General features: G+C 52.1%; 1 protein-coding gene across 8 annotated transcripts; it reads left to right on the forward strand.

Moving 5' to 3' along the window:
- The first annotated feature begins 8,776 nt into the window (after positions 1–8,776).
- Positions 8,777–215,747, forward strand: ARVCF (ARVCF delta catenin family member). Of its 8 annotated transcripts, none has more exons than XM_043987449.1 (20): positions 8,803–8,871; positions 24,625–24,675; positions 64,285–64,386; positions 137,426–137,584; positions 146,479–147,104; positions 157,155–157,654; positions 160,282–160,465; positions 165,634–165,751; positions 167,132–167,303; positions 170,488–170,505; positions 180,813–180,884; positions 190,190–190,317; positions 192,946–193,096; positions 193,622–193,814; positions 194,574–194,685; positions 197,747–197,840; positions 199,433–199,486; positions 203,616–203,701; positions 206,293–206,406; positions 213,896–215,747. In XM_043987449.1, exons 4-19 carry the CDS (start codon positions 137,459–137,461, stop codon positions 206,392–206,394), a joined length of 2,736 nt encoding a protein of 911 aa, XP_043843384.1. In that variant the 5' UTR covers positions 8,803–8,871; positions 24,625–24,675; positions 64,285–64,386; positions 137,426–137,458; the 3' UTR covers positions 206,395–206,406; positions 213,896–215,747. The 8 variants fall into 8 exon arrangements, with proteins under 8 accessions (XP_043843392.1, XP_043843384.1, XP_043843334.1 ...); XM_043987399.1 differs by lacking the exons at positions 8,803–8,871; positions 24,625–24,675 and adding exons at positions 81,152–81,229; positions 85,063–85,303 and having other exon boundaries at positions 64,279–64,386; XM_043987457.1 differs by lacking the exon at positions 24,625–24,675 and having other exon boundaries at positions 8,777–8,871.
- Positions 215,748–223,195: the final 7,448 nt, after the last annotated feature.

Consider the following 223,195-nt stretch of genomic DNA (forward strand, 5'->3'; position numbering starts at 1 on the left):
ATCCACCTTAGCTACTTCCTGGTTGTGTGTCCCTGGGCAATTGTGGAATTTTTCTGAGCCTCAGGGCCCATTTCAGTAACATGGGGCGAACCTGAACCCAGGACTCCTGATTTTCATTTAGACCTTAGAGATAACCTCCTAATTAGTCACACTGCCTCCTCCTGTCTATTCTTTCTTCAATTCATTCTCCACACAGCTACCATATTGGTATTGCTAAAATCATGTTGGGGCAGCTAGGTGGCACAGTGGATGGATAGAGCATGGCCCTGTATTCAGGAGGACCTGAGTTCAAATCTGGCCTCAGACACTTGACACTTACTAGCTGTGTGACCCTGGGCAAGTCGCTTAACCCCAATTGCCCCACAAAAAAATCATGTCACTACCCTTCTCCCTCTGGCCTCTGGGATCTATTGGTCAGTTATTAAACAAGCATTTCTTGATTATGCACTCTCGGGGATACATAGGAAGGCTAAAAGACGCTCCTTGCTTCCTCAGAGCCCCCATCCTAAGGGGAGCGAGGAGATAAGCAAACCCCTATACAGAGAGGGTGAGTTGGAGAGAAGCTCAGAGGTAGACCCCATAGTGGGAGTGAGCAGGGGTGGGATTTTCACTGAGTCTCAGAGGCAGAGGTGAGGAGGGAGAGCGTTCTAGTCCTGAGGGATGACCAGGGAAAGGGCACAGTATCAGGAAGGAGTGGTATGTGTGAGGAACAGTTCAGAGGCTGGTATCTGAGCATCACTGGGCTTTCAGAGGGCAGTCGGTGTCAAAGACTGGAAGGGTCAGAGGGCACAGGTTAGAGAGTGTTTTAAAAGCCAGGATTGTGTATTTAATCCTGGGGGGATTGGGAGCCAAGGGAGTTAATTGAGTGGTCAGATCTGGGCATAAGGGAAGATCGGAGTGGAGGCAGCTGAGTGTAGGATGGATTGGAATAGGGAAAGACTGGAGGCTGGTAGGCCCATGCCCGGCTACTGCAATAGTCCAGGTGTGAGGTGGGGGGGAGGCAGAAGAGAGATGCTACAGAGGGGAAATCAGCCATGGCACCACATTGGATATGGGGCGGGTGCGGTGAGAGATAGGGAGGAGTCCAGGATGACTCCGGGGTTGGGAGTCTGAGGGATTGGAGGAGGCTGGTGTCCCCCACAGTGCAAGGGAAGGTTTAGGGGAAAGAGAACTGAGGTCCATTTTGGACGTGTTGAGTTGAAGATGTCTGAAAAGCAGTTGGAGATGGGAGATTGGAGGGGAGCAGAGAGGTTGGGGCAGGAAGGCTGGGTTTGAGAGTCATCAGCATAGAGATGATAATTGCATCCATGGGAGCTGATGACACCATCCGGTGAAGGAGTGCAGAGGACCCAGGACAGAACCCTGAGGGCCACCCATCCTCAGAGGGCCTGACCTGGACAAAGATCTAGCAAAGGAGGCTGGGAAGGAGAGAACCAGCAGAGAGCAATGTATTGAAAACCTAGAGGAGGGAGTAGGCAGATGAGGGGGATCCCATACAAACCAGGGGCTGTTTGGGGCTGTTAGCCCTTCCCCATCTGGCTCTAGCCTGCCTTTCCTGACCCAGGGCACACTGCTCCCCTACAGCACTAGATGGCATCCCATCTCTCACCTCTCTGCCTTTGCCTAGGCTGTCCCTCATGCCTAGTACACCCTCCCTCTTCACTGCCACCTCTTAGAAACAGTTCCCTGCCAGGCTCAACTCAGCTCCTGCATTAAGCCCTTCCTGATGCCCCCATTTCTTACCCATTATCCCTCCATTACCTTTTTTTTTTTTTTTAGTGAGGCAATTGGGGTTAAGTGACTTGCCCAGGTTCACACAGCTAGTAAGTGTCAAGGGTCTGAGGACAGATTTGAACTCAGGTACTCCTGACTCCAGGACTGGTGCTCTATCCACTGCGCCACCTAGCTGTCACCCCGTCCATTACCTCTTAAATTTAGTTTGTGCATATTTGGCATTCGAGACCCAGTGAGGCAGAGTAGAGAGGGACCTCAAAGCCGGGGAGCCCAGAGTTCAGAGGCATTCTCTGACCTATCCTGGCCCTGGGATCCTGGAAAAATCACTCTTAGTGACCAGACGTCGAGTTTCCCTGATGGAGGGAGCTTCCTCAGCTGTACCCAAGAAAGCCAGGTCCCTGGCCCATTCAAGAATGGATGGTAGCACTTCCTTATCCTTTTCCTGAGGGTAGGGGCCAGGCACAAGGTCAGTGTTTACTAAAATTGGAATTGAAATCCTCCCTGGTGCTAAATGGCCCCTGGTCCCACTGAAACCTCCTTCCTGACCCTCCCCCAAGGTCTAGCCTCTCTCTTCTGGGCCTCAGTTTCCCAGACACGAAATGGAGGGTGAGGCTAGATGCTCTTGAAGGCCCTTATCAGCAACTCAAAAGACTACCCACCTCCCCTTCTCCTCTCTCCCCTCTCCGAAGGGAGTCGTCAACAAGCCGTCAGGCAATGGCATTTGGGCCCAGCAGGGGCCCCCCTCTCCTGAGCCAGAGGGGGCAATCGCTGGCTCCCTCCTTTCTCCTTCCAAGGGATCCTCATTTGCATATAAAAGGAGGAGGGTAATTGACACTGTATCATATTTATTGTTGCTTCCTGAGTCCTGTTGCTATAGTTACTGCCCAGCAGGCAGAAATAGTCGGCTGGTTTCAAAGTTATGCTAATGGACGGATCCTTGGAGGGAGGGATGCTCTCTGGGAAGATGGTAAACAATCCATCGGCAGGCCGAGAACTTGACTGGGACTGTCGTTAGGAGGGGGAGGGAGGCGGCGGGGGAGGCCTGGCCCGGGGAGGGGGCATGGCCGAGGCCCCTCGGAGTTTTGTTGTCTTTTGTTTGGGAGAAGCTGGGATTGTGGCCCGGGAACAGACTCTGGTCCTGGTGTTAGCCTCCCTCCGCTCCCCCAGCCCCTGAGAAAGCCAGATCCCGCATCCCTGGTGAGGCAGGGCGGGGAAACTGAGGCAGGGAGCCGGAGAGACCCTGTATAGAGCAGGGTTGGGTGTACCTGACATGCTCTCTCCCTCTCTGACTGTGAACTCCTGGAGAGCAGAGGCTGGTTTTTGCCTTTGTATCCTGAGAGCTTAGCCCAGTGTCAGGCACCTAGCAGGCAGGGAAGGAGATGGAGAGAAAGAAACAAAGAGGCTCCCACCTCCTCCGGAAACCTGGAAGTTTTCTGGAAATGCTTGGAGACTCCCAGAGGAGGGCCCTGCCCCCTGGGCCCGTCTGAGAGGGGAAGGCTTTGTTTGTGGATAGATCCTGTGAGCTACACAGACTCCCAGAGGTCTGAAGGATGCTGGGACCTTCAGGGTGGGGAGCCTTTGCCTCCCTCTCCCTCCCCTTCCCCTCTCTCTCTGTGTCTGTTTCTGACCCTGTCTCTTTCCTTCTCTCAGAGGGTCAGCCTTGCAGCCAGCAAGACCTGGGTTCTAGTCCAGCCTCTGACACAGACTGGCCACAGGATAAGATCCTGGATCATGAGCTCATCCAGTCTAAACCCCTCATTACAGATGAGGAAACTGAGGCCCGGTGAGACCTCCAGTGACTTGCCCAAGGTCACACAGCTAGTATGTATCTCAGGCTGGATTTGAACTCAGGTCTTCCAGACTCCAGTCCCAGCGCTCTGTGCAACACATCCGATAGGATCATAGATTGAGAGCTAAAAGGCACCTGGAGGCCCTGAGTCCAACACCCTCCTCTTATCTGGGGGAAACTGAGGCCTGTAGAGTGGAGTTGACTTGTCCAAAGTCCCGCAGGTGAACTGGGGGACTTGAGCTCATGTCCTCAGACACAGGGATCTTTCCACGGTGTCTTGCAGCCTCCACCATTCTCCTATACTGTGGCTTTCTCTCCCCCAGCAGAACAGGTGCTCCTGGAAGGTTGGACATGGTTGCATTTCCTCATAGGATTTCAGCTACATGCTTCATAGGGTGCCTGGCATACAGGAGGCGCTTAATAAAGGCTGTCTACACTGAGGCAGTGCAGTGCGGGGGTTGGGGGGAGGCGCATTGTACCACAGAGCCAGAAGGGACCTCAGGGATAGTGGGGGGCAGTGCCCCCAGATCACAGAGGAAGACTGCGAAGGTAGAAGTCATGAGACCACCTGTTCCAGTGGTCTCATTGGACAATTGAGGAAACTGAGGCCCAGAATGGAAAAGGGACCTTCCCCAGGTCAGAGAGTTAGTAGCAGCTCAGCCCCAGGATCTAGGTCTCTCCACTCTTCTTTCTCCACCACCTCAGCTCTATCTCTGTGTGTCTCTGTCTCTGTCCCTTCTCTGTCTCTGTCTCTCTGTCTCTCTCTGTCTCTTTCTGTCTCTCGGTCTCTTTCTTTGTCTCTCTCTGTCTCTGTATATCTGTCTCTTTCTGTCTCTTTCCCTTTCTTTGTCTCTCTGTCTCTTTCTGTCTCTCTGTCTTTCTGTCTCTGTCTCTTTCTCTTTGTCTCTCTGTCACTCTGTCTCTTTCCCTTTCCTTGTCTCTCTGTCACTCTGTCTATGTCTCTGTCCCTTCTCTGTCTCTGTCTCTCTCTGTCTTTCTCTCTGTCTCTCTGTCACTCTGTCTCTGTCACTGTCTCTCTCTCTCTGTCTCTGTCACTGTCTCTCTCTCTCTGTCTCTGTCTCTCTCTCTCTGTCTTTCTGTCACTCTGTCTGTCTCTCTCTCACGGGCACACACACACACAGAGCTGCCTCCTCCCTCACACAGGAGGCTTCATGAGGTGCGTCTCTCAGAGCCCCCTGGGACTCCCGCCTGCCGAGCCAGGGCTGTCCTTGAGGGAAAATGTCATGTTTGTGTCTATGGTTTAATTTAAAAATGGAAACCACGGAGCTGGCTGATGATTTTCATGAATTCATTCCCAGCCAGCTCACACTCTGCTTCCTCCTCCAGGGTCACGGGCCTGCCAAACTCCCCTTTTGGCTCAGCCTCTCACTCTGGTTTCCAGTAGCAAATTCCCTTCTTCCCATTTCCGAGCTGGCCTATAAGTACATTTCCAGGGCCTCTGGGGTCTACAGGAGGCAACACTGGGACTCTGACTGGCCGTTGTCCTGATGCTGCTGTCGTGGTCATGGAGGAGGGCGAGGCGTCTATCACAGAGGGGCACAGCAGTGCCTGATTGGGAGTGTGAGGGTCGGGGTTCAAATCCTAGCTCCGTCATTTACTACTCTTATGACATTGGGTGGATCACACCTTGAGCCACTATGCCGGTGTACGGGACTGCGGGGCCTTGTCATCTGCCCCAGCCTGAACCCTAAGGCCCTCTGGGCTCTTCTGCGCTTTGTGGGCCAATTGCCAGAGGTGCCTTCACTGCCTTTCCTCTCCATCTCCCCCTGACCCCTTATGATCCAACTATCATTTTGCCAAAAATGTGCTTTCCAAAGTCACCAATGAACCTTCTTCTCTTAGCTGCCAAATCCAGTGGCCTTTTCTCAGCCCTCCTCCGCGGCCCCTGTGCAGCCTCCGGCACTGTCAGTCATTCCTTCCTTCCTGAGCTTCTTTTCTCTCTGGGTTTTCAGTGTTCTCTCTCTGTCTCTCTGCCGCTCCCTCCCTCTCCCTCTGTGTGTGTGTGCGTGTGTGTGTGTGTGTGTGTGTGTGTCTCTCTCTCTCTCTCTCTCCCTCCCTCTCCCTCTGTGTGTGTGTCTCTCTCTCTCTGTGTCTCTCCCTCCCTCTCTCTCTCTCTGTCTCTGCCTCTCCCTCCCTCTGTGTCTCTGTCTCTCTCTGTCTCTTTGTCTCTGTCTGTCTGTCTCTCTGCCTCTCCCTCCCTCTCCCTCTGTGTGTGTGTGTGTGTGTCTCTCTCTGTCCCTCCCTCCCTCCCTCCCTCCCTCTCTCTCTCTCTCTCTCTCTCTCTGTCTCTCTGCCGCTCCCTCCCTCTCTGTGTGTGTGTGTGTCTCTCTCTCTGTGTCTCTCCCTCCCCCCCCCTCTCTCTCTGTCTCTACCTCTCCCTCCCTCTGTGTCTCTGTCTCTCTCTCTCTGTCTCTTTGTCTCTGTCTGTCTCTCTGCTTCTCCCTCCCTCTCCCTCTGTGTGTGTGTGTCTCTCTCTCTGTGTCTCTCCCTCCCTCTCTCTCTCTCTGTCTCTGCCTCTCCCTCCCTCTCTGTCTCTGTCTCTCTCTGTCTCTTTGTCTCTGTCTCTCTCTGTCTCTTTGTCTCTGTCTCTCTCTGCCTCTCCCTCTGTGTGTGTGTGTGTGTGTCTCTGTCCCTCCCTCCCTCTCTCTGTCTCTGCCTCTCCCTCCCTCTCTCTCTGTCTCTGTCTCTCTTTCCTTCTCTTTCTCTGTCTCTCTCTGTCTCTGTCTCTGTCTTCTCTGTCTCTCTCTGTCTCTGTCTCTCCTTCCCTCTGTCTCTCTCTGTCTCTCTCTGCCTCTCCCTCCCTCTCTCTCTGTCTCTCTGTCTATCTCTGTCTCTGTCTCTCTTTCCTTCTCTCTCTGTCTCTCTGTCTTTCTGTCCCTGTCTCTCTGCCTTTCTCTCCCTCTCTCTCTCTGTCTCTCCCTCCCCGCCCCCGATTCTCCTCCTCCATCTCTGACTGCTCCTTCTCTGTCTCCTTTGCTGGATCCTCCTCCAGACTCCCTCAAGGTTCTGTTCTGTAGACCTTGAATCTAAAGACCATCTCTTTGCTGGTAATTCTCCGATCTCTTTCCTGCCTGAATCTCTCTGCTGACTTCCAGTCTCACATCTCCAATGGCCTTTCAGACAGCTTGAACTGGGTGTCCAGCAGACATATTTTCCTCAGTATGTCCAAAACAGAACTCATTACCTTTCCCCCTGCACTGTCCTCCCATCCTACCTTCCCTATTACTGTAGAGGGCCACCTCATCTTCCCAGTCCCCCAGGCTCACAACCTCGGGCTCATCCTGGACTCCTCACTATCTCTCATCCCATATCCAATATGGTGCCAAGGCTTGTCAATGTCTCCTTCACGGCATCCCTCCAATCTGCCCCCTCCTCTCCTCTGACACTGCCCCCACTCTGGTGCGGACCCTCATCGCCTCCCACCGGCACCACTGCAGTAGCTCCTGGGGGGATCTGCCTCCAGTCTCTCCCTGCTCCCATCCATCCCCTGTTCAGCCACTAAAGATTTTCATAAATGGAGATCCAACCATATCACCCCACCACACCCCCCTAAAAACTCCAGTGGTTCCCTCCAGGAGCAAACAAAACCCCATTTGACATTCAGAGCCTTTCGTAGGCCGGTCCCCTCGGCCTCCTGGCTGTTGCATGAACCAGACCCTTCCATATCTGGACTCTGGACATTCCCTGGGGCTGTCCCCTGTCCCCAGAATTCTTTCCCTCCACTACTCACCTCCCTGGTTTCCTCTTAAGTCCCAACTAAACTCCCACCTTCTACAGGAAGGTAGCCTTCCATCTGTTAGTTATTTCCTCTTTCTCCTGCATAGAACTTGTTTGCACACGTTTGTTTGCTTGTTGTCTCCTCCTTGTTGTCTCCATTGTGAGCTTCTTGAGGGCAAGTCTGTCTTTTGTTCCTTTATGTATCCTCAGTATTTAGCACACAGTAGGTGCTTAATAAAAGTTTGTTGATGGATCCATCAGCCCTGAACCCTGAGGCCCGCTGGGCCTAGTCTTGGCCCTCCCATTGGGTCCTCCCATCTATGTTGTCTTCCCCATTCAAATGTCAGCTCCTGGAAGTCTAGTATTTCTACCCCCATATCTTAGCGCGATGCCTGGGACACATAAATGAATCATATGAAGTGCTTCATTCCTCAAGTCTCCATTTCCTCTTCTGTAAAATGAAAGGTTGAACTCGGCGACCTCAGATTTCCCTTCCTGCCCTAGATCTTGGTAAGTTTGTGACCCCGTGATCCCAGGACAATAGAATTAAATAGCAGTGCTCTGAGGGCCTTTAATGGTGCACGGCCCCCTCCCAAGGATGCCCACCATGGGCTTCCCTCCTGCTATCTTTGCCATTTCCTCTTTTCCCTCAGGGAAGCTGCCAAAGACCCAAACCACCTTGGCTGCCAGGGCTTCATATCCCAGCTCCCCAAATGTGTGTGCTGACTCTCTTGGGGGCAGAGAATTAGGACTCAGTCTTTTTTGAGCTGAGACAAGGTAGCACCATGGAAAGAACCCAGAGGGTCTGGGTTCTAATCACACACTTGATGCTTACTGCCTTTGGGACCTCGGGCAAGTGACTTAAACTTCCCGGGCCTCAGTTTCCTCATCTGTAAAAAGGGGACATTCGACGAGATGGCTGCTCCCGATCTCGGATCTTGGGACTTGGGACTCTTCCTTCTGTGCTCAGCTCTTCTTCTCAAATGCTTCCCTACTCCCTAAGGAGAGAGTAGCCCAGGGCCTGAGCCTTCTAGCCCTCCCCCACCCCATACCCCTCCTCCCTCAAACGTTATCCAGGAACCTGCAGCCAAGCACCCCTTCCTTACTGACTCCCACCCTGTTCACACCATCACCGGCTCCCACCCTGGGAATCCTCCTTGAGCATCCTTCTGCACAGAACGCCTTATGTTCCAGTCTCGCCACCCGCCCGAGCTAGACCTCACGGCCAACCACTGGATCCCCCGCACAGAAAGGAACATATTGACAGCCTCAGAATAGCCCAGGGGGGATTATTAATGATTGTAGACAGCTGTGCAAACACTGTGTCATCCCTGCGTGGCTGGCTCGCTGCCTGGTCCCACGACTCTGGCCTGATCACTTAGCACCAACATGAGCCCAGGAAAAACAGAAAAAACACCGCCCAGATCTTTCGAGTGCTTTCCCCCCTTCCTCCAGGGAGTGATGATGTCCTCTATTCCTTCTCATTTCCTTGTAGGTCTTGTTGCCTGTAGCAGTCAATAGACGCGCCCGTGACTGAGAGTGGTTACCCTGTCCAAGAGGCCGCCATCTCCTTTGAGGAAGATGGAACTTCAATTGGATTTCTGAGTCAGGTAAGGCTCTCTCTGATCACTCCCATTTCTGAGTGGTGAATCGAAGTCACCTCGGCCAACAGGGGTGGATTGACAGGGGACGTGAGCGACTGTGATTATAGAGAATTGTGTAGACCTCCGATAGAGGATGATTCTTCTTGGCTGGGGACGCACTGGTCTTCCAACTCAAATGGAAATTCAAGGGGCTGTCTGTCTCCTAGCTCCCAGTGTATGGTGGTGTGAATGCAGATAATCTGATCTCCATGGTGCAGTTAAGCAGTCAGCATATTTAAAATGTTTGTCATGTGCCAAGCACTGTGCCAACGTTTAGGGGTCCAGAGCTAAAAGTGAAACCATTTCTGCCATCTGGGCGCTTAGACAGTGTAGACACATGTAATCAATCAATCATCAAGCATTTATTGTTGTTCGGCCTTCCTTCTCGAAGCGGGCCGATGACATCTTGAGTATGATGTCTTGACTTGTGTGTGAAGCGGATTTGAAGGAGGCAGAACTGCACAAAGTCACCAAGCACCTAGTCAAAGTCAGTGCCAAGCACTTTTCTAAAGTGCTAGAGATACAAAGAAGGCATCTAGGTAGTGCAGTAGATGAAGGGCTGGGCCAGGAGTCAGGAAGACTCATCTTCCTGAGTTCAAATCCAGCCTCAGATACTTCCTAGCTGTGTGATCCTGGACAAGTCACTTCACCCAGTTTTCCTCAGTTTCTTCATCTGTAAAATGAGATGGAGAAGGAAATGGCAAACCGCTCCAGTGTCTCTGCCAATGGAAGCAGATCCCAAACAAGCAAGAAATACATTCTAGTAGGGGAGATAAGAGGTGTCCAATCTCTGAGTGTTACTTCGAAAGATGGGATTGACTAAGGAGTGGGGAGCTCTTCCCAAGACGCCTGAGACACAGAATTGTCCCATTGGCTAAAGGCTAAAGTCTCAACTCCCATGTTGGTGGTGGTGGTGGTGGTGTTTGTCTTTCATTCTTGAAGAGGAGCATGATATTAGGTGATGTCACAACTTGCACTGAATTCAATTTAAGTGAGGGAGGGCTGTGAAGTCACCAGCCTCACTCTCTCCTCCAGAGCCATCTGGGTCCAGTGACAAGATCTACATCAGGATGACTGGAGATGGCCCTGGATGTTTAAGGCAGTCAGGGTTAAGTGACTTGTCCAGGGTCACACAGAAAATGAAAGGCTTTGTGATGATTCCCCATCACAAGGTCTGTGTCCTTTGGCAAGGCCTCCCCTCTTCTGCAGCCAGAGATCAGGGGACCCCGATGTCTCCACAAAGGGAGAGTCCTGCCCATGTCCTGTGAGCTCCTCAGGCCCTCACCTTGGCTGCCCCTTCCCATTCCCATAGATCATGCTGCTCCTATCTGCATCAAGAGACTCAGAGCTCATCCTAAAATCTTGGGGGGCCAAGAGCCCTTGGCTTCTCTGCTTTCTGGGTCCTACAGCTTGCCAGCTCCTCCCTCTGGGGCAGGCTTTGGGTGGTCATCACCCCCTTTTCCAGTTTATTCTGTTCCACCCTGGTGCTGGTGGCTGGGGGAGAGAGTCAATCGGCGAGCATTTATTAAGCACCTGCTGGGTGTTTCTTGGCCGTGACCTTAGAGCTGGAAGGGGCTTTTGAGACCATCTTATCCAATGCTCCCATTTTACAGATGATGGATCTGAGGCCCAGAGACATCAAGGGCCTTGCCCAGAGTCTCACAGCTCCTAAGGGTCCCCTGTAGGGTCTGACAGTCATGTCCCCCTCACGGTCCCCCCGGTGGTACTAGTGAGGAGAGAGTGAGCTCAGCTGATGAAGTCAGGCCTACGGCCCTGAAGATGAATCTTGCAACAACTCACACAGTTCCCCCCCTTGGAGGAGGGGGTGTTAATTGGTTGAAATAACCAGAGATATTTAGCCTGGAGAGGAAAAGACCGAGGCAAAGGCTGAACCCTCTTCATGTACTGAGGGCTATTGGAGGGTCAGAAGGGATTCTTCTTCTGCTTGGCCAGATTCAGTGAGAGATGCTGAGAGAGAGAGATTATGAATCAGGGGAAGCAACATTTTCCTAGTCAGAGATACCCCGAAATGGGATGGTCTGCCAAAGTAGAGAGTGAGTTTCTTAGCGCTAGGAAATAGGGAAGATCTGAGTTCAAATCCAGTCTCAGACACTTCCTAGCTATGTGGCCCCGGACAAGTCACTTTACTGCTGTCTGCCTCAGTGTCCTCATCTTTAAAATGGTGATAATAATAGCACCTTCCTCCCAGGGTTATTGTGAGGATCAAATGAGATAATATTTGTTAAGCGCTTAGTATACAGTAGGTGCTCTATAAATGCTTATTTCTTACCCCCATAAGTTCAGAATTTTTAAAATAGAACGGTCTCTGGTCTCTGAATTTATATTCCTCTCTTTCATGCTCTCTGTGCTCTGGCTCTGCCTCTCTACTACTCTCTGTAGTCAGCATCCCATTCCTCACCTCCAAGCCTAGAATGCATTTCTTCCTCACCTCCCTGTACTCAGGGGCAGCTAGGTGGCACAGTTGATAGAGTTCTGGCCCTGGAGTCAGGAAGACACATTCAAATCTGGCCTCAGGCACTAGCTGTGTGACCCTGGGCAAGTCACTTCACTCTGTTTGCCTCAGTTTCCTCATCTGTAGAATGAAGTGGAGAAGGAAATGCAAACCACTCCAGTATCTTTGCCAAGAAAACCCCAACAGGGGACATGAAGAATTGGACACAAGCAAAACAATTTAACAAAAAATCAGGGGCTTGTTGTTATTGTTTGCTCTTTGTTCTCAAAGAGGTCCATGACATGGGGGAGGTGATGTCATGACTTGCAGTGAATCAGATTTCAGTGAGGGGAGTTGGGCAAGGTTACCAGCCTCACTCTGTCCTCCAGAGCCATCTGGGTTCAGTGGTAAGATACATCAAGAAGACTGGACACGGCCCCAGATGTTTGAGGCAATCAAGCTAAATGACTTGCCCAGGGTCACACAGCTAGTAAGTGTCTATGGTTAGATTTGAACTCAGGTCCTCCCAACTTCAGGGCCCGTGCTCTGTCCACTGCACCACCTAGCTGCCCTAATTCAGGGGCTACCTCCTAAGGGAAGCCTTTCTTCTTCCTCCTATTTGTTGGTGCTCATTCCTCGCTCAAGTTATCTGGAGTGCATCTATCTGTATAAATATTCTATCTCCCCCAGCCACCCCCCCCCCCAAACACACACTCAGATGGGATAGAATGGAGCTTCTTGAAGGCAGGGATTTTTTTATTTACTACAGGCCAGTGCCCAGCACAGGCTTTGCATGCACCAGGTGCCTAATCAATACTTAGTCCTCAGGGGTAGCTTCAGAAGAAAAGTAAACTCTTGTAGAAGAGAAATATCTACAGTCTTGGTCGGATCCTGTGCATGAGTGAGTATGGGGCAGGCGAGGACAAGGTTAGCATTTTTCTTTGGATTCCTCGGGAAACTCACCACCCCCACAGGCCGTTCTGTTAGCATGCTGATGGTCAGAAGGCTGACCCACCCCTGCCCTCAGCACCAGGACAGAAAGCTAATTTACAACGATGCCCAGGGAATGGGGCATTAGCTCCCTGGTGATGCCAGCTACAGGCTTCTGGGGAATGGAAAAGCTGCTGATTTGTACCTTCCACTCCCCAGATCCGTGGGTAAAGATGGCAGACACTTGGCCCCTGGCCCTTTGTCAAGGTTTCCTGGGCTTATTCCCAGGAGAGTGATGAGGCCCAGGGGAGCAGCCGTTGGCAAGGAGCTATGTGACTGCAGAGGTGAGGAAGGCCTATGTTTGTGGCCTGGGGGAGGGGGGTGGCAGGCTGGAGGAATGACTCAGCCTCCCCCTCCCAGGCCTCTCCCCTCTCCAATCCATCCTCTGCATAGCCATCAAAGAGACGTCTGACCATTTGATCTTCTCCCCTCCTCAGTCAACTCCAGTAGCTCCCTATTACCTCCGGAATCAATTATAAATGCCTCTGCCTGGCATTCAGGGCCCTCCACATTCTGGCCCCTTCCTACCTTTTCAGCTTTTTGGTGCTTTGCTCCCCTCTATGCACTCTCTGATTCTGCTAACTGTCTGTCTGTACTTATACGGGCTGTCTTCCCTGTAAAGTCCTTAGAGACAGGAGTTGCTTCACTTGTCACTAAGACACAGTGGCTGGCACATAGTTGGTGCTTAATAAATGTCTGAGTGATTGATGGCCTAGAGGTGACAAGGAGGAGTCTGTCTGTAGCACATGACAGCACATGGTGACTTTGGGTGGGGGTGGGACAGAAGAACCGTAGTGGTGAGAAGGATGCTCTCCCAAGTGCAGAGGGGTGGGCTTAGGGACCCGGGAAAGGCTGGCTTTCTGTGGCCTGAAGGGTTACTGGCTATCTGTGGTGCTGAGCCCTGTGGCTGTTGTGGCTGGGAGGGAGGCCGGCAGGCTGCCCCCCTTTGCCCCTCCCCCCAGATTGTGGATGGGGGAGAAGATATTGTCCGTGGTCCTGAACCTGGCAGTTTCAGACAGAAGGGAAGCAGGCAGCCTCACCCCCAAGTGACAGGTGGTAGGCAGCAGGCTGCCCTTGGTAGGTGCTGAATTGTGTGGCTCCAGACAGGGAGGAGACTCCATTCTGTGGCCCCGGGGGAATGGGGGTGGCTGGGAGGTAGCTGTCTGTGGTGCTGAGATCTATGGCTCTGGGCAGGAAGGAGGCAGGCTGTCTGTCCTGGAAGAACAAGGGGTATTGGAGCCTCTGGCAGGGAAGGAGCTGCCCATGCTGCTGAGGGGTGGTGCAGGGAGGGCTGTGGTCCTGGGAGAGGAGAAGGGGGCATGCTGCCTCTGCTATTAAGCTGTCTGGCTCCGAACAGGAAGGGGGCCAACTTCAGGCCACCTCTGAATGTTTCTGTGACTGTCTCTTATAGTACTTTTCCCACTTTCATACCTGGGTATTGAGCGCCATATTGAAAATGACAGACTCATGAATAGAAAACAACATGTTTGGCTATTGAAATACTCCTAGGTTTCCATTCATTTATTATGGACCTGCTCTGTGCAAAGCAGTCCCTGCCCTCAGGTTAGTTTACATTCTTTTTTTTTTTTTTTTTTTGAGCGGGGAGTATTCCACATATACTAATAAGAAGACCTAAATACAGACTATGTGACCCTGAAAAAGTCACTTAAACTCTTTTGTGCCTCAGTTTCCTCATCTATAAAATAAGAGGGATGGACTCTGGGTCCTCTAAGGTCCTGTCCAGCTCTGCAAGGAATCCTGTCACAGACACCTACTACACCTGTGACCTTGGATTGGCCATTGACTGTTTTGTTCCTTTTGGATCTGATTTGTGATTTGGTTGGTTGGTAGAGATCCTCTCTAGTGTGGAAACTTGCTTTACCAACGCTGACTCACGACTCATTGGTACAGTATCAGCTCAGAGAATTGTCTGGGGCAGTGAGAGGTTTAGAGATTTTCTCAGGATTACACAGTCAGTATATGGCAGCAGTTGGATTTGAACCCAGATTTTTCCTGAGTCACCACCAGCTATGCCCTGTGTATCCCACTACCACTGCCTCATGAATCACTTAATAGGAAGAGACTACACCTGGGATTTTACTGGGAAAGGGAGTTCGCAGGTGAGGAAAGACCCCTTATCAATGCAGGCTAGCACCTTCAGCAAGTTCTAGTCATGGACAGTTGCCCAGAGCACCACGGGCTGAAGTTGACTATCCCCAAGTCACCCAAGCCATTGAATGTTCAAGGTAGGACTTGAACTTGGGTCCTTTTGATTCTGAAGGTTGCTTTCCATCCACTATCCCATGATGCCTCAAAGTCATTCAGTAACACCCAAGTCATAATATCAACACCCTCACTGACTTCTTTAAGGATCAGATGAGATAATGAATATTTTAAAGTGTTTCACAAACTTATAAGGTGCTACAGAAATGTCAGTTATTATTTTCAGAATAATTTCATTTTCAATTTTTTTTTGGGGGGGTGAGGGTGGATTTCATGTAGGAAAGATCTGAGGATGAGTTCCTAACCTGCTATTTTTTTTTTATATTTGACGTGACTTATTTGTTATTTATTGCTGGTATTGTTAGCATTAGTGAGGGTGACTAAAGAGCTAGCCTTGAAGCCAGGGAAATGTGGGTTCAAATCTTGCCTCTGACAAATACTGGCTATGACGTGCACAATAGAGCATCCAAGGGACGAAGGTGAGACCCCGGATTAAGAGCCCCAGGGAAGTTTGAGGGGGAGGGAATCTCTGCTCTTGTGGGGGGCGGGGAGGGGAGAGGAGATGGACCAGGAAGTGGGAGTCAGATGGTATCTGAGCTAAGCTTCCAAGGTGGCCAGGTGAGCAGGGAGTTGGCTGTGGGCCTGGGGAACAGATGGGGCGAATTCGAAGGGGCAGCAGAGGGCCTAGCGGGTTTAGAGCACGGCCACTTATCTAGTTTGGCTCAAAGGCAGTGATGGGTGAGGCACTTGAGAAACAGGCACTTGAGGACCGGGAGAGAAACTGATGGTCTGCCAGTTTCCATTGGCGGGCTCTGTGTGTCCTCCTTGGAAAGCCCCACTGGAGGCCTGCAGCAAGCCCCTTCCCTCCCTCACCGAATCCATCTATGGTTCATCCTTAACACCTATTGATTGGCAATTCATTTCAGTGAGATTGTTTGGTATGGCGATTAGCATTTCAAGATTCCTACAGTCGGAGCACTTCAGGAATTCCAAATGAAGGCCCCATATCTTCCACAGAGGAAAGTTCATCACGGCTCCAGGTTCACAGCTACCCCGGGCTCCATTTAAGTCATGGTGAAGAGACCCAGAACATTTGTGGCTTGGTGGGGGATAGCATCTCTTGGTGGGCAGATCCCAGGCTCCATGGAGGTGCCACACTACCCATCAGGCCTCACCCCTGGAAATGATCCACTGAGTCACAGAATTAGAATTTGAAAGTTGTGAGGGACCTAAGAGTCCAACCTATACACTGAAGTCATCCTCATTACAGTCTGCTTGGAGACCTCCAATAATGGGGAGCTTACTACCTCCCAAGGCAGCCCATTCTATTTTTCAATAGGGCTCATTGTTGGGAAATTGTTTGTTTGTTTGTTTTGCAGGAAAATGAGGGTTAAGTGACTTGCCCAGGGTCATACAGCTTGTAAGTATCAAGTGTCTGAGGATGGATTTGAACTCAGGTCCTCCTGAATCCAGGGTAGATGCTTTATCCACTGTGTCACCTACCTGCCCCCAGGAAGTTGTTTTCATAACATCAAGCTCATACCTCCCTCTCTGCCCCTTTCCCCCATTGCTCCTGCCTTTAACCTTCTAAGGCCAAGCAGAACAATTATAATCCCTTCTCCACATGACAGCCTACCCCACCCCCAGTCTTCTCTTCTCCAGCTAAACATACCCAGTTACTTTGCCTGATCATCATGTGTGATGAATTTGAGGCACTTCCTCAATCTGGTAGCCTCCTCTGGATACTCTAGCTTATCAGTGCCCTTCTTAAACTTTAGTGTAGAAAACTATATTCTGATGAGATCTGAAAAGGAGAGAGGAGAGTGGGACCATCACCTCCGTATTCCTAGAGGCTCCACCCCCTCAGTGAAGTCCAAGATACCATCATCTATTTGAGCTGTCACAGCGCCTACTAACTCACAAGGATTTTGAGGTCCCCTAAGACCCCCAGAGCTTTTTCATAACAACTGCTGTCTCTCCTGGCCTCCGCCATCTTGTATTGGTGCAATTGACTTTTTATACCCAAGTGTAAAACTTTGCATTTGTTGCTACTGAATTTCATCTTATTAGATTCTTCCCAACGCTCCAGCTTGTCAGTATCTCTTTGGAGCCTGACTGTCATTAAGTAGGTCAGCTACCCACCTTCCCAGCTTTGTGTCATCTAGAAATGTGATGAGCAGAGCAGCTAAGTCCTTGACTAGGGCCCTCCCCTGGGAACCTTCTGCCATGGTGACGCTGAACCATTAAGAAGTCTTCTTTGAGACTGGCTGTCCAAATAGCTCTACTTCTGTCTGGTTGTATTTATCATCTAATCTGTAGTCCTCCATCTTTTCCTCAAGAATAGCATAAGATGGGGCAGCTAGGTGGTGCAGTGGGTGAAGCACCAGCCCTGGATTCAGGAGGACCTGAGTTCAAATGCAGCTTCAAACACTTGATACTTACTAGCTGTGTGACCCCAGGAAAGTCACTTAACCCTCATTGCCCCACAAAAAAAGAATAGTATAAGATACTTTATCAGAAGCTTTGCTAAAATCAAGAAAAACCACACTCATGGCACTCACCTTGTCAGCTAGTTTAAACTGGGGTTGGCTGAGCACAGGGCTGGGCAGAGCTCCAAAGGTCTGTTAGTGGCAGCCCATGCAGAGAGTCCTTCTGTGTATGGAATTGTGGAGTCCAGTGCCCAAAACTAGTAGCAAGGACTTAGCGGCCAGGTCAGTGAGCTGGAAAGGGTGCAGAGCCACCAGACGTGTGAGAGATAGAACCGTGGCCCAGACTGGAAATCCATAGAAAGAGCCAAGAGAGGAGCTGGTGAGAGACGGGCCTGGAGCCAGACAGAGAATGCCACTTGCCGGACACCATGGGTTCCATGGGAGCTTTAAGCTTGGCCCCGGATCATTCTGATTCCTGTCATATGTTGTAATTCCCCACCCACCCCCTTTTGTGAATGAAAAGTGCATTTATTAAGTGCTTGCTGTGTGCTTTGAAAAGTCACTGGTTCTCAAGGAGCAGGATGGGAGAGACTACACACGTGGAAGGTTTCAGCCTCAGGCCAGAGGGAAAGGTCCCCTAATCCTTAGGGGGCAGTAGCGGAGCGGATGATCAGGCCTCTCCCTGAATGACATTTCCACTGGTAAAATCAGATCAGTTTGTGATGCTGAACTATTCAACAGCCCCAAGGACTTGGGAGGGGAGAACTTTCTTTTCTGGGCTATCCTTAGTTATGGCTAAATAACTAGCCCCTGTAGGAAGAAACAGGACTGGGATGCCTCTCCACGGGGCCGCTTCCCAGGCTGATGCTTGAGGACACTGGGCTGTAAGCATGGCTGCCTCTGAGGCTCTTGGGTCAAGGTCCTAGGCTGTCTCCATCGATGTCTGAGAGGACGTTGTGATCAGGGTGATGGCCGTGGTTTGATTTGCCTGGCAGCACACACTGCCTCGGCATCTCCCGCAAGGGGCCTGGCTGCTTCTGCTAGGCTGGCTTGCCTGACTCAGGTGGTGGGGAGTCTGCAGTTAGTAGGGATGACTGCCTTCATCTCAGGACTGTGGGTCTGGAGGCTGCTTCCCCTTAGTATTTGCATGGGAAGTACCAAAGAATCTGTTCCAGTGACATCATGGCAGCAGAAATAGGTGCTATGGAGTATTTCAAGTTTGGTCGGACACCAAGGTCATCCACTGCATGCCAGGCCACCTTGACTTTGGTCCTGCCACTGGACCTTGGATGAGTCTGGAAGAGAGAGTAAGGCTGATGGCATTGTGTACCTCAGCCTCCCTTCAATCCAATTCACTCTTAAGTCAATATATCACCCATGATGTCACTGGTTCTCTTTAAAGGACAAACAATCACCACAAGTTTGTGTTGGATCTCCCATTAGAATGTAAGCTCCTCCCAGGAAGGGCGCGTTTCCCTTCATTCTGTGCATCCTCAGCTTCTAGCAGAGTCCCTGGCAAAGAATCAACACTTGACAGATAGTTCTTGATTGAGTGATTCAACGGTTGACCCCTTTCCTCCACTATCTTTGTCTTTTGAGGTCCCTCCCTTATTTCAGGTGTCCTATTCTCAATAGAATCTAGTCTGGCCCCTCTCATACTACCCCACCCCCAGCTCAAAATGGCCCCCCTTCAGATGTCTCCCAGCACTCTTCCTGTACCTTTCCCATGTTTTTCTCACTTTCCCTCATATCCTTTCTAAGCAAGGGCATGGTTTATGCTCATCCTCTTCCAGTTAGGGGTTATCTTCTCCCCTGAGAAGGTGAGGAGAGAGTGCATTCCAGGCATGGGGGACAGCCTATGCAAAGGTCCTGAGGCTGGAGACCAAATGTGGAGTTCAAGGAGCAACAAATAGGTCAGTATGGCTGGGATGTAGAGTTTATTTGAGGGAGTAATGTGTAAAATAAGTCTTCAGGGGTGGAGACTGGAGCCAGTCTGGGAAGAGCTTTAGATATCAGGCAAAGGAGTTTCTATTTAATCCTAGAGGAAAGAGGAAGCCACTAAAGTTGTCTGATGATGTTGTTGGGCAGGGGGAGTGACATGTTCAGATATCTTTTAGGGATATTAGTTTGGTAACTATATGGATGGTAGATCAGATGGGGGAGATATTTGAAGTTGAGGGACCCATTAAGAAGTTTTATAGTAGTACAAGTGAGATAAGGGCCTGAACTTGGGATGTTGTGTTGCAAGTTGAGAGAAAGAAGCCGATGTGGAGATGTCAGGATTATGGAACTGACAAGACTTGGCAACTGATCATTGATGTGTGTTGAAGTAGAGGAAAGACCGGAAAATAACTTCAGGGTATTTTGGAAACCCCGGAAACTAAAAGGACGGGGTATTCTTGACAGAAAAAAAGTAAAATATAAAATATCCCAGACAGCACAGGGAGGCTGCTTTAAATTCATATTAATTCTGTTGCATTTAGCAAACATTTCTTAATCACTTCCTATGTATTCAGAAATCCCATGCTTGGCAATGGAGCACAACAGAGGTTAGAATAAGGGACAATCCTTGCCTTCGTGGAGCTTCCAGTCAGTCTGCTTTGCTCAAGATGAGAGATTTGAGCCAGGCGATGCTCCTTTACTTTTCTAATTTTGTTTAATTTGTTCATTTTTTGCTCAAGAGTAGCAGAAGGCATTTCTCTTCTCAGAGAGTGTATGTTTTAAGAAATGACAGTCTTGGAATACTTTGTTTCTGTAAAAGATAATTCCTCTTCCCTGTGCATGGAGTAGTTGGAATGCAGCTACTGCCAGAGGGGTTGTACTGATTGAGAGAGTGATATCCCAAGGAAGAGAAGGCATGTTGGAGTTCAGCAGGATGCAGCAAGCCTGAGCTAATCTGCTTTATAGCTCCCCATCTTTTGCCCCTGACTTAAAACCATAGAGAGTCAGGCAGTGTCAGAAGTGGAAAGGAACTTAGAACAGAGAATGTCAGAGGTGGAAGAGGCCTTAGAACAGAGATGGTTAGAACATAAAATGTCAGAGCAAAAAAGGACTTGAGAACATGGAATGTCAGAACTTGGAGGGGCCTGAGAACAGGGAATGTCAGAGCTGGGAGAGGCCTTAGAACAGTGAATGTCAGAAGTGGGAGGGGCCTTAGAATGTGAAGATTAAAAAGGTTTGAGAGACATAGTTTCTGGGTAATTTAATCATTTTTTATTAGTAAGGTCAACACATTATTAATAAAGGGATGGTAATTTGGCCATATCTCTTAGACCAAAGGTAATCATAGCAGCCGTTCACAGTGTATATACCCTTCCAAGAGTAAGGTGTTCAATGAGGGGCAGGGAGTGACATCATGTAGACAAAGAGATATGTCTCCACCCAAACTTGAAGGGAACAGGTGGGCTTCCCCACCTTAGATTTAATTCCTTGTAGGTTGGGTGGGGTGTGACCAAGATTAGGAGAGGGAGTTCAATCTCATTATCAGTAGTAATGTCCTTGAAGAGACTGAACTTAAAATCAGGACTTTGGAAGAAGGGGAGAGTTCTTAATTTCCCCAAGATATTGGTTATTAATCATCGTTTCTCTCAAGAATATAGAATGTTAGAACTGGGAGGGCCATTGGAAACCATTTAGTCCAACCTTTTCATTTAATAGATGTAGAAATCGGGGTCCAGGGTGCCCTAACTTCCCTACAATGAAAAGCCTCTCAAAGTTATGTGGCTTGCCTTGGGAGGAAGTAGGTCCTTCTTTAGTGTATATCACTGGGTTGAGGCTGGATGACAAATTCCTGGGATTTCCATTGAGGGCCTTCTTGGTTCAGTCTGGGTTGAACATGATGTCTTTGAGGTCTCTGCTGGCTCTGGGAAGCCCATGCTTTTGGAAGGCTAAGGACTGCTTGGTCAGTAGGAGAGTTAGGGTGTCAGGCCCGATTCACCTTCAAGGGCTCCTCCAGTAATCAGGCTGGACACCTCCTCCCCTCGGCCAGAGACCCATCCCCGGTGTAAGGGCCAAATTTAATATATGGAGAGTTAATTGGGTGGCTCGCCGAAATACTGGGGTCCTGGAAACAATGAGGGACCTCTAGGTTCAAAGCTCCCTCCCCTCTGAACTGCCTTTTTAGATATTTCTCCCAGGCCAATAAGAAAGGAGCCTGACAGCCTCTCTTCTGCAAATGGATGAGATTTTATTAATTGGGAATAAAATAAACAGCAAAGGTGAAATTAATAAAAATCAAAGATAAGGGAATAGGGGAAAAAATACAGATAATCTTCCTAGCTCTAACCCAAGGCTATACAATCCCCAACTTGCTTCCAGTTAAACTAATTCAAAAGAAAGCAGGGCTTCTGTGTTAACTCACCACCTGAACGTTTACTCCTGCTGCTCACACCACCGGAAAAGAAACTCCCAAAGAGACTCAGACTCCCCTCAGGGAGTGTCTAATCTGGGGAGGTCCTTCAAAAATTGCCTATGGAGAGAGGTTTTCTCCTTCCCACATCAGATGACAGGTATGGCCCCTCCCAATGAGTCAGCCAAATTCCAATAATCTTACCACACCAGGGAGACTGCCCTGAGACCAGGCTGCTTGGTCAGGAGAGACCAAGGCTCAGATAATCACACTGTCCATTGCCCCCTCCCCCAGCACCTTTGAGTACCCTGCCCTTCTGAAGGAATCCTTGCTCAGGATGCCACCTCCCACTTTCTAGTGCCTGAAGTCTTCCTAAGTACCTTCCTCACAGTGCCTAGAGGGAGAGAGAGAAAGTGGTTAGAATTATTCCCAATTTACAGATGAATAATTTGCCTGAGGTCCCACAGCTGGTCAGGAGCAGAGCTAGGATTCAGACTTGTACCCTCTGACCCCAACATTGCCACTTCTCCCCGTGCCACCCTTCCCAAGTTAGTATGTATCTGAGGCAGGATTTGAACCCAGGTCTTCCTGACTTCACAACCACTGTCTCACACTTTGGATATGTATTCAGATCCCTCCCCTTTCACTTGCTACTTGTGACCTTGGGTATATCACTTCTCTCTAAGCCTCCCTTTTTTGTACAGTGAAGGGATTGGATTTGTCCTCCTGGGTCCCCTCCTGCTCTAAGCCCCAAACCCTATGATCTAGTTAGTATGTTTATGCCTTACAGATGTTCTCACTTATAAAATAGAGACCATCAACTCAGAGCAAAAAGGAGCCATTTAGTTTCACTCTGTCATTTTACATGTGGGGAAACTGAGGCCCAGAGAAGTTTAGTAAATTGCCCTCTTCCTACAGATAGTAAGTTTCAGGGGCAGGACTTGAACCCAGGCCCCATGAATCCAGTTCCTGAGCTCTTGCTACCTCTGCCTTTTACCAGCAGACATCATCTTCCCCCACTTCCCCAACACTTCCCCATTGCTGTCAAGGGCACCAGCATCCTTCCACTGTCTCCATAGTAATCATCCTTGTCCTCCTTCCCTCCTGGAGTTGTCTGGAGTAAAGTTCTCTGCAAAGCTCAAAGCAACAGGGAAATGTGAGGGTGATAAATTGAGCTCTGGCTTCCTATCCTCCAGCTGTAGGAGGAGAAACCCACCCTTGGAGAGCAATCAGGCCCTGGGCCGGACTCCGGCTGCCTTTCAAAGGTCTTGTCTGTTTTTCTAACTGCTGTGCTTACTGTGAACTTGGGAAATGTCCTCACTTCAGATTAATTATAAAATTAATTTAGAATTAGCAGTGACTTGCAGAGACCCTGGTTAATTTATGGCAATCATTAACAAGGACGATTTCTCACAGTGGCCTGCCCATGTAGAGGTTGGAATTTACACTGAACAATTGATAGGACTGAGCTAAATGCTCACCCATTAGTGGGTTGTCTCCAGAGGGCCAACCTGGCAACAAAGACACAACTAGGCTGGACCATCAAGCATTTGCCCTCAGGGTACCAACATTTAGAACACTCAGGCAGCTCACATTCTCCTTGAGCAGTTTAGAAATCATTGGACTCAGCCCCAAGTTAATAAGAATGATTCATTAAAATAGGAAGCTACAGGGTGCTTTCTTCCTTAACCATATGCACCCACTTCACCTAAGGGGAGCATCTTTCTGGTTAGAAAGGGAAGCCCAGTTGTACTGGGAAAGAACAATGGCTCTGGAGTCAGAGGATCTGAATTCAAATCCTACCTCTGTGATCTTAACCTCCTTGGTTCTTGGTTTCCTCATCTGTAAAGTGAGGGATTGAACTAGGTGATCTTTAAGGGTCCTTTTAATTCTGAAGTTCTATGATCTTTTCAGCTGGATTTGTCTTAAAATGTTGATTGGAGCACGCCATTCATTGTAGGTGTGATAATAGATGGGAAAAGATCTGGAGGTTTTAGTGAGTTACACGTTCAGAACAACAAGACATAGCTGCTCCCAAAAGCTCTTCTCAGGGCATGGTCAGACACATGTAGAGTACAGGAGAGGAAGGTATATAAGTCACTTAAGGAAAAGTTTGGGACTTGACTTTTTGTGCCTGAGATATGGGGGCGAGGATATGCCCAAATCGCAGTCACTGACTGAGTCACTGAGAGACAAAGATGCGAACATATCTGTAGAAAAGGCAGGGTACACCCATGAATTGGGGGTACAGTCTGGGGCTCAGGGAGGTAGAGGCAGAGGTAGAAGGAGGAAAATCAACTCTGCAAGAGATAGCTCCCAACCTGGCACCTGGGTAATGCCAAATTCTTGCTTTCTCCTAGTTTGATGTGGGAACATCTGACCTTTCCCCTGCCAAGAATAGGCCAACCCTAGAGAATCTCACTCTGGACCTCCGGCCCATCAGATTGGTTTCCTGTTCCTGATGCCATGAGTAGAGGGACACTAGGAGTGGGGTCCTTTGAGACAGGGAAGCTACTAGGCAGGTGTGGGCAGGTTACCCAAAAGGGGAATCCCATGAGCACCAGGTAGAAGAATGGGGTGAATCCAAGACAGATACCACCTGTCCCAAGGAAGGCCAGGCCCAGAAAACCGACCAAACCAAGCCAGGTGTTTTAGAAGGGACTTTTGGCCAGGTACAAGTTGTATTAGATTTCTCTAAAGGTCTTTCCAGCTCTTAGACTATAAGTCTATGGAACATTGTGTAATTGGAGACTGGGAATAGAACTGAAGGGGATGTCAGAACTGGGAGAGGCCTTAGAGCAGGGGATGTCAGAACCGGGAGGGACTTTAGAACAGGGGATGTCAGTTATGCAGGACTTTGGAGAAAATTTTGTCCAACCCCCTTATTCCCAGATGGGCAAACTGTGGAAGGACCTTCCTTCCATCTTGCCAAGGCCCAGTTCATGACCCAGCTGGGGTGAGCCCAGGTCCCTTGGTTCCCTCGCTCTTCCCTATGGCCTACCCTCTGCTCCGAGCACACTTGGGAAGCTCGTTCCCTTTGCCAAAGTCTGGCTGGGCGTGTCGGCCTTTGCCTGGGCGTGTCTGACTCATGCACTGGGGTTGTTTTGTATACCAGCTGTGCCCCAGGTAAATAGTTTACTCCCTTTTTTGATTTTCTAGCTAGCCATGTGCCCGGCTACGTGTGCACGTGTGTGAGAGCTGTAGGTGTGTGCTTCAGATTGTCTGTCTGTGTCTATATCCAGTTCAGCAGGTCTTATGAAACTTGTATTTTGTTCCAGACGCTGGTTTCAGCGGTGACCTGGGATGTCATTGGGCTGTCCAGCTCTCAGGTGAGAAAGCTCCCTGGCCAGTACAAGCTGGCCCCTGCCTTTCAGCTTATAGACTTAAAGACAGACCTGGAACCTTGAGAGATTAAGTGATTAGCCCAGGGTCACACAGTTAGTACGTGTCTGAGGTCAGATTTGAACTCGGGTCTTCCTGACTTAGGCCCAGTCCTCTATCCACTGAGCCACTTGGCGGCCTTCAGAAGGGACCGGTGAGGTGCAATAGATAGGTGGCCACTGAGACCTCATCCAGTTCTTAAATTCTGTGACTCGGTGGAGTCCCTTTTACTCCCTGGGACTCATTTTTCCCATCTGGAACATGCAGGAGTTGGGCAAGACAATCGACTTAAGGTCCCTTCAAGCTTTACGTTTTTTTGGGTGTGTGTGTGTGTGTGTGTGTGTGTATGTGTTTGTATTTTTAATTCACAAGATCATGGAGCTTGGAAAGGACCCAAGATGTTATCTAGTTCAACTTCCTCATTTTACAGATGAGGAAACTGAGGCTCCAGGAGCTTTTGACTTGCCCAAGGTCACGCAACTGGTAGGCATCAGTGGTGGGATTTGAACCAGGGTCTTTGCACTTAGTATCCAGTGCTCTTTTCACTGTCCCACGGATCTGATGACCTGTAACCTCATGACCTCATCCGTACCTGTGTCTCTGTTCTCTGATCAAGTATAAGCCCTTTGAGGGAAGAGACCGTTCCTGCCTTTCTTGGTCTCCCCAGGGCCTAGCACATAGTAGGCACTAAATAAATGCTTTTCAATAAGAGTGGTTAGATGGCGTGTGGAAGGTTGGTGGCACAGGCTGGGCTCGTGAGGAACACCCAGTCCTCATCTGTGTGCAGATCATCACACCAGGTGTCCAAGGGTCCCCTTAAATGAAAATGACTCCACAGACATCTACACTACCAGCACGTGTGCATGCGGCTATGGTTGGCTGCACACCATGGGTCTCACTGTAGACCTCGGCCAAGCCCTTTGGCCGCTTGCTCTGTGTGGCCTCAAGCACAGGATCGGTAGGAGCACAGATGAAGGGCCACAGGGTCCCCAGGGACCATCAAGTCCAGTCCCCAGAGCAGAGGGGTCATTTGCCCAGGGTCTCAGCCTCAGTTTCCTTATCTGTAAAAGGACCTGTGGGTCTGCTCTCCCTGGCCTGTGATCATATAGGTCATCTCTCAGTGCCGCTCATCTAGAGCTTCTCAGGTCTGCTGAGCACCCTTAGGCAATGCCTCAATTTTTAGCAGTCCCCCAGGCCAGCCCCAGCCAACCCCTTTCCTGGATCTGAGTTGGCCCCATTTTCTCCCCTGCAGCTGTGTTGACTCTTGGATAGAATTATCCCACAGGGTGGGTGCGGGGGTGACACTCAGAGGGGCTGGGGACTTGGCTGGGCCCTCGGCCTCAACAGATGGGACGTTAAGCAGGCATCTCGGAAAGCGGACAGGCCGGCCAAAGCTGGTGGCCGGAACAGGAACACAGCCTGCCCTGTTCTAGAACACAGAGAAAACCTTTGGAAACCGTGTGAATTTGAGGTGACTTTTTGCCCTTTCTGTAATAAGGGAAAATAGCTTCCTTCTGCGATTCCAGACCAGGCTTTGGAATTGTACCAGGCTGGGGGGGGAGGGGGGGGCAAAGGGCCAACAAGACCTCAGAGAATGTCCTCCAGTGACGTTAATTCCTTAAAAGAGACAATTAAGTTCGGCAGAGAACATTGATTTTGACTCTGTGGGAACCAGAGTTTTGGGGCGGGGGGGCACGTCCCACCAGCCAGTGTTGTGCCTTCTGAGAAGTTCAGGGTCACAGACCTGTGGAAAACTTTGAAATTTCTGCAGAAGCAGCATTTTAGAAGCCAGGCCTCTGCCCTAGGGGAGGAGGAGGCCTCAGGCTGGGTGGAGGCTCTCTGAGGGGCAGGGGATGCCAAGCAGACCAGGCGAATCCCCCAGGTCCCTGTGCCAGCTCCATCTGTGGCAGCCCTAGCCACCTCCTTCTCTAGGGAACCTTGAATTTCTGCCCTTGTGTCCCTGGCATAGTGCTAGGAACCCAGGAGGGCCTAATGGTTGCTTATTGATTGAACAGATGTGTTCAGCTCAAGAGGTGCAGAAAACACTCATGCATTGACGGGTAAATCCTCCGCTTTCCAAGATTCCCAGAATCAGGGCATTTTGGGGCAGCCACTGGGGCTCACCCAGGCTTGAGCAGGAATTTCCCCCATGACTGGACCTGCATGCATTTCTCCTGCTCCTTAACTGTGTGCCCTCAGGCAAATCCCTGCCCCTCTCTGAACCTCCTTTTCTTAATCAGTAAAATTGAGTGGGTACCTTTGGTTCTAAAATGTAGGATCAGAGACATAGAAATGGAAAGGATATTGGAAACCCCTGATCCGACCCCCTCATCCCACAGATGAGGAACCTGGGGCTCAGAGTAACCTTTCTCAGGTCATTGTTCTTTTTATTTTTTAACCATAAAAGGATTTTTATTATTTTCCAGTTACATGTAAAGAGAGTTTTCAACATTTTTTTCCATAAGATTTTTAGTTCCAATTTTTTCTCCCTCCCTCCCTTCCCTCCGCCCTCCCCAAGACAGAAAGCAATCTGATACAGGTTATATATGTATAATCACATTAAACATATTTCTGCGTTAGTCATGTTGTGAAAGAAGAATCAGAACAAAAGGGGAAAACCTCAAAAAACAAAACAAAAAAAAAAGTAGAAATGGTTCAATCTGCATCTAGATTCCATAATTCTTTTTTTTTTTTTTTTAAGTGAGGCAATGGGGGTTAAGCAACTTGCCCAGGGTCACACAGCTAGTAAGTGTTAAGTGTCTGAGGCCGGATTTGAACTCAGGTACTCCTGACTCCAGGGCCGGTGCTTTATCCATTGCACCACCTAGCTGCCCCTCACAATTCTTTTTTTCTGGATGTGGAGAACATTTTCCATCATGAGTCCTTTGGAGTTGCCTTGGATCATTGTATTGCCGAGGAGTTAAGTCTATCGTAACTGATCATTACACAACATTGCTGTTACTGTGTACAATGTTCTCCAGGTTCTGTTCACTTCACTCAGCATCAGTCCATTTAAGTCTTTCCAGGTTTCTCTGAAATCTGCCTGCTCATCATTTCTTACAACACAGTAGTATTCCATTACATTCATATACCACAACTTGCTCAGCCATTCCCCAATTGATGGGCATCCTCTTAATTTCCATTTCTTTTCTACCACAAAAAGAGCCGCTATAAATATTTTTGTACATGTGAGTTCTTTTTCCTTTTTTTATGATCTTTTTGGGATACAGACCTAGTAGTGGTATTACTGGATCAAAGGGTATGCATGTCCCCATAGCCCTTTGGGCATAGTTCCAAATTGCTCTCCAGAATGGTTGGATCAGTTCACAACTCCACCAACAATGCATTAAGTGTTCCAATTTTCCCACAGCTTCTCCAACATTGATTATTTTCTTTTCTTTTTCTTTTTTTGGTCATCTTAGCCAATCTGATAGGTGTGAGATAATACCTCAGAGTTGTTTTAATTTGCATTTCTCTAGTCAACAGTGATTTAGAGCATTTTTCACATGGCAATAGATAGCTTTGATTTCTTTGTCTGAAAACTGCCTGCTCATATCCTTTGACCATTTCTCGATTGAGGAATGACTTCTTCCTTTTCCAAGAGGACCAGTGACATCATGGGGTGATCTCTTGACTTGCTAGTGACTTGGATTTTTTCCTAAGGTCACACAGGTATTAGGTGCTGGGATAGGATTTGAACCAGGCCTGTGAACTTCTTTCACCATCTAAGTAACTACTTCTTCCTTCTTGTAAGGGAGAAGGAGAAAAGGACCCCAAACACTATATTCCCCCAAGAGTTTTCCCTTCACCCAGATAAAAGGATAATTTTTCCCAGGTCCAGTTCCTACCTAGTACTTATAAAAGACATTTTCTGAATGATATAGGGTATAGGGAACATTGGCACATGGAGGATTGAGGAACCAAGGCCTAGATGTTCTGCTAAATGAGGGTAACACTAATGCTGGAAGGGCCCTTAGCAGCCACCTCTTCCAATCACTTCTTCTTACAGATAAAGAAACCGAGTCCCAGACAGGGGAAGGGACTTCTCCAGGATCACTAAGGTCTAAGTAGCCAAGCCAGGATTTGAACCTGGGGCCTCGTCCTCAGCATTCCAAATGGCAGCCTCTAAGTGGCTGGAGAGTTGGGGAAGAGAGAGAAGGAGATGCCTGCTTGGCAGCAGCCCCATCCCCAGCAGGGCCAGGCAGGCCTGCTGGGAGCCAGCCTGTCTCTGTGGGGCATGTAGGACATCCTACGTGTGTGGGAGAGAAAGGTGGCAGCATGACTTGGGGACTGAATCTCCCAGAGCCAGGAGAAAGTCTTGAGCTTCCTCCTACTCTCCCTTCTGACTATAGAGTGTGAGGGGGGCGGGCTCTGAGGCCAGGCTGGGGTTCCCCATGGCACACAGGGCTTTCTGTCCGTCCATAGGCAGGCTGCCAATGCGGCAGAAAGAGATCTGGATTTAAAATCAGACTTGAGCGAATTATCCCCCACTAGAAGCCTTGATCTCATAATCTGCATAATGGGTTTCAGAACACCTGCTCTCATAATGTCTCGCTGTGAGGGACTTTGAAGGCCACGTGGTCCAGGGCCCTTACTTGTAGATGAGGAAACAGGCTCCGGAGGTGATTTGCCCAGGTCCCCCAGCTTACACGGGCTGAGCCAGGATTCACACCTGCGTCTTCAGGTTCCAGGTTTGTCCCCTGGCGTCTCCCTGTTGTCATGTGGCTGAAATGAGCCAATAACGTAGGGAATCAGCTGCTCGCTCTGATGTCAAAAGCTTTGTCAATGCCAGTGTTTGTGCATCTGCCGGCTGGTTTTGGCTGAGGGGATCCCCAGGCAAAGACCATGTGTCGCCTCACACGGCCCCCAGCCCCTTGTTGGGCAAAAGTCCAAATCCAAGCAAGGAAGAGCAGGTGGTCTTAGTAGTCTTTTTTTTTTTAATTTTTTTTTTTTTTTAGTGAGGCAATGGGGGTTAAGTGACTTGCCCAGGGTCACACAGCTAGTAAGTGTTAAGTGTCTGAGGCTGGATTTGAACTCAGGTCTTCCTGAATCCAGGGCTGGTGCTCTATCCACTGTGCCACCTAGCCGCCCCCAGTCATTTTTAAAAAAATTTATTTAAATTTATTTATTTTTTTACATATAAGGTATTTTATTTTTTCCATTACATGTAAAGATAGTTCTCAACTTATGTTGATACAAGCTTTACAATTTCAGATTTTTCTCTCTCCCTCCCCCTCCCCTAGACAGCAGGTAATCTGATATAGGTTATATCTATATACATATAGATATAAATATATATCTATACACACACATATATACACATAATAACATTAATCCTATTTCTGCATTAGTCATGTTATAAGAGAAAAAAAATCAGAGCAATGATGGAAAACCTCAAAATAGAAAAAAAAGCCATCAGCACCAAAACCAAAAGAAATAGTATGGTTCATTCAGCATCTATACTCCGCAGTTCTTTCTTTTTTTTTTTTTTCCTGGATTTGGAGATCCTCTTCTATCATGAGTTCCCTGGAACTCTTCTGTACCATTGCATTGGTGAGAAGAATCTAGTCCATCACAGTAGATCAACACTCAATGTTGATGATACTGTGTACAATGTTCTTCTGGTTCTGCTCATCTCACTCATCATCAGCCCACACAAGACCCTCCAGGTTTCTCTGAACTCCTCCTGCTCATTGTTTCTTACAGCACAATAGTATTCCATTGTATTCATATACCACAACTTGTCCAGCCATTCCCCAATGGATGGGCACCCCCTCAACTTCCAATTCCTTGCCACCACAAAGAGCAGCTATAAATATTTTTGTACATGTGGGTCCCTTTCCCCTTTCCATGATTTCTTTGGGAAAAAGACCTAAAAGTGGAATTGCTGGGTCAAAGGGTATGCACAGCTTTATCACCCTTTGGGCATAATTCCAAATTGCTCTCCAGAACAGTTGGATCAGTTCACAGCTCCACCAACAATGCATTAGTGTTCCAATTTTCCCACAGCTTCTCCAACATTTATTATTTTCCTTTTTTGTCATTTTAGCCAATCTGATAGGTGTCAGGTGGTACCTCAGAGTTGTTTTAATTTGCATTTCTCTAATCATTAGAGATTTAGCGCATTTTTTCATATGGGAATAGATACTTAGCAGTCATTTTATGAGAAAGAGGAAGAAACCAAGGGGATGTCACTTGACCAAGGTCACAAAGTGGTGAGTGCCTGAGGCAGGTGCCAACTCAGGTCGTTCTGACTCCAAGTCCCCTGGGCCACCTAGCTGCCCCATCTTGGAGGGGCCTCATCCCATATGGGAGGGGCCTCATCCTATGTGGGGGCTTCCTCCCATGTGGAGGGGCCTCTCATGTGGGGGGGGCCTCATCCTATGTGGAAGGGGTCTCATCCTATATGGGGGAAGCTTTCTTCCTTCTCTTCACACCAGGAGGGCACCACGGGAGCACGTGGGCTGCCCTTGGGCAGTGGTACCTGGCCCATCTTCTTCATCAGGGGAACATTTCTTCGATATCCCTCCCCACCCCTTCGGTGCTGCTGTCGCCTGCCCACACCCAGCAGGCACCTCTCCATCCCCCTCTGGGCCATCCTCAGCTTCAAATCTCTGTTCCGTGACTCAGCCATATGGTGAGGAGGCCTGATGTGAAGACACAGATAAACACAATACAAATTAGGAGAGGCAGAGAATTCTAGGTCAGATCTGGAAAAAAACATTAGACAACCATCAAATGGCAGAGCTGAGAGGGCCCTTAGAACATAAAGCTGTGTTGGATCTGGGATGGGTCTTAGAACAGAAGGTCAGGGCTGGGAGGGACCTTAGAACAGGGGATGTCAGAGCTGGGAGGGGCCTTAGAACAGGGGATGTCAGAGCTGGGAGGGGCCTTAGAACAGGGGGTGTCAGAGCTGGGAAGGGTTTTAGAACAGGGGGTGTCAGAGCTGGGAAGGGTTTTAGAACAGGATTTGTCAGGGCTGGGAGGGGCCTTAGAACAGGAGATGTCAGGGCTGGGAGGGGCCTTAGAACAGGAGATGTCAGGGCTGGGAGGGGGCTTAGAAAAGGGGATGTCAGAGCTGGGAGGGGCCTGAGAACAGGGGATGTCAGGGCTGGGAGGGGCCTGAGAACACAGAACAAAGAATGTCAGAGATGGGAAGGCCTCTAGAACGTGAGATCTGGGAGTCCCTTGGTTGATCTCCGAGAGGTTTGAAGGGCCTTGGGGAAGAGAAACAAAAGGATTGTCAGGTCCACATTGCCTACCCCAACTGCCCTCCCGCTCCCTTCCTGCAGCTTGGACCATTTCCAAGCCAGGCCCTCCCTGGTGGATGTCGTGCTAGCCCCCGGTCAGGCCTCCCCTTCCCTGCTCCCTTGGCTCCACCCCTGGTAAACTCCCTCCTCCCACGCTCAGTCCCTGCCCCCATCCTCCCACACTGATTCCTGCTGGCGGCCGGGATATCACATCTCTACTGGCTTCTGCTCTACAGCCCCAAGAAGCTATTGGTGCTCCCCTCCCCCACAGCATAAAAAACTAATGAAGATGCTTTTAAAAATTAATACGGAAATGAAATCGTTGGTTATTTGCCAGACCTCTTGCTGGCTAATAGTGACCCAGGAGCCCAACAGGAGTCAACAGTGTTGGGTAACAGCCAAAAAAATGAACTTGACCTTAGGCAGGTGTGAACAATCATCGCTGATTGAGGCCTCTTTCAGGTTTGCAAAGTACCTTTACATATATTATTAGCTCATCTGATCCGCCCGCAACTTGTAAGATGACTGTGGCACTTGGGAAAGTCATTTCGCCTCTGTGTGCCTCAGTTTCCTTATCTGTAAAATGAGGGATTTGAATCTGATGGCCCATTGGGTGCTTTCCGGCTCTCAAGTGATAATCCATTAATCTCTACCCTGTTCCACAAAAGAGGAAGCTGAGGCTCAGACAGATGAAAGCAGCTGCCCCTTGGTCACCAGCTAGGAGACGTCAGAGGTAGGATTGATGCAGGTCCCCGCTGGCTCTGAGGGCTGCAGTGCCTCTCAGAACAGAAGGCTTTAGGGGGATTCCTGTTCAGGTGTGGGTTAGATTACCTGAGGTCATTTCTGGCACAGACATTCTGAAATCCTAAGAATTTGGGCTGTGGAGGACAGATATTACTTGCTGGATTCCCACCATCCACCTCTTCTCTTGCCCTTTGTGACTGAGGGGAAGCAGGAGAATCACAGACTCTGAGGGACCAGGGCCGGGTGGAACACGAGGATCTTGGGACCCTCGGTCCCAAGGCCCGGGTCAGTGTGTCCCCACCTCTCTCCCTTCTGGATCTCTGGGCTTGCTGTTATTGATTGGGAATGTAGTTTGATCCCACTAACATGGGGCTCTGGTGAGAAATCGAGCTGACTTCTTGTACTGGGCGTCTGAGTCCGTCATGCAGGGAGCCCTGGCATCCAGCCCTTTGGGCAGCTAGGACAGCATGGTTAATGAGCCGGCGCTCTGCCGCTGTGACTAATTGGCATCAGCCTGAATGTCTGACTCACCTGGGCGAGAGGGGTTGATCTCTCCTCACACTGGTCCTGCAGATCCTGATTGCCCTAAGGAAGCAGTTTGTGACTAAGAATTAAAGAGATATGTTCAAGGAGTTCCAGGTCATTTCAGTCCCTAATGGGCAGGATGTCTGGGGCTCGAGCTTTGATCCAGAACAGCAGCCTGGTGAGTGTTATGTTAAGAGCCCTGGCCCTTGAGTACTGGGTTCAAATCTTGGCTCTGAAACTTGTTAGCTGTGTCCCTGGACAAGTTGCTCCACCCCCTATCAGCCTCATGGTAGAATGGGGATGCTAGTAACAGTGGTCTCACAGGATTGTTGAGAAGCTCAAATGAACTGATATCCATAAAGTGCTTCCCAAACCTTAAAATACTTTTGATACATATTATGTTAAAAACGGGGCTGCTAGGTAGCGCCACAGTGGCTAGAGCACTGAGCCTGGAGTCAGAAAAACTCATTTTCCTGAATTCAAATTTGACCCCAGATACTTCCTAGCTAAGTGACCCTGGACAACCCACTTAACCCTCTTTACCTCAGTTTCCTCATGTATAAAATGAGCTGGAGAAGGAAATGGCAAATCACCCCAGTATCTTTACCAAGAAAACCCCAAATAGCGTCATGGAGAGTTGGACAGAACTGAAAAATGTTAAATGACAAATGTTAGATTCATTCAGCCTGTCGTAGCCTATGAAGAGATGTAGGGGCCTCTGTCATCATCCATAAAAAATAAAACACGCATTAAACATTTGGAAGGGTCTCATCCATGTGCTACATGGTGGAGGGCACAGGGGGCACTAGGAAATATGAGAAGCTGCTTGATGTATGTGAATTGATACATAGTAAAGTAGCATTAGATACAATAATATCAATAATGTACATGAAAAGAGCAACAATAACAAAACAGTTGAAACTCAAGTTATAATGGACGTTTGGCCCCAGAGTAGAGATAGAAGACACCTCTCCCTGCTTTTTAGCAGAGGAGGGGGCTAGGACTGTGAAGCATTGCATTATGACTTTTTGGATAAACTGGTTTTCTTCCCTTTTTTCTTTCCTTTTCCTAGGAACGGCTCTTTGGGAGGGGATGTGGGAAAGGACACATTGGGAAAATGTAGATGAGATAAAAGGGATCAATAAAAATTTAATTTAAAAAAGAGGGGGCAGTTGCCTTCATGGAGCTTACAAACCAGTAAGAGGAGATCCCACCTTTGGATCAGTGGACTATATAAGCTTTCATGCTAAATGTTTTATCAGAGAGGGACAAAATACAATGAAACTGGGGGCAGGACCATTGCCAGATCATTATCATTATGGTGATGGAAAGAGAAGAGAGAAGAGCGGACAGCTCTGAGTCATGGTGGAGGTGAAATTGACCAGACTTGGTAATTGACAGAATCTGGCAGAGAGGGCCAATCCAATCCAATCCACATTTATCAAGCTCATACAATGAGCCAGGCACTGTGTTAAGAGCTAGGAATGCAGTTAATAAAAAGAAAGACAGTCCTTCAAGGAGCTTGCAGTTTAATGGAGAGAGACAACACACCAACTGAGTCAGTAAAAGGGGTGGGGGGAAGGTAGGTGGCACAGTGGATAAGGCACCAACCCTCGATTCAGGAGGACCTGAGTTCAAACCCAGTCTCAGACATTTGACACTTACTAGCTGTGTGACCCTGGGCAAGTCACTTAACCCTCATTGCCCTGCTAAAAAAAAAGGGGGTGGGGTTCTTGTTCCATGAAGTTGAAACTTTCTGCTATAAAGGAAGGCATTGGGAGGAGTTTCATACTCCTCCGTCCAGCCCTCCAGTCAGTCAGAGGAGAGAGGAGGCTGAGGTGGTGTCAGTCAAGGCTTGAGTTTGATGCATGGTGGTAAGATTAGGGAGGAAGGGGAGCAATCCAAGTGACCCTTGCCACTATGGGTGTGGGAGATGATTGGTGGGACCTTGGAGCTCCAGTTCTTGCTTACGTGCAGACGGATGATGCCAGTGTCCAGGGTCCTCAGTGCTGTGCTGAGGGACGTGACAAGGGTGAACATCCCCAGGGTAGCAAAGAGCAGGGAACAGAGCAGGACTGTGGGGCTGGGCTTTGTACAGCTTTTCTGAGCCCTGACCTCTTCCCTCTGTGACCTCAGGGCCTGCCTCATGTGTGAGAAAGTTCCTCCCTCTCAGCTGCCTACAATTGCTGACATTGTCCACTGGGCAGGTGGAGGAGGGGGGGTGGGGAACTGTGCTCAGAAATTCAGCCAGCCCTCGTTATTCAGGGGCCAGCCACCCTTGAGGGTAGGGAGTTTTCCAGGCTTTTGTCCTTCCTTTTCCTCTTCTCACATCTGCTTCTTTGCTGGACCACTGCTCCGGACCAGACAGAGGCCAAGCTGGACACATTTCCTCTGGCAAAACTTTAGATGGGGAGCTCACTAGCTTAAGAGATGTCTTTGGAGCCTTGAGAAGCTCAGCTCAGTCCTGCCTGGTCCTTCTTCCCTACTGGACTTGAGGGATTGATTCCTCATAGACTCAAAGAATGCCAAATCCAGTATGCATTTATTAAGTGCCTGCTGTGTGCAGAGTACAGTGCTAGATGCCAAAGATATGGAAGCAGAAATGACACCATCTCTGTTCCCAAGGAGTTTATATTCCGATAGGGGTGAAGGCGAAATAGAAAACACCGAGATAAGCAGAGACAAAGTAAACTGAGGGAGGGAGAATGAAGAACTGAAGGAATCAGGGAAGGCTTCTCAGGGGAGGTGGCCCCTGGGCTGTGAAGGAAGATGAGCTTGTGAGAGGGGGAGTGAATTCCAGGCATGTTGAGTTTGGATGGGGGTGGGGTGGAGGAAGAAACAAAATTAACAGACCAGTTTGGCCAGAATATAGAATGTACCGAGGGAAAGGATATGAAATAGTAGCAAATTGACAACCAATCTACAAGACTTATCAATCAGCAGATGCTGTCCTGGGTGCTGGAGATTTAATGAGAAAAAGGGGGGGGCACCTGCCCTCAAGGGGCTTACATTCTAATGGGAGAGACAACAAGAAGACAACATATAAGTAAATCTAGAATAAATATAAAGAATAAAAAAACCTAAATATGGCGTCATTGGGAGGACACTAGCAGTTAGGGGGATCAGGAACAACTTCTTGTAGAACATGGAGGTGAGGATGGAGTGCACGGAGGAAGGCCAGTGTAAAGGCCCAGAGCTGGGAGATGAAATGCTCTATGTCAGGAGCAGGGACTCGGTCAGTAAACCTGTTTGATGTGCCAGGCACGTGCTCAGTTCTAGTTTGGCCAAATCGCAGTATGCAGAGGAATAATAGTGCCCAGTAGTCCTGGACAGATCAGCTGGGGTCAAGTTGTGAAGGGTGTTAAAACTAAATGGGGGAGGGGGCAGCTAGGTGACGCAGTAGATAGAGCACTGGCCCTGGAGTCAGGAGGACCTGAGTTCAAATGTGGCCTCAGACACTTAACACTTACTAGCTGTGTGGCCCTGGGCAAGTCACTTAACCCCAATTATCTCACTAAAAAAACAAAAAAACAAAATGGGGGAGTTTAAGTTATATCTCAGAGGCAGTAGGGAGGGTGACATGGTCAGATCTGTGGGTAAGGAAGCATGGGCTGGAACCAGAGTGTGGAGGCACTTAAATTCCAGATTGAAGACTTGTATTTGGTTTTAAAGACACTAATGAGCCTTTGAAGGTTCTTGAGCAGGTGAATGACATGATCAGGCTTGTGGCGGAGGGAAATTATTTTGGAGGATGGATTATCTGGAGGAGAAGGTACTCATGCAGGTGTCAAGGCACCTGGAACAGTAGAAGATACTCATGGTTGATTCTGTAAAATATAGGATTTGGGATTGTACTACAGACTACCTGGACAGAAGGAGGCAATAGCTGAGAAGTCTGGAAACAGATCACAAGCCTGGTATGATATGATGGTGATGGGAGACTACAATGATCTAGATATCTCCTGGAACTCTTTCTGCATACCAAAAGCAAAAAAGCTAATAACTTACTGACTTTTCTTAAAGGTCATCTCATCCTTTAAAAGGTAAAGAAACCAACAGGAGGGAATTCTTTTCTAGATCTTATTCTCACTAATAAGGGAGACCTAGTGCTAAGGTATTATGATGGAAACCTAGGAAGGGAGGAGGGCAGGGAAGTGGCCACTTGGGTGAGAAAGAAGAAGAGTAGAGGTGAGAATAGTCCCTTGGATTTAGAAAGAGAAGAGGGAGGAGGGCTGTGACCTAAAGTTCTGTAGGGAATGGCAGCCCAAGATGGATGAGAAGCTCTCAAAAAATGAAATTCTGAAGACACAAAGAGGAGTAGTTCTGATTGGAAGGAAAAAGAAGAGTTGCTTAAAGAGTTGGTTGTTGGGGCAGCTAGGTGGTGCAGTGGATAAAGCATCAGCCCTGGATTCAGAAGGACCTGGGTTCAAATCTGGACTCAGACACTTACTAGCTGTGTGACCCTGGGCAAGTCACTTAACCTTCATTGCCCCACAAAAAAACAAACAAAAACCCCCCCAAAATTTTTTTTTAATTTTAAAAAAGAGTTGGTTGTTGCCACATAAGGGACTCACCAACTAACTTTGTTTTTTAAGAGGAGTTCACAGAAGATGGAAGCAAGGGCTGGCATTAGAAAATTAATTATGTGGCATGGTTCTGTGAGGACTGTGTTGAATGCTAAAGTGCTGAGCATGGAATAAGCCAAGGTTGGAGAAAACATTTCAGATACTGAAAAAAGAACACCCCCCCCCCAACTTCTTTAGCTCTCTTGGGCAAAAAGAGAAGGCTCAAGAAATAGGGCAGCTGCTCAGGGAGGATAGGATGAGGATAATCGAAAATGGAAAGAAGCTGAGCAGCTAGACTTTTTTTGCTCCTATTTTCTCTGCTGAGGAAAATGATCTTGGAACTGGAGAGACAGAAAATGGCTAATGGAGAATTGATGAATACAGAGATAGAAGGGGAGCTTCTGGCTGCTCTTGATGAGTTCATGTCACCAAGACTAGATGAGTGACGTGCTTGGGTACTGAGAGAATTGGAAGAAGTGATTGCTGAGCCATATAGTTCATGACATCTGAAAGATCAGGGAGAATGGAAGGGGCACTCCAGCTACAGAGAAGGACAAATGGGATCTATATTTTCAAAGAAGGGAAGAGGAAGGAGTGGCACCTGCAGTCCCAGAGAGCTCAGTTTTGATCTCTGGCAAAATCCTAGCTGGTATTATTAAAAGGAAGGTTAGTGAACTTTTGGAGAAGGAAGTAGCACTTACAAAGAGCTAGCCTGACTTCATCAACAACAGGTCATGCCAGACTAACCTTACTCCCATTTTCTGGACAGGATTGTTAAACTGGTGGGTCCGGGGAATGCTGTAGATAAGAGTTTATCTGGATATTAGCAAGGGATTTGAAGTCTCCTTGCTGGCCTTTTGAGGAAAATGGGGAGATATAGGCTAGAAAATCATATAGTCGATTAAAATGCAGAGAGACATACATTTTCAGGCATTGCCCGTGTGGGAATTTGTTGTGATATACTATGCATGCTTATGATGAGGGTAATTTGCTGTTGCAGTTCAGCTAGGTCTGGGGGAGTAGTGAAAGGGACAGCTTAGAAATGCATTGAAATATAAATAAATCATTTTCAAAAGATCCGAGAGTTAAATAGATTTGGAATGAGTTGCATGCCTGTACCTAAAGAGTGATCATAAATGATTTGGTATCACTTTCATATATTAATATTCAATTATTAATGCCTCAGTTGGTCTCCCTTGTGTTTTGAACCAATTCGATGTTTTTAAAGTGCCTGTTAATAAGCAAGGCCCTGTATTTGTGACTGGGGGTAGAGAAGATTTTAAAGATGAAAAAAATGACACAAATCCCTGCCTTCAGGAAGCTTAGAATCCAATAAGGGGGAAAAGCTGAAGAAATTGAGGCAGACAGTGGTTCAGTGACTTGCCTAGGGTCACACAGCTAGTAGAATCTCTGACTCCAGATTCAGCTCTCATTTGACTACATTAAGCTGTTGCATCAGTGGAGAGAATTGTCCACACTGAAGAGTTTCTACACCACTGAAATCACAGGTCCCTCCCCAACCCCCCTCATAGATTTTTGAAGCGATTTGCATATGTTGTGTCTTTTGATTCCTATGGTTGCCCTGGAGGAGGGGTCGTCCCGGCATTTGGATCATAGCTGAGAGCTGAGGGGGCCCTCAGAGGTCCTTTAGTTTGACTCTTCACTTTCCAGACTTCCCCACCTTCTGCCCAGAAGCCTTCTCACCCTGGAGACAACTCCACCCTGTGGCCCTTCTCTCATTGCCGAGTCCCTGGCTTGAGCCACCATCCCTTGAGGCTCAGGGCTGTGATGCTTCTACTCCCAGACCCAATCATTTTCTAAAATTCTCTGCCTTGCCCAAAGCAAGCATCCTCTCCCATTTACAGCTCTCATTTATGCTTCGTCTCTCCTCATTAAAATGTAAACTCCATGAGATGTTCATTTGCCGCTATTTGTATCCCTAGCACATAGCAAGGTGCCAATAATCGATTTCTTTTTTAAAAATTTAAATAATATTTTCCCCAATTGTGTGTAAAGACAATTTTTCATTTATTTTTCTTAAATTTTGAATGCTGAATTTTCTCCCTCCCTCTCTCTCCTCCCCCCAGATGATAAGCAATTTGATGTAGGTTATACAAGTGCAATCATGCAAAACATATTTCCATATTAGTCATGTTGTGAGAGAAGACACCAACCCAAAGGAAAAAAAAAACATGAAAAAGATAAGTAAAGTAAAAATAGTCTGCTTTGATCTGCATTCAGACTCATCAGTTCTTCCTCTGGAAGATGAGAACATTTTTCATCATGAGTCCTTTGGAATTGTCTTGGATCATTGTATTCCTGAGATGAGCTAAGTCAGTCACAGTTGATTATTGTACAATGTCATTGTTACTATGTACCATGTTCTCCTGATTCTGCTCACTTCACTCAGCATCAGTTCATGTAAGTCTTTCCAGGTTTCTCTGAAATCCTCCTGTTCATTTCTTACAGCACAATAGTATTCCATTACATTCATATACTACAACTTGTTCAACCATTTCCCAACTGATGGGTATTCCCTCGATTTCCAATTCTTAGTCACCACAAAAAGAGCTGCTATAAATATTTTTGTACAAATAGGTCCTTTTCCCTTTAGTAAGTAAATTCTTAATAAATGTGCATCTCTCTACCTCTTTCTCTCCTTCTCTCTCCCTCTCCCCTTCTTTGTCTCTCCTTTTTCCCTCTCTCTGTCTCTCTCTGTGTGTCTCTGCATGAGCTTAGGGCTCATGCAGCTACTAGGTAGCCAGGCTGGCACCCCCACCAGGCCCTGTGGTCCTGCACTCCTTGCCCTGCCTTGCCTTTTCCTGGGAGGGAGTTGCCCTGTCCAGAGCTGGCCACCTTCACTGCTTCCCTGTGGCTGTTTCTGAGCCCTGGGAGGGAGTGACTCACTACGTGCTCCTGCCTAAGTTGCCCGGATGGGGCCTCAAAGGTGGCATCCACTCCCGCACCCCTCAGTCCTGGTGGGCCGCCCTGCTGCTGCCACTGCAGCTGTCCTTGGGACTTCATGTGCAGGACCTCGCTGCTGCTGCTTGTTGCAGAGCTGTCTGGGAGGAATTCAGCTCCCACTTCAGGCTCAGAAACCCCCTGGGGGAGACAGCTCAGCAATGCAACGCCTCCTGAATGTAGAAGCCCTCGGGTGTGATGAGCCTGGAACATTTCAGGTCAGGAAGGAGAAAGTGATGATGGCAGCTCTACCAGGGGCTCCCTGGGGAGTTACCCGCCCCCCCCCCCCCCCCGTCCCCATGAGATCTTCAGGGGTCTTTGGCCGAGAAGGTTCTGAAGTCGGTGGGGGGGGGGAGGTATCAGCTCATTCTCTGCCTCACACCCTCCTCTCCCCCCAGCCCCTCCTGCACACCTTGGCAGGAGCAGGAGGCTTGTGGGGGTAGGAGATGGTGGAAGCATTACTTCCCTGGTTTTGGAGACTGAGGACCTGGCTGGGGTTCTAGGTCTGCTGCATTCTGCCTGTAAGACCCTGGGTAAGTCACAGAATCGGTGAGCCAGTGTGGCAGGGTTGGAAGGACCTCTGAAGTCCCCATCCAGACCTGAACACCTCCCACACAAGCAGCGTCTGGCCTCCTCCACGGAGGGGCTTCCCAAGGCAGCCCACACCCTCCCAAGGCAGCTCATGTGACCTTGGGACATCTCTAATTATGAGGAAATTCCAGCCTAAAGTGACATCTTTACAACTCCCCCCATCCCCACCCTCCCCCTCCTTGCTCCTGGCTGTGCCTCTTGGGACCAAGTTTATTCCTTTTTTTTTTTTTGGTGGGACAGTGAGGGTTAAGTGACTTGCCCAGGGTCACACAGCTAGTAAGAGTCTGAGGCCAGATTTGAACTCAGGTCCTCCTGACTCCAGGGCCGGTGTTTTATCCACTGAGCCACCTAGCTGCCCCAGCTATTACCTCTTTGATGGGATGTGGCATCCCTTCACATATTCAGGGACAGGAGTTGTTCCTGTCCCCCTTCCCCAGCCCCCACCCCCATGTGTAGACAGGATCATTTGAAGAGGAAGAGAGCACCAGCAACTCACAGAATCAGGGAAAGCTTCCTGTAGATGTTCCTAAAGGAAGCTGAAGATTCTAAGGAGTTTGAGTGAGCAGGGAGCAGACTTCATGTCTAGGGGACAACTATGGCAGCAGGAGATAGAATGCCAGGTGTGGTCAGCAGCAAATAAGCCAGTTTAGATGCGGTGTAGACGAAGGAGGGAAAGGTCCACTGGGCCACACAAAGGAATTTCTGTTTTATCCTGTGGGCAGTAGGGAGCCACTGACATTTCTCGAGGAGGGGAGTGACTTGGTCAGTCGCCCTTCAAGACTATGTACTTTCTGGGGCAGCTAGAGGTGCAGTGGATAAAGCACTGGCCCTGGATTCAGGAGAACCTGAATTCAAATCCAGTCTCAGACACTTGTCACTTGCTAGCTGTGTGACCCTAGGCAAGTCACTTAACCCTCAATGCCCTGCAAAAATTTTTTAAAAAAGAAAGAAAAAAAGACAAAAGAAGACTATGTACTTTCTGCACCAAGAATAGAATAGATTTTGGTGATGAGGGAAGTAGGCCTCAGGCTCCTAGGGTTTTGTAAGGAAATCTCTGTGACCCCAAAGGCCTGCTGGCCCCCTGACAGTGGGAGCTGTTGCCTGTTGGCGTTCTCCTGCTGGGGGCAGGGTTGGCCCCCAGAATGTGACTATATGAGCTGAGGACTAGTCTGTGCTGGCATTGCCCCCTCCCTCATTTCAGCTTTCCCAAGCTGAGGGGACCAGGTGGCCCATGGCAGGGAGAGGGGCAGGGCTGCCACACACTTGGCCTGTTTTCAGGGGCTCCCCCCACACCAGCCCTTTGGAAGGTGCCCAGAACCAGCTCCTTGTGAGCAGCAGCAGTGGTGGCGGGGGCCCTGGGTGCAGGAATGTCCCCCAGCTTGCTCGGGAGATTACACTGGGCACACAAGGCCGGACGGAGGCCCTGTTGGCCGGCTCCCCACATACTTCTCCTGGGCTCGGGAAACCGAGCCCGAGATCAAAGGGACTCTGCGGGCATTAGCTACGCTCTGGGGGATTTGGGCCCAGAGCCTCCCAGGCTGTGGCATTAACAACACAGGCTGTTGTGAGCGCCTGCTGTCAGGCTTGGAACTTAGTGTCCAGAAAAAGCCTGAGAATGCGCCCCCCCCCCCAATTGCCAAGGGCCCTGGGGAGGGGGCAGGAGCTTGGCCGGGTTCCTTGCTTTCCCCTGGGCCTCCTGGGTCGGCCCCTCCCACAGACAGGGCCCCAGGGCTGGAGGGGGCCTCAGACACTGTCAGGTTTGAGGAGGAGCTGAGGCCTAGAGAGGTGAAGACACAAGTTCAGTGTCAGTCGCCCCTGGTCCAGGACGGGCCTTCTCCGCCCCTCCCACCAACCAACCTCTCTTAGGGCCAGGCGGAGAGGCTGCTGGTCAGCGCCGGCTGTGCAGAGTCAGGAAGGCCTGGTCTGAGCCCACCTGGGAGGCCTGTGGAGCCACTGGGAAGGGGCCCCAGGACCTTTGGCTCAATCCCATTCACGTGCCTTCAATGCCAGAACCTCAAAAGCAGAGCTCCCAGGGACGTGCTTTGGTCTGGGTACATGAAAGAGCCTACTATGTGCCAGGCCTGCTGCCCTCAAGGAGCTGCCCCTCCATAGGTGGTAATGTAACTACTAGTTATTGGGGGGGGGGCGGGTTGTTGGAGTTGGGACTCTAAGAGCCGGAGGTGTGGAAGGCATGCATTCCGGCATGAGGGACTGCCTGTGTAAGGCCCAGGAGATGGGAGATAAGCCTACTATGTGAGGACTAGCAGGAAGGGCCAGTTAGCTGGGCCACAGAAAAGATGGTGCAGTGGACAAAGTGCCGGACCTGGAGTCAGGAAGACTCTTCTTCCTGAGTTCAAATCCAGCCTCAGACACTTGCTGTCTGTGTGAGCCTGGGCAAATCCCTTCACCCTGCATGCCTCAGTTTCCTCATCTCTGCCAAGAAAACCCCAGATAGGATCACAGAGAGTCAGGCATGACTGAAATGACTGAGCAACAACAGTGGTTAAGGGGTATGAAGGAGGGGGAGGAGATGAGGACAGCAGCCAGGGTGTGCGTGACCAGGAGCATGGGAGGAAGAGGGGGACGATGATGATGAGTTCAGCTTGGACGAGTTGAGTCCGGATCATCAGATTAGAGCTGGGAGGGGCCTTGGAGGCTACAGGCTCTGACCCCCAGCCCAGAGAATCTGAGGTAGCCCTGAATCCAGGCCCCTCTGACTCCAGTGACAGTGCCCTGGCCTCTCTGCCAAGCTCCTATGGGACATCCAGTGTTTGGAATGCCCGGGAGGCAGATGCTGGTGTGGGGCTGGGCTCAGGAGAGAGTCTGGGGCTGGGTGTTCTGATGTGAGACTTGTGGGTATACAGCCAAGGATTAGAACAGGGGATGTCAGGGCTGGGAGGGGCCTGAGAACAGGGGATGTCAGGGCTGGGAGGGGCCTGAGAACAGGGGATGTCAGGGCTGGGAGGGGCCTTAGAACAGAGAATGTCAGGGCTGGGAGGGGCCTTAGAACAGGGGATGTCAAGGCTGAGAGGGGCCTGAGAACAGGGGATGTCAGGGCTGGGAGGGGCCTGAGAACAGGGGATGATAGGGCTGGAGGGGCCTTGGTGGTTATATCTCTGACCCTTGTCATTCTATGCATGAGCTGAGGTCCTTAGAAGGGAAGTGACTTCCTCAAGGTCACACAGCAGTTGCATTACTGCAGGGCTAAGAGTCAGACCCAGGTCTCCCAGCCCCCAGCCCCTGACCACCCCCTTTCAGTGCTTCCGTTCCCATGGGTGGGGCATTGATTAGCTTGTGTTTAGTCTGCTTGGGGGAAGCTGAAGTTGCCCCTTGGGGTGTCATCTGGATGTGGAATTCTGGGTAATTAGTGTTTATTGTTCTGTGCAGGAAGCCTGGGCTGCAGCGCCAGCAGAGGGGGAAGTGGGACAGAGGGCGGGCAGAAGTAGAATGGGTGGCTTCTCTTCAGACTCAGGCAGGAGGATGGCTTGCCCAGGGTCACACAGCCGGTGAGTGTCTGAAGCCAGATTTGAACCCAGGAAAAGGAATCTTCAGGCCCAGTGCACTGTCCACGGCGCCACCCTGCTGCCTTCAAAAATTTGAAGTTTGGTCCTCGTTCAATCTGGTCTCAGAGGGTGGAACCAGGAGTCATGGGGAAAGTTGAAGAGAGCCCAGTTTTGGCTAACGATGAGAGCCATCCCATAGTGGAGGATGCTGCCTTGGGAGGTGATGAGTTCCCCATCACTGGAGGTCCTTGTGCAGAAGCCGGGTGCCCACTTCTTGGCTAGGGTGCAGACAGAATTCCTGGGCCGATCAGAGGAGACCCCACAGGCCCTTGGCAAACCTCATGGGGCTCCAGAAACGCTAGCTACCTGTGGCATGAGCTGGCCTCTGAGGCCCTTCACAACTTTGTGATTGTCCCATACTGTGGCTCAGGCTAAGGCCCAGGGTCAGCCTCCCCAGGGCCCAGATAGTGGGGTATCAGGATAGGTGTAAGCCAGCCCCTCATGGGGTTCTGCCTCCCCAAGGACCCGGAAGCTGGGAAACACAAGCATCCTTATACCCCTGTTATAGAGGAAGAGACTGAGGGTCCCGGATGGGAAAGGGTCTGCCCAAGGCCAGAAAGCCAATCATTTCCAGAAGTGGGACTAGGACTTGGGGCTCCTGACTTCTAGGCCAGGGATCTGTTCCCCCCCCCCCAGCCCAGCAGCCATGATCAGCTCTGGCTGTGTTGCTGGGACTGTTTGGACAGCTGCGGTTTTTAGAAGCTACTGAGATAAAGTGGGAGGAAGAAGCCTGGGAGACACACACACACACACACACACTCACACCCTCTGTCTCTGTCTCTGTTTCTCTGTCTCTGTCTCTGTTTCTCTGTCTCTGTCTGTCTGTCTCTCTGTTTCTGTCTGTCTGTCTCTGTTTCTGTTTTTCTCTGTCTCTGTCTCTGTCTGTCTGTCACTCTCTCTGTCTCTCTCCTCCTCATCTCTCTTGACTTGCACCAACTGTGATGCTGAGAAAACCCCATAACTTCTCTGGGCCTCAATTTCCCCAACTGTAAAATGAAAGGCTAGGCTATCCCTTCTCGCTCTAACCATAACAACGATAGGAATAATGATACAATAATAGCTGCATTTTCTGTAGATAGCATTCTCAGGTTTGGGAAAACACTTTTTATATAGCATCTCATTGGGGCTTCTGGGAAATAAGTCCCATCATCCCCATTTTGTAGATGAGGAAATTGAGGCATGTGCTATTTAAGGAAGCAGGTTCACACAGCTAGGAAGTGTCTGAGGCAGGATTCGAACAGTGATTTCAAGTCCTGTCCTCTTCACCACCCCACCTGGCTTCCTCCCAAATGCACATTATTCTATCAGAGGTGGGCAGAGAATGTGCCCCATGTGAAGTCTGAGGGAAGAAAGGAGGTGGGGAATAGTCAGGAGAGGCTGCCTGGAGGAGGTGTGGTGTCTGAGTTGGCCTTTAAAGGATGGGTGGGAATTCAGCAGAAATCAGGGCAGGACGGCACTGCGGGCACAGGGCCCCGTAGCGGCAAAGGTTTGGAAGATGGCTGCCAGGGCTTTCCGGGGCTCCAGCGTCGAGTGGCCCTGGCTCCTCCGCAGCTCCCAGTATATAAATAACACTGAGCTCAGCGCTGTCCAGGAAAGGGGCCTGGCTTCCAGGCCATGGGCTGCTCTAATTGCAGGAAGGCGAGGAAAAGCGCGGCTTTCTCCTGATTGGGCCCAGTGATTGTATCTGGGGATCTTTCCTCTTTGGAAGGAAGTGTCCCGGGACCCAGCCCCTTCCAAGGAGCATCTGAAGGGACCTCAGCTCCCCACTCCCAGAATCCTCAGCTTGAAAGCTCATCCTCCCTTCTTGAGACCCTCGAGCTGGCTGGGACTGTACTCCCAAGGACCTTGGGCTCTGCTGGCCGGCCCTGCTGCCCCTCAGCAAACTCTCCCTCTCTCGGTGACTCCCGCTTGGGGCTCCTGGTTCTGGCTTCGGCGCCAAGCGGGCTCAGCCGATTCCTCTGCTCTAGTTGGCAAGGCGTGAGCCCCTTAAGATTTCTCTCCTTCAGAGTAAACATTCTCATGTCCTCGGCCCTGCACAGCGTGTGCTATTTTTGTCTTCTGAGCTCTGTCTACCAGCCCTGGAACTTTCCAGCCCCACCGAGTCCTCCCGGGCCGCTCCTCCCCGATATAGGAGCTGGCTCTCCTTTTAGAAGAGTTAGGGTGAGGGCAGGGTTAGAACTGTCTTCCCTTGTCTTCCCCAGCACTTGGTACAGTTCTTCAGACAAAAGAAATCAGACTTATTTAGTAGAGCAGTTAGTTAGTAAGTAAGAGTTATTAGTAAGTAGTAAATACTTTCACATTCATTCATTCCTTGACTCATTCACCCTCTTCCCTTCCCTTTTTACAGATGGGGAAACTGAGGCCCAATGTTGGACAGCTCTGAGTTCCTTCTATGGAGCCAAAGTCTAAATCCCTGTAACTGTAAATTCCCTTGTTCCTCGTTCATCTCTCTGGGGTCAGGCAGGATGAGGATGATTCTGCGGGAGGGACCCTTGGCTGATATTTGGTTACAGATGGGGAAACTGAGGCACATAGTATTTAAGAAAGCCATGTCTGAGGTGGTATTTGAACCCTGATTTTAAGTCCTATCCTCTCCACCACCCCATCTGGCTTCCTCCCAATATTTGGAGGCAAATAGAGCTCTGAGCCCCAACATCTTCTTCAGGCTGCCTCCCTAGTTCTTTTGACCTGTTCCTGGGGTAGTATGTGTGCTCATCCCCCTTCTCATTCATCTCCAGCCCCTGGCTGTCTCTATGTTGCCTTCATTTCCTGTGCTTTTATTTATTTGTTTGTTTATTTGCTTGTTTAATTTTTTGGTAAGGCAATTGGGGTTAAGTGACTTGCCCAGGGTCACACAGCTAATAAGTATCAAGTGTCTGAGGCCGTATTTGAACTCAGGTTCTCCTGAATCCAGGGCCGGTGCTTTATTCACTGCGCCACCTAGCTGCCCCCCATTTCCTGTCCTTTTAAAAGATAATCCTACACTTTTATTTCCATCCTTTCTTTATTTGGTAACACCTCTATGGGATCCTTCCCCTTAGCCCTTCCCAGAGAGCCATCCCTCACCAGAAAGGATTTCTTTTAAAAAGAGCAGATGGGGGCAGCTAGGTGGTGCAGTGGATAAAGCACCAGCCCTGGATTCAGGAGGACCTGAGTTCAAATCTGGACTCAGAAACTTGACACTTACTAGTTATGTGACCCTGGGCAAGTCACTTAACCCCAATTGCCCCACCAAAAAAAAAAAAGCAGACAGAAAAAAAAAAAAAGGCCACCTGACATAGCCCCAAAGTGGGCTGTTATAGTCAGTATTCCTCACCCATGGCCCCCCACCTTTGCAAAGAAAGGGTGAGGGGGGTCTTCTCCAATCTCTTCCCTGGGGCCACACTTGGTCATTATGGTTTCTAGGTATTCAGTTCTTCCTTTAGGCCTTGATTGTGGAAGCTGCTTGTGGGGATGCTTGCCTATAATTCTATTGCTGGGGATACCAAGGCTGGTGGATTGTTGTAGGTTGAGGTTCGAATGCCACCACAAACTAGCTCTGTGTGACCCTGGGTGAAACACTTAATCTTTTGGTGTCTGAGATTCCTTCGCCATAAACCGAGGGGGCCTCTGGTTCCTTAGGCTCCTTCTGGCTCCAAGTCTCTGAAATGATGGCCTTGGGCCTGCCTCGTTCTGTCTCCTCCCACCTCAGGGTCTACCTTGGACAAAGCCTTTCCAGGACTAAGGGAGGCTCCGAGGGCTCCTCAGAGCAGGTGGGGTTGTTTGCCTAAAAGCCTCTGTGGAGGGCCTTGTCTTGGCAGGAAGGGGTGGCACCCAACTGGTGAGACTGAGAAATGTTCCCTGGTGTAGATAGCAGGTGCTGGGAGTGAGATCACACGGGGCTGCTGCTGCGGCCACGCCTGCATCATCTAATTGGGGGGACCTGGGGTCAAGGCCAGGACACAGTGACAGATGGGTTCATGCGAAGGAGCTAGCAGGTGGACAGGGAAAAAGAGAGGCCAAGAGGGGAGGGCCCTGGGGCCCTCAGAGAACCTTGGAGAGGAGGCGCTCTCCCTGACCCTGGGCTTCACCTTTAGACCTCTGTGCACCCCCCAAAATGAGGGGAACTAAGCCAGATAAGCTCTCAGGCCCTTCCCAGCTCTGTCCTTCTCTGTTCTCAGGCCCCTCCCAGCTCTGACATCCCCTGTTCTAAGCCCCCTCCCATCTCTGACATCCCCTGTTCTCAAGCCCCTCCCAGCCCTGACATCCCCTGTTCTCAGACCCCTCCCAGCCCTGACATCCCCTGTTCTCAGGCCCCTCCCAGCCCTGACATCCCCTGTTCTCAGGCCCCTCCCAGCCCTGACATCCCCTGTTCTCAGGCCCTCCCAGCTCTGGATGCTTTTATGGTCCTCCAGGGGCTGCCAGACATTCTGTGCATGAGCCTGAGGGCTCTCCTCTAGTCCTCAGGGCCTGTCTGGAGGGCTCCTGGTGGGTGTTGGAGGGGCTCCCCATTAGGAATGTCACTAAGTGGCCAATTCTCTTTGTCCTGATCCGTGGTCAGACTTCTTACTCTGTCCAGTCAGTCATCAAGCATGTATTAAGCAGTACTAAAGGTTACACACACACACTCGCACACACATTCACACACACTCACAAACACACTGGTGCACACACACTCACTCACAAACACTTGTGCACACACTTACACACACACAACCTTCCCCACTATCACACTCACTCCCCCCCATGCACACACGCACGCACACACACACATGCACACACTTACACACACACATGGAGCCGCTGGACTGGCCTGGCCTCTGGGTCCCCCACCGGTTCAGTTCACGCTCTGGGCCTGTGCCTCTCCCAGCCTGGCTCACTCACAGTTCACTAGCTCCCTGTGTGGCCTTGAACACGGAACTTCCCTGACCAGAGCCTCCGTGTTTTCCTCCGACCAGGGCTTGGAGCCTTGGCCCAGCTGGTCTCCTGGGGCCCTCCCAGCCCTGGTACTTCATGCAAACCCTCCGGAAGCCTGCTGGCATTTTCTGTTTATGAAGCTGGAGGGAAGGTCTCAATCTCACTCCCAGCTCCCTGGCATTGCCCGCAAAGGTTAATTTCCAATAATAAATCCTCTGTGGGGTGAGGGCTTTTGTTTGTTCTTCTCACGCAGATCCGACCGCTCAGCTTAATATTTTAGCAAATTAAAACATAAATCTTCATCTTCTCCCTTGTGATGCTCCTGGCCTGTCTCTGTGCCCCCACTCAGGCCATCCCTGGCACCTGGAGTAGACTCCCTGCCCCTCTTCCTCTCTGGACTCATGTCTTGTCCTTCAGGGCTCAGCTAAGCCTCCGCCCCGCCCCAATCCTGGGACCGGACCCAGACCAATCCTCGGTTAGGTGAAAGGTGTCTGTGTTTCTTCCTCCTCCCCCCACCCAGCTCTGTGCTCGTTCTTGCCTCTTAATAGATTTATGCATCTTCCAGCCTGTGCCCCCACTCACTATTATAGGATTCCAGAATGCCAGAGGAGGGGAGGGGAGGGGGTGTGGAGCTCAGACACCATCCAGTCGGTCCCTGAAGGATGGGGCGGTGCTCAGGGATTACCTGGGGCCAAGTACTTCCACTGGCACTAGTTGTGTGACTTTGGGGGCATCGTGTAACTTTCCCCCTGCCTCAGTTTCCTCCTCTGTAAAATGAGAGAGGGACTCAGTGACTTATAAGTTGCCTTTGGCCCTAAATCTACGGTCCTATGAGCTCCCTTTGCCAGGGTAGATGGGAACCTTTTCAGCAATTTCCAGTCTGAGAGAGGTGCCTGGGGCACAAAGAGGCCAAATGACTGTCTCATGGTTACACAGCCGGGATGGGTGGCAGACTGGAACCCAGGTCTTGGGTCCCCTCGGGCGGGCTCTCTCCGCCCATGCAATGCTTTCTTGCCCTTGAGGACACTTAGTAAATGTCGAATGGGGATTTGAATGTGGCTCTTAGCTGGACCCCCTCTTCTCTGTGGAAGAAGGGCCAGACTCCTTCTAGAGAGTGCGTCTAGTGTAGATTACAGCCATGATCTCCTTGGGCAGGAGGGCTTTGAGATCCTGGCTGAGGGGGGGGGTCTACCCTGACAGGCAGAGCATGGGGGCCGGCCTGGAGCAGAGGCTGCTGGGAGGTGACCTTGGAAGCAGGCGGAAAGGCAACGGGCCGTCATGGGGAGGGATTTCTGACTGATCGGCTGCAGGCGGCTCAGAGCACCCAGTCTGGTACTGTGGGCCATGCCAGCCGCCTCTGCCCCCTGCCCCCCATTCAGGGCCGGGATCTCTCCTCCAACAGGCCCAAGCAGTGACTCAGTCCTTGCGGGAGGACATCCTGAAGTAGGCCCTGCCGGCTGTCTCCTCCTGACTCTCATGGAAATGGGAGAGTTGCAGCTCCTGGGGATGCACCAGCATGGCTTCCTCTCCAGGCTGCTCCATTGGTCATCCTTCCCATGAGGAGCCTGCCCTGGGCTGGGCTTTCTGCCCCCAGAGAGCTTACACTCTGTTGGGGGAGACAGCAAAAATACAGCCCAAGTATTGGCAAAGTGCAGGAATGATGGGGATCCCATGGGTTCTGAACCCCCTCTGCCAATGTGGCCTTCCCTGCATGGGACACTTTCCCAGAGACCCAGAGGCAGGAGGAGGAATGACATGAACTAGGACAAGGGAGTCCTGGAGAGGAAGGTGGACTGAGATAGAGTGGCCACCTGGGCCCCAGGGGGAGGGTGGGGCTTTGAGTGCTCATTCTGGATGCTGTTGGGACCCACTGGAGCTGTCTGGGCACTCCCGCTCCTCTCTGCCCCCACCTCCCCCACCCTTGCTCCCACCTGCTATAGATCTTGCCTCTCACTTCCCTAAGAAAGGCGAGGCCAATGGCTCTGAGCCCCCATCTCTCTAGATCATCCCCCACTCCCTCATCCTGGACAAGACTACGCCCCTCTGTATGCACCTGGCCGGGCCCTTCTCATCTTCCCAAACATAACTGTACCTTCGGCCACACCCTTCTCACCTCTTCAGTCTCTCCCTAGCTAGTGCTTCCTTTCCTGCTCTCTGCCAACATGCCCACGATTCCCCCTCCTCACAAACCTTTGCTGCACCCCGTCACCCCTCCAGCTGTCATCTGCCATCTCTCCTCCTGTTCTCCACCAAACTCCTGGAAAAAATGATTTCTGCTTCTTCAATTCTTTTTTTTAATGTAATAAACATCTTTATTTGTAGTTTGGGCTTCCAGTTTTTTATCCCTCCTCCCTCCCTGAGGAAGCAAGGAATCCATTCTTTTTTTTAAAGAAATTTTTGACATTCCTCAATTCTTTATAATCCTGCCCTTGCATCTTCCCCTAGCGTCCTCTCCCTGGCTCCTCAGCCTCTAGGTCAGGGCCTCCTGGGCCATGTCTCTTGTCCCTGGGGGCCGCCCCTTGCAGAGAGGACGTCTGGGAGGCGAGCTGAGCAGGGATGGTGGCCTGCAGATTCATCCTGGGAGTTTCTCCTGGTGAGCTCAGGCCCCCATTGCTAGGAAGGGGCACCCAGCAGGGGGGCATCAGAACGGGGCCTGACCTTATGCTCACCTCCCAGTCACTGACCTGCGGGCACCTGGCCTTGGCCCAGATGTGACCGACTTCATCCTGGGAGCAGGTAGGGGTCAGTTGTAGGTATTTGTATTGTTTGTAAGAAGTGGACTCAGCGGTAGCAGTGCGGCCCCCAGAGAGCCAGCTAGCCCTGACCCCTGCCTTCCCACCCTTTTGGGTCCCCAGACCCTTAGGATCAGAGCGTGGTTTCTCATAGCCGCACCGCAGAGGTGGGAGGAACACGGTGGGGCTTACGAGCCAGGCAGCCATAGCCGAAGGAGCCGGAGCCAGGACCTCTGCTGTGCCCAGCTGGAATGGTGGCGATCCCAGCACCTGACGGTGCTCGAGGGCTGTTCCCAGTGGTCACGGCGAGAGGAAGGCCTGCTCACTCCAGAGAAGCCACATCTCCCTGATGGCCGGCCCAGAGGCCCAGGTTCCTCTTCTGATTGACAGATAAAAAACCTCTTTCCTCCCTGGGCCTCAGTGTGAACTATTCATCCTCTTCCAAAAGCTTTCCTTTGCAGGGATGTTAATGCCTGGGCCCATATGGGGCCTCCTCATCTCATGCCCCCATGCCCAGGTCCCCCCATCCATGTATTGGGGGCCAGCCTCAGTATCTCTTGCTAGGGATAGGAGCCTTCCCCCCGCACCCTGCCCCGGGAGCCCTCCCTGCGTGACCCCCTGGGACTTTGGAGGTCAGACATTTCCCTGGGGATGGATAGCCGTTCACCTTTTCCCCTGCCTAATTCCCTGTCTAATATGTCACCACTTGGCCCAGGCCACCGAGGCCGGCAGTGCCTGCCTCTCCATTGTCAGTCAATCCCTTGGGGATTAGTATTCTGTGACTCACAACCAAACAACACCCCAGGAAAAACACTGGTGTGAGCCTTGGTGTGAATCTGCCTTGTTCAGTCTTTTCTCATCTTCCTCTTTTTTTTCCCCTTCTTTAAGAAAATTTTTTTTGGATGGAGAAGGGATAGATTTCTGGGAGGGAAGAGGTGGTGAATCAGTCAGTAAACATTTAATTAAGCACCTACTATGTGCCAGGCACTCTGCTAAGTTCTGGGGATGCAAAGAGAGGCAAAAGGATATCCCCGACTCCCAAAGATCCACCAGAGTAGGTCGCGTCAGATTTGGAGTTAGGACCTGAGTTCAAATCCCGACTCAGACACCTGATAAGTTGGGTGACTCCAATGACTTCCCATTGATTAGCCTCAGTCTTTTCATCTGTAAAATGGGGGTATTGCCCACCCTCCGGGGTTGCTGTCAGTCAGCCAACAAACATTGAATAAGCCGCTGTTGTATACCAGGCACTGCCCCAAGGGCTAGGGAGGTACAAGGCCCAGCAAAGAGAGAGACAATCACTGCTTATGTTCTGATAGGCAAAGAACCGCACCAGAGGTGCTGGAATGAGTGACTGCAGATCCCTAAGTCATGTGTAAATGCTGTCTGTGACACTGGTGCTGGCAGGGGGAATAGAGGTGATGGGAAGTGAAAATCCCCACTTCCCTGGCCCGGGCCCTCGTCGGCTAGAGCCAGGACTGTTGGTGGGCCTGCCCCAGTCTAGCCTTCATTCAGCCACCAAAGGGACTTTGCTAAAGCTCACGTCCCACCGTGCCACTCCCTACTCTGTAAACTTCAGTAGCTCCCTATGGCCTCCAGGATCCGATAAAAATGCTCTGCTTGGCCTTCAAAGCCCCCCACAGCAGATAAGCAGGAGGGGGGCCTCTGCACAGGGGAGAATTTAAAATCTCCAATCTGCCTTCTCACACCTCCCTCTCCTATACATGCTCTTCCTTCCAGGGCCCCTGGCCTCCTGGCTCTTCTACCCATCAGACCCTTCACCCCTCCACTCTGGGCATTCTCTCTGGCTGTCTCCCCATACCTGGAAGGCTCTCTCTCCTCTGCTCTGACCACTGACCTCCCTGGCTTCCTTGAAGTCCCAACTAAAATTCACCTCCTCCAGGAAGCCCTCCCCCATCCCTGCCCTCTGTAGATTATCTCCTGATATATCTTGTTGTATATATGGACCTAGTTGTTTGCTTGTTGTCTCCCCATTAGACTGTAAGCTTCTTGAGGGCAGGAACTGTCTTTGTCCTTCTTTGTATCCCTAGTGCTTACTTAGTACTGATACATGCGGATTGACTCACTGACTATTTTAAGATGGAGCTGTTTGGGGGCAGCCACATGGCACAGTGGATAAAGCACTGGTCTTGGATTCAGGAGGACCTGAGTTCAAATCTGACCTCAGACACTTGACACTTACTAGCTGTGTGACCCTGGGCAAGTCACTTAACCCTCCTTGCACCACCCAAAAAATCAATTTAATAAACAAACAAATAAATAAATGAATAAGTAAGTAAATGATGAATGAATGAATGAATAAATAAATAAATCGAGAAGCTTAGGGTCAGTAAAAGGACTATAGAGTTTCCCAGCAATCATGAACCCTGTCTGCTTGTTCCTGCCATTCAATTCCAGCCACAGTTTGTTGTCCAGAAATCATCTCTCCCATTTTACAGATGAGAAAATGGAGACTCGGCACTGGGAAGTGACTTGTTCAAGGTCACTTAGCTAGTAAGTCAATGGGTGACCAGGACTTGAAACCAGATTTGCTGACTCTGAAGTGAGAGATCTCCCCTGTCTCCCCTCCCCAGCCCCTGCATCTATGCACTTTCTGCCTCCTACCTGGGACTACCAGGGGGCTACAAGACTTGGGGGACCAGGGCAGACAGCAACCTGCTCCATAATGGTGGAGAAAGGGCCCTGGGCTTGCACACAGAGAACCTGGGCTTGAAGTTGTCTGTTCTAAGGCCCTCCCAGCCCTGCCATCCCCTGTTCTAAGGCCCTCCCAGCCCTGCCATCCCCTGTTCTAAGGCCCTCCCAGCCCTGACATCCCCTGTTCTAAGGCCCTCCCAGCCCTGACATCCCCTGTTCTAAGGCCCTCCCAGCCCTGACATCCCCTGTTCTAAGGCCCCTCCCAGCCCTGCCATCCCCTGTTCTAAGGCCCTCCCAGTCCTGACATCCCCTGTTCTAAGGCCCCTCCCAGCCCTGACATCCCCTGTTCTAAGGCCCTCCCAGCCCTGACATCCCCTGTTCTAAGGCCCTCCCAGCCCTGACATCCCCTGTTCTAAGGCCCCTCCCAGCCCTGCCATCCCCTGTTCTAAGGCCCTCCCAGCTCTCACATTCTCTGTTCTGTGTTCCTTCCTGCATTTGCCATTCCCATTCTGGGCTCCATGACCTCCTCCATCGCTGGGCTGGTGTAGCTTTCCCAGGATCCTCTGTGAGGGTGTGTCTGTGGTCAGAGTTACTACTTCCCCACCTGTCAGCCTTGGGCCTCTGTTAATTGCTGAGCTATCTCCTGAACTCCAGAACAGGTGATTAGCCTTCTGCCAGGCCAGCCATCTCGCCAGTGTCTCTGTCTGAGGTCTGACCTGCCCACTGGTGTCCTAGGCTTGGCCGCCAGCCAGGCAGAGGACCACAAAGATGGGGAGCCCTGGGGGCAGCTGTTTTCTCCGGACCCCTCCATGGAAGCTGCTCTCAGTTTGCGGAGAAGGTCAGCGTGGCCTTGGGGAAGTTGGCAGGGGTGGCTCATTCATTCAACAGACATTGCCTGGGTAAGTGTGGCAGTTACTAGGTTCAGTCTCAGCTGGGTGATTAGGACAGGTAAGGATTGATGAAGCTTTGCAGTTAGAGGTGAGGCCCAGCTCCAACACAGACCCAACTGTGAGTCCTTGGGCAAATCACTTAATTTCTCTGAAATTCATGTCACAAAGTAGTATGATATTAGCTCTAGCGCTGGAGGGGACCTTCAGTTAAGTGACTTGCCCAGGGTCACGCAGCTAGGACCTCTCTGAAGCCAGATTGGAGCTCAGGTTTTCCTAACTCCAGTCCCAATGCTCCATACATTGCACCTGATAACTGCCTACTCTAATGGGGGAAGCAATACTTACAGGGGAGTGGTGGCCAGGGAAGTGAGGCCAGAAGGGAGTAGATTGACACAGCCCAGCCAGGAACAGTGACACAGTGGGTTTGATCATGGTTTCTGGTTCCAAGTCAGGAGGATCAGGAAAGAAAGGATCCACAGGGGCTGTCAGGGGACTGTCAAGGAGGCTCAGGAGGCGGGGCCAGGAGTCACAGCTGATAAGTCTCTGAGGCAGAAAATGAGCTCAGGTTTCCCTGAACACTATCCATTATACTAGCTGCTTTCATCTGTGAAATGGGGACGATAATCGACAGTCTGGTACAGGGAAAAAAGCATTCTCCCTTGAGTCAGAGGATCTGAGTTCAAATCAAGCTGCTGAGACTTACTACCTGTGTGAGCCTCAGTTTCCCCATCTGTAAAGTGAGAGGATTGGCCCCAGTGGCTTCTCAGGACCTTCCAGCTCTGTATCCTGTGAGGATGTTTGAGGATGTGATGCCAACAAGTGTTTATTTAGCAGGGATTCTTTCATCTTTGTCTTAGGTCCCCAGTACCTAGTGCTTAACACGTTTGTTGTTGGATCGAGCAATTGACGTGACAGTCCTGTCCATTCTGCAGTCCCAGACTCACAACCAGCTGGTCATGTGAGGATCCTCTGGATCCAGGCAGAGAAGCTCCGGCCACACTCTGGAACTCTTATATGCCTGAGGAGCTGGGATCTCCCTCATGGAGGCATTCCCTCCCAGAATACAGATTGTAGCCCATCCACATCTGCTCACCCTCCTCTCCACCAGGTCTTTAAAACCTTAATGCCAGATGATAACAATTGAGGAGGTAGGGTGGCACAGTGGGAAGAATACTGATTCTAGAGTCAGAGGCCCGGGGTTCAAATCCCACTTCCCACACTAGCTGTATGACCGCTGGGCAAGTCACTTAAGCTGCCTGGTCTCATTTTCCCCATCCACAAAATGAAGGTGCTGGATTCGATTGGGCCCCTTTGGGCTTTAAATCGACAAGCCTGTGATCTGCCAGTAAGCCTTTCCCATGGGGTCCATCCACCTAGCTAGCTGATAGCCTTCCCTTGGGTCTCTTGACATTGAGATCCCCAGAGAGTCCTCAGGCCGTCCCTCCTTCCCAGGACGTGGCTAGGCCAGCAATTTTCTTACACTGTTTTTAGTGCATAACAAATCACAGCCAGATCACACCCACCGTACCCTTTTCCTTGAGTGACCCTCAACCTCAGACTCTATTTATTATTCACATTATATAGTCATAGCTTGGGCACTCCCATCAGAAGGGACCCCTCCACAGCGGATAAGCAGGAGGGGGGCCTCTGCACGGGGGAGAATTTAAAATCTCCAATCTCCCATCTTGGGATCTGTAATGAACTGGATGGCCAATGAGCCCATTCATCAAGGCAAGTAAATGAAATTCAATATTGGCTTGTAAGCCTGAAAAATTCCTTTCGATTTGCACGGGAGGTGACCGTGTCCCCCTTTCAATTTAATCGAGGCTGGGGAACCTTTATGTCAGGTTATAAAAGTTCAATTCCATCTCCCCCCTCTCTCCAGTGGACATTTTTCAGTCCAATCTCCCGGCTAAATAAAGGCCGTTGGCAGTTGGGTGGACAGCAGGAATCGCTTTCATTTTTGCTGTTATCTGAGTCCGAGAAGCCTCTGTGTGTGGAGGTCAGCTCGTCGCGGGCTCCCTGTTTGTATAAAGGTCACATTCTGGAACCTCATTCCAACCTCGGAGGCCTTGAGGTGGTGGCATGGGAAGGATACTAGACCTGAATCCAGAGAAGTACTGGATGTGTGACCTTGGACAGGTCACTCGCCTCTTCTTTGGGCTGCAAGTTCCTCATCTGAAAAATAAGGGGACCCGACCAGTGGCTTTCTCAGCTTTAAGCCTGTGAGATGCTAAAATAAACTTGCTTCCCCTGCTGAGAACCTCAGTTCCCTCATCCTTAGGAAGGGGCTGCTGTGGATGGGAGGGGCTGCTAAACAAGTCCCAGAACGTGAATATGATGTAAGCTTCTGCAGAGTGGGGGTAGTGTCATTCCCCTGCACCTAGCACAGTCAGTCCCGGCACATAGTAGGTCTTTTAAAGAAATTCAGATTGATTGTGTTTCTCCTTTTTCTCCATTGTTATGAAGGATGGCTGGGAGAGGGAGGGTAGAGAAATGTGTTCGGAAGGTGTCACAACAAAGGAGATTGATAAAAATGTAAATTAAAGAAGCAGGGTTAGGCCCTCTCTAAAGTAATTTGATAGCTGTAAATTCAGTGATCCTGGAATGTGCTCTGTTCCATCAACATAATGGTGTGAAGATGCTGGCATATAGATGAGTGAAGAGTTCTGGTATAAGGTGTGCGTGCGCGCGCACGTGCACGTGCACCAGGGGGCATGTATGTAGGAATGATAAACACATTCTATGCCTTGAAGAAGCAACATATGGCTGGGTGAGTGTGAACACACTCGCGAGTGAACACACCTACCTAGTGGGGTGGGAATGCCCTCGGCAGCTAGGTGACCCAGTATGGAAGAAGACATATTCAAGTCCAACCTCGGACACTTACTAGCTGTGTGACCCTGGGCGAGCTACTGTCTGCCTCAGTTTCCTCATCCATAAAAGAGGGATGATAAGAGCCTAACTCCCAGAATCCTGTGAGATAAAAAAGTGCTTGGCGAATCCTAAAGCGCTTCTAGAAGGGAGAGTCGTGGATGCAGATGGAAAGGGTGTGACCACACCAGGGCGTGTAAGCCTTGCTGTATTCCTGGGGGTGGGAAGTCTCTCAGGTGGCGGTGTGTTTGATAGATGACCCTCTTAGAACAACTTGGGTGAGATTTCAGGCTGGATGGGTTGGCTGGTGCTTTAAAAGCCGGGCTGTGGTTGACAGCACGTATGGGTGGATCCGGACGTCTTTACTTCCCCTCTCGTGTAATATTGGTGGACAATTTCCTGGCACCAGCTTCTCAGCCATGGCGTCCATTGATGAACAGACCTGTCTCCACTACCAAGGTCTCTGCTGGGGGAGAGGGTTGGGGGCGGGGGAGGGGGGAAGCCATTTGTGAAGATGGCCTTGGCGCACGTCCAACACCGCTTTATCTCTTCCTTTGGGGAAGACGTGTGGGCTTGTTTGCAGAGCTGGGCATGTGAGAGATCCGAGCAGTCTACCCTAATCCTCTAGAGATGCCTCCCTCCCTCCCTCCTCCTTCAGCAAGTGTCCCTCCTCCCCATTTTCTAGGTTGTGTCTCTCCAGGGGAGGGCTGGAATGTTTCGTTTTCATTTTTTTCTAACCCTGGCACCAACACAGAGCCTGGGCACATAGGGGGCAGTTAGCAAATGCTTGTTGGATTGAATTGAGCTGGACTGGCCCCCCTCACTTCCCCTCCCAGGTCCTCGGTTTCTCCATGTGTACAATGAAGGAATTGGGCTGTGTCGTCACACAGGCCCCTTATAGCTCTTCATTTTGTGGCTCAATGATTTCCTTTCTTTGGTCTGAACCCCACAGTCCTTCACTTGGTCATACACTGTCTTTTCTACATCTTAAAATCTATGAACGGATGCATGGGTGAGTGGGTGGGTGGGGATGGCGTGGATGGATGGATGATGAGATGCATGGATGGATGGATGAATAGATAGAGAAGTGAGTGGATAGATGAAGTGATTTGGCAGACAGCTGATTGGATGGGTGGAAGGATGGATGTAGGTGATGGCAATTCGTCGTGAGAGGCAGTGTAGTACAATGAATAGCAAGCTGGCTTTGGAGTCAGGAAGCTCTGTCTTTCTGATATTTCACAGCTGGGTAGCAATGGGCAAATTATTCTACCTCTTAGCACCCCCAGACAGCTCCCTAAAGCTGTGTTACAGTTGAAATGCCAGTCTACAACAAGGAAGGTTGTTTACTCTCTAGGACTTCCCACGTGAATGGCGCCATAGACTGTTCTTCCCATCCTGACAGTGTCAGCATTTCCAAAGTGCCTTCACATTCAAGGCTGAATCATTTTGGGGGAGGGGTGCTTTGTATCCCCAACACTAGCTCAGGTCCTAGCAGAGAGTAGGTGAGGATGGAGGCCAATCTTTCTCCCTTCCATTTTCCCCATTTTCACGGCAAACCCTTTCCTGAGATAACAATAGAACCAGCTCCTGTTTTTCTAAGGCTTGAAAGCCAACCCCTTAACCCCTGTGTGCCACTGGGCAGCTCTTTGAGACTGTAAGTTGCAGAGAAGGAAGGTGTTCACCTGCATTGGTGGATGGAATTTGCTAACCTGGGAATTCCATATGACAGACAATAAAATCACAATTCAAGTCCCTGTCCTTATGCCTCCTCACATCAGCCCTGGGAAGAAGAGGATGTATTTATGTACATTTTATAGAGGAAGGAACTGAGTCACGGAGAGGCATGACTTACCTAGATCAGTCAGTCATATTAGGCACCTACTGTGTGGCAAGTCCTGTCCTAGGCTCTGGGAATACAAATAAAACCACTGAAACAATCCCTACTCACAGGGAGCTCGTCACTTCCGAAGGGGAAAACAGCAAGTCTATGTGTACATGTAATGAACTGTTGAAGCAGAAAGAGAATAAAAAGAAATGCACTTAAATTTGGTAGTTGCCAGGTGGTTTGGCGGTTGGGGGGATCCGGAAAGGCTGTGTGTTGAAGGGGCTGCTTGAGCTCAGACATGAAGGAAGGGAGGAAGTTGGAGAGGTGGGCTGAGGCAAGAACACATCTAGAAGATAAGGAGCTTGGACCAGACCACCTCCCAGGCCGTTCTCACCCTAGGGGTGCATTGATCCTTGGAGTCAATCTGGAAAATTCACAGGTGGAACGAATCCAAGAGGCTCTTGTCTTCATTGTCAGGCAAACCACAGGCACTTAATAAATGCTCCTTGATTGACTGATAGTAGCCAGAAGGCAGGCTTCAACTAGCCCACTGTCTGTGTTCTTCTTCCTTCTTACCCTCATCACATTGTGTCCTGTTCCTCACAGTTCCTCCCCCATCTACCCCTCAATCCCACAGCTAGGACTTGTTGGAGCAATCTTTGTCTGCCCCATTAAAATGGGAGCTACTGGAGGGCAGGAACCATGTTCTTGCCTCTCTTTCTGTCTCCAGAGCTTAGCTCAGTGCCTGCATACAGTAGGTATTTAATCAATGCTTGTTGACTTCTTGACTTAACTCGGTACCCACTGTGACCAAAGCCTTGAGTTCTGTGCCATAGATAGAGGTTCTTTCATCACCCAGACAAACATTTGGCAGCTTCCTTTTTGCCCTGCCTGAAATCTCCCCAGCTTTCCCTGGGCAGAAGGTGGGGCTCCCCTTCCTGTGTGGCTAACTGCAAGGGCCAGGCTAGTGTCTGTGTCAGATTGGAAAGCTGGACCGAGGATGGCATTGCCCAGCTCAGAGGGAGGCAGGTCTGCTCGTCCTGACATCCAAGTAGCCGGCTCTTTCTGGCCACAGCTGGTGACTTGACTTCTTGTCCGGTCTGTTCAGCCACCAGGTTCAGAGATCAGAAGAGTTTGGGGGAAGGGTGCTGGAGCCCAGGGTTCTAGGCCTAGGGTCACCCTGAACCAAAGGAGTGGCTTGAATGGGAGTGGAGTTTCTCAGAGGTTGGTCTGAGGATTCCCGGGGGTCCCTGAGGCCCTGTCAGGGAGTCTGAGACATCAGAACTATTTTCATCATCATTCTAAGGCGTTATTTGCTTACTAAAACACTCCTCCCTCTTTTGCTACATATCTGTGTGCAGCTGGGTTTTCTTCATACAATTCAATCAGAACAATACATTGCAACAGGTTGAAGAAACAGGAGCTGATTAGGAGAACCCTGCTGCCTTCTTGTAATCAGACATTAAAGACATTTGCAAAAATATGTTGCGCAATTACTCTCCTCACTAATTATTTTTGTGTGTTGGAAAATGTAGTTGTTTTTCATCAAAATTGGTTATTTGTGTGAACACGTGATGGGTCCTGGTTGTTCTAAAAGGAATGAATAAAATATGGATTTTCAATTTGATCAGTTTTCATTTTTATTATGGTAAATATCAATAGAGCCAAGTCACAGAAGCAAAAGTTCTTTAGGATCATCAATAATTTGTTCATACTTCTGTGCGTGTTATATTTCTATCCAGCCATGTTCTTAGTAGTTCCTCTGCCAATCGTTTTTGTTTGTTTGTTTTTTTAGTGAGGCAATTGGGGTTAAGTGACTTGCCCAGGGTCACACAGCTAGTAAGTGTTAAGTGTCCGAGGCAGGATTTGAACTCAGGTCCTCCTGACTCCAGGGCCGGTGCTCTATCCACTGCCACCTAGCTGCCCCCAATCATTGTTTTTAATAAACATTTTTATTCCTAGTTTCGGGTTTCAATTTTTATCCCTCCTTCTTTCCCTCCCTCCCCTCCCCCCTCCCTGAGGCAGTATGCAATCAGATATGGGTTATACATGTACGATTATGTAAAACATGACTATATTAGTCATTTTATATAAGAAAAATTGAATAAAAGAAAAAAATGAAAGAAAGTGAAAAATCGCCTTCTTCAGTCTGTGTTCCATCAATATCAGTTCTTGGGGCAGCTAGGTGGCGCAGTGGATAGATCACTGGCCCTGGATTCAGGAGTACCCGAGTTCAAATCCGGCCTCAGACACTTGACACTTACTAGCTGTGTGACCCTGGGCAAGTCACTTAACCCCCATTGCCTAGCAAAAATATATATATATATATATATATATATATATATATATATATATATCAGTTCTTTCTTTGGAGGTGGATGGTATGTTTCATCAATAGTCCTTTGGGATTGTCTTGGATCATTGTATTGCTGAGAAGAGTTAAGTCATTCACAGCTCTTCATCAAACTGCATTGCTGTCTCTGTGCAGTGTTCTGGTTCTGCTCACTTCACAATACATCAGTTCATACAAGTCTTTCCAGGCCTTTCTGAAGTCATCCTGCTTGTCATTTCTTAGAGCACAATAATATTCCATCACCATCATATACCACTGCTTGTTTAGCCATCTTCCAATGGATAGGCATTCCTTTGATTTCCAATTCTTAGCCACCACAAAAAGAGCTGCCAGAAATATTTTTGTACAGATAGGTCTTTTTCTCTCTCTTTTTTTGGGGAATCATTAATAATTTTTAAGAATATAAAGGGATGGGGCAGCTAGGTGGCGCAGTGGATAGAGCACTGGCCCTGGGGTCAGGAGTACCTGAGTTCAAATCCGGCCTCAGATACTTAACACTTACTAGCTGTGTGACCCTGGGCAAGTCAGTTAACCCCAATTGCCTCACTAAAAAAAAAAAAAAAGAATATAAAGGGATCCTGAAACCAAAAAGTTTGAGAACTGTTGGGCTAGATGATTTAAAAGGCCCTCCCAGCCCTGACCTTCCCTGTTCTAAGTAGACAACACCCCCAGCCCTGACATGCCCTGTTCTAGGGCCCCTCCCAGCCCTGACTTTCTCTGTTCTAAAGCCCCTTCCAGCTCTAACATTCCCTTTTCTAAGGCCCCTCCCAGCTCAAATATTCCCTCTTCTAAGGCCCTTCCCCTCACCCCCCAGCCCAGACATTGCACATTCTAAGCCCTCCCCCTCGCCCCCCAGCCTTCCCTGTTCTAGGGTCCCTTCCAGCGCAGACATTCCCTGTTCTAAGGTTTCTACCCCAACCGGTGGTGACCCTCCAGGCCTTTGTCTGTCTGCAAATCCCACAAGTATTTACTTTCTCTGGGATCCCGGACTGATCCCCGGACAGATGAGACAAGGCTGCTTTCTGAACCTGTGGTTTCTTTTCTCCTCCAGATTTCTTCTCTTAAGTAAACATGTCTGCTTCCTTTTTCCTGACTGAATGTGGTTTTTTTCCTCTCTCCCTTTTCTTTGACAGAGCCCTCCCTTGACCAGCCAGAAGTCCTCCGGATTGAAGGCCAGCGGAGGGAAATCATTGATTCTCCAGCATCCCCCGGGAGGGAAAAGTCAATTGGGAAAGGTATTGTCTGCTTCTGCTTAATTCCCCAGCAGGGCCCCTCCCTTCCTGTGGCTCTGGCCCTGGCCACCACAGTCCTTCTCCCTCCTCCCCCTCAGCTGCCCAGGGCTGCACACCCCCCCGCCCGCGGCATTCATTAGGCTGTGGTACCAGGGGCACTGGAGCAAACGCCCAGGGTCCTCACTGTTCTTACTGCAGGAGTAAACAAGCCCTCCTGACCCTGGGAAGGAGGGGGGACAGGGCCGAAGGTTGGGGCTGAGCTGCATTGGCTGGCCTCAGAAACACCACCGGGCATTGGGATCTGGTGCCAGCCATGCTCAGCTGCTGGGGCAGGGGGGCGGGGGTCTATGGGAAGCAGCCAAACAGCCGCACATTTGAGTGCCAGACCCAGGGATGCAGGCACCGGGAGGATGGATAGAAGGGTGAGGGCATTCTCACCTGTTGTTTTTCTAAACAGGGCCATAGAGGGCAAGTGTAGACACATCCAGCTTTTAAATGTGTGGGGAAGATTCACTTCCCCAAGCTTCAGGTTTCAGAGTCATCCTGAGATGGGTGATTGAGGAAAGTGTTGGTAAAAGTGTTTCTTACGGCTTCTTGTGGGAAACTGGGGGGGGGGGGGCATGGTCTGGGAAAAGCTTCCTGGACAGACTCCCTCATAACTAGGGCCTTCACTGGCCGGATCCTCTGAGTAAAGCCAAGAAGGAGGCAATTCACTTGGAGAAATGGCTACCCAACACGTTCTCTGTTTAAGGAGTTTGAGTCCTTGGGGACTTGACTTCTCAGGGAGCTTGAATTCTGTCAGGGGGGTTGTCCTCAGTTTCCCTGTTTATAAAATGAAGGATTGGAGTCGATGATCTCTAAGGTTCCAGTTCAGGACTCTGTATGTCCTGGCCAAGGTCAGGTGGAGAACATGAGTCGTCTAAATAAGAAATCTGGTACCAGGATGTGGTACCCACGTGATCTCCCCGCTTCCTCATGGTTATTAGTACTCTCTACCTCCTCCTCAAATTAGCATTCATTCGCCTGTTTACATGTTGTGTCCGAATGTAAGCTTCTTGAGGGCAGGCACTGGTTGGGGGTTTTTGTTTGTTTTCCTTTTAGCTCAGTATCCCACATCTTTCTTCCTTTGGACCCTTGATTTCATTAGTTTGGGGAATGCGGAAGCTCCCCCCACAGATTCAGGTCAGCAATTGTTCGGCAGCTTAGGGAGTGATTTCTTGGGGACACTGAGAAGTTAGGTCACTTGCCCAGGGTCCCTCAGGCAATATGCGGCAGAGGGGGGACTTGAATTGGAATCTTGACTCCTGCTCTCTTCTCACTGTGGTAGGCTGCCTCGGTGGCCTGGTGCAAAGTAGGTGCTTAATCCCTGCCTCTTGACTTGGATGAGCTTGTGTGGCCCTTGGAACGATCTCTGTGGTCAGACGTTGGTGGTGATGACTCTTCCCATTTCCACGTTCACAAGCACAGGCCCTCTGTGGTTTGAAATAGAGTGTATAGGGGGCAGCCAGGTGGTGCAGTGGATAGAGCACCGGCCCCGAATTCCAGAGGACCTGAGTTCAAATCCGGCTTCAGACACTTGACACTTACTAGCTATGTGACCCTGGGCAAGTCACTTAACCCCAATTGCCTAAATAAATAAATAAAATAGAGAGTATAGCTTTGAGCAAAGATTGGGAGGCTCCCCACGGGGGTAGCCAGGGGAAATGCCTGTTGGTGGGAGATGGAATGTCTTGTGTGAGGAACAGACAGGAAGCCAGTGTTACTGGATCCAAGAGTTACACGGGGCCAATAAGGTGGAACTAAACTGGAAAAGTAGGAGAGAGCCAGGCTGTGAAGGCCTTTCAGAGGCAAACAAAGGATTTTCCATTTGATCTTGGAGGTACTAGGGAGCCAAAGGAGGTTATTGATATGGGATGGGGAGGAGACAAGATGATCAGATGGGCCTGGAGGCAGATTAAGGGCCTCCAGTTTGAAGAGGGAGGGGCTCATCACCAGGGCACTGACCACCAGAGGAAGATGTTTTTGGCCACAGAAGCCCACCATGTCTGGAAGCAATTGAAATAGGAATTGGGCCTGGCCTGTCATCCAGCCAAGGCAGGCCTCCCTTCTGGAGCATCCCTGACAGAGGGATATCTAGCCTCGGCTTGCACACTTCCAATGACAGGGAACTCATTACTCTCAAGAAACCCATTTTATTTTTGTATAGCTCTCACTATCAACAATTTCTTCCCTGTAGCACAAATCTGTGTCCCTGAAACTTCTACTCACTGGTCCCAATTCTCCTTCTGGGTCCAGTCAGAACCACCCTAATCCTTCTTCCACGGAACAGCCCTTCAAATATCTGAAGGCCACATGTGTATTTATCTGCTCCATCCCAATCTGCCCTTCCCTGAGGTCAGCATTCTCAGTTCCTTCAAACATTCTTCACATGAATTCAAGTTTTTTCTTTTAAATTTAATATTTTTTTCTTCCCTAATTACAGGGATGCAAAACAATTCTCTCCAAATCATCCTGAGGGTAAAGACTGTTTCCTTTTGGTCAGAGGTGGCTAGCTAGCCCTGTGGATAGAACATGAAACCTTGAGGCAAGAAGGCAGGAAGAGCTGAATAAAATCTGACTCCAGACATTCACCCAGTAATTGTGTGACTCTGAGAAAGTCACTTAATTTGCCTCACCCCTACCCCTTCTTCCTTTCCCCCCTTTCATATATCACAGCTTCCCTTGGAAATGAAAAGTTAGGGTAGCTAGGTGGCTCAGTGGATAAAGCACTGGCCCTGGATTCAGGAGGACCTGAGTTCAAATCTAGCCTCAGACACTTGACACTTACTAGCTGTGTGACCCTGGGCAAGTCACTTGACCCCCATTGCCCCACAAAAAAAAAAAAAGAAATGAAAAGTTATATGACATTAAATTTCTTCAGACACTCACAAAGACACCACTTAACTTCTTTCTACCTCAATTTCCTCATCTGTAAAGTGGATATAATAGTAACACCTACCTCCCTATGTTGTTGTGAGGAGACAATAAGTTATTATTTGTAAAGCACTATATAGATGCTATTATTATTTTTTTTGTGAGGCATTTGGGGTTAAGTGATTTGCCCAAGGTCACACAGCTAGTAAGTGTCAAGTGTCTGAGGCTGGATTTGAACTCAGGTCCTCCTGAATCCAGGGCCAGTACTCTATCCACTGTGCCACCTAGCTGACCCCGTAGATGCTATTATTATTGATCTTTCTATCCTGCCTGATACTTAACAAATACTTGTTGATCAATTTATCTGGTCACCCTGCCCCAGCCTGCTCTGCTTTGACCACCATCTCTCTTCAGATGCAGGACTCAGAGCTGAGCACAGGAGTGACCCAACCAGGGCAGAGAATGACCATTACCTAAGAGCTATCATAGGCCCTTTCCAATGTCACCTGCCCCTTAGAAAGCTCAGACCCTGAGAGAGGAGAAACAGAAGGGAGAGAGCTTCCTGGGAGGCCGGAAGGTCTGAGGAAGGTCACACCTTATGGACATCCTCAGGGTAAGGAATGAGTTTCCATGGAATACCCCCGTGGCCTGAAATTGGAAGCAAAGTTGAAGATGGGTCCCCAGAGTTGGGGTTGGCAGGAAAGGAGGGAGAAGGAAAGGACAATTGCCTTTTCAAGTGATGGTCAAGTCAAGTCAACAAGCATTTATTAAGCACCTTCTATATACCATGCACTGTGCTAAGGGCTGGAAATACAAAGAAAGGTAAAAGATAGGTCCTGCCCTCAAGATGCTCACAGTATAATGGGGAGACAACATGCAGAGAACTAGGCATAGAGAAGAAGCAAGAGACAAAATTAAATGGAGATAATCTACAGAGGAAGGTGGAGATCTGTGGGCAATTCTAGCCCTAGAGGCAGCCAGGTTAACAGTAGGTAGAAACGGGGCAGCTAGGTGGCACAGTGGATAGAGCACTGGCCCTGGAGTCAGGAGGACCTGAGTTCAAATCCAGCCTCAGATACTTAACACTTACTAGCTGTGTGACCCTAGGCAAGTCACTTAACCCCAATTGCCTCACCAAAAAACAGTAGATAGAAACAACAAAACAAAACAAACAAACAAAAACAGTAGAGAGCTCTGGACCTGAAGTCAGAAAACCTGAGTTCCAATCCAGCTTCAGATACTTACTAGGGAAGGCACTTAACCCTATCTAAGTAGGGCTTATTAATTCATGCTGACTCCAATGGCTGGGCCTGGCCACAGACCAGGGAGAGGATGGACGATGGGCAGAGATTCTGGATGGGTAGTGTTTGCTCCAACTTTAGGAAGCCATCAGTAGCAGAGGCATTAGTCCAGAAGAGTGTGGGAGGACTCAGGTGTAGACAAGGGGTGAGTCAGCTCAGGGGGCGGGAGTGCAGATAAAGACTTTCAGTGGGCCAGAAAAACATAGCAGCGATGCTGATTATCTGAGCACCTGCCAACCCTTAGGTCCCTCACCCTGCAACATGAGCTCCTGGCTTTTCAACATTGTTGTTGCCTCCTTGGAGCTGATTCATCGATACGTTTCAATGGCCACTGAGGAGAGGCCAAGGTCAGGACCTGGGGAAAGGCTTTCTCTTTCTCCATTGTAGCCTGAAAAATGCTGTGAGTATCAGCAGGTGCTGACAATAGCTCTCAGAGGCCAAGGTCACGTCATGAGCAAAGCCTGAAAAATGCGATGAGAACCCGCAGGCGCTGATTGTTCTCAGAGGCCAAGTTTGGGGCCCAAAGAAAAAATCCTTGGGTTTTCTTGGTATAACATAAAAAATGCCCAATAGCCCATCAGAGAAAGAGGTAAAGAGACCCTAATGGCCGGTCTCCTTGTTTTCAGTTTATTGGCTTGTAGAGTAGAGATTTAATCGCACCTTCCACTTTGGGGACATTACTACTCTGGTGATGGCCTTCCTAATGGGGAGAGTTGTAATGCTAGTTCATATAGCTGAGCAGAATTCCACAGGGCCACTAATAAACCTACTTTCTGGCCTTCTAGTGTCACCATTCAAGGTCTGGGTAATCTTGCCCAGGGGCCTGTGCCCAAGAAGTATCTTGTGCTGTCCAGCCAAGTTGCTGGAGTCACTTCTGGGAGGTTGAAGAAGGCCTAGAAAGTGTTATTATTTCATGAAGCCTTTCTCCAGGGCTGAGGGAGTGCTTAAGAAAGGAGCTTATTTAAAAAAAAAGAAAAGAAAAAAGAAAGATGCTTATTTCCACTCAACTGATATTCTTGAAAGGAGGGATAGATTGTCGGGGCTTGTCTTTTCACACCAGCGTCCTCCACAACTATATTACTCCCCTACACACAGCGGGGTTTCCTTCAGGAGGCGAACAGTAGGTTCTGTTTCCTCTTTGCCTTCTGGGTCTAAAAGATCTGAGCAGTTGTTTTTTTTTTAAGATTTCTTGAAATATGCTTTTTAGGCTCTCTCCTCTTCTCTCTCTGTCTCTGTCTCTTTGTGTCTCTCTGTGTTTCTTCCCTCTTCCTTCTTCTCTCTCTCTTTCTCTCTGTGTTTCTCTGTCTCCGTCTCTCTCTCTCCCCTCTTCTCCCTCTCCTTCTCTCTCTCTGTCTCTCTGTCTTGCTCTCTCTCTCTGTCTCTCTCTCTTTCTCTCTCTGTCTGTCTCTTCCCTCTTCTCTCTTTCTGTCTCTCTCTCTGTCATAGTAGTAGTAGTCAGGTAGTCTAATGATTGTTAAATTATTTTTTTTCCTGAAATCTGACAAAGGTGCCAACTGACACTGGTTATGGCATCCTTTACAAGGTCAAGGTACTCCAGTGTGGGTCTGGGGGTGTCTCAGTATGGGTTTGTGACCTCCTTTTGCCACAGCACACAGCTTCTCCTTGGTCTCCTGGAGTGCTCTGCATGGTGAACTATCCAGGGTCACCCAGCTAGTCAAGGGTGTAAGGCAGGATTCACACTTGGTTTTCCTGACTCTGTTCTGTGCTATCCATACTGGGCCAGCTTAGAGACATTCTGGCCAGATTGCAACACTTAATAGGACCTGGATGACCTTGGATGAGGCCCTTTCTCTCTGTGACCCCCAGAGGCTGAGCATTCAGGGACTTTTCTTCCTAAAGAATGGGGACTTCCTGAACCAGGTTCCTCCTGGAGAAATACAAGGATCCCTCTTTTGGCCCCTTCGATCCAGGAACCATGAAGGGACCCCATGGCTTGGGGACGTAAGGGAGAGTTGTGCCCCCCCCCTTCCCTGAAAGCTTACAGTGAGTGATTCAAATAGCGCAGGTTCAGTGGGACGCGCTGTTGCTTGTTCAGCAGCAACAAAATATGATTGTTTCCTGGGAGATGTTTATGGGCCATTTGAATGCTTTATGTGTTTTCTATATCAGCTTATGAGTTCCTTTGAGTCCTTTGCATCTTTCTGCATTTCCTGTGGGGTGAGACAAAGCCTGTCCTACCTGGTACATCTTTATTACCTTGAGTGCTTGTATGGGAGTTTAAGGACCCTTTTACGTACATTTAGAGTATACCCTAGCACAAACTTCAGGTCGGGGTAACTCGCCAAAGAAAGAATGTTGAGAGAGAGAGAGAGAGAGGTGGGGGGAAGAGAATATTGATCCTTTTAGTTCTAGCCCCCAGGAGGAAGGGAACATTTTGGAAACACCTACTATGTGCTAGGCACTGTGCCGGGTGCTTTGTCAATATTATTTCATTTCATCTTCACAATCTTTGGGAGGTAGGCGCTATCATTGCCCCTATTTTACAGATGAGGAAACTGAGGCAAACACAGGTGAAATGACTTGTGCAGGCTAGGCAGTGTCTGAGGCCAGATTACGAGGAATTCCCCTAATATCTATCCCACTCCATTCCCATCTAAATCAGGTCTGGCCAGGACCTTCCAACTGTGAGATCCCGTGATTCTTTTACCTATGTAGCCATCTCTCAAGCATCCGACCATATGAACTGGTTTCCTTCTTTGTAAGAGGAGGTGATTGGAGCCCTTTCCTGGGCTGACATTATATGGACACGGTCCCTGACCCTATTCCCATGTTCTGTGACTCAGCCTTGGCCTCACTCTCCAGGCATCCTTGGCCTCCCTGACCCAGCCTTCCTCAGGCTGGCCTGCTCCATTGCCTGCTCAACCTTTGTTGACTGTAGCTGCTGGTGTCGGAACACATTCGGGTTATAATGGATTGATGCCCGTGGCAGAGAGGCTGGTACCATTTCTCTCTTCAGATTAGAGATTGTGGATCCAAATCTTCCCTCTAGGCTTAACAATGAAATTAAGGACAAAAAATTTGGATTCTCTGCTCCAGAGACAGAGGAACAGTCTGATACTCCCTAGGCCACCTTGGGCAACAGTTTCCTTCTCTGTTAAAGGAGAGGGTTGGACTAGATGGCATCTGAGGTCCCTTTGAACTCTCAGGCTGTGAACCCTTGAGCTCCCTTCTCTTGGAAGCAGGAACTCCCCCAGGCAGAACCTTCCAAGAGAGAAGGTTCCAACCATCTCAGGCCAGTCAGGAGAAGGACTGTTTTATGGCAGCATAACTTCAGTACCAGACTCTCACACCACACACAGGCTCAGAGGTGCTTTCCCCAGAAAGTCCCACTTAGAGATTTCTCTGGGACTGATCTCACTGGGGTCTGCACAGTGGCCTCGCCTCCCTTTCCTGTGGACCAAGCCTCATTAAGCTGTCATCCAGCTTTAGGAAGTACCATTTCTTTTTTTTTTTAATTAATAAAGTATTTTTTTCCATTACATGTAAAGATAGTTCTCAACTTTTGTTTATACAAGCTTTACAATTTCAGATTTTTCTCCCTCCCTCCCCCCTCCCCTAGATAGCAGGTAATCTGATATAGGTTTTATATATATATATATATATATATATATATATACATATATATATACATATATATATATATATATACACATGATAACATTAAACATATTTCTGCATTAGTCATGTTATAAGAGAAGAATCAGAGCACTGATGAAAAACCTCAAAATAGAAAAAAACAGCAGCACCAAAAACAAAAGAAATAGTATGGTTCATTTAGCATCTATACTCCGCAGTTCTTTTTTTTTTTTCCTTGGATTTGGAGATCCTCTTCCATCACGAGTCCCCTGGAACTCTTCTGTGCCCTTGCATTGGTGAGAAGAATATAGTCCATCACAGTAGGTCAACAGTCAATGTTGATGATAAGGAAGGACCATTTCTGAAAACATGAAAAGGGGGGAAAGACCGCCTGCCACCAAATCTATTTAGTCCCCAATTATTCTTATTTCAATACTCCAAAGAGCCATGGTTTTATGGTTTATAGATTTAGAGCTAGAAGGGACTTCAGAAGCCATCTGGTCCCTCAATTTACAGAGGAGGAAACTGGGCACAGGGAAGGGAAGTGACTTGTCTAAGGTCACACAAAATATCAGAAGTAGATCTAGAATCTAAGATGTCTGACTCCAGCGCCAGAGCTCTTTCCACTGTGACCCACCATTCAGTTCCTGTGGGCTGATGTAGAAATTGTCTCTCCTCAACCGGGCCTCAGCAGATGATTTCATCAGTGAGTCTGACCCATCACAGTGATAACAAAATAACCCTAGTTAGGAAGTCTTTCCCACCTGTTAGGATGGACCAGCACTATCTCATAGGCTTTGCTCCACCACACCACGGCCAAGTGTTAGCAGAGGTCCTTCGTAAAGGCTCAGCTGTCACAGAGAAGATCATCCCCACTTCTTGGAATCCTGATGGCTTCACTGGGGAGTGTCAAAGCCGGACCTGGGCTTGGAAGATGAAAATTCATAGCTGCATCTACCTGTGTGCGTAATTTCTATATTTAGTACCAATTAACTTCTCATCATTAGGAGAAGTCATTTGACACATCTGCTGAGGAGATCAGGTATTCACCGGTGTGTGGTTTGCTCCAAGGGAAGTGTAAAATTGACAACAGCTTCTTCTTCCCCAGCCTCCAGCCCGATGCTTCAAGATCACTGGGGCGTTTTTGATTTGGTTTTATGTCCTATACTTGGCTCCGGTGACTTGATGGGGTCATTATTGGGCAGTGGCTTCATTAGGGATCTTCATGCACTGATGGCCCCTGCCTCATTCTGGATTCTTGGAAACCCTCCAGCTCATACCCACTCCTGTGGGTGGACCCGCTAGTGCCCAATGATCCTGGGATTTGGCAGGGGGCCGGTGAGGCAGCAGGGTCAACATGCCAACCAGAAAAAGGCATCTAAGCCTTCAGGATAAAAGGTGCCTCTGGGTAGAGGGCAGCAGAAGGAAACAAGCAAGCTTTGGGAAGTCCCAGGAGAATGGAGGAATGGTGGGAGAAGTTGTTTAGGCAGGCACATATGGGGTGGGCTGGTGTTTGGGGAGTAGACTTGAGGAAGACCAAGTTCACCCTCCCTACACCGTGGGCCCTCCTCCATGAGCATCAACCACTAGTGTTGGGACAGAGAATTAACTCTTTCATGGTGGACTCCCTTGGTTTGAGTCCAGTGGCCAGCCCACCATCACTCCCGTGGGTAGAAATGCCCCCTCAATGACTCTGGTAACTTAGCTGATTGTCACATCTCTCCCCACCTAGAGTCTTGTCTTCTCTGCCCTAGGCAACAATTATCTTTCCTCCTCCCTGGAGGCTTCCCCACTGGCACCAGCAACCCTGCCTCGGGCAGCACATGACACTCAGCCCCTTGTGGAGTGGCACAAGCTAGGCGGGCACCTTTCTTGGGGTGAGACATAGGGGAAGGGAATCATCTCCAAGATGAGCCATTGGGAGCCTTCCCTTTGCCCCTGCCTCTTGGCTGGAGACTGTGGCCAGACCTAGTGATTTACTACAAACATTTTGCTCACAGTTTAGAAATGGCCTCAGGCTGTGATAATAATGATGTTGTTTTTAAATAGTCCTCCCTCCACTTCACCCCCTCCCCTTCACACACAATTGATGTTACTTCTGAACTGGGGTTGTAGGAAGGCTTGGGTCAACTACGGGTCTAATTGATCCAAATTTGTTTTAATTGCCCGAGGCGCCATTGTTCTCCATCCTGGGCCCCCAGCGTGTCAGTATTTAATTCTCAGTGTCAGCCACAGAGATTTGGGTAATAAAAAGCTCTCTAGCCCTAAGTACCCAACTGGAAAGATTGGATAAAGCTGTATTACTGCCTGTGAGTGGAAAGTGAGGGACTGCTGGCCCGAGGGGAGAGGAGGAGGGTTCCATTGACCAGATTTCCAGCCCATCCCCTAAGCAGGGTCAGGGGGAAGAGGACAGGGGCAAGCTTTCCTCTGACCGCCCTGGCTGACTCTTCCCTGGGCATATGGAAAAGGGGCTCTGGTTGGCAAACTCCTCTGGCCTGAACTTTCTCCATCTGCCTCCCTTTAAAGCAGGGGTTCTCCACCAGAGACCCATGAACTTGGGTTTGTTTGGGGTTTTTTTAGTATATATTTTGAAAACTGTATTTCCCAATAATTAGCTTCCTTTTGTAATCTTATTTATTTTATGCATTTAAAAATATTATTCTGAAAAGAAGTTCATGGGCTTCATGAAATTGCCAAAAGAGTACCAGACAGAGGATTGCTTTAAAGGGGGCTGTTTTTACAGAAATGCTTAAGTAATTCCGGAACTGAGGAGTTAACAGGCATATCAACTAATACTTATTGATCAGCTGCCCTGTGTCAAAAGTGTGGGGGAGGAAGGAGAGGGGAATGCCATTCAAAGAATTTATTTATTCATCATCTTCCCACCACCCCCAACTCCAGGTTTAGATACAATAAAACAGGAACTGGTGTTAGCACACCAGGGTTGGCAGTGCAGCAGCTGGTGTTAGCACACCATGGGGTGGCAGTGCAGCAGAGTCAATGGCACACAAAGGTGGTAGGAGGTATGGGGGTTTCTACCAAGACATTGCCTGCATTTCCACCTCTGCCAAACTTTTGTGCAGGCATTAGGCTATAAGCTCCCTTAGAGCAGGGACTGGTTGACTTTTTTTTGTTGTATCCCCTAGGCCTAGCACAACGCCTACACATATCAGGTGCCTAATGTGATTGCTTGTTGAACTGAAAATGATGAGATGCTTTCTGGAATAGAGTGCTGGGCTTGGAGTCGGGAAGATCTGAGTTCAAATCTGGATGGCTATGTGACCCTGGGCATGTCACTTCACCTCTGTCTCCCTCGGTTTCCCCAATTGTAAAATGAGGATAACAATACCACCTACCTTGCAGAATTGTTGTGAAGATCAAGTGAGATAATATTTGAAAAACACCTAATACAATACCTGGGTTAGTAGGTGCTTAATCAATGCTTGGGCTCCCACCCTTGGCCAGAGTTATCTAACCTCCTTGAGCCTTAGTATTTGCATCAGTAAAATGAGCAGCCTGAACTAAAAGCCCTCTAGGGTCCCTACTAGACCCATTAAATCTATGATCCCAACTTGGAGACTGAAGAGAACTAGAGATCATCTCTTCCACTGTACCTCCTCAGGCTCTAGTTGGGGAGGGAAAGGATTTCCCAGGGACAGCCGCCAGGAAGCAGCCAGACCGGGAGGCAGATTCAGGTCCCCGCCACCTGCCCCATGCGCCAGTCTTTCTGTTTGGTTTTTTCCATTCTCAACAACAGCCTTCTCTCTGCAGGGCCACCCTTCACATCTGAAACTGGGAGGAGAACTGATATGTTTAAATCTTAGCCTTAAATCGCTCATCTTTCAGAAAGTGAGGTTTTTGTTGTTTTTGATCTGGGAAATTACCTTGAATCCCTAATAAAAAGACAGGTAAAGAAACCAAAGCAATGGGGATTTTGAGGTGGATAGAGTGGAAAGGCTCAGAGCTCTCTCTGGGGTTCAAGGATTGACCAGGGGGAAGCTTAATCAGATTTTTAAACCAACTTGTGCAAAGGAGCAGGCCTCTGTGGGAACAGTGATGGCTTGGGGCTGACGTAGAGGGGCGGAGGTGAGTGGCATGTTAATGAAGTGGGCTAGAGGGGACCAGAATGGGAGGTGTGGGGGTGTTAACATCACCGAGGAGAGTGTGAAATCCCAGCTAAGAAAAGAAGGGAGAGAGAGGAAGAAAATCATCACACTGGTCTGCGTCTCGGCCTGCTTCCGCCTAATACCACCTGTCCAGAGAGGCTGCAGCGGGCTTTGGGGCCAACTGATGGACGGAGCCCCCTTGCCCACCTTGGCTCACCGATCCAAGCCCTGACTGTTCTGCTGAGCAGAGCTGTGGCCCAAGGATTGGTACAGATGGGGCAAAATAGAATTAAACAATCTCGGGGTATAGAAAATGTTGAAAATAGCAAGACTTCTGGGATCTGTGAATATTAGGAGTGGGAGGGGTCCCAGGGACCACCTAGTCCAACCACTCCCTAAAGCAGGAGCCTTTTCTACTTCACCACTGAAATGTTTGTCTAGCCCCCCCTTCAAGACCCCCAGGATAGGGGACTGAGGGAAGAAGCCTACTATGTGCCAGCCATATTTTATAATTGTTATCCCATTTGATCCTCACAAAAACCCTGAGAGGTAGGTGCTATTGTTATCTTCATTTTATAGTTGGGGAAACTGAGGCAAACAGTTGTAAATGACCATCCTAGGGTCACACAGCTAATGAGTGGCTAAGACGGATTTGAACTTGGGTCTTCCTGAGTGCTTCCTCAGACACTCAGACAAATTGAAGGCTTCATAAAAACCTCTGACAAGTCAGTCTCTATATGAAGCAGCACGAATACCTCCAGGCCCCACACTTTAGGAGGGACGTGGGCAAGTTGGAACTTGCGGATGGGGAGGGAGCCGGCACGCTCAGCCTGGAGAAGCAAAGACTCGGGGGTTGATGGCTATCTTGGAGTATTTGGAGAGTGTCTTCGGAGGAGAGGTCGGGCTTCTCCCTGGCCCCCAAAGACTGAGAACAAAGACCAGAGAAAGGCAGGTTTGGGCTCAGGGTAAGCAAAAGCTTCCCAACAAAGCTGCCCCAAAGTGTCCTGCCATGGGAGGGGGCCTAGAGGCAGCTCACACCGGCTTACAGTGCCAGGACTTAAGAAGGCGATGGGGGAAGTGTGACTAATGCAGTTCCAGCTTCAGGGTGTGTCTTGCGTACATTCCACCATGGCCCCTGGGTTGCTGAACATCTACCAGCCCATGGGAGGAGGGGCTGGGAACAAACTCCCCATCCTTGAACATCTTCAAAGAGAAGCTGGAACAGCTTCCAGGGTTGTTGTCACTCAGCCTCCAGGACCTCAGGCATCAATGAGGAGGGGGAGGGTTGGCTTCCAAGGCCCCACCTCGTGCACCCAGCAAACAGCGGCAGTGGATGGCCTCTGAGGGCCCCTTGGACTCTGAAAATGGAGGTGGCGGGTCTTACAGGATGAGACGGGCTGGCATTGCACCTCTGGAGTGGGGGCAGAGAGAAGGAGCTGGTGGAGGAGTGTGAGCAGAGGCAGAGGTGGCCGGGAGACCCGCCCATAGTCAGGCATGGCTAAGCGGAGCAGGGCAGGGGAGAGCCTACTGTTACCACATAAAAGTCAGAGCTCTGGGGGGCCACTGCTCCCCAGTGAGATGATCAGACCTGAGCTTTAGTGGCTGATAGAGAATGGCCTGGAGGGGGGAGAGATTGGAGGCAGGCAGAGACCCCTACCCCAGCAGCTATTTTGTTAATCTTAGTGTGAGATGATGAGGGCCGGGGCGGGGGCAGCGTCAGAGGAGAGGAGGGGCATCGCTGGGAGATGTGCAGAAGTGAAATTGACAGGCCTCGGCACCATATTGGATGTGGGGGGTGAGAGATAGTGGGGACTCCTGGATGGCTCCTAGGTTGGGAGCCTGGGGGGCTGGGAGAAGGGCGTGGCCTTCCATAGTAATAGGGAATCTGGTAGTAGGGGGAGATTTTGAGGGGAAAGATGAGTTCAGTTTTGGCCATGTTGTGTTTAAGACATCTACTGGACATCTTGTTTAAACAGCCTAAGAGTTGTTGGAAATTCGAAACTGGAGGTCAGCAGAGAGGTTAGGCGTAGCTAAGTATATTTGACATTCTATTAAGAGAGATGATTGAATTCACTAGAGCAGATGAGATCGCCAGGCTAACTAGCGTAGAGGAAGAAGAGGGCCCAGGACACCCCCAGTTGGGTGAGCGTGACCCGGATGAGGGTCCAGCAAAGGAGAGTGAGGAGCCAAATAGGTAAGAAGAGAACCTGGAGAGAGTGATGTCACTAAAACTAAGGGAGGAAAGAGGACCAAGGAGATGACAGTCACATCTGCAGAAGCTACAGAGAAGTCAAGAAGGATGAGGACAGATGTTCTGAGGGCCTTTTACCAACTTGTAAATAGAACCTGGAGTCAGGAAGACCTGAGTTCAAATTCAGCCTCAGACACTACCTGTATGACCTTGGGCAAGTCACTTAACCCTGTTTGCCTCAGTTTCCTCATCTACCTAATAAGCTAAGAAGGACATGGCAAACTACTCCGGGATCTTTGCCAAGAAAATCCCTGATGAGGCCATGAAGAGTCTCACTCAACTGAAAATCAACTGAACAGCAACAAATAATTGGAGGAGCGGGCAGCTTGGGCCTGTGCCCTGGGAGTCCTCCAATGGGGGGAAGATGTCCCAAGGCTCTGGGGCAGTGATTGTCCTGGGCAGTGCCTTCCAGGTTGGAAAAGTGGGTGTTCTCCAGTCATTCCCTAAGCGCGTTGTCCCTCCTCAGAGACTGCTCTTAGGGCCTCTGGAGATACTGGGTGATGATGCATTGGTGATACGGGTGATTGGAGACTGAGCTTTGATCTCCCTGTTGTGTACAAGAAAATTAGGTTAATTCAGACCCAACAAATCCATTTATTCAGACACAGAGCCACTTACATACACGTAGCCATTCATACGCTACCATTGACCATCCATAACATATCTTTTGGCTTCTCTCCAGACGCTCTTTCTTTCTGAGTACAGATGAGTGGGGGCTCTGAGCTGTTCCATTCCTGTGCCCCCACCAGTCAGAACTGAGCTGTCAGGGCTTTCTCTGTAGGGATCACTCCTCATTCAGTGTCTGGACTTGAAGCACCAGCAGGGCCTGCCCACCCCTCCCTAGCCCCAGTAGCCACTCTCTTCCCATTGCCCAGACTCTGCAGAAATCCTCAAGTTGCCCATGGCTTCCCAGGCAATGCACACTCCAGCTCACTTCCATGAACTGTTCCATCCACAGGCTCATCACCAGCTAATCACTTTCTCCCTGATTTTCCCCATGAATCACCCCTAGCCCAGCACTAACACTCCATCCCTCATTGTGATTGCCACCCACTTTGCGTTTTCATCTTGAAATGCTCCATCACAAACAACCAAGGGCCGACTTTGGACCATGGTTACTCTACACATTACCTGTGACAGGAGAGTGTCCCTGAGCTCTTTTCAAGTCAGGAAGAAACTTCATTACATTGGACAATTAAGAATCTTCCTCAGGGCAGCGAGATGATGCAGTGGAGAGAGCACCAGCCCTGGATTCAGAAGGACCTGAGTTCAAATCTGGCCTCGACACTTGACACTTACTAGTTGTGTGACCCTGGGCAAGTCACTTAACCCCAATTGCCCCACCAAAACCAAGCCAAAACAAACCATAAAACAAACAAACAAACAAAAAGAATCTTCCTCAAAGTCCCTGCTGGTACGGGAAGCCATTCTCCATCTCCCTCCATGCTTAGTGCCTTCCCTCTGAGCATTGCCTCCATCCATCCTGTCTATACCTTGTCTACACCTTTGTACTAGGGTAGTGGTTATGCAAGTAGAGGGGAAGGGAGGGGTGTGAGCCTCCCCTGACGTCTACCCCTGTGTCATAGGTGAAGAAAGGTCTTGCCCAGCAGTGGGTGATCTGAACAGGATTGCAGGGACAGTTTTTAAACTGCCATCAGGAAGAGTTTTAAGGACTTTAATGGAGTTCATTTACATGTGATGCTTCTCTTTCTGGGTGTGTGAGTAGGCACTTTAGAAGCCAGCAGGAGGTATCTGGCTTTGGAGGGTCAGGGAGGACATTTTCACAGTTTGCTAGCTTCCAAAGCTCCTGCTGACCTTGGGCCAAGGCAGAAGGCCGGCCTCTGAGGGGTCTCTCCAATGGGTTAATGTTGCCAGTGATGGGTCTCTCCAGTGGGTTAATGTTGCCAGTGACGAGTCTCTCCAGTGGGTTAATATTGTCCATGACGGGTCTCTCCAGTGGGTTAATGTTGCCAGTGATGGGTCTCTCCAATGGGTTAATGTTGCCAGTGACGGGTCTCTCCAGTGGGTTGATGTGGCTACCAATGATGGTGTCTAGAGGGGGCCTAAATCTCGGTGTAGGAAGCCAGGAGACCCAGCTCTAGGCCTGCCTTTGTTTCTTCATGAATTTGGCCAAATCACTTCTCTCATAGCCTCCATTTATCTGCTCTGTGGAATGGGAATGGTCACGTCTTCCCTGACTATCCCAGAGGGCTTTGAGGAGCATCCCATGGGACCTTTCCTGGCCACTGGGCCCTTGAATGAAAGCTCTGGCAAACTGACCGAGTCACCTTCAGCAGGTCACTCACTCTCCCCCGGCCTCAGTTTCCTCCCCTGTAAAATGAGGGAGTGGCCTGGTTGGGGCCCCTCAACTCCGCTGCTCTCCCCGTCTGTCTTCAGGTCGGCAAACCCAGACTGAGCAGAGCTGCTACCAAGCTCTGGACTGGCTTCTGGGAAGGTGTCTGGGCCCCCGCAGCTTGCAGGGTAGCAGAGTGACGTGGGGCTCAAGCCAGGGCTCTGGGGGTGGCAGTGGGGCTGGGGGCGGGGGAGCCACCCATCTCACTAACTTAGCACTGACTTCTCTCTCCTCCCTCTTGTTACAGCTGCTGTCCTGCTTTCTCTAGTAGTGGGCCATGGTCTGCCAGGGCTAACTCTCTGTCCTCTCTCACCTCCCCTCCTAGGTGGGTATGGCTCCCTCTGTACCGCATGTTTTATCTCTCTGCATGCCACCCCCAACTGGCCCCAAGGGGCACACCTGCAGGGTGGGCACCTGCCTGGGGGTTCTGGGTATGGGCACCTGCCTGGGGGCTCTGCAGCCGACTTTTGGGAGGGGAAGCAGGAAGCGGGCATGCCTGGGCAGTGGGTAGAGGACTGGCGTGGAGTCAGACTTTGTACTGACTCTGTGGGCGTGGCAAGTCTTTTCCCCCTGAGCCTCAGTTTCTTCATGTGTAAAGTGACTAGATGGTGCTTTTTTTTTCTCCCTTCAGGGTAATTGGGGTTAAGTGACTTGCCCAGGGTCACACAGCTAGTAAGTGTAAAGTGTCTGAGGCTGGATTTGAACTCAGGTCCTCCCGAATCCAGGACCAGTGCTCTATCCACTGCACCACCTAGCTGCCCCATAGATGGTATTTTTGAAGCTTTGAAAGAAACCCTAGAAGTGGCTTGGTTGACACATGGTGCACTGGACTTGGAGCTAGGAAGATCTGAGTTCAAATCTACCTGTAGACACTTAACTAGCTGTATGACTGTGGGCAAACACCTCACCTCTGTTTGCCTCAGTTTCCTCATCTCTAAAATGAGCACAATCATAGCACCTCCCTCCCAGGGTTACTGGCAGGATCCCATGGGGTAACAGGTTGAAAGCTCTTGGCAAAGCTTAAAAGGGATTATTGTTCTTAGAGGTCATTGGTCCACCCTCTTCATTTTATAAATGAGGAAACTGAGGCCCACGGAAGAGAAGCAGCTTGTCTGAGGAACAAATGGGGGGCAGGATTTGAATCTGGGGTCCTCAAAAACAGGACTTTGCTGTCTCTGTCTCTCTCTCCCTCTCCCTCTGCCTTTCACTTTCTTTCTCTTCCTCCCCTCCCTTTCTCCTCTCCCCTTTCCTCCCTGTCCTCCTCCTCCTCTCCCTCCTCCCTCTCCCTTCCTCTCTCTCTCTCCCTCCCCCCCCTTGCCCTGAGTCCTGGAATCACACTGTGATTCAGCCATGTGGTCTCGTCTCACCCCACTGCGTTTATCCGCCAGGGTTTACATGCTCCAATTTATTTTGAAAGGCTGAGGAGCAGATGAAGAGAGGCAGGCCTGGGGACTTCCTGAGCCAGGGTGTTCCTCACTCGGGCGGGGCCAATGCCCTTGCAGGATCCCTGGGAAAATAATTGGAGATGTGGTCAATGGTCAGCCAGTACCCCGCCCCGCCCCCCCCCAAACTGGGCCGTTCTTTCTTTCTCTCTTGGTCCAGCATCAAGCTCAGCTCAGCCTCATATATTTACTGGTTGTGTGACCCTGGGCCAGTCACTTAACTCCTTCCTAGTCTCAGTTTCTTCATCTATAAAATGAGGACGATGACGTCACCTGCCTTGCAGAGTTGTTGCAAACATCAGGAGAGATGGGTAAAGTGCTTTGTGAGCCTTCACATGCCTTAGAAATGCCCATTATTACTCTGATCTACTCCCCCTCATGGGCTCTGGGGCCCAGCCCCTCATCTGTGGTCTGTGCCAGTGTTTCCGCAGCATCTCTAGCACACCGTCCCTGCCCTCCGAGCTCCATCACACACATTCCCTGCCCAAGACCTCAAACAGCTCAGCAGCCGGGCCGCAGGGACCCCCAACCCAGACACATGCAGGCAGCCAGACTCCCCAGGGCCCACCCAGGGCTCTCTTTTCCTTCTTCTTGTCAAAATGCTCAGGGCTTTGGCCATAGTGTGCAGGTACCTCAGGACAGAAGAAAGGCCGGTGCCCTTGGTGGAGTGATTGGCAGCAGCTGCTGCTGGGCCGGTCCTGCCTCCCTGAGAGTGCTCTGAGGCCAGCATCCTGGCCCCCACCCCCCCCACCCCCCCCCCCCCCCCCCCCCCCCCGCCTCTGACTGCTTCTACAGAGGAAGCCAGCCCCAGGAATGAAGATGGAAGCATTTGGTCCCATACATTTCCAGAGGTGGGCCCAATCACTCGCTTTTCATCTGGCCACCAGCCTCCTGGGCCTACTTAGGTGGACCATCCTCCTGGGATTCTGTGTACACCAGGTGCCTGAAGATGGACTTTAGTGGGTGAGGGGGCAGTTACCGAGACCCAGGACAAGCTCGTGATGTGCCCCCTCCCCCTGGGAATATGTGGGCACACTCCGGAGGAGGAGACTGTCTGCTGGGCATGGCCAGTCTGGGCCCCAGGAGGTCCCTAGGCATCTCATTCATTGGAATAACTAAAGAGCCAGTCCTTTGGGAGCAAGTCCGTACCATCTCCTTGGCCACCAGAGCATGTTCTGGCTTTGGGCTGCTCATTACACATTCCACCTGCTGCTGATTCTGCTCCAGCAAATCAAGGCAGAAGGCATGGGATGGTGAGATGATCCTTGGGGAATTAGGGAGCATCACTGAGCTGGGTGGAGTTCCTGGATCTCCAACAGCCCTCACAAGTGGCCACCATCCCCGAGACCCCCAGTGAAGGGAAACCCACTTGCCTTGGCCCCTCTCTGACCCCCCAGGCTGCCCACAGCTCTAGTGATGAAAAACTTACCTTATTAAGCCCAAACCTGCCTGTCTGTAATTACCCCCCCACTCCTGGGTCTGCCCTCTGGGCCAAGCAAAGGAGCCTCATCTCTCTTCCAGCTGAAGGCCCTTCACATCATCCCAACAGTGCACATTTATTTCTCTAACACCAAAGTTAGCCAAGTACTTTGCCCAGATGGGTCCTCACAACAGCCCGGGGAGGCGGGTGCTATCATCATCCCCATTTGACAGATGAAGAAATTGGCCCTAAGGTGGATCGAGTGACTTGCCTATGGTTACACAACTAGTGAAGGTCTGAGATAGAATTTGAACTCAGATCTTCTTGTCTCCAAATCTGGCCTTCTGTCCACTGTTCTGCTCCGCTACCTCCCAGGGGCTAACTGCCGTGTCCTGTCCTTCTAAAAATCCCTAGATCCTTCAGTGGCCTGTCATATGGCCTGGCTTCCACCCACTCCCCATGCGGGCCCCCTCCTCTGAATGTGTCTGCCCTTCCGATACAGTCTGCTAAGGCGGAAGAGCTCTAGACCGGCACCTCTCTGGGCTAGACTCAGCTCTTTTCTTAGCCTCGCAGTCTCAGATCTCATTGGTCTTTTTAGCTGCCGAACCACACTGCCGACTCAGCTTAAGTTTTCAGTCCACTAAGACAGCCGGCTCCTTTTCACTTGGCCTATCTTTTTTGGCAGTGGTGGGAAGTCATTAACCCTCTCTGAGGTTTTGTTTCCTTCTTTGTAAAATGAAGGGCTTGAAATAGATGGCGGCCAAGGTCTTTTCCAATTCCAAGTCTATGATATGATACAATGCACTCCTCCTCCATTCTCACCATTTTTATCCGACCCAGCAGCACCTCCTGACATTTCTCCCCAGACCAGGCCATCTGGAGTGCTGGGCCCTCCCTTCCTCCTGTTGGGATCTTAGCGTCCTCTTTAGACCCATTAAACAAGGCTCCTGATTTGCTCAGTGATGTGGGCTTAGGCGGCAGCTTGAAGTCTGTCTCTTTGGCTGCTTTGCTTTTGTAAGGGATCGAAGGCATTAGCTGTGATTCTGCACAATGCAGGCCTGTTTTCCATCAGCCCTGGATTAATTACTTTAAATTTAAAATTTAATCAATGGACAAAAATGGAGCTGCTCTCAAGGGGGCCTGGATTTTTATCTCAGAGTGAGGGTTGTATCGAGCTGTGTCCGTGTGTGTGCGCGCGCGGGCTCTTGTGTACATGGGTGCCCGTGTGGGTGAATCTGTGTGGGGAGGTGGTGGGGGCTCAGCCCCCTCCTCTAACCTCTGCTCTGCCCTGGGCAGCTGCCAGGCCGGAGCCGCCATGGATGACTACGACATCAGGTCGGCTGCCAGCATCTTGGCCTCTGTCAAGGAGCAGGAGGCCCGCTTCGAGCGCCTTACTCGGGCCCTGGAAGAAGAGCGTCGAAATGTCTCCCTGCAGCTGGAGAGGGCTCACCAGCCCTGTGAGCAGCCGCGGGCCAGCACGTGCACCATTGGCAATGGGCAGCCCCTGGCCACCGCATGGCAGCAGCTGGTCCTGCAGGTAACGCGCCCCTGCATGTCCCCAGCATGGCTCCGGGATCACTGGCCTGCCCTCAGAGCTGGGGTTTGGGCTGGGAATGAGACTTAGATCTGGAGTCCCTCCCGGTGAGGCTGGGCTCATGCAGGGAGCAGGCCCTGCAAGGGTCCTCACTCATGTCTCTGCATCCGTGCCGGCCTAAGGCCCACAGCAGGTATTCTTGGTATTTCCTGTGTCTGGCACGATGAGGTAGTTCTTCAGGGGGACTGAAAACCAGCTGCTTCTTCCCAATGTGTCCGCATGCATAAGAGTGCGCGCATGCTCACCTCTGTGTATGGGGGTCTCTGCATGTATGGGAGTATGAGGGCCTCAGGGTCTGGGCCTATCTCGGGGTCGCCTTGTGTTTTGGGAGTTTTGTGCATCAATGAGGACAATGCCAAGGTCAGGAGCCCTCTTGGGGCAGGTGGCCCCTTGTACTGTGTCATCTGTGACAGAGCTGGATGTTAGAGGCTCAAGGCTGAAGGAGGCCAGGGCCCCAGGCCCACCATGTGCCTGGGACTAGACCGGTCAGTGCTTGTTGAATTGGCAGGCATTCCTGGAGGTGACCCCGCTGGGAGGTGGCCAGGGTAGGCCGGGCCAAAGCTACCAGGGTCAATTTCATAGGTCAGGGCCCGAGGGTTACTGGGCCTGGCCACAATTTCACCAGCCAGTGGCAGAGCAAGGACTGGAACCCAGTCACTTCTCTACGTCTGAAGTGCAGGGCTTTTCCCACAGGACTGAGCTGCCTTTCTGTTGACCCTGTGAAGCCATCTGGGGGACTAGGTTATTCAGATGGACAGCGGGGGTCTCTGCCTGGCCACAAACAGGCCTGGGATACATTGCTTATTTTGCCTTTCTCAAAGGTGTGAATAGATAATGCAGCCAGAGTCATCGAGGGCTTTGTACTGGGGGGAGAGAGATACTCTAGGAAATGACCCTGAGCCCAAGGGAAGGGCATATAGCAGGGCTTCTTCACCTGAAGTCCATCAACCTACTTTGTTCCTATGTCAATAGAATGGATTTCCATGGTCATTTTGTCTTTTATATTACGCACTGAGAAGCATCATTATGAGAAGGGAGCCATAGGCTTCTCTAGATGACCACCAAAGGGGGTCCGGGACACAAAACAGATAAAGAAGCCTGGTATAAAGGATCCTAGATCTAGAGCTTATGGGAAACTTGGTGGGCTTGGGATCATGGATCTAGGGCTAAAGGAAGTTTAGAGATTATCCAGTTCTGCTATATCCTCTCCTTTCATGGGGGAGGAAACTATAGCCCTGCCAGGTCACAGAGCGAGTGAGAGCCAGAGTTTGTGCTCCAAAGCTATGACTCCCAATTCTTATTGTACATGTTAGTAACATTCCTTTCTAAAAGCTTCTTACGGTGAAGTGATTCTTGTGTGTGTGTGTGTGTGTGTGAGGCAGTTGGGGTTAAGTGACTTGCCCAGGGTCACACAGTAAGTGTCAAGTGTCTGAGGCTGGATTTGAACTCAGGTACTCTTGAATCCAGGGCCTTTATCCACTGCGCCACCTAGCTGCCCCGGTGCAGTGATTCTTAACGGATAATCTTGGGGGAAGCCGCTGGTGGGGGCTCAAGCTGATGGCACTAGAGAATTACTCCCAACTCCTCAGGTGTACCCCTAGAACCTTGATGGGGAGTGGAGCCCTGACTCGTCAGGAGGCATGTGAGCTGACAGAAGGATGCCCCAAGAGTTCCATCACATGCCCGTTGTCCCTGCGGTCTCCAGACAGCCGTCATACCAAGATGAGCCAGACCCAATGCTGATTAGCTTCCAAGATCAGATGAGAGCAGGCACATTTACGGCACATTCTCTTGGCACCTTGGCCTGTGCCTGGCACATGTTAAGTGCCTCATAGTGTCCAATTGATTGATGGATGGCAGCAATGTGTCTGTGGCCCCCAAGCCAGGGGCCTCCTGGAAATAGGATCCAGCTTTTCTGAAACAAGGCCTGTCTGTCTCAGGGGACACCAAGACCACGGGATTTGATGCTCAGGAATCACCCAGGGTTCTGCCAAGGCGTGTGCCATCTCTCTTCCTAGGTGTGCCATCTCTGTTCCTAGGTCTGCTCTCCAGGGTCACCCCTTCAGGCTCCTTGGGCAAGGGGCATCTTGGGAAAAGAAAACAAGTGAACCTGAGCCAGGATGTCCTGCTGCCCAGAGAGGCCAGACTTCCTCCTGGTCACCAGGTGGTCCCAGCCCCTCCCAGGCAGGGCTTGACCACTGTTTTTTTTTTTTTGTCAGTGCCTTATTGCAGCTTACCTGAAATAAACCAGCCCTGCCTCCCTCCCAGGCACACGTGGGGTTCCCCTGGTCCCTGCCTGGCAGTGCCTTGTTACTAAGCTGGGGTTTGGGGGTGTGTTTTGAAAGGGAATTCTGGGGTTTGTTTTCTGAAGAAGAATAAAGTAAAGAAAAGAAACCAAGACCCAAAGGCTCCAGACAGGTTCAGAAAAGAGCTGGTGGCCGCCTCATTGTACATTCTGAGCCAGGTCCCTCTAACCCTCCTTCTTTCCTCTGAAGGGGGACCCGCACCCAGACTGCCTGGGCTGGGAAGACTTGACATCCCAGTGCTTAGTGCACAGTGGGCGCTTGATAAGCTCGAGCTGACTGACGTGAGATGGTGGAGAAAGGCCTCTGGTCCAAAGAAGCCAATGGGGCAGAGCGCAGAGTGGGGGAGCTCCCTGATGTGAAGGGTCCTTCCCAACAGTTGTCCCAACAGCTGCGTGAAGGCCTCTGCTCCCTTCCCTACTGAGGCAACTCAGGATTCCCTCCCTTAGCTATGACGACCCAGCCGTGCTACGCCCTGATCCCTGAACGAACCATCCTCATGAGGCTTACTGTCTGCTGGGGAGGACACGTCCACCCATAATGTGTAGCGGCAGCCCGGTCTATTGGGTAGAAGGCTGGTCTTGGAGGCAGGGAGACCTTGCTTCCAACTCACCCCAATACTAACCCGCTTTGAGCAAGACCATTTCCCACACAACTCCCTGGGACCCACTAGCAGCAGTTGCCTCAACAGCTGTCCCGGGTTTCTGCTGCCTTTTTTACTAGGTCAGCTCAGAACTCCCATCTCAGCCAACTGGACCTGCCTAGTGTTAAAATTAATTATCTAAAATAAAAAGAAACTGAGGTACAAAATTACTGAGCAAATAGATCACTATTTAAGAGCAAGGCTAGCAAATTACATTAAATCAGGCCAACCAATTCCTTAGTAATTAGTGACAAAGGAGCAATTTACAGGGTTATTTTTTTAATAACAGAAAAGAGGAATAAAAAATAGGAAGCTTGTTTTGAACATGATTCTATTGGACAAGACAGATCATCTGATGGGTGTGCTTCTCCCAGGCTTCCTTCAGCCAACAGTAATGTGGACGTGTCAGAGTGAGATTATCCCAGAAGTCCTTGCCCTACAGGTGGTGCCTTTTGTAACCTGAAAGCTTACTGGAAAAGAGGAACTTGGGGGTCTGGAGTTAGCAGGCACCCCCACCATCTTCCAACTGCCAACCTTAGAAGATCCCATTATTCAACTTCACCTCTAGCTCAAGAAAAAAAGGGGCTTATCCGCTAAGACTGCAAAGCGGAACTTAGCCTTTCTCCAGCTACCAGAAAGGGCAATTCTATGATTATTTTATTCTTACAAAGACCTATCTCTTACTCTAAATCATTTGCCACTAAATGATAAAATCTTATCCATCTATCAAGCCACTGAATCGATAGGTAATCCAGACTTAAGAGAATGCTTCTGTTAGCCTGGCTTAGTGTTGGGGCTGGCTTAATCCTACAACCAAACAAAAAAGAAATCCAAGTGATCAATACCAACTGATTTCCTTTTCACCATCTCCTCTGGATTAGGAGTTGGTTTTTATGACCTTTTGGGGGGGGGGTCATAGACTCCTTTGGCTCCAGTCCAGTGAAGCCTGTGGGTGACGTCTCAGAATAATACATGAAAAGTAAAATACATAGAATTACAAAGGAAACCCATTGTATTGACTATAGTTATTGAACTTAAAAAAAAAAAAGCTCAGGGACCTCAGGTTAAGAACCCCTGGTCTAGACAGAAAAGACTTTTGTTAATGTATGACCAGGCATCTTTATTGCTAAGTCACGGGTGGGCTGCTATCTGTGTCAGCAGATAAAGCAGCCACACAGGGAATTCCCAACACTAAAAGCACAGCTTTTCCTGATATTCCCATAATGTCACAAGGGAGAGTTGGATTGGTGCAGAGCAGCAGACTGGGCAAAGAAAGTATAAGAGGAATTGCCATCACTTCTAGCTGAGGAAAGGGAAAGTAGGAGAAGAAACCTATACCAGGCATGGGGGACAATGTAAGAAAAAAAGGCTGGAGTTAGCAGGGTCTTGTCAGGTTGGCCAGCATTTATTAAGCACCTACTGAGTGCTGAGCATTGCACTAAGCATTGGACGTGAAGACATCCAGCTTGGCTGGAGCAATGAAGAAGAAGAGTATGAGATGAGGTCACAAAGGTATGCTGGACAGAGACTTGTGACAGAGAGCCTTGAAGGCCGACATCGGAATGATGTTTAATCCTACAGGCAGGGGGAACCCACAGAAGTTTTGTGAACAGGCAGGTGACATGGCCAGACCTGTGCCTTAGGAAGGCCATGCAAGCAGCTGATGAAGGACCGACAGGAGAAGGGGGAGAGTGGAGGCAGGGAGGCCAGGAAGGAGACATCTTTTTCTTTTTTCAATTTCTAAACCAACTTCCGTTTCCAGCATTTAGTGTAGTGCCTGGCCCTAATAAGTGCTTGTTGATTGATTGACTAATAGTGGGTTCCCTGGTGACCATTTCCAGGGCAGAAGCTTCATGCTACTTTCCTCTCATCGCCTCAGCACCTTCAAACAACACGGAGACCCAGAGGCGGAACTGAAAACCAGGAGGGGGAAAGGGGGGGGCGACATCATCCCTGTGCTCCCAGAGACATCCTCAGGACCCTCTTGGAAGCCCACAGCAGCTGAGCTGACACCCCAGGGTGTTGATTCAGTCACCAAAAGCATTTCTTTTTTGTTTTTTGTTTTTGTTTTTGCAGAGCAATGATGGTTAAGTGACTTACCCAGAGTCACACAGCTAGTAAGTGTCACGTGTCTGAGGCCAGATTCAAACTCAGATCCTCCTGAATCCAGGGCAGGTGCTTTATCCACTGCGCCACCTAGCTGCCCCCCAAAAGCATTTCTTTTAGTCAGGTGTGCAGTAGACATCAGGATATCACATGTAGAAGAACAATAGGAAGATCAGTTCAGCAACCAAATCACATTAATTAAGCACCTACTATGTGCCAGGTAGTGATAAACTCTATTGAAAGGTTGAGAACTCCATAACAGTCGCTAACATTATTGTCTCACTTCATATGTACATTATCCCATTTGATCCTCAGGACTTAATGAAGAAGGTACCAAGATTATCTCCATTTTACAGTTAAGAAAACTGAGTCCTAGATTCGGAGCTGAATAGAACCTCCGGCCATCTTTAGTCTAACCTCATTTTTACAAATGGGTCACAGCCCAAGGTCACAAGTCAGCAAGCATGGATTAAGCCCCTGTTGTGTTCCAGGCACTGTGCTAAGCACTGAGGGTCCAAAGAAAGGCAGAGCCAATCCCTGCCTTCAAGTTGCTCCCAATCTAATGCCAGTAAGGTCAGAGGTGGGATTTGAACTCAGAGCCGATGACTGTGGATCTTTCCTATGGGAGTTGGGCTAGACCATTTCTGTTACCCCTTTCAGCTCGGAATCCCATGACCTCAGATCCACTTTTCTGGTTGGCCCAGGGCCTGGCCCCAGGGGGGAGGCAGCCATGGGGGCAGGAAGGAGGGCTCGGACACACTGGGTCTCCGCCTGAGCACTGGGCTGCTCCTGGCTCTCTAGCCCCCCCAGCTGAGTCAGCCCCAGGCTTTCCGCTGTGTGGGGTGTTTGGGGGGGCAGGCTCAGCAGAGCTGCCCCCCAGCCGGGCTGGCCGGATCTGTTTCACCTCCTGGCCCCCCTCGAGAGCTGGGGAGGGGCCCCAAGGTGTCGGGAAGAGATAGGACTTGGCACCGGCCAGATGTGCCTGAACAGAACAGAGTAAACAAAATCAGGGAACAGTGATGACCTCACTGCTTACCAACCAGAGCCCTGCTCCCTCCCCAGCCCAGCCAGCCCCTCCCTCACTCTTGTGAGCTGGCTGCTTGACAGGCTGGGATCCTCAAAGCTGGAAGGGAGGGGCCCCAGCCGGAACGAGGACCCCCCTGGAGAGACCCCCCCACCCCCGTTCATCTGCTTGGATACCTCCAGAGAGGGGGAGCTCACCACCTCCCGAGGCTACTGCAGCTCTCACTGGGTGGAACCCCATCCCGGTATCCAGCTTGCACTGGCCTCTTTGTTCCTTCCTCCCACTGCTCTGGAACCAAGGAGAGCGGGTCTGGGCCCCTTCTGTGTGGGAGTCCTTCCAGTATTTGAGCAGTGGTCACATCCCCTCTGAGTCCTGTCCTTCTGTGGGTATAACAAAGCAGGCGTGGAGGGGGGCGAGGAGTGGAGGGAGTCCTCAGCGTTTGAGATGCAGGTTCATAGATCTGTTCTAGAGCTATGTTCTAGACCTTAGAGGCCATGAACTCTAACCCCCTCATTTTATTCATGAGAAAACTGAGACGCAAAGGTTTCCCAGGGGAGTTCAATGGGTGGGATTTGAATCCAGGCCCTCTGCCTCCAGAGCCAGGGAGTTTTCACTCTATGACCCAGATCTCAGAGCTGGGCGGAGCCTCGGAGGCAGAGTCCCATCTATACTGAGTTGGAATCCCCTTCAAAGCATCCCTGATGAGTAGCCACCCAGCCCCTGCAGGGCGACCTCCGGATAGGAGCAGCCCTTTGGGCCAGCTCCAATGGTCAGGGTGTTTTTCTTCCTCCTGAATCCTCCAGAATCTGCCTCTCCGTAGCTCCCCCCTCCCCCCTCCCAACTGCTCCCCTCAGGGGCTGGATGGAACAAGAGTAATCCCTCTTCCACATGACAGTTCTTCAAATATTTGAGATCTGTGATGCGTCTCCTCTGAGTCTCTGCTCTTTTCCTGGCTGAATATCCCTAGTGGTCTTTCAACTGATCTTCAGATCAATGCTGTAACCAGGGTGGGACAACCAAGACTTTGTCCCAAAGCAGCAAAATTTAGAGGATGCTGACAGCACCATGCCAGGGGTTGCTTCTTCAATGAGCATCAGCAAGCATTTGTTCAGAACCTACTGTGTGCTGGCCACTGAGCTGGCCACTGGAGATAGACATCCAAAGGGTGAAACAGTTCTTCCTCTCAGTGGCCAGCTCCCAGGCCTCCCACCTCCCCAGAGACTACCTCCAGCCAACCTTCAGCAGCATAGAAACCTCCCAGTCTCCTGGGGCATGCTGACTTTCACTTAACAGCCGTAATGGAGCTGAACTTCTTATCTAACCTCCCCCTGTCTCCCCCTTGTTCAAGGTGCTAAAATTCCTAGTTAACAGCTCTGCCTCTCTGGGTCACCTTCCTCTGGACACACTCCAGATTTTTTATCAACGTCCTTCCTGAAACGAGGCTCTGAGACTTACTACAATACTCTGGATGTGGCAGGGTTTCAAGCCACACAGGCTCCCCAGCCCTCCTCCCCCGGCACGCCTCATTCCCGGTCACCCTCCTCTGCACCCACTGCAGCTTGTCAGGATTCCAGCACTTGGAAGCATATCTCACTTCCTGTGTGGGTCCCTTCATCCACTAAGTCAGGTTGAGACCCTTCCCTGCCTTAGCAGACAGATGAGCTTGAGGAATAGCTGTGACTTAAAAAAAAAAAAGGTATTACCCCTGGTCTCCCTTCTGGTGAGGACCTTTATTTACTTAGTCCACAGAGCCCATTGCAGGGGCGCTCCACAAAAAAGCTTCCTAGATTGAGCTTGGTCCAAGGGTCTGCTTGATCTTGCAATAGACAGACAGACAGACAGACAGAGGGAGATCGATATGTAGGTAGATGATAGATTTGATGTATGGATGAATGAATGGATAGATGGATGGATGGATAGAGAGGGAGATGTTTGTTTTAGGGAGAGAGATGATAGAGCTAGGATGGATGGATGGATGGATGGATGGATGGATGGATGGATGGATGGATGGAGAGAGGCATTTGTTTGTTTTAGGGAGAGAGAGATGTTAGAGATATGATGGATGGATATATAGAGAGATAGGTAGATAGAAATAGATGATAAGGAACTAGATACAGAGAGAGTAGGGAGAGAGAGAGAGACAGACAGACAGAGACTGAGATTCATTCTTTCTCCAACAGTAGCCCATAGGCAGGGGTGTGCTGAAGGCCGTTAATGCCCCCTTGAGAGATGATGGTTAAATTTTCAGTATGAGCTCTTATGCCTCAGAAATCAGTAAGAACTCTACAAATCAGAACTTGATTCTCTTGTTGGTTGTTGACTGTGATGGACAAAATGTTAATCGTGCAGATTAATCTTGTAACTGGTCGTTAAGTGTTTCCAGGCATACCCTGTAGGTGCGTGTGTAGACATGAAATATTTATGAAATGTTGACCATGTGCCAGACACTGTGCTAAGAGATGAGAATACAAGCAGTGCCTCCCCTCCAAGAGCTGTGTTCTAGTGGGAGAAGAGAACCCCTAGAGGGGAGCTGGGAAGGGGTGGGGAGGGGGAGAGAGGGCCAGGAAACAGCACCAAGAGGAAACAAAGCACACCTATCAGGACCTTGGGGCTCTGGGTTGGAGTCCAAAGCAGGGGTGCGGTGAGGAGGAGGGTGATGGAATATAAGGGAACAAACATTTATTAAGCACTTACTATATGCCGGGCACTCTCCCAGGCACTAGAACCTCACAACTGCCCTATGAGGTAGATGCATATCATCCCTGATTTACAGATGAGGAAACAGGTAGACACAGGTGAAGTGACTTGCCCAGGGTCACACCACCTGTTAGTGTCCAAGGCAGGTCTTCCTGACTCCAGCCACTGAGCCCTGTGAGATGACTAGGAAGAAAACTCGGGGTCACCTCCAAGCCACCACGAGTCATCAGAGTGGAATGCTAGGCCAACATCCTTCCTCTGACAGGATGATGTGATACCGTGATACCCAGAAATGAGCACAGGATACAAGGGCCTCTCTCAGAGCAGCCCAGTATCACTTGTCGTGATTTTTAAAACGACGTTATAGGGTCTTCCATCCTGTGGGGAGAGCTTCCAAGGCATGGAGCTAGGAGTGGTGAGGTCGATTCAGAGAGGGAGAAGGCTGGCAGGGCAGATGGAGTGTGGGCTATCAAATCCTGACTCTGCTCTGGCTGTGTGACCCCAGGGAGGATGTTTGGCCTCCTGGACCTCAGTTACTTTAACTCTAAAGTAGGAGGAGTCACCACTGTAGCCAGCACCTAGCTCACCTGGCAGCAGGTAAGCTCAGGGAGGTCACATCTGTGATGGAAACTCCTTGAGGAGAGGCCCACTTTCATTGTTGGTAGTGTATCTCCTGCTCCTAACACAATGCCTAGGCCTCTATTAATCGATGGATGGATTGATTGAGTGCTGTTGTTGTTGTTGTTATTATTATTATTATTATTGCAGGGCAGTGAGGGTTAAGTGACTTGCCCAGGGTCACACAGCTAGTAAGTGTCAATTTTCTGAGCCTGGATTTGAACCCAGGTCTTCTCAACTTCAGGCCCAGGTCTCCATCCACAGCACCTTCCCCCTGGCACATGCATGAACTAATCAGCACGCATTTGTGGGGCACTTACTATGTTCCAGGCCCTGTGTTATGTGCAGAGGAGTTTACACTGGGGTTTAGGGGAAGTCAGCATGCACAGCGTGGCCTCTCTAGGCACTGTCCCCCCATTTCCCAAGTGCTCACTGTAGCATGGTCCGCAGAGAGCTGTGTAGATGGACCGTGTCTCTGAGGAGGCCCAGGGTCGGCCCCGGCTCTGGACACAGATGGGCCCTGTGAGTCCTGGGTTGAGGGCCTTTGATGTCCCAAGAAGACAAAGTATCCTTTAAGAGGGCTTTTGGGTGAGGGAGTGGCCTTGGTTCCTGGGCGGGGCGGGTAGCCCCACAGCCCCCCAACCCTCACCCTGACCACTTCCACCATGAGCATCCTTCCCCCCTTGGGAAAGCCCCTCCCAGCCCGCTCTCCCAAGTCTGCTGGGGGAGGACAAAGGCATCCCAGATGATATTAAAGCTCTGGGATTTTACTTCTTCCTAAAGTACCATCAAGGGGCCTCCCTCACTGCAGAGTCCACTGAGGTCAGCCTTGGAAGGACTGATTCAGTGATGGGAGGGACCTTAGGAATCACTGAGCCCAACCCCATCACTTTACAGATGGGGAAACTGAGGCCTGGGGGAAGTCGACTGATTGATGGGTAGATTGTTAAGTGATTTGCTCAAGACCACAAAGGGAGTAAATGAGAGACAAGATTCAGACTCAGGTCCCTTGCTCCAGGTTCAATTGTCTAAATTCAGAGTTCTTTCTATTGTTCTGCACTGTCTCCCTCTAGAGCTGGAAGGGCTGTCAGAGGTATGGGGTCAAGCCCTTCATTTGGGGGCACTTGTCAACCATACTCAGGGTAGGAGACCACAGGAAGCTGTGCCCTCAGGGGGGTTGAGAGTGGAGAATGGCAGGAAAGGTCAGGGACACAACTCAGCTGAGATAATACAAGTGCTAAACCCTCTAAATGGGATGCCCTGGGCTGGAGTCCCATTGGCCTACCTTGGTTATAGCGCTCTGACCTTTGACAAGTTATAGCAAATCAGAATAAGAGGACTGGAAAGTGCTTTGGAGCCTCGATTCTCCCTGATTTTATAGATGAGGAAACGGAGTGCAAGAGAAGGGATCACACAGTTACTATGGCGCTCAAATCATACTCAAGCCCGGGTCTCTGTCTCCAAACACAATAGTCTTTCTTTTTACAACATGGTATTAAATCTTTTTTTTATTATTACTAGCTGTGTGACCCTGGGCAAGTCACTTAACCCCCATTGTCCCGCAAAAAAAAAAAAAAAAAAAGGAAAAAAAATAAATTGTTCTCCCACCAAGCACTGTTTGGGTACATTTGCCAAGGCATAGTGAGGGTCAGAGCAGGGACTCCGACCTAGCACTTGCTCTGGAGCCAGAGAAACTAGAGCAGCTGGGTAACACAGTGGATAGAGCACCAGGTTTGGAGTCAATGAGACCTGAGTTCAAGTTTGGCCTTAGATACTTCCTATGTAACCCTGGACAAATCACTTTGTTTGCCTCAGTTTCTTCTTCTGAAAAATGGAGATAATATTAGCACCCACCTCCCAGCATGGTGGTGAAGAATCAAAGGAGATACTATTTATAAAGTGTTTAGCACAGCGTCTAGCACATAGTAGGTACTTTATCAATGTTTGCTATTATTATTCAATTTTGGCTATCTATGTGACTTTGGGCAAGACCCTTCACCTCCCTTGCCTTCATTTTCTTCATCTGTATCCTAGGGGGGTTGGCCTAGGTGGCCTCTGGGTCCAGAGTGTCCTGGTCCTGATATTGATGAACTTAGAGAAGTCAGAACCAGATTCATCCTAGATAAGTTCTGGGTGAGAGCTGAGTTCAAATCTCCTTCCTGGTTGGTCTCTGCTGGAGGTTTCTTTGCTTTGGGACTGGGAGGCCGGCCTGTTGAGCCGCCGCCCTGTTGGTTTCCCTTCTGTCTGACGGAGCAGGACAGCAGGTTTTGCCCTCCCTCAGAGTCACATCCAGAGAGAGCACCTCGGAGGGGTGGAAGAAGCATGAGACTAGTGAGAATCAAATCCAGGAGGCGGGTGATGCTCGTCTTCCTCTTACGGCTGGGCGAGGGAAGCGCCGGCAGGGAAAGGCTGGCTGGTCGCAGAAATGGGACTCTGTCTAGGGTGCTGCATGGACTTAGAGGACCTGGGGCCTGTGGACTTAAGATCCATCGGAAGGGTTCCCAATTCCCAGCTTCTCCTTCCTCACCATGAAGAAATGGAGTCTTGGCCAGTAGGGGCGATCTCTAGCAGACCATCCACACTCTGCCACCTGGCCATCCTTAGGAGCAATGGGCAGCATCTATCTGTGGGCCTTGGTGGGGTCAAGGACCTCCAAGTCTTAGAATCCTCTGGCTGGAAGTGATCCCAGGGGTCCCTTCATGTCCCCTTGAAGGCCTGAAGCCCCTTACGGGATCTGTGTCCAAATGTCCTCCAGATTCCGCTTTAAGGTGTCTAGGGATGGGGAGCTCACCACCTCCCAAGATGTCCCATTCTACTAAAGTACTATTCTAGTAACTAGGAAGTTCTCCCTCATATTGAGCTGAAATGGACTTTCCAGAAGCCAATGACCAGCCTGTTACCATGGGGACCTTGGGTGTGGGAAACAGAACCTCTGGGAAGACAGAGCCGGAGAACCCACAACCTAAAGCGGATACATTTGCCCGTGGCTTGGGAGGCAAGGCATATAGTCTGTGACCTGGGAGACAGAACCAAGGTGACGGGCCTAAGAGGCAAAACCCGGGCCGGTGACCTAGGATACAGAAGCTCATCTCCCTGGCCTGGGAGACACAAATGGAGGGCCTTTGACCTGAGAGCCAGAAGCAGGCCTGCATGGGCTGGGAGACAGAATGAGGGGCCCCATGACCTAGGAGACAAAACCTTGGGGCCTTTGACCTGAGGCCTGGGAGCCAGGGCTCAGCATTCAGGTGTCTGTGCATTTTGCCCCAGAACCCTTGGCCTCGGGCTTGGCAGGCCTGCAGGGTTGGAATGTTGTCCGGACTGGGAGAGTTGTGTCAGGCTCCTGTTTGGCAGTCACTGGCTCCAAATCAGGTCATTTGAAAAAGTGAAACTCAGCAAACGGGGTAATCCATGACCAGCTGGCCTAATTGCTGCTGGTATTTGGGGAAAGGACGAGAAGCAGCTGAAATAATGAAGCTCTGGCGGGCAGGCGAGGAGCAAGCGGCCTGTGGGGTCCTGGGGCTGTCTGAGGGTCCGCAGGCGCCCTCCAAGGGCACGCTCCAAATTCAAATCATGCAGGGGAGGGGAGCCCCGCCCCTCGGGGCTTGGAGGAAGTCTAATTAATGGAAAAATGCTTGAGTTTGGGCTGGGCCAAGCCTTGAACTCTCCGATCAGGAGAATCTGCAAAGGGAATCATTCCACCCCACCCCCTTTCCCCCTGCTCCTTATTAAACCTCTATTTACCCATGGAAATGTGTGCTTCAGGGCATAAAGAGGACGGCTGCCCATCAAAGGATGGGGAGAGGGCTGGGCGGGGCACAGATCCTAGGGACCAGATAGAGGAGCCTGAGCCTGGGAAGCTGAGGCCCCAGAACACGGGGAGGGAGGGAGCCAGGGACTTTCCAAGGCAGGGGGCAAACAATAGCTTTCGCCCCAGTGTTCTCAGTCATAGGGAAGGAGAGATGGAAAGATACCCGCGATAAAACCAACCAGATATGTGCCTGCCCATCTCTCTGTCCCCCCCCCTCTCTTTCTATGTCTCTGTCTGCCTCTCTGTCCCTTCTCTTTCTGTGTCTTTCTGTCTCTGTCTCTCTGTCTCTGTCGCTTTCTGTCTCTTTTTCTCCCTCTTTCTTATAGTTACTGAGAAAAGCCCAGAGATGGAACTATTCATTCTCACACACACGTAGACACATTCCTAGAGGTTTGCTGTCACAGGGAGAGACAGAGTGAGAAGGGAAGGAGAATGAAACAGAATGGGGAGAGGAGAGGAGAGAAGAGTCAGAGAGAATGCTGGGGAGAACGGGGTCTCTGAAGTCGTGACACTTTCCTTCAAGCTGGAGAGCTTCTGAGCCCATGAGAGAGACCCAACTGTTCTCAGATGAGGTATTGAGAGCCAGAGCCTCAGCTACCAAGGAAAGGTCCATCCAGTGATGCGACCTCTGCCACTCGTGGCTTGGGAAAGGTCATTCCTCTCCTAATCTGTAACATGGGGAGAAGGTCTTTCTCTACTTGCCTCAATTTAGTTAAATTCAAGAAGCTGGGGCGGCTGGGTGGTGCAGTGGATAGAGCACCGACCCTGGATTCAGGAGGACCTGAGTTTGAATCCAGTCTCAAACACTTGACAATTACTAGCTGTGTGACCCTGGGCAAGTCACTTAACCCTCATTGCCCTGCAAAAAAAAAAAAAAATTCAAGAAGCTGCCTCATCCTTTGGACGCTGGGTGAGATGCCCATTTGGGATCAAGCCTGGTAGGAGTCAGAGACTCATGGACTCATGGTCTTGGGCTGGAAGAGGCCTCAGAAGCCTTCTCTGAGGCCCGGCCTCTCATTTTATAAATGAGGAGATTGTTCTGGTAGTGATCCCTGGAAGGGGCCCTGGAGTTCTGTTTTGAGCTTTAGAATGATAAAGGTAAGGGCAATGACCTGAAGTCCTCTGGGGCCTCCTTAGCTGGCCAGAGGCCCAGGAGCTGGGTGGTCAGGCTGGGTCCAGGGAAACAGCAGGGAATGCTCCTAGTGTCTGGAGCCAGGAATAGGAGCAAAAGGCACAGGGGCCGGGGGCGGAGGGATGCTCCAGCAGGCCTGATTTGGTTGGTGGCCCCAGCTTCTGGCTGTCTCCCCTCCCCCAACCCATCAGATTTCCTGGGGAATCTCTAATGGGGTCTCATTTGGCCACCTCCAATTAACCTTGTCCAGGGGATGTATCAACACATCCCTGAGGACCTCATGGAGTGGGGGTAGGCAAGAAAGGAGGAGGGAGGTCCTGTGGGGAAAATAACAGGCAGTATTTGTGAGAGATCTTGTCCAATTCCTCCCAGCCCTGACATTCCCTGTTCTAAGGCCCCTCCAGCCCTGACATTCCCTGTTCTAAGGCCCCTCCGGCTCTGATAGTCCCTGTTCTAAGGCCCCTCCAGCCCTGACATTCTCTGTTCTAGGAGCCCTTCTTCCCAGCTCTGACATCCTAGGTCCTAAAGCCCCTCTCACCTCCAAACCAGATGATTCCCGGGGATCCCAAGCTTGGATCTCGGTCTCCCTTTCCTCCTTGGGCCTCTCTTCTGACACCCCCAGGGAGCTCTAGTGTAGACCTCTCTGACCCAGTTTCCAGAGCAACTTTTACTGCTGAGTCGGTGAGTGTGGTCCAAGGGCCTCTGGCCAGGTCACTGCTGTCAGGGCCTTCTCTTGTCTCTCCCGCCTCATTTTGCTGCCTCCGCTGTGTAAAACCAAAGAGGTTTCCAAAGTGCTTTTCTCAGGCCAGCCTTGTGTGGGAGGAAGGGTCAGGATCGTTCAGCGAAATCCAAGTCAAGTCCACAAGCTTTTCTTAAAGGCCTCCTGTGCCCCAGGTGTGGGCACAAGATCTGGACATACAGAGGTCCTTGCCCTCCAAGGAGCCCCCAGTCTAATGGGGAAGCTGTACCTAAGGGCATACCTGCATCTAGGGATGGTGTGTGTGTGGGGGGGAGGGGGCTCCTGCAGAGCAGAGAATTGGAGCTGGGTCTTGAAGGAAGTCTGAAAAGCCCCAGGTGATGGTGCAGACAGAGAATGCCCGGCTTTAACAAAGACATGGAGGTAGGAGATGGAGGATCTGCAAACAGGCAGGCCTGTGTTCTAGAACACCCAGAGCATGTAAAAAGGTGTAAAAAGACTGGAAAGGTAGGAGGGGGGCAGGTTACAAAGAGCTATCAATGCCCAAGGGTTTTCTGTTGGATCCCAGAGGTAATAGGGAGCCCAGGGAGTTCCTGGAGCTGGAGAATGCCTCGGGCAGAACTATGAAACTCTAGAAGCATCACCTAGGCGGCTTCAGGAAGGATGAGACTCAAGGCCAGGAGATGAGTTTGAAGACCATGTGCCATCCCTAGTCTAGGCAGGACCAGGCTTGACTGGGACTACAGAGACAAAAAAGAAAAAAACTAACCTTTTTCTAACTTCTAGGATCTTACATTCCACCTAAAGGAGGGGAGGAGTGAGTGCATTCCAGGTGTAGGGATCTGCCCGTGCACATGCAGGGAGGCAGGACATGGAAGAGCCTGTGTACTTGGTGGGTGAACAGGAGTATTGCGAGATTAGAACTGTTTTCTATTTGTCATTGTATTCCTGAGGCATGATACAGAGTATGATGCTTTTGTACTGTCGGTGCTTAAGAAATGCTTGTTGACTGATTGGTAGAGCTGGAAAAGTGGAGCCAAACTGGGGGTGGGATTGTAGAGCCCACATTTTATCCTGGAGGCCACCGGGAGCCCCTGAAGGGCTCTGAGCCTGAGGATGATGTGGTTAGACTTCCAGCAGCTGTTCAGTAAATGGATTGGAGAGCTGAGAGCTAGCCTGGAGGCAGAGAGCAGATAGTTCAGGTGAGAGGCAGATGGGGGGGGGGGGCGTGAGAAAAGGCCCCAATTGGACTGAAGGCCAGGAGGTAGAATCAAGGAGATCTGGAAACTGATTGGGGTGGGGTGTGTAAGGAGAGGGGAGAGCACAGACTTCGTGTAAAGCTGGTAACTTGGCTGCCTACAAAGATGCTGTAACCTTGGAAAGGGCGACTTCCAGGCTGAGCTAGTGGGGGGCCCCCTCCATCTAGTGGGGATGAGTGCTCAGGGTGGCTCAGGAACCTGCCTACAGGACGGGGTCTGGTCTAGATGATAAATCTGGAGGAGCCCCTCAGATAAATCGTCCTCTTCTCCCTTTCCCCTTCCTTCCCCACCCCTCACACTTTACCTAAATCACCCGTCATCTATCCATTCATTTATTCTGCATGCACTTATGAAGCAACTCCTGTATGCCAAATATTGTTCTCTGAGTTGGAGGAGATGCAAGATTTAGATATTGTTCCTGGCAGAGCTGCCAACCTGTGCCTGATTGGTACTGTACCCTGGAAGGAGGGTAGGCACGGGGCAGTCGAGAGTCACCGCATTTTAGACCTGGACCTTAGAGATTTTCCAGCCCCTCATTTGAGAGGTGGAAAAACTGAAGCCCAGAGAGGGAAACGGATTTTCCCGAAGTCAAAAAGTGACAGCAGCTGCCCCCCACACACATTGGGCACTTCTCCGGAAGCCATCCTCTGCGGGATGCCCATCACCCGGCGCCCTGCTCCCAGTCCACCGCTACCGGCCGCCCCAGCCCCTCTCCTCCCCTTCTCCCCCCTTCATCCCCACCCTAACGCTGCGCCGCCCTGCCCTTCTCTTCTCTCCCTCTTTCTTGCCTCTCTCTCCTCTCCCAGTGTCTCCCCTTCTCCCCCTCCCTCGCCCTCCTCCTTCCTCTCTCTCTCTCTTCCCCCTCCCTCTCCTCCCTCCTCCCTCGCTGTCCCCCTCCTGGTCTCCCCCCTCCCTCTCCCAGCCTCCCTCTCCCAGCCTCCCTCCTCTCCCCCTCCCTCTCCCCGCCCCCCGCCCCCCGTCTCTCTCCCCGCTGGGTGTGTCCAGCGGCCGCTTTATTGGTTCCTCCAGCTGTGAGTGTCTGTCAGTTTCCGCCCCCAAAGGGGACCGAGTTTGCTGAGCCGGGAGAGAGAAGGAAAGAGACAGAGACAGAGAGAGAGCAGGAGGGAGAGGAGAGCGAGAGGAGAGCGGGCGCGGGGCTGGCCGGAGCCGGAGCCGGAGCCCGGGAGCCGAGCGGAGCCCAGGAGGAGCCGAGCGGAGCCGGGCGGCGGCCACCGGGGGCCGGGGCAGGGCTGGCCAGGGCAGCCCGGCCGGGCCGCTCCCCTCCCGTCCCCCCGCTCGGAGGAGCGGGCGGGCGCGCCCGTGCCAGCCCGGCCCGGGGGCCGATCGCGGCCTCCCCAGCCCCAGCCCGGCCAGCCCCGCCGCCTCGGCCCCCGCCACCGTCGTTGCGGGCCGGAGCCCGGCCCCGGCGCTCGCCCCGATGCCGGCCGAACTCACACAGGTTGGTGGCAAGTTCCCGGGCTGCGCCCCGGCCGCGCCCCCGCGCCTGGGCCCGAGCCCACCCCGCCCAGCCCCCCTCGGCGCCCCGCCCCTCGCCCCTCCCGCCCCCTCGGCGCTCGCCCCCATTCCGGACCCCAGCTTCTCGGAGCCCCAGCCCGAGCCTCCTGCTCTCCGGGTTCCGGGGCCCCCTTTGTCCCCGCTGGTGCTTTTCCCTCCGAAAGCGGAATCCCCCGAGGAGGCTATTGTGTGCCTCGGAGCCCCCCTAGCCCGCCTGCCCGCCAGGCACCTCCCCGGCCCGGGGAAGGGAGGGGGGAGAGCTCGGGCTGCGCCCCACCCCTGGCCCGGAGCGCTGCGCTCCCCCAGCAGCCTGCCCGGGAAGGCTGCCCCCGAGATCTGGGCCCGGGAGGCTGGGCAGGGGCGGGCTGGGCCAGCCCCCCAGGGGGTGACTTCATCCTCCTCCTTCTCCTCTTGGGGGTGGCGGCTCGTAGGCGCTGCTAGCTGGGGCCGATGCCCTCAGCATCCCCCGGCCCAGCTCCTCACCCCCCTTTCCGCCCCCCCCCGTAAGTGCCTCTGTGTTGGGGCCCCACCGGGCCGGGGGTCCTAGCCGGGGGGGGGCGGAAACTCGGCAGAGCCCCCTTTCTTAGCTCCCCACGCCGGGCCTCGGAATGCCCGGAAAGCCAGGGCGGCCCTTGGCTCTGGGGCAAACGCGGGGGGAGAGCGAGCCTTGGCCCCAGGAAGCCTCGCTGTCTGTCGAGACTGCATCGCCCGCGGAATTAAGTGGGGAGGGAGGAAAACGGGGCTCCCTCCCCGAGTGGGGGTGGTCCTACAGCCCAGCCAGTCTGGCCCAAAGTTGGGAGAAGGGCCCCTGTCCGGGGGCCCTGCCCTGTCTGGGCCGGGGCATCCAGGAATAGCCCCCCCACCCCCGCCACTGACTCGGACAAAGGCCTTGGGGGTGGAGGGAGGTTGTCGAAGGAGGAGGATGGCATGCTGGTCCCTTGGCTATTTCCGCTCGATTGCACTAAATAGGTTTTCCCAGGAAGGATAGCAGGTGTGTTGTGCTGACGGTCGGTCATCTTGGTCTGGGTGCCCAGGAGCCCTAAGCTCTTCCTGCCCCCCCTCCACCCATGGGCTTGTCCTGAGGCTCTGCCCCCAACTCCTGGGAGGGCAGAATCTGGCTCTCAGAATCTCAGAACCGGCAGCTGAAGGGAACCGGGTGCCTGCCTGTGTAGCTCGGGAGAGTAAACCAGGAGTGAAGCCCCCCCCCAGGCCCCACAGCGCCCCCCCAGCTGCCCAGGACCACCCAGTGCCCTCCACAACACCCCTGATGGGGCAGCCTCTGCTTGGAGACCACAGATGGGCCACTCACATCTCCCCTGGCAACCAGTCGCACTTTGGGGCAGCTTTCAGAGTTGAGAAGTTTTGTGTTTGTTCCTGGTAATCAGCTCTCCAAAGCTGAGCCAGATCCAGCAGGGCAGCAAAGGCTGGGCAGCTGGGCCCAGCGAGCCCTGAGGAGCCTGCAATCTGCTCAGCGCCAGGCAGCTTCAGGCTCTCTAAGAATCCGATTTCTCTTCACAGATTTCCCTGCCCAGAGGGTCGCAAGGTTCATTTCTCAAAGACCCTCTAGGTAGTAGGAGTTTTGGGGGTAGAGAAGTGACTATTCAGAGGGTGTGGAGCAGGGACTGTCCTCGGCCGATGATGCATTGGTCTGGTATTCCCCAGCGAGGTCCTGGCTCTAGATAACCGGCTGTGTGACTGACTGGGCAGGCGAGGAGGCCAGGTAAGGCCCCCTCCAGTCCTTTTGGCCTGTGATGCTCCCCTACTGTGGGGAGAAGTTGGGGAGCTGGCTTCCCAGCCAGGGAGACCTGGCCCATACAGCTTGTGGACTCTGGCAGGGGTGACGTAGTGCCCCCAACAACTGAGAAGGTGCCCACCTGCATCCACAGAGGAGCTCTCTCCACAGATGAAATTATGGCTCTGCTTTAAGAACCCAGACTGTGTGATGGCAGGAGAGGCCGTTAGCTTTTCTGGGCCTCAGGTTACCCTTCTGTAAATCAGGGATAGAATCCCCCGCCCAAAAGGGGCCTCGGCATCCTCGGCATCTGCGGCACTGGCACTGGCTGACTGCTGGGCTGGGAGTGAGGGGAGCCGGGGGTTGAATTCTGCCTCCGGCCTCTGTGAGCTGCTTGGCCACAGGCAAGCGGATGCCCGGGCTTGTGCTCACCCAGTGGGGAGTGTTAGGGGGCTCGAATGAGCTCATGCAGGCCAGACGTTTGGGTGTAAATGTCAGCTCTTCTCCCAAGCTCTCGGAAATGTGCCTGATTGAAGTGGGTTATGATGTCATCCCACCCACACCTGAACCCCTGGTGCAACATTCCTAAGAGATGGGCATCCCTTCTGTGACGGGCACTCACTTCCTTTTAAGGCAACCCCTCTCATTCAGGGTCAGCTCTGAGGGGTGAGAGGCTTCTTCCTTCAAAGTTTGTCTCTCTAGGGCTTCCTTCCACTCATTGCTTTGAGTTCTTGTCTTGGGAACCAAGCAAGGTGAGTTTTCAATTTCAACGTCTTGGAGTGAGCTGAACAAGGTTAGACCTCTGGGTCACAGATTACCCACTGGGCTTCAGGCTGCAAGGACCAAGAGCTGGACAGTCCTGCCTGTCTGTGAGCAGGCATCTCCCTTCCCAGTCCTCTGCAAGTGGCTGCCCAGCCTCCACTTGGATATCAGCAGAGACAGGAGGCTCCATACCTGTCTCTCAGAGCAGCTCGTCCCACTTTGGGACAGCTGGGGTCAATTGAAGATTATTTGTGGGTAGAACTGAAATCCAGAGATGAGGAGGAGGACAGAGACAGAGACAGAAGAGAGGGAGAAGAGACAGAGACAGAGACAGAGACAGAGGAGAGAGACACATACACAGAGAAGGGGAGAAAGAGATACAGGGAGAGAGACAGAGAGGGGAGGGAGAGGAAGAGAGGAAGAGGGAGGAGACAGGCAGAGAAACGGGTGCGGAGACAGGCAGATGGTGGGAGTGAAGAGAAGGCCCCGGGAGGGCCCACCTGGGGCTTTCTAAGAGCCAAGTGTGGCCTGTGCTCTGGCCCATGTCTGGGGGACCCGCTGTCCTGGTGCTCCGAAATGCCTCGCGGACACTTCTTCAAAGCTTGTTGATTGATTGCCTTGGACTCCAAACAGACACTGAGTTGTTTTCCTAAAATTATAGATTCAGAGCTGGAAGGTTATCTAGTCTGGCCCCTCATTTTCTAGATGAGGAAAACCTTCAAGCTTAAGTGACTTGCCCAAGATCACAAAATTAGTAGGTGGCCAGAGGTGGAATTTGAACCCGGGTCTTCCTGACTCCCAGGGCAGTTTTCATTTATACTCTTCACTTTCTGGTTCTTTTGGGCGGGGGATGAAAATCAGGGAAACAAGTGGCCTTGTTCACTTGACCAAGACCTTCCGCTCAGTCAGGGGTCAGGGGGTAGGGCCTGCTGCTGTCCCTGGTGCCCCCTGCCTGCCATGGTGCCCTGGAGCTGGCAGCCTTGGGTCCAGTGTTAGACCCTAGTGTCTCATGGAAGTCAGTGGTGTGGGGAGGTGGGGGCAGGGAGGATCTTGAACTGAGACTTGGAGTGGAGGTCTCACCCCCTGCTCTAGCGGGTTTGCTGTGTGACCTCAGACCTGTGCCGTCCCCTCTCTAGGCTTCAGTTTCCCATTGTTATTTTTAAAGTGGAAACTGATGCCTCTTAGCTCCAAGCCCCCTGATCCTAGCATGTCTCATGTTTCCAGTGGGGCTTTAAAGTTTACAAGACGCAGGTGTTAACTCGCCCTATTTTACAGGTAAGGATCCTGAGGCCCGGTGTGGGGAAAAGACTGGACCAACCAAGGTCACACATCTAGGAAGTGTCAGAGACAGGATTCGAACCAGCATTTTCTGATTTCAAAGCCAATGCTTTTTCTGGGTTGATACTGGTCTGGCCAAGTGGGAGGAGTGCCGTAGTTCTTCCCCTGACTATATCCCTGTGACCTTGGGCAAATCACTTTTCTTTCCAGGGCCTCAGTTTACCGTTCTAAAATGATGGGGGTTGGACCAGATGGCCTCAGAGGCCCCACCCAGCTCCAGATCTAGGCTCCTTGGTATAATCTTATGCAAGTCACTTCTCTGAACTCTCTGTGCCTCAATTTACTGCTCTGTAAAATGAGGGGGTTGAGCTGAGCGTCCTCGGAGTTCTAACCCTAGGACCCTCTCCTCCCACTAAAGTCCCTTTCACCTTCTCAGGGCAGAGATCTCCATCTGTTTTCCCTGTCCCTCCCCCACCCTCAAGGTGTTGTGCAACAGTGGCAGGTTGGGGGTGGGGATGGGGAGAGAGCTGAAACCATCTATTGTCAGAAATCGCACACCCTGCCAAGCCATTGGCTTTTCCCATTCACTGTGTACTCTGGGGCTGGGCCAGCCCAGGGCAGGCTGGAACAAGGGCTCAGGGGCTCCAGGAACCAGCGGGGCAGGCCTGGTCACCAGGGAAAAGGAAGTTGGGGACCGACAGCTTTCCAGGGAAGGCCGGGCCCACCCTTGGCGATTCCTGTCCCCCGATCCAGCCCTCAGCTCAGCCCTCAGCTCAGCCCTAGAGAGAGGGCAGGGAAGAATCAGGATGTAGCATGAATGCAGAGTCGGGAGACTTGAGGCCTGTCTCTGCCACTAACAAGGCGTGTGACCTTGGTCAGGTCCCCTGTCCTCTCTGGGCCTCAGCATCCTCATTCGAATCTGTTCCCTTGTTCTAGGACAGACAAGTGCAGGGGTTTGGAGTTGGAAGGTTCTCAGATATAAACCGGTCCCATTTTACAGAGGAGGAAACTGAGGCCCAGAGAGTGGGATTGACTTCCTTGAGGCCACACAGGCAGTGGAAGCAGAGCTGGTCGTGGCCGTGAGGAGTTCCCGCATAGGCGGCCTGAGAGTTCTAACATTCTGCCCGTCCAAGGCCCGTCTGACAGGCCCCTGAATCACAAGCACAGGGAGGGAAGGTGGAAGCCAGCGCCGCATGTTGGCGGGACTGGGGTAAGCAGGGCAGCCTAGAAAGACCCACTCCCTGGCTTTGGTGGCTTCCAAGGTGGACCTGCCATGTCTCATCTTCTTCCCTATTCACAGGCTCTCCTCTCCAGGTAAAGGGGACACGGGTCCGCCCTGTCTTTGCATCCTCCCTCCCCACCACCATCCCTTGTACCTAGAATGGATCTCCTTCATCTCCATCTACTGAAGTCCTTTTCTCCCTTCCTTTAAGGCCGAGTTTGAGCATCGCCTCCTCCAGGAAGCCTTCCCTGAGGACAAGGGAGGGAGGGGAGCAGAACGTAAGGTGCCAAGGGCATAGTGGGAAGAGGGATCGGCCCCTCTCTGCTTGGCCCCGGGGGGCAGGACCAGGAACAGGGAGCAGGAAGAAGTGGCACAGGGGCTAGATTAGATGTCTGTGGATGGTTTCTTCCCCACAGGGAGAGCTGCCCCAAAGTGGAGGCGGAGTGAGCTTCCTATCCCTGGAGGACTTCAGTTGGAGGCTGGGGGGTGCTTTGTCATGGATGGTGACCTCTGAGGCCCCTCCCTAGATGCCGGGATTCCCACGGCATCTGATCTTGGCCACTGCATGTTTGGGGGATCGTGGGTCGCCGTTTGCTTGGGTCGGCTCCGAGAAAGGTGTTGGATTCCAGCCGGATCATATTTCCTTTAATCACACTGAAACATACAGATTACATTTCTAAATTCAGAGATTACCCAGATGGTAAATTCGGTTTTTTTACATCCACCCTCATACGTATGTAGGGAAATTAATCTCTCCTTTGTAGCCAAACAGGCCTCCAGTTTTCAAGACGCTGAGATGCTGTCCTTTTGTGATTTGGCCAGGGACCTGAGCTGTGAGGAACGGCTGAACACCACCCACTGCGCCGCTGCTGAGCCGCTGCCTTGAGTGTCTTGGGAGAGGGTGTTATATCTGAGGCTGCCATTTTCTCTTCCCAGACAGGCTGGGAAAACAGAGTCTGGAAGATACGGGTTCTAATCCCACCTATGACACTGGCCTCACCTTTTCTTCATCTGGGGAGTGGGGATCCTAGCTGTTCCTTGGCCTTGTTCGGTTGGATGGAGCCTAGGAGACAAGTGTGAGATGAGCTATTGACTAACTGTTCACCACTGACAAGGGCAGGCCTGTGATCAGCAGGGATTCCCAAAGGGTCAGGACATTTTACAGATGGGCAAACTGAGGATGAGTGATAGCCTCAGGGTTACAAAGTGGCTTTGGTTTCCAGACTCTCCAGCACCCTCACCCTGTGCCAGGCTAATTCTCCCCCCTCTCTCTGCTGACCCTCCTTTGGCCTTAGGGCCCTGGCTCTAGAAATGGCTCAGGAGCCGGCTGGAGGCCGCAATTCGATCTGGAGCGGCCAAGGACCCGCAGGCTGCCCCCTTCCTCTCATTGGAAGATCGGCTCAAGTGAAGTCAGAGTCCATTTTTAGATCCCGTGAAGTCACAGATGGGCCTCCGAGCTCTCTCCGTGGCCGCCGCGTGGGATCGCACAGCGTCTATTTGTGTGCTTGTGATGAACACGCTTTTCAGGCAGAGGCTTCATCCTCCCAGGTGGGGGGTGGGGGCAGAGCCTCAGCCCCTTTGTCACTTGGTCCCTGCTGGGCTGGGGCCCACGGGATTCTGGGATCCTCAGCATTCATGGCCCCAGGGATTACACCTCTTACTATTATCTTACCCATCCATCCCCTCCTCATCCCTCAGGCCTCCAGCTCAGGTCAGATGCCATCACCTCAGGCCTGGGTTATTCCTAGAACCACAGGATTTAGAGTTGGGAGGGTCCTTAGAACAGGGGATGTCAGGGCTGGAGGGGCCTTAGCTGTGACAGACCTTATCACCATTAACAGTTGAGGAAACAGGGGGAAGCTAGGTGGCGCAGCGGATAAAGCACTGGCCCTGGAGTCAGGAGGACCTGAGTTCAAATTCAACCTCAGACACTTGACACTTACTAGCTGTGTGACCCTGGGCAAGTCACTTAACCCTCATTGCCCTGCAAAACAAACAAACAAACAAATAAACAAAAACCAGTTGAGGAGACAGACTGAGAGAGTTTAAGTGACTTGCCCAGAGTTACACAGCTTGTAGGTGCCTGAGGCAGGATTGGAACTCAGATCTTCCTGACTCTGAGCCCAGCACCTCATTGGTGTCTCATAGTTCTGTGAGCCTGTGAATATCCCAGCTGAGAGTCACCTTAGAGACCACCTGGTCCTGCCTGTATCTGACTGCAGCACCCTCTACCAGCAGACCGTCCTGCTTCTGCTTGAACACCTCCAGTAATGAGGAGCTCACCACCTACAGGAGAACCCCCATTGTTAGGAAGGTTTTGCCAGCTTCAAGCTCCTTGCTCCTGGTTCTGCTTTCTGGGCCCAGGCGGAACAAGGCTCATCCCTTTTCTACGTGAATGAATAAATGAATGAAATAATGGTCTTGGTAATATACCCCGAGCCCCGCACCTCCAGCCAACACTTTTTGGGAGTTCTGAAGCATTTCATTTTTCTGGGAGAGTCTTTATGGGGGGGCGGGGCTGTAGGATGATGGGAAGAGAGGGAAGACCTGGGTTCCAATTCTGACTTGGCAACTTACAGGATTGTAGCTTCAGGAACTTGAACTGATCTGAATCTATGAAATGGGTAGAATGATCCTTGCCCTGGTCACTGGTGTTTTAAGAATTTAAAAGTGCTCTCACACAAATGGAATCCCATTTTATCCTCTCAGCCATCCTAGGAGGTAGGTGCTAGGGTTGTCTCCACTTTACAGATCAGGAAACTGAGGTGGGCAGAGGTTGGGTGACTTGCCAGGCCTGCACAGCCAGTAAATGTCTGAGGCAAGATTTGAATTCAGATCTTCTTGACTCTAGGCCCTGGGCTCTATTCCACCAAGCTACCTTGCTGGATGACTCAGTTTCCTCACCTGTAAAATAGAGCTAATTATAGGGTTGTTGTAAGTCTCAAATGAGACCGCCTTTGCCAACCTTAAAGCACTATAGAAATGTCCGTTGTGGTTATTGTAGTGCATTTGGCAGACATCCATTTTGCCTTCATTGTTTGCTAGTTAACTGTTACTGTTAGTACATGCTCGTTGGTGGGTTATTACTTTTGGTTTTTTTAGTGAGGCAATTGGGGTTAAGTGACTTGCCCAGGGTCACACAGCTAGTAAGTGTCAAGTGTCTGAGGCCAGATTTGAACTCAGGTCCTCCTGACTCCAGGGCCGGTGCTCTATCCACTGCGCCCCCTAGCGGCCCCTTAACAAATATTTCTGGGACTTGACACACTCAGCTGAAATTAATTCAAGAAAAACCCTGAGACAGAGACTAGGCCGGATTATTTTTCCCATTTTGCACATGAGGAAACTGAGGATGGGAGGTGGAGTCTCTTCTCTCAAGGGGCCCAGCAAACCTGTTCTTTGTCTTCATATGGACCACTTTCTGGTCCCCTGACCTTTGTCAGACCCCCGGACCTCTGAGACAGGGATAGGTCTAAGTATGTCTTCCACTTGTAGGGTATTGTTCTGTTGTTGTTATTATCATCATCTTCCTCCTGGGGCAAGACACATTTGGGGAAGGGTGTGTTCCCCACTTAGTGGGTATTTGTCCAGTTAGGGCCAGCACAGGGTGAGGGGCTTCAGTAGCAGATGTCAGGTCAGTCACCCATGACAGAAAATGCCCGTGGGTTTGACCTGGCCTGTGGTGAGAAGGAGAGATGACAGATGGACAAGCCCAGTGAATCAGTGGTATGACCCCGGGGTTTGGGAAGACCCTGGGGGATGCAGCGTGGGGTATGGGGAGGGGGTGGGATGGGTTAGCTCTGGAAGGCCTGGGGAGGAGAATGAATAGTACGGCATAACCCCTTGGTTGTATGCGCCATGTTGTCCCTCCTCTCTGGCCCCCACCTTGAAATGTTAGCTCTGTGAGGCCAGGGACTGTGTCGCTTTTCTGGCCTCAACCCTTGGCACATAAAAGCTCCTTGTGCAGAGATCCCCTGCGTCCTATGGGACTTCCAAAGGCCTCTAGGAAAATGTAACGCGGAAACACACATTTCACCCTCTTTCTCCTTCTCACCCTCCCCCCAAATCAGGAAAGGCTGCTGGCAACTGAGGGGAGCCCTGAAGGGAGGGAAAGATTCTAACAGTTGGAGCCAGAGGGGAAGACTTGTATTCCCAGCGTGGGGAATGGCCTGGGCTGGACAGGTGAGCCCAGGGAAGCGCTGGTCCAGCCTGGCCGGAATGTTGAGTATAGGAAGGAGAACAAACAGGAAAGAGGAACATGGCAGATAGATCTAGGTCAGGGAGGCCTTTAAATTCTGGACAGGCCAAAGACTATTTTATCCCAGAGGCTCGGTAGGGATCCACTGCGGGGAGGCTGTGGGGCGTCGTGGGAACGTTATTTTGGGAACTTTGTGGTGGACGTATTGGGGAGGGGAGAGGCAGAAGGCAGGGCTGGACAGGGGGACACGTGGGGCTGGGGATGAGGCCGAGGTCAGGCCTGGAGAGGGGGGAGGCCTCTGTCTAGAGGCCATCAGGGAGCCCTTGGGACTTGACCAGATCACAGAGCTGTGGGTGCCACCCACACCCCAGGACTGGGGAGATGGTACGGGAACCGGCAAAGCCGAATGAGGCGTACTCTGGGAACGTGGATTGTGAACTGGAAGAGGGCACCTTTGGGGTCACCGAGCCTCAGGGTCATAGCACTTGAGAGCTGGAAGGTGTCTCAGTGGCTGTGTAATCCAGCCTATACACAAAGGAATCCCCACTGTAACATAGGCCCTTGTTTTACAGATGGGGAAACTGAGGCAGGCAGAGGTTAAGTGACCTGCCTGAGTGTCTGAGGCAGGATCACCACAGTCCCAAGAGATGTCGCACTAAGGAGAGGAGAAGAGAAACAGACAGATTGAGGAGAGAGATAGTGACAGAGAGATGAATGAAGAAGGAAGAAAGAAGGAGAGAGAGACACGGAGAGACAGAAACAGAGGAAAAGAGAGAGAATAAAGGGAAAGAAGGAAGGAAGGAAGCCTTCCAGCAAGGGGGGGACAAGGCCCAAGAACAGACATTTGGCTCCAGTACTTGCGATGTCACTGGTAACCTTGGACAGAGCCAGTTTCCACCAAGTTTTGAAATTCCAAAGGGCGGGGGTGGTGATGGCAGTGGGGGCGGGCAGTGTAGACCACTTTAACCCCAGGAATTTAATGAAAAAATGACAGCGTCCCAAGAAGATGCTAGCATTGTTTTTGTTTGTTTGTGTAGACAGCCGGAAAGGAGCCAGTAGCTAGGGAGAGGTGGAAGGGGAGAAGGAGGGGGGATGATGGAAGAGGCTGACTCCCGGAGGAGGAGAGGGCGGAGGGGGTCCAGGGTGCACCAGAGAGGCGGCTTTAGCAGAGAAATAGTGAGGACTGGGCGCAGTATGGAGGGGGAGAGATGGAGAGACCCCCAGGGCTGCTCTTGGTGCCGCTTTGATGCTGCACCAGGCAGGGCCTTCCTTCCGTGCCTCAGCACGTGGGGGTCCAGAGGACCCAGACTGGGAATCAGGTGCACTGGGTTCCAGGCTCTGCTCTGCAGCTGAGCAGCCTTGGCCAAGTTCCTTGCCTTGCGTGGGCCTCAGTTTCTCTTTTGGTACATGAAGGGATGGGACCTGCAGATCTCTGTGGTAAGGACCCTGCCCACTCCAGGTTCTATGATTGGGTCCAGTTTCTTTTTAATAAAATGATTCCCAAGCTTGTGTCACGTTCCAAGCCATGGAATGAATGAATGATCAGCTCGTTTTCCTTGGGTGTATAATCGTGTTTGCGATGATGGGACAACAGCCAAAGGAATTCTTTGCCCAGGAACTGGGAAGTCTTTTTTACCCCATCCCTCTTGATTGACTCAGTTGCTGGTGCGGGCCAGCCAAAAGTCAGACAGCCAGAGCAGGAATTCTCTGCAGGGGGAGGGGCCCTCTCCTCTTCATTCCCTGCTCTGGGGGCCTTGGGAAAGGCTTGGAGCATCTCCCCCAACTCACAGACCATGGGAGACCATGAGGCTAAGGGGAATGACCCTTGGGGGCAGCCTGGACCGTTGGATGGAGAAGCAGGAGAGGTTTTACAGACGAGGAAACTGAGGCTCAGAGAGGAGGAGTGATTTTTCCAGGGTCACACCTCTAGAAATGTGAGACCCTATTCCCAGCTAGGAAGCAGGGGAATTCAACTTTGCCAGGCTTCCCTAACCCTTGAGCTTCTCTCCCAGACCAGCCTAAGCTCCCCCACCCCACCCCCATTCATGTTTGGAGGGCCTCCCTTTTGTCAAGAACCTTCCCAGGGGCCTCAGCTCTCCATAAAGAGTTGGGCAGCCTGAGTCTTTCCTGTTTTGGGAGGGGGAAAGAGGAGTTATTTTAAAAGATAACGTTTGTTTTAATGTATGCAAACATATGCTAATATATTCCCAGGCTAAAACCAAATTCCATTTGCTAGGTGTCCTTAGCAACTTGGTTTTATCTGGGTCATTCCTCCCCCCCTCCCCAACCCTACTTCCCTTTTATTCCCCCTCCCCCCAGGGGAGTGCCTAGCACAGTGCCCCAAGGGGGATCTGAGCACCGGGCAAGCAGAGGGAGCTTTGGGGGGCCCCAGAGGGCCCCATCAGGAGCTGGGGGAGGCCCTGAGGCAGTTCAGCTTTTCTCAGGGAAGTGGCTCCCCGAGATGGGAGGCCCTGGGGGCTCCAGGCCCATCTCTGGCTTCTCTAGCTGTGTGACTGCAGGCTCTGAGAGGCCATGACCCCATTTAAGAGGCAGAAGACTGGGTTTGCATTGGCTGCTCACTTCCCTTGGACCTCACTTCCTTATATGTCAAATGGGCAGACTGGACCAAGAGGGCCCTCCAGCTCCCTGGGCCTCAGTTTCCTCCTCTGTACAATGAGGGGGTTGGAGTAGATGGCTCCCCCATCCCCATCTCCCTTCCAGCTCAAGGTCTGGGATTCAGTGATCCCATGATGCACTTGGACAACTGTGGGCCCCACCCTGTGCCTCAGTTTCCTCTGCTGTAAAGTGAGGGGGTTGGGCTTGATGGTCTCTGAAGGGTCCCCTCCAACCCCATGATTCTTTTTTTTTTTGGGTGAGGCAATTGGGGTTAAGTGACTTGCCCAGGGACACACAGCTAGTAAGTGTTAAGTGTCTGAGGCCGGATTTGAACTCAGGTACTCCTGACTCCAGGGCCGGTGCTCTATCCACTGCGCCACCTAGCTGCCCCCTTCTTAATCAGGAAGACCCGCTCTTTTATCCTGTTCCAGATGCTTTCTAGCTGAGCAACTCTGGGTGAGCCTCGGTTTCCTCCCTTGTAAAATGCAGATCATAACCATTGTGTTTTGAGGAGGTGCAAACCTTAAAATTCTACCCAAATGCCAGTGTGTTTGTAAAATGACATTCACACCCCTTGCACTGCCCCCCTCGCAGGGGAAGATACAGGGAACAAGCAGCTAGGAAATGACACATCTAGGAAATCCCCGGTCCATATCATAACTAATAATAATAAGGATAGGAATTGCCTTGCATGGTAATGAGCTCCCCATTGAGGGAAGTGTTTGAGAAAACGCTACACAACCCTTAGGAATGCCAGGGAGGGTCTTCCTGTTCTAGGTTGAGGGGTTTGGCTTGGTCACCTTCCCGGCCTCTTCCACTGAAGAGATTTAGGGCCTCTTGCGGATGGTGAGGACAGAAATAGGAAATCCACGTCAGAGACAGATGGCGTGGGAAGAGAGGGACACCCAGGGAGACCCTCCCAGGCAGGAGGGATGACTTCCTTCCACACGGGCCCCAGGCGAGGAAAGGGCAAGATGGGATGGAGGCTTTGGGTCCGAACCCAGAAGACATGGGAAGGTAGGGCAGGACCCGGTGGTAAAGGGCCTCGAATGCTGGCCTCAGGAGTTAATTTGCTCTTGGAGGCAGTAGGGAGCCACTGAGCTTTTGGAGCAGGGGGTGCCGAGGTCTCCTGTGTAGGGAGATGGAGGCTTTGGTAGCAGTGTGAAAGTTGGGTTCAAGAGTGGAAGGGCCTGACCTAAGTGGGAGAGCAGCAGCTAGGGTGGATGGGGAGCCCAGTGGACGTGTGGTTGGTGCCACCCACTGGGCTGCCCGAGAGAGGGCCTGTGGGATCTGGCTGAGGGCCCTGGCCTCGCCCACGAGATAGAAAACAGGATGTGGCATGTGGCGGGTCTGCCACGCCGCCAGCCTCCCCCGCACTCATTTCTACCAGACTGACCATGGGAGTGGCAGCATCAAAGGGTGAACTGCGCAGGGACTCAGAGGTGGGAAGGTCTGGGTTTACCTCCCTCCTCAGACATACGCCAGCTGTGTGACTGTGGGCAGGCCCCTTCCCCATTCTGTGCCTCAGTTTCCTTCTCTGTAAAATAAGGGGGTGACTCAGCGGCCTTTCCACTGCCCCTCTAGGATCCTATGAAATGAGGTGTGTTCCCCCCACTGTCCTCTGAGCTGGGTCCCTGAGTGACCCAATCCCCAATGCTCTCTGCCCTCCCCTGGCTCCCTCCCATTTGGGGATCCCTGGGCCTGCACAGAAGCTGTCCCCAAGCGAGCCGGCATTCTGCTCTCTGACCCTGGAGACTCAGGGAGGGCAGGTAGCCCCCTCAGCCCAGCCCCTCCTGCTTTGGCTGCGTTGAGATGAACTCTGCCCTTTGCCCTGCTCAGACCCCTTGGAGTCCGGCATTTCCAGGTTAGGAAGGACAGAGAGGAGGCAGATGGAGTGTGGAGGCCAGGCTCCAGCCTCTGCAGCATCCAGGAGCAGAGCAGAATGAAGGCTGACCCCTGGTGCTGACCTGTGCTAGCCATGGGACCCTCCCTGAGCTTCCAAGACCTCATATCATTGGCTCTCGTTCTCCCCATACAGTCTTGTCGGGCCTGTGACCTCAGGCGTCCAGGCCTGGAAGGGGGATTGCCCGGTTGGCCTCTGACCTGGTCAGCCCCCCTCCCCCACTGCGAGTCCTGTGACCAATTCTGGGTGTTACAGTCTAGGCCAGTCAGTGTTGGGCAATGTCCAGAGGAGGAAGCTAGAGGGGTGAAGGGCTGATGAGGGACCAGGGTATCCAGGCTGGAAGAGAGGAGACTTGGGGGTCCATGACAAGTATGTGGTATGCCAGGCCCTGCTGGGCCATCTGCCCGGGGAAGAGGGGCTAGCCTTGGTCCCTTGACCCCAGAGGGCAGAGCCAGGAGTTGGGGGAAGCTGTGCTGGCAGGTCTGGGTTGGAAGCCATGAAACTTCCTCACCATTCCAGCCGTCACAAAGCTGCTTGGTCTGCCTTGGGAGGTAGTGAGTTTCCCGTCCCTGAAGGTCTTCAAGCAGAGGCTGGATGCCCACCTACCATGGGCCCAATGCCCACTGAAGTGCTCTGTCATGGTCTCTCTAGGAGGGGGGTTTAATGGTGATTGGGGGTGGTCAGAGAATGGAGCCTGAGTGGCATCTTCCTTGGTTCTCCTGGAGACGCCAGCGTCAGGGAAACCCCTGGACTGTGGATGCTGAGAAGTGGCTGCCGCTGTCCAGGGTCAGGAGGTCTCTGGGCTGCCCTGCTGGGAAGTCTGTGCTGCCCTCCCCTCAGGGGCTGACGCGTGTCCCATGCCACCCCACGCTCCCCTCCTGCTCCAGCACCCGAGAAACCTGGCCACCCAGCCCAGCCCGCCTGACCGCTGGCCCAGCAACTGCCCAGCTCCCCGGCCACTCTCACCCTTCCTGTTAGAAAGTAGAATGGCGAGAGGAATGTTGTCCTTCCTGGAGCCCATGTGCGTGTGTGTATGTGTATGTGCATGTGTATGCATGAGTGTGCATGTATATACGTGTGTATATGCATGTGTGTGTGCAGGTGTATGCATGAGTGTGCAGGTGTATGTGTGTGTATGAATGTGTGTGCATGTGTGTATGCATGTGTATGCATGAGTGTTCAGGTATATACGTGTGTATGCGTGTGTATGCATGTGCATTGTGTGTATATTGACACATACACATGTGTTCTCCCACTGCCCAGACCCAGGCCCCAGGGGTAAGCTAGAACTCCAGCCTGTCCCTACCTCTGTCCCCCACGGACCCCCAAGCCAGAATGCTGAGCTCAGAGTGGCCTGGGGTGGAGGGGAGTGAGCTCTGGGTCTTAGCTCCAAGGGCCTGGGTTCGAATCTCAGCGACTTTTTGAGGGAATGCCAGCCTTGGAATCAGGAGGCCCTGCTTTTGAATCCACTCATGGGACCCTCTCTCTGACTCTGTTTCCTCAGAGGGGGAACCTTCATATTGGTAGTAAATAAGTAGCAGAGCAGGATTTGAACCCAGGGCTTCCACTCCCAATGCAGAGCTCTTCCAGCAGAGGGCCAAGGGCTCTCGTTGAAGTCAGGTCAGCGGACCTGAGCGGTGCCACTTGGCACTGAGAGTTTGTGGGTGAGTCCCATCTCCTTTTTGAGTCTCAGTTTCCTATCTGTAAATGGGGAAAATAGTCCTTGGATGAGTTAGGTCATACCAGAGAGGCAGTGTGGTGTAGTGGATAGAGAGCTGACCTTGGGGCCATGAAGTCCTGGGTTCAAATCCTGTCTCTGACACATACTGTGACCCTGGCTGAGTCACTTCTCTCTGAAACTCTAAACAAGGCAGAGGGAGGGGCTGACTGGCATTGGTGGAGGGACTTTCCTGATCCCTGTGTTCTTTATCCCTATGTTCTACTTCTCCAAGTTCCTTAAAAAAAAGTGGCGTCCACCCTAGATTAGTATAAAAATGAAGAGTATTGTTGTTGTCGTCATTCTAATTCTCATCTCATGTTGGGTGGAAAGTCTGGGGATGAGGGGATCTTCTGCTATTAATCTAATTATCAGACTCATTCTCTTCAACAAGCCCTTCCCCTCCTGGGCCTCAGTTTCCCCGCTCTGTAAGATGTTCGACTCGGAAGGCCGGGTAGCTCCTTCCAGCTCTAAAGAGAATGCTTTTCTCAGACATGCCCTGGGTGGGCTCTGGGCGGGTTTGGTTCTGCCCAGAAGCCAGCCTGGTTTTCAGGCCCAGTGCCTGCTAGGTGTGCATCGTGTGGCTGGGCCGGGGGCCAGGGGCTTGGAGCTGGGAAGGCCCTGCCGTGTTGTGCCAGGGAAGCAGACACGCTAGGCTCCTGGCTCCCTTTTAGGCCCGGTGAGATGGAAAGAATGCTCAACGTTGGCCTGGCCAGCCGCCAGCACCATCCCACAGGCGTTAGTGCGGCCCAAACACGTCCCGGGCCATTGGCTGGCGGGATGTTTCAAACTCTGGCATCCTCGACATCCCCCTCCCTGCTCTGCCACCCCCTGCTCACAAGTCCTCCCTGGCTCCCTAGTGTCTGTAGGAGAGTAGCGACAATGGATCCCATTCTTAAGACCCTTTGAGAGGCAGAGGAGCCAGGTTCCGATCTTGCCTTGGTGGCTGACTGCCTGCATCACCTTGGATGAGTCTGTGCTCTGGGGGCCTCGGAGGAAGAAGGAAGGAAACCTACAGAGAATGTGGGTTTTCTAGGGAAGGCTTTTGGTTGGAAACCTCGGAGAGAGGAAGCTGTACATGGAGCCACAGCGAGGCTGGGACTGTGGCTCTGGGTACCAGCCGGCCCCAGAGGTGAGGAAGAAATCACAGAGCTCCGGAGTCCCACCGGGGGAGGGGTCACATTAGGGGACACAGCAGGCCCGTCCTGTCCCAGAATGGCAGCCATGGGAGGGAAGATGGTCCCCCTGCACCCAGGGAGCCCCGGCATCCCCAACAAGGAGGCGCCTGGAGTCCGAGGGCCTGGGCTTCCGGCCTGTCTCTGTCACCTCCAGGCGGGGTGACAGGCCTGTGTCCTCAGCCAGAAAGGGGGAGATTCGATGAAAGCGGCTCTGTGGCCTCTAGCACAGGGCACGGCCTTGCTCCCACAGGCGGCCATCAGATGGGTGTGAGGACTAGGGAGATTGTCAGGCATTGTGAAGACAGTTATGTTATCTGCCCCCCCCCCCAAGGCTTCTCTTCTCCAGGATAAACATCCCTCTAACATCCCTTCCCCTCTTGATCACCCTCCTCTCGAAGCCTTCCTCAGGCATGCCCAGAACCTAATGCAGGCTCCATCCAGATGGGTCAGAGCTGGAAGGAACACAGAGGGACTCTCACCTCCTTAGTCTTTTCCAGAAGTGTGGCCTTCTGTAAGGCAGCCCAAGAACAAGCTGGGGCTTGGGGCTAGCCTATCACATCAAACAGATAGCATTTCTTGAGCTTGTGGTCCACTGAAACCCCAAGATCTTTTTCAGGCATCAATCAATAAGCATTTACTAAGCTATGCCATGATATAACATATGCAGAGTGTTTTGTATACCTTAAAGCATCAAAGAAATGTTACCTGTTGCCATTTTATTGTCATTGGTGGTAGTGTTCTGATAGCTTACTGTGTGCCGGGCACTGTGTTAAGTGCCCAGGATACAAAGAAAAGCAAAAGCAGCCCCTGCCCTCAGGGGGCTCCCAGTCTATTGGGGGAGCCCCCATCAAAAACTAGGTACACACAGGCTATGGGAGGCAGCTGGAAAGGTAGGCTTTGGGCCAAGTCCTGAAGAAAGCCAGGAAAATGTAGATGTGAGAAGGGAGGGCGTTGTTCTGGGCATGAGGGACAGCCTGGGCAAAGTCCCGGAGGTGGGAGATGTGTGTTGTGTTCAAGGGGACCATTGAGTCCTTGAAGGAGAGTTGAGACTGGAGAGACAGGAAGGAGCCAGGCTGGGCTGGGGAGGGAGGGAGGCAGGGAGGCCAGGGGGAAGCTCTTGAAAGAGTCCAGGCATCTCCTCCATCTTTGACTCTTGAAGCCGATGCCCTGGAGCCCAAGAGCGAGAAGTCTTGTTGTTCGTCCTTTGGTTCCAATAGCCATCCCTCTGGGGAGAGGGAGGGGCAGAGAGTGACAGCACCCTGTCCGCAGTCTTCCTGAAATGAGGCAGGTGGCCTTGAAGATGAGTGATAGCCCTGAACCAGGAAGGGGCTTGGAGACCCTCTGAAAGGCCAGCGCCGCCCTGCCCTGCTCTGTCACAGGAGAGCTGGAAGGTACCTCCAAGGTCAAGTCCAACCCCCTGGTCTTACATTTGGGAAAATGGAGGTCAGGTGGCCACGCGGGCTGTTTGAGGCAGGACTTGAACTCAGATCTGCTAACTCAGAGTTCTTACTCTTGCCCCCCGGGCAGGCCTTGTTCCCCCAGGGAGGTTCTCTGCCTTGGGGACAGTTGCCTCAGTCCCTCAGCCTTTGAAGGGTAGTGGGCTTAATGTGCCCGACAGTCAGAAATATTGTCCTTGAAGGGGAAGGAGGCGTGGCCTGAGTGGGCGTGGGGCCGGAAGGTGCTGAGCTCCTAGAGAAGGCAGCCTCTGGCCTGGGAGGCACCAGGGCTCCCTGAGAACTCCTTGGAAAGGGAGTCGGGGCCCCTGGGAGGGGAGTCCCGATGCTCCCTCCTTTGCTGTGTGAGGCTGGATAAACCCCTGTCCCTCTCTGAGCCTCAGTATCCCTGTCTGTAAAATAATTCAAGGTGGGAGGGATACAGATTTTGACTCAATGGGAGGGAAAACTTCCCAAGCATTTAGAGGTGTCCAAAAATGGAGTGAGGTAGGTGTCCCGGTGCTTCGGTGCATCAAGGGCTGGGCCTGGAATCAGAGACAGCTGAATTCGAATCCTGTTTCTCACACTTACTAGCTTTGTGACTCTGGGCAAATCCCTTGACCTCTGGAGGCCTCAGTTTTCTCATCTGTACAGTGGGCAAATAATAGCCCCTCCCAGGGGGTTGTGCAGATCAAATGAGATCATGTATAGCAGGCGCTTTGTATACCTTAAAGTCTTCTATAAGTGCATGTTGTCATTGTGGAGGGGCTGTTTCACTGAATAACGCGGAGCTCCCTGATAGGGAGACCACAGGGTGTAGTGGTTCACTCGGGATGGGGTGACTTGGGTTTGAATCCTACCTTTTTATGACCTTGAGATCACGCGATCTCTGTATGCCTCAGTTTCCCTCTCTGAAAAATGGACAGGTGGGGCCCATGAGGAGCCTTCCAAGATGGAATATTCATTGGTCCTCCTGACTTGCTCTGTGACCTTGGCCATGTTCCCTCTCGACTCTAGACCCCAGCTTCCTCCTGTGTGAAAGGGGAGGGGTGGCCTAGGGGACCTCCGGGGCCCCTTTCCCCTCCACAAAGTCAAACCTGGCCCGCGCTGGTGTGGGGGTGGGCCCTGGGGCGGGGGGCAGAGACCCCTGGGATGACTTGGAGAAGACTCTGGATTTCAGCCCTTGGTCCCACCAGGCCTCCCCGCCTCGCCCCAGGAGAGGACCAGTCATTTCTTGGATCCAGTGGGTCTCCTAAGGGTGGTGGGTGAATGGGGCAGGGCTGGCCCAGAGTCCCAGCAGAGGGAGGCCAGCCAGACCCCTTGCTAAGTCAGCCGGAGCAGATTCTCCGCTTGTACAAGGCCCAGCCCTGCTGGGGAAGGGGCCTGGCTCCAACTCTTGGAATCCATTTTTCCTTCGAGGTCTGGATGTCAGCCCCAAGGAGTCTGGGGCCTGGTGTTTCTCCAGAACCCTACTGGGTGTGCCCTCCCCGTGACCTGCCCTGACTCAGGCACTCGGGGCTCAGGGGGCCTGGGGAACGAGGGGAAAGCTCAAACTGTAGGCATTCTGGGGAGGAAACTGAGGCAGGATCTCGAGGAAGAACAAGGCAGGAGCATCTCTGTCCCCTACTCTGGATGGACGGAGCCCATCTGGGGCCAGTGGTCAGTTCTGTTACCTCCTTTAAGGAAACACATTGATGAGCTGGCAGTGGCCAGGGGAACACTATCAGCACAGTGAAGGGCCCTTGGATCCACATCATGGGAGAAGCCATCGGGGGAATTGGGATTATCTGGGCCAAAGAAGGGAAGGCTCAGGGAGAGGTGAGAGTGCCCCCAAGTATCTGAAAGTCTGTCCTAGGGAGGCAAGACTAGATTCATTCTATTTGTACCCAGAGGCAGGACCAGGAGTTGTGGGGAGAAATGACAAAGAGGCCAATGGACATCGTGGGGAGGGGTAAAGGGGATGGAGAGAGAAGGAGGCCCAGAAACCAGGCCACCATCAGGGCTGGGCAGCCATCAGAGCACTGGAGGGGAGGGAAAGACCAATGGCAGGACCCACAGCCCTGCTGGGCCTCTAGTTGGGAGGACCCAAGTTCTAATTCTGCCTCAGCCGCTTAGCTGTATGACCCTGGGCAAGTCTCTTAACCTCTGCCTCAGTTTCCTCATCTGTAAAATGGGGATACTTGTATTTGTAACTTGTTTGGCAGGCCTTAAAAATACCATCCAGGGGCAGCTAGGTGGCGCAGTGGATAGAGCACCAGCCCTGGAGTCAGGAGTACCTGAGTTCAAATCCGGCCTCAGACACTTAACACTTACTAGCTTTGTGACCCTTGGCAAGTCACTTAACCCCAATTGCCTCACTAAAAAAAAAAAATACCATCCAGATAGCTGGTCGCTGTTGTGTTCTGTGGCTTAAGATAAATTCACAGACTGACCTCAGCCCCTCAGTTTGCAGGAGACCAAGGCTCACCCGAGACTACACAGACCACAAATAGCCAGTTACCCAAGGCCCCCGGGCCCCCATGGTAATAAACATAAGTCGGTCACTTGGTGGGGATTGATCAAGGCCTTTCTGCACTCCAGCCCTGTGATGTAGGGAGCCCTATGTTCTCTCCATTGTGCACATTGGAAAACTGAGGCTGAGGGAGGGGAAGTGATTTTTGTAAGGTCGCACAGCGAGTGAGTGTCAGGGCAGGGGTAGAAGCCAGGATGGATGCCTACAGCCCTCACCAGCTCCCTTTCCTCCAGCCTACGGGAAAGTGAAAGAAGCCGGGCCGGCTCCTGCTGCTTAGCCTGAAGGCTGCCTGGTCCTGTCCGGATGGGGAGGGAGGAGGAGATGAGTGCCAGGGAGCCGGCATTTAATCCATGTGAACCTCATTTCTCCTTATCTTGGCAGACCGAGCACGAAGTAAGGAAGCCACTTCTCTGACCCAGTTTGGTTCCTGGACATCAGGAATCTCTTGTCTGGGGATGAGGTGCTGGGGGCGGGGTTCTCAGGGGTCCTTCTTTCCTCTTCTCCCTCACCTCCACCTGTAGAAGGAAAGGAGAGTAGGCCAGCAGAGCTGGGGGGGGCAGACTTAGAACGTGGTCTGTGGGATGGCAGAGCTGGGAGGGAATTAGAACATGGACTGTGGGATGGCAGAGCTGGGGGGGGCAGACTTAGAACGTGGTCTGTGGGATGGCAGAGCTGGGGGGGAGCAGAGTATGTTCCAGCTGAGAGAGGCCACTTTGGGGCTGATCTTCCCAAGCTCGCCTCATGATATGGGTTTTTCTTGGTTTCATCTAAGATTTCAGTCCATGTTTGGAGACATTCTTCCCATCTCCTCCCTCCCTCTTCCCCTCTCCTTCACTCTTTCCTTCTTTGTGTCTCTCCCTCCCCCTCTGTCTCTCCCCATTTCTGTCTCTCCATTTCCCTCCCCCAGTCTGTCTCCTGCTCATCAAACAGCAGCTCAGGCTTGGAGGGCCCGTTCTAAGCCGAGCGGGCATCCGTGGTCCATGATCCCCCGCCAGCCTCCCCTGAGCCGGTTCCAGTTAATGGCCTGTATCATCTCAGGTGTTTGCTGCAGCTGAGAGGATGGAGGGAATTGTTCCACTTGTTAAGTCAGAGGATTCAACAAACGTCCTGTTTTAATTCCTTGCCTGCCATCCTTGGGAAGCCAGAGACAAGTCGGGTCTTCTAGAGTCACAGGCCCGTCTGGGCTGGGGGAGGGGAGGGAGGGCTGTTGGCTGACTGGAACCCCTTTCCCTGCTCCAGACTGAATGACCGCTAAGGCGCCTTTCAATTCTAGATGCATGTCCTGTGAGCAAAGGATGCCATAGCTACAGCTGGGAGGGGCCTGAGAACAGGGGATGTCAGGGCTGGATGGGGCCTTAGAACAGGGGATGTCAGGGCTGGGAGGGGCCTGAGAACAGGGGATTTCAGGGCTGGGAGAGGCCTGAGAACAGAGGATGTCAGGGATGGGAGGGGCCTGAGAACAGGGGATGTCAGGGCTGGGAGGGGCCTGAGAACAGGGGATGGCAGGGCTGGGAGGGGCCTGAGAACAGGAGATGGCAGGGCTGGGAGGGGCCTGAGAACAGGAGATGGCAGGGCTGGGAGGGGCCTGAGAATAGGGGATGGCAGGGCTGGGAGGGGCCTTGGCAAGTCTCCTCCTCTTCCTGGGCATCAGTTTCCCCATCTGTGAAATGCGAGGCTGGCCCTGGCTTTGGGGTTTGTGCTCTGTCATTGCTCTCCGTGGTTGGGCAGAAGCAGGGCCCAAATGATTCAGCTGAAGCCTGGATGGGGTGGGTGTCCCCCTGTGCCCACCGGCTGAGGATTGTGTGGAGCTTACCTCGTAGCACCTCCTGTGGGAGGCTCAGACTGTTTGCCCCATTTTACTGATGGGAAAACTGAGGCTCAGAGTGTCGCAGTGACTTCCCCAGGCTCCCACAGTCATTGAATTGAACCACCTTTCCCCAGGGTGTTGCTGCTGCTTTCCTTAAGGGTGGGCCTGGCCTGGGAGGAGAGGAGGGGTCACAAGGCCTAGAGCCAATAGGGACCTTTGAGACCATCTCATCCAACCTCTCCATTTTACTGACAGGGAAACTGAGGCTGGGGAAGGACAAGTGACTTGGCCCAATCCTGCAGCAAACAAGGAACAAATTGGAAATGGAAACCATATTTTCCCTGAGCTCCCATCTTACCCCGGCCAGCATCTGCTGGGGGAAGGAATGCGGGCCCCACGCCTCCCGCCAGGCCGGCACCCCTGGCCTGAGATATGGCTTCAGGCCAGGCCAGCAGCCCTCATTAAGTGACCACGGGGCCCCTCGGGGTCTGCAGCCTGAGTCTGACCGCTGGGTCGTGTGCTCCAAGGTCAGTGGTTCCTTTGGGAGCAAGGACATAAATCGTGAGCAGTCTCTGAGGCCCAGAGCAGCCCAGGCCCTGGGGTGGGAGGCAGCACAGCTGGCCAGCTCCTCTGGCATTTCTGACCCATGACCTTGAGCCTCTTATTTCCCCGAAGCCAGGATGAGCCTGGGCTCTCGTTCTCTGGAATACTGGGGGGGGGGCTGCCTCCCCCTCCTCCCCAAGGGTCGATTTTCTCTGAAAAAAATGGAATCTTGTTAGGAGGCATTTCTGGGAATTCTGTGGCCACAGCATGAGGGGACCCTGTTGAGGGAGGGGTGCTGGGCCTGGGAGGAAATGGCTGAGCAGGACAGATGCTGCCCCTGAAGGCAGGAAGCCTGGGGAGAAATGAGGAATCAGAGATTTAGAACCTCAGAGATCAGCCCTCTCATCTGACACACAAGGAAAGTGAGGTCCAGAAAATGGGGCGGGCTCAGGGAGAGGAGCTGGAACGCCTTGCCCTATTCCCACTCAGGATTTGGAAAACTCAAGTATAGTACTTAGCAGTGCTGAGCCAGGGCTTCCTCCTTCAGTCAGTCAGAGACCTTCATTCAGATCTTCACTCGGCTAATTGTGTCCCCCCCCCCTTTTTGGCAGGGCATTCAGGGTTAAGTGACTTACCCAGGGTCACACAGCTAGTAGGTGTCAAGTGTCTACGGTCACATTTGAACTCAAGTCCTCCTGACTCCAAGGCTGGTGCTCTGTCCACCGTGTCACCTTGCTGTCCCCCCTCCCCCAGTTGCTTCTTCAATGACCTTGGGCAAGTCCATGAGTTACCTCCCTGAGCCTCAGTTTCCCCATCTGAAAAATGAGGGGGTGGGACTCAGCAGCCTCTCCCAGCTCTAGAGAGCCCAAGGTCCCACCCATCATGGGGCATCATGATGCCTCCCCAGGCTGATCTTTGGGTGGGACAAGATGCAGAATCACCTTCTAGGTGTGGCCAGGCCTTTCTGAGGGTAGGGAGGGATTGAAGACCATCCCTTATCATGAGTCCAAAACCCATAGTCAGATGTGGGCCAAGGCAAGGGGCATAGACGAGCAGAGGGGTGGGGGTGGGGGTGGGGCAGAGAGAGCTCTACATTTTAAAGCCATTCCTCTCCTTAGTTGTCTCACTTGTGCAAAGACCCAGATCTCCAGAAGGGTCCTTGCTCTGTGACCTTGGAGAAGTCTCTTCCCTCCTCTGGGCCTCAGTATCGCTATCTGTCAAATGAAGGGGTCAGACTCAATATCTCAGAGGTCTTTCCACCCCCTAAACCTTGTGATTCTAAGGCCTAGGTTGGGCTCCCAGCTCATGGATCACATGGAGCAGGTGACTTCCAGCCTCAGTTTCCTTGCCTTTATAATGATCGTGTTGGGGTGACATTAGGAGGGTGTGTTAGGAAGGGCATTTGTAGTCCAGTGACCTGCGTCTGAATTCTGACTCTTGCCGGTGCCCTGTGTAATTGGGGGTGAGTCATTTCCCCTTGCCGTTCCTCAGTTTCCCCATCTGTAAAATTAGAGTGGATAAGCTCTCAGGTTCCTTCCAACCCTATGTAGGTTCTGTGTTGTTATACCTCTCCCAGGTTTGGCATTCTGTGCTTCTTCGATTTCTAGCTGTATGTCACGCTGTCTGCCTGAGCCTCGGTTTCCTTCCTCGTAAACTAGGGATAATACCAGGACTGGCTACCGTGTGGGGTGGTTATAAGAAAAGCGTCTCTTCCAAAGCTGAAACGCTTTGATCTGAAGCCTTGGTGTTGACACAAAGCTCTTGAGCCTGAGTTGGGGTTCTGACCCATCCTCAGTGTCATTTGTCATCTCCAGCCCTCCAGCTGACCAGGGGCAGAGTCCTGCTGGGCCTTTACTGAGGGCTAGGAGATGACTTCTGGGAGCCCGTAACTGAGAGGCCCGATAGGCCAGGTTCTGGCCTGGACCGAACATTCCTCCTGAGTTTTTTTCCATGAGGAACTCTGAGGTCGATGAGAGATGAAAACCTGCCCTCACCTTCCCCTGGGGTGTTGGCTCCTTTCCCTGCCCGGTTTGTTTGTCTTCTCTGCTCCCCTCCTCTCCCCTTCCCAGGCTCCAATGCCAGGCCCTGCTGGGGCCGGGGTGCCCGCCAAGACAAACCCAACACAGCAGTACACTCGCTATTTGTCTTTGAGATTAACTACTTGGGACTTGGAGCTGGCCGGGGGAGAGGAACATCTGCCTTTGATTAGGGAGACCTGTGGTTCCCGGGCCTTGGGCCCAGGAGTGGGATGGAGAGAGCTGGGCAGGCCAGAGAGGCCAGCCAGGAAGGGGAATGAGCTCCTCACTGAAGACTGAGGGAAGGGGGCATCTTTAAGTGGAGGCCAAATATCCCACCATTCCTCTCTGGGAGTCCATAGACTTCCTCAGGCTGCCAGAGTAGTTCTCAATACAAAAAAAGGTTAAGAACCTCTGTAGGGAGAGGGAGGGATAGCACATCAGGAGGGGAGAACAGTGTGGGCAAAGGCATGGAGGTGGTAAAGTACATAGTAATCTCCTTCGGGTAGAATATACTGTGTGCAGAGGGAAGAAATATAACAGAAAGCTCGAGATATGGGATTAGAGATGTGGAATCTAAGGGGTTCTTAAAAGTCATCTGGTTCAGCCCTGTCATTTGACAGAGGAGGAAACTGAGACCCAGATTTTCTCAAGCAGCTTTGGTCCCTCAATGAGCATTTATTAAGCACTTACTGGGTACTTAACAGGCCCAGTGCTAAGTATTGGGGGTACACAGGCAAAAGACAACCCCAAAACAAATGGTTCCTTCCCCCCATTTCATCAGGAGGAAGATAACATGTACATATATAAGAAGCTTCAGATTCTAAGAGGCTGATAGGAGGGAAAGTGTCCTAGGCCTGGGGGGCTTTTGGAGGAAGGAAGGCTGGGGGGGGGGGTTGGGCAGACTATCCAAAGAACCAAGATGGAAGGATCCTGTGTGAGGCTGAACTATGGTGTGCCCAGAGGGGACTGATTAAAATATAGGGATTAATTAAATAGAGTTAATTAATATTAAGATACATTAAGGTTGGGACCAGACCATAAAGGGCTTTTAATACCAGGTGGGAGCTTATTAAGGCTGAAGGCCAATGAGAAGGCTCTCCCTGGAGTTCAGGTATGTGGTGAAGGGGACCACACCAAGGAGGGGGCACTATCAGGGGAGGGAAGGCCATGTTTATGAGAAATGTCCGACAGTCAATTCGATTTGGGCACGCGGGGATTGAGGAGTCAAGGATGTCCCAGAAAACTTGGGAAGAGGGGAGAGCTGGCTGGGCGGAAGGATTCAGTTAGAGACACCTTCAGGGCCTCCGGTTTAGAGTGCCCATAGCGCTTGTGTCGTGGGACTGGAGCTCAGGAGAGAGGTATGTAGGCATGAGAGCTGGATGTAGGCATGAGAGTCATCTTCATCGAGAAGATCGTAGGAGCAATGGGAGCTGATGGGATCACCAAGTAAGGTAGTGTGGAGGGAGAAGAGAAAAGCAGCACCCAGAGCCCTCTGGGATACCTGGATTGGGATTCAGCAAAGGAGGCAGAGAAGGAGCGGTCCGAGGGGGAGGAGGAGAACCGGGAGAGATAGAGATGTCCTGAAAACTAGAGAGAAGAGAGGATCAGGGAGCAGGGGAGATGGACAGTGTCCGAGGCTGCAGAGACGGCAAGGAGGATGAGGATGGAGGAATGGCCACTGCGCCTGGCGGTTAGGAGATGTTCGGTCCCTTTGGAGGGAGCAGTTTTGGAGGGATGATGAGGTTGGAGATGAAGAAGTTTTAAAAGAGAGAGGAAGGTGGGGGCCCCGACTATAGCTGAGAGAGAGAAAATAGGGGCCGCTAGTTAGTCGGCAGATATGGAAGGACCAAGGAAGGGTTTTTCCAAGATGGCGGAGGCGGGGAATGGGCCTGGAGAGAGGGAGCGACTGAAGAGAAGTGGGGGGGGACAGTCTGATGGAGGAGGGTCCCCTGTGCAGGTGGAAGGGGGGGCCTCAGCGAGAGGAAGGGCCTCTTCATCACGAGACACTGGGATAGAGGAGAAAATGCCAGGCAGGGATGTCCAAGGGATGGCAGATGAAGAGAAGAGGGAGCTCTGGGCAAATGGCCTCCCTTTTTTAGTGAAGCGTGTGTGTCTGGGCCCTCAGCTCAGAGGGTCAAGGTTGGGGTGCTCTGGGAGGCTCAAGGAGAGGGGAGAACACTTGGAACAGTCACTGTGGAGAATAGGATAGATAGGCTCCAGCATCATTCAGCAACACCTGAGGAGAAGGGTAGGCAGGGGTATGCTGGAGCCACATGGAACTGGGATCTGGTTGTTAAATTTTCAGAGTGAGCAGGATCTGGTTGTTAAATTTTCAGCATGAACATTTACACCTCCAAGATCTGGCAAATGCTCCCAGCCTTCTCTCTATAGGCCAGGGGGCAGCCTGCAGGCCTGGCAGAGGAGGCTGGGAGCCTGCTAATGACATAATCTGTTTCTAATCAGAGCTGAATGAGATGTTTACACTTGAGGTTTTTGCTAATTTTCCAAATGCAAATAGACTTAGTTCAGCTCTCTCAACTGAGAAAATGGATTTTTTTCCCTCCTGAAGCAGTATGTTGTGGAGGAGGGCAGTGTGGTACAGTGGAAGGAGTCAGAGGAGCTGAGTTCTAATCTCATCCAGCTGTTCAGTAGCTGTGTGACCTTGGGCAAATCTCTGAAATGAGGGAACTAGACCAGATGATCTCCTAAGGTCCTTCTCAAGTGCAACAGTCTTAGAATCAGTGTGTCCCTTCTCCGTTCTGAGCCTCTGTCTTCTCATCTGTGGGATGGGGGCATTCGTACTTCACATCTCCCTCAGCCAGTGGTTGTGAAGAAGTCGCTCTGGAAATCTTAAAGTGTGACATCAGTGCGTATGTGCTCATTCCCATGGCCCCTTTACCAGATGAGAGGCAGTTGGTAGGAGGAAGAACCTTGCTGTGTGATCTTGGGCAAATCATTGCCTCTCTCTGGGCCTGTGAAATAAGGGGATTAGACTCACTGACCCCTGTTGGCTTTTGAGGAATTAGGTCCTTTGAGGAATTAGGCTGGAGGAGTGATACTTGTCTCCAGAATCAGCCAAGAACCAGGAAAAAGAGCTTCTTGCAGCCCCAGACACCCACGTGTTTCCTCTCAGGGGAGACCCACTGGCCCTCATGCTGACTCTTACTTTACACATAGTTCTAACAAGCCTCATCATGTAGCAATCCCATCCTGAATGGTTACATTTTTTAAAAATGTTACTGGTAGATTAAGGACTTCACTGCCCAAGAATCCTTCCCTGATGGCTCTGGGAAACTTCTTGTTGTTGTTTTTAGCAGCTCTAAACCTACATTAATGCACACACATTTATTAGGTGCTTACGGCATACGGGTCCTGAGCTAAGTGCTGGGGATACAAGGAAAAAGCATTAACACCCGGTCCCTGCTTTCCCGGAGCCCAGGTTCTGATGGAGGAAATAACCTGGAGACTGTGCATATATGAGATACAGACAAAGTGGATGGAAGTTTAGGGGGTGGGAGGGGTGAGGGCTGAGGAGGAAAGGCCTCTTTGAGGAGAGCTCACTAGAGCTGAAGCTTAAGGGAAGCTGGAAAATGTAAGAAAATCTCAACCTCTTGTTCCCCAGGAGTAACTGTGTCTAGTTCCCCTTGGGGAGGACCCTTAGAACATGGAATATCAAAGGGACCATAGAATATTGGAGGGACCTTAGAACAGAGAATGTCAGGGCTGGGAAGGACTTGAGAACAGAGACTGTCAGAGCTGGAAGAACCCTTAGAACAGGGGATGTCAGGGCTGGGAGGGACCTGAGAACAGGGGATGTCAGAGCTGGGAAGGGCCTGAGAACAGGGGATGTCAGGGCTGGGAGGGGCCTGAGAACAGGGGATGTCAGTGCTGGGAGGGGCCTGAGAACAGGGGATGTCAGGGCTGGGAGGGGCCTGAGAACAGGGGATGTCAGGGCTGGGAGGGGCCTGAGAACAGGGGATGTCTGGCCTGGAAGGACCCAGAATGACTCTTTGGGGAGGCAGTCACCTGATGGCACAGGGTCCAGCTGCACCACAGCACCTACCTGTGGACAGGCCCCTAACCTGTTTGGTTTTCTAAAGCACCCTGCCCTCAAGAGGCTTACTCTCTAGTGGGTGACAGGGCCGCATGCATGATCAGCCTGCTCCTCCCTTCCTCTCTGGCCTGTCTTGAGCAAGACAACAAATATTAAATAGTTCAGTTAACTGAAAAAATCCAGTGGTGCTTCCGCAGGGCAGGAGCCCCAAGGGCCCTCATGAATCAGCCTAACTATGTAAACCAGACTTTATGGGGAAGGATTCCTGGACTTGTGTGGGTTCCCAGTGTCTGGGCTGGGCCAGAGGGTCTCTGGGGGACTGTGCAGGGGGCAGTTTATTTTGAGCAGCAGGAAAACCAGAAAGGATGGCACCCCGGGGCTGCCGGGGCCAAGGGAAGTCAGGGGTGGCTCCCCGGCTCTCCCTGACCCAGGCTGGTCTGAAGGGAGGCAGAAGAACCCAATCGTGTTGGGGCTGCGGGCCCAGGGTGCCCAGGTCTGCAGGAAGAGAGCGCGGCCTAGGTCTGTCTGGTTTCCTGAAGGGCGCAAGGACTCTGTGGATGAGGAGCAGGCCCTCGGGGCTCTGTCACTGCAGGCGTTCTCTCACCCCTGTCTGCTCTGGATCTGCTGGCTGGGCCTGGGATCCAGGGACTTCCACTTGGGCAAATATTGAGTACAACCCTCTCTTTTTACAGAGGAGGAAACTGAGTCCAGAGAGGGGAAGGAGCTTGTCCAGGATCACACAGACATAATAGCTGACATTTATATGGCCCTCACAGTGCACCAGGATAAGCACTTGACAACTATTATCTCATTTGATCCTGTAGGTGCCATTATTATTATCATTCCCATTTCACAGATGAGGAAACTGAGACAAACAAATGTTCCTCAGATTCAAGCCTGGGGTATGAACTCTAAGTCTAGGGCCCTGCTCACTGTGTTGGAGTGAGCTACCTTCCCTGAATGCTGACACTGAGAGACAGTCTTGTATCTGCTTGAAGCGGTTGAACTTAGATTAAGGAAGATCAGAGTTTGAATCCTGCTTAATAGCTGTGTGACCCTGGGCAAGTCACTTGATCCTGTTTACTCTTCTGTAAAACGAGGGCATTAGACTAAGTCATCTCTGAGTTTTCTTACAATCTCCATTTTACAGTTAGGGAAACTGAGGCAAACAGAGGCCCAAGGTCTCACAGGTGTTATCTGGGGCAGGATGTGAACCCAAATCTCCCTGGATCCCAGTCCAGAGTTCTATCCTATATACCACCGAGCTGACTTGGATTTAGGCTTAATGTCAGGAAATGTTAGGCAATGAGAAGGAAGAGGGGCCGTGACAGGAGGTAGCCAATGACTCAGTGGATGATAGAACAAGAAACTTGTCAGGAGGAAGTCCCAAGTTTGAATCTTACCACAGACACCATGACCCTGGGCAAGTCACTTCACACTGTCTGGCTCAGTTTCCCCATCTGTAAATTGGGGGTAAGAATATCCCCAATTCCCAGGGTGGTTGTTGCAAGGATCAAGTGAGTTATATGTAAAGCAAATTTTTTTTTTGGTGGGGCAATGGGGGTTAAGTGACTTGCTCAGGGTCACACAGCTAGTATCAAGTGTCTGAGGCTGGATTTGAACTCAGGTCCTCCTAAATCCAGGGCCGGTGCTTTATCCACTGCGCCACCTAGCCGCCCCCTGAAGCAAATCTTATTATTGCTGTAATTAAAAAGGAAACAGTTTTATTGATACCTCTTAATTTTTTATACTAGCATCATTTCTCAACATGATCTCCCACTGACCACCCTCCAGAACCTTCCTTTGGGCCAAAGAAGAGCAAAGGCAGCTGCCCCGGCTGCCTGGGCTGATGGCATATTCAGTATTCAGCACCAGTAGTTCCCCACCTCTCCCGAAGATCAGGGTGTATTCCATTACCTATCCTTGGGCAGCCATCACGGACTTTCACCCGATTTCCACTGCCTTTCACGGCTGTTTTCATCGACCTTCTTGCTGTGCTTTTGTTCACGGTTCTCTTGGTTTGCTGGCAGTATCCAAGCAGAGGTGAACACCCACTTGTCAGGGACATTGTTGAGAGGATTCTTGCTCAGATACAGGTCGGACTTCACGGGTCCCTTCCAGCCTCTGGGATTGTGGGTGGGAGCCCACCCAGCAGGGGCACTGCCACAGCCCATGTGAGAGTGACTAGAGATGTTTGTCGTTCTGCCCCAGGCTTCCGGACCGTCTGGGCAGAAAATAGCCCGACGTGGGGGCCTCTAGTGCTTAGATCTGGATCTGGCTGATGTGGTCATCCTTCTAAGATTAGGGCAACACCTGGGAAGACTTGGGGGGGGGAGCGTCCAAGAAAAGACCCAACTCCTCCCAGTCTGGTGTCTCCTCTCCTTATTTAAACCCAATCTGACCCTGCCCTCCGCTCAGGTGCTTTTCTCTGCCTCCCCTCATCCCTGGCTAGCATTCAGTTTAATTAAACGTATCCATCCATTCATTTTTCTCTGTCTGTCTCTGTCCATTTGTCCATCCATCTGACTGTCTGTCCATTTGCTCATCTCTCCGTCTGTCTCTCTTTGCCCATCCATCTATTCATCTATCTATATCTATATTTGTCTGTCCGTCTGTCCATCCATCTATCTGTGTATTTATCTGTCCTTCTGTCTGAATACATCTATCTGTCCACCCATCCATCCCTCTATCCTTTTGTGCATCCAGCTATCCATATCTTATTTATCTATGCATCTATCTGTATCCATTTATCTGATTGTCTGGCCAGTGATCTATATGTCCATCTGTCTCTATGCATCTGCTGCCTGTCTATCCATCCGTCTAGCCATCTGTCTTTCTTTTTTTTTTGGCAGGGCAATGGGGGTTAAGTAACTTGCCCAGGGTCACGCAGCTAGTAAGTGTCCAGTGTCTGAGGTCAGATTTGAACTCAGGTCTTCCTGAATCCAGGGCCGGTGCTTTATCCACTGTGCCACCTAGCCGCCCTTTCCATCTGTCTTTTTATCTGTCCATCGAGCTGTCGCTTATCCATCCATCTGTCCATCTGTCTATCTCATCCATCTATCCACCTTCCCATACATCTGTCCGTCTGTGTCTGCCTCCATCCATCCATCTGTCCATCCGTCCATTGGTCCATCACTTCCCTGTATGGGATCCCAAGCTGGGGAATATATATGCATGTCAGCTCCCAGATGGCTCCTCCCGTCAGGGCACTCACGGCCTAGGAAGGGGCCGTTATACACTCTCCAGCATCATGGAGCCTCTCCTCTGGATCAGTGCCATGTTGGAACAGCCTCTGTGCTCCTTGAGCTTCGAGTTCATCCATCAACAAGCATTTATTAGGCCCCGTCCCTGGGCTAGGTGATATACAAACATTCTTCTTCTTTTTTCTTCTTTCTTCTTCTTCTTCTTCTACAAACATTCATTAAAAATGAAATCAGGGGCAGCTAGGTGGCACAGTGGATAAAGCACTGGCCCTGGATTCAGAAGGACCTGAGTTCAAAGCCAGCCTCAGACACTTGACACTTAGTAGCTGTATGACCCTGGGCAAGTCATTTAACCCCCATTGCCCCGCCAAAAAAACCCCACAAAAACCAAAAATGAAATCAAAGGGGACAGCTAGGTAGTGCAATAGATAAAACACCAGCCCTGGATTCAGGAGGACCCAAGTTCAAATCTGGCCTCAGACACTTGACACTTACTAGCTGTGTGACCCTGGGCAAGTCACTTAACCCTCATTGTCCCAGAAAAAAAAAGAGGTCATAGATTTATAGCTGGAAGGGACCTTGGAGGTCACTGAGTCCAACCCCTCTCATTTTACAGCTGAGAAAACTGAGACCCAGCTAGGTGAAATTATTTGGCTGAAGTCACATGGCCAATTAGTAACCAAGTCAGAATTCGAATCCAGGTCTCAGAACTACAATTTCAGGGAGTGACAGTATGATGTCATGCTATATTTAGGAGGGCCAAGGGTCCATAGAGCAGAAGGTCCCAGTTCCCCTGCTTCCCTCTGGCTGGGTCAGAGGTCAGCTGGGGTCTTGGATATAACCCTGAGTGAGAGACATTGAAAACCCAGAGCATGCTGGGAGCAGGATGGGTGGAGAGTAGGTAGCACATGGCATGTGAGCATCAGTCACAGGAACTGGGGTGTTGAATCTGGAGAAGAGAAGGCTGGGGGTTGGGGCACAGGCTCTGTGTTTGAGGAGCTGTTCTGTGGAAAGGGAGGAGACTTGTGTGCCGCCTGGAGCACGAGCTGCAAATGCAAGCTTGATGTCCCAACAATGTGAGCGTCCCAAAGAGGAAGGTGGTGGGCCCATACCCCCTGGACATCCCCTGGAAGCAAAGGCCAGACCTTGGCCCGGGGACCATTGGCTGTCCCACCATCAACAGCTTCTGTAGCCCTGGTGGCCCAGTTGGGGAAGGGAGGTTGCTGGGAGAGGCCGGTGCCCCAGCAAGCAGTCCTGGGCCTGTTGTTCACTTGCTAAGGGTGCCAGGGGCCTCGGGGGCAGGCAGGAGATGAGGAGCTGTGGCTTTCATAGCAAACCAGCCTCCAGTCTGGAATAAACTGGCCCAGGCCAGCCCTCAGTATCCCAGGGCCAGTCCTGGGAAGGGGACATGTCCTGATGCCAATGGATTCTCAGACAAGGCTTTCATCTGCCCACCTGTCTGAGGACAGACACTCCTTCTTGGCAGCCCTCAGCACCCCCACTGCTCTGCCCTCCCAATTCCCTTCAGCAACTATATTTGTCATTTTGTATAGTGTGTGTGTGTGTGTGTGTGTTTACAGGTAGATGATAAGGCCCTTGGAGGCAGGGGGAGATTCATTTTTGTTTGGGTATTCTCAGCACTTACCACAGAGCCTGGCATACAGTGGGTGCTTACTAAATGCTCATTGACTGATTGACAGCCATTTACTAGGCACTTATCAGGTACCAGCCTCTGTGCTCAGCCCCAGAGGGGGAGGAAAAGAGAGGAAGCAAAGGCCCTGACCTCAGGGAGCTTGCTGCTAATAGAGGAAGGCTGAATGTGGGCATCTGTCCGGTTCTGGGCACCTTTGTGCAAGGTGTAGGGGCACGGAGACAGAATGGAAGTGTGCCTGCCCTTTGGGAGCTCCCATTCTCCTGGGAGAATATTCCTCTGATTGGCTGATGGGAGCAGGACTCAAAGGTGACTGAGCGCCGTGGCCAAGGGTGGCATATGTGTTTGGGGGGTGGCAGGGGAGCCGTTTGGGGTCACCAGCTCCTGCAGCATCCAGGCAGGGCAGCCTCTGAGCACGCGGGCCTTCTCTGTGTCCTAGGAGCAAAGTCCAGGCAATCAGACGTCCCTGGCAATGATGCAGGAGCCCCAGGAGATGGTGGAGGAGACGGTGACTGTGGAGGAAGACCCAGGCACGCCCACGTCCCACGTGTCCATCGTCACGTCTGAGGATGGGACCACCAGGAGGACAGAGACCAAGGTAAGAGGTAGAGGAGGCCTGAGCAAGAGGAATTCCCCAGCGGGGGGAGGATTGGAGGCTCGAGCTGCCCTCCTGGCTCTAACAGAGGCAGGGTGCTGCCATGAATGGAGTGGAGGATTTGGAGACAGGAAGGCCTTGATTCAAATCCTGCCCTGGATGCTTATTATCAGACTCTGTGTGGCCCTGTCTAGTCACTTAATCTCTGGGCCTCAGTTTCCTACTTTATAAATGAGGGACTTGAACACAGTGACCTCTGAAGGCCATTCCAGGCTAATGTCTGTGACCTAATCACCCTGTGATAGTCCTTGGTCTTTATAAAACCCAGGGGCGTCTGTAATCTTGAGATGAGACATGGACCAAGATGGCAGCCAGAGCCCCAGGGCTCCTTTGCCTCTTACTCATTCTGTGAGCATTTGCTCAGGCCCAAGCCTCCAGCACCACCTTTTGTAACCCCCCATTGGAGGGGCTTCAGTTTGGCATTCTCTTCCCCAGTGGAATCTAAGCTCTCTGAGGGCAGGGGCTGCTTCTGCTCTTTCCTCCCCTAGCTTGTGGCCGAGGAGTTCGTGCCTAGGAGGGTTTAATAAATGCTTCGCGAGCTCCCTGAGGGCAGGATGTATTATTTCCTTTCCAAATTGTCATTCTCCTCATCTAGCACATGAGCTCTCCGAGGACTGGGACCCCCTTTTTTGGCCTTTCCTAGGATCTCCAGCACTTAGCCCAGTGCCTGGCATACAATAGGTGCTTGATCAATGCTTTTTTTGGCTGACTGACTAGATGTCTTCTGGGATCCTTCCAGTCCTAGAACTAGACTCCTGTGTCCACAGGGAAATATATAAGTACCGGAGCCAGACCAAGTGTGAGCAAATCCTTTCAAATGGGAGAGAGTTCTGAAAGCTCGGGGGAGGCCCTTGTCAAGGGTGGCTCCTGTAGGAAGATGGGGATTCTGGGAGGCGGAGGTAAGGAAGGAGAGTCTGCCTGGTGTGGGCACAAAGGTGAAAGGTGAGGAGGCCCATTTGTCTGGAATGGAGGCTGCAGGAAGGGGACTAAGTTGGCAGAAGCGTCGGGGGAAGACCAATGTGTTATTAAAGATGGGGAAACTGGGGGCAGCTGGGGGCACAGTGGATAAAGCACCAGCCCTGGAGTCAGGAAGACCTGAGTTCAAATCTGGCATCAGACACTTGACACTTACTAGCTATGTGACCCTGGGCAAGTCACTTAACCCTTATTGCCTCCCCCCCCCAAAAAAAAAAGAAGGAGAAGGAGGAGAAGGAAAAGAAGAAGAAAAGAAAAAAAAAGAAAGATGGGGAAGCTGAGGCACAGAGAGGTTACCCAAGGTCACCCAGAAAGGCAATGGCCGAGTCAGCTCTCAAACCAAGTCCAGGCAGGGTTCTCTCTCCCCGGCACCCGGCCGTCCCTTGGGCAGGATCCATCAAAGAGAGCTTCAAAGGCCCTTAGACAAGAGATGGAAGTCAAGGGCCGGAAGAAAGTCTGCCAACCCTGGGTGTCTGGGGGAAGTGGAGACCCCCTTATACAAACAGCACCAGGGCCACAGGAACAAACTATTCCAGCTCAGAGGAATCACAGTCATGCAGGGATAGGAGCTCAGGTTTCCACAGGATGAGAGAGACAGACAGACAGACAGACAGACAGCCCAGCCTTTGGATTAGAAGGAGCGACCGGAGAGGCTGGCTGCTCCAGCCCCTGCATTTTAGTGAAGAGGAAAAGGCATGGGAAAGGGGAAATGATTGGCCCGTGGATGACTTGGGGTGTGCTAAGTCACTCTCTCACTCGAGTCTCACAACAACTCTGGGAAGTAGATGGTATTATTATCCTCTTTTTACACTTGAGGAAATGAAGGCAGGCAGAGGTTAAGTGACTTGCCCAGGGTCACACAGCTAGTAGATGTCTGATGTGGGATTTGAACTCAGGTCTTCCTGACTCGGGTCCAGGTCTCTCTGATAGATGTAGACTTGAAAGCTACCATAGAGAGTGCCTCGTCCAATCCCCTTCAATTCACAGACGAGGAAATATGGTACCAGAGAAGGCAAATGACTTGCCTGATGTCATAGTGAGTGAGTTGTAAAGCCAGAATTCGAACCTACATCTGACATGGTATCAAGTAGAGGGAACTGGGTTTGGAGTCAAAAGACCTTGGTTTGAAACTTGGAGTTGTCACTTACAGTCTGTGTGACCTTGGCCACGTCACTTCCCTGCTTGAGCCTCAGTTTCCTTCTCTGTCAAATTGGACTAGATGTCCTCTGGCTGCAAATAAATAATCAACATTGATTAAGTGCCTACTATGTGTGGCACTCTGTACTTTATCTCACTCTTTAAGTACAAAGCCTTTCCCTCTATTAACAAGGTAGTTCAAGGACTTTTGTTCAGTCCTTTCAGTTGTGTCCAACTCTTTGTGACCTCATTTGAGGTTTTCTTGGCAGAGATACTGGAGTGGTTTGCCATTTCCTTCTCCAGCTCATTTAATGGATGAGGAAACGGAGGCAAACAGGGTGAAGTGACTTGCCCAGGGTCACACAGCTAGTAAGTGTCTGGTGCTTGATTTGAACTCAGATCCTTCTGACCCCAGGTCCAGTGTTCTGTGGACCTCATCACCTAGTGTCCCTATTGATTCCCCCATTCCACTTTTGTTTGTTTGTTTTGGCAGGGCAATTGGGGTTAAGTGACTTGCCCAGGGTCACACAGCTAGTAAGTGTTAAGTGTCTGAGGCCAGATTTGAACTCAGGTACTCCTGACTCCAGGGCCAGTGCTCTATCCACTGCGCCACCTAGCTGCCCCCAGTTAAATGACATTTTAAGGATCATACACCTAGTAAAGGTCTAGTGCTAGATTTGAACTCAGGTCTAGTGTTCTATGGACCTCACCACCTAGCTGCCCCAGTTGGTTCTACCACCACCACCCATTTTACAGATCTAGAAACTGAGGCTCAGAGAGGTTAAGTGATTTTCCCTTTGTCATACAGCTAGTTAAGGGCCAGATGCAGGACTCCTGACTCACCCAAGGTCAGCCGCCCAGGCGGAGATGCCATGAGAGCTGAGATGCCAGGCCAGGCCTTACCATTTTCCACCCCAACAATCTAGGGAGGGCGAGCCCTCTGTGGCTGCTGAGTCAACTGCCCATGGAGGGCTTGGGGAGCCAGTGGTCACTGAGGACTGAGCAGAGCCTTGCCAGCGCACACTCCGGCCGTGGCCGGACGGCAGGGGCTGAGCTAAGGGCCCCGGACAAAGGCTTACTCGGGACATGAGCCCTGTCAGCCGCCCGGGAAGGGATGGGGATGATGCTCGGGAGAGTCCCCTCTTCCTTCCCCTTCCTCTTTAGCTGCCTGGGAGTAATAACACAAACGTCATTCGTGATGTTGAAAAAGAGCATGTGCCGATGTTAATGGTTCAGAATCATGACCTGACTTCTGCGGCACGTTAACATGGATGACAACCCAGTGATGAGGGCAATAGGGCTGAGATTATTACCTCTGCTTTGCAGACAGGGTCACTGAGGCTGACCAAGTGAAGCAAGTGACTTGCCTTCGGAAGGCCAGGTCTGGATTTGAATCCGGGTCTTCTGACTGCAAGGCTGACCTGCCGGGGCTGGGGCTGGTCCAGTTGTCTCTGAGGCCGCCATCTCTCTGGCTGAGGGACAAGGAGGCAGACAGGAGGGGCGTGGGGCCCACCCTGGCCCAGAGCTGGGCCCAGCTTCAGGACACCCGGGTTCAAGTTCTCTCTCCTCTGTAACGCTGGTTCCAAATGGCTCCTCAGCAGCCATTCAACCTTAACCAGACACAAAAGGGCAACGTGCTTGACCAGGGGGCCTCCAGCCCATGCTTAAACATGGCAGCTAGGTAGAGCACCGGCCCTGAGTTCCAATCTCACCTCAGACACTTACTAGCTGTGTGACCCTGGACAAGTCACTTAACCCTGACTGCCTTAAACATCCAGGGCCATCTCCAGTCATCCTGATCTCTCTATCTTGCCACTGGAGCCAGTCGGCTCTGGAGGAGAGAGTGAGGTTGGTGACTTTGCACAGCCCTCCCGCACTGCAAGTCATGACATCACCCCGATGTCATGGTCCTCTTTAAGACTAAAGGACAAATATTAGAATAATGGGGGGAGACCTCAAAGGGCATGGGAAGGCAGGGCCTCCTAGGGCAGTCCATCCCACTCTCTACAGTGTGGAGCAGGTCTCTCCTGACCCCAAGCTTCTTTTCAGTCTCTCCCCAGTGCTCCTGGTCCTGCCTTCCAGGGCCAAGCAGAGCAGGGCCAATCCTTCCTCTCAAGAGGGCCCTTGGGATGCTTGAGGGAAGCCGCCATGTCCCCGTTCTGGTTCCTTCAGGCCTCTTCAGCACCTTACATTCTGCTCCCCTCCCTCCCTCTACCTTCCAGCCCTGGTGGCCAGCTTGCTCTGCCTACGTGCCTTTGCCCAGGCTGTTCCCCATGCATGGAGTGCCCTCCCTCCCAGCCTCCAATCCCTGGCTTCCTCCTCCGGGAGGCCTCTCCGGGGCCCCTTGCCTGCTGAGGTCGCCTTCTCTTTCTTACTGACTTTCGAATATCGTCTCTGCCGTTAGAAGGCAACCCCACGAGGGCAGGGGCAGGGTTTTGCTTCCTCTTTGTTATCCTGGTGTTTAGCACCGGGCCTGGTACACAGCAGGTGCTTAATGGGTGAGTGATTGATCTGCCATAGCCTCAGGGTCCCTCCCCACCCTCCTTCCCCCTCTGGATGCTCTCCCTTTAGAGCCGGAAGGGACCCTGGGGGTGTGTGATGCAGCTGCTCCTCGTAGAGAGGACAAGCTGAGCACCCCCCTCCAAGGGACCTGGCTTTGAAGCGCTAAGCACCGTGGCTGGCAGACAGCAGGTGCTTAATAAATGTTCGCTGACCGACACCGACAAGCCAAGGATGCCCAGGCTAGGGAGAGAACCAGCAGCCGCACCCTGTATTTGGAAGCAGCTGCGGGTGTTTGGCCCCAAGATAAGGAGAGTGGGAGGAGCGAGGGCCTGGAGGCTCTGCTCTTGTTCTGCAGAACCCGGAGTGGCCTGCCCGGGAGGCAGAGGTGCATTGGATGTCAGGATCAGCTTCCGTCCAGTGAGGGCAGCCCTCCATGGAAGGTGGCGAGCTCTCCGCCCGGAGGCTGAATGACTCACCACTGGCATGTTATGATGGAGCCTCTTATTCACTGAATTAATGAATGAGCATTTATTAAGCACCTACTGTGTGCCAGGTGTTGTAGATACAATGAAAGGCAAACATATCCCCTTCCCTTGGAGAGCTTGCTTTCGGAGGGAAGGAGATAATGTGGACACAGATCAGAGCACATTAGCATAAGACAGGCTAGAGGGGGGGGGCATTTTCCAGGCCTCGCAGCCAGTATGGAGGGAGAGGGTGTGGGAGGCCTCCTGGAGGTGGTGGCACTGGAGCTGCATCTTAAGGGAAGCCAAGGAAGGCCTCCAGGAGGTGGAGGTTGGGAGGGTGAGGGCAAAGGCCTGGAGGTGGACAATGAAGGGTCCTGTGGGCGGACCCAGAGGCCCAGCTTCTTCATTTTACTGTTGAGGTCCAGAATGGAGGAGGGAAGGAGAGAGACTCTGAGGGGCCCCGAGGGCTGCTCAAGTACTAAGTAACAGCCGAGGAACAACTGCTTGTTGAATGACTAGTAGAGCCAGGTCTGCCTTCAAAGCAGCTCTTGTTTGGGACCGGTGCCCACCCCCAGCTTATCAAGGAGCTCGGAAAGATGAACTGGCATGGAGCCAGGGGACGATGGGCCGGCCCCTTCCCCTGGAGGCCAGCCAGATGAGGAAGTGGGCCAGGAATAGCCCCTGAGAAGAGGGACATGGTGTTCACCCTTCAGCTCCTTCAGGAATGTGTCAGCTGATAGGGCTCATTTGGGGGTGGTGACCCTGCTGAGCAGGGCCGGGGCTGGGGGGGCCGGAGGGGAGGAGTATGTGGGGGGGCGGCATGTGGGGTTACCAAATGCAGGATTTCTCAGAGGCCCGAGGCCTGGGGGGCCAAGGGGGGCATACCTGAGGAAAGGGTGACCCGAAACAGGACAGATCACTTGGCAGCAGGTTATTAGGGCAGCCATCCGGTCCAGCCCCCCCCCTTTACAAATGAGGAAACTGAGGCCCACAGCTGGAAGTGAATTGGGCAAAGTCACACAGGTTGTGGAAGGGTGTGGATCAAGAGCTGGAAGGAACCAGTCCAAGAACTTCCTTTTACATATGATAGACCTGAGCCCCAGAGAGGGGCTGGGACCTGCAGGAGGGAGGGAGGGAGGGAGGGAGGGAGAAGGGAGAGAAGGAGGGAGGGGGAGGGAGGGGGAGGGAGGAAGAGGGAGAAGGGGGGGAAGGAGGGAGGGGAGGAAGGAGGGAGGAGGAGGGAGAAGGGAGGGAAGGAGGGAGGGGGAGGAAGGAGGGAGAAGGGAAAGAAGGAGGGAGAAGGGAGGGAGGGAGGGGGAGAGAGGAGGGTGGAAGGGAGGAAGAAAAAGGAAGGAGAGAGAGGAAGGAAGGAGAAAGGGAGGGAGGGAGGGAAGGAAGGAAGGGAGAGGGAAGGAGGAATGAAACAAGCATTTATTAAGTGCTCACTGTATGCCAGGCCCTGCGCTAAGCCCTTTACAAATATTACCTCATTTCGTTCTCACAACAAGCCTTCGAGGGAAGTGCTATTATTCTCTTTATCCTCATTCTTTAGTTGAGGAAACTGAGGCAGACAGAAGGTAAGTGACTTACCCAGGGCCCCACAGCCAGGAAGTGTCTGGGCCTGGACTAGGACTCAGGTCTTCCTGACTCCAGGCCCAGGATTCTACCCACTACATTACCAGCTGCCACGGTCAGACAGGTAATAAATGTCAGAAGCCAGATTTGAACCCAGGCCCACTTGGCTCTAGGTCCAATATTGCACCAGGGCAGTGAGTGGCTGTGGCCAATGGCCCTCAAGTAGACGCTCCCTTGCTGTTGAGGAGATGCTTGATCAGGGGCCAGGAGTGGGTGGGGAGGGGGCCTCCAGGGAGCCATCTGCTGGGAGGTCACATCTGAGCTGCTGGGGAGGCTGGTGTTTCTATGGCAAAGACAGGAGAGGAGAAGCAGCCCCGGCAGAGACAACAGCCTGGACAAAGGCCTAGCAGCTAGAGGGTCCAAGGCCTATTCAAGGATCCAAGAGGGGCCAGGTTTGTCTGGATCCTAAGAAAAGGAAGCAGGTGTGATGTGGACATGCTTACCAAAGCCGACCTTACAGGGATGGTGCCCAGCCTGAGAACGGGTGTAAAGATCTCATGTGTCCCCCGTGAGAATGTAGGCTCATTACGGACTCAGTAGGTACTTAATAAATGCTTATTGGTTTAGGTTTTAAAAGAGAGTGCAGAGTGGACTAGGAGGTCCTGGAGGGGCCTCCCAACTTGTAGGCTTTGAGATTTGGTGACAGTCGGCCTTCCTCTCTCTTCCTTCCCTTCCTCCCTCCCAAGGAGATGGGCCAGGGCACATGAAACACTGTGAAGGCTGGCAGGGGGTCATCCGGTGAGGATGGGGAGTGGTTATCAACGGCCTTTCTCCCGGAGGATGCTGGCATGAAGCCTCCCACTCCCGGCACTGGCCTTTTGCTGCTGTGCTGGGCCTGAGGTGTCTGCTGCAAAGCAGCATGGGAAAGTGTATGGAGGTGGGGGGAGAAAGGCCCAGCTTCCCTCCCCCCACAACTTTCCCCTCTGAGCACTAAGGGCCCTGCCCCATTTGGCCTGCCCTGGCCTTGAGACTTCACTGATTAGCCTCTGGGAGCCTCCGGATGCTTTTACCCTGAGTGCTTCCCCTGGCCCGGGAGCTACTTTATAACTGCCCATAAAGCAGCCAGATGTCCGCCCACCGTCCCTCTCCCCTGTGCTTAGGAAGCAGTGCCTTTGGTTGCTGTGTTAACAGAAAAGAGGAAGCTTATGGATGCCCCTCTACCTAGGGCCCTGGTTTAATGGAAGTGAAGGACCGTAGGGATGGGAGCCTCCTACATTGTTACCAGACGTGCTCGCGGAGGCTTCCTGCGCCTGCTGACTCAGCTTGGAAACTGATGATGAAAATGATTCCTATTCACGTAGCACTTTAAACTTTCGGAAACATTCTTTGCGGCAGGCCTGTGAGGGAGGGAGTGTCGGCGTGGCGACCCTATTTTACACAGGAGAAAACTGAGTGCCAGAAAAGGGAAGTGATAGGACTGAGATTACATAGCAAGTGAATGAACCTGAACTCAGACCCACCAACTCCCAAACCAGTGCTTTTTCTGCTTCACCCAGGCTGCCTCTGATAACAATTTATCCAGACATCACACTATAAGGATTGCAAGGCTCTTTCACCACAAGAACTCTATGGGCTTAGCACAAATGTGAGAGTCAAATGATATGCTGGAGAAAGCCTGGGTTTTGATATTAGAGGCCCTGAGTTCAAATCCTGACTCTGCCATTTACTACCTGTGGGAGCTACTTCATGCATCTGGGCCTCAATTTCCTCCTCTCTAAAATGGGTGGATTAGAATAGCTGATCACCAAGGTCCCTTCCTGTTCTAAATCTATAGGCCACGTGACCTGGGTTTGACTCCCACTGCTTCCACTTACCTTGAATTTCATTTTTCTCATCTGTTGATATACTTCTGTCATCAGAGGTGGGGGGCCTATGGGTATGGAATATTGTATATGAAACTAAGCTGCTCTGTTCCGTGGTTTTGCTTTGATGGTTTTTCCTTGTTACAAGGGAGGGCTCCTGGGTATTTGCGATCGGGGTTTGGGCTTTAAGGAATGTTTCTGGAAATAGCCATGAGGTAGTAATGAAAACGTGGGCCTTGGGCTGGGTGATGTGGGGTCCCTCGGAGCTCTGAGTCCAATGACTCAAAGCCCCAGTCACTGACGGTGGGCTTCTGCCTTGCAGGTCACGAAGATGGTGAAGACGGTGACCACGCGGACAGTGCGTCAGGTTCCGCTGGGGCCCGACGGGCTCCCGGTCCTGGATGGCTCCTCACCCCTGGGCAGCTACACAGACTCCATCGACCGGCGATACCTGAAGAACGGCGAGCGCTACCTCCCACCACAGGCCTCCTCCACCCTGACGCGTTCCTACAACAACTACGGTGAGGGCCCCGATGGGCCCTATCGCTCCTTCCATGCCCACGATGCCAGTGGCGGCTACGGGGGCCCTGAGATGCCCGATGGCTACGGTAGTCTGTCCCGTGGTGTGGGCTACCGGCCCCGCTACGCCTATGTCCCCGGGAACAGCTACCGGCCTGAGGATGGCAGCTACACCCTGCCGAGCCGGAGGGAGGCCTACGGGCCGCCGGGCGCCCAGCCCCAAGTGCCCCCTGTGGGCAGCGGCCCAGACCTCACTATGGGCAGCCGCTCCCAGCCCGAGAGATTCCAGCCCGAGCCCTACGGGCTTGAGGATGACAACAGAAGCCTAGGGGTGGACGACGAAGGCTACGAACTGGACCCTGATTACTCCACTGTCAACCGGCGGCTGCCTGTGGGGGTCCCTGAGAGAGGCCGGCCACACAAGGGCAGGTAACGGCTGAGTACCATCCCCAAAGCAGCCTCTTCAGTGGCTTGTGGCGAGTGGGGGGACCCTGGTCTTCACAGCTTCTGGAAGGCAGGCAGGCAGAAAGCATTTATTAAGCACCGACTGTGTGCCAGGCACTGTTCTAAGCTCTAGGGTACAAAAAGAGACAAAAGACAGTCCTGTTCTCAAGGGGCTTACAATCTAATGGGGGAGAAAACATGCAAACAAATATAAAGGCGAGCTCTACACCAGATAAATAGGAAGTTACAGAGGGAAGGCATCAGAATCAGGAGGGTGTGGGGAAGGCTTCCTGGAGGAGGTGGGATTTTAGTTGGGAGTTACAGGAAGCCAGGGAGGGTCCAGGCTTGGGGGGACAGCCAGAAGGACCGTCCAGGGCTGAGAGATGGAGGGTTTATTCATGGGACAGCCAGGAGGCCGGTGCCTCTGGACCAAAGAGAAGACTAGAAAGGGAGGTGGGGCAGGCTATGAAGGGCCTTGAGTGCTGAACCCAGGCTTTGTATTTGTTCTTGGAGGCATAGGGAGCCACTGGAGTTTGTGGAGTAGGGGTGGCATGATTGGGCCAATAGTGTCATCATTGTTGTTTTTCAGTCATGTCCCACCCTTAGTGACCCCATTTGGGGATTTTCTTGGCAGAGATACTGGAGTGTTTGCCATTTCCTTCTCCAGCTCATTTGACACATGAGGAAACTGAGGCAAACAGAGTTCTTGGCTGACCACATTCTCTTCTACCCAGCCAGCCCCCCGCCCCCACTTCCCCCTCCTGCCTGGACCAGCGATAGCATCAAGGCTGAGGTGGACTTCAGGCTGTGACTTGGAGGAGGGATTAGCCTCGTCTGTTGGGTGCTGGGGGGTGGGGCTGGGGCAGAATGAGGTAGAAATCATTTTGGGGGGAGGTACAGAGAGGCTCTTTAGTCTCCATGTCAGGAAAAACCTCCTAACCATGAAAGCTGCCTCGACGTGGAAGGAGTTCTCTTGGGAGGTAGTGAGTTCCCCGTCCTGGAGGATCTTGAAGCATGAGGCTAGACCGCCAAGTGTGTGTCAGGGGCTTGGGCTAGAGGCCTCCGGGGTCCCTTCTGGCTCTGAGACCCTCTCTCTGCGCTTTCTTAACCCAATAAGTGAGTCTAGAGCCCCAGTTGGGCTGGCGTCCAATCCGTGGATTCAGTTGAGTCCAGAATGGGCTGGCTGGGTAGAAGAGCATGTGACCAGCCAAGGACCTGGTCCAGTGCAGAGAAGGGAGACTAGTCAGAGATTTAGGGCTGGAGCGGATCTTCGAGGGCACAGTTGGTCTAACTGAGGCCCAGAAGGGGAAGTCACTTGTCCAGGGTCACACAGGTGATGAGTAGAGCTGAGATTCAAACTCCGATCCTCTGACTCTCAGATACAGGACTCTTCGATGATCATGGCATGGATGTAACTCTGGGCCCCCAGGGCTGTGTGAGCAGGACCCAGATTCCCAGACATCTGGCTGAGCCACCAAGGCTGCCTGCTGCGGCCCATCAGTCGACTGGTCCCCTCCATTCTGTTCTACACACATTTATTAAACACCTACTGTTTGCCTTGCCCTGAGGACATAGAGGCAAGAATGAAGCTGTGCTTGCTACCCTCAGGGAGCTTACATCCTATCAGAGGATGACCACATGCCTGTTTGCAGACAGGTCCATACAGCATACATGCATCTGACACGTGGGGAAATCAGGAGGGGCCTCCTGGAGGAGGTGGCACTTTGGCTGAGCCTCGGAGGGAGCCTGGGCTCTAATAGGTGGAAGTGGACAAGGAGACAGGCCCAGCTTTTGAGGGAGGGCTCATCCCTAGCATGTGGCCACCGGCTGGGAGGGGTTTCCCCTCCCCTACACCTGGCCTCCTTAACTAAGGCCTGGAGGGGTTGCGATCTGCATGGGTACACATGGGCCCGTGGTCTTGCAAAGAGCTTTTCCCTCCTGTGGTCTTTGAGGCTGGCTGAGCAAGTGTGATCATCTCCATTGGCTCAGGCTTTGGCTGTTCTTCAGTTGTGTCTGACTCTCCATGACCCCACTTGGGATTTTCTTGGCAGAGATCCTGGAATGGGTGGCCACTTCCTTCTCCAGCTCATTTTTCAGAAGGGAAAACTGAGGCACACAGGGTGAAGTGACTTGCCCAGGGTCCCACAGCCAGTGTCTATCCACTGCGCCACCTAGTTGCCACCATCTCCATCGGCAGAGAACAACAATAATAATAACTAGCAATTCCATAATACCTACTACGTGCCAGGCATTATAGTTATGATCTCATTTGATCTTCACAACTCTGCCAAGTAGGTGCTGTTATTATCTGCATTTGACACATGAGAAAGCTGAGGCAAACAGAGGTGAAGTGACTTGGCCAGGGTCACACAGCAGGATTTGAACTCGGGGCTTCCTGATTGATTCCAAGTCCATTGTGCATCCTCTCCTGGTCCTCTTCCTTCCAAAATGGCTGCTTCTAGTCTCTGGAGGCAGAGGAGACACAAGCTGGCTGAGTAGGATGAACTTGGGAGCCCTGGTGTTGGGGATAGAGCTTTGGGGTCAAAAGGCTTGTGTTCAAATCCTGTCTGTCACAAGTAGCTGTGTGGAAAAGTCCCTTAGCTGCTATATACCTCAGTTTCCTTTTTTGTAAAATGAAGGGAGGCCTCTAAGGTCTCTTCTGGCTCTGAACCTATGGACCTAAGGTCCCACCTCAGCTCTGCTGTCACTTAGGAGTCGGGCGAATTCAGAATTCCAGGATATCAGAGCAGGAACAGACCGGGGCACCACATTTGGAGTCAGGACACCTTCCTGAGTCCTGGCTGTGGGACGGCAGGAGACTTGCCCAGCCCCAGCCTCAGTGACCCCATCTGTGAAATGGGGATGTGGTGTCTGCAGACCTCCGGCTGCTTCGGGAGTGTTAGCAGCTGTTGGGTCTGCTTGGGAGGGCAAGGAAAGAGATGTCTGTGGACCGGAACATAAGACCTCATGGTTTCATTTGGGCTGCCCACCAATTGTGGGATAGGGGTCATCCAGGAATTATTACTGTTGGGGAAACTGAGGCCAGGAGAAGTTACATGTCTTGCCTGGAGTCACAGCTAGTACGTGTCAAAGGTTGGGTTCAAACCTAGGTCCCCTAAATGCCAGAAGCAGAGCCAGGAGGCCCCATCTATCCCAGCAGGAAGGCTTCGTATTTCTGGAAAGTTTCTGGGGCTGGTGGCTGCCAGGCCCTCTGCCCTACCCCTCCCCGGGGAGCTCTCCGTTCTTTGGCCAGAAAGTCCCCTGGGCAGGTGGCCAGGTGGCCAGGTGGGGGCATTTTGTCCTCCAGCCTAAAGGAAGTGGCTCAGCTGCTTCTCCCAGGCCTTAGAGATGCCTAGGAAGGAAGAAGGGGAGCTGGGACCCACCACCCAGTGGGGGGCTTGGTCTTGTCGACTCAGACCTTAGGCCTGTGCCTGGGTGGATTGGCCACTCACGCCTGTGTCCTCGACCTTGGCAGCTGCAGGGAGACAAGGCCCTGGCCTGGAACCTCAGGGTCCCAGTCTCCTGAGGGCACCCCCTGGCAGGCCGGGCAGACTCAGAGAGAGACACAGCTGGCCTTAGACTCCTCCAGACCAAGGCCTGGGGGAAGGCACGGTGTCTCTGGGACCCCTGGGACTGGGGCCCTCCTCCCATACGTCCTCGTCTCCCTCCCGCTGCCACCCCTGGTGGGCCGTCTCCCCGACTGTTGCAGCGGTGCCCCCCACCCTGCCTGGCCTTCATTCCCCAGGCTCTCCCTTCTTCTTCCTCTCCCCCACAAGCCATCCCCACAAACCCCTTCGGGCATACCAAGATCCAGCCTCATCATTGCTGGCATTTCTGGGTTGCTTTGTGGGTTTACAGGCATTTGTGTCAGAATCTTGGAGAGTTGGCAGGGACCTTGGAAGTTGTCTAGGCTTAGCCAGCAATGCACACACCCCTTCTGCCACATGCCTGACAAGTGGGCATTCAGTCTCTGCTTGGAGACCTCCCATGACGGGGGAGGGAGCCCACCATCTGCGGTGGCAGCCCGCTCCTCCTGGGTTCTGCTCTTGGTGGTTAGAACATCTTTCAAGCCCGACTGCTTTTTCTCAGCTTCCCCTCCCGGCTCCTCGGAGGGCCTTCTGGGGCCAGACAGAACCCGGCTCATCACTGCTCAAGATGGTAGCCCTTTGGATATTTGAATGCAACCAAAATGCTCCCCCTGGAGTCTTCTCTCCACCAGGCTAATCATTCCCGACCAGTCGTCATTTGTGATCTTAGGATTCAGAACTGGCAGGGAGATTATCCAATCTAACCCCTCATCTTTCAGAGGGGGAAACTGAGGCTGAGGGAGGTTGCCATGGGTCATACAGCTAGGAAGTGTCAGAGGTGGGGTTCGAACCCAGGCCCTGCTGCCTCCAAGGTCAAGTGCACTATCCACTATACCATAGTGACTAGAGGGGGCCCTGCCCCGTGCTTGTTGTCCTTAGGTAGGCTCTCTGAGGTCCCTCTCTAAGGAATGGACCTGAGCCAAAACAGCCTAGTCTTCCTTTTATTTCTTTTCTGTATTTACCCATCCATGTGCATGTTGTTGTTTGTTGTTGAGTCGTTTCAGTCATTTTTGACAACTGATGGCCCCATTTGGGGTTTTCTTGGCCAAAACACTGGGATGATGGTTTTTAATTTATAGATGAGAAGACTGAGGCAAACAGGGTGAAGGGACTTGCCCAGGGTCACACAGCTAGGAAGTGTCTGAGGTGAGATTTGAACTCAGGAAGAGGAGTCTTTCTAACTCCAGGCCCAACGCTCTATCCACTGTACCGCCTGGCTGCCTAGGGTACATGCTATCTTTCCCCATTAGAATGTAGGCTTCCTGGGGGCAGCTAGGTGGCACAGTGGATGAAGCACCAGCCCTGGATGCAGAAGGACCTGAGTTCAAATCTGGCCTCAGACCCTTGACACTTTCTAGCCGTGTGACCCTGGGCAAGTCACCTAACCCTCATTGCCCCACCAAAAAATAAAAAAATAAAATAAAAATAGAATATAGGCTTCCTGAAGGCAAGGATTACTTCAGTTTGGTGGGGAGTATTTATGTCCCTGATACCCAGCACAGTGCCAGGCACATAGTAAAACGTTATAAATACTCACCGAGTCATCCCATCCAAGCCTCCCCTTTTACAGAAGAAGAAAGGAAATAACCCTATCATGTTCACTTTCATTCAAGCATTTATTAAGTGCCTACTGTGTGTGCTATTTCCTGGGAACACAAAGACAAAAAGGAAGCCGGCCCTACCCTCATGAATCTTATCTCCTCTCTGGAGGGATAATATGGATGTAAACAAATATATTTATACAGCAGATGAATACGAGGTGAATCTTGTTGGGGGCTGGGGACAGAAGGCATCTCGTGACCTGGCAAGGTCACACAAGGAACAAAGGTCGCACAGGGAACAAGTAGCAGAGTTGGAGTGTGAACCCGGGTGATCTTAGCCCAAAGATGGCACTCTTTTTTTCTTTCTTTTCTTTTCTTTCTCTCTCTTTTTTTTTTTGGTGAGGCACTGAGGGTTAAGTGACTTGCCCAGGGTCACACAGCTAGTAAGTGTCAAGTGTCTGAGGCTGGATTTGAACTCAGGTCCTCCTGAATCCAGGGCCCGTGCTTTATCTACTGTGCTGCCTAGCTGCCCCTAACCATGGCATTTTTCTGCCAAACCACACCTGCCTGCCGGCCTGCCAGTAGCTCTCTATGGTCTGTTAAAGTTCCAACTCCTGAGCCCACCATTTGGGGTCTTCACAGTTTGGCTTCAGCCTGTCTCTCAGCTACATCCTAACACAGACTCCCAGTCCCAGCCAGGTTGGTTTACCTACCTTCCATGAATTTGTTACCATACTTTCCCACTTCTGCACGCTTGCTCATGTTGTTCCCCACTCTAGGGATTCCCTTCTCCATTTCTGCTGGTTCAAAATCCAACTGGTAGGGGCCGCTAGGTGGCTCAGTGGATAAAGCACCGGCCCTGGATTCAGGAGGACCTGAGTTCAAATCTGGCCTCATACACTTGACACTTACTAGCTGTGTGACCCTGGGCAAGTCACTTAACCCCCATTGTCCCGCAAAAAAAAAAAATCCAACTGGTTCTTCAAGGCCCGAGTAAAATGCTGCTTCCCCTTTCATAAAGCCTTCCTTGGTCTGCTCCCCTCGGCACCCCGTGCCTTACACACTGACTCAATCAAAAGCGAGCTCTCAAATCTGAACACCATAACCATGTGTTGGGAATTCAGTTACATGCTCACCACCTCCTGCCTGCTGGGACAGCTCCCCTTCTTTGGGGCTGTGAACTTCATCTGCATCAGAACTAGAATTCCTTCACACCTGTCCCTCCCATGCTCTCTTACTGTCCAGCGCAGGACTCTGTATGCAGTTGGTGCTCAGAGTTTGTTGAATAAACAGTGAAAAGAAATGATCCAGAGCCCAAACAGGCCAATGGGACTCAGGTCTCCTAAGTTCCTCTTGCTCTGTTGGCCTTGAATTGTTCCACTCTCCAGGAGACGCTGCTCAGGGCTGAGTGTCAGGAAATGAAGGTTCCAATTCAAGCTCTGCTATAGGCTTGCTGTGTGACCCTGGCCCTCTCTGAGCTTTCTTTCTTCCTTCCTTCCTTCCTTCCTTCCTTTCTTCCTTTCTTTCTTTCTTTCTTTCTTTCTTTCTTTCTTTCTTTCTTTCTTTCTTTCTTTCTTTCTTTCTTTCTTTCTTTCTTTCTTTCTTCTTCCTTCCTTCCTTCCTTCCTTCCTTCCTTCCTTCCTTCCTTCCTTCCTTCCTTCCTTCCTTCCTTCCTTCCTTCCTTCCTTCCTTCCTTCCTTCCTTCCTTCCTTTCTTTCTTTCTTTCTCTTTCTCTTTCCTTCCTTCCTTCCTTTTTTCTTCCTTCCTTCCTTCCTTCCTTCCTTCCTTCCTTCCTTCCTTCCTTCCTTCCTTCCTTCCTTCCTTCTTTCATTCCTTCCTTCCTTCCTTCCTTCCTTCCTTCCTTCCTTCCTTCCTTCCTTCCTTCCTTCCTTCCTTCCTTCCTTCCTTTTTCTTTTTTTCCTCTCTTTCTTTCTTTCTCTCTTTCTTTTTTTTTTTTGCAGGGCAATGGGAGTTAAGTGACTTGCCCAGGGTCACACAGCTAGTAAGTGTCAAGTGTCTGAGGTCAGATTTGAACTCAGGTCCTCCTGAATCCAGGACCAGTGCTTTATCCACTGCACCACCTAGCTGCCCCCTTCTTTCTTTTTAATATGTTTTATCAATTCCCTTTATTTTTACAGACATAGTCCGCACATTGACCTTTCTAGATGAAACCCTGTGGGCCTCAGTTTCCTAAGAGTATTTGACTAGATCAGGGGCCCTTCCCCTTTGGGGTGTCCTTGACCCCTTTGACGGTCTGGTGGAGAAGCCTTTGGCTGATCTTTTTTCTGAATCATTTGAAATGCATACAATAAGATACAGAGAATGGGGAAGGAAGCCAGTTCTGTTGAAACAGAGTTAGCTGGGGCAGCTAGGTGGCGCAGTGGATAGAGCACCGGCCCTGAAGTCAGGAGGACCTGAGTTCAAATCCAGCCTCAGACACTTGACACTTACTAGCTGTGTGACCCTGGGCAAGTCATTTAACCCTAATTTCCTCACCCCCCCCAAAAAAAACCTACTGTGTGCCAAGGCCTGTGCTAAGCACCCACTACAAATCTTATCTCATTTGCTCCTCTGAGAGGTATGTACTGCTATCCCATTTTACAGTCGAGGAAACTTAGGCAGGGAGCAATTAAATGACGTGCCCAGGCTCCTATACCTAGGAAGTGACTGGGGCTGGATTTGAACTCGGCTCCTTCTGACTCCAAGAAGACTTGCTGACCGTATCTGCTGTGTCACCTAGAATGAGGGGCTCGATCATACTCTCTGAGGAGGGACCGTCCAGGTTTTCTCAGGGAACCTAGTGCAGGGGGTGCTCTCTGAAGACTAGCTCTGGGGAGTGCAGGGAGGAAGTGACAGGCTAAGAGCTGCTTGCAGTCAGTGGCTCTTTCCGGGGGTTTCCGGCCTTGGATGCTGGTCCATTGTACCAATCATTTCTGCATTCTGTTTTCATATTCCCTTTGAGAGGGAAGAGACCACGGTGACAGACTACCACAAAAGGGTCCAGCGTCTCAGGGTCCAGTGGGTGCTACCATCCCCACAGGAACAGCCTGCTCCATTGAGGGAAAGCCTATGTGCTCTGAGATGTCTGGGCTTTGGCCAAGGCTCCTGCTGGCCCTACCTGGATGCTCCCGATCCCCCCTTCCCACCTCGATGCCTTGTCCCCCCGCCCCACCCCAAGCAGAAGCCCTGCCCTGCTCTCCCAGCCCGTGGCCATAACTCCCTTCCATACACTGGGCCAACTCCCTCATCCCTTCAGGGATGGTTCTGTCCAAATGGGTCATCTCTGTGACTCCTGAGGGGCTGGGTGAGCTGGAGCCAGGCATCTTCTTTTTATTTTTTGGGGGGAGGGGGCAGGGCAATGAGGGTTAATTTACTTTCCCAGGGTCACACAGCTAGCTAAGTGTCAAGTGCCTGAGACTGGATTTGAACTCGGGTCCTCCTGAATCCAGGGCCCGTGCTTTATCCACTGTGCCACTGAGCTGCCCGTCTCCTCTTCTTTCATGTCCATCAGTGCCTCAACATGCCAGCCAGGAGAGCTGGTGCAGGGAACAGGTTATCACCCCCCAATCTTGAAACCTCAGCCGCGAGGACGTGTTTCCTACCTAGTTGGGGGGCACAAAGGGCACTTTCAGATTTGTGATTCATTTTACAATTATTGTCCTCTCTGAGCCTTACAACAACCCTGGTAAATAGGTGCTGCTGTTATCGTCCCCATTTACAGATAAGGAAACTGAGGCAGGTATAATTTAAGTGACTTGTCCAGGGTCACCCAGCTAGTTGGTTTTTGAGTCCAGATTTGAACTCAAGTCTTCCTGACTCCAAGCACTCTATCCTCTGTACCACCTACCTGCCTATGGAAGTGTCCCACCATCCATAACACCCCTTCCCCACCCTGTCCATCCTGAAGCTAAGGAAGGTGACATGGTACATGGAATGCTGGGCTTTAGAATTGGGGAAACAAAAGTTCAGAGCCGCCCTCACGTGTGTGCTGTGTGTCTCTGGGCACACCAACTCAGAATCTCTCTGCCTCAGTTTCCCCCTCTGTAAAAGCAAGATAACAGAGGGCAGCTAGGTGGTGCAGTGGATAAAGCACCAGCCCTGGATTCAAGAGGACCTGAGTTCAAATCCGGCATCAGACACTTGATACTTACTAGCTGTGTGACCCTGGGCAAGTCACTTAACCCCCATTGCCCTGCAAAAAACAAAACAGAACAAAACAAAAGCAAGATAACAAAAGCATCTTCCCCAGCATCGTGGGAATCGGATGCATTAATGTACGTGAAGCCCTTTGCAGCCCCTAAAGCGCGACACAAACAGGAGCTATTGTGATTGGATGCCCCCACTGGCACTGCCTCTCATGCTACCAGAGACAGCAGGGACTTCTCCAAGGTGACACGTCTAAGCAGTCATAGAGCTGGGTTTGATCTCAGGTCTTCTGACACCCTCCCCCCTCCAAGTCATTGGCAAGCATTTATTAAGCCCCTACGGTGTACCAGACACCGTGCCAAGTACTGGAGAGGCAATGAAAGGCAAAAAGTCTCTGCCACCAAGAGGCTGTCAATCTAACGGGAGAAGACAGCACCCAAAGGAGCTAAAAGGCCTCCACTGGGGCCGGGTCTGAAGGGAGCCTGGGGGGCACCCTGACCAGCCTGGGCATCATCCTTCAAATGGAGGCTCTGGCCACGGGGGTGGAGAGGACTTCCAGGGGAGGAATCCAATAGTTGCTCCCCATGCTCCATGGCATGATTGTATCCTCTAAGGAGACAGACAGAAGGCCCTATAGAACATCATAGGGAAGCTCTGTGGGACAAGCTGTTTCCCTCAGTTCCACCTTCCCCACCAGGCCTAGGGCACCAGGGCATGTGGGAGAGGCAGCTCATCTCCTCTGTGTTCCCCTTCCTTCTCAGAGCCTATGATGAACCAGCAGAGAGTGAGATGATCGATGAGCGGATCCCCTATATCCACGGCGGCTATGCCGCCCCCCTGGCCCAACCCGAGAGGGGCAGCATGGCCAGCATTGACCGCCTGGGCAAGAGGTCACCCTCCATTGATAGCATCCGCAAGGACCCTCGGTGGCGGGACCCGGACCTACCAGAGGTGATTGCTATGCTCAGCCACCCCATCGACCCCGTCAAGTCCAACGCAGCTGCCTACCTGCAGCACCTGTGCTACGAGAACGACAAGATCAAGAAGGATGTGCGCCACCTGAAGGGCATCGCCATCCTGGTGGGGCTGCTGGACCACCCCAAGGCCGAGGTGCACCGGCGGGCCTGCGGGGCCCTGCGCAACATCTCCTACGGCCGGGACCACGAGAACAAGGTGGCCATCAAGAGCTGCGATGGCATCCCTGCCCTCATCCGGCTCCTGCGCAAGACCAACGACATGGAGGTGCGGGAGCTCATCACTGGTGAGTGGGAAGTGGCTCCCGGGAGGGTGGAGTGTCATAGGCAGAGTGCCCTCCATGCCTACAGCTGGCTTCCAGCCCCTCTCCCAACCCATTCTCATGCCTTCCCCTTTGCCCAATTTCATCTTCCAACCCCTGTGCCCATCCCCCTCCTCATGCCAACCCTTTCACCCAGCTCCATCTTCCTTCCAGCCCCCTTTGCCCAACTCCATCCCCAGTCCTAGCCCTTCTCTCACCCCAATTCCAGCCCCATGCTCATTTGATCTCCTTCCCTATTCCTTATCTCATCCCCTACTTAATCTTCATTTCTGACCCCTTCTCCCAGCCCTAAGCCTGCTCCAAATTCTCTCCAGCATCCCCAGGTTTGTCTCTTTCCTTTATCCCCATTCCAATCCATTCTTTCACATCCTTTCCCAAACCCATTCCTGTGTTCGTTCCCATCTCCCCACCATTTTCCTTCCCTGTTCCAAACCATTCCACTGCCAACCCCTATCCCTATTCCAGCGGCTCCCCTTACACCTGTCCTTGTCTGCGATTCCCATTCAGTCTCAGTCCTCGCCCTTGGCCACAGGCCCCCGCAGACTCTGGTCAGCTGCAGTGGGCACCGGGATCTCAAGCACCTTTCCAAACCTCTGTGTTTTTCAAATGGCACTGGATGAATGAATGAATAAATCGAAAAGCATTTAAGTGAATGAATGAAAATGCACTTAAGTGTTTACTGAATGTTTTGCTCATTAAGTGCTACTGAACTAAGCAGCAGAGATACAAAGGCTCTGCCTTCCAAGAGTCTAATTCTATGGGGGGAGACACCCCATGTGAAGGTTGGGGGTGTGACCCGACCAGGTACAAGGATGGTGGGCAGGACCAAAGAGGAGCACACTGGCACTTCACCCATTAACAACAAAGTTTTGATTCTATCTTGGTCTCAGGTGGAAATGGGTGTGGAAGGGTTGGCCAGGGCATGGGTGAAGTGGGATCCTCCAACAGTTGCTATCTATAATATTGCAAGTATATACGGTAAGCTCCCCATCACTGGAGGGATCCAAGCAGAGGAGTCCCAGGCATCCTGGATGTCATAGAGAGAAGTATCCCAGGCCCCATCACCAAAAGCCAACCAGGTTGTTGGGATTGGGTTCTTACACTGATAGAATCAGACATGCCTGAGGAGGCTTTGTGATGGGGCCCTGTGTCAGCTCCCTCAGGCAGGTGCTGGGCCTGCGCCCACCCCAAGAGCCACCTGAGCCTCCAAACATCCTAGGTCATCATGGGTCAGCGAGGTGAAGGAAGTGCTGGGCTTACCCTCATCTAACCCCGAGTGTGTTTCATGGCCAGTATAGATGCTCACGTCTCCAAAATGCTTCCAGTTCACAGAGTGACTTGTTCGGAGCAGCCCTGGGGGAGAGGGGAGGAGGGAGCGGGGGGGGGGGATTATTTCCCCCATTTTCCAGAAGATAACACTGACGTTCAGGAGATTGAATGGCCTTGTCTGTGGGCACCGAGCTCATTAATGTCGGCTGGCATTCAGGTTCGCATCTCTGGTCTCCTTCCAGCCTGCTTTCTGTTAGACTGCCAAGGAATCATTAGAACAGTGATGATAATAGCTGACATTTCTTTAAAAGAAAACAGCCAACAGTTCCTAGTTTTATTTATTAGTTCAGTGGGTTTTTATTTTTTACTTTCAATTTTATTCATCTCTCCTTTGATTTTCAAGATTTCTATTCAATTAGAAGTTTTGAATTCTGTTTAATTGGAAATTTTTAAATTGTCATTTTAAACTGATTTTTCTATAGTTACATTTGAATCCACAACATCCTTTATACCCAGGACCTGATTTGAACCTTGTGAGGCAGATGCCATTCTTCTCCTTCCTCACTTTATAGATGAGGAAATTGAGACTAACACATCAGGTGACTTAGCGTGGGTCACTTGGTGAGTCTGTCAGAGGCAGGATTTGAACCCAAGTCTTCCTGACTTCAGGCCCCTGTGGTACACAAAAGACAGACCCTTCCTAAAGGAACATCTGTTTTTTCAGGGGAGAGACCAGTGGCCAAGTGGAATGGAGGGGCAAGGCACACTCTGTCTCATGGTAAATGCTGGGTTACAAAATGCTTGGTTATCTCACTTGATCTTTCCAGAAGCCCTGTGAGATCTGCAGTGTGAGTATCGGTATAACTCCATTGCACAGATGAAGTCACTCAGGCCCAGAAAGGGAATGAGACTTGCCCAGATATCTTCACACAGTTAAACTCATCTGTGACCAAGCAGGATTCTCAGCCAGCTTCTCTGACACAAGTTCATTGCTTTTCTCACCATATCAGGCTGCCTATTGGTGCTATCCACATGCATGTTCCCCTGGGCTGTTGCCTGGTGCAGTCACAAAATATGAGTGCTGGAAGGGGACTCAGGAAGACGACCCTCCTCAGCCAGTTAGCCTTTGCTTGGATACCTCCAAGGATGGGGGAGCTCACTACCTCCTGGGGCAGCCCATTCCCCTATGGGCAGTTCTCATCGAGCCCAAACAGGTCTCTGCAGCTTCCTGATTGCCCCTGGACCTACCCCAGAGTGGACAGTGGCCTGGCCTGGGGTGGTCCGAGGTGTTCTCTGCAGTAGTGCCATCTTGTGTCTTTCAGGCACACTGTGGAACTTGTCTTCCTATGAGCCCCTCAAGATGGTCATCATCAACCATGGCCTGCAGACACTGACCAATGAGGTCATTGTCCCCCACTCGGGCTGGGAGAGTGAGCCCAATGAGGACTCCAAGCCACGCGATGCCGAGTGGACCACTGTCTTCAAGAACACGTCAGGCTGCCTTAGGTAAGGTGGGCAGAGCAGGCATCCCTTCTGGGTACTGGATGTGGCTAGGGGAAGAGCGTGGCCGAGACAGAGACAGACAGAGAGACAGAGAGGAGAGAGAGATAGAGAGGAGCCCAGAGGCCACCACTCATTCATGTGGGATCCTCTTCAGCCAAGTCCCCTCTCTTTTGTGGCCTCAGTTTTCCCATCTGTCAAATGGGATCGGCAACAGTGGCTCTCATTTCTAGAGTGTTTGAGATTTGCAAACTGTCTACCAACATCGTCTCACCTGGGCCTCACAGACACCCAGGAGGCAGGTGATGTTACCATTTGACAGACGAGGAAGCCGAGCTTCACGAACTCATTGACCGACCTTTGAGGCCATCTGCACGGTGGTCTGCGTGTTGTTGGCCCCTTTAGAATGTCAGCTCCTTGAGGGTAGGAACCACACTCTCACCTTCCTCGGTATCCCTAGTGCTTAGCCCGATTGTCCAGCTGTTGAGTTAGTCCATAAGCATTTACTAAGTGTCTGTGCACATAGTAAGTGCTTAATAAATGTTTGAGGATGGATTGACATCTAGTTCAACTGGATCATTTTACAAATGAGGAAACTGAGAAAAAGGGAGGTTATTTGAGTGAAAAAAGCATCGATTAAGCATTTAGTGTGTGCCAAGCACCATGCCAAGTCCCTCCATGTAGCCACTGTCAGCCATGGCCTACAGACACTGACCAAAGGAATCATTCCAAACTCAACTTGGGCTGGGAAAGCCAGAGCCGGGAGATGTTTGTATACTGATAGCAAAGCTAAAACAATGTTGCGCTCAGGTAGCTTATACTCTGAAAGGGTAACAATACACACAGGGGAGTGATGGGCCAGGTAGGGCACTCTGGTCTGGAAAATTATGGGAATGGTGAATGAGGAGTAAATTGACACATCCCATCCAGGAACAGTGGCAGACTTGATCTGATCTTGGTTCCTGGTTACAAAATTGACACAGGGCATGGAAGGAGGAAAGACTAAATGTCTGCCAAGGTGACACTGAACCATTAGTAACTACTCCTAGGGGGTAGTTCTATTCATACCATCTAGCCACATCATCATCAAGCCCACATCTCTACCTTTTCTAGAAACAAAGTTCATCCGCCGTGTCCTATTGTATGTGCGGCCGGGCTGGCTCTTAGTGATCCTCACTTCCTTTTCTAGATGCTGCTCAAACCATCTCGTTGATGCTCCCTTCTAGATTCCCCCAGGAATTCAAGTCAGGTTCTCTAGTATATCATTAGGGATACTTGCCTTTCCCCAGTCTTCTGATGCTTCTGTATCCACAGTATTTCAAGTGTCACGGATTGTCGCTCGACAACCACATCAGCCAGTTCTTTCAGGACCCCATGAGCTCATTCATCTGGGCCAGAGGGGACTGGAGGGCCTCATACCCGGAGTACAGACTCTCCATTGCCAAGGATGACATGAGCACTCCCCCCATCAAGACTGTCTCCTCATTAGTGGCTCCCCCACCTTTTTCCTGCTCCTTGCTTCCCACCCAGGGAAGATGAAAAGTGGGTCATCTCTCAGTGAGGCTGCACGATAGGAGCTCGGGACCCCATGGGCATCCAGAGGCCTGGGTTTGAGTCCCAGCTATGACTCTGGCTCCTTAAGTGACCCCAGTCGAGTCTCCGGGCCTCAGTTTCCCCATCCATAAAACTGAGTAGGTGGGGGGAGGGAGGACTGGAAGGGAGAATCTCCAAGACCCCTTCCAGTTTTAGATCCACTGGGATAATTGTCTGACACCACTTGGCATTGCTGTGGAGAAAAATGATGACATCAGGGGTGGGGGCTCTTCATCTTAAAGGGCCGGCAGAAGGAGCAGGCAGGTGGAGGGGCTGGGTACCAGGAGGAGTGAGAATGTCCACCCGAGAAGGGCAGCAGAGCAGCCTCAGAGCAGAAAGGGGCCTCAGATGCCCTCTAGCCCAGACCCCTTCCCTTTTACAGAAAGGGAAACCAAAGCCCCAAGTCCTACAGGGAGTAAATAAAAGGGCTGTGGTCTGGGGCCCAGGCTTCCCTGGGCTCCTTCCACCACCTGGCCCCTGGGCCCAGCCCCAAGTCGTAGCCGCACCCTAGAGCATGTCACTCTTAGTGAGACTCTGCTGGGCTTTGGTCTCTTGACCAGAGCAGATGTCCAGTAATATCTCTGGCCTCTCTCACTCCCCAGCCAAGTCACTGTGTGACCCAGGGGCAAGGCAGCCCCTTTCTCTGGGCCTCAGTTGGATTCCATCATCCTGGAGGTCCCAAACATTCTATGCTGCTCTGTGTAACGAAGGAGGCTAGCCTTGAATGCCAAGCAGAGAGAGCCTTGAATGCCAGGCAGAGGAGTCAGTCATTCATCTGTGAGCCAGGGCAGGGGTCAGAAAGAAACCTGTGTGACCTGGGGTGAGTCACTGAACCTCTCTGATTGACCTGGATGGCCTCTGGGGTTCCATTGGATTCTAGAGCTGGGTTCTTGGGGATGAGACCAGTTGCGTGTAGTCACTGTAGCACGTAGGAGGGGGAGGACAGAGATGAGTGACATTTTCAAGTCAGAAGGAGGAAGATGGGCCTGGGGACATTTCGACCTTGGGAACAAGATGACTAAATACCCAGGCATTGACCACATTGAGGGACCTACTTTTGGGTGTTTGAATGTAGGGGGAAGCAGGGATCCAGCCTGTCTGCTGGTCTTGCTGCCATCTGAGGCTTTCTCCATCCCTCCATAGGACAGAGAAGGGGGCTGAACACAGAGGCCAAAGACCTGAGTGCGAGATGTGACATGGGCTGTCAGACTAAGTAACTCAGCCTCACTGGGCCTCAGTGTTCCCATCTATAAAGTAGGGATAATATTTATGGCGAGAGCACTATATTAAGAGTCAGGAAGGCCTGGATTCAAATCCTACAAGCTGTGTGAATCTTGGCAAGGCACACGGACCTTCTGAGTCTTTGATCCTCTGTAAAATGGGAATGATCCATAAAGCTGGCATTTATATAAGCACCTACTGTGCGCTCTTCCTGTAGCTGGCCTGCTTCACATTCCAGTATCCTTCTCACTTTGGGGCAGTGTGAGCGCCCCCTGCAGTATTTTCTAGGACCTTGATGGAAGGGAAGCATGGTAGCCGCTTGCTAGAGGGGACAGTGGGAGAATCTGAGTTCAAATTCTGCCTGTGACCTTAATGACCTTGAACAAATCTCTTCCTTCTCATCTGTAAAATGAGGCCCCAGGAGTCTGTAAGGTCTCGTCTTCATTTGGCCTGAAATCTGTTTTCCTAAGATCCTTGGGGTGGGGGGGTGGGGGGGTCTGCTTTGTGTATACTCATCACTTAGCGCACTATGTGGTGCTTAATAAATGCTTACTGACTTGACTAGACCAAAGTCACATCTCTTCACTAGAGTCTTGGACCTTCATGGCAGCCACAGGGTATTTTGGTACAGTTACCTTAGCATTTAGTAAGAGGCAGCTAGGGGGCGCCATAGTGTACAAAGAGCCAGGTCTGGAGTCAGGAAGACCTGAGTTCAAATTTGGCCTCAGACATTTCCTAGCTGTGTGACCCATGGTAAGTCACTTCATCCTGTCTGCCTCAGTTTCCTTATATGTAAAATGAGCTAGAGAAGGAAATGGCAAAAACTGCTCCAGGGTCTCTGCTAAGAAAACCCCAAATGGGATCGCAGGGTCAGACAAGTCAGACACGACTTGTTACAAGGCAATATAATGTGTTTACTCAGAAAAATGAGAATTGTAGTCATCGTAATGTCAGTCAGTTAGTCAGTCTACAGACGGCCTTTGATCCACCTTATTCTCGAGTGCTGGGCTTCCTGTCCTTCCATTTCAGGCTTGGGTCTTCGCTGACTTCTAATTCCCTCTCATGTTAAACTGGAGAGCCCTCTTCCCTGGGCCCTGCCCCTCACCTGGGAGGAGGGGCGGAGCACTGGGGGCAGGAGCGGGGGGTCCCGTCGGGTCGGTCCTTCCGCCCCCTTCTCTGTCCCCTCCATCGTAGCTTACCCAGCCAGGATCTCATGGGAACAGCCATGTCCCTGCAGTGGCAGGTCCAGGTTTCTGGGTGTTGAGGGGGATGGGGGCCCGGAAAGGTGCTCCAGCCCTGGGAAAGATATCACCCCTCTTCTCTCATCCTCCCGAAGGCAAGTGGGGGCAGCCAGAGGTGGTCTAGGTCTCGGCCACGGCCTCAGGAGAGAGGCTAGTTCCCAGCAAGAGGGCACGGCCCCTGCCCCCATGTCCCACCCTGGCCAGGCCTGAGGAGATAGGCGCAGCAGATGGGCCTGCTCCTCCCCTGCTCTGGGAAACTCACTCAGGGTCACTGCCCCCTTCCCAGGAATGCTTTGGGGAAGGGAATAGAACATTAAGTGCTGGCCTGACCGGAGTGGAGCGGAGCTGGGAGGAGGTGGAGGGAGGGGAACCAGGAGGGGAGGGCCCCAGCTGGGAGCCGGAAGCACTGGGTCCTCGTCCCAGCCCCGTGTCCTCAGCCAGGTCCCTTCCCAGCAGAGGCAGCGAGCGGTGCTAGAAGGCACTGACCCTCTCTGGGCCTCAGTTTCCCTGTCTGTAGAGGAGGCTGGGCTAGATGACTTGGGGTCCCTGCCAGCTTTGTCCATGATTCTGTGGTCTTCAAGGGTCCCTCCAGGGCTGGGTCTTTATGCCATACAGAGGAAAGGCAGGTGGGTCTGGTGTCTGAGGACATCTGGGGTCAATTCCCATCTCTGACAGTTACCGCCTTTGTCACCTCCCTCTCCGGTCTCAGTTTGCTTATCCATAATGGAGCTTAGACGAGATGGCTTCCGAGGCCAGCGGAGTTGGGCCTGAGCTTGCTGGCCTCAGGCTGATGCTCTCTCCCCCTTCCCCAAGGTTGCCCGGTGCATTCCCAAGACCCGAGTTGGATGGACCTCGGAGTCCACGGGGGCCAATCCCCACAGTTTATAGAGGAAGCTGAGGCGCAGAGAGATGGACTGGTTTGCCCAGGGTCACCCAGGGAGTGAGCGTCAGGGCTGGGATGAGAGCCCAGGCCCTCCAACCCCAGAGGCAGAGCTCTTACCACTGGCCCACCCTGCCCTGTTCCCTAATCAGAGCTGGGCCTCTGGGCCAACTAAGGCCAGAAGGTCATTAGGTTCCCAGAGGCCCACTGGGGTGACCACATTCTCTTGCTCTCACCAGGAATGTGAGCTCAGATGGGGCAGAAGCACGCCGGCGGCTCCGGGAGTGTGACGGGCTAGTGGACGCCCTCCTGCACGCGCTGCAGTCAGCCATCGGCAAGAAAGACACGGACAACAAGGTGAAGATTCCACGCGACTTGGGGTGCATGGGGGCGGGGACGAGACAACCGCCCTCCCTTGGGGGTTCTCGGGACACAAGTCTCCCTTGTCCCTTGGGTCAGGGACCTCTACAGGGCAGGCAGGCAGGCAGGAAGCGTTCATTAAACACCTACTATGTGCCAGGCCTGGAGAAGCCAAGAAAGGCAGAGTTGTCATCCTTGGCTTCTGGGGCTCCAGGCCTAATGGGGGAGGTGACGTTTAAATAACTAGGCCTATGTAAGAGATTAAGCACACACCAATGGTGACCTCATAGGACAGGGTCACTTATTATTGAGGGAGTGACCTTGGACAGGTCATTTCCTGTCACTGAGTCTTAGTTTCCTCATCTGTAGGGAGGCATTTGGGTTCGATGGCCTTGGAAGTCTCTTCCATCGGGGATCCCTATTGAGGGAATGGCGTTCGCTTCTTTGGTCCTCACACGTCCCCGTGAGAGCTGGGTTCTTAGGGCCCTGTGAGACACTGACTCCAGGGCAGAGCCAAGGACCAAGGGGGGAAGTGGGGTCAGGTCGACTTAGACTCAAGGCCAAGAAAAAGCTTCCTCATGCTGAGTACTGCCCGCAGGGGCACAGGCAGCCTCAGGAGGGAGGAGTTGTCTGTCCCTGGAGGTCTTCAGCCAGTGGCTGGACAGCCATTGGTCAGGGGGGTTGGAGAGCGGCTTCTCAGGCAGGTCCAGGCCGGGGTGGCAGCTCCCGGGTTCTCTTCAGACCTGACGTTCTGGGATTCTGGTGGGGTTTCTTTTCTTTTCTTTTCTTTTTTTTTTTTTTTTTTGTTGAGGCAATTGGGGTTGAGTGACTTGCCCAGGGTCACACAGCTAGTAAGTGTTAAGTGTCTGAGGTCAGATTTGAACTCAGGTACTCCTGAATCCAGGACCAGTGCTCTATCCACTGCGCCACCTAGCGGCCCCTTGGGATTTCATTTTTAATCTGGTCAGGCTGGGGAGTGGGCAGGATGGAGGAGAGGAGGAGTCTCTTTCAGCAGTGGTGGGAGGACTCAGGGAGATTCTAACAGGATGGAACCTGGGGCCAGTGTGGTGGGGGGTGTTTGAATCTAATGTATGAGGTTGGAATAGAGGACCTTCTATTATGGCTAGAATTACTGAGTGCCAGAGCTTGGAAGGGCCCTTAGAACAGGGGATGTCAGGGCTGGGAGGGGCCTTAGAACAGGGGATGTCAGGGCTGGGAGGGGCCTTAGAATAGGGGATGTCAGGGCTGGGAGGGGCCTGAGAAGAGGGGATGTCAGGGCTGGGAGGGCCCTTAGAACAGGGATGTCAGGGCTAGACAGTGTCTTTGACACCCTCATTTCCCCCTCTTTTCAAACCCCTACCCTTTCCCTCTCCCTAGTCGGTAGAAAACTGTGTGTGCATCATGCGTAACCTGTCCTACCACGTGCACAAGGAGGTCCCCGGCGCTGACAAGTACCAGGAGCCCGAGGCCAGCCAGGCCGCCAGCACCGGGGCACTGCCCCGGAGGAAGAAGGACGATGCCAGCTGCTTCGGGAGCAAGAAAGCCAAAGGTGCGCGCCCCCAGTGGCTGGGAGAGGGGCTCGGCAGCACGCTGGGCCCCAGGTGGGCCTGGACGTCAGGGCCCAGCAGGGCAGGGGGAAGGGCCTTGGCGCCCACTGGGCTCCTGGGAGGGCTGGCTCCCTAGCCTGTAGCTTCCCTCCTTGGCCAGCTCCTCCCAGAGTGTTGGGACCAGGCCCAGGGGCCTCCTTGCTATCCTTGCTGCCCTCTCCTCCCCAGCCCAGAGCCCTCAAAATGGCCGCACAGCCTGACCTCGGCTCAAACTCAGCTCCTCTCCTCAGCCCTGAGGAGAATTTCCTCCCACTGTCTGACCACAGCCACTCAAGGTGGTGGGTAGTGCCCTTGTTCCCATTTGACAGATGAGTAAACTGAGGCCCAGATTGGGGAGGTGACTTGCCCAGGGTGGACTCTGTGCTTCCTGTTCTCCACTCTGCCCCTTCCTCACCTTCCCCAGCCCTCTGCAGACAGGGGCTGACCTCCCTGTCAGCACGCCTTCCCATCTGCCCAGAAATGGGCAGGGCTACAGCATGCTCCGGCCCCACCGTGGGGTGCTCTGCTCCTGCTGGGGAGAAATGCCGGGGCTTGGAGGCAGGTCCCCCTCACCAGCTCTCCCCGAGATTCTGGCAGGAGGGAGTAAGGGGATTGTTGGGTCAAAGGCTGGGGGATGGCTTTTGAGGTCCATCTGTCTCCCCCAAGCCCCCCCGGCCTTGAGGTCCCCTCCCATGAGCCCATGGTCTGCTTCCCACTTGGCCAGTTTTCTTTCCCTGCATCATGAGTTAGAGGGTGATGTGAAGATGACCTCAGACACACAGCCTCTGACCTCAGATCCCGAGTGGAGCTCTGGCCTCTCTTGGGAAAGCTGACCTCTTCACCTGGGGGGACGCTGTCCTCCGGTGGTGGCCCTATGTGCTGGGGGCGGTGCCTGGAGGGCAGCCATTTCAGCCAAGCCTTAGGCCCCCCAGCTCCCAGAGTCCCCACTGGGGTCCTGGGTTACTAACAGACAAGCAGGAAGGGTACTGGTGTCCTCTTCCTTGGCAGGGCACAGGATGTGTCCTTTGGGCTCCAGGCAGCCACAGAGCTGCCGGGGCCTGACTGCTCCTCCCCTCCAGGGAGGGCCTCCCACCACAATCCCCCAGAGGGGCTCACACTGTTCATCCTTTCTGTCCAAGGGGGAAGAAGACAGAGGGAGAAGCCCCAGCCCTCCCTCGGGCCTCACCAAGCCCCAGGCAGCGTGATACCCAGGACTTTCTCCCACTCAATGCCAATCACTGAATCCTGGTTTGAGCCCCGGGGCCTCCCGGATCCTCCAGGTCCCTCTGCCCTGCCTGGCTCTCTGGGTGCTCTGGTCTGCTGGCTGCCTACCTCCCCTGCCCCTTTCATGACTCGCTGCCCCTCACCCTGGCCTCTTATTCCCAGCTCATCATCCTGCAGGGCTGAAGGGGGCATTTTCCAGAGGTAATTCACAGGAAATGAGAACAACAACAACAACAATAATAATAGCTAATGTTTACATATGTGCCAGGCAGTGTGCTAAGCACTTTACAAATATCAACCCTGGGAGGCTGGTGTTATCAAGATCCCCATTTTACAGTTGAGGAAACTGAGGCAGACAGAGGTTCAGTGACCTGCCCAGGGTCTCACTGCCAGGAAGTGTCTGTGGCTGAATTTGAACTCGGGTTTTCCTGACTCTCAGCCTGCTGCCCTAACCACTGCACCACTCAGCTGCCACATGGGAAAAGAGAATGCCACAGTTGAACCTTTGGAGAAGGGCAGAGCAGGTATTCTGCCTGGGAGGTCTCTTCCAGCTCTGACTCCTATGGTCCCATCTGTGCATGGATGAGAACTCTCCCCCATCCCAGCTAAGGTTCCTCCCTTCTCTTGGACTTGGGTCCTCAGGCCTTGTCAGCCATCCTCACTCCCCTGGGTATTGGTCTCCCCTCCTCCCGTAGTCTCAGGGGAGAACTTCACTGCCCATGCATCCCCAGAACAAATTAGGATGTGTCCACCTGGGCCCTCCAAGATGTCTTCATCGGTCCATCTTCCAAACCCATGCTCACTCATGGCCCGTTTCCTTGCTGGTGGTTAATTGTCCTCTTAGCAAACTGGACAGGAGACTTGGTATCAGGAAAAGCTTCCAAACACCTATCACTGTCCCAAGATGGGATGGACTGCCTAGAGAAGTAATGAGCTCCCCATCACTGGGGGTATTCAAGTAAAGGTGCTGAATGATTGTTGGGGATCCTCAATCAGTGGACTGGACTGGAGGCCTCCTGCCTGTCCTTCTACCTTCTATCCCCTGAAATTTCCCCTTAAATGCCCCTTAAAGGGACAACCAAGAAAATCCAGATGGGCCAATAGGGTGGGCTTCCTTCCTGTTACCTGAGAAGTCTAGTGGAGAGTAAGAGAGTTGCTCTTAGCATGAGAAAGCCTTCTGCCTCTGATCCCTGAGGACTATGTGACCCTGGACAAGTCACCAAACTTGTCAGCTCCCCCATCCCACTCTAAAACAAGAGCTTTGTGTCCAGGACCCCCTTGACACTCAGTCTGGTGAGGCCCAGGGGGCCCTTCTCAGGGTTCATGTTTTTAAGTGAGTAAAATAAAATTCCCAAGACTCCAGAGGGAACTCTAGAACTAAGTACAGTCAAATACAGTCATAAAAAGATAGAAAAAACAAATTCTCAGTTTGTCCCAGACTGTCAGCTGCAGAGCAGGTGGCAACCTGTATTGGTGGAGGGAATGTCTCCCAAGGAAGTTGAAGTCACAGGTGAAGACCATCAACTGCAGGACTTAACCCTGGGGGCTCCCCCAGAGCTCACCACAGATCCCTCTTTCTCTGCTAGAACCCCAGGGTCTGAGAGCCCACCCAGTGGGTGCCACCCTGCCCTGCCTCCAGGCTCCTTCCTTTGGGGCTCTGCTGAGGCCAAAATTCTCAGCTGCATCTGTGGGTGAAGGTGATGAGAGCAAGTCTCCCACCTGAGGCCGGCCAAGAGAGACCCAGGAGTCGGGCGCTGGGGGAGGGCATCACCTGGGGCCCCGTGGGGAGAGCAGGCCCGGCCCCAGGCGGTCTGGGGTGGGGGCGGGGAAGCCCGGCCCTTGGATTACGCCTCTCATCAGTGCCTCTGTATTTCTCCCTTCTGCGACTCTTGTTTCCTTCTCTGCTGCTTTTCTGGTCCTAAGAGGATTGGTTCACTCAAGGTGAGTTCTTGTGTCCTTTTCTCTCTGTTCTTTTTCCTTCCTTTGCTGTCCTGGGGCCCCCGAAGGCAGAGAGGGCAGGGATGGAGCTGAGCTCTGACCACGTCTGTTCAGCTCCCCATCATCGGGCTCAGCACCGCACCCTGGGAGCTGCTGAAGCAGGGTGTCTGTTGGGGATGGGGTCAGGGGAGATAGGTTTGCTTAGTGGGGAGCCTGCAGCCTGGAGGGGTGTTCTTGGGGGCCCCCTGGCCCTCCCCACCTCTGACAGTGTCTTCCAGAGGCAATATTTTTCAGAAACCATCTGGGGTGTGCTCTCAGAGGGAGAGCTTACATCTTGAAATGATAGAAATTAAAAAGATCTCAGCAGGCAAGAATGCTGGGGCAGATACAAAAAGATCGCATTTCTTAGGCTTCACTTTTTCAGAGATCTGTTGATCAGGTTGGGGCAGGCCTTCTCTGAAGTTGGGTTAAGATGGTTTACGGTGATGAGCCTCTCAGTGCTGAGTTTGTCTTTCCTCAGATGAACATCCCCAACCATACTCAAAGCATTTCTAGTTTAGTAGAAACTGCCCCAGACTGCACAGAATAGCTAAGAACCTAGGGTAATTTCCACATCATGGTGAGGTGTGAGAAGAAGTCATTGGTGGAAGAAGATGAAGTTCAGGGGTGATAAATGTAAAGGTCCAAACTTGGGTTCAAAAAGTCAATTATGCCAGTATAGGATGGGGAAGAGATGTCTCCACAAACCAGTGTATTAGAAAAGGATTTGGTGGTCTTAGTCAACTGTAAACTCAGTGTAAGTCAGCAGGAAAACACAGAAGACCAAAAAAAAAACCCCTCAATCTTAGGCTGCACTTTTAGATGCAGAGGTAGCCCAGGGTTTCTTAAACTTTTTCACTTTTCACCCGAGAAGTTTTATGAGGCCCCGGGTACATAGGTATACAAATGAAATATTTACTGCCAAATTTTTCACGACCCCCGCATTCAGTTGCGTTTAAGAAGCTTTGGTCTGGAACAAGGGGGATGATCAGCTCACTGCTGCCCCCTGCCTTAATCAATGCCATTTGGAGAATCATGCTCCATTCTGGCTGCCACCTTTTAGAAGAAATGTTGACAAACTGGAACATGAACAGGATGGGCAAAAGACTGGAGAGAAGAACTGGAAATATTTAGGTTGGAGAAGACAGGGTTGGTGTCTTCAAGGCCCATCATACGGCTGAGAGATTAGCCTGCTTCAGCTTGGCCCTGGAGGGAAGAGCTAAGAGCAATTGATGCAGGATGTAGAAAGGTAGATTTCAACTTGATTGAAGGAAAAACAGCTAAATTCAATTCATCTTCCGGCTCTTTTGGATGCATATGTCATAGAGTTGTTAGGGTGTCCAAGCAGAGGATGGATGCCCCCTACTGGGAGTACCAAGGGGGAGCCTGTTCCGCTGTGGACACCCCTTCTCGCCCTATCATTCTGGGACTCCAAGGAGTCCTGCCTCAGGAAAGCCTTGAGCCACCTTGCGTACCTCAGAGATGTTGGCACTTGGCCAGCTCTGCCTGCCTCTCCGTGGCTTGCTCCTTGCTGGAAATCTGGGCCAGAGAGTATGGAAGGTATAGAGGCCAGAGTATAGCAGGCACCCCCCCCCTCCCCATCTCCCATAGGATTCCCAGCCAGCCCTACCCCCTCCCAAGGGGAAGATGTTCTGTTGGAGCCACAATCGCACTCTCTATGGGGCATCCCCTTAATGCTGACTGGTTGTGGTGCCACAGACTCAGGGTGCTGTGTAAACTCTCCTATTGGCAGCTCCTGGCAGGCTGTTCGCTAGCATCCCTACTGATTTTCTCTTGTAGAGCTGAACTTCCTTGTGTAACTCCAAGCAGGAGGTTGCCTCACATTGTCACCCTGGGCCCCGGTGGCCTTTGTCCCTGGCTCCCTTTGAACTGGCTAGACTGAGAGGGGCCACCTCCCCCTGGGCCATGCAGACAGATGCCAGCATCTGCTCTCAACCTACCAAAGCTCTCCGGCTCATCATTCTCATGGGAGCTATCTCACCTACGCACCTTGGCAGGCTTCAGGCCACCGTGAGCCAGGTGCACCAGAAAGAGGGCAGGCCTTGGAAGGCACAGACTTGGGTCTGTCACCCAGTTCAGGTATTTATCTGCTGTTTGATTGCAGGCAAGTACCGAACCTTCTGCTCTCTTTCCTCATCTGTAAAATAGGGGTGATGATAATGACATTGAAATCCCAATGAAATCATAGGGGTGATCTGTGGTCCAGACACTTTCATGTAGTTCAGTGGATAGAGCATCGGATAGAGTGGAGAGTGACTCACCTTCCTGAGTTCAAATCCAGCCTCAGACACTTACTAGCTGTGTGACCCTGGCCAAGTCACTTCCCTTGTTTACCTCAGTTTCTTCATCTGTAAAATGAGCTGGAGGGGCAGCTAGGTGGTGCAGTGGATAAAGCACTGGCCCTGGATTCAGGAGGACCTGAGTTCAAATCCGGCCTCAGACACTTGATACTTACTAGCTGTGTGACCCTGGGCAAGTCACTTAACCCCCATTGCCCCGCAAAAAAATTTTTTTTAATTAGCTGGAGAAGGAAATGACAAACCACTCCAAGAAAACTCCAGATGGGGTCATGAAGAATTGGACATGACTGAAACAACTGAGCAAAAACAGTGCTTCAAAGGGCATGTGGAGGGGAATGAGTGTAAATCTTAAAATGCTACATAGAGGGGGAAGCTGGGTGGTACAGTGGATAAAGCATCGGCCTTGGATTCAGGAGGACCTGAGTTCAAATCTGGCCTCAGACATTTGACACTAGCTGTGTGACCCTGGGCAAGTCACTTAACCTTCATTGCCCCACCCAAAAAAAAGTGCTATATAGAAATGTAAAAACTTATTATTCAGATTCATGACTTTTTTTGAAATCACCCTTAGTACCTTTATAAACGTAGGGCCTGACATCACTCCATTGCCTTGGCTCAGAGCTAGAGGAGGGCTGAGAGACTGTTTCTGAGCCATGGTGTTGTTGCCTTCAGTAGAAGGGCCTCGTGAGGAGTTGAGTTCAGCACCACGGCCAGCAGAAGCCCATCTTCTATCTGCTTAGAAAGTGCTCCTTCTTTTGTGCCCTGGCAGGGGCTGCACCCAGCCTTGGGTTCCCCTGCCCTTGAGCTGCCCTTTCTCTCAGCAGATCCCTTAGAGAGCCTTCCCAGGGATCAGATTGTATTCTCTGCCAAGCAGGGGCCTCTCCTCTGGGGACCTCGGCACACACAGGAGATTAAGCTTCTGGGCCCCAGCTGGTGATTCCTGGATGTGCAAAAGGGAGAGATTTTCTTCTGGAGCTGGTCCCGATGCAGCTCGACCCCAGCCAGTCTGGGTCAGTCCAGTCAGTTTGGGGAGGCAGGCAGGTTTCATCGAGCAGACCTAGGCAGGGGGTTGGGACGACCTGGGTTCTGGGCCTAGCTATGCCACTGCCTGACCCTTGGCTATCCCCTCCTCTGCACCTCAGGTTCCTCATCTGTAAGACCTGATGGTTATGGTGGCACTGTGGAAGATTCCTGACAGAATCTGCATTCAGATGCAGGCTGGGTTACCTTGGGCCTCACTTTCCTTATCTGTAAAATGGAGGGGAGGGGATAGACTTCTGAGGTCTCTTCAAGCCCCAGAGCTAGGACTAGACCATCTGTCAGGTGCCCCCAGCTCCAGTGTTCTGTACTTTAAATGCAGCTTTAATCCAAGCCCATTCAGATGAACACAACACTCACTCCCCTAAGCATACACCATGTGCCAGCCCCTGGGCTCTGGGATGGGGGTACAGGAGAGCTCAGCCCATGCCCTCGGAGTGCTTCCCATCCTAATAAGGAAGGGACTGTTTCTGTGATTTCTTTGGCATAGAACTCCCAGATGAGAAAACTCCCTCCACTGATGCAGATCACCACCTACTTAGTCTTTTTTGGGGGGGGGCGGGGCAATGAGGGTTAAGTGACTTGCCCAGGGTCACACAGCTAGTAAGTGTCAAGTGTCTGAGGCCGGATTTGAACTCAGGTCCTCCTGAATCCAGGGCCAGTGCTCTATATACTTTGCTACCTAACACTTACTTAGTCTTAAAGAACCCTGAATGGTTAGGGTGATTCACCCAAGGTAACAGCCAGTTTGCATCCCAGGTCTTCCTGATTCCAGTGACAGCTTTGTGTCCTGTGCTTTTCCTGCTTAATGGGGGCGGGGGGGCAGGAAATAGAAGCATGATGTGACAAAGGCTGAATCGTAGCCAGATCTGAGAGCTGACTGACTTGGAGGAAATCAGGAGGGCTCCCTGGAAGAAGAGGCAGGCCCACCTTCCTTCTCTGTCATGATGTAGTGTCCAAGGGAAGGACATGTCCCCAGCAGTGACCACAGGGAGTGTGTGTGAATTGTTAGCGCCAGAAGCTTGTAAAGCCATCAGTTGGGGAGTTGTTTGCCACAATGATGACATCACAGGTTCTGGGGAGACCAGCAGCCCTCTCTGGCCTGAGCTACAATTGTAAGATAGAACCAGAGGACAGGATTTCCACTGTGCTGCCCAGCTCCTGGGGCCCTGGCCCAGCCTCTGGAAAAGAATTAGGACGGTTTGGAGGTGTCCCTGGTGGTCACAGAGCTCCCTGCAGAGGGTGAGGCAATGGAGGAGATCAGGGATCCAGTAACTAGGGGCAAGGCAGCTGGCAGCTCCTGCCTGGGGTCCTGGGCTTTCTAGGACCAGAAATTCCTTTTCAGCTGCTCACTGAGTAGGGATTAGACTGTGGTGAGCTGATCGAGGGAGACCAACTCCCAAGAATGGGCTACTTATTCATGTTCACTCAGAGCTTGTGCCAGTGCCAAGAAGCAGGGGGTCTTGTGTGCATGGAGGAGGGCCGTCCCCCCAAATAGCCCAGTGTGGTGGAAAGAGCTGCTCTCTGAAGCACACCTTCCCCATCTTCTGCATTCATCTCATGTTACCTTCCTGATCAAAGCACCAGAGTCATTTCCAAAAGGAAGTGAAGTGAATGATTTCTACAGCTTCAAAAACCAGAATAGGAGGGTGGTGGGACCAAGCTGGGTGACTTTGGACAAGTCACGTCTCACTGAGCCTCAGTTTCCTCATCTTTAAAATGAGGGGGTTGGGGCAACTAGGTGGTGCAGTGGATAAAGCACCGGCCCTGGATTCAGAAGGACCTGAGTTCAAATCCAGCCTCAGACACTTGACACGTACTAGCTGTGTGACCTTGGGCAAGCCACTTAACCCTCATTGCCCTGCAAAAAAACAAAACAAAAAAACAAAAAAAATGAGAGGGTTGGACTCCAAGGTCCTCCCTGATCTCGAGGGGAAAATACTTGTGTCTGTGGAGCCCGGACATTTCGAATCAAACCCTACTCGTCTGCTACACCCCCCAACCCCCAAGGACATAGTAATGCTCTAGATGTCCATTTGTCAACATTCTAGGTAACCAGTACCTGCCAAGGGAGCTGAGGTGAAGCTTGGACCCGTCCTTGCATCAACTAGGGGAATTCCAGGTGTGGAATCTCCCTCTGCTGATGCTAATCAGCAGTCTTAGAGAATCGTTCGGGTCACAGAAAGGTTAAGTGACTCACTCTGGCCACACAGCTAGTATCAGGGGTGGGACTTGAACCCAGATCTTCCAAACTCCCAGGCTGGCTCTCAGTTCACATTTACACCCCCCAGGCTCTCCCTCAGGTTTTAGGATTAGAACCCGAAGGGACCAAATTAATTAGCAAGCATCTATTAAACACCTGCTGTGTGCTGAGCACTCTGCTAGCCTCCAGAGATACAAAGACAGAAGTGAAACATTGTTTATCTGACTAAGGCAAGTGCCCGGGGCCCAGGGCAGGCAGGTGGCAAAGCCCAGGACCTGTGCTCAGAAGAGGGTATTCGGTACCCAAGCAAAGTACAAAGAATTATAGAGGAGACCGATTCTGTTGGAACATAATGTGGGTGCCAGGTTAAGAGTCTGGCACTGGGGAAATGCCATGTCTTCATGTCAGAGAGCTTGGGGCTAGACACCCAATATCACAGGGAACGTGAGTGGATCATAGGGCAGGCAGGTGGCAAGATGCCCGTGATGCCTAGGCTCCTGGTGATTGGCCAGGGAGGGGGCGTAAAGGGCCGGGCCTGAGAGTCCGGGGCTTACCCTCTGATCTGGGCAAGTCAGCGCAGCTGAGATCTACATAAGCTCCCTGGGGTTGGATGGTTAGAGGAAGAGGCTCCTCCAGGGGCAGAAACAGGGCAGCTGGCAAGGACCAGATTGTTCTTGGTGGTGGCATTTGCCCTTCATTCTCAAAAGGGGAACCTGACATCGGGGTGATGTCTTGACCTCCAGTGAATTGGATTTCAGTGAGGCAAGGTCACCAGCCTCACTCTCTCCTCCAAAGCCATCTGGGTCCAGTGGCAAGATATACATCAGGACGACTGGAGATGGCCCTGGATGTTTGAGGCAATCGGAGTTAAGTGACTTACCCAGGGTCACACAGCTAGTAAGTGTCAAGTGTCTGAGGCCGGATTTAGAGAACATATACCCAAGCAACATAGTATGTACTGTGAAATGAGCACTGGCTCTGAAGGCAGGGAGACCTGAGTTCAAATCCCACCTCAGACACTTACTAACTGTATGATGCTGGGCAAGTTATTTAACTCGGTCTGCCTCCATTTCCTCACCAACCCTGGGCATTCAATCCAATCAGATACACTTTTATGAATCCCTTTTCTGGGCGTATTCAGGTACCAGCCCACTACTGCGCACCTTGGGGAGGAGGCAGGGGCGTCCCAGAGAGGACCCTTGCTCACTGCCTCCTGAGGGAAGACACCAGGCAGGGGCCAGGGCACCTCCGTTTTCTTCCTGGCTCCATAACTCTCACCCTCTCGCTTCTTCTCTCTGGGCCTCAGTTTCCTTAACTGTAAAAGGAAGGAGTTCAGGGGAAGATGACAAGGATGATGGAAAGCTTAGAGTTCCTGTCATTCCAGGAGTGTGTGAAGGAGCCAGGAATGCTTAGCCCAGAGAGGAGACTGCAGGGGACTTTAAGAATGGGGGCGGCTAGGTGGCGCAGTGCATAGAGCGCCGGCCCTGGAGTCAGGAGGACCTGAGTTCAAATCTGGCCTCAGGCACTTGACACTTACTAGCTGTGTGACCCTGGGCAAGTCACTTAACCCCAATTGCCTCACTTTAAAAAAAAAAAAAAGAATGAGGCAGAGGGGCATCTGTCTTAGGAAGCGGCACTGACGTTGTTCTGCTTGGGCCTAGAGGGGGAAGGGCAGCCTAAGGCAGTGACAGAAGAGAAAGATTCCACAGAACAGCGCCATCCCCAAGTGCAGTGAACTGAGCTCCCCTCGGCCCTGGGGACATCCTCAGGCAGGGGCCGGGGGGACGTTTGTGGGGAGTGTGGCAGAGGGGACACAGGCCTGATGTGGCCAGACTCTGTGGTCACTGATGCTCAGGGGCCATGCAAGGAGCCCAGGGCCCTCCCAGACCTGATGGTCCGTGCTCTGTGTTCTCAGGGCCCTCCCAGCTCTGACCTTCACTCTATGTTCTGACGTCCCTCAGTTCTGTCATTCAATGTTCTGTGTTCTAAGGCCCCTCCCAGCCCTGACATCCCCTGTTCTAAGGCCCCTCCCAGCTCTGACATCCCCTGTTCTAAGGGCCCTCCTAGCCCTGACATCCCCTGTTCTCAGGCCCCTCCCAGCCCTGACATCCCCTGTTCTCAGTCCCCTCCCAGCCCTGACATCCCCTGTTCTCAGTCCCCTCCCAGCCCTGACATCCCCTGTTCTGAGGCCCCTCCCAGCCCTGACATCTCCTGTTCTGAGGCCCCTCCCAGCCCTGACATCCCCTGTTCTCAGTCCCCTCCCAGCCCTGACATCCCCTATTCTAAGGGCCCTCCCAGCCCTGACATCCCCTGTTCTGAGGCCCCTCCCAGCCCTGACATCCCCTGTTCTAAGGCCCCTCCCAGCCCTGACATCCCCTGTTCTATGGATGTTCCATGACACATCATGCCAGCAGGAAAGGTTCCGCTGCTCTTAACATTAGAGGGTCTGGCTTCCAATCCTGGCTCTGATTCTTCCCTCCTGCATGACCTTGGACAAGCCTTTTAGGTCTCTCTGAGCCTCAGTGTCCTCATCTGTAAAATGGGGGGCTTCTGCTCCAAGTGATCTCTGAGGACCCCTACAATCAGACTCCACTGATCACGTGACCCCCATGTGACCCTGAGCAAGACCCTTCACGTCCCTGGGCCTCAGTTTCTTCCTTTGTAAAAGAAGGAGGTTGGACTAGATGACTGAGGTGATCCTAGATCCCTCCCCCAAAGCAAAACAAGCTCAATCAGTCTGTCAATCAACAAGCATTTATTAAGTGCCTACTGTATTCCTCACTTGAAGACAAGATGCTTGGGATCTAAGGACTGAAGCGATTGGTATCTGACCAAGATAGAAGCAGCCTCAGAAAAGGTTCTGGTCCCGGCCTGGGGTGACCCATGTGTGGGGGAAGCCCGACTTGGGAAAGCTCTTCCTGGGTGAGCCTCCCGGGTGCCCCCACCTCTTGTCCCTTTGGCTCAGTCAGAGCCGGGCTGACCTCCTGGGTGATTCCGCCCCTCCAGCCCCAGAGAGCCAGGCACAGAGAGATCCCAGCCGACTCCCCCCTTGTGAAACAGGAGGAGGGAAAGGGGCTGGGCCGGGAGGGGCAAGGAAGGGGCTTTGGGTTTTCTCTTTTGTCAGGCCTAGTGGTTGTGTGACTGTGGTCCAGTCTCTTCCCTGCCTCATCCATAAAACCGATCCCATTTACCTCAGTCCCTTTATGCCATGTTCTTTGTCTTAGCTCCGTCACTTCCCAGCTGTGGTCCATGGGAAAGTCACTCCAATCCCTCAGTCAGCTTAAACTTTCTGAGCCTCGGTTTTCTCATCCGGACAATGGGTACCCTTCTAGTACCAACCTCCCTGGGCTGTGGTGGGAAAAACAGTCAGCCTTAGAGGGCCCGAGGAATGGAAGCAGCCACAGTTAGTTACCTTCCTCCCGACCCCACCCCCAGCACCCTCTCCCCATCCCCAGGGCTGACAGTCCGGCATCTCCTTTGTCAGTCAGTCAGTCCACAAGCATTAATCACCTACTGTGTGCCAGGCACTGCGTCCTGCCTCAGTCTTTCTGGACTCCGCCTCTGGCTGCAGCCCCTCCCCTCTCCTCCCTGTGCACCTCCTTGGGGACTCTGCTGCCTGATCATCTCTGGCTTCGTTGGCCCTAAGCTTAGAGGGGACTCAGAGATTTCCAGGCCAGAAGACACCCCTCCAGCCCCGGCTCCCACCATGAGTTGAGCCCCCTTCATGTTATGAAAGTGGGGGGGAAGCTAGGTGGCACAGTGGATAGAGCACCAGCCCTGGATTCAGGAGGACCTGAGTTCAAATCCGGCCTCAGACACTTGATACTTACTAGCTGTATGACCCTGGGCAAGTCACTTAACCCCCATTGCCCTGCAAAAAAAAAAAAAGTGGGGAAGCCGAGCCCAGAGAGGGAAAGGAGTAGCCCAGGGTCACACAGCGGGAGCCGGCGGCACAGGAATTGGTGCTCCTCATGCTCTGCTCAGCGGGTCCCTCTAAGCTGAGGACTTCAGGAGCCAGGAGGGCTCCGTCCAGCTCCGAGTCCTCAGCTCCGGCATCCCCCCCAGGCCCATTAGGAATCTGACGACTGCTCCCCACCCTCCAGCCCGGTCCAGGGCCGAGCCTTGCCTTCTGACACTGGCCTTGTTCCAGGACGGCTGGACCCTCTTCAGGGCTCCCCGACTGAGCCTCTGGAAGAGGGACAGGAAAGGAAGAGCTGGTGCTTTCCAGAGCCTGGTGTTCAAGGCTGTCCATCATCTGGTGCCCCACCCACCCACCTCCCCAGCCTCATCTCCCATTCCTGCTGTTCTCCAGCCAGGGTGGAGAGCCCTCTCTCTCTCTCCTGCCTATGCCCTGTGCTTTTCCACCTCTCTGCCTTTGGCTGATGCTTTTCCCTACTCCAGTAGTGCCCTCCCTGCCCCATCCTAAATCCCCTTCCCCCAAGGAGCCTTCCCTGATCTCCTTAATCAGGCTTTTTCCTGGCTAGACCCTCCCAGTCCCTCTGGTTGCACCTCTGTGGTCTGTTTATTACGTGGCTGTGTTCCGTATCGGTCCTCTTTGTTGGCGCCATTCGTCTTCCCCCAACTGTGAGCCCCGCGAGGGCAGGGACCCCCCCCCTTCCCAGGCCCACTGGGTAGGCCATGAGAATGATCCATTACGGGCCTGGAAGGGACCTTCTCACCCTCCATCTGTTTGGTTTGGCTTTTTATAGGGAAAAAGAACGGCGGCTTGGACAGGAACTTTGACACCCTCGACTTGCCCAAGAGATCAGAGTCGGCGAAAGGTAAGCGGGGCGGCACTGAGCTGAGGGGTGTGCAGGAGGGGGACACCGGGGGCATTCCTGCCCATCTTCAGGGGCGTTGGCTCTGCGTGTGTTGGTAAACCCGATATTGAGGGGTCTTGTCCCCAGCCCTCTTCTCAGCTCTCAGAATCACAGGCTCTCTGAGCCAGAAGGACGCTTAGAAGTCAGGCAGGCAGAAAAAACCAAACCCTTGAATAAGCACCTACTGTGTGCCGGGCCCTGTGACAAGTGCTGGAGATACAAAAAAAGGCAAAAGACAGCCCTGCCTTCAAGGCGCTTCCAATCTAATGTGGGAGACAACAAGCCAACAGCCATGTTTGCTGTAAACAGGAGAAGTTGGAGATGACCCTCAGAGGGAAGGGAGGCAGCTGGCCCAACTCTTAGCTGAATAAGGTTCCCCACAGCCCCAGAGCCAACAAGTCCTCCAGGCTCTGGCTGAAGACCCCCAATTATGGGGAATTCCCATCACGCAGCAGCCCATTCTTTGCAATAGAGGTGGCTCCCTGGGCTTTACTTGCTCACATGTACTCCCATGAGCCATCCCATAGGAGGCAACTGGGTCACACTGTGGAAAGAGCACTGCTCGATCTTGGAGTCAGCAAGACCTGAGTTCAATTCCTGCATTAGACATTTACTAGCTGGATGACCCTGGACAAGGCACTTAGCCTCTGTCTGCCCCAGTTTCCTCATCTGTAAGATGGAGATAATCATGGCACCTCCTTCCCAGGATTGTTGTGGAAATCAAGTGAGATCAGATATGCAAAGCACCTTGCCAAGCTCAGAGTGCTATATGATGACATTGGTGACCATAGTTTGTCCATGAGGAGATGCAGCAAGCCAAGGGTGGGCGCTCTCGTCCCCTAGTGAAGGCAGCCTTGGCACTCAGAGGATCGTGGATTTCAAGGGAAAGGAGACCAGCCACGTAGTCTAAACTCATTGTTTTACAGCAGAAGAGACTGAGGCCCAAAGACTTGTACAAGGTCTCACAGGTTAGGGATAATGGGAGTGACTGAACCAGGATTGGAACCCAGGTCTCTGGTTTGGCTGCCTCGCATCAGAAGCTGCCTCCCTCTCCCTCCAGGTTGAATATGAGGTTCTAAGTTTCTGATGTTTTAAAACTGAAAGCCATCTGAAAATTTAGCTTTCAGCTAAGATTTTTGTGCCTCCCTTAGAAGCAGTCTTAGAACACTGGGGATATAGAACTTTAAATGCTGGAATCTAGAACCTCAGAAGGACAAAAATCAGATCATTAGAACCTTAGAATGTTGATACACCTGAAGCACAGAGTCTCAAAACATTGGAAATATGGAAGATCAGAATCTAGAACCTTAGAAATACAAAATCTGGGAGCAGCTAGGTGGCGCAGTGGATAGAGCACTGGCCCTAGAGTCAGGAGGACCTGAGTTCAAATCCAGCCTCAGACACTTAACACTAGCTGTGTGACCCTGGGCAAGTCACTTAACCCCAAATGTCTCACCAAAAAAAAAAAAAAAAGAACAAGAAAGAAAAAAAAGAAATACAAAATCTGAAAATGGCAGACTGTTAGAACATTAGAAACACTGAGTCTTTAAATGTCGTAAACGATGGTTCTCTTTTTTCTAACACATCCGAATGACTCCTCCCCACAATCCCCCATAATCCCCCCTTCTGACAAAGTACACACAAGCTAACTGATCAGTGCAATGGGGCCACATCGGCCAATATGGCTCCTTCCATGTCTGTGGGCCATCGTTATCATGGTTGAGAGGCAGACGGAGGTGGCTCAGTGGGTAGTGTTAGAACCAGAGTCAGGAAGACCTGCATTCAAATCTAACTTCAGTCACTCACTAGGTGTGGGACCCTGGGCACTTTACCTCTGTTTGCCTCAGTCTCCTCCACTATAAAATGAGGATAATCATAGCACCTGGACTGTTGTGAGGATCAAATGAGATCATATTTGTAAAGTGCTTAGAACAGTGCTTGGCAGCACTATATATGTCATTATTATTATTATTATTACTTCAAAGAGATAAGAGGCATATATTGGCCCATTGGGTTGATTTATTTTGCCTACATCGCCTTCCTGGGATCATACATCAGAGGCAAGACTATGTAGTCCAACCCCTTCACTTTACAGACAGGGAGACCGAGGTCCAGGTAGGACCAGAGGCAAGATTCAAACTCAGGTCCTCTGACTCTGAGACCAGGTTCCTATCCACTCTGCCCCAGCTCTCTCTCTTTATAAAAATATCTAAGAAATATATAGACCATTAAGGTTTGCAAAGGATTTTACAAGTATCTCGTTTAGTTCTCCCAGCAACTCTGGAAAGAGGACACTATTACACTTCCATTTTACCAATGAGGAGAGCAAGGCTGAGGGGCTTAGTGGTTTGCCCAGGGTTTCATGTCCAGTAAGTATCTGAAGTGGGATCTGAACTCGGGTCTTCCTACGCTACCCACTGAGCCACCTAGCTCACCTACAGAAGGGGCTCATCACCTGGTGGTCCATAAAGTTTCTGTTACTATTTTGTTCATTGTATTTCAATGGAATTGGTTTCAAATTTTCAGTATTTTACTTTGTGCATTTAAAAACATGGTTCTGAGAAGGGGCCATCCATGGGCTCCCCCGGACCGACTGCCCAAGGGGTTGATGACCCAGTGAAGGTGAAGACGCCCTGCTCCACAGGTTACTTAGGAGGAAGGGGGATGTGGTGGAAGAGTAGGGGCCTGGGCCCAAAAGCAGGACATCTGGGTCTTGCTCCCAAGGCTGACTCTAGCTGTTGCAACCATGGGTGACCAGCTCAAGCCTGGACACTGAGCCTCTTGGTTCTGTTAAAGAGGGAGAATAATCCCGGTGCTGGCTTTGAGCAAGGCTCTGAACACCTTCAAGGGCCGGAGAAATGGGAGCTGGGGTGCTCTTGTCACTCGGAAGGCGCTATAGAAATGGGAGTTATTGTCAGCTGGCTCGGGGCCCTCCGTGCTCCAGCCCCCTCCCCCTGGCCACATTCACTGGCAAGGCTCCTTCCTCACTGGTGCTTTGTTCAGCGCTCACTCCAGAAAGCAGGTCAATGCTGAGAGAAGGAAGGAGGGAGGGACCAGCGGCTCAGAGCAGGAAGGATGCTGCTGTTGCCATGGCGATGGTGTTCCTGGACCAGGGGCCAGCTTCCTTCCTTTATTTCTTTTTTTTTTAAATTATTTAATTTCTTTTTTTAAATTTTTCGTTTTTCTTTTTTTTAATTTATTTTATTTTATTTTTGCCAACTTCCTTTCTGTGGGATCTATCTCTGGCCCAGAGTGCCTAAGGTGAGGGTGGAGGAGAAGAGGGGACACACAGGCATAGAACCAGACCCTGGATGGGCCGAGGGCTATTCTGGCCCTGAGGGAGGGCTCCAGGAGGGGGCCTTGGCCATATAGCCTAGCCTGGGGCTTGGGCCATCTCTTGGGACTCCAGGGTCATAGGGGGCCATCCAAGATAGCCCTCTCATTTTACAGAGGAGGAAACTGAGGCCCAAGGAGAGCACCCCGTCCAACGTCACACATAGAATCACAGCCATAGATCTGAAAGGTCAATTGTGTATAGACAGCAGAACCCTAACCCTCACAAGATCCCATGAGGTGGGTGCTATTATTAACCCCATTTGGGGGATGAGCAAACTGAGGCACACAGAGGGGGTGACTTTCCCAGAGTCACTCAGCTAACCAACATCTTGAGTCAGGATTTGAACCCAGGTCTTCAGCAGTCTGTCCACTACACCCTGCTGACTGCCACGCATCCTTTGCTGATCCCCCAGGTGGGGGTCCCCTCCTCTCCACTCAGTCTCCTTGGATCCAGTATGTATATGCCTGTGGGGTTACATGTCATCTCCCCCAGCTGGACTGTATGTTCTCTGAGGACAGGGGCAGGTTTCACTGTCTTTGCCTGACTGGTGCCTCGCACACATTAGGTGTTTAATATGTGCCTGTTGCATTAGCTCGATGGATTGAAATGAGAGGCCAGAGCAGGGAGCTGAGTTATCTTAATAAAATCTAAAAGAACCAGACTCAAGGCTGGAAGAATGGCCAGGGCCCAACTGACAAGGACATATCTGCATGGTCAGGGCTGGGCAGGCAGCCGGCTGCTGTCAGGCAGGGAGGACTCCAAGAGATGAGGCGGCCGCCTGCCTGGCGTGAGCCTGATGGTGACCCATCAGGCAGTGTGTGTGTGGGTGGAAGGCTGGACCAGGTGAGGCAGGGTCAGGGATGGTCTACAGGGATGTGGACGGCTCCGGCTGCATCTTTAGGGCCAACAACTGCCTCTCTGCTGCCCCTGGTGGAGAACAGAAGGGTGGCCGTTATCAGCCGTCCTTTCCAGGGTCCCAAGGACTGACTTGCTCCCTTCTGCCCTGGGGAACAACCAGTGGAGGTTAACAGGGAGGCTCTGTAGGTCTTAGATGGGATGTATATGTGAGTGTGGGGGGCATTCACCCTCATCACTCAAGCTCCCCTCTCCCCAGAGCCGTGGTTAGGTCCTTGTTCTGGGGATTACAGAGAGAAATGGCTGACAAAGGAAGCCGGAGAAAGAGCCAGCTTTGAACTCCCCTCTTAGGAGGGGAGTCTCCACATGCTGTCTTATATCTTTCTTCTTCGGACAAAATAGTAAATTGATATTATGGTATTTTGTTTAAAGAGACCATCTAGTCCAGACCTTGCATTTTATCCAAGAGGAAACTGAGGACAAGATAGAAGTGGTAAATGACTGGTCCAGGGTCACCCAGGGTGTGACAGAGCCGGAACTTAAACCCGAGTCCATCTTTGGATCACGTTGCTGTCTCTGCAGATAGCACATAGGGGATGGGCCTTGGGGGAGTTCTTGGCAAGGAAAGGAATCTGCTAGGATGGGACAACCAATTTTCTGTCAGAAAGACCTGAATTCAAATCCTGCCTCAGACACTTCCTAGCTATGGGATCCTGGACAAGTCATTTAATCTCTCTCTGTCTCAATTTCTTCATCTATAAAACGACACCTCCCTCCCAAGGTAAATAAGAATCCAATGAGATAATAATTATGGTACAGTGCCTTGCACATAGTAGGCACTATATCAATGCTAGTTATTTTAATCGTTGTTAAGAAGACTAAATGATGTAATATTTGAGGACCTGAAGGTGCTATATAAATACTAGCTGTTGTTTTTATCAATTATTAACATATAATTAGTATGTTGTATTAGCATATATGGTGCATAATTAACACATTAATCATTGGATTAATAAATAAATCATTGGATTATGAATTTAGAATAGAAATTGAGGTCGTTGAGTCTAACCTCCTTTGACAGATGAGGAAACTGAGGCACAGAGTGGCTAAGGGACTTGGCCAAGGTGATGCAACTGTTGCCTGAGGCTGAATTTGAACTCAGAGCTTATTGGCTCCAACTTCAGTGCCCTGTCCACCAGTCCACACTACCTTTAAAACGGTCTACAAGCATTTATTGAGTGCCTACTGGATACTGGACACTGTGCTGGGTGCTGGAGTGACAGAGATAAGTCCTTCTCTAGGGTTATCTTGGCTCCCCCCTCCTATGTGGGGAGCAGGAAGGGCGCCAAGATCTGGGTCCCAAAGGGAGACCTTGGGCCCCTGGATTCTCAAGGCCAGGGAGGCAGCTCTGCAGCCTCCAGCCGGTTGCCAGAGGACAGGCTCTGGCCCAGCACAACTCAGGGCTCTCCCAAGATGAGGCTGTAGCCGGTGCCAGGCCTGGGCATTTGGGAGAAAAGCCCAGTTCACCCCAAATATCTCTGGCCAGAGCCTCAGGGTCCTCCCTGCCTCAGCCTCCAGGCCTTCCCTTCCTTCTGCTAAACCTCCCCTCTGAGGCCCTTCCCCCACCCCACGCCTGGCCTTTCAAGGCCCGCCTGCCCCCTCCTGCCTCTCTAGCCTCACACCTCACCCCGCTCCCTGCACTCTCCAATCCTGTTGTTGGTTGACTGACTGATGGCTTGGGGCTCAGATGATCAAATAATTCTCCCTCTTTTATTTTTATTGGTCTCTTTTGTCTTGCCCAAGCTCTCCCTCCCTTCTCCCCTACCCTGGAAACTCTCCATTGTTACAAAGGGTTGTTGTTTTTTTAAATGGGCAGAAACCAATTCAGCAAAACTAACCAAGTCTAATAGCAAATGGGGCGGCTTCTCTTCTTTGGGCCTGAGCTTTGATCCAAAATCTTCACTAAGGGCTTTAAATTGCCAATCATGGCTGACCGTGTTCTCTCTCCCAGAGTCAAGGGGCCTTTTCACAGCAGCCTTCGAAAAGGAGTGGGAGGGCTTTCTCTCTCACTGACCCCCTACCCAGTTCCTGCAGTCAGGGGTCTCTGGGCCATCCTGGGCACCAGTCCTTGGATAGTGACCGCTAAGGGTTTTGGGGGCTCAGGAAGGCAGACTTAGGACTGACTGCTAAGTCCAGCCTTTCTCTGAGGGGCTCATACAAGACCCCTTTCCTTGGGGAGATAGGAAGCCCCCTTGCTATGGGTACCCAGACTGGACAGGCCCGCTTCATTGCTATAGAACATCTTCCTCCCCAGAGATCCTTTTTCTACTCTTGCTGACACCTTGGGCCAGGCACAAGAGAGCCAGATGACCTCCCGTTTCTCGGGCCCTTTCCCATTTTCTTCCCATCAGCCCTGGGAGGTGCATGGACTAGGGCCACAGTGGGCTCCGGTCTTGGGTTCTGGTGATGGTGCTGACAGCTTTGTGGTGCTTTGTGGTCCCAGCATCCCTTGGGAAGAAATGTGGGTTAGTACAGGGATGCTGGGTTAGGGATGGGGAGGAGCTGCCACTCTGAGCTGTGTGCCCTCGGGTGAGACCCTCCCTCTCACTGGACCTCAGGTTCTTCCCCCATAAAAGGAAGATCATAGTTAATGCTCTCACTGGGGGAGGAGCGTCTCAAAGGGATGTTGGAGGAAAAGCCTTCTGCAAACCCGGAAACACTCCCCAGCTTTGCACGCTCCTCATTCTCTTGCTCCCCCCTAGGCACTGTGGGGGGAGCCAAGAGAGCAGACACAGCCATCCCCTTAAAGAGGTAGAAGGGTGGGGCAGCTAGGTGGCGCAGTGGATAAAGCACCAGCCTTGGATTCAGGAGTACCAGGGTTCAAATCCGGCCTCAGACACTTGACACTTACTAGCTGTGTGACCCTGGGCAAGTCACTTAACCCCCATTGCCCCGCAAAAAAAAAAAACAACCCCCCCAAAAAAAAGAGGTAGAAGGATTATAAGTCTGAGGAGTGAAGTGAATTCTGAGGTTCCCCTAATCTGACCCCCTTCAGTTGGAGACACTCCATCTCAGAGAAGGGAAGGGATGAGACTGGTCCAAGGTCACACAACCAGTAAGTAAATGAGCTGGGATTTGGGCCCAGGCTGTGTCTCTGGGGAGAACAAGCACCCCCAGCCGGAAACAATCAGACAAAAGGCCAAGACAGGATTTCAGTAAGTGTCTGACTGTGCCAGGACTGGCAGGGAGCCCTGGGGGCCTCGGGATGGGGAGGGGGTCCAGGGCCAGGCTCCCCCCACAAAAGGAGCCCCCTCAGGCCAAGGCTGGCTTTGGGCCGGCTCTATCCTCTCCTGGCCCACTCCCACCCCACCCCCGGCAGGAGGAGCACAGGAAGCTGGAGGGGCCACTTGGCCCAGGAGCAGCTGGGATCGTCCAGCTAGAATTTGGCCAGAAGACATTTCAGGAATCTGAGGTCAGGCCAGCAGCCTCAGGGACAGCGGGAAGCGGGCCGTGATTCACACCAGCCCAGGGTTTCTGGTGTTCTGCTAAGAGGGCTTGGAGTTAGCTTTGGAAGTAGAGCAGGACGACCTGGGCAGGGTCCCATATTTACAGATGGGGAAACTGAGGCCCAGAGAGGGTCTATGCAAAAGGAGCCTGCTGGGTTGAAATTCTCCCCTCTTTCTATTATATGTTACCAAGACAAATCCCAGCTCCTACTTCTCCCCTCCCACTGCCCGGTGACCCTGGGCAACAATACTAACAACAATAATAATAACAATAGCATTTATATAACACTCTAAGGATTGCAAAGCACTTTACATGGGCTATCTCATTTGATGCTCACAACAGCCCTAGGAGGGAGATTTTTTTTTTGAGGCAGTTGGGGTGAAGTGACTTGCCCAGAGTCACACAGCTCTAGTGTCTGAGGTTGGATTTGAACTCAGGTCCCCCTGATTCTAGGGCCATAGCTCTATCTACTATAGCACCACCTAGCCGCCCCTGGGAGGGGCTCTTATCTACATTTTACAGATAAGAAAACTGAGGCTGAGAGGGGTCCAAGTGCCTTGCTGAGGGTCACCTAGGTGACCGGTGTTGAGTCGGGATTTGAACCGAGGACTTCCAGATTCCAAGTACAATAGTCCATGCACTTGTTCATGTAGCTGCCATGAGGCCAAGGCATCGTCTCTCTCCGATGGTTGGTTTTCCCACCTGTGAATGGAGGGAGACTCACACCCACACTTCCTCTCTTCAGATAGAGTGTCGGCCTCAGAATCTGTCAGGAGCTGTGGGGAACTTGCTCAGCTGTTCTGGGCCTCAGTGCCCTCACCTGTAAAATGAGCCGGAGAAGGAAAGGGCAAAAACCGCTCCGGGATCTCTGCCAAGAAAACCCCAAAAGGGTCCCAGAGGGTCAGATGTGACTGAAATGACCGAACAACAACCAAAAGGCATCCTTGCGCCCCTGAGGTTGGATGTGAACTCCAGTCGTCCCGACTCCAGGCCCAGCGCTCCACGCGCTGTGGCCGCCCCTAGCCGCTCCAGGCAGATGGTTGGTGTGGGACAAGATGCGTCTGAGGTCACAAAAGGGAGGTCCTTAGAGACCATATGGTCAGACCTCCCTCCTTTCAGATAAGAAAACAGGCCTCAGGAGGGAAGTGACTTTTCTAGGGTCATCATGTAAGTGGCAGGGGCAGGATTTGACTTCAGATCCCGTGACTCCCGTTACTGGCTGTGGTTCTCTCCCATCTCCAAGATCCTGGGCTTCTGTGCAACTCTCCTGGAGTCCTCAGGGCTGAATGGGACCTGGGAGGGATCCCCAGGGAGGCCTCCGTCCTCTGCTTCCCTCCCAGGCTGGGTCGACTCCTCCCCACGCAGGCACAGTATGTGCTGGTCCCTGCCTCCAGCCCTGGCTCTGGGCTCCTCCTCCCACCCGTGGCTGTCCTCTCTGCTTTCATGTTGGCAGGTTGGAGGGGCAGGGGGAAAGGATGGAACCTGGGGGCTGGAGCTGGAATGGGGCGTGGGGGGCTCTGTGTGCCCTGGGAGGGGTCACAGTCTGATGTTCTTCTCTCCCCCAAAGGCTTCGAACTGCTCTACCAGCCCGAGGTGGTGCGTCTCTACCTCTCCATCCTCACCGAGAGCCAAAACTTCAACACCCTGGAGGCCGCGGCTGGGGCTCTGCAGAACCTCAGCGCTGGCACCTGGATGGTGAGTACCCGGGGCCTCTCTGAGGGCCCTGTGCTCGGCCAGCCCCTTCATTCCTGGGGGGGTCATGGCCAAAGCTCCCTTGCCCCAAGGGGATGCTCCCACCTGGGCTCGGGAGTCTTATCTCTGGGGGGCCCAGGCTAAAGAAAACCAGCACTGGGGACCAGGCCTGGGTTTAGTAGCTGTAAGACCATGGACAAGTCACTTAGCTTCTGTGAGACTCAGTTTCCTTATCTGTAAAGTGAGAGGCCCCCCCCCAAGTCTAGCCCAGTGATCTAGGAGTCTCTCCCTCTCCCCCCACCATCTCTCTCTGTCTCTGTCTCTGTCTCTCCCTCCTGGGACCTCTTGTGGGGCATGGGGGAGTCTGAGCTGAATCAGAGGAAGCAGGAAGCAACAGTGAGGGGGGAGGGCATCCTGGGCATCGGGCACAGCTGGGGCCAAGGTGTGGCGCTGGCCCGTTGGTCTTGTCCGGGCTGCAGCTCCCTAGGACTCCTGCTCCCCACCTAGGCCCAGGGGCCACCAAACCACTGCCCCCACCCCAGGTCCACTCTCCTGCCTCCCCCTCCCCACTCCCAGCATCCTTTGGGAGTCGCTCATGTCAGGGTAGGGTTTAATGACGAGGGGGGAAAGGGAGGGACGGGAACTCAGGTTCCACTGCGCCAAGCCCTTCACAAGAGAAGTTGACTCATAGAGACCTCTTGGTTGAGGAGAAAGAATGGTAGAGTCAGGAGACCCTTCTCTGGATCCCAGAATCTCAGTACTGGAGCATCTCTAGGCAATCTCCTGGTTTGACCCATGCCTGAGCAGGAGTGTCCTCCAGCCTCTGCTTGAATACCTCCAGTGATGGGGAGCTCACTACCACGCTCTTCTCTAAGCCCACAGCCATCCCCTTCCTGGGACCATTGCAGTAGCTTCAGAACAGGCCTCCTCTCCTCTGTCTTTTCCCTATTCCCTCCCACTCCACTGAACTTCAAGCTTTGATCTCTTCCCTGTACCTGCCTCCCCTTGGTACTGCCCCTGCCCCTTGTTGGGCCAAGCCAACCAAGTCCTGAACCCCCAGCCTGGCATGCAAGGCCGCATCACTTGTCTGGCCTACATTCCAGACCAGTCCAGGTTGTGCTTCAGCCACCTGCACACCTCTATAGTAGCCACAAGGTGGCAGCATGAATAGAATGTTGGGTATAGAGTCTGGAAGACCTGGGTTCAAATCCTGCCTCAGATACTTGCTAGCTCATGTGACTCTGGCCAAGTCACTTCTTCTCTCTCAGCCTCAGTTTCCCCAGACATAAAATGGAGAGAATAACAGCACATACCTCCCAGAGTTGTAAGAGATAATATTTGTGGCTTAGCAGCAGGCCTGACACTCTATAAATGCCTACTGTTATTATTATTGTTATTGTCATTTTCATGACCCCACTTGGTGTTTTCTTGGAGCCAGTCATCAATTGGGGGGGGGGCAATGAAGGTTAAGTGACTTGCCCAGGGTCACACAGCTAGTAAGTGTCAAGTGCCTGAGGCCGGATTTGAACTCGTGTCCTCCTGAATCCAGGACCAGTGCTTTAACCACTGCACCACCTAGCTGCCCTGGTGTTTTCTTGGCAGAGATACTGGAGCAGGTTTTGCCATTTCCTTCTCCAGCTCATTTTACAGATGAGGAAACTGAGGAAAACTGGGTGAAGTGACTTGCCCAGGGTCACACAGCCTTAGTGTCTGAGTCCAGATTTGCATTCAAGAGGATGAGTCTTTCTGACTCCAAGCCCTGGTGCACTGTGCACTATGTCGCCCCCTAGTGGCTTTTAATTATTACTACCCATCAATAAATACTCTTCTTTCCCACCTCCATGCTTTTGCTCGCAATGCTCCCTCTGCCTGGCCTGTCCTCTCCTGCCCCCAGCCTTCTTCCTGATGAATTACTGTCACATCTTCCGAGAAGCCTTCCCTGATCTGTTGCCCCAATCTGCAAAAGCCTTGTCCTCCCCCAAAACAATGATAGACATTTATTTAGCACCTGCTGTGTACCAGTCACTGAGCTAAGTCCCGGGGATACAAAAAGAGGGACCAGACCGTGCTTGCCCTCAGGGAGTTTCCACTCTGAACACAGACTTAGAGTTGAGGCCCCTTCGTTGGCTCTATGCCCTTATTTTACAAAGGAGGAAACCGAGGCCCAGAGAGGCAAGTGACTGACTTAAAGTCTCGCAGCTAGGAAGGAGCAGGGCTGAGACTCTGGTCTCATTGGTGGTATCATAAGATCTCAGCTTTCCGAATTGCTTTGTGAGGTTTCCAGAGCGCTGTCCCCACATCTCTCAGGGGCCAGCGGTGGTCAAACAAGATTAAGTTGCTATGGTGAAATGATGGCTAGATTCGGAGATGAAGGACCTGTGTTCAAATCCCAATTCTGCTACTCTCTGAGTGACCTTGGCCAACACACTCCTAGCCTCAGTTTCCTTGTGTGTTATGTGAGGGGGTTGTGCCCAGATGTCCCTCAGGCCCCTTTGAGCTCTCGATCTGGGATCCTCCTTGAACTGAGGCTCATCCTTCCCTTGATGGGTGGGGAGGGAGGCAGGAGGGCAGGAGTGGAGGAGCAGCTGGGAGCCTGGGATGCCATGTGGCCTCCTCTCTGCCCCCACCCAGTGGTCCACGTACATCAGGGCCATGGTGCGCAAGGAGCGGGGGCTGCCGGTGCTGGTGGAGCTTCTCCAGTCGGACTCAGACAAGGTGGTCCGGGCCGTGAGCATCGCCCTGAGAAACCTGTCCATGGACCGGCGCAATAAGGACCTCATAGGTAGGGAGCGGGGGCTCTGGGTGCTGGCCCATCTGCTATTGGCCTTCCCGCCACCTCCTCCGGGGAGGTGGAATGTGCCTGGGGGACTTCAGCCCCCCTGTGGGCCTCAGTTTCCCTCTCTGAAAATGGGGAGGGGATTAGCCGGCCTCCCCATCCTTCTCCGAGTCCCCTGGCCCAGGCTTCCTCCCGGTGCCTCTCTGTATGGCCGTCAGTATGAGGCCGTGGGCCTGTGCCCCTGCACGACACCCCACATGCGGGCCCCCCAGGTGTAGCTCTGTGGGCGTGGCTCAGCTTGGCCTGCTCCCCTGGGCACAGCCTTGTGTTTGTGGGGCCACAAGTGGAGCTTGATGTTGTTATCAGGGCTAGGGCAGGGGGCTCTTTCATGGGAGAGTCCTCTGCAAAGCTCCTAGCTCCCCATTCCCCGCTCCCTACTCACGGGCCTGAACATCCCCCACCCAGAGGCCCTGCAGAAGGGCCTTCTGGAGACATGTGCTCCTGGTAAGGAGGATGGCTCCCCACCCACAGGGAGCTATGCCATGGCCGAGCTGGTCCGTAATCTGCCGAGCCGGCAGCAGCGCACAGCCAAAACCCTCGAGGAGGACACGGTGGTGGCGGTCATGAATACCATCCATGAGATCATCACAGACAGTGCAGAGAACGCCCGCTCCCTGGTGCAGACCCAGGGCATTCAGAAGCTTGTGGGCATCAGCAAATCAAGGTGAGAGCCCCTTCCTCCTGTGAACCCTCGGTTCCTTCATCTCTAAGGACCCTTCTAAGGCTAATGACTTCCCAGGGAGGGAGAGGAAGACTGGGGCGGGACAGGGCCAATGCCCCAGGTTCCCCAGGCCTAGCACTGCTGCTGTCACCCCCACTCCCAGGGGCATGTCCCTTTCCTGAACATACCTGCTCACCTCCCATTCAGGGGTGAGGGGAAGAATAACTCAGGAAAAATGGGCTGTCTCAGGAGGTAGTGAGTTGACCATCACTAGAGGTCTCCAAGCAGAGCTACTTACTAGATATATGGGCCTGGACAGATTGCTTCCTTCAGCTTCTTTATTTGTAAAACTAGGAGGGTGGTCTTTATACTGGTCCCTTGCCCCCTGCCTGACAGGGGGTCATCGTGAAGAAGGTAATTTGCCAGGTTCTTAGCTCTCTCCATTCTCAGAATGGTCATTCAGAGAAATCAAGTGACTTACTCAAGGTCCCACAACTAGTAAGGGCCAGTGCCAGGATTCGAAGCCAGTCCCCACTGACTCAGGCTGGGAGCCTGTCTGCTGGGGCAACAGCACTCATTAACCAAGCAAGACCTGCCCTGACCCCAAGGAGAGGCCAGTCCCCAGCACCGTTGGAGATGACGCTGCTGGTTCCCTCCCTGCCCTGCCCCCAGGAATCATCTAGAGCCCTGTGAGCCCTTCTGGAGGTGAGGCTCTGACCCACCTGTGTGAGCATCTGTCTGTGTGTCTGTCTCTCCACCCAGCCAGTCCATGCGGGAGACGAAGGCGGCCTCCCATGTCCTCCAGATGGTCTGGAGCTACAAGGAGCTGCGGGGAGCCCTGCAGAAGGACGGCTGGAACAAAACTCATTTCCAGGTCAGGACTGGCAGGTGGGGGGCTCCTGGGGCAAAAAGGGAGAAGCCCAAGGGATGTCTCCCATCAGCACCAATCCTCTGCACAAGGGGGATGAGAATGCTCATTCTACAACAGCAGGGTTTGTCTGAGCCTATGTGGAGAATGGGCCTAATCCTAGGGGAGCCAGCCCTCTAAAGAGAAGGGTCTTGGGGGCGGCTAGGTGGCGCAGTGGATAAAGCACTGGCCCTGGATTCAGGAGTTCCTGAGTTCAAATCCGGCCTCAGACACTTGACACTTACTACCTGTGTGACCCTGGGCAAGTCACTTAACCCCACTGCCCCGCAAAGAAAAAAAACAAAAACAAAAACAAAGAGAAGGGTCTTTTTATCTTTGTGTCCATGAGCCTCAGTTTATTCATCTGCAAAATCAGAATAACAGTATCCTACCAACACCCCCCTCCTCCTGCACTGGGGTTATTGTCAGAAAAGGAGTTTGTCCGTCTCCTAGTGTGTAGAGAGCTCTCATTCTTGGAATGATAACCTAGAGAAAGAAAATGACTCATCCAAAGCTCCACAGAGAGTGAGGGTCTGAGCTAGGATTCGAACCCAGGGCTCGCCTGACTTCAGATTCAGTGCTTTTCCTATTAACCTATCTCTCATCCCAGAGCTCTAGGAAAAAAATGACTTAAGAAAATCTAGTTTATCTCATTTCTAAGGAACTCAATTAAAATATATTCAATATGCTGTGTAGATCAGGTATAGGACAGCTATTTATCTTCTCCACACAAAAGATTGCTTATTACACAAGGAAGTAAAAGCCTCCAATTACAAAAAATTAAACCATAAAATAGTAACTCATAACATCAAAACATGAAGCACCATTTCACCTTCACTTTGGCCTGGCACTGTCCAAACACCCACCTGAGGAGCCAAGCCAAGGCATGGCTTGACCTTATCTCCTCATCAGGTGTCATGTTCTGAGAAGGAGGGAGCTGCATGGGCCTTTTGACCTAGTGAACTCAGAAGATGACCTCTGAGGCTGGAGACATCTTTCTCAGGGTTTGGTCACCTATAGCCCAGGGAAAGAAACACAAATCAGAAGGAGAGTAAGGAGGCCAAGCTCTGGGGTGAGGGGAGAGTCAGAGAGGGAGGGAGGGAGAGATAGAGGGAGATAGAGGGAGAGAGAGAGAGAGAGAGAGAGAGAGAGAGAGAGAGAGAAGGAGAGAAAGAGAGAAGGAGAGAGAGAGAAAGAATAAACAACTTAAGTGCTTTCTTTGGTATCAGTTCACATACAGGCATGTTTATGGAGCAGGGCTTTCTTTTCTTTCTTTCTTTCTTTCTTTTTCTTTCTTTCCTTCCTTCCTTCCTTCCTTCCTTCCTTCCTTCCTTTCTTTCTGGGGGGTGAGACAATTGGGGTTAAGTGACTTGCCCAGGGTCACACAGCTAGTCAGTCAGTGTCTGAGGCCAGATTCGCACTCTAGGAGTCTTCCCCCCACGGCCAAGTGTTCTGTGCACCATGGCGCCACCTAGTGGCCCTATTGTTAATGTTAATACTATCCAAATGACAACATTCATAATAGTGAATCCTATTTGTTCTTTGATTATTTGATCAGTCTGTGAGCCTTTGTGAAGCATGTGCCGCGTGTGTGGCTCTGTGCTGAGCTCTCGGGACCCCAGGAAGGGTCCCTGCTCTCAAGGAGCTTACTATGCAGTAGACATCTGCATGTCTAGGTCCGGACAGGGTGAGACAGCCATGGAGAAGGTGCCCGCAGCCAGGGGGCCTCCTGAAGAGGGGAAACCTTGGTTTCAGGCCTGTCTCTGACACACACACAGTCTGTGTAAACCTGGACAGCCTCAGTTTCCCCATCTGTCAAATGCGGATAACACACGGGCATTATCCCCTCCTTGTGTGACTGTGATGAGCTCATGTGCCACTGATTTGCTGTGTGATCATGAGTGTCTTTACCTCTCTGGCCTCAGTTTCTTCATCTGTTAAATTGAGGGACTGGACTAGATCCCTGTCAGCCCCAAACCTGTAAGCCTCTGATAGTAGCATTTGGCAAGCCTCTGAACTTTAGGTCCCCGCTAGCCTAGGGTTTGGAAGAGACCTTGGTGTGGTCATTGCCTGCAGTTCTGGGCCTGCTGGGGAATGGCAAAGGGACTGGGGGGTCAGCGGAAGCCCCTGCCGAGGCCCACGCCCAGGAGGGCTGAGAGGCTGACCACAGAGAACAGGAACATGGCTGTGATGTCCCCAGGCAAGCAGGCAGTCAACAAACATTCTAAGTGCCTGGCATTGTGCTAAATGCTGAAGATGCAAAGAAAGACAAAAACAGAGTCCCTGCCCTCAGGGAGCTCCCACGCTAGTGGGGGAGACACCGGCATGTTTGTAGGTAGCAGGGCAGCCGCCGCTAGGGAGGGATTGAAGAGGAGAGACAGAGGGGACCATCTGCTGGAGGAGACAAGGACAGGAGGGAGACCACTGTGAGACGGGGGAAGGAGGACGAGGGGGCACAAGGCCCCTGAGTGATGGGAGATGAGAGGAGGGGAACGAGGGAGCTCCCGGCGAGTGCCTCAGTCTTTTTCTGTAACTATGAAATTCTCAGGGTTCTCAGCTGAGGTTGGGGGAGGGGGAGCCATGGCAGGTTTGAGGACGGATGAGAAAGTTTGGGGGAGCTGCCATGGGGTGGCGTGGTGAGGTGATAAGGGAGGTAGAGTAGGATTGCCATGCAGTAGTGAGGGCCCCGTTGTCCGTGTATAACATAAATTTGTAGTGGACCCCGTCAGAAACATCACACGATTTCCTCCTTCATTCAGCAGCACATGGGCAGGAGTGAAGGTGAGGGATGGTGGGAGTGACCCTGGCTGGCCGTGATCATCCATGTGCTAGAGCTCAAGAGAGGAGAGTGTAGAGCTGAGTAGGCTCACCGGTGGGTCAAGGTGGGGACAAGAGCAGAGAGACAGCCTGGGGGAGAGCTGGGGCGTGGTCAGGACACAGGGACACTCACCCTCCCTCCGGCTCCCTGGGGACCTCGAGCCTTGGGTGCTGGGATCCCTGATGGTGAGCAGTGTTTTTCTGTGTCTAGTCGGCAGCATCCACCACGCCCAAGGGAACCAAAGGGACTTCGGGCAAGCCCGGCTATGATGACAGCACCCTGCCTTTAGTGGAAAAGACCCATGGTGAGTGCAGGAGGGGCGGCCTCTGGTGATGGTCTGAGGGCTGGGGACACTTCCCATGAGTCCTCCCACTTCTCGTGGCCCACATGGCAATGGAAGTGGGGCCCCAGATCCCAAGGGAAGCGGGGCCCCAGCACCCAAGGGAAGCGGGGCCTCAGCACTCAAGGGAAGCGGGGTCCCAGCACCCAAGGGAAGTGGGGTCCCAGCACCCAAGGGAAATAGGGTCTCAGCACCCAAGGGAAGTGGGGCCCTGGAGCCCAAGGGAAGCGGGGCCCCAGCACCCAAGGGAAGCGGAGCCCCGGAGCCCAAGGGAAGCGGAACCCCAGAGCCCAAGGGAAGTGGGGCCCCAGCACCCAAGGGAAGCGGAGCCCCGGAGCCCAAGGGAAGCGGGGTCCCAGCACCCAAGGGAAGTGGAGCCCCGGAGCCCAAGGGAAGCGGGGCCTCAGTACCCAAGGGAAGCGGGGTCCCAGCACCCAAGGGAAGCGGGGTCCTAGCACTCAAGGGAAGCGAAGCCCTGGAGCCCAAGGGAAGCGGGGCCCCAGCACCCGAGGGAAGCGGGGCCCCGGAGCTCAAGGGAAGTGGGGCCTCAGCACTCAAGGGAAGCAGGGCCCCGGAGCCCAAGGTCTTGGGGTTTCTGGGTCCAGAAAAGCCACTTAATCCCTGAGTCTGGCTTGCAGTGAAGGTTCCCAGCAGCCACGTGCCAGGCTTCCCCCAGACAAGACCAGGGAGAGCACACTTCCCTCTAATGATGCTTTTGTGAAAAGGGAAGGAGGCTGTTCTTGTTCAAACCGCCAAGTTAAAGCATTGAGCGTGGCGGGAAGGGGCATGGACCACAAAAGGCACATTTTACGTATCAGGAGCGTTCAGTGCCTTCTCCTGGCATTTATCAGTCACGGATTCATCTGCTCCCAGGCCCGGGTGCAATGAGCTCACCCCGGGTCACCTCACAAACTCCGGCACCAATGATGCTAGGGCCATATTCTTGGACCCCACTCCAGTCAGGCAGCAAGGGCCCAGGGGCTCTGGCTTCCTCTTGTCCCCAGACCCCCAGGAAACATCACCCCACCAGGGCCAGCCTCCAGCCTGGACCCCGTGGGCCTGGGCAGGTGCCTTTGCAGTGACTCAAGATGTCATCCCCTGACAGATTAGGGAGAATATAGCGGGTTTCATCCTGGGACAGGCCGAGGTACCCTGGGGCATCGGGGCATAGCTTGGGTGACAAGGAGACGACCTGTGCCCTGGTGCTGCGTTCATCACTGGTCACATCTGTCCTTCCTCTGCTCTCCGGATGGGACAGTGCCTCTCTTGCAGCTGGGGCTGGGGGTCAGCACGGCTGTTGGGGGCCGGAGGACATCAGCTTTCCGACCTCCTCCTTCTTCATTCTCTTCCTGCTCAGCCTGGAGGCCTCTCTCTTCTCTTGTCTTCCGCCCCTTCCTTCTCATCTCTTGTCTCTCCTCGCCTCTCTCTCCTTCCATCTCCACGCCTGCGAGTCTCTTCCCGGCCAGGCCCACGAGACCATCCTCACTCTGCCCCCATCCCTAGGGGAGGCCGCAGATGCCACCCTTCAAACGGAACGATTCCTTCTTGTCTTGTAGATAACGAGAGGTGTGGGAGCCGCGATATGATCCCAATGGATGAACTCGGCCCAGGTAATTGCTGACCAGCCTTTACTGCCTCCACATCCCTTGTGCCTGCTGCCCACTCACTGCTTAGTACAACATGTGAACAAAATGGCCTGACGTCGAGCCCCCGAGGCTTCCTTCCTTGAAGAACCGTTGTCTCTTCTCCCCGCAGCCCCCTCGTAATAGGGGCTTTCCCATTCTGGCCCAGCACAGGGCATGACTGGGAAGAACCTACCTGCTTAGGGGACACTGAGGTCCTTTGGTAGTCCATAGGGATAACCTCCTGGAGAAGGAAATCCAGGCCCTAGGATGGGTCAGGGCTTGGCTCACCAATTCTCTGTGAGGTAGGTACAGAAACTTTTCAGAAACATTATCATCCCCCTCTTTCCGATGAGGATACTGAGGTTCAGAGAGGCTCACACCTCATCTAGATTCCCAAAGTTAATGACACAATTGGGACTTCTACTGGGTCTTTTGATTCTAAGGCCAGCCTTCATTTTGCCCCACCAGAGCCGGCTGAAGGCCCTAGAAACAGAGGGCATCAGAAATGCCGCCCCTGGCCAGGCCCCTAGATAAGGATTCTCTGAGCTCAGAGTTTCAGGAAGTAGTTCATGACAGACCTGGTTATCTGGTTCCAGATGTTCCCCCACTTAACCATAAGTACGTCTTTAAATGAAGGTGGCTCTTGTACTCATTCTCTTCTGGGGAGTTTATCTTCTTGGCCTGTGAGGCCTTCTGAGGCAGCACCCACTGCCCACCCAGGTGGCCACTGTCCCCAGGTCCACAACTGGCCACTGCAGGGTACTTGATGACAACGCAACCTGGAAGTTCTTTCCCCAGACTGAGAAGGAAATGGCCGACGGCTTTTTGGGAGCAAGCCCCCCACGACAGAGGAGAGCTGCTGCCCCACAGCGGATAGGGAGAAGAGAGCCGCATGTTAGCCACAAAGGCTGCGACTCAACAAGGCCATCCCACCATACCCGAGGAGAAAACTCTGCCACGGGAGCCAGGGAGACGGCCGATTGTCCCACATGAGCCCAGATGGAAGGCCTCCCCACAGCCTCCAGGAGAAGCCCGCCCCCATGGCAGGACAGAAGATTGTCCACCTGCATCCTGAAGAGACGCCTTTGAGGGCTCCAAGGTTTCCCAAACCAGAGACAGCGCCCTCCGCCCCTTCCCAGGACCATGACCTCCTGCCCATCCCTATGGGAGGGAAGACAGAGATGTGCCCCCCAAGCTCTCCCCTGTCCCCACAATCTCCCACGTGGATCCCCAAGTACCTCAGGACCCGCCCAGGGATCATTAGGAAGACACACTAGGCCGGAGGGTAGGGGCCTGGTGGCCAACAGTTACAGCTCTCCCCACCCAGCCCCAAAGGTCAGGCCAGATCCATGCCAGTCGCCAGAGTTGCCCAGGACCTTGCTGGCCTTCATGAATGGACACTCCACTCCCCTTACACCAAGGCTGACTTTCCACCTCCACTTACGGGCCTCTGAGGAAAGGGCACTGAGCCCCTCCGGAAGCTGCCCGTGCCACTCCCAGGCAGCTCCAGATGTTGGGAGGCGTTTCCTCCCATCCCATTCTTCCTGTTGCCTGTGGTCCTGGGGCCGTGCCCATCAACGCTAACTGACCCTCTCCCCCACGCTAACCCTTCACAGACTTCTAGGAAGTCTCCTCTCCCTTCCTCAGGCTAGACAGAAAAACATGTTTTTGCTTTTGAAATCAAGATGTTTTTGAACAACCACAAGGAGCCGCACCCCCATCTGGAAAGGAAAAAAGACCCAGAGCCCATTCTTGGTCAGACTCTACGGGCTCGGTGACAATCATTTCTCTTCTGAACCACCCTCTTCTTGCCCTAAATCAGTGCCAAGAATCAGAGCCGAGCTCGTGGGCTTGTAGCTCCCACTCTGTTCTCTTTCCTTTTCTGAAAAGCCAGGTCTTTGGCCTTCTCCGGGCTCCGGGGCCACCAGAAGTGGCCTGCGGGCACCTCTGCCAGCTCTCTCTTAGCCAGCCCCCGGCCCAGCTCAGTGACCCAAGCTCACCGATGGCAGCAGGGGGCTGTCTCCTTCCTTAGGTGGAGACTCCACTCCCTTGGGCCTACAAGAATAGGGATGGAATGATCAAACCCAGGGAGATGGGAGAGAGAGTCCCATCAAGGGCCTGGGCGTGGCTGGGAGCAGGGGGCAGCCCTAGCCGACCCTCTGACGTCCATTTACCCTCCGCTGAGCCTCTTGAGAACTGAGTGGGGGGCAGGGCTCGGGGAACCTCAGGTGGGAAGTCATACAGAAAACTCCATTTTACAGGAGGTGAAACTCATTCCAACCCCTTCATCATGGCAAGGGCAAGGCAGGCTTGCCCAAGAAACAGAAATTTGCCTGTCACTTAACGAAGGTGACAGGGCTGTCAGATGAGACGGGAGGCTCAATTTGTCACTGCTAACGAGGGAAATGGGACGCATCAGGGAAGTAAATGAGTCTGTGTGATCCCACCCAGGCTCTGCAGGCCCACAACTTCTGTATCATTAGTTCTCCCCTTTCTAGGGGCCCATTCATCCTCTCCCCCTCCTCAGCCCACCCCCCACCATTGAAGTGGGCATCTGGGGGCCTTCCTGGGAGCCGGAGAAGGCAGGCCAAGCCCCAGCTCTGAACTGAGGAGGATCTCAAAGGCCACCTAGCCCTACCTCTTCATTTTACAAAGGGGGAAACTGAGGCCAGGTCTGGGGAAGGGTCTTTGCCAAGGCTGAGTAGGGAGTAAGTGCTGAAATCAAGACTCAAACTCAGAATTGGTGCAGTGGAAAGAGCCAGGGCATCTAGAACCCTGAGGTTCTGAGCTCCTCAAATCCAGTACCCACCAAGCAGGGAAATGGGAATTGAAAAGGTATTTCAGCCCTTGGCACTGAGGCAGCAGGAGAGGGTGGGAATATGCGCATGGGGTTGGGGGGGATTACAGGACCCTGAATCTAGAGCTGAAAGTCACCTCAGTGGCCATGGAGCCTGCTCCCTCATTTTCCTGAGGAGGAAACTGAGGCCTCAGAGCAGTGACTTCCCCAAGGTCACACACAGTGTCAGAGGCAGGATTCAAAACCAGGTCTTCTCAGCTCAAGTCTGCTGCTCTCTCCACTGAGACATGTTGTCTCCTAGGCAAAAGAGCCATCACAGGTGGGCTGGGACAGAGGGGCCCAGAGTGTAAGAAGGGGAACACCAATGGGGCCAGGGAGTTAGCTCCATACCTCTCCCAGGGTTGGGCTCTACACAGAAGGTGCTTCATGAATGTTTGCTGAGGGGCAGCTAGGTGGCGCAGTGGATAAAGCACCGGCCCTGGATTCAAGAGTACCTGAGTTCAAATATAATCTCAGACACTTGACACTTACTAGCTGTGTGACCCTGGGCAAGTCACTTAACCCCCATTGGCCTGCAAAAAAAAAAAAAAGAATGTTTGCTGATTCACCTCTGGTGAGCTCCTGTTAATTTGGCAGGCATTTATTAAGCCTCTACTGTATGCAAAGCCCTATGCTGAGTGCTGGAGGTACAGAAAGAAAAATAAAAATGAGTTCTTTCCCTCAGGGGCCTTACATGGGGTGGGGGTGGGGGGTAAAACATGGGCCCAGAGAAGGGAACCCAAGACAGCTGAAGTGGGAGAGCTGTCCTTTAGGAGGTGGCCCCTGAGAGGATCCTGGCAGGGAGATGAGGAGGGTGGGCTTCCCGGGCATGGAGAACAGCCTTTGCAAAGGTGCGGAGGTAAGAGATGAAATGCGGAGCCCAGGAAACCGTGAGTAAGGAATGGATGTGGCCTGTTTCTCCCTCTGGTGGCATCTACTGTTAAAATAAATGAAGGGACCCATGGGCAGCTGGCTCACGGGCGGGTGGCAGAGTTAGTGAAGAGGCTTTTGGCACAGGGAGGACGCAGGCGTGGGAGGTGGGAGAGGAGACAGACTGATTCCAGTAGGCCACCGGGGCAGGGAGGAGGAGCCGCCCAGGACCCCGAGGCCAGGGGGGATCTGAGCCCAGCTGAAGAAGGGCCTGGCCTGGGGCCTTCGGGTCTGCGCTTGGTCTCCTGCCTGGGCAGGCTGCCGGATGGAGATGGGGGTACTGACCCTCTGGACTGTGGGAGTCCTAATGGCTCCAAGACACTTGCTCTCTGTTTCCGCTCTTGTCAGACGGCTACTCCACCATCGACCACCGGGAACGGAAATACCGAGCTGGGGAGCCGTCGGGGGATGCCTCTGAGAAGGAGCCTCTGAAAGTAAGTGCTGCAGGAAGCCTTGGTCAGCCGTCTTGCGGGGCTGGGGGGTCCTCCTTGACCCTCTGTCTCAGAAGCCGAGTGTGAAAGCTGCAAGGGAAGGGCCTTCTGCCAGGGAAAGGGGAGCACTGCCCAGCCCCAACAATCCCCCTCCATGATGGCTCCCCAGATGTCTGTCTTCCTTTGGGTCATGGGTCCAGTCACTCTGCCCTGACCACCCCCCTAGCCACGGAAGACAAAGCTCTGGGGTAGGAAAGGGCATTTAGGCTCACCGCCCAGCCGACAAGCAGCTGGGGCGTGGCAGCCCCATGGGTGAAGAAGTGACAACCCCCTCCAAGGCCTGACAGGAGGTGTGGTCAGTCAGGCTAATGTGGAGACGCAGCCCTGCACTCTGGGAGCCACAGACCCAGAACTGGCAGGGGCCTCAGAGGCCAAAGGAGATGGGGCAGACAAGCCTCCTGCCCTAATGGACAAACTGTACCAGGAAGGGGGAGGAAGCTGTGGGGGCCACGATAGGATTTGAGAAGGCCTTGAATGCCAGGGTGAGGAGAGAACTATGAAGTACTGGGGGAGGGGCAGGGGCAATGTAATCCAGAAGATTAATCCGGAAGTTTGTCGGGGTAGATCGGAGTGGGCAGAGAGCAGTGGTCAGCTGGGGGGCCACCCACTTTAGCGAGCTGTAAGATCAACTTGTCAGCCCTCAGCCCTCCCAACCTGGGGCTGCGGAGCTCATGAGAGGTAAGGGGCGGGGGGGCCGGGCTGTCATGGTGGACAGTGGGAGAGGGGAGGAGTGGTCAAGGTGGAGTCAAGGAGACAGCCAGGAAGCATTCATTAAGCACCTGCTGTGTACCAGGCTCTGTGCTAAGTGCTGGACATACCCAGGAAGGCAGAATCCTAGTCCCTGCCCTCGGGGGCTTCCAGTCTGATGGACAGATGAGCCACTAGGGGAGGACTAGGGAAGTCAGGGAGGGTCAGGGGCCAAGGGAGAGATAATGAGGTGTGGGCCTGAGGCTGGGGTGGGTAGCATCCAGACAGAAATGCCACCCCCCCACCCCTCCACCCCACCCAGGCAGCAGCCATCGGGGCCTGGAGCACACAGAGGCCGAGGCTCCCTGGAGAGTCAATTGTACAAGCAGATTGAGCACCTACTGTGTGCCTGGCACCTACTATGTGAGGCCCTGGGCATCATGCAGACCTCCCTTGCAGAGGCTTACAATCTACCTGGGGTCCTAGTATAAAGTAAAGCTAAGAAACTTCAAGGCAGAGACCGAGACACAGCTGCCCTGAAGGGGGGGCGGGGGGGGCGGAGCTTAAACTGGGTCCAAGCCTCAGGTTTGGGAGTCATTCCATTACAATTAGAAATTCCCTTGGAGAGAGGCCTTCCTTGGTGTGGTCCCCTCCTTTCAGACTCCCAGAATCCTCTGCTTGAAAGTGTAACTTCCCAGGATGGGGTTGGTTGTGGGCATGGGAGGTGGGGGGGCAGGCCCTGTGGGAAGGAGGCACCTGGGAGAGGAGGGGGGGGTGGAGGAGGGGGAAGAGGAAGTGGGGAGGAGGCTGCCCCGGGAAGGAGAAGGTTTAGCCAGAGGTTCGCATCAGAACAGCACCCCCTCTCCCAGCCATGCTTGGGGGCCCCGCTGTGGGGGCCCAAACTGCTGCCCAGGAGAGAGGCAGCCCCAGGCCCGTCACCTTCTCAGCTCTGCTGCCCTCCCCACCCCTGCCTGCTGCCTCCGATGTGTCCTGTCCGGCTTCTGGTCTTCGGAGCGCTCCAACATTTGCATGTGTCTGTCTGTGGGTCTGTGTGTCTGTGTGTGTGAGAGAGACAGAAAGCCAGACAGAAACACAGAGAGATGCAGAGATACAGAGATACAGAGAGAAAGGTGGAAGGGAGAGACAGAGAGTCATTGAGAGATAAGACAGAGATAGGAGAGAAAGAGAAAGGTGGGAGGGGAGGGATGGAGTACATGGTGGTCTCTGCCCTCCCCCGCCCCCCCAGCCTTCCCTGGGCTCCGGCTCCACTCTCAGGCCCTGTAGCCACTGGCCTCAGTTTCTTTATCGACAAAATAAAGGTGTGTCAGGGGCCCTTTTCTGCTCTGCTCAGCTGACCTGTGACCTCTCATCCTTCCGGCATGAAGCCTTACAATCCTATGAGCTCTCGTTTTACGTCTGAGGAAACTGAGGCCTGTGGAAGTTCACAGGATTTAGGGCCAAGGGCCTGACCTTAGTGTTGAATGGTGGGGTCCAACTCCTTTGTTTTACTGGGAAGGAGAGAGAAAAACCGGGGGTTAGTAGGAGAATCAGGATTGGAACCCAGAGCTCATGCCTCCTACCCCTGTGAGAGCTGTTCACGGTGCCCTTCCCCTGCCCTGTGCCACATAGCCAGCTGCCCTCGCGCCCAGCCCGAGGTGGGGGGTTGGTACTGTGTCTCCCTCCTCTGCCTCTTTGTCACTAATTCCACTCCCAAGGTGGCGTCCATCTGTCTGTCAGCATCCGTCCGTCCTTGTCCCACGCCCCACCTCTGCCTCTCGTCAGCATCTGATTAACCTCCTCTGTTTTGCTTTTAATGCCTACCCCCGCCCCTGCCCTGCCTGCTCCAGACAGACCCAGCCAGAAAGCCCCCCCACAGGAGTAACCGGGCTTCGGTGAATCTGGTGGACGGCCGGGACCCTAAGCCACTGCCCGCTGACTCCTGGGTCTGACTTGCATGCCTGGTACGTTCGGGTCTGCTCCGCTCTGCTCGGCTGGGGGCCCGAGGCTTGTGATTAACCTTGTGTGGGGCTGCATGCTTTGTCCCTCCCTCGCCCTGGAGTGTCCCAGTCCTCCCCTCCCCCCCACTCTGGATGAAGCCAGGCCTGGACTCAGGCTGGGGGGCACAGGTTCCCCAGAGGGGTCACAGAGGGAGCAGGGCACCCACCTTTGGCTCTGGTGATGTGTCTGGGGGCCACAGAGAGATGTGTTCTAGATGACTTGTCTCCTGCCCCTCGCCCACTGCCAACCCTCTTCCAGGAAGTCCAAGAGGAAGCAAACTGGGCAGTGGTTGGTGCTCTGGGTGGGCTCTGAGGTTGGACTCCCTCTGTTCTGTCTGATTCTTCCCTCCTCGCTGGGATTTCACCAGTGGCCCTCCTCACTGTTGGGCACAGAGCCTCTTGACCTACCACATGGGTGTCTCATCCCACTTTGTTCAAGTACTTGGGGACGCTCGAGGAAGTCCCAGGCCCCAAACCAGCCTGCCATGCCTGCCCTCCCTGGCAGAGACTGGGCACAAGCTCCCCACACATGGTCCAGGATCTCTGAGCTGATGGGGGCTCTGAGACCTCCCGGCCCACCCATCCTACAACAAGAGGCCCCTTCTCTGCCACATCTCCAGCACATGGGTGTCCACTCTGCCCGAGAGCCTCCATCACCAGCCCGAGCCCCGCTTCCTGCTCCAGACAAGATTCCCCTTGTCCTTCTCAGGCCCCCAGAGCTCCCCAAATAATGACCATAAGTCCTTCCCTGAATCTTCCACGTGCCCCCAGAGACTCTGCTCCCAAAGCGCCTGCCAGGGGTGTCCACAGGCTGGGAGGGCAGAGCTCACCACGGACCCTGGGTCTGCTTTCCACACAGCAGCCTAAGTCGGGGGAGGCTCACCACCATCGATGTGCCCCAGGGGAGGAGGCCCTTGGCAATGATCCACCATCCTTCCAGCCTCGCAGTGATGGTGGCAGAGGGTCCCAAACCCTAGCTCAGTGCTAGATACGGAGTCAGGGCATACCTGGGTCCAAACCAGGCCTTCTGCTTTCTACTGCCGTAGCCCAGGGCCAATCCCTTCCCCCTTCTGAGTCTCAGTTTCCTCCTTTGCAAAATCAAGGGGTTGGATGAGCCAGCCTCTGAGGCCCTTCCAGTTCTAGCCCCGTGATTGGCCGGTCCCATGATGGACAGTATTTAACTGCCGCCTCTCTAGACGTGAGATCTTTGTCCGACGGCCAGCGAGGTGACATTGTGGGACATCGTCCTCTGCAGCAATGGTCCGTGTCCCTGCTGTCATCCTCTGGGTTCTGTAAATGAATCTCAATGGGAAAATGAGGCACAAGCCTTGCTTGAGGAGGCAAGAGAGTGGGACTGGGCGGGAGCTGGCATCCTGGCGGGGCTGGGGCGGCATCTGTTGTCTCACCTGGCCGTGGGAGAAAGGAAACAAGAATTCATCAAGCACCTACTATGTGCCAAGAACTGTGCCAAGGGCTTCTACTTCATTTGAGCCTCAGACGCTATTATGATCTTCATTTTATAATTGAAGAAACTGAGGCAGTCAGAGGTGAAGTGATTTGCCCAGGATCACACAGCTAGGAAGTGTATGAACTCAGTCTTCCCAACTCCAGGCCCAGCGCTCTAACCACTGGGCAACCTACCTGCCTCTTCTTGTGCCAGACCCGTGAAAAACACAAGCAAAGACCAGCGTGAAAATACTTGTTACTTTACACACCCATATCTGGGTAGGGCTTTTATTGATCTCTTTTGTTGTTTCATTTGTTGTTTTGTCACTTTCATTTCCCAAGATCACCTTCCTCTCTCTCCTCCTCTGAGAGCCATTCCTTGTACCCAACACTAAGAAAGAGAAAAAAAATTGATTCAGCAAAATGAATACACCCATCCCATCTGACAGTGTAAGCAGTATTCTGTACCCATAGGCCCCTCCCTCTGCAGAGAAGGAAGGGAAGATTCACTGACCTATCTTGAGGGAGATGAAGAGGTAGCGGAAATTTATAAAGAATAAATAATGTGACAAGATCGTCCCAATCAAGTTGGCATACATACAACAATCAACCAGTGTTTATGAAGCATTGCAGGCACCATGGTAGGTGCTGGGACATACAGAGACAAAAATGAAGCTGGCCCTGCCCTCAGGGAACTCACATTCGAATGGGAGAGACAACGAATCTCTCATAAACAGAATTAATAAATATTTTCCAAGTCATCAAATCCAAGATGGTTTGGGAGGGGGCATGCTAGCATTTGGGGAAGGGGAACAGGAAAGGCTCCAGGCAGAAGGTGGTGCCTGAAATAGGAGGATTCTATGAGGGGGAAGAAAGAAGGGTGTGCATTCTAAGCGTGGGGGGAGCCAGGGCATGGGCATGGACATAGAAGATGAGCATTGTGTATGAAGAACAGAGAAGGGGGCAGCTAGGTGGCACAGTGGACAAAGCATTGGCCCTGGATTCAGGAGGACCTGAGTTCAAATCCGGCCTCAGACACTTGACACTTACTAGCTGTGTGACCCTGGGCAAATCACTTAACCCTCATTACCCTGCAAAAAAAAAAAAAAATGAAGAACAGAGAAGGCCAGTTTGGGTGGACCATAGAAGGGAACTCCTGCCCAGTGGGACTGGAAAGATTGGGGGACATGTTGTGTTGAGATTTAAAAACAAAACAGGAGTGTATTTGTTATCCTATCAGCATTAGGAAGCCACTGGATTGATCTGGAAGGGAATTCACATGGTCAGATCCAGGCTTGAGGAAATCTCTCGGGCAGTAGGACACACTGGAGAAAGGAGAGACTTGAGCCAAGGAGACCCAGTCGGAGGCTGTGGCAATAATCAAAGCAGGAGATGATGCCTGCCTAAACCAAGATGGCAGCCATGGAGAGTGGAGAAAGGGGTTGGGATGCAACTAATTAGACAAGTGGGGAGATGGAGCCTGGTGAGGGAGTGGGAGAAAAGGAAGAGAAGAAAGAGGGAACTGGGAATATGCACACTGCATTTGCAGTGACTTGAAGGTGCAGGAAGATGAAAAATATTTAGGAAATATGGCTCAGGTTTAAGAAATGAGCGGGCAGCTAGGTGGCTCAGTGGATAGAGCACCGGCCCTGGAGTCAGGAGGACCAGAGTTCAAATGCAGCCTCAGACACTTAACAGTTACTAGCTGTGTGACCCTGGGCAAGTCAACCCCAATTACCTCACTTAAAAAAAAAAAAGGTTTAAGAAACGAGAGAGGACCAAGGCTCATTTTTTTTTAATTATTATTATTATTATTTTTTTTTCATCATAGTTTTCTTTTTTTTTTTTTACATTATGAGATATTTTATTTTTTCCGTTACATGTAAAGATAGTTCTCAACTTTTGTTTATACATGCTTTACAATTTCAGATTTTTCTCCCTCCCTCCCTCCCCTCTCTCCCCCCTCCCCTAGACAGCAGGTAATCTGATATAGGTTATATCTATATATATCTATACATATAGATATATATATACACACACATATATATACACATAATAACATTAATCCTATTTCTGCATTAATCCTGTTACAAGAGAAAGAATCAGAGCAGTGATGCAAAACCTCAAAATAGAAAAAAAAAAAACAACAGCACCCAAAACAAAAGAAATAATATGGTTCAATCAGCATCTATACTCCACAGTTCTTTCTTTCTTTTTTTTTCTTGGATTTGGAGATCCTCTTCTATCATGGGTTCCCTGGAACTCTTCTGTACCATTGCATTGGTGAGAAGAATATAGTCCATCACAGTAGATCAACACTCAATGTTGATGATACTGTGTACAATGTTCTTCTGGTTCTGCTCATCTCACTCATCATCAGCTCACGTAAGACCCTCCAGGTTTCTCTGAACTCTTCCTGCTCATCATTTCTTACAGCACAATAGTATTCCATTGTATTCATATACCACAACTTGTCCAGCCATTCCCCAATTGATGGGCACCCCCTCAACTTCCAATTCCTTGCTACCACGTAAAGAGCAGCTATAAATATTTTTGTACATGTGGGTCCCTTTCCCCCTTCCATGATTTCTTTGGGCAAAAGACCTAAAAGTGGGATTGCTGGGTCAAAGGGTATGCACAGCTTTATCGCCCTTTGGGCATAATTCCAAATTGGAGAGAGGACCAAGGCTCATTTTACAGAAGAGGAAACCAAGGCAGTCAAAAGCACTTAAAGAAACTTCTTTCCTAACTAGTTAATAGCGATTAATTTTCTGGGAAGATGTCACACAGATATGACAGGTCAGGGTCGCTCAGGTAATAAGTAGCTGAGACTGGATTTGAACTCAAGTCTTGCTGATTCCAAGTCCAGCGCCACCTAGCTGCCTATGTCATAAATACCATCTTCTAGGAGATGCTGAACATCAGACCTGGGAAAAAATGTAACAGTCCCTGCCCTCAAAAAGCTTACTTTCTAATAGAGGAAACCATTGCCCTTCTCCATAGTTTACAGATAAACTTGAACTGCAAATCAGTGCTCAGGGGTATAATCAGCCTGTAACAGTGCCTGGAACATCATCAGTATTATTGATTATTGATGCATTGAATGACAGACCATCGGTGGGTTAGAACAATGGTAAGAGTCAACACCTAATGAGGAAGAAGGTCAAAGGCAAGATGATGACACCCTGTCAACAACTCACTCCCACTCCATCCTATTTGGGTTTTTTGTTTGTTTGTTTATTTGTTTTTTGGTAAGGCCATTGGAGTTAAGTGACTTGCCCAGGGTCACACAGCTAGTAAGTGTCAAGGGTCTGAGGCCGGATTTGAACTCAGGTCCTCCTGACTCCAGGGTTGGTGCTCTATCCACTGTGCCGCCTAGCTGCCCCCACTCCATCCTCTTTGAATAAACTACTGGCTGAAAATGGGAAAGGGATAAAGGTAAAGACAGGGACTCCAACTATCACCATCTTAGAGATGATTGACTGACTAGTCACCATCACAAGTTGCCAAAAAGAGCCCCCCCAAATGCCTTGGTCAGCCAATTAGACACAGGATCTCCTTGACAGTTAGAGACACGGGGCAGCCGGGGCAGCGAGGGAAATGCCTGCTTAGAGTACAAGCTTATCAAAAAGAGCCAGTGGTTTCCTCTAATAGAATGTATGTTCCTTGAGGGCAGGGACTATTTATTTTTTTTTGTCTTTGTAGCCCCAGCACCTAGCAAGCACTTGGCACATAGTAGGCACTTAATAAATGTTTGTTGATTGCTGACAAGATGTTATGAATAGTTTCGCCTCACCACACTGAAAATCTGTGGAGGAGAAAACTAGGCTGTGAAAACCTTAGTGTGTGATCCAACCAAGTTAAGGGGCACCCTGAGAGCTGGCAGGACTGAAACTGGCCGGAAAAAAGGAAATTCTCTATAATCAGACCTGCCGAAATTTGGACACCCTGTTCTGTTCGTCTATGTGCTGTATGAGGAAGTGAGGGTGGAATTAAAGTTGGGAAGATGAGCTGGGCCTGACCGAATCCATCCATTCTTCTCCCTCCCCCCCACCCCCACTCTTCCCTCCCAAATCCATGCTGGGGGTAATGTTAAAAGCACTTAAAAGTAACTAGTTCATTCCTAAATAATTCATTAAAAGGCATTAATTTTCCGAGATGATGGAAAAAAGATTACAGATAATAACTTTACCAGGAATGTGATATGATAGAGTGGAAATCAATCCCCGAACATTTATTAAGCGCCCACTATGCTTGGTGCTAGGACCAAGGCTACAAATATAAAAGATGAAGTCAGAGGACATGAGTTTGAATCACACACCTGAGGCTTACTGCTTGTGTGTCTTTGAGCAAGTCCCTTACCCCGCCCCATTCTTCATGGGTCTTTTCCACATCTTCCCAGGGGATTGTGTCTCTTCCTCCAGTCATACATCAACTCCCTGGACATGGGACAAGGCCCCAAGGCAGCACGATAGGGTACATGAAGGAATAGGATTGGGGTTAGAAAGACCTGGGTTTGAATTCTACCTCGGTAGCTCAGTCAGCCTTTATATGGAGCTTGAAGGCTTATCAATATTGTCTCATTTCGTCCTCCCTGGGAGGGAAGCGTTACTATTATCCCCATTTTACAGATAAGGAAACTGAGGCAAGCCTTTAGAGGTTAAGTGACTTCCTCAGGGTGTCTGAGAAAGGATTTGAACTCAGGTCTTCCTGGTTCCATGTCCAGTTCTATCTCCAACTGAACCCCTTAGATGCCTATGATCTTACACTTAGGGTGTCAGTGGTTAAATCTGTGTTTCTGGATGTTCTAAAAACCACAGTTCTTAGACCCCCTCTGCCACCATCGCTGTCCTTGGGACCAAGGGCTATTTTGGATTTCTTCTTTGCCTCATGAGTTGCCAGGCTCACCCAATGACCATCTTATTGTCCAGGAGCCTCCCGATGCCCTTCCAGCGTGTGCAGTCCACTGGTAGAGTCTTTGGGAGCTCAGGGTTCCCCCCACCCCCCACCCCCCCCCCTGCGCGATGGTGAGGAGCCTCTGCTGCTCAACCCTCCACATGCAGAAATGGCCAAGACAGCCCCACTTGGTTCATCTCTGTGACCACCCCCCACCAGAGCTGCTGCCCAAGCAGCCCCCACATCCCAGCTGGATTCACCCTTCCTCTGCTCCCCGAGCCTCCTGACTGACCAAGGACCATGTACACATACAGAGGGGTTTCTGAGCTCTCTCAGACCCCAGGACACTCTGCCCTCATGGGACTAATGTCACCCAAGTTCCCCAGACACAGGAGGGGAGCCCTGGCCGTGGCAGATGAGTGGCCCAAGGTTCTGGCAACTTTGAGCTCCCCATAAAATGCCCAGATCATGGGGAGGCAGTAGAGGAGCCCCCTCTTTGCCAACCCCCTCTTTATCCCTCTCTTGCCCAAATTTCTACCCAAGTGGCCCCACCTACCCTTTGTTTCCTTAAATATTTCCCAATTACATGTAAAAACATTTTGAATATTTATTTTAACGTTGAGTTCCCGATTCTCTCCCTCTCTTCCTCCCTGAGAAGACGAGCACTTTGCTGTCACTAGCCCCGTGTGCCTTCTTCAAGCTTTTTCTTATAGCGTCCCCAAAGGTGATAGCAGCCTTTGGGAAAGGCTGCCCCGAACTTCTCCCCACATCACTGCCCGCCTCGAGCCTCCTTGATGATCAGGGATAGTCAGGACAAAGTCCCAGGTTGTCACCCCTCACACACACACCCCATCTGGGGTGCCCCTCATGCCTCCCCCACTCAGACCCCCCCCAGAAGGTCCCTGCAGGCTCTCCCCAGCCCTGTCACTATCTCCTTGACAGGAGGGAGAGAAGTGGGTGTTGGGGGGCGAGGAGATGCAGCTGCTCAGGTTCCTGTCCAGCCCACGCTGAGGTTTGGGGGGATTGGGAGCGAGGGAGAGAATGGCATCGCTTGGGATTCGCACTGGGTCCTAATTGGGTCCACTCTGACTCTCTCCTTCTCTTCCCTCAGGGCTAGAGTCCAACAGTTGTTTGGTTGTTGTTTTTTTTTTAATTGTTTTTAAATGAGAAGAGCATTGAATCACCAGGAGGATCTCATTAATCGCCACTGCCGTCACGTTGGGAGGACACAGGACAACTGAGCAATCTGTGGATTCCAGGGGGCTCGGGAGGCGGGGAGAAGCCCCCCCCCCCAGAGCTCCCAGCCTTATACAAGAGTTTGCTTTGGAAAACTTCAGTCCCCTTCCCCGCCAAGTCCCTTCTGATGGATCGACTTCGGAATCCCCTCCTCCTGTCCTTGGTCCTCTGCCCCCTGCCCCTCCTGCCAGGGCCACATCTACTGATCTGGCTTTCTTAACTGTTAACCTGCACGGTGCTGAGTGATGGAGAAGATGGGTGGGGGAGGGGAGAGGGCACCATGGGCATGGGCTGGAGCAGAGGTGCCCAGGCCGGGCCTCGTAGGCTTAGTCACCAAGAAGATAGCACTTTGCTTTGCCTCTGAACTGTGAATTTAATATTTTTTCCTTTAAGATGAAGAGTTTATTTAGCTTTTGAACTAACATTGAGGTTGTGGATCAGTTTTCAGCTGGAGAGCAGAACGGTTGGGATTGGGTTGGTTGGGTGTCATGGGAAGGAGGAAGTTGGAGGTGGGTTTGGGGTGCGCAGTCAAGGCTGATGCTGGGGGCCCTAGGGCCTCCTGCTGGACCTTGCTCTGGGTTCTGTGATCAGCCTCAGAGGGCTGGCTTCATTCTGACTCTGAAGGCGAGAGGAGCGGAGGGAGCTGGGTGGGAGGAGGGGAGCTGCCACCAATAAGAACTCTCGGTCCAGACCTGTGCCGAGTGGTCAGCGGGCAAAATTGAGGAGGGCGTGTGTCATTTGCCCCGCAGAGCTGGGCCTTTGACCGCTTGGGCTTCTGGGAGCAGTGGGGTTGGGTCAGTGCCCACCCCTGACGGCAGGCCGCGGGTGTGACCACGGGCTGGGCCCTGGGCAAGGGGCAGGACGGGTTTGTAGGGGAAGGGCGGGAACCTGCTGGGCCCGACTGCTTGGGACCCTAACGGCCACGCCTGTTCTTGACCATTGTGGGCCCTACTTCCCACGGACAGTCGGGCCAGAATGCCCCTGGGAGCCCAGCCGCTGAGGTGGGGGCTTTCAGTGCCTGCTCTTTGTAGTTTAAAAACCAAAATATGACTGTATTAGTAAACATCAAAATTTTTGTTAAAAAAATTAAAAAGAGAAAAAAAGCAGCAACAGAACTTTGTATCTTCTTGAGTACAATAAAAGAATATGGCTCCCTATATGCGAATTAATGCATCTATCTGTCTCTATGCATCTGTATCGATCCTGGGTGGAAACCTGCCTGTCGCAGTGGACGGATGGAGACCAGCAGCTACGCATGGCCCCTGGGGCAGGCCCTGAACTCTGGAGGGAGGTCTGGGGCAGAGGACTTCGCCTTCCCGGGGACCCCGGCCCGAATCAAGGATGTGGGAAGCCGCGGCGGCCTCTGGACTGGGACAGAGCAGGACCGGGAGGCGGGGGCCACAGCCTGCCCTGGAGCAAGGCCGCCGGTGGCTGGTGGTCTTCCTGAGCACTTCTATCAGCCACCCTTTTAACACTGGACACCTTTTAACTGGTGACTTCTTTTTCAAGAATGACTGTATCGGAGAAGATTTTCAAATACTCCCGCTCTTTTCTCCTTCACAGTGGAAAGAACACTGGACTGGGGTGGGAGAGGAGCTGAGATGGACAAGTCCCCTTCACCACTCCAAGCCTCAGTTTCCCCATCTCTAAAAGGGGCTTGACAGAATGACCCTCCCTACCTCACAGGGGTGTTGTGAGGAAAGTGTAAACCTTAAAGCGATATCGAAAGGGGATCTGTTCTCATCATTATTTATCATCACTTGTTGGCAGTTAGGCCCAGAACGGGCTGGTGTGGGAGGAGGGAGGGTGAGGGAGGACTGATGGGAACAGGGCTCCTCGAAGCAGGGTGGATTCTGGGTAGACCCGGGGGCCTGGCTCTGCCACTCTGGCTGTAGCATTTCTGTGCCTCAGTTTCCCCACCAGGAAATGGGGGTGGATCTTTCTTTGGATGGGGGTTGGGAGGTATCCGTTCTTGGTGACAAGACTTCTCATTCTGCAAGTCTTACTACTTTTTGCAAACAAAACCCAGCTGATTCATGCTCCCTATACCATTCCCAATCAGAAGTCAACCAGCCTTTGCTTGAATACTTCTGGTAATGGGGATATCACCACCTCCCCAGGTAGCCCTTCCACTTTGAGAGAACTCTCATGGTTAGGAAGTTTCTCCCCCCTGTTCTTTCAGTCTGCTGGTGTCATGACCACCACACTGGTTCTATTTCTGCTCTGCTTTAGGGCCAAAGCTTAATTCTTCTGAGAGAGCTTCAGGGTACTGAGAAGCCACTCTGACCATTGACCCACCCAGCCAGGCCTTTCTCTTTTGCTGAACTGATGTTCTTCCCTGTGTTCTTCCCCCTTTTCCACCCTCCTGGCCCAGGTCTTGCCCAGGCACTGATGAGGATCCCGGCCTGGATCCGTTTGCCTGTGAGTGACCAGAGCCAGGTTGGGGGAAAGCATCATTGCTTGGATGGCAGATCAGGGGAAGGAGCCCATGCCCTGGGAAGACTGGGGGCACCCGCACAGTGGGTGGAAATCACCCTGGTCCCTTCTGCCTGGGGAGGGGTTCCTACGACTCTGCCCCAAGCTTGCTCTGGTCACACGGTGAGACCCTGTGGACACCAAAGGGCCCAGGGGCTCCCTCTGACGAATGAAGATCTGTAGTAAAACCATCACAATCCCCAGCTCCAGAACTGGCCCCGGTGCTGCCACAGCCAGCAGCTCGATGAGCAGCATCCCATTCCCCAAGATGCTTCTGGACCACGATGTGGGTGCTGGGCATTCACCACGGCTGAGGCCACCACTCTGCATGTGCACATGCAGGAATCTGTGTACACATGTGGGGGGGGCAGAGATGGAGGCTTGTGAGTCTGGGGGGTATGTCTGTGAGTTCTTGACCTCAGTTTCTCCATTTGTAAGATGGGGGATATTAGTGGAATCTAGGATGCGTTAGCCCAGATGAGTCCCCTTAAAATTTGGAGAAATAGAGAAAGAACGGGCAAGCGTCAGAGGGAGGAATTTGTCAGCGTGGGCTCCTGTGGCCGGGCCAGGGAGCCATTGCTAAAAAGAAGGCTCAGGAGGGGAGGCCACTGGCCATGCTCAGTCTGCAGGATTGAGAGACTGAAGAGCTCTCAGTGGTCCCTTCTGCCGATGAGAAAACCCGGGCTCAGAGAGGGAGTGTTGCCTGCCTGAGGGCACACAGGAAGCAAGGAGTAGAGCTGTGGGTTGGCCTGCAGATTCAGACTCATTCTCAGGCACTCCGGAGGGAAGTGGAGCTAGAGCTCTCGGCTTCTTTGGGTCAGGAGTCCCTCCACCATAGCCGGTGTGTGCTTATTCACACATCCATGCACCTCTGTATACCCCCTGGGGGTCTGGGAGTGGGGGGAGGCAGGTGTACAGCACGGGCCGAGCCCGCCCAGGACAGTGGGCAGACGGGGCTGTGCCATCAGGCACATCAGGAAGCCCCGAACATCCCTTCCACTGACCAGGGAATCAGGAAAGATTCACTGAGGCCCCTGTGGGCCCAGCTGTGGGACTCCCCTGCCTTGGGACCAGGCGGGAAGTTTCCCAAGGCAGGGGAGCCCCGTGAAACCCTTCCCGGGTAAGACAGAAAGCAAACACTCACGGCATGGGATGGGTGCTAAGAGACAGCCTCATGTCAGGGAAAGAGTCCAGGGGCCTGGGCTTGAGGCCCAGCTCCACTGCTCAGGAGCTGGGAGACCCCAGGCAGATCTCCCCGCCTTCCCTGGGCCTCAGTTTCCTTTGCAGCAGAAAGCTTGAAACTTGAAACAATAAAGTGGAGGCTGTTGGCCGTCAGAGGAGAGGGAGAAGAGCTGGCTTGGGGTCTGAACTACAGTGTTAGCTGTGACCATGGCTGGTCACTCTGGGCCTCACTTACTTCCTCTGCAAAATGATGATGCTCACACTGTGGTGAGGACCAGACTGACCAATACCATTAAGCACCTACTGTATGCAATAGGCTTCATTACTTTGGGGGGGGGCTGAGGCAATTGGGGCTAAGTGACTTGCCCAGAGTCACATAGCTAGTAAGTGTAAAGTGTCTGAGGCCGAATTTGAACTCAGGTCCTCCTGAATCCAGGACCAGTGCTCTATCCACTGCGCCACCTAGCTGCCCCTACTGTATGCAATAGGGGATATAAAAGCAGGATGCTTAGCCCTTTGAAATGCTTTAGGAAAGCTCTAAGTCCTGGGATTGTTTCCTTCATTCCTCTCCAGGCTGCATGCCAGACTCCTTCCAATCTTTCTCTATGATGCTCCCAGGGCACCAGGCAGCCACATCTCTTCCTTCCCCAACCCCTCCCACCCCTCTGCCTTTCAACTCCCCAGAGGGCAGGGGTCCTCCCTTCTGCTTGTGTTTCTATTCTCAGAACTTAGTGGTGCCCAGCATGCAGTAAGCACTTAATAAATGTTTATTGACTTCTAAAGGAGGTAGCATTGGACCTCCATCCACCTGTCTTTGCTCAGCTCTCTATCCCGATCACAAAGGAAGAAGAGGCTGGCTTATTTATCACTATATGGTGACCCCCCAACACACACATACAGAGCTCAGTGTGGGCCCCCTACACAATATTTATTAAGCACTTATTGAGTTCCAGGCATTGTATTAGGCACGGGGGACCCAAAAGATGTTCCCTAAGAGGTCTAAAGAGTATATGTGGGAGGGGGCACGTTACAGACACAGATATGTAAGTACAAAGGTTGTGTGAGATATATAGATATAGATATTAGAGAATGGACAAACAACATATATATATATACACATACACACATGTGCATATGCTTATATATGTGTGTATGTAAACCAAAGTATGTATATAAAACGACTTTATGTACATATATACATCTATGTGTATACATGAATGTACACTTACCCGTGTAGACTGGACACACCTACACACACACACCCCCAGTAGTTTTTGCTGAGGCACCAGCAATGTTGAGGGATTAGGAAAGGGCTCATGGATGAGGTGCCAGCTGGGCTGAGTTTGAGGAAGCTGGGAATTCTAAGAAGCAAGGGACGGAGGGCGTGGTGGAGGGTGGCCTGTGCAAAGTCAGAGAGGTGGGAGATGGGGTGTTTTGTCTGGGGAGCAAAGAGTGGGCCAAAGTTGCTGGCACGCAGAGTGCCCTTGAGAGGGTAATTGGACCCACAACACCGAGAGTTCTTGGAAGAGGGAGCGATATCTGAGGAAATAACAGCAAGGACCTCCAGGCTCCCCGGGGCTGAGCAGCCTTTGGGGTGGGTCTGATAGCATCCTGATGGTGACCTTCAAGCTGCAGGCGGTGGCCTGGGGGGTCAGGACGCTGCTGTCCTGGTTCCTTTCTCCTTGGCTGGGGCTTGTGAAGGGACTTTGTTGTTGGGTCAGGGAGGCCTGGGTGTAAGTCCCCCTCGGCCACCTCCTAGCTGTGTGCCCCTGGGCAAGTCATTCTACCTTTGTTTGCACGGAGTAAATGCTACATAAGTGTTAGCTGCGATGCTCCCATTTCCCCAATTCCCTCAGATTTAAAAGCACTTGCCTCACTGCCCCCTCGGTAGGACTGCGAGGATTATTCTCCATCTTACAAATGGGGAAACAGAGGCAGAGAATTGGAAAATGACTTGGTCAGGGCCACAGAGCTTGGCAGCCCACCCCAAACCCAGGTCTGTGACATCATGCTCAATGCTCCATCTTGTACGTGGGCCCTGGGCGGTCGGTCTCTTGCCCTGGACTGTCCAGTGCAGTGGATACCCAGGGTGCCCATAGAGGGGAAGAAGCCCAGCAGCACAGGGCGGCGGCCTCTTGGTGGAGGAGAGAATTAGGAGCAGGTGATAGCAGCGGCAGCTCTCTAGGGAGGAAATCAGCATTTATGAAGTGCCTGGTGTGCAGTGCACTGTGCCAAGAACTTTCCAGATATTACCTCATTTGTTCCTCATAACAACTTGAGAGGTAGGGACTATTATGAGTTCCACTTTACATGAGGAAACTGAGGCAGGCAGAGATGAAGAGACTTGCCCAGGGTCACATGGCCAGTAAGTGTCTGAGGCTAGACTTGAACTCAGGTCTTCCTGACTCGAGGTCCCCTGCTCTATCCATTAGCTGCCTCAGAGAATGGTCTCTTCTGAGAAATGCATGCACGGCACAAGAAGTCATACTACAAAGTCTCCCTCTTTGGCCCCCTGAATGCTGTGCCCTGGCTGGAAGCCTACCCTTAGTTTCAGCTTTATGCCCACAGGCGAATGGATGGGTGTGCATGTGGTATGTGCTGTCTGCGTGTCTCTATGGTACCTGCATCCATGTCTCACGGTGCAGTCTGTGTGTGGGTGTTGTCTCTGTTTGCATGTGTGGGTGCATGGGGGGCAGCAAGACCCCTTCCAGAATTGTCTTCCAGAGGCCCAAAGCCAAGAGTCCCAGTTTCCTTCCTTCCCTGTCCCTGCTGGTCTCCCACAACCTTGGCACACAGGCTGGTCCATATGCAGTCTCTTCTGAGAGAGCCGGTGACCGTGCCCTGCAAGGACCAGAATGGAAAGAAGCTTAAAGAGAGGCCGGAGGTGCTGCAGTATCTGAGACTTGTTCTGCCTCACCTAAGGACACAACTCGGGGCCATGAATAGAAGGGGAGGGACAAGTTTAGGTTTGGCATGAAGAGAAGATCCCTAAGAAATCCTGCTATCCAGGAGGGGGATGGAATGCCTCAGGAGGTGGTGGTGGTGGGGGTGTTCTCCTTTGCTGGAGGTTTTCAAGCTGAGACCGGAGAAGCAGTCACTGGGAATGATTCTGGCCTGTCTGGCCTTCTCTTTGATAGACCCAAAGTCTATCAAAGCTGCCCCTCCATGCCCTCAGTATTGCGGTCCAGCACAGACCTCCTCAGCGTATAACTGGGCTAAACCAGCTTCAGCTGTGATGTGAGTCTCAGCGTGGTGGCTCCACTGTCCTGGATGGTGAGAAGAATGTTATAAATATCTTTATAAATTTTTTTCATCTCTGCTCTGTCGCCCTCCTTCCAATTTCATCCTTAAATGCCTTAGGTGAGTTGGGGTCTCTCACCAAGCTTTCTATATCTTTCCACTTGTTCTCTGTTTTATGAGGCAATTGACGAGGCTCACAATCTCCCAGCATCTTTTCCCATAAGACTTAGCTGCTGTAACCCTCTCTGTCTGGCAAGTCAATCAGTATTTCATGTCAGAAGGGTTTTGGGGGGGCCTCATCACTGTGGCAATTGACTTATACCCGTTAAATTTCTGGACAAGAATGGTTAGAATCATCATTGATGTCCTCTCCTTTATTCATTTTCATTTGTTCAAACAGGTTGCGGCGGGGGGGGGGGGGGGGATGTTTTAATTGCATAGCCTCTTCTCATTTTTATCCTGCTAGTTTTGTATTCATTTTGATCTTTGCTCTGACAAGTCAGTGGTCTGATTGTACACAGCTGATTCTTTGTCAATAAGATTCTTTATCAATCTTTATCAATAAGGTCACTTCCCTGTTAAAATATGTTTCATTTTTATGCTGTTACTTGGCACTTGCCAAATCCATCAATAATAAAGAACAAATCATTCATGTTTCTATAGTGTTTTAAAGTTAACAAAGGTTTCTTCACATCAATCCTGTGACTTATATAGAGGGCTTATTATCCCCCCATTTTACAGATGACAAAACTAAAGCTGAAAATGGTCAAGCATCTGTTCCTGCTCCCTTGGTCTTAGGATCAACTAATTTATACTAAAGAATTAAAGGCTGAATGTGGTCTTCTCCTTAAGTATAATGGGGTAATGTTGTTGGGGGGTCCTATTCAGAAAAGGGGGGCTCTGAGATCCCTTCCTGCCTTCACTGCTTGAAGCCCAAGGACAAGGAGGGGATTTCAGAGGCCCTGAAATGGGGCCACTACCCGTGATAAAGTCGAGCTTGGGAAGAGGCCAGTGTCCAGGCAGAAGGACAGCCAGGATGGAGCTCACTGGCCACCTACCAGGTCCCAGCTTCCCCGAGGGGACCTCTGCAGCCTTGACCAAATGCCTGCCTTTGTGGGACTCTTTGCAGCTCGGGAATCAGACTCTCCTCGTCTCCACGATCCCCCGGGAATCTGTCCAGAGCTTTGTTACATGCACGACAGCTGTGAGCCAATGCACACCAGCCCTTTCCCATCTGTGAACGCGCGGGACGCCCCCAGGGGGTCACAAGGCCCCGAGGGCAGGGCTGCTTCTTTCTTTGGTCTCCTGGGTGTCCAGTGTGTACTTTGTACCCAGTGGGCATCTGTTACATGTCAAACTACATCGGGGATGACCAAGAGGGAGGGAGCCAGGAGAGCCGGTCAGAATGGCATCTGTGGAAGGAGCTTGGGTCTGCTTTCACTTGGAGATGAGGGGATGAGGGGATGAGAAGTGGGCAGGGCAGCTGTCATCCCTCCCGGGGCTGTCTGTGCCACCCTCTTGGCCTCTCCCCCTGCACCTCCCTCTTCACGGGCAGCCTTCTCCCTGCGCATCCTCTCTTTACCCCGAAGCCGCTTCTCCCATTGGTGAGCTCCTCCCACAGCTCAGAAAGGGTTCAATCTTGTTGACATGGGAAGAGGCATTAGACTCACTGTTTGTCAGCAGAGGACAGAACCAGGAGCCGCGGGTCAGCAGTGCAGAGAGGCAGACATAGATGTCCAAGATCAGAGTCAAGGGAGGGATGGGCTGCCTTTGGAGGTAGTGAGTTCTCTGTCACTGGAGGTATTCAAGCAGAAGCTGGGAGATTACTTGCTGGGCATGGAGGGGATTCTGTGCTGGGTGTGCAGAGGTCCCTGCTAACTCTGAGGTTTTGGGATGATGGTTACTATTAATACAATTAGTAGCTCTATGTAGGATGGAATGGGTGGCAAAGAAGCAGCCAGCCCTCCTTGGTCAACATTCCCCTGCATGTACCATCTTTCCCTGGTGGAATGTTAGCTCCTTGAACATAAGAACCTTCTTTTTTTTATCATACTATATATTTTTAAATTTTTGCGGGGCAATGGGGGTTAAGTGACTTGCCCAGGGTCACACAGCTAGTAAGAACCTTCTTTTTTTTTTTTTAATGAAAAATAATTAAATGTTCTCTCCCCAGTGCTTAGCTCAGCACTGACAGACACGTAGTCAGTGTTTCACGAATGTTGTTTTTTTCATTAATTCCCAGTAGATAGAGTCAGCTCAGAACCAGAGGGCTGAGGTC

This window comes from Dromiciops gliroides, chromosome 1, assembly GCF_019393635.1.
Source record: "Dromiciops gliroides isolate mDroGli1 chromosome 1, mDroGli1.pri, whole genome shotgun sequence".
Lineage (NCBI taxonomy): Eukaryota > Metazoa > Chordata > Mammalia > Microbiotheria > Microbiotheriidae > Dromiciops > Dromiciops gliroides.

Bases quoted from the DNA above. Each gene is read 5' to 3' on its own strand.
- ARVCF (XM_043987399.1), top strand. From the start codon at position 85,082: ATGGATGACTACGACATCAGGTCGGCTGCCAGCATCTTGGCCTCTGTC. The intron at 85,304-137,425 runs GTAACGCGCCCC...TCTGTGTCCTAG, and splicing joins GGCAGCAGCTGGTCCTGCAG to GAGCAAAGTCCAGGCAATCA. The intron at 160,466-165,633 runs GTAAGGTGGGCA...TGCTCTCACCAG, and splicing joins AACACGTCAGGCTGCCTTAG to GAATGTGAGCTCAGATGGGG.